The 226,178-nt window shown below is 39.2% G+C and overlaps 10 protein-coding genes and 1 long non-coding RNA gene across 15 annotated transcripts in view; 3 read left to right on the top strand and 8 right to left on the bottom strand.

Moving 5' to 3' along the window:
- ugcg (UDP-glucose ceramide glucosyltransferase) overlaps nucleotides 1–21,916 on the bottom strand; it is a 22,634-nt gene extending 718 nt beyond the window's left edge. Inside the window, exons 1-9 of the mRNA XM_056238952.1 lie at nucleotides 21,737–21,916; nucleotides 15,744–15,885; nucleotides 6,006–6,108; nucleotides 4,653–4,754; nucleotides 4,298–4,410; nucleotides 3,589–3,767; nucleotides 2,725–2,811; nucleotides 934–1,120; nucleotides 1–553 (exon numbers count right to left, since the gene is read on the bottom strand). The exon at nucleotides 1–553 is cut by the window's left edge and continues 718 nt beyond it. Of these exons, the coding sequence (XP_056094927.1) occupies nucleotides 383–553; nucleotides 934–1,120; nucleotides 2,725–2,811; nucleotides 3,589–3,767; nucleotides 4,298–4,410; nucleotides 4,653–4,754; nucleotides 6,006–6,108; nucleotides 15,744–15,885; nucleotides 21,737–21,834 (1,182 nt within the window). The 5' untranslated portion in view covers nucleotides 21,835–21,916 and the 3' untranslated portion in view covers nucleotides 1–382. The remainder of the gene's footprint in view (nucleotides 554–933; nucleotides 1,121–2,724; nucleotides 2,812–3,588; nucleotides 3,768–4,297; nucleotides 4,411–4,652; nucleotides 4,755–6,005; nucleotides 6,109–15,743; nucleotides 15,886–21,736) is intronic.
- Nucleotides 21,917–32,615: 10,699 nt separating this feature from the next.
- On the top strand, nucleotides 32,616–40,937 carry ak3 (adenylate kinase 3). The gene is made up of 5 exons (XM_056238954.1): nucleotides 32,616–32,942; nucleotides 35,150–35,269; nucleotides 35,356–35,528; nucleotides 37,815–37,933; nucleotides 40,572–40,937. The coding sequence occupies exons 1-5, from the start codon at nucleotides 32,795–32,797 to the stop codon at nucleotides 40,687–40,689; spliced, it is 678 nt and encodes a 225-aa protein (XP_056094929.1). The 5' UTR covers nucleotides 32,616–32,794; the 3' UTR covers nucleotides 40,690–40,937.
- A 1,507-nt stretch (nucleotides 40,938–42,444) lies between these two features.
- Nucleotides 42,445–59,288, bottom strand: cdc37l1 (cell division cycle 37-like 1). Of its 2 annotated transcripts, XR_008804361.1 has the most exons (8): nucleotides 59,028–59,288; nucleotides 55,575–55,844; nucleotides 50,247–50,343; nucleotides 50,039–50,154; nucleotides 49,805–49,927; nucleotides 48,519–48,692; nucleotides 44,806–44,877; nucleotides 42,445–43,378 (listed from the first exon to the last, which is right to left on the bottom strand). XR_008804361.1 is itself a non-coding variant. In XM_056238955.1 (7 exons), the coding sequence occupies exons 1-7, from the start codon at nucleotides 59,103–59,105 to the stop codon at nucleotides 43,265–43,267; spliced, it is 972 nt and encodes a 323-aa protein (XP_056094930.1). In that variant the 5' UTR covers nucleotides 59,106–59,288; the 3' UTR covers nucleotides 42,446–43,264. The 2 variants fall into 2 exon arrangements, 1 of the variants encoding a protein (XP_056094930.1); XM_056238955.1 differs by lacking the exon at nucleotides 44,806–44,877 and having other exon boundaries at nucleotides 42,446–43,378.
- A 2,219-nt stretch (nucleotides 59,289–61,507) lies between these two features.
- On the top strand, nucleotides 61,508–111,475 carry exd3 (exonuclease 3'-5' domain containing 3). The gene is made up of 20 exons (XM_056238965.1): nucleotides 61,508–61,584; nucleotides 64,794–64,863; nucleotides 68,125–68,189; nucleotides 69,476–69,823; nucleotides 70,542–70,595; nucleotides 70,673–70,812; nucleotides 71,936–72,042; nucleotides 72,149–72,222; nucleotides 73,522–73,560; nucleotides 73,648–73,814; nucleotides 74,043–74,193; nucleotides 74,365–74,563; nucleotides 74,702–74,811; nucleotides 74,963–75,140; nucleotides 75,213–75,376; nucleotides 76,133–76,333; nucleotides 77,082–77,135; nucleotides 77,309–77,440; nucleotides 110,850–110,916; nucleotides 111,105–111,475. The coding sequence occupies exons 2-20, from the start codon at nucleotides 64,839–64,841 to the stop codon at nucleotides 111,431–111,433; spliced, it is 2,604 nt and encodes an 867-aa protein (XP_056094940.1). The 5' UTR covers nucleotides 61,508–61,584; nucleotides 64,794–64,838; the 3' UTR covers nucleotides 111,434–111,475.
- On the bottom strand, nucleotides 88,213–88,808 carry LOC130073520 (uncharacterized). The gene is made up of 2 exons (XR_008804363.1): nucleotides 88,765–88,808; nucleotides 88,213–88,709 (listed from the first exon to the last, which is right to left on the bottom strand). It is a non-coding gene; the product is annotated as an uncharacterized LOC130073520 (long non-coding RNA).
- Nucleotides 111,476–118,801: 7,326 nt separating the features above from the next.
- On the top strand, nucleotides 118,802–120,729 carry nrarpa (NOTCH regulated ankyrin repeat protein a). The gene has a single exon (XM_056238975.1). It carries the CDS (start codon nucleotides 119,223–119,225, stop codon nucleotides 119,559–119,561), a length of 339 nt encoding a protein of 112 aa, XP_056094950.1. The 5' UTR covers nucleotides 118,802–119,222; the 3' UTR covers nucleotides 119,562–120,729.
- Nucleotides 120,730–132,912: 12,183 nt separating this feature from the next.
- On the bottom strand, nucleotides 132,913–139,001 carry ambp (alpha-1-microglobulin/bikunin precursor). Its single transcript, XM_056238967.1, has 10 exons — nucleotides 138,830–139,001; nucleotides 137,659–137,804; nucleotides 137,447–137,523; nucleotides 137,248–137,364; nucleotides 135,896–135,997; nucleotides 135,753–135,799; nucleotides 134,484–134,559; nucleotides 133,826–133,993; nucleotides 133,199–133,375; nucleotides 132,913–133,062 (listed from the first exon to the last, which is right to left on the bottom strand). Exons 1-10 carry the CDS (start codon nucleotides 138,938–138,940, stop codon nucleotides 133,034–133,036), a joined length of 1,050 nt encoding a protein of 349 aa, XP_056094942.1. The 5' UTR covers nucleotides 138,941–139,001; the 3' UTR covers nucleotides 132,913–133,033.
- Nucleotides 139,002–140,878: 1,877 nt separating this feature from the next.
- ptgdsa (prostaglandin D2 synthase a) lies at nucleotides 140,879–143,825 on the bottom strand. The gene is made up of 6 exons (XM_056238972.1): nucleotides 143,661–143,825; nucleotides 143,012–143,151; nucleotides 141,958–142,034; nucleotides 141,743–141,853; nucleotides 141,529–141,639; nucleotides 140,879–140,898 (listed from the first exon to the last, which is right to left on the bottom strand). The coding sequence occupies exons 1-6, from the start codon at nucleotides 143,751–143,753 to the stop codon at nucleotides 140,885–140,887; spliced, it is 546 nt and encodes a 181-aa protein (XP_056094947.1). The 5' UTR covers nucleotides 143,754–143,825; the 3' UTR covers nucleotides 140,879–140,884.
- Nucleotides 143,826–147,305: 3,480 nt separating this feature from the next.
- slc27a4 (solute carrier family 27 member 4) lies at nucleotides 147,306–166,501 on the bottom strand. Its single transcript, XM_056238966.1, has 13 exons — nucleotides 166,187–166,501; nucleotides 163,356–163,517; nucleotides 161,426–161,820; nucleotides 159,052–159,210; nucleotides 155,828–155,897; nucleotides 155,624–155,715; nucleotides 155,257–155,366; nucleotides 153,541–153,750; nucleotides 152,193–152,319; nucleotides 150,766–150,903; nucleotides 150,511–150,675; nucleotides 148,878–149,024; nucleotides 147,306–148,108 (listed from the first exon to the last, which is right to left on the bottom strand). Exons 2-13 carry the CDS (start codon nucleotides 163,514–163,516, stop codon nucleotides 147,951–147,953), a joined length of 1,932 nt encoding a protein of 643 aa, XP_056094941.1. The 5' UTR covers nucleotide 163,517; nucleotides 166,187–166,501; the 3' UTR covers nucleotides 147,306–147,950.
- Nucleotides 166,502–167,844: 1,343 nt separating this feature from the next.
- swi5 (SWI5 homologous recombination repair protein) lies at nucleotides 167,845–170,429 on the bottom strand. 3 transcript variants are annotated; one of them, XM_056238970.1, is made up of 5 exons: nucleotides 170,184–170,426; nucleotides 170,034–170,088; nucleotides 169,756–169,865; nucleotides 168,707–168,801; nucleotides 167,845–168,313 (listed from the first exon to the last, which is right to left on the bottom strand). In XM_056238970.1, the coding sequence occupies exons 1-5, from the start codon at nucleotides 170,282–170,284 to the stop codon at nucleotides 168,249–168,251; spliced, it is 426 nt and encodes a 141-aa protein (XP_056094945.1). In that variant the 5' UTR covers nucleotides 170,285–170,426; the 3' UTR covers nucleotides 167,845–168,248. The 3 variants fall into 3 exon arrangements, with proteins under 3 accessions (XP_056094945.1, XP_056094944.1, XP_056094943.1); XM_056238969.1 differs by having other exon boundaries at nucleotides 168,197–168,401; nucleotides 170,184–170,429; XM_056238968.1 differs by having other exon boundaries at nucleotides 168,197–168,452; nucleotides 170,184–170,429.
- A 20,336-nt stretch (nucleotides 170,430–190,765) lies between these two features.
- fam163ba (family with sequence similarity 163 member B, genome duplicate a) lies at nucleotides 190,766–220,452 on the bottom strand. 2 transcript variants are annotated; one of them, XM_056238974.1, is made up of 3 exons: nucleotides 219,838–220,452; nucleotides 194,538–194,653; nucleotides 190,766–192,744 (listed from the first exon to the last, which is right to left on the bottom strand). In XM_056238974.1, the coding sequence occupies exons 2-3, from the start codon at nucleotides 194,628–194,630 to the stop codon at nucleotides 192,292–192,294; spliced, it is 546 nt and encodes a 181-aa protein (XP_056094949.1). In that variant the 5' UTR covers nucleotides 194,631–194,653; nucleotides 219,838–220,452; the 3' UTR covers nucleotides 190,766–192,291. The 2 variants fall into 2 exon arrangements, with proteins under 2 accessions (XP_056094949.1, XP_056094948.1); XM_056238973.1 differs by having other exon boundaries at nucleotides 191,508–192,744; nucleotides 219,834–220,452.
- Nucleotides 220,453–226,178: the final 5,726 nt, after the last annotated feature.

Genomic DNA, 226,178 nt, shown 5'->3' on the forward strand with positions numbered 1-226,178 from the left:
CACTAAACAGGTTGCAAGGACCTTAAAAAAAAAAGTTGAATGTAGATGTGATTTCATCAGGGTTCTGATGTCTCCTGAAGTGCCACCAGACATCGTTTCCTCGTAAGTTTTCTCTTCTTCACCCCTTCATAACTTTTGGCTCATCTAGAACGAGGTCTCAAACTGTCAAGGGACCTCACAGGGAAAACAAAAAAGCACCAAGGACATAAATAATCTATTCAAGCTTGCTAAAGTCACAGGATAAAAACTATCAGAAGTTGGAATAAAACCCAGAACAAAAAACAAAACGAGTTTCAGTTCATTTGTCCATCTGCGCCCACGTCCTCTCGCAGTTCTGTTTCCTTGTTTACACCAGTGCATAGTCCTTGGCACACGGTGCCGTTTAAACATCCAAGATTTCCTCTGCTGTACCTCCGCAACGCAATCGGTAGCGTCCCGCCCTCCAGCTGATGGTGGGGTCCCAAAGAGCAGACAAGAAAATCTGAATGGTCATGGACTCCCTGATGAACCAGGCCACCGCATAGTCCAGCTTAGAGAAGGATGGAGGGCCGCCCTTTGAGGAAAGAGAGTAGAAAGATTACAAAAAGGACTGACAAATGCGGCAATTCAATATAAAATGGCTGTGAGGAACAACTTATGATTTTGCTAGTAAGGGTTGTTAAAAATGAAAACCATGTCTGTTTATAAACTCTCCTAGGAAACTCGAGAAAAATCCAATGAAGAAACAACCAATGTTTCCTCAGTAATGTGACATTTCTGAGTGGAATGAGGTTAGCGACCGGATTTAAACCAAGAAAAAAAAATGGCCAGGACTTGATTTTATCCATTTGGAATTGATCGGATCATCAAAAACGGTTGTTTTATACCAGATTAGAGCCAGAACTGAAATGCAGATTTGTTGTGCGTTGTTTTTTGCCGAACTTAGTGTCTTACCTGTACTCCTCTGAGCTGGATGTAATCAGAAATGAACCAGGCCAGACAATGGCACAGGAAAAACACCATGATGTCCCAGCGGAACACGTGGTGCGCGGCCCAGCCGATGATAAGGCTCGCCACGAAGCACTCTGAGATGGGCTCAATGATGGTGGCCGGCAGCATGTTGATCCTGAGCTTGGCCCATCTATTCAGAGGGGATAACAATGAAATGTTTATGAGAAGCTCAGCAGATTGTATACGCCACAAAATGGGAAATGATACCATCTAAAGCCATAACAAAACATCATGAAGGAGTGGATAGCATATAACAAAAAAATCTATCATCAAAATATTCAAGATATGATCCTAACCAGGGCTTGACATCAACACTCGCCATTGGACTTCAGCAGTGGCGTGTAACGCAGTCACTCCTACTTAGCCACTTTGGCAGGTTGAATTTTATATTTAACATGAGGGCTTTTCACACTTGAAATAGTTAACCCTGGGTCATTCTAAACCCCTGGTAAAATGAATCCCGGGTTATCTTGCTTCAAGTATCACACTGCGCATAATTTACCCAGGGTTAACAATTAATAAGCGGACGTTTCACACGGTACATTCCTAAACCCTGGGTTAGCGTTTTTATTAGCGGGGTCAGTGTCATTGATTGGATAAACGCTGCACATGACCCGTTTACATAAAAGCTCTAGCATCGCCCATCCTCGTATTGCCGACTGTACTATCGAGTTTATACTGAATGAATACTTCCGACTATAAAAGCTAAGAATGAAACGGTCTCTTATTCACTCAAATTGTCGCATTGTCTGTCTGCATTTGACGTTCTTCCTCTCAAATGCTGAATTTACAGTTTATATTTATGTGCAGTGTTTCCATGACTGTACAAAAGCACTCAAATTTGGACGTGATTGGTTGTCTGTTGCTAAGTGTCTACTTTCTAAGTGTCTACTTTCTAACACCACATGGTTTCACACTACACAAGTTTGGCACAGCAATGCGGGGTTACCACTGCAAACGCAGGCTTTCATAACCCCGGGTTAAAAGTGTGAAATGTTCCTTTAACTGGGGTTAAAAGCGGCGTTTAGAACAACGATAACCTGGGTGAAAAGCCCTATATACATTTTTTACTTTGGTCTTTTTCGTTACTGAAATATCTGAAATGCTTCCCATACTCATTTCCCGCAGATTAGATACTCGATACCAGCTCCGCGTTCTCGCTTGAATTTCGGCGTGCGGCACATAAAGCCATAAAGACAGCTCAGTACTAAATTTAGTTATTTTTCGCTGCTTATTGCGCTTAAACAGTTAAATACACACTAAATAATGTCAAAATGGCAGTCTTGGCGAGTATTCACATAAACACAGTTAGTTATGTTTTAAGTGAACGTAAAGAAAACTAATGTGTAACAGTATAATGGATCTGTGCGTCAGGTCTTAAAGTGACAGCAGCCTAATAAACCTGCAGCCAAATTATGAGATATTAGAAAAAGATCTATATGGCAGTTTTCCCCCATGGTATCAATGTCAAAATTGTGGCCAGTGAAAATGCTGAGTGGCTGGTAACTTAAGAAAACCACTAGTCACAGTGGCTGGTGAGAAGAAAAGATGTCAAGCCCTGATCCTAACAATGCTGCGATATAAATAGGCAGGGATCCATCTGCAACTCTATCAGAAAAGTGCAAACAACAACAAAAATAACCCAGTGTCATCACTACTCTGGAGGTGGTCCCATCAGGAAAACAGATTGGTTTCACTACCGAACATGAAAAGCTGATTGAACAACTGCCGTACCTGATCATGCGAGACTGGAATTGTGCGATGGAGTATGAGCCAGAATTCTGCATGGCTACCTGCGTTGCCATGGAAAACTTCCATCCTCTGCGAGAGAAACAACATATCAATGAACGAGCAAGTAGAGGGCATTTTACAGGGCAAAAGACGGTATGAGAGATATAGTTCTGAACACGCATTACAGGAATATATCATTCAAAGCTAAACATTCTGTCATCATTTACTCGCCCTCATGTTGTTCCACACCCATATGAGCTTGAGATGTTTTTTCCACGCAATAAAAGCATTGGGAGACCAGACTCTCAAGCTATAAAAAGCCCTATTAAAGCACCATAAAATTGTGCATACAATTAATAATGAAAATCATCAAAACTGAAAACCATTTTTTGAAAACTGAAACCATCGTTGAGTAAAAACCTAAATCTTATAACTGAATATTTATGGAAGCAAATTTTGTGTTTCATGATTGACACTCTTGACTAAACAAGCCTTTAGTCACACAAAGCTAGCGTATGGCTTCCGAAGATTTGGTATATATTTGGTATGGATGTTTTATCATACATTTATGATGTTTGACAGCCTCGACCCCATTCACTTTCATCGTATGGGAAAGAGCAGCGTGAACATTCTGCTAAACATCTTTTGTGTGTCATGGAAGAAATAAAGTCAATGTTTTGGAACTACACGAGGGTGAGTTAATTACACATTTTTTATTTTTTTATTCCTTTGAAGCATGCTTATAAAGAATGACATTTTCTTTACTCACTGATTCAGGAATATATATAAAAAAATATATTATGGCCTGACAGAATGTGATATGGTAAGCCATTAGCACTGTACTGATGTTTAAACAGCCTGGCGAACCTGTCTGCGATGGCCTTGGCCATGAAGTAATCTTCAGCGATGTACTGAGCGAACGCAATCAGCCCGCCGGCCTGGTCCAGGACGTCCTTCCTCATGAGACACGACATCCCCGTGACGCACTTGATCCCCGTCACATTGGCTGAGATGTAGGAACGAGGATGTGACGTTCCAAAATAAACCTGCAGGATTTCACATGGGACAAGTTTAACAGTTTATATTCCACATAATTAATCTCTAAAGATTTGATGCACTAAGAATCGCATTACGTATGTAAACACATTGGGCCATTATCTGTAGGGCTGCCAATTTAACCTGTTCAAATATTGACTTCAAGCCTGTTTTTTAAGCGATAATCGACAGAGATATTTAGTAAGGAGAATTTACTTTGGAGCTTAAAAAAACAAAACTTCATAAATAAAGCAATAATGAATTTAAAATATTGCATTCATTTGGCAAAAGAGCTTTAAAAGTCCAGAAGCACAGAGGAGCTCCACCATACGGTGTCCCATTTCAAGTTTGGTGTCTCTACTAGCAACACAGCCACAACTCAGCAGTTTTATTGCAGTGTGACAGGACAGAACACAGCCCTTCCTCACACACACACACACGTACAATAAGCAACGATGTCGGTTCACAAGCAGTCTAATAAAACCAAGGCAAGACAAGTTCCGGCAAAAAATTTGGAAGGTCAGTTGTGAAGGCTTCTGACCTGCTCCAATGTGGCGGCAAATCCTTGTCTGTCTGCCACGTAAGGAAGGCCGTGAACCAGTCCCACCTTCTCCGTCATCTGATTAGCCATATCAGTGAGAGTGTCGGGCTTCACTGTGGAATATTAGTTCATGATCAGCGCTGACAGCGTCTCAAGGGTGTATCTCTTCAAAACATGTCTTGCTCATTTTTCACCATTATTCTTTTAAAGTACCGGTTATAGTAAAGAATTGTTTTTTTGTACAATATTCACCCTTAAAGACAACTTTACAATAGACAGTTAATGTACTATTCACTGAAACACTTTGTTTTTTAATAATCGGAATAATCTTAGATCATGGGGTGGGCAAACTTACCTCGAATGCCACTGTCACAGATCCAGACGAGTTCGTACCTTGCCCCTTCATAAGCTGGCATGAGGTTATTTATTTTCGGATTGATGCCAACTTTCTTTCCCCCTAAAAGAAGATAAAGAGATAGTGTCAATAATAATGACCTCCATTAGGGCTATAAATGACTAAATTTGGATGTGGACAAATAAATTATTGTGGTTATCATTTAAAGTTTCTTTTTCCTGTCAGTTAGAGATGTTTTCATAGTAGAATGGCATGAATAATAATATTCTAGATACAGAAAATATTTTTTTGGACCACTTAAGATTCACAGTCCACCTGAATATTATATTATAGTAATAAAAAAAAAACATGATTATTCCTTCTGCCGTTTTGTAACAATCCCCATCCCAGGTCTAGATAAACTCTGCCATAGAGATCATAACTCATATCAGTGTTTTTTTAGTATTTATAGCTTTATTTTTATATTTTCCGTTTTCATTTTAATTTCATTATATATATATATATATATATATATATATATTTATACAACATTTCTATTTTTTATAGGTTTTTCAGCTAATATTTACATTTATTTCAACCAGCGAAAATGGTTTTTAATAGTGAATTATGGAGCGAGTTATGTTCATACTGTTCAAATTTAATTACAATGATATATTCAATTAAAATCTATGACTGGAAACCAAATTGCAAATTGATAACAGTTATATTTATTGACAATAATAATAATAAAAGAAGAAATTAGCATAAATAAACATGATCAAGCAATTACGTAATAAACCACAACAGGCCTAATATCCATCAATAACGCAGATATAATAAGTCCGAATGAAGATGTTCTTTTGGGGGTCGGACACCTGAAGGTCGTTTGGCGGCGAAGCCTCTGAGAGCACTAATGCACTTCACAGCGCACGCTTCTCTGCCATCTGATTGGCTGCTTCGGCAAACAACTTGGAGATGTTTAAACCAACACAACCTGGCAGACGTTACATGTTTTCTAACATGGCTTCAGGTTAGTGCAAAGCAGCGGATGCCATCTCCGGGACAGCCCAGCTCCCCTGACTGGCTGGAGGCAGCGGGGCGAAAAACAGCACCCCGGAGAGGCACCAGCTGTTCCTAATGAGCAAGAATCAATATCCACTCCAAGAGCTGCATTTGCATATACACAGCTGAGTTGCGGCGCACACGCGGGTGGCCTTCGCTCCTCTGGAGAGACTCCTCAGAGACCCTGCCTTTTCCCTGCGCTCGACTGAACAAAACTGACAGACGAGATGTGCCTCAGCATCAAACTGCCTGATGCTTCTCCATTACTGGCTTCATTTGACAGAAAGGGGAGATTATTAATCAAAGACTTACCTATAAATAGCCTGGCATCAACATTCGGATATTTGCCCAGAAGCTTTTTACAAACATCGATGGCTGGATCGTCATGGTCTTGGACACAGAGCAGAATCTCATACTGTGGAGAGAAAAAAAAAAAGACAATTTTGAGCAACTCAGTCCATTTGTCAAAGAGAACATTTGATCACATTAATGTTATTATGGCGCATTAAGACACTTAGAGGCTGGGGTAAATTGAAACGCACAGTTCAGACACGCTGGTGGTTTTAAGGCGCTATTAAATTCCCTACACTACAGCACAAGCACTATATTGGTTTATAATGGTGTAAAATATTAATATAGCAGATTGACAGAAGTTTTTTCTTTTTCTTTTAGGAAAATCATGCATGAAGATTTATCCAGAGCCCCACTGGTTTCAGCTTACTGGTCAACTTCTTTGTGAATTAATACACTGACGTGTCATCTTAACAGTATTTAACTGCCACTAAATGTATGATACGTTTCAAGACATTTTGGTGATGATTATTTGGCTAAATACATTTTTTGTTTTGAAAGTCAGAGAATTTTTTTTTACATGACAGGTACATTTAGATTTGTCAAAAACAGAATTGAAGTAAATGCAAATAATATGCAGCAAAATAGAATAATTTTAATACTGTGACGTCTCCCAGATGCTTCCAATTTCAAAAGCAATAACTTGATTGCACCTTGTGTATGAGGAATATGCTTTTAATTTGTAAAATATAAAAATAAAGCTATAAATACTAAATGTCAGGGTGATACAACCAACCTGATATTATAAAAACAAAAAGGACTCGTTAAAACCATTATTTTCTTGAAAGGAAAACCTTAAATGGTTTGGCATTATATATATACACACACACACACACTTTTAAAAACTGTTGTCCACCAAATCAAGTCATGTGGTGGATTAGTTCAGGTTGTCATAAAAACATCATATGGAGCAACTTTTATAAAACCTTTATAAAAATTACCTTGAAACATGAATTTAAAAAAAATATTTTATTACACTCATATCATACGACAAGCGACATAAATGTATTTGTCATTGAATCATTCAGTCAAGAGATTCGTTAAAAAAAATGCTGATTCATCCAGTAATGAAACTCAAATTCATTGAATTATTCATTTGAACCGATTTTTGCAAATAATTCATTCAGGTCCATTAAACAAATAGACTGCAGCAACTAGCATTTTGTCAGAACCTCTAGTGAATTACATGCCATTTCGTTTATTTGTCTGCTCAGAATCATTAGAGAATAGTGAGAAAAAACAAAATCGCGATTCTCAATTTATCCAGAATCGTGCAGCTCTGCGGCACAGCTTACCCCATCTCTCCCCTACGCTCACCATTTACACCGTGATGTAAAAAGAACAGAATAATGATACACCCAAAATAGCAATAAACACGAATGCAAACAGCATCTGCCAATAATATAAAAGTGTGAAAGAGTTGAATCTGTCCCCTACAACGCTCATAGATTTCAAAGGAGCCCCGGGTCTGTCCTGAAACAGCCACTCGATCTTCTACTGATCTTGCTCTCTGCGTCTGAGCGGACAACACTGAACCTCCAGCGCTCTATTGAATGCACCAGTAAAGAGAGCATGGCAGGCCACGTAACAAAGGCTTTCAGGAGAGGCTGTTTGATGCTTGGAGTCGCACCAGGGCCGAAGTGAGAAAGAGCAGGCCTGCGCTCTGACAAGAGACACCAGTCCCCCTCGCAACCCTCCACGGCGACCCTGTTGCCATGGCTACGAAAGACAAAGGGACTTTTCTGTGCGTCCAGAGATGCGGATATACGACAGTAACCTCCCGAGCGCCGAGCTGAAAGAGTGGGAGGCTTTTACTCAATCATTTATAGACCCGTCTGGGAGCAGCCCCTCCAACTTAGATGCAGTGCAAAGGAAATCTGATGAACTGTGGCGGGATCAGCTGACCCAGTCTGTTCCGGCTGAATGAGGGAGCTCGTCAGACTAAACAGCTTGCGAAACTATATAACAGATGACACCAAGAAGAATACTAGCATCAGAGACATGAGACATGGAAAACAAGGGGAAATCCATGTGTCGTCCTCTTAGATCTCATCACATTTGGGTCAGAAGAGAAACTAAAGATGCATTTGCACTTGTTTTAATCCTGCTAATATGGTTCATTAAAACTATTTTATTAAAAACGTTTTTAGAAAAATCATGATTTGAAACCTTTGGAGCCAACCATTAAATTAAGAATAAACAGTTACACTTATACTGTATGCATGCAAGGTTTAAATTAAAATGTCATGTGGTATAATTAACCATGAAGGAACGGGTCATTCATTTCAATAAAGACATTACATTTAAATGTTGTTACAAAATCATTTGTGGACATTTGTTCAAACTTGGCACATGCATTTTAAACTAGTTTTAAAGAGATCTTTCACTTTTTTACCTTAATTATATTAATATTTATATTAAAAAGCTGATATTTGGCAAAGCTTAAAGGGATAGTTCACCCAAAAATGAAAATTCTGTGAGTAATTACTCGCCCTCATGTTGGTCAAACCCCGTAAGACTTTCGTTCATCTTCAGAACACAAATTAAGATATTTTTAAATAAATCTGAGAGCTGGATCACTCCTCCATAGGCTTCTTAAGGGATTGAAACTTGCCGGCCCAAAAGTTATTAAAGACATCGTTAAAATAGTCCAAGTGACTACAGTGGCTCAACCTTAAGTTTATCAAGCGACGAGAATACTTTTTGTGCGCAAAAAACAAACAAAAATAACGACTTTATTCAACTAATCATTTCCTTCTCTGTGGGCCGTGATATTTCACGTAGTGAAACTACGCAAAGCTTCTAGGTTGTAAATCACGCATCACACACATGACCAGCGTCGGCCAATAGTCAGCCTACGTGTGACACGCAACCTAGAAGCTTTGCGCAATATCACTACGTGAAATATCACGACCGAACAGAGAAGGAAATGATTAGTTGAATAAAGTCGTTATTTTTGTTTGTTTTTTGCGCACAAAAAGTATTCTCATCACTTGATGATAAACTTAAGATTGAGCCACTGTAGTCACTTGGACTATTTTAACGATGTCTTTCATAAGTTTCGATCCCTTAAGAAGCCTATGGAGGAGTGATCCAGCTCTCAGATTTAATCAAAAATATCTTAATTTGTGTTCCGAAGATGAATTGAAAGTCTTACGGGGTTGGAACAACATGAGGGTGAGTGATTACTGACAGAATTTTCATTTTTGGGTGAACTATCCCTTTAAACCCTTTTTGTGCTATATGAATTGGCAATAAAAGTCTTACAATCTCAGTCGAACACAACAGTGGTAATAAAGAAAAGGATGCCCAAGGTTTCTAAATGTAATGAAGTAATTGCACTAGAAAAGGCACGGGTCACCTACGGCCATTTTCCTGACCTCCGCTGTCTGTTATAATCACCCTTCCTCCCTTTAAAAGCCCAGAGCTGATGTCCCTCCTGGCATTATTCATTCAGAGGTCTAGGTGTCTATTCCAGGAAACTTAATTGCCAAAAGAACAGTGTTATTTCCTGCTCTCAAATGAAGCTGAATGCAAAACAGGGAGTGGATTGGAAGGGTGGACAGCAGGCAACCATATATACTGTAGGCTAGGTGTGTCCTCCAGCAGAACACAGACCAAACAAACATAGAGCCAGGCAAACCACCATGACACACAGTAACCCTGGCTTCTGTAATGCAAAAGAGCGCTGCTCAAACCGGCAGATGACAAAACCCACAGCAAACATTGTGTTCTTACTTTCGCTGAGTCATATCGTAAGAGAAGCATGTTCCTGAATTCAGAAATGTTTTTAAAGCATGACTGATTTTGAGCAGTTCTCTATGAACATTAGCATGGGGGCTGGATTATGTTTGTTTGCTTAAGAACAAGTACGTATGCAACAGTATATGGTATTCATCAGCACATTAGCCCACATGAACATATATTGCATGACCAAGTTTTCAGAAGAAGTTTGATCAGAGATTAACCGAAAAACTCACGCTCTATGGACAAATTAGCAGATAAACGTGATAAAATGAGTGTTTGAAGGAAGTTGCACATTTACCATTGTTTGTTACTTAGTTGTAGGTGTGAGTCTATTAAGGAAACGCTCAGAGGTTTTAAATTTGATACATTTTAACAGCGCTTAACAGCTGAACATCTGGCCCTCATGAAATCCAGATCTCATTCCAGTGTGTTGTGCGTCATTTGCTGCCTTCCTGGGAGCCTGGGCTGATCGGCACATTTACTAATAATACTCGACTGATTTTTCTCAAACTTTCACAGACTCAATTTGTGGACTCCTGCAGTAACTGGTGAACAATTGGCTAAACTCAGCTGGGTTTAAACATGGTAAAAAAAAAGTCTAAATCAACTGAGAGTAATTGAGTCATATTGGTAGCTGAAAGCATTATAAATCATAATCAAAAACCACCGTTTTTGCGCTCTTTAATGTGGTGACAGATCGCTGTTGCTACCAGATCAAGAGAAGTGCACGTGAAAGGATCATCTCTTCCGCTTTACTACTCAAGGCACGGAATAAACATGAATGAACATCAGAAGGTATGTTAGAAGATACAGTACAACTTACAGAAATCCAAAAATATCCATAGCGACTTGCATGCATACGTTTCAGAAAACCATTACAGAAGTGCATCGAAGTTTATATATATTCTCTAAATGTTGCTTGCCATGTGTTGAAAATGCAAATAGTAGTCAAATCCAATAAATTATCGCCAAAATAAGGCATGGACTACTTTGTAGCTGTATTTCTTCAACTTGTTAAATTTTATTTGATACATTTCACATAAGTTATTACCAACATTATCTATTATTTCTAGACATTGCCTGGTACATGATGGGATTTTTAATGCACAAGTTAAATCAGGTTATCTCAGTGGAAACAAAAGAATAAGGAAAATACCTCTGTATGCTCATGTTTAGGCAAGTCAGGATGATGGCGGTGCTTGACGCACAGTAAAAGATAAGAACGAGTGCATGCTGAAAAAGTCTGAGAAACAACTGCTCAAGAAATGCGGGCGCATATCTGACATGTTCAGCGTTCTGGCAGATACAATCTGAACTACAGCTCACAACATGTGCCTTAAATCGAAATGCTAAAAACGGTGTCCTGAATATTGCATTGTCATGGCTTTGAAGCTCACTGTAGAATCACAAATCTTGCAAGTCTCGCAAACACAAAAGATGATCATCCATGATCCACGGAGGAGTAAAAAAAGAAAATGTTAACTGTCGTTCTGTGAAATGCCTGAATACCCAGGAATTAAGTCAAGAACGAACATATTGGGAAGAAAGAGACTCACTGGCATATCCACTTAAGGCAATTCATTTTTTTTTTTTTTCAATGCACTTCAAATTGAGAGTCTTGGAACAATTTAATTGGACATGAAGCTTTTTTCTTTTTAACAAAGCTAGAACTGGCTGAAAATGTTAATGCGTCCAGTAATTGCATAAGGCAAGAGCTTCATGGCATCTGCTAAAGAGGGAACCTATTCAATGTCTCAGAAAAGAAACTAAAGATGCATTTGCACTTGTTTTAATTCGATTAGGCCTGATTTAAAAGAACTGGAGAAAACTTGCCTCTTTATATGGACTCATCTAGTAATGTTGATGCTGAATTGGCTTGTGTGGTCTTGAAGAGCTACTTCACTTTACAAGTATTGTAATTAGTGCTGACAAACGATTAAAATATTTAATCGCGATTAATCGCACATTTTTATCTATTCTAAATGTCTCTCGATATCTTTTTGTCCCATTATTTTTTCTCATTGTAATGCTCTTATCAACATGGAAAAGTGGATCGGCTTGCTTTGTGCAAATGTTTTTTTTTATTGAAAACAACATTGACATATACTGTGTTCAATTTCACACTCACATTCTCACTTGGAGCAAATAATCTCACACAATGTAACACTGTCCATCAATAAAAGGGTGAAAGAAATATGACGAGGTCCTGATATTGACGAGGGGGCGGAGGATTCGCATCAGCTGTGTGTGTGTGTGTGTGTGCTTGGCCATGGTATTTCAGACTGGACGTGCTGCGATGTTAGCTCAGGTCACAACGACAAAACACACAGTTCACTTTGGTCTTGTCAATGGAACCATTTGGCAACTTTTTAAATTTAAACTTTCCATTCAGAATCTTATTGGCATCCATTTCGGCGTCTCGCGCTCGTCATCCACTTAAAATGTAGCGTTAACCAACTATTTTGCCGGCTCGCAAGCCCAAACAAGTGTGTGTGTCGTGCCTGTTGTTTTGTTTCCGGTCTAGCTAGATCCGCTTGTGCTTTGGTCGACGAAGCAACAAAACGTCCTCACGCGGCGCAAGCCATTGAAATGAAGCATGTTGGAAAAAAAACTACAAAGTTTGCTAGGCCAAAAAGACCGTTAATCGCGTGATAAAAAAATTGACGCCGTTAAAATGGGTTTGCGTTAACGCAGTTAATAACGCGTTTAACTGACAGCCCTAATTGTAATATTATCCAATATTATCCTAAAACCTACTTCAAAAAATACTTCAATTCTTAAGGCCAGCAAAGCTTTAGTATTTTTAATACTTTAATACCAATAATGACATTTTTCATGTTACAACCCATTCTAGAAATATATCATAGTTTGCATAAATAACTTGAAACTAAATAAAACACTAAAAACTAAAATCAACTATTTAAAATGCTACAAATGAATTTAGGAATCACACAGTTATAATGTAGAGTACAGTATGAAAAATAGATGTTCAATCATTTGCTAAAGATTACAGAACAGAGTTCTACTTCTGCCATAATCTAAAATAGGAGAAATCAGCAAGCGCAAATATCCAACATAATGCGACACCAATAAACTCATGCATCAATAAAATGCATACGAATTTAGTATGCTTCCATTACAATAAAGGGAATAAAAGCTCCAGAGAATTATACAGACTTGTCAGGAACACAATGAACACAGATAAGGGAGAAGTGCACAACATTCCTTGTCCAATCAGATCAATGGACTGAAACTAACTGTTGCATCAAAAACATCCAATATCTTCTGATTGGTTGAGATCGTGTGGCATCAGTAGTGCAGCGTGGACAAGGAAATAGCTCGTTTTGGAATCCATTCAAGAGGAAATTAGGGAGATGTTCTTATCATTTACATGACTACTAGATATCCTTTGGTCACAGTAAGTGCTTTATAAGTGTTTTCACCTCATCTTGTTCACTTGAAAAAACACAAGGAATGCTCCTAAACAGGGGAAGCACTTCTCCAACCCAACAAGCAGCAGCAGGAGGAGTCGACATCTGTGCTGCTCAAACAGCTGTGTGATGGGAAGTAGAGCAGAATAGCCCATCTGCAGAGTCTGAACGCACCACTGCAGAAATAACACACCCCGTCATCTCCGGTCATACTCGTCGGCCCAAATCCCTTGAGTGGAGCGCAGGTTTATCCTCCTCCATCAGCGCTAGAGTCGCCATTAAACTTTAATCAGTGGAACGCACTCAATCGCTAGGTTTCCATTCAAAGTTGCCAATTTAACACTTGCGAATTAAGCATAATTTCCATCCCATGTGCTCAAGAGTACAAAGCTTAATGGGAAATTGGAGCAAAATATCGAATAATAATGGAAGCTGCTGCAATCAGGGAAGCCACTGGGGCTCCATTATCCCTCCATCATAAATGAGTCTCAGAGCGCAGATAAAACTTGATAAATGCGGTCATGTTCTTGTTTGGGATGCTGGTGTTTGGGAACACAATCATGCGAGACGCTTCTGGGAGGGAATTAAACCAAATCATTCTCCTGACAGACTTTGGCTCAGGCATTTCAGTTTGAGATGCTGTGATGCGATTGGTTCGCTGGGTTATCACAGTTACCCAATCACATCCACCGTTGAGGCAAAATCACACGAGTGTTTTTTTGTTGTGCTTCAAGGGATTTATTCGATAAATGTGTTTCCATTGTAGTTTATGCGCATGTTTTCTTAGCAGTACAAGATTTTACTACTTGGTTGACGGGACTGGAGTTTCTGGTCAGGGTTGGTCCATTATACACCAGATCTATTTCATTTTTAATTTAGAAGCACTGACAGATGGCTTACAACAGAGCACTGATCGTCCAATGGGAAATCGGTTGTTTCTCAGGGCCGCCCCACCTGGAAAAGCTCCTCATTAGAAAAGCATCAGTGATTTATCCTAAGCTTCGTGCTCAAGTCAGGATGCAAAATAGAAACACTGTCATTAGATGGTGTGCGGTGCTCAGCAACAAAGATATGCATTATCAGGGGACGCACCCTGCACGGTTCCTTCAGGTCTACGGTAACCACTTCATTACTGAAGCACACAGCCAAACCCGAGTCAACTTCCTATGGGGGAACCTCGTGAAATCTAGCAAGAATACATCCGGATCATAAAAAGTAATGGTATATTTTGCTTTAAAAAATGTACACTAATTTAGAATTGCTGTTCTAGAATCACGGTTTACATACAAGTATTAAGCAGCAAAACTGTTGATAATCAGAAATTAGTTATTTCTAGGGATAGTTAAGGATCATGTGACTGAAGACTGGAGTGATGATGCTGAAAATACAGCTTTGATCACTGGAATGAATTCCATTCTAAAATATATTACAATAGAAATAATATTTTAAATTGTAATAATATTTATTTAACAATATTTTTTACGGCAATAATGCTAAAAGTAAGCTTTAGTTTCTTTATGCAAAATACAATGTCTTATTTTTGCATAACTATGGGGGAAAATGTGACCTGGACATGTTTTTGTGAGATTCATTAAGGTTTAGTTTTACCTCTGAAAACGCTCAGAGCCTGAAGTGATTTTTGGGATGGGCTTCGGATAACATAAATTTGCCAGGAAAATTTAAACATCTATTCAAAAGTGCCTTAAGAATGTAAGGCATGAATATTGTGTAAACTGAGAACATAAACTTTATCTACATAAATGCAAAGCAGTGGTACTAGTGGGAATTTAGGTATCTCCTACTTTCTATGTGGGTGGCTTGGTACAATTCAAGCTTTTTGTTCGAAAACATACACTTTCTGACTGTGGCCACAAGAAAAAGAAAGTATTATAGCAGGATAACAACATTGTTGTTTATGTAAACAATGAGAATTTAAATAATTGTTTCCATCTGGTTTTGTTTTGCAATAATGTCCGACTGACTGTACATTTATGCACATTATCTACTGTATTTATCCACATACATTTTTACCAAAACATTTTCATGAACATTTTTGAGAGATGAAGCCAAACAAATCACAGCCCTGAATTAATTCACTGAAACAGAGTCAGAACTCAGAAATGAGCTTGTAACGTGTTTGATTCAACGATGGAAAGACTTAACTGAACTACATGAAATGTTCAAACACAAAACTGAACTACTCAGATTGGGTTTCATTAATTAGAGGCAGGAAGTCTTTGCAATATTCTTAAAAAGGTCTCAACATCACGAAAGGACGTCAGTGGTTTTCACAGGATGTGTGCAAGAATAAATGAGAAAATGATGCATGATATCTTTTAACACAATCAAAAGCAAACTAAAGTATGAGATATTTGCTTAAATGAAATATTTCATCTTTAAAAAGGTAAGAACATCCATTCTTTCATTGTCTTTCGGTTTCCAAACACATAATAGCAAACGCATATAATAATAACGTGACTGTCAGAAACTTGAAGAGGTCAAAGAGCTTAGAGGATGTTACCTTGGGATAGTCCAGCTCAAAAAAGGTCTCAAGATTGTTAATTAGATTGGGGTCCACCCCCTTGAGGGGCTTCAGCAGCGAGACACCAGCCAGTTTGCTGTACGGCACCTTGTCTGGGGTCTTCTTGTTGAGATGAAGACGGCTGAAAAGAGAGAGAGAGAGAGAGAAAGAAATACAGGTCAGCTTTTAATAATGACATTGTGTGCGTTTCATAAATCCATCCGGTGTGAATTTCATGCGGATGATTTCTGGCATCCCAGGGAAGCTGGTATATGTGGCCAACTTTAGCAGTAGCAAATACTTCTTAACATTTACTCTTTATTTATCATTTTTTTCCAAGTGGTTAAGCAACTGGTGACATTAAGGGTAGAGAAACCGATAATCGGTTGAACCGATTTTATTTTTTTATTTTTTACAGATATTCACACTTTTCAGCTAAATCGTTTATTGATTTTTTTATTACTGGGTGCATCAACATATGAGAACATTTGGTGCATCTCTAAAAGAAAAGGACCCAAAGACCGTATCAATTACAGGTAAATCAACTTATGTCGCGTATTGTTTGAATACTTTTTTGGAGAAAATCTTTCTAAAAATTGAGAAATGTGAAGCTTGACCGTAACAAATGACCACCACAAACAAATACATGAATTTGCGACTATCAATAACTACAAGAAACTTTTAAATAAAATGTCATAAATAATAATAATAAAATACATTTCTTTAAATTATTAAATAAAATACTTATAGTATAATGAGAATTTGGTTATTGTGTCAATATTCAAAATATACATATTGAATATTGCACTCTCAATCAATATTTCAAAACATTGCAATATTGTATCACTATTCTCGTACCAAAAATGTAATTTATGTCAAACTTTTCACAAATTCACATACATTTTTGTTAAACAAGAGAAAGTCTGAAGACTAAACATACTGTGGAATTACAGCAACACACGCTCGATTCGTTGCACCCTAAGAAGTGTGCAAAGAACTGAATACATACGCAGATGAATAAAAAAACAAATGCAAAATGATTACATATTGATATTTATTTGATATAGATATAGATATTGTATTGGTTCCTAAGGATTCATTTGCAATTATGATCAAAATCAACCTTTGTAATCATTTACAGAGAGAATCACAGTTGGCTGTGATGCAATAATGAAATATCAAAGGGAAAAACACAGGTCTATGTTGTGCATATTGATTCTGGTTACTCAGCTGCAGCACATGCACATATTAATGCATTAGGAAGGTGTATTATTTCAAACTGATCTATTGTTTGTTTGCAGTTTGACAGGCAGCTGAAAGTTCATCTATGTACCGAAGCTGATCCAACTGGTTTAGTTTCCCAAGTTACGGATATTTGTTTGTTTCACACAATTGTCATACTTTGATGAGAGAAAAAAAGCACCCACACGGCGCTCAAAGTGTATGGGGTCAAGTGGCCATCTCCCATTATAATTATTTTGAACAGAGATATGACTTCACGAACACATCCCTGGCCCAGTTTCAGGATGCAAATCACACAAAGCTTTCCTGGAAGACAGTATTCTTTCTGAGAACTGATCATGTACCGGTCTTGCTTTGATGGAAACAATTCGCAGGTAATGTTGAGTTAACCGAGAGGCGTTTCAATGTTGGGCAATTTGAATAGCCATCCCGGCACCAACTCCATTTGTGCACTTCCTATCTGTTCCCGTCTGAAGGGTCTGGAGTCTTTCCGGACACACTCGCCAGCCGCTCCACAGAACCAGCGGAGAAGCTTCCAAGACCGACACAGCCATTAAAAGCTGGAGGAAAGATTTAGCTGTCCGAGCATGTTTGCTTCTGAGAGATAAGTTTGTCTATCTTGACTGCCAAAACATCAATGTGCACTTTCTTGTGAACGTCTAACAACATGTCAAGCTCCATCTAATAGAAAGACGGAGCGATAGGGAAAAGGAAAAGAAAATGGGAGATAAACCACCATAAATTGTTGTTTCTATTGCGTAATAGACCTATATATATAGCCTATATATAGGCCAGGCTTTATAATCAGCATTTTTGAAAATATCTGATTAAGTGGAAATCCCAGTTGACTTAATACATTTTGACTGGAAGTATAACATTCTATTATACATAGATATGTAAATTATAGAGACCGATAATCAGTTTAACCGATATTTGTTACAGCTATTCAATTTTCTTCTTAATCGGTTATCGGTTTATATGTAGTCTATCGATAAATGCCAGTCGCTTAATGGTAAAGTAGCAAACATTGTGAGAAATGAACAGCATTCCTTGCTTTAAATCGGTTTACCATCAATAAAAAAGGCTAAAACATTACGAGCACTTTCTTGATGACCTACAAAATCATGACATACATTAGTGAAGGAAAGAAAGGCATCTTATTCATGCATGTGTAATGCGTTTACTCAGCTCAGCACACGAGGGATATCTAAAAGCTCTGGGAGCAGCTCTTCCTCAGCGCTCGTGTGAGAGACGCTCCTGCTGGAGGTGTTGGCCTCCCTCACGCTCTATTAAATATGGGGGGGAACACGACCTCACCGCCTCAGACCATTAGTGGAATGGGAACGCAACAGTCCAATGGGCAGACCCAGTGCGCCAAACCTCCAGTAAAAAGACCACGTTCCTAAAATAACAATGACGAAATTAATGAACCATTAGGAATTCATCTCGTTTGATTACTCATACACGCATGCCCCAAAGGCTGAAACTCGCCTTTAAAAATAAAGCATTGTTTCCTTTATCAAGTTTGTGTTAAGGCGAAAGATTTCCCTACGCAGATTTTCACAACTGCTTTGACACATTGAAAGCTGAAGGCAGCTTGTGTCTTCTGTGTGAGCTGTGCTTCATATATCACTACACTATTGACAGTAGACAATGGACCTTATTGCCAGCAAAATTTCATCCTAAATTTCCCCGCATCTTTACTTCAAAAGAGACTCATAGATACGAGGCTGTGGGCTGGTCTGGAGTAGATCAGTGAACATCTGGTAAAACCTTGGGGTGCGACAATATTCAAACCGAACTGAAAAAACACACACTATTATTACTATTGTTTAATAAAATAAAATAAAGGTTTAGTTTTCTCCCCCCTGCTGTACCGAACTGTGACTTCATTAAACCGAGGTATGTATCGAACTGTCAGTTTCGTGTACCGTTATACCCCTACTAGTAGGAAGCTATCAGTAATTCCCCTTTGTGGCAATCCTATGAGCACATGACATGCACAACCTTCCTACTGTATGCAAAGAGGAAAGGATTACATAAAAAAAAAAAAAGATTTTACTAAACAGATCCTATCACACTGGGTGAAACGTCACATACCACATGAGAGGCGCTGGAGCTGAGGAATCAGGAAACGCATCACATAAAGGAGGACGCCACTTGGGCGAGGTTCCCACAGGACGAGTATCACACGATCCCCACACCTGACTACTGAAACTCAGTGTCATCTCAGTTCTCAGAGACATCACTGAACCTGTATTTCTGCACCCTAACGTCTCTCTGGTGCTGCTGCCATTGAACAATTACTCAACCAGATGAACAATATACAAGAATGTTAAGGCGTTAGAACTTTTCTCTCTGATTGAAATGCACCCCGTTTCATTTCAGTGGACGTTCCATGTACAAAAAAAATATATATATATGTTACCTTACCAACCGTTTCTAATTTGCGACATTAAGACATTTGTCAATGACGCATTTTCACTAATTGCAATCCAGAAGAGAGATCTCTCTGGCACAGTCTGTATCTATCACACACACACACACACACACACACACAACACGAGCCCCTGCTTAAGTGACAAAGGCAAAGAGAGCTACATGACAAAAGTGTGGTTACACTTCACTAGAGTCGATTCAGACAAAGCTCTGCCACAAATGCAACAAGAATATTGCTTGCAAGAGAGGAAACATACGCAATCTCACCAAACATGGCAGTTCACCTCTGCTTGCCCAATGTACATGAGGCATGTATACTTGCAGTCTTCGCAGATAACAGTGGCATATAATCATCACATAATCAAGGTTTCTCACGGCATAGAAACAATGTTGATCTCCGACATTGAGCAAAAAGATTGATGTTGCATCATATAAGCCATGTTGAATCAACGCGGTTCTTAACAGTTAGAAATCAAAAAATTTAAGTTGGTTGAAACATCACAATTTCTACTTGTTTGACAGTCCACTATCTCTACCGGTTTAAAATTTTCTACCGTTTAATCGAGTCTACTGGTATATCGCTCACCCTTACTTAATGATACCCATCAGTGCCCGAGCGGCAACAAGTGAACTACTTTCTATTACAAAGAAAGCAGTTGACCCCAGGGTACAACCTGATCATGGAATTCAGTCCTTTCATTCTGGTCTCACAGCAGATCAATGCGAATGACCTCATGAATGACTCGTGGTGCTGGACTCATGACCAGCTGTGTGGCATTATGTGCTCAAAGAAAGACCATGAGCCCCATTAAAAACATCATGAAAAAAAAAGTGGATGGTCAAATCCCTGCGACTTTCAAACTTCAAAAAGAGCTCTTCATTCCACAGCTTTAATGAAAACACACACTTTAAGAGTGAGTGTATGATGTCTTATAAACCTGCATAGGATGGTTGAGATCTAGGTCAATTCTTAGGAACCCAAAACCGCAACTCCAACGCTCACAAGAAGAACGGTCAAACTGCTACAGTCTTCCTGAAACTGCATTTCATAACACATGAACAAAGGGAGCTGACGTCTCGAGACTCGTTTGAATGAGTCGAATAACCCGTGATGACCTTCTCCCGAACCCTGGCCAATTTTGCATTGGCCAGGTGAATATGAACACATCATTTGGGAGTTTGCAAATGTCCAAAAAATATCCTGTAAGACACACACGACCCTAAAAGAGCCTCTCTAACCAGTCTGACACGGATCAGAATAGAAAAAAAGTCACACACGAAGTCTAGTTTCCAAAAACCGTGTATTCTGTAGCAGAATCAGGGCATGATAGAGGCAAAGCCTACTCACATGACACATTGTTGCAGGTGGAGGAAACTCCCGACCCAAAGTTCCTTAGTTACCAAAGTTCAGGTCATTATAGCCTTAGTAGGCCTATCATATGATAAACACTATCAGTCAGAAGATCAGACACACTTGACTTAATTTTTTTCTCATAAATGCTCAAGAACGCCTGAATTTGAAATGTGTCTCAAGCATTCATAAAAAAAATAATACTGCTCTTCTGACTGGTATTTGTGTGTACATATGGGATGGGTAGATATACGACTATTTGATACTATAATCATTAGGAGACAATACGTTATGAATAATTAACAACATTGGTGAACTTTACAGGAAACTGAGGATTTTAACAATGGAATGCAAACGTGTTGGTGAGCACGAGCTTTCAAAACATGACATACCTAAACAAAACCATTGAATGTGTAAGTTAAATATTCGATTTAAACCAGGAAAGCCGGTTGTCTGGTGAGGCTAACTGAAGTAGCTTTAACTCCCACCACTGAGAATTAATAAAAGACCTTTGAGAAATGAACCCCAAAAGTGATTCAAAACCCATTAGACTTCGCAAATTAACGTATAAAATAACACGGACAGTGCGCAGTAGCTATGCTAACGATCATCGCTAGCGACAAGAAACGAGATTACTGAAGGACAAGCCAGAGGCTAACGTGTGTATGATATTAATACGAGTTCTTCTCCCGCCAGCTATACAGTCAATATGAACATTTCGATAGATATACATATGTTTTCACGCGGAAATAACAGCGAGGCGCTGAAGAGGAAACCCGTGTTCCTGTTAGCCAGACAGACACATACTACACCCCATCTGCAACGCGCCGCGTCAGTCTACAACGCTCCCGTTACAATCAACGAATCTGCCTACACGACCAGCGTCGTTGAAAATAACGGAAGCGTTCTGAGCGTCGCGTTTCGTGGTCTATTTCAAATCAATGATGCCGCATTCACTTACACGTAGATGATTGACACGAGGTGCATGAGCCAGAGGACGATAAACAACAGAAATCCGAAGATGGAGAACCCCTGCAAAGCTAGATCGAGCAGGGCCATGGCTGTCCTGTGTCCGGGTGCGCTGACACCTCAGTGTTCGGCCCTTATGCTGGAAGCTCGCTCTCTCTCTCTCTCTCTCTCTCTCTCACTCACTCACACACACACACACACACACACACACTCTTACACACATTCAGATGACTGGGTTGAGTGGGCGGGTCTGCAGGGAATCGGCGCATAGCAGAGGTGGGTGGAGCATGATGACGCAGACAAATGGGCGCAGTGTTGCCAACTATTTTCAAAGGACAGTAGCTAATGCTGCTGTGTGAGACGAGGTTGGATTTGGGAATATCCCAAATTAAATGTCCCTCTTCAGACCCCTCAGTGAGTTCCAGGTTCACACGTTGACCACATGATGTCGCCACGACACAAGAGCATATCGTGTTGTTGTGGAAAGTTACTTTTAAAAGTAATGCATTACAATGTCGCATTACTCCCTAAACACCTAATTACGTTACTTTATGAAAACTAGTTACGTTATTTTTTACTTTTTCTCATCTGGGCTGGGCTTTCTTGTTTGTTTTTTAATAACAAAAAAGTTATTCTATTTTTGGCAAATGTAAAGGCCCTTTCACACCACAAGTGAAATGAATAAGCCTCAGGCTGGAGGAAATTCAAACCTGTAAAGTAGAGGGCACTACTCTGACAAGAAAGTTCACAGTTTTGCATAATATTGAATATCCTGAGTTTGCATTTCACTGTTTTGATTCATTTTGAGGAATTACAACACAGCACCTCTGCACTTACTCTTAATTTCTCTCAACATGGGGACAGGAGAGCTGTTAGTCAATAAAGGAACTAAGATATTTTGTTGTAAATTTCAAAGTAATGCGTTACTTTACTAGTTTCTTGGGGAAAGTAATATGATTACGTAACTCACATTACTTGAAATGCGTTACTACCCCCAACACTGGTCAATTATGCCCCCCAAAAAAACCCACAGGTTTTTATGAGGTTGGGGTTGATCGATTCACCCTGAGTTCACAGGTCGAATGTCTGACTTTGAGTGGCGTTCCAGACATTACATCCGAAACGAGGTGGGAAAAATCCAAATTCTGAATTTGAATAGTCTGGACCGCAGCATAAAGCGTTATTATTTTCTGTCAAACAACGAAACGAGTATGATATTGTGAATCATTTTTTTTTATATGTATAAGTTTAATAAAGTTTATTATTGTGTTTGAATATGTATTATACATGCATGTACAATCAGTCTCTAAATAAATGATCTGGAGTTCGGAAACTGGATGAACTAAAGCTCTGTGATTGAGTGATAATCACATGAGAAGAATGGAAATCTAAGTGGTCAAACTAAATTCTTTAAATATACAACAAAGGAGAAGACGATAAGTGATTGGTTCGAGCTAGGCAACTTAGTGTACACGTGCGCTTGCTCATTGACGTCTACAGCTGTGTCCCAATTCAGAGGCTGCATCCTTCGAAGGCCATAAAGTCGGACTGAGCGTTGTTAAATTAATTCTGTGATAGGCAAGGCAACGAAGGATCCATCTGTTGTTTACAGTGGCTTCATAAATTAATTAAAAACATAAAAATGAAAACACACCTGAATCCCCATTATATGGGATCGCAAACACGAACTCCCAACTCGTGAATACGAACTTCCCAGTAGGACTTGAACGCACCATTTCTTTGCGAGAGAACATAAAGTTTTTAAGGGGAACGCAAAACCTTTGCGAGGGAACGCGAAAACATTGAAATATATTTTTTCTTCCCATCCATATTCCATATTTTTCCCACCATGTCCCTTTAGGGAGTAGGCAACATGCAACATGACTTTTGAACCTAGCTTTATCCAGTAATCAGATTTCTGTTCTGGTAGGCAAGTTAGTGCACATTAAATGTGCCAATGCCTAATTTGCATATTTAAACATAACATTTCAGAAATTATTCACCTAGATACCACCTTGCTTAAATTCAGCACGAAAAAGTTGTTTTTGCATTGATTTAAAAAGGACTCGTTGATTTCTGTGACCAAAAACAAAAAGCTGACAAAATAAATAAACATTTGAATGATCAATTATAAACCGTACTGAGGGAAATTAGTGTGAATTAAAGGTATTTCTTTTAATAATAACGGATGAAATCGCCCTAGACTCTGTCAGTAAAAACGAGTCAGAGGAGCTACTCATGCTTTGTGTCTCAATCATTGATCAGATTGGGTCTTAAAACCCCCTGTGATCTCTTGTGTATGGACTTTAGAGAGCTTATATCAGCATTTACGCATGAGGATGGATTATGGATTGGGCCAATGGGGCCTCTAACGCTCACGGGCCTCCAGCTGAAAGGCCCTCGGTGGAAACCAGCCACTGGCAACGTCTTTTCAACACCTTATTGCAGCTGTATAGTTGTATAGTCATGTATGCTACATAGTTGTCTTTTTAGGAAAGTGTATTCATTTCCGCAACTTTATGACTTTATTTCTCACACTTGTGTTATTTGAATACATTTGAACAATGTTTAACATTAAGTATAAAAAGCTTCCACTGGTATTTTTATAATTTATCTTAGAATTTGAACCTGGTCTACGTCTGAAATCGTATACTGTAGCCTACAGTATTCAATACATTTGGTTTGAAACTTACTTTGCGAACATTAATAAAGTATGTTTTATATTGTGTGAATGTGTGTAGTATGATTGAAATTCGTATGTACTACATCCACAACCCATGTTGTTACTGTCATGAGACCTACTACAGCATCAGTGTTGCTTCCCTGCCACAAATGCTCTCCCGTTGGATTGTGAACTCAACTGTCCATCATATGCACACTTCAGAATTTCTCCAGAAGTAGTAGGTCATCAGGAAATTTTCACCTTACTGTTTTAAAAAAATATATAAATTCAGACATACTATGCAGAAGTATTCAATATTGACGCGGCGCAGAAGACGTTCATTCACATGACAACAGCGCTTTGGGGGCCTGAAAATGCAAACTTTTGAAAACGGGTTTCAAAGTGAAAGTTTTTGAAAACAATACGTTATCGTCTCCGTGTAAACTACAAAAACATTTTGTAAACAAAAAATACATTTGTACAAAAAATACATTTAAAAAATGGAGACGTCATGCGCATGTGTATTACGTATTCAGGCCATGTTTTTTTACACAGGGACATCGCCATCTACTGGCCTGGCAGCATAATGCAGCGTCTTTAGTTGTGTTTGTGGATACGTGCGAACGGTGATCGTTCGGACAATATTGTCGTCTCTATACGCAAAAAACGCAAAGGAAAACCTTTTTAGTTTTTAGTACATTGTTGTAGGGTAAGCGTGCCCTAAATTACTTTGATAATCGTCAATGGACAATTTAGCAGACACTAAAAGACACAGAGATATGTGGCGTGGCTATTCAAATTAATAATAGAAATAGATGAATCAAAGGTTCTTTTTGGTGTTAATGGTTCAATGAAGAACATCCATGGAAACTTTTCAATGCATAAAAGGTTCTTTATAGTGAATTTTATTTTATTTTAGATTAGATAAGACAAGATAAAGTAGGCTGAAATATATTTTCAGTTATAAATAGAGACTAATTTATATTAATTTAGAGACTGAATACCCCTGTTATATAATTGCCTTATGTGAGCTGAATAAAAATAAAGATTCTAGGAAACTATTATGGTAAACATATCAGATAATAGTGTAACCGGATTGTATGGAATGGTTGAATGATCATCTAAGTCCTGCACTGCAGAGGAATTGTGTAAAGTTGACTGATGTAATGTGCCAAGCTCTCAGGGTCCTTTGCGATTGCTCTGTTCAGTAAACAGAGAGCCACGGGTATGAATGATTCTCTGTGCTGTTGGTGGAGGATCTTGGTTCTGACGCATGAGAAGGAGCAGCTGGATGTGCTGGAGGAGGACATGTGAGCTGTCCCACATTATATCACGGGCCTTTCTAGTAGGATGAGATGAGACATTGTAGGGCCACTTCTATTCAATTCCAGAGTAGATGTTGAAAGTTTCGAAGGCGGTTTCTGTTCTTGGTTGTGAGAGACAAGCAGGCAATGGAGCAACAAAGAATCCTTATAATAGAGGAGATGTGGGAAGTACGTAGGATTCTTATTTTGGGATCCAAACAAGTTCAGTTTTCTCAGGAAGCATTGGGATGCTTTTTGAATTACGGATTACAGATAAAGGCTTCATACGATTTTACACACAGGTTTGATGAGAAACCGTATAATCCAGCCCATTTGGATATTTCAACGGGGTTGCCCGTTTCTCCTAGCTTTAGAAGAAAAATAAATAACCAGTGGCAACTAACCCAGACAGCAACAAAGCGACGCCCCAGATCCGGCCCACATCCGGGCCATGCGGAATCCACGTGTATAGATGTGGGCCGGATCTGGGCCGACACTATGTTGCTGTCTGGGAATTAACTAGTTGCAACTACATGCTATCAAATGTGATAGTGTTATGCAACACGATTGTATTGAACGAGTACAGTGTGAAAAGACAAATATAGCCAATATCACAGTTCTTGGATCAGTCTGGCTCTCTCTGGAAATGTTTTTATTACAAAAAAAAAAAAAAAAATTCAAGATACAACTGATGGCTTATTTAATTATTACACTTCATAATACAACGTTTCATTGGTAGACCAGTAGGTAGGGACAATGAGCGAGTCACTGAATTATTCACTTAACTGATCCGTTTACACAAAACACACCTTTTACAAACCAATCGCAAATGTTTTCTTGAAAGTATAATCTTTTAAATGCATTCCACAAATCATCTAGTACCATTAAAGTCACCTTGAAATCAAAATCGACCATTCTTGTTTTCTTATGGAATATTGCAGTGCTACCTGTATCTTTATTTTGTAGCATTAAATTAAATTCACGTGCCTCGTTACACTACAACAGTGTTTTGAGTCCCTGAAAATGCAAACTTTTGAAACCGGGTTTCAAAGTGCAAGTTTTTGAAAACGGTCTCCGTGAAAACAACAAAAACGTGAATCTCTGAAGACGATGACGTCATGCACATGCGGATTACGTGTTCAGTCTATAGTGTTTCATCGCCATCTAACGGCCTGGCAGCAGAATACAGCGTTTTTAGTCGTTTTCGCGGATCCGTGTGAATGAATGGGCATCGTTTTAACAATTGTAGGCCTATGCGGAAAACTCAAAGGAAAAACTCTGTTTTAAGCATATCGTTGTCGTGCAAACGCACCCAGTCAGTCTTTGTCTCTGTGAAGATGTAAGTGTACGTTTTGCCTTGTGTTTCTTGTTCATGTTTGGATTATCTCTTGTTTTATTAAAACACTGCTTGCATTTGGATTCCAGCCTCTCCTCTTGCACCGGCTACGTTACAGAAACCCTATTTACAATGGACAATAGAAATGTTTTTTTTTTATTTTTTTTATAAATTTCACTAATGTGACCAAACCTTGGCAAAGCAATGTTTCGAAAGTGTCCATCACGAATGAACTGTAATTTAAACGCATTAACATGCTTCCAATCCTGATATTTGGAACAACCTGATTACTGCTTGTGTTATATTAATGTACATTTTGCACATGTGAACTCCCATAAACTTAAACAACGTAAATTGTTTTATTGATGGCATAGGCTAAAGAACAATTTGATCAGTTCATGAAGTTCAAAGCAACGCACAAGTCAAACAATAGATAGCGACGACGCCATTGCAACACAAAATTATTTGTGCTGAGTAATGCTTCTTTTCCCCCCCCGAGTAAATGTATCTTTGCTGACTGGTAGGTAAGACAATCTGATGGAATATTATTTCCGCCTAAACTTGAGACTTGAATGTCTCTCTTTGAATTCCATGTGAACAGAACAAGAAGGACAAGAAATGATTTTCCGTGAAACAGTATAGGCTATGAGGAACTTCGACTTCAGAGGAACATTTTTCAATCTCAATTGTCATGTCTACTTCCACATTCATTCCTCTTTTCATTCTTTCTTTCTTCCTGCTCACCTTCTTACAAGATCAGGTGTAGTTAATGAGTATGAATTAGTTTCATCAGGCTGAGTCAGTGGAACATGCTGTCATGGACACTTGTAAAAGGATAAGGGTTGTGAATGTGATGACATCATTACCAGGGCACGAGAGCTTGACAAACTGTTAAAAACACAATGCACGGGATATAGCAACACTGTCAAGGGGAAATTGTGAAATAGCAAAACAATCATACGCATCACAGCCAGGTTTCAGTCTTCAGATGATGTCATCTCTAAATAACTAGGCTAAATAAATAAATAAAAAGTAGGCTACAAATACATAATTATGACCAAACAGAAGATTGCTTAGCAACCTTTTAAAAGTCAGGAATTATTTGAAGTCTTCGGTAACGCTTTAGATTACAGCCCGGAAAGTACTGTGTAATTAAGAGGAATTTACAGAGTAACTTTCGGTAATTATAGTGTACCTATAAAGTACTTGCATGTAAGTATAAGGGAACAATATGTAAAGTTTGGGGAATATAGGGGTAACAACCAGGAGAATTAAAAAAATATTTATACTGTAAGTATTATAGAACTAAGGGGTACTTATTCTACTATTATGATACAACAATCTTACATTTGGGAGGAATTTAGCGAGAACATACACTGTGTACCTTTTTGTAATAATTGTGTACCAAGGCAATACATACTGTACAGGCTTTTTAAAATATGACAGGGTACATAGCTATGCATTTATACTTTTATTTTATTTTTTTTGATAGCAAAAGTGCAGATGTTTAAGTTGGGCTAACATGTTTCAAGGCAAGAAAAGCTAAGACTATTGCAATTTTTTTAAATCCTGGGAAATATATCTTGTTTCATGTGGTTACAGGGTAAGTGGTGCTTGTATAATAAATAAAGGTTTTCGAGTCAGTGATATAAGATTGTGTGTATTTTTATTGTACTTACCCTGTAACTACATGGAACAAGAGGGTAACAAGCACCACTTTAATTTACAGCCCGCAACGTCACACTTACCCTGTAAGAAAAAGGGGGTAACAAGCTACATGAAACAAGAGTATCTTTCCCCAATATTTAAGCAAAAGTTGCAATAGTTTTCGTTTTCAGTGCACTTTTGTTAAAAAGATTACATTTTAAAAATTACAGGGTACATATCTATTATATCTATTTATAAAGCCTATGTACTGGTTCACCATTATTTCAAAAAGGTACGCAGTGTATGTTCTTGCTTAATTGATCACAAATGTAAGATTGTTATATCATAATAGTAGAATAAGTACCCCATAGTTCTATAATACTCACAATATTAATATTTTTTTTAATTCTTGGTTGTTACCCCTTTATTCCCCAAACTTAAAATATTGTTCCCTTATACTTATATTGTAAGTACGTTATAGGTACACTATAATTACCGAAGGTTACGCTGTAAAATTGCTTTAATTACCAAGTACTTTCCGGGCTGTAATCTAAAGCGTTATAAGTCTTCTAAATGAAATAGCCAGTTGAGGTGAGCCTGAGTGTGATTGTGGATCATGTGATTAGTCGTATACGTCTCTTATGAGGGATGAAGAACATCCGCCTTCTGTTCCTCAGTCGAGTTACGTTCACCATATTGGCCATATGAATTATGACGGTAAATAACAATGCTTATCTTTTCCAAGCTGAGTGCTCAGCTCAAATTAGATAAGAGTTCGGTAGCCTACCTTGTGAATAAACTGTGGAGGTGCAGCGTATGTTGATATAGCCTAGGAACATATACATTATTCTCTACATAATATGTATTATTTTAAATTATATAGCTATATGTAGCTATAAGTTATAAATTAGATTCGGAAAAATTACATATTAGGCCTATATTATAAAATATGAATGTAAAATATGATATTTTATATTAGACCCAACCCATACCATTTGGTCGTCAGCTCAGGAATCGTTTTAAGTCTCTTAAGTTCAAATAACCGTTTGAGGTAGGCCTTGATATGTAAGTTTTAACTGAGTGTGTTGATTCTAAATCATGTATTTTTAAGTCAGATGTTCATAAGCCTTATAAAAATACACACCTTTGTTATGAGGGACGATATCACATCCGCCTTCTGTTCCTCCTTCTTAATATGAGTTACGTTAACCATTAGCCTTATGAATTATGACGGATCATCCTGGACTGGTTACAGTAAATAGTCTAATAATGTGGATATTTTCCAAGTTGAGTCCTCAGTTTATATTAGATTAGAGGACGCCACCTTGTGGATAAACTGTGGAGATGCAGTGTATAGTGATAAATGAATTTGCTAATACATTTAAGCACACAAAAACGTATATCTTTTTTGTTATTTATTTTAAATTGTGAATATATAATGCATGATAACATTTGCATCCTATATTATAAAATATTAGTGTAAAATATTATGTTATATTATTTAACATCTGCTCACATCAAAACAATGATTTGAAACTTTAGATTTAAAAGTCAGTAATTCTTCGGAAAAAAAAACATTACTGGTGTGCATCTTGAGACAAAACAATGGCACTGACAAATTTTAAGATTTGTCAGTGCAAGTTGCTTTCAGTTAAAACAGCATTAGTCTTATAAACTCAAATAACCACTTGAGGTTGGCCTCATTTTGAAGAATAGCCTACTGTATAGCTCGAATATATACACTGTTTGGTTAATGAAGGCAGAAAAAAAGCTGTCGTTAAAATAAACAGACGTGGCACACACTTACTTTTAACAAGTCAAGTCAGTGCAAGTCAAACGCACGAAGAAGGAGAATATCTAAACACAAACTGTCCACAGGAGAATAAGGCAAACACAAGCACTTTACATCAATGAGAGTCAAGTCACCTTTATATAGCGCTTTACACAATACAGATTGTTTCAAAGCAGCTTTTCATTGACGAACAGGAAAATTACGATTTAACTGTCGTAGCTCAACCACAAGACCCTACGACCTCAACCAAAAGCAGGACCAAGAAAAGTCTGGAAAGGGAAGAGAAAGCGGAAGACTGCAGTTCTCACACACAGAAAGAGGCACTGGAATTGGAAAAGAGGCTGTTGCTTGTTTGTTGTTTCCTTTTACTAGTCTTTGTCTTTACAGTAATTTTTAACTTAGTGAAGACCCTCTCTGTGCACAAATAAAATAAAGAAACTGCAAAATGATGTTAAAGAATGATGTTTATGACATGTTTGCCCCTGTGGACTGTTGCAAACGTCCCTATTGGCAACATTTGCCTTTGTCTATTCAAGTATAAATTGTACATATATGATCATATGTACACATGTTGGAGCAGTGTGGGTTGGTAGCTGACAGCCGTGGGTTTAATGCGTTAAAATGTTTGGCTTTTCAATACAAACAGTCTCTGAGAAACTGAAGGAAATGCAGAAAGTGTTGCATCTCTCCCGTGACCATATTACTGAAGCCACAAGGGGGCGCCGCTTCCACAGTATCTCAAACTGGGAAGATACAAATTATATTTCACATCATAAAAATCATTAAATTCCAACTGACAACTGTCACCTCATATATTTTTTTTGTTTCATCTATTTACTTCATACACAAAAGCTGCACATCATTGTCCTATCCTCCGTCTTTAACACTATGGTGATCGTTAGCATTTCCAAATCCTGTCTTTGTCTCATTGTGTTGGAGGAACTATTGTTCTAGAGGTCTTTAGGAGAGAACAAATCTCCATTCTTATCTTCTTTATCTTGCCAAAAGAAGCCCTCCTGTCAATCATTTGTCAGCTGATAAATGATGATTCAGTCAGTGTTGGGGATAAATGGGCTCTCTTGTGATTGGGTTAAACCAATGAAAAATGTCAATCAAATCCCTCAGATGAAACTCCACACTGCATTCTGGCGATGATTTAATCAAGCAGAGAAAACACTGCCAACTCCAAAGCCCATCAGAGCAGACCTACTCTGACTAACATCTTACATAATCACATTGCATAATAATTGAGCAGCATGCTGTTTGTTTGTTTGTTTGTTAGTTAGTTAGGTTACGTTTCAATTAATACAATAAAGTAATAATACCATAAAAAGAGTTTCCACTAAATAATTACACATTAAATATTGCTCAGCATTTTCTCATGCACTGTAATATGCAGTGTTATTGTAGTATAATTTATATAGTTTTTATTAGGTTCATATTTCCCATTTTAATTTGATTTTAATTTAGTCATTGTGTTGTGCTTTTGTCATTTTTATTAGTTTATGTTCTATTTAAATATTACTGTGCTGGTTAATTTATTTGCATATCAGTTTTTAGTTCCGTTTTTGTTTTTAACCATTATTTCAGTAGGCCTAGGCTACTTCAACCAAGGCAACATTTTTGTTTTTTTGTGTTTTATTTCAGCTTTTTAATTTCTTCAATCAATTAATAAAAAGGTTTTTAATAGGTTGAGTTATCAATACTAACCCTGGTAATAAGAACTCTGGAGAAAAAAAAAAAACATAAAAAAATATTTATTTTCTAAAAACTTTCAGGGTTTTCAACCAGGGGTCCATGGACCCCTAAGGGCCACAAAGTTATATATTCAAGATAGCTTAAATTTTAACTATTACATATTGACACTGTATTAAGCATTGTGTAATGTAGCGCCGTTAATGTTCAATTAAAGTTATAAAGTGTTACTCAGAAAATCTAGTGTTTTCATATTGAAATATTTGCGTCCTGGTACGGGTCCCCGAGAACGTTAAAGGTGGAAAACCTCTTAAAGAGATGTAGCAATATCCATCATGTTGTAGTGTGCACTGTGCACTACTAAGTGTCTTCACTTGAGATAAAGCCAGCACTTCCTGTAATGTGTGCGCGTCCGCGAGAGATGCGCGTGCATTAGAAAAGGACGGGCTTAATCTGGGAATAAAACCGGAGTTGCGTATTTGTCGTTTCGATCGCTTATAGGACTGCGCATCCCTAGAATCACTTTCATATTGATTTCATAGGACTGCAGTGGTCGGAGAGATGCTGTGAATAGGAGATATTTCTTTAATTGCATATCTTCGAATAGTTGCATTATGGGTCTGCAGACCGTGTTCCGCGCGGTGATCATGGGGGCCCCGGGCTCCGGGAAGGGGACCGTTTCTGCTCGGATAGCGCAGACTTTCGGGCTCAAGCATCTCTCCAGTGGGGACTTGCTGCGGGCCAATATCGAGGCGAAGACAGGTACGACAGCTTCAGCACTGTGCTGTTCATTACATGACTCGTGAGTCGTGACTGATGTAACAGAATATATAACGGTTGAATCTTTTTGTCCCGTTCGCTACGACCGTAGTTTAACTTCCTACGCAGGCTGCAAAACTTCACGAACTCTGTTTTATGTTGAGCTTGAGCAGGATAATTAGAGGTTTCTTATCACCAGAACCGAGTCTAAACTTTGGTTGTGTCTCTAAACGTATTGAGCTTGCCCTATCTAGACAGCAGTTTTACACTTTTCCAGTGAGCTCGCGCGTGTGATGTCCAAAAATAACATGTCACCATAGACACAGCTTTTCTCTTATTTTTGTTTTGAAATGCATGGAAGAGTTAACTCTGAGTTCGCTGATATATTTTCTAGTGTGACATCGAGCACTTTCTTCCAGTGCTGGTGTTGATGTAAACACTGTCTGGGAAAACCATCTAAGTCTGTCTGCTGTTTACCTCAGGCGTTTACGTCTGTGGCATCACAGACTATACGTGTATTTTCAAATATTTGTGCTTTAATAGGGCTTTTGTTTAACTTTTGAGGGGGATGTCTTTCACCAAAGAATGTGCCCTGCATACTAAACATGTCTAAGAAAGAGACTTTGGCTGCAAATCACACCCAAGCCTGAAGGCTGAAGCAGACATTTGCGTCGAAACTCAGAAATGTAAGATTGGACTGTATAGTACACAGTGTTGGGCGAAGTTACTTTTAAAAGTAATGCATTACAATATTGTTACTGACTAAAAAAGTAACTAATTGTGTTACATAATTTTTTTAATTACCTTTTCTCACCTGGGCTGGGTTTGCTTGTTTGGTTTTTTATAAAAAAAAAAGAAACAAATATTATGTTTATATAAAAGTCATTTTTGCTTCTTATTATGGATAAATTGGATCATCAAAGGTCAGCAGCAAAGACATTGGTTAATAAAGTGAGATTAAATACATAAAGCATTTGTGTTATTTAACGTGTTTTATTATTGCAGGTTGTGTAATATTCTGAGTTTTCATTTCACTGTTTTTATTCATTTTTAGGAATACTGAATCTGTTTTTGTTCAAGTGAGATGAGTAAATGCTCACATTTGAGCATGAGACTAAACCATTATTATTATTATAAACCAGATTCAACATGAAACAAATGACCGTCAAATGAACCCTATATGCATAACACAAAAAGCCAGATATAGAGACATATTTCAATGAATATTTGAGTTTCATATATTTACAGATCAAAGTAGGACATTAAAAGGAGAATTCCCCAAAATGATAATTCTCTCATTATACATCATCACCCTCATGTCTTCCCAAAGAATGTTGGTAACCAAACATTTACCATTGGCTTCCATCATATGGACAAAAAACAGACATTTCTCAAAATATCTTCTTATAGAAACAATTCTTTTTCTTAAAGAAACAACAAGAGGGTGAGAAAATGTCAAAATGATGACAGAATGTTGATTATAGATTTAAAAAAATGACAGCATGCGCTTCTAAAAGCATATGCTTTTTTCTTAATAATATGCATATTTTGATACATTAATTGTCTGTGTTTTGAAAAATGATTTTGTACAGTGGAGGACTATTTAATTGAACAGTGAAAAAGCTAAAAATATTGAAAATGATGGTTGTGGTTGCAATCCGACACAAATGACTAAGAAAGAGCATACACACTCAGCACACTTACTAATGACGATCAGCGACAAAGAACTGAACAAAACAGGGTGGTATTCATTTATTACTAATGCTGTTATTAGAGTATTATTACTTTTGAACGATAGTGTAGTTATATACAGTATTATAGGCCTAAAATATGCAGCACTAAACTGAAATATCACAAAGGGTCACTCACAGGACGGTTATTACCGAGTTATTGAAATGTGTAGAGACACTAAAGTTCATGTATGAATGACTAAAGTTCATTGTATTGGTCACACATCATTTCCAATTGAATAGTTAATAGGAGCGTGGTAAAAGTCATTTGAGACTGAGGTAATGATCAACCTTACAGCCTTACATCACACTAGAAACCATGAATATGAGTAATGACAGACGCGTCATATTACTATCAATTATTTCATTGGTAAAATTAAATAAATACAACGTAAAAAATGAGTTCCTGACTATATTTATTTGTGGATTTCTTCTGTATTTATGGAATAACTCAATTCTGTCTCTTATGCACCTGGGCAGATTTGGGTCTTCTGATGAAGTCGTGTATCGATCAGGGTCAGCTGGTTCCTGATGATGTCATCTCGCGTCTCATCCTGTCCAGTCTGAGGGGAATCGAGCGGACCAGCTGGCTGCTGGACGGTACCACTCTCACCGCAGCGAACATGCTCTGCTATAGATCTTATGTGTATGATCTTTATTCATGCTGTGCCTCTGTGTCCTGGCAGGGTTTCCTCGCACCGGGGCTCAGGCCGAGGCCCTGGACGCCGTGTGTGATGTGGACTCTGTTATAAACCTGGATGTGCCTTTCCAGACCATCAGAGAGCGCCTGACGTCCCGCTGGGTGCACCTTCCCAGCGGCAGGGTCTATAATATAGACTTCAACCCGCCCAAGAAGCCGGTGAGTCCTCTGCGGCTGTTGAGATATTTACAATCCTGTTTAACATCACTTCAGGGAACTGTTGATAATTAAACGAAAGAAACAGGAAGTTGGCCACCTCTGCTCATATAAAAACTCCACAGTGACCTGTACACCTGTTAAGTTAACTTATTGTTGAGCATTTGTTTGAAACGGATGTCATAACAAATGTCAGTAGACCGATTTTAAAACGAGCGGTTCATTCATAAATCCGTAAGATCTTTCCTTCACGCTGTGGAAATACAAACCGAATGACAGAACAGAAAAAGAGGCCGGGCTACACTGGTCTATACTGCAAAAAATGCTGTGAAAATACATTCGATCAGTATTGCTGCCGTGATCAATAGAAATGTAAGAAAACATACTGAAAATGCTGTTTAATCCCTGTTTTCTGCAGGTAATAATAGTGCGACGTTAATTACGTCAGGTAAATGGTGCTGAGTTTTGTGAATTTGTTTGCCTAATTTGAATGAAGGAGGTGTGTTTGCACTAAAAGTACTAACATTGACCGTGGCCTGGTTAAACTGGATTGCAGGTAGTTATTGAATATTTGCTTTGTGCTGAAATGCTGTTCGCAAGAGTGAGGTGCATGTGAATTCACACCGAATGCTTAAAACAACCCTTAACGTACTTTTAAAAAGAGTATTGTTGCTTTGAAAGAATATACTTACAGTAAGTGCGAACTGAACGTACACTTAATTGCATGATAATTGCAATTAAATGAAAGTGTTATAGTTTAAATGTATATTAAATGCAATTAGCTGAACTTAGAGTGCTTTTTTAAGTGTACTTAATTATGACTTAAATACATTTTACATGTCATTTCATAATTCTATTGTCTTTGGAATATGGTTAAAGTGTACTGAGGAATGTACTGACAAGCATTTATGCTAAACTAAAATATACTGTTAATGTCATTTCTATTGAAACTTGTATATTCGTAATTACACTTTTGTAATGAACTGGCAAATCAAATTAGTACAATTTAAAATATATTAACTGTAAATGCAGTGTTGAGCAAAGTTACATTACAGTTAAAATGATAATCAAATACTACACGTACTTTAGCATGTTAGTCAACAGTGTACTTTAAAGCACAAAATATGATTTTTTAAAACAATGATTTAAAATAGACTTTAAACTAAAGCGTTTAATCTGACATGATTGCAAAGGGCACTTTTTAAAAGTGTACTTAAGTGTGTCAAGAAACAGTCATGAATGTGCACCCTTTCACTACACTTAAGTGGCCTTTTATTGCAGAAATGTTATATTATCTGCAAGTACAGTTTTTAAAAAATTGATATATACTTAAAAACATAGATCTGAACTACACTAACACTACAAGGGCACATTCAGTAAAATTAAGCACACTTTCTTTTCACAAGGTTTAATACATATGGTTAATACATAATACATATGTGATGTGTATATATAGATACGTTTTCTAGATAATATGCAATATAAATTAATTTTACAATTAAATTTATGTAATTTTTCATGTTTAAAGATTTTAAACATATAAACAAATTCTAACAAACAGTTTTTCTTTAAATAAAAATAAAAAAAACAGTAAAAAGTTTTTTTTTTTAAATGAAGCTGATATAAATGTGTGTGTGTGTGTGTGTTAAACTTGTTCTTGTGGTAAAAGTAGGTCATGGTATTTCACAACCTGAGCTCTCAAGACAGATAAGAACGCTTCTGTTTACTGAGGAACTTTGCTCTGATCCCTGCAATAAATCTGGAGCACAGACTTCCTGTAAATAAGTTAAAATATAGTTGCTGCTATACATTCAAAGAAAAAGAACCACGTCTAAGGGCAGGGAGTTTAAGAAAAGTAAAACTGAACAAAGAATGAGTAATACGCCGTTTACATGCAAGAGCTTCTAAAAGACTTTCCACCACAAAGCCTTTGAAGTCGCAAAGAGTTATGACTCAAAACTGTTTCAAAATGGTTATATTTTAGTCATCTTTGCAATCATTTCAAACAAGACAGCAATTCAGTGTGTTCTGAACTAATACAGAACAAGCCAAGTGTGAAACAGTGTTTGTCAGTGTTGCTCAAATACAGTTATGTCCACACAAACCTGCGTGTCTGAAGGTCAGCCGTGGAGTTGGACAACGCCTGCCAAGGCTTGTTGACTGTTTCAATACATGAACTCTTGAGCAAAGGCACCGTTAATTTGGCGTTTATGGCGCGTTTTAAAGTCGGGTGTTTGTGATGTCGTGTGTGTGCCTATAGAGCGTAATCATTGGTCTCTATTTGCACAGGGTCTTGATGATGTCACAGGAGAACCGCTGGTCCAGAGAGACGACGACAGTCCCGAAACTGTGTCCAGAAGACTGAAGGACTATGAGAGACAGACACAACCGGTTCTAGAGTACTACAGGTACTGTGCAGAAAGCTGTGTTTTCTTTATGATTTATGCTGAATGAAACAATGCAGTAACACACACCACAGAAAATATTGAAAGGAATAGTTCACCCAAATCCTGTCACTCTTTACTCACACGCATGTGCTTCTGAGATCTGTATGAATTTATTTCTTACATGGACCTAAAAGGAAGATGTTTAGCAGAATGTTCATGCTGCTCTTTTCCATGCAATGAAAGTGAGGCTTATGAGCTCCAAAACACACTCACAAAAAGTAACATTAAAGTAGTCTTAATTCTACATATGTAAAATCTATATGTAAAATCTTCAGAGGACGGATCAAGTTGTTATTTGCGGGATTAAGTTATGAAATCTCACTTGCGTTCTCTTGTACATTCAAATCGAAGCATGTTGCACCAGCTTTGATGTCATCAGGGGTTCATAAAACATTTTTGTCAGCCAAACCCCATAGAAGTAAAATATTAACTTTATTAAATATTAATATTTCATTATTAATACACATTAATACACAATAAACACATTTGCTTGTCCACAGTTCTCTGATGTTGGTTAATGGTCACATGACATGCAAGTAAATATATATATATATCAGAATATATTATAGAATATTAAAGGTGCCCTAGAATGTTTTTTTTAATTATTTTATAATGTTTCCTGGGTTACCCTTATAATGTTAGTATGTTTTTTAGATAAAAAATAATCATAATTTAGAAATAAATGGCATTTTTCCTAGCCTGCTTTTAGCCTCTGATTTGAACTTTGAAGGGGCGTGTCTGCTGTGGGATTCAGTGTAACCGCGGCCACTGCTGTGATTGGCTGACATGCTTGCATATGAAATAGCTACGCATTACATGTGAAACTCTCTCCCGAATACTTTTACTACTGCTATTATACGTTTTTACTATAACAGCTATCGAGATTAACGAATCGTGAGATGTTTTTTAAGTATTTAGATCTATTCCCATCACATAAAATGTTGCCGTGATGAGCATTGAGCAGATGACAGTGTGTTGATCGCGAGAATGAAGATCTTATCATTGCAAAGCAGTTTCTGCACTCTCTCTGCTTTCACCAATGCAAACACGATGATGTAAATACAGTAAGAGCTTCGTTGTGCAGTAACGTGCGTCATTTAATTCATAACGAGTTTGGCAAGTGTCCAGATAAACTCGCGCTGTGTGGAAAGATTGTTCTTTGATCGCTTTCTGTATATAATTTGTTCACAATTTAAATACGATTATTTTCATCCTACTAAAAGAAACGATGTGAAGCTGATATTTTAGTCTCTGGCTTGACTTACTTATGCATAAACAGTATTGAACGATTTTGAGAGAAAGATTACCTGTCTGAACTTGAACAATTACACATCAGAAAGTGTTGCTTGGTAGCTCGATCCGAGGCCAGCTCTGTCGGTGAAATGTTTGGAAATTTCCAGAGAAAATAAAATTAACCCATTGTTTCTTCAGAGGCTCAGATGAAGGAACTAAAAAATACTTTTGTGTTCATGTGTACATCCACACTGAGCAACTGCCATGCTTCGGCTGCGCAGTTCCGCCTGGCATTGAGGGCTGGCATTATGCAAATATTTGGAGGCGTACATATTAATGATCCCGACTATTGCGTCACAGTCGGTATTGTGTGGAGAACCGACCGTTTTTCAGGGGTGTTTTTCATAAACGTGAATTAAATGAGAACGCAAAAACAGTCCAGTTTGAGATTCACTCTATGTCATGTCCATGCACTGAACTCTTGTTATTTGACTATACCAAGGTAAATTCAATTTTGAATTATAGGTCACCTTTAATTAGTTTTATTTTGACTTTATAGTCAAAGTTTAAAAGTGGACTCGAACCTCTTTTTAGTTGTAAACGTGTCTCACTCCATATTACATTATTTACAATGGGGTTTTAGGAACCTAATCAAGTTGTAGAATAATAATGAATATTATTAGTTTAAATATATTGTTTCAAAGTAATTGTTCATGCTGCCTTAAACCTTTAAGTTTAGCCAACTTAGATATTTGAGTTATCTCAAAAAAATTGTGATTGCTAATTGCAACAATCATTTTTTTTAACAATGTATTGTTATTATTATGTTGAACTAATAACAGAAATGAAGAATATATATATTTATATATGACATATTCTCCTGTAAAAAAATAAATATTTGTTTATAATAATTTTATTTTACACCACAAGTTACAATACTAATATTTATGCCCGCCTAAATTAAAGCCTCAAGCTTTAAATATTTCAAACATTCGTGCTTTTATTTTGGCACAGTACTGCTGATAACTGTAGTCTTCTGCCCACAGAAATGTTGGAAACCATGAGAATGTGTAAATCAAGTAATCCTAGCGCAGGTTGCGTTCCCGAGATGCTGAATACAGTGAATCGTATCACAGTTATCATGCAGCTCCTATTATTTTATTGTACATTCGATATAATCAATCCCCTGTTTGGGAGTTTGGGAAACCCTGCATTACATCAACGGTCATTGGTTCTCCAGTGTCTGGTCAAAGGAGGAACATCATTTTGGGGATGATAATGAACTATTCCTTCAAGCTGGACTGAGAGTGTAACATCACATGAATAATAATGTGTTTAAGTCATTACGTGTGATATATTTTAACAGGAGTAAAGGAGTGTTGGAGACATTCTCAGGAACTGAAACCAACAAGATATGGCCTCACGTTCATGCCTTCCTGACCAGGAAAATCCCAGGAATCCAGCAGGCTATGGGAAAAGCCTGATTCTACAACAAAACACAAGGACTTTTACAACACCTGAAGTACACTGTCTGAAGAAGCACAACGCACCTCTGTGGCCTGAAGCGGTCTACTGTATTTACACGCTGAAGCCTTTAGTGTCGCAGCTGGTTTATGACAAGTTAGTGGCAAACTAAAGGTTTATCGTCAAACTGGTCTTCTGAACACTAGCGCTGCCATCTTAAGCAAACAAACTAGCTTCGAGTGTTATAGGCATGCTAATAGTCGACTCTTCCCTCGTGCTTAACTGAAGTTGCTGCAAAACGCGGCAGCTACAAAAACATTCCTGTTTAAATCTCATTCAGGAGTTTTTATGAAGTTCTCGGATGAATGCAGTGCAAAAATATTTTTCAAACCTGTACCGCACATTTTGTGTGAACCACTGTGGCCTTTATTAGCAAAAACAATCTAATTACTAGTCTGATGATCGCGTAGCAATGTTTAATTGTAGATTGAATGAATACTATTAACAGAGTCCATATTTTTTCATATACAAAATAATGTTATTTTTTAATTAAGAAAGGTTATTGATACAGTAATCATTAGGGAAAGAAATTCTATGTGATCAAAATGTCAGAAAATGCTGTTTTATAAGTCCTTTTGTATTGATAAAACACTATTGTGTGGTTGAGGAGTCCTAAGTGCAAATCATTAACTATAAAACAGTTTGTGAATCACTGTATACATTGTTGTGACTGAAAACCCTGCTATTGAATAATGGATAAATTATTAAATGTAATGTAACGTTACTGAATGTGATTTTAGAAAGCGGACCTTTGAAACAACTGCAATAAACAGTGAAGCTTGACTCTTTTTAGTTTGTTTTGGTAGTGAAGCTCTAGATTTTTATGTAAATAATCACACGGTTTACATTATATGTTTTGTACCAAAAGATTGGCCGAGTAAGAGAGATAATAACAATAAAAATAAAGTATACATTTTTCTTATCAATGTCACTAGTAATTATCCAGTATTTTCTCAATCACTATCTCCCACGTAGGTTCATACAACACCATATATATATTAACTTAAGATCGTTACATTTTATGACCGATGCGTTATGTTCCTTTTGATGAGTGGACGTGCTAAAAGAAGCACATATTGTATATTTTATCCTACTTGTAAAACCCACTTACCTCACGGCCAAAAAAAAAGCCCCTCCCCCATAAACAACGTTTTAAGCCAGAGTTTATTGTGCGCATGTCATCATAAGGAGAATCCCTCTCACAGAGAGCTAGCAAAACATTTATAGTGCTCGCATGTTATTTTAATAACGGTGAAATAAAACGTTTCAAGCATTCAGCGATACTGTGGGTCTAAAGATTTAGTTCAGTTTGTTTGATCTGCTCGTAAAAGACTTGCACAATATCACCACATTTATTATAACACAAATCCTAGGTTTGCTGTAAATGTGTGCAGTACAAGCAATGCAAACAGCTTCTGCAGGGTTTCAATGAATACGTTTCCTAAAATCTGGTAAGGGAAAGCTCTCAAAATCTTATCCTGAAGGACAATTCACCCAAAAAAAGTACATTCTGTCATCGTTTTGCATAACCCTCATGTTGTTTCAAACATGTATGACTTGCTCTCATCTGTGTAGAACGCAAAATATTATATTATACATATTTAGAAGAATGTTTTTTGGTTTTAACCATATATTGAAAGTCAATGGGGTCCAAAACAACATTGTTTGGACCCCATTGACCTTCATTGTATAAATATATATATATATATATCTTTTATGTTCCACAGAAGAAAATAAATCATACAGGTTAGGAACGACATGAGGGAGAGAAAATAATGACAGAATCTAAAACCTCAAGACGAAATATCGCTTGGACGTTTGCCATTTTTTTTGCTTTTGATATCAAATCAAACTTTACATTTTGACAACAGTAAATGTGAATCTCTTTCATTAAAACTGTAGGTAACAACAACATTGCATTGCTGGTTTTCACGCCGTACAGTTGGAACTGCAAATGAATTTTTGCCAAGGTCTCACTCCCAGCACGACTGTAAAGTGGGCGTTCCTGTCCCGCCTCAGTGTCGTTCCTCTATCTGCAGGAAGCCACTGTTATCTGCCGCGTTCATGCACACACGACACATGAAACACTTCCCAGATAGCAGCTGGAGTTCAACGTGCAGTGGACCTTATAGATTACAATCCAAAGGTGGAGATATGAAACAAAAAGTTCAAACACAAAGAAAACAGCAAAAGGCTTCTCAAATAGCACTGATCTTGTTGACTTAAAACCAATTTATGACAAAAAAGGTTCAAACTATGCGGAAATATTTGAGGTTTCCCTTTGCGCTCCTGCTTGTACCTCTTTCCTAAACTTTTTTTCAAACTGCTAAAACAGATTGACGAAAAGTGAGCAACAGAAATGTAACAAAATACAGTTTCCTGTCTTCTTTTAAAATACTTTCTCTATTAAACAAATATAAAGTGCAGCACACATTCAGGCACGGATACAAAAGAAAAGTCTTTGAGCACTGCAGCCCTTGTTCTTCCCGTCCTCCGACCCAAAGCCGTTTTCCTACTGAAGGTTTGTCTTCACTGCTAGGTCTCCATCATCCTCCACTCGTCTGTTTCTGAACTCTCCTCTTTGGAGGCTCGTGGTATATTCGTCCAAACTCCTGCCTCCAAGCAGCGCTTCACGTGGTATTCTGCCACCTGTGACAATTGAGAAAGAGGATATTAATAAACGGCTGACGACTGTGACTTGCAGCATATAAACTTAAGCTTATAAAACAGTCATAACTTAATATTTTTAAACTTAAAGGATATTGTATCTGATCAGTAACGTCTCTTTAATGAGTGAATGTTACCATGTTTTTACAATGCTATTGCTATATTTAACCCCTTTTTATTCATAAAACAGATAAATTCTTAAATTTACAAGAACTACAGCAAAAACCAGTGTGCTGCAAGAAAATATAGATTTTATTAATATTTATGTATATTTCAATATATATCAATAATTATTTTTATCATTATATGAAGTTTATAAGAATATATAACATGAGAATTACCAGTATGAACTCCATTGAATTTAATAAAATTCCTTCTAACAAAACAACATCAATGTTACTCTGAAATGTTTTCAAACAGAATCTACCACTTTTAAATGGCATAAACTTTTATTTCCAGATGAAAGAAAAAAGGGGACAGTCTTCAGTGTCACATGATCCTTCAGAAATCGTTCTAATATGCGGATTTGCTGCTCAAGAAACATTTCCTATTATTATTATTATCGATGTTATTGTGGAAACCACTAATTTTTTATAAAGGATTATTTGATAAATAGAAAGTTTAAAAGAACTCTTAAATGAAAAGAAGCTACGTGTTTGGTGGGTCAAGCGGTTCTGGAACGAAATGAGGGTGAATAAATGACATTGAATATTTGTGTGATCTCTTCCTTAAACTGCAGTGTTTTAATCTGCACATCCATGTTGATGCAGATCTGCAGCGCAGGAAGAGGGATTATAGGTCAGAGGAAGGAAACACTGCAGATTAAAGCAGTTATGCAACTCTTCCCCTGTCCTTTGACTCATTGACTTAGCAGCATGTGTGTGTGATGTTGAAAGTGGAGCAAGTGTTCAAGAACCTGAAAAAGCTAAAGCTGTACCATAACATTTGTGGGGTTAGGATCCAAGAATCAGTTCTTTTTCACAATCAGCGGCATCACAACAGCACTACTAGAGCCACAAATCTCTTCTCCAACAGTAATAAAATAATAATTCAGGGAACTGTAATCATCAAGACGAATCATAGGATTTTGAAGTGCATGTTTGACAGGTTATGATGTTCTACAGCATCAAGTGCTGTTCACACCAAAAACGATATCTATAACTATATTCGCTTCCTCACCAACACATGATATCGTCCAGTTTCGTCGTCTGCCACTTTAAATGCTGGAGCTCGTTAAAGCAGGATGGATTCTGATTGGCTGTCAATGTTTTTAATGTTCTTCAGCATTTGAAAGTGATTCCAACAGTATCGTTCCTCTGCCGTTTTATCGTTATAGTTGTGGTGTGAACGATCTTTATCGCTATAGTTCTGGTCCTTGGTGTGAACGGGCCTTCGTGCTGCGGCGTTACCTGTGGGTTCATGTTGCTCAGCACATTCTGAAGAACCTGCATATCTTGCATCTGGATGCATGTTTACAGCTCCTGCAAAGTCAACATTTGACTCGTTTTATAGATTGCTACTAGCGACACTACTATTTAAAAGTTGGGAAAGAATTTATTTAATTCTGCAAGGACGCAATTCAATTGATCAAAAGTGACAGTAAAGACTTGCATTGTTCAGAAAAAAAGAAGCTTTTTTTAACCTTCTATAAGCCGGAAAAGTAAATGTATTTCCACAAAGATATGAAGTCAAGCAGCACAACTGTTTTCAACATTGATAATAATCAGAAAGGTTTCTTGAGCATCAAATCATCATATTACAAAGATTTCTGAAGGATCATGTGACACTGAAGACTGGAGTGATCAGGGCTTGACATTAACTTTTTGAGGCACTTGTCCTTCGGACAAGTAAATTTATGTTTCTCTTGTCCATGCACAAAAGTCACTTGTCCGGGTAAAGATTTATAATTTTATCTAGGGCAGCACGATTTGGGGAAAATGTCATATTGCGATTATTGAGTTCAATATTGCGGTTGTGATATGCGATTGCGATATAATAAACAAATGGTTTCATGAGTCAACTTGTTTGGTTCTAAACCAAATGCACACACAGATTAGTGATAATTCTGAAATTAGCAATAACAACTAAATGATTGATAACACCTATAATGATCAATAAGCCATTGATGTCTGGATAAAAATTAACTGTCTAACAGGTAGGACATATACAGAAATTGAATAAAGTTATCAAACAGTCTGGGCTGCATAAATTATAAATTATATATAGACTACTACTTATTGAAGCTACACAAGTTCTTTAGTCAAGAGCAGTGAGTAATTTTCTCTGTTCCCTTTGTTCTTTCAGTAACTTTACTGACAGAACGCTTTATTGGTAGCTGGCCCTTTAAGAGCAGCCGCTGTGGACAGAGACGCGGATATCACACGCGCCTCATTCTCTCACGAGTCACAACTCTTTATGTCCATCATAAGACTGTTCTTATGTTATGAAGATACTCGACAAATGACATTTTGGCTTAATTGTGTGTGTTGTTGATGTTCGTTCAAGCGCGAAAGAGAACTTCTGGCGCGCGGTCTGTGCATGCGCATTATACTGGCGCGCGTCTTTCTGTGAGTCACATTCAGGACATTCACAGGCAGCGCGAAAAAATGTGTTCGTTTCAAATCGGTAAAATTAAATCTGTAAAATAGACGTAACGAGTGGCACATAACGTGAAGTAACATGGCATTTTATTTTGTTTGAAATTTAACTTGTCTGGTCGGACAAGTTTTTTGTCTTCTACTTTTCTCTTCTACTTGTCCTACAAAAATCCACTTGTCCCGGACAAGCGGACAAGCCTTAATGTCGAGCCCTGCTGGAGTGATGATGCTAAAAATTCAGCTTTGATCACAGGAATAAATGACATTTTAACGATTATTTTAAATTGTAATAATATTTCACAATATTAGTGTCTTTACTGTATTATTGATCAACATTGAAATCGTTCACAAGAGTATATATTGTCAAGATGTGTCCGAACCAGCTGCGAATTATGTGTGAATTAAGTGTGACGGTACATTTTGTCATCAGTCTATTTTCAATGCATTCACGCCCACAGTGAAATCTCACTGGTTCAAAATGGTTCTCTACATAACTATATATATCAACCATGAAACATGTTCTGATTCACCGTGCTTCATGCTGTCATTGAGGCCAAAACACATCATTATATTACAGCACATACAACTAACAGATTCAATTATCATTCCCAGTGGCGTAACTTTGTTGTAAAAAGTGTGTGGCAGTTTCTAATACAACGCTATATCTGATATGTAGCCTAATAACAATTGCATAAAAATAACATTACGATGTCCAGAAATCAATTTCAAAAGTACATTGATTTTACTTTATCGAAATAGAAGTCATGTTTAATGTGTAAGTTTCATCCTTACAACTACTAGAATACAGTATTAATATTACTAGTCCTGACTCCTGAGATTCTTCACGTCAGTGAATAAATATACACCGATCCGCAATAAACGTTTGTGTGCTGTAAAGGTCTGGCGGCCCAACTTTTGTCAAGCGTGTCAGAGAGGTTTGTGTTCTAATCCACCCTCGAATAGTTTATTCATTTTTTTCACATTAAAACCAAAGATGTTTGGTTTTCAAAATCAAGATGATTTCAAAATCAACACATTCCAGCGCCAGATCGCCTCTAATTTAACACAAACAAACAAAATGAATACTCTGCAGGTCCGTAGCCAGCCTATTGAAAGGGGGGGTTCTTTTTTTCAAAAAGTGGACATTTTTGCAGTTTTTTTCCTCCTTTTGTATTTAATTATGAGGTTCAAATACTTAATTTTGGTGACCTTTTATGCACTAATTTGTGCTGGATTAGCTTGTCTGCTGGTTAATGAGCACGCTTTTTGATGCACCTAAAATAGTTTATTATTATAACGTTTATATGGCTATTATATTGTAGTCTATTGAGTGGATAAAATATAGAAATCCTTTTAATAAAAAAAAGAAAAATAAATACATATACAGTATATATATATATACAGTATATATATATATATATATATATATATATATATATATATATATATATATATATATATATATAACTCCTCCCCCAGGTGAGAAGGATATTACCCCTCTAGGGGGGTCCGGAGGCATGCTCCCCCGTGAGAAATTTTTTAATATTCCATATTTTAAAGCATCAATCTGATGCATTTTGAGATGCATTTTTTGCCATCTATCTATAAAATAGTTTATTGAGCCTTTTCATTTAACAGTTTTAAATGTCAGTTACTGTGCGCGTGAAGAATGATAGTGCTCTCCTGTGTTCTAACAAAGGAACATGGTTAAGATACAGCAATGCAGTCCAGCAATATAGTCATTTTATGCGAAACCATAGAGCTTTATCTACAGATCAAGTATAGCCTAATAATAGCAACAGTGAATCATCTTGGAGGGAGTTTCATCATGTTGACTGTCGTAACCGAACGCAACGCGCTGTTTGAACGCTGAATGGAGAATGAATGACAGACAGCCGCAGCAGACGGAAACGTTTGCGTGAACTTGAATTTAATAACTTAAAAGTTAATTTGATTGTTTTTGTCGATTGATTTCATAAATCAGATTTATTACTTGTCCTAAACTACAACGAGTAAGATCATTCCCCGGAATCGATTCCAACCATTGCATTTTGAACCTTTGGAATCGACTTTCAATTCCCAACGCCTCGGAATCGATTCTTTTTGGACTCGATCCCCAGCCCTATCATTCAGATGCGATGCTTCTTCACAGTTGGTTTGAAAAGTGTATTGCGAGAACTCTCTCTGAACTGCACGCGCGGCGCACACACACACACGCGTCCAGCTACACAATAATCATATTAATTTGAAACAGCAACCAAGAATATTTGTCACAAGCATTGATTAAAACAATGATGACAATAATCACATAAATATATATATTTTTTTTTAAACGACTTAAATTCTGGACCTTTGGCAGTGAGGGGGGTTCGTTCGAACCACCCGAACCCCCCCTGCCTACGGGCTTGCTCTGCTAGTCAACTGGAGATGTTTGATTTGTATACGGTACATCCGTGCCCCGAGATGTTTCAAAAAGTGGTGGGGACAATGTCCCTCCTGCAAATTACGCGTATGATCATTCCTACCGGTGGCAAAGACTCCAAAACCTCCTTGGGGTCGAGGCGACAGCCTGGCGGTGTGTTTTGGTGCACCGCCTCGTTTGGAGTTCCTCCTCTTGATTTCATGGTACACTCTTTCACTCTCTGCTTGAAGGCTTTGAGTTCTGTGTGAAAGACATCCAAGTATCCCTCCTGCCCAGCCTTTAAAAAAAGAGCAAAGCAAGATTAAAATTGATTCAAAGAGCATTCAAAGTTTTCACTTTCAGTGAAAAAATCATGCGAGTTCAATCACATGACATGGATGAATGTGTGATTATGAACTTCATCTGTCCTCAGGCTGTCAGTTATGTCATGTCTCTCTCTAGTGGTCACTGACATTATTGCATAACACTCAGGCCCTGTTTACACCTGGTATTAAGATGCGTTTTGCTCGATCGGATCACAAGTGGACGAGGCTAAATTCAGGTGTAAATGGGGTTTAAAACGTTTTGAGCTTGTCCATTTTTGACCACTTCCAGAGGTGGTTGAAAACGCATTTGACCGGCTTGCTTTCGTAGTGTGAACACTCATGTGGTCGAATGCGTTCGAACAGCCACAAAAGACCGTCTTCTCTCCGCCCACTGACCTAATGCGTAAACATTACGGGAGGTGCGCTAGCCAGACGGGAGTTAAACTTTGTCGGCTGAAGACTCAAGTTTGGTTTAGAGATGAAAAACAAACCAAGCACAATGTTCTCTCACCATTCCTGATTTCTAACACACACTCACAGTGTTCGGCGTGATCTTGCGGCTGTCAGAGCAGAAACTAAAGCTGCTCTCCGTGTTTTTCTGTCATCTACGGTCGCAATCATTATTCAATTCACTGAAATTATTTTAAAATGTAATTTATTCCTTTGATTAAGGCTGAATATTCAGCATCATTACTCCAAATCATCATATCAGAATGATTTCTGAAGGATCATGTGACACTGAAGACTGGAGTAATGATGCTGAAAATTCAGCTTTGATCACAGGAATAAATTACAGTTTACAATGTATTCAAAGAGAACACACTTCTTTTAAACTGTACAAATATTTCACATTATTGCAGTTTTAAATGTATTTTTGATCAAATAAATGTAGCCTTGAAGAGCATAAGAGACTTCTTTCAAAAACATTAAGAAATCTTAATTATTCCTCAATCCACATCCTTGTGGACTTTATTACTGCACCTCTCTGGTTGAATAACTTGTGTACAGTAAGAGATGTGTAATGTCTTGTGTAAAACCGGTTGAAGGTGATGTCGCAGCGCTGCGGTGCAGACGTGAGTCTCACTTTGGCTTTCTGAAAGAACTGACGGAAGCAGCCTCGCGGGTCTTGCTGTGTGTTGCGCGCCATTTCCAGAATAAACTGAATGACGACAGCCTGATGAGCCACCTGCTCCATTAAGGCCTCTTTCTGCAATCAGTATCAGAGGCAGGTCATGTGATGCGAGTGCACAGATTACATACAACAAACTACAGAAACAGTACAGGTAGAATATTATTTAGAGAATGAAAGAGGACCCACTTGCTCTGCCTGCAGACGAAAGCACCACAGGATCAGGTAATTGGCCGTTTCTTCACAGATGAGATGGTGGTACTCTGCTAGAAAGCGCTGACTATCATCCCACCTCCTCAACATACCTGTCCAATCAGAAGAAGCGACAACCTCCATTAGGATCAACAGTCTGCATTATTAATAAGCATTCGAATCAAACACAAACCCCATAACTTACCAAAATGTTTCAAGAGTTCTTCATTGCGCTGGTTGAAGCCCAAGTTCTTATCATGATCAGATTCATTAGGCCAAGACTGAGACATGTTTATGATACTCTAGGAAAAAACGAGAAAAGGGGCATCAGCAATCTACACACTAACACTTAATGTGTTCAATTCAGATTTTGTGCAAGCACACAAAACAAATGGGCAATAACATCCATTTTTGTATCAAATGGATCATTAATTATATTCCTCCTATTGCATTCGGGTCCGTTTTTGAGGTACATAAAAATATTTGGTAAAGCTTTACAATAAGGTTTTATTTGATAACATATTTAATGCATTAATTAACATGGAAAAACAATGAGCAATATATTTTTACAGCGCTTATTAACCTTCGTTAAGGTTAGTTAATAATACATTTCATGTTCATGTTAGTTCACAGTACATGAGCTAGTGTTAACAGATACATAGATTCATACACCGTCGGTGTATGAATGAGTGAGTGAATGGGTGAATGTGAGGCAATATGTAAAGCGCTTTGGTGGACATTGGGTCTGTGAAAGCGCTATATAAATGCAGTCCATTTACCATTTACCATACAACTTTTGACCTTTAAAATGTTTTGCTGTTGAAATATTGTTCATTGTTAGTTAACTAATGTAGTTAACTTGTGTTAACAAATGACACCTTATTGTAAAGTGTAAAAAAAAAAGAAAAGAAAAGCAAAATTTCTCCAAAAGTCCAGGTTTTAGTATGTTAAGCAAACAAGCTAAGAATACTATCAAAATATACACAAAATTTATTTAAGATTTTTTAAAAAGGTATTTAAGAGATATAACCATTTGAAGAATAAATTGAACATTGTAACACCTATTGTGTTCTGGGTCAATTTTGACCCAAGTATTAACTGACACTTTCCCATATCGCAAACGCAGTTTTAGGACAGAATTTTCCTGGTAAACATGAATATGCACGCACAAAGACACTTCAAACAGACAACAGATGTAAGTGGGAACAGCTGTTGGATTCCTGTAGCTCAAACAATATTCCTGTACCTCACACAGTACAGCGTTGGCGCTTGCAACGCCAAGGTCATGGGTTCGATTCCCAGGGAAAGCAAGAACTGATAAGAATGTAAAAATGTGTACCTTGGAATGCAATGTAAGTCGCTTTGGATAAAAGCATCTGCCAAATGCATAAATGTAATGTAAATAAAACTGGCAAACTATACCAAATAAAATACAGCAAAAGTTAAAAGACCAAATAGTCAGGGCTCATCAAATAGGACTGCCAATTTAAATATTCAGGCGCTTGAAGACGTGAAATTGAAGTGAATTCGGTACTCGCAAAGCACCTCAAGCGCCCAGAAAGCAGCTTCTCAGACTACGCGCAAATACTGATTTAAGTTCTCTTTCATGCCTTCTTGCACTTGAACAAATTCACACAAAATTGTCAAAATGCCTGTCTTGTAGAGTATCCTCATACACACAGTTGGTTAAGTCTGAACGTAACTGTGTAAATGTGTGAACGTAAACAGTTGAGAAATAAAATGCATGTGTAACACTATATTTGTCTTAACCCTCTGATGGTCTTCGGGGTCTATTGGACCCCAAATGACTTTTGCTCAAATTAAAAAAAATGTTCTCTTTGTCCAAATGGTTTGAAACTTTCTACGGCTCTCAACACTTTCTAGATCTACAAAAAAAAAAAAAAAATTGAATGATATCTGTTTTTATGTTGGCGTGACAAAAATAGTCACACTCGTGGTCTTCAGGGTCTATTGGACCCCGCAATCAAAATAGACAAAATAACATCATCAAAATCAGAAACAACGTAGAACACATAGACAGAAATAAAGTGGCACACTTCCAACAATGCAAAAAACATCCACAATCCAAAATTATCATGCTCACCACAGGCGCACACACACACACATATAGAGGAATACATTTATACAGGAATACATACAGACTATAAAAACTGTTCTCTTATCATTTGTAAAATAAAATAATCTAAAATGCAGAACCACCAGAAAAATAAATTGGTAACACTTAGACGCATTGAAAATGTGCGCACACACACATACACACACACAAACACACAGGAATACATTTGTAAGGCTATAAAAAAAGTCTTATAATTTGTCAAATAAAATCATACAAAATGAAGAACCACCACAAAAATAAATTGGTGACACTGACACATCGACAATGTACACACACACACCCAACAACAACAACAGTGAAGTGCCAAAACTGCTCCAACCCTGTCTGCAGAAGTCATGTGGTTTACCATGCATAGTGTTTTTTCAGTACAAAAAATGCTAAATTTTGACAAAGTATTTTTTTTTTTTTATAATTGTGATTTTATAATATTTAGATATGAATCCAACTGAATCCAACTTCAGAAACTATATATTTCCGTAATTCAAATAGCAAATAGCATATAATGGAGCTCTATAGCCATCTAGTGGTTAAAGTGATTTATTAAAAATTTTAACCTGTATTTTCCAAAAAATGGGCAAAAATCTTACATTAAACCTTGTAAAATTATCCATGGTATCCCCAGGAATGAAAGTTAGAAATCTGGGTCTTTTATAAAGTTTATTTACCATAAAATGCTGTTTTTTTTGTAAAAATCCTATTAAATTAAATATTTATTTATTTATAGAAAAAAAAAATCATAAATCCTCCAAAAACTGCACAAATGTTGAGTAAAAACATTAATAAACAGTGTAAAATTATATCTGTAAAAAAATATATATATTGTTCGGTTACAAAATTAAATGTTGTTGTCTGGGGTCCAATAGACCCCGAAGACCACGAGTGTGATTTTTTTTTGAAGACCATCAGAGGGTTAAAGTGACAGCAGCCTAATATAACAGTCAAACAACAAAGGACTCACAGAGTATGCTTCAGTGAAGACTATGATATACTTTAAATATATATAAATAACAACATAATATGCTCTTAATGACAAATGCGGGACAGTTAATTAATGTGTTCATGACCTCAAGGCTAGATTATTGTAAGCTCGTATGGGTGGTTGCCCTGCACGCTTAATAAACAAACTCCAGCTGGTCCAAAACGCAGCAGCTCGAGTTCTAACCAGAACCAGGAAGTATGACCATATTCGCCCGGTTCTGTCAACACTGGACTGGCTCCCTATTAAACATAGTATACATTTAAAAAATCCTGCTAATTACTTACAAAGCACTAAATGTTTTAACTCCTCAGTTCTTGAGCGAGCGCTTAACACATTATATTCCTTCACGTCTATTGCGATCTCAAAATTCTGGCTAGTTGATAATACCTAGAATATTAAAATCAACTGCCTTTTCCTATTTAGCACGCTAATATTAGTCTCTCTGTTTATCCCGAGGTTACCGTAGTCAGCCGTATCCAGATCAGATGGTGGACCTGCACCTAGACACGGCCTCAACGCAGCCCTGTATGTCAGCAGAGATCCTGTCAACTAGTCAATCCCCTGTGAAGGCCTCGTCGACACAACATCTGTCGGCACAGATCCTCAGCAAAGACCACAAGAACCAGACAGGTCCTCTGCACAGATCTATGACCAGCTTCGTCTCCATACGGGCGTGATGAATCTGATCTTCAAGCAAAAGGAACTGGATGAATATTTGAATGCTACCGATCCAAAATCTGATTCTGACTCGTGATGCATCCTGAACCATAATCATACACCGTTCGTTCGTCGACCAGAGGATAACTGGCCCCCGACTGAGCCCGGTTTCTCCCAAGGATTTTTCTCTCCATCCCGTCACCTGATGGAGTTTGGGTTCCTTCCCACTGTCGTCTCTGGCTTGCTTATTCAGCAATATTACTGATCTGACGCGGTTGTATGAGAACTGAACTGAGCCGGATGATGACATCACTGTTTTCTACAGAGCTGCTTTATAGATGAAATGAACTAATTTAATAATTGACGATCTTTACAATGGAACTGAATCAACACTGAAATATCTTCAGCTGAACAGTGACACTATTTTCTTTTAGAGCTGCTGTTGCATTATTGAATCATTTCCTGTTATCACTGTGAAGCTGCTTTGAAACAATCTGTATTGTATAAATGCACAATATAAGTAAAGGTGACTTGACTTATGCTGTGCTATTTTACATTTGATTACTTTATTCAATTTATTCAAATTCTGTCCTGAAAACCAATGTTAGACCAAAAAATCCTGAAAAGCACTGTTTATTTAATTTTTATGTTGATTCTGGTGTATTTATTTGTACAATTGCTCATAATTTCACAACTTGTTCCTATTTTATTACTGACTGTTTACTTTAATAATATTTGAAATTTATATTAGTTAGGCTAGTAGTTTTTGCTGTGGTATAAAAATTGTAATCAAGAATTGAAATTTCATCTGAAATTTGGTGTCATAACCTTAAAGTCAAACACAATAAAAACCATATCTATATTAATTTATTTATATATTCCTTTGTTTATGGTGGGGCCAGTAAAAATGTTCAGTCTAATAAATAAAAGGAAAATTTCACCGCTGCTACGTATTGATGAACCATTGCAGAATGAAAAAGGATTCATTTAACTAGATATTTTTCATCATAAAAGTGGATTTGTGGGGGTATATCCACAAACGGAGTATAAAGAAGTCCATTACTGCAGGTACAACACCACCATAACTAGTCATTTTTAAACTAGGGAAGTATATAAACGTATATTAAAAAAAACTATTGAAATGCAACCTTAGCAGCTCACTGGAGTGGAAGATTATTAGTGAATAACGATGCCTGTTGTCACACAATCATTATAGTATGACGTCAAAAGACTGTATGGGCTACTTTTTTTGCCAATGTGAAGCTCGACCCCATCATTTTAAGGAAAGGCCAAGATATTCAGCATAATGTTTTATTGTTTGGTGTATACAAGTATTATTACACATGGTTAAAAAAAATTTACTTTATAAACAGCATTTATTTGAAATGGAAATCTGTTGTAACATTATAAATGTCTATCACTTTTCATCAATTTAAAGTGTCCTTGATGAATTAAAGCAGTGGTTTTCAAACCTGTCCTGGATGACCCCCAACACTGCACGTTTTCTTTGTCTCCCTAATCAAACACACCTGATTCAACTCATCGGCTCATTATCTCATGGGTTAATGAGCTGATGAGTTGAATCAGGTGTGTTTGATTAGGGAGACAAAGAAAACGACGACGACGACTGCTGTGCGTTTTATTTTTAGACTAAAGAGTTAAGTGCTGAGATAACAGCAGCCCTGAACTGTATCATACAATGCAGAAATAAGCATGACATGAACACTGAACGACTCTTCTAGAGTGTTGATATAAGATACCTTGTCAAACACATCTCGGCTGGCCTCAGGACACAGAGTGGGGCTTCTTCCCAGCATCCTCTCCTTATGTCTCCACTCCTGTTCGGTCTGTGAGAGCTCAGCGGAGGAGGCCAGGGCTCGTGCGCGCTCCTGCTCCACAGACTCCGAGCTGTGGAGCTCCAGACCGCAGAGCTGGTCCTGTGCTTCTGCCAGCTGCCACTGGGACGCGATGGACGCCTCCAAACAGCGCTGCTGACTCTGGCACAGAGACGCCATGCTCTCCGCACTGGGCTGTGGCGGGACACAGAGATAACGCCCACTGATCATTACAGTCTGCATGGAAAATTCAGATATTCATAAAGAACATTGCTCTGTTTTTGCAACAGATCCAGTCCTCAAATGGCAGCGACATTACAAAGCTAGCAGCACTGAACTTTTAACCATCAGGGTTGCTATTCTTTTTGGACACAAAATCCCCTTGAATTTTCCAGAAAAGTTTAACATGTATATCTATACACTACCATTTAGAAGTTTGGGGTCAGTAATATTTTTAAAATAAATGTAATCATCGATCACACACTAAATTGATCAAAAGGAACAGTAAACATTTATATTATTGCAAAAGAGTTCTATTTCAAAAATATTGATCTTTTGATCTTTTCTATTAGTCAAAAAAATCCTTTGTGCATCTTGTTTTCCATAAAAATATGAACGGCCATTTTTAACATTTATAATAATAATAATCATAAATGTTTCTTGAGCATCAAATCATCCTATCAGAATGATTTCTGAAGGATCATGTGACACTGAAGAGTAATGATGCTGAAAATACAACTTTGATCACAGGAATAAATTACATTTTATAATAATAGAAAAAAACGGCTATTATACAATATTATTTCACAATATTATTGTTTTTTACTGTATTTATTTTATCAAATAAATGCAGCCTTTGTAAATGTAAGAGGTTTCTTATATATACAATATATAATTTTCTTTAAAGACTGCAGGGTCAGATTTATATTTATATGGCAAGCAACAATCTTTCGAATTATAAGATTAAAAAAAAAACAGTTAGTATACAAAAATGTCTTCAGCAAGAAGCTCAACAAAAAGAGTGATGTTAGTACATTTGTTTGCAAGGAAGTTTTACTTTACATACGTACTTGTAAAGAGCAATATTTAGCCAAAAACAATATAGGCTTAATTATTTTACACATTTACATGACTTTTTCATTTTAAAGGGGTCATGGACTGCATTTAAAAAAAAATGTGAGGTCCACTTATAATGTTATCAAGATTTTTATATCAAAAAACATCCTGATTTAGAAAAAATAAGCTATTTTCTATCCTGTTTTTGACTCTCTTTCAAACTCTCCATGTTGATGGGCATGTCGCACACAAGACTTGGAAGTGAACGCCGACTGCTATGATTGAGTAACAGTTTTGCATATTAAAATAATTTTTACACGTGTGATAAGATTTTTCAACATTGGATGTTTTTCAACATTGGATAAGACTGTTACATAGTTGAAACATTTATGCATTTTACATATGCTTTATAAGTCCTGGTTGTGGCAAATAAAGTTAAAGTACTTACAACAGTTGCAATTGACAAAAGATAACTTACGGTGTTTTGTGTAAACCAATTATGAATGAATGTACAATTGTTTGTCACAATGCTTTGCTGTTCTTATAGGCTATTCAGTTCTTCCTTTGCAAATTAAGTGAAAAACATACATTGTCCTTTGCAGTGTTGTGCTTTTAAATCAAATGAAATGTGTTGTAATGTCGTGCTGATGACAAAACAGAGGGGTCGCTCGCTGAAGCTTTTATTCACGATTACAGCGATTGGCTTCGATCAAAACAATAACAAAAGCAGCGTTCTTACACATTAACCACATAAACGGCGAAAAAAAAAAAAAAAAACAGCAAATCACAACTATTTAGGATGACTGCGACGCTACAGTATAAATATTCAGTACATATCAAACGATCTGTATCAGACAAAGCAATATTGACACAAGATAAAAACATTGTTACTCACACTTGTGTGTTGCGATATTATTACTGTCGGATCCAGTGTAGTCGTCACGGCATCATCTTTTATTTTCAGTCTCTGCGAAAAGTCTGCTTTTGTCTCGTTTAAAAAACGAATCCGCAGTAAAATGAAGCAAACAGTGCCTTACTGACACGAACAGACTAAAACCTGGTTCAAAATAAAGTTCATCCATGCTTTCTTAATGTTAGGATCACAAGGATGGCAATGCAAAGACTGTGCTTTTCCACATCTTGTAATCCTCAGAAGATCCTCTATCATTTTGTTGCTGGAGTAATCAATCCTGTGTTTGTCTCGTATTTACTTCTACACGACACGTGTGAATCGTGGGCGGCGCTAAAGAGGCAATGGAGTAAAAGTAGGTGTCGATCTTCTGTAGAGGCGGTCTTTCGTCTCACTATGATGTAATAATGTGACAAAATCTGAAACGAGTTGTTTTCTGAGCTTGGTTTCAATAAAAGCGGTTTTTGAACTAATGAGGAGGTTTTGAGTTCGGAAACTTACAGGATATTTGTATAGCACAATGACCTCTTGCTTGTTGAAAGATCAAATAAAATTCTATTTCTCAATTCACGACCCCTTTAAATCAGATATTTCATAAGGTTGGTGCCGTGGTAGTTATATGTTTTTCCCAATGCATTTGTCAAACTGTAAAAAGAACAGCATAACACTGTACTTCCAATTAAAATCATCCAAAGTGGATTGAATAAGCCCTTTTATCTCCCAAAAATGACTTGCATTATTGAGTTTGATTTAAAATAGGGCCAAGTTGTTTTTATGTGAACTCTATGTTATGCACTTGCAATGTAGTTACTACAGTAATAAATAACACAACTGTGAGCCATCAAAGTAGTAGGGGAATTGTAATGGATCTAATAATAAAGCACTCGTTATCCTCAGCTGTCAGAACAAGCTTATCAACACGAGGCCGAAGACACAGGCTCATGATCTCATGTCAAAGATCCTCACAGTTAATAAACCTATCGGAGATGCCTGTCTAGACCGGTGTGATTGCGATGCCCAAAAAAATGCTGTGGTGACCAGATTTCTGAAATAGAAACCAAAATATCGCTGAAATCTCATTTGTTATTACTGCTGTATGTTGGTCGGGCTTTTTTGCAATGTATTTTCCGGGTGTATTAAGACATTTCCGGGGACAGAACAACAAAACCCGGGACTGTCCCCGGAAAACGGGCACGTATTGAGATACAGCCTTTCCCTTCTCATCCTGCGGAAACTTTTACTGCAGCCTCTAACGTTAGTAATCCAGCTAACGCGAACTAACGACGACTTTACAGCCCATTTCCGCACGGTTTCAAGTGTAAACATAGAGAGACAGCAGCCTCGTGTTGATTTAAAGCACAATGAAAAGGCCTCGGGTAATAAGTGAAGCCCTGGTGAACTTTCTCGGGTACCTCGTGTGGGTGTGTGCGGGGCATGTTTTCCTTTCGGTCCTGTTCAGTGTGGAACACGCCGCCTCCAAACCACTCCATACCGCTGCTTAAACTCTGTCCTGGAGCCGCGGGACGTGTTCTGCTGCTTATAGAGCTTATTACCCGAAAAGCACACGCAATTCGGTGGGATGTAAGCGACCAGAGAGAGTTATTTTCAGTCTATAACATTAGCAGTCCTCTCTGTACCTCTTTTTAGCTCGTTATGACAACTTCCGTGCGCTGACGCGATCACTCGTCACGTGACGCTACACTCTAATCACATGATACAGCCCAGAAAATAATAATTTCAAAGAATATTATTAACACTTTATTTATTTTTATTAGCATTATTTTTATTTATTTATAAATGTTATTTGTTTATTTGTTTATTTATTTTATTTATGCATATGAGTCTATTTAAGCACATAATACACAAATGGTGGATATACTACTGGATATTTAATTTGTTGTTTTCATATGCATTCCCTACTTGAGTTCGTAGATAAATAAATACAAATATTTATTGCAATATACAACAACATATTTTCATATTACATTATATTATATTATTATTTATTTTTCTGTTATTATATATATCATTATCAGAGAATAGTATTATTATCCTGAGTGGGATTTTTGAAATTATGATCTTTAACTGTTACTTGACAAATTTATATTTATTGTTTTTATAAATGAAATCAAGCTGTACATCTAAAGACTGGTTTCTTTAAACTTATTTTTGAAATGTGTTGATATGTTATATTGAAGACTGCTTTACCACACCTGTTACTCGTCAACAGATAGCGGCACAAATTATGCTCATAATTTAAATATGATTACATCTACTCTGACGTACACTTCAAGCAGCTCTATTTACGGTCACATACAAATAATAAACATGACAATAATCTAACATGTAGTGTAAAAATATTAAACAAATATAGACTACAACAAATAGGAAAAGAAAATATACAGTGTAATTTATAAAATGATAGTACAAGTAAAAAGAAAGAAAAGAAAGAAAGAAAATAATATAAAATGAAAAAAGAACAGGTATGAGATCATCATATAAAAAGCATACAAGCTTCACATAGACCTAGTGCGTTTTGCTTTACTATTTTTCAACCCAAGTAACTCAATATCATTTTTCATATCTATCTGAAATAACAATAAATCAGGGTTTCCTTTCGCCCTTGTTTGTTCATATGGTATTCCCCACAATAAAAAACAGATTAACAAGAAAGGCCACAATTGGTGGTAATCTTTGTTTATTAAAATTACAAAATAGATCTTTTTCAGAAAAGTAAACTTTCATCCCTAAGCATTTAAGAAAACGCTTCCAAATACACATTTCTTTAGGAAACAACCATGCATATTTCCAGTCAATGCAAGTGTATAATGCCAGTATGTTTTAGAAGATATTGGGTATTTATTCTCTTAGTAACTTCCTAATAAAGTAATTATTCCATCTTCTATCAGTAGGCCTAATAGTAACTCCTTCAATTGCAACATCAGGTCCTAGACTCGCAGTCTCCTTATTCACATTTCCTTTAAACAGACATTTTAAACCGGATGGTATTACACTATATATTCTTTAGGGATTATTGGAATATACATTTGAAGAAATTCTAGGTATACAGGTGCCCGTTTTTATTAAATAACTGTTTAACAAATATAATGCCATTATCAACCCATTTTTGAAGAAAAAAAAAACTAAGTTTTATGTTTAAACGTTATACCTGTTATTCCAAATTATACATTTGTAGCACCTGCCTGTGAACATGACTTAATCTAACTGGAATCTTACTGAATTCAAAGTTGCATTGCAACAGAAAAGCAACCCCACCCATCTTTTCAAAAATTAGATTAGGAATTAAATACCTAATTTTATTTTCGTATTGAAAGAAATGCTTAATCCATCTATTCTTTCAAGCAGCTCCCACAACTCAAGATGGTGACGTCACAGTGTATTATTTTGAGAATTAATCGCATAATAGTGTATAAAATATTAAGTATGTTGAGATTTAATTGCATAATACTAGCTATATGTTCACAGTCAAAGTTTATACTATTTATATATATATTTTTTGGTTTGTGTAATTTTATTTTTCTACTTACATTATTTTATATATGTTCTCCAACAACTTAAATGCGTATAGAAACAAATTCATAAGTAAATAAGTAATTAATCAGCTCCATGGTGATCAAGGGCGCCAGTAGTGGGCACTCGTGCAACGTAAACAATGACGCACATCCGAGTCCACAAAAGAGGGAAGTTTGAAGGGCATACAAATTTGGAGTGGGACGCAGCTTTTATTTGCCCTTCAAAACTATTACCGTTGCAGATATTATTTTAGGTCGCATAATTATGGCACTCTGACACTGGTTTTGCACCAAGTATTTCCAATATTACTATTCACGTGTCACATCATCAAATGTCTATAATAAACCTCCCCCGCATTTAATGGTTCCGCACGGATATATGGAAAGATTTATCCAACATACAGTTTCCTCTGTGGTTGACATCAACATTATTTAAGTAAGTTGAATATTCACAATTAACACTGACTCAGTCAAAACACGTAGATATATTTTTCTCGTTTTTAACGCCAGCAGTTGTCAAGTTGTTTATGCCTCGTGGAAAATATCTATGGGAAAAGTGTACTCATGTTTTTCATGCTAGCACGTTGATATTAGCCACTTCAGTTCTGAAGTTCATATTTTGTGATGCTGCCGAGTTACAACGTCAACAAATGTTTTTTTGAGTCTACTGACTGTTCTCGTTTCAAAATATATACATTAATACATATTTTTAATGACGTATTGGGACACTTTTTAAAGTTTATGTGAAAGAGGCTTCAGATTCAATTCTTTTCAAGTTAAAAAAAATCTTCACTGGTTGGTCTTTGCCCTATATATTTTAGATATATATCTGGGGTAAAACATCATACAACATTTGTATTTATCGAAAATGTGTGCTGACGCTATCCTGTTTAATGGAAGTGATATTGATAAAGGCGTTTGTAATAATTATTCTCAATTCAGTTGGTTTAAAGAACACATCGCAATATGGCATAACAATGTCATGCAAGTTGTAAAAACTACAACACATCTGGTAAAAAAAGAAAAGAAAAAGAAGAAGCATCTTTATGTAAAGAGAAGTCATTGTCAGAGAAGGAGCGTGACATCGCGGCGGTTTGATCGGTGTAGTTGAGCGCGTCCTGATGCGGCTGGTCGCGTGGCTCTATTGTTCGCGTCACTCACGCGTTTATTCGAACAATAACAGAGCAAACTCCCATAAAGCCAATCATATGACACTTCACACCACAGACATATGTCTATGCTTCATATACCACTGATCTATTATACAGATTAATAACGCTTCCACGCGTTCCTTCTGTCACTGTGTCACGTGAAAAACATGTCATCTGAAAAGAACTGCTCGCATGTGAATAATAGTAGTAAACGTATCTTTAAAGGAATAAACAAGAAGATATATTAACTAAATTAATAAAATGTTTAAATACTTAAGTTATATTTTAAAATATATTTTGTTATACTGTTGGCATACAATTAAGCACATTCTTCACAATTTTGTATTACTGTAAGTGACACTCAAGCACATATTATATAGGCTAGGTATATAACATTTGATCTACATGATTTAAATGCATGTATACCATTTACTTTGCTTGCATTTCAAATTATTATTATTTTTTTTAGTTTTTTTACTAAAGAGAGTCTACAATTGTGTGTATATTGGAAAAATATGATTCATTGTCTTGAAAATAATGTGACGGTTAAATAATAAATAGTTAAATAATTATAGTGTTAAATGTGAACCGGACATGTTCTCGATGATTTTTGTGATATTCATCAGACATTGCTGCGTCGATTACTTACAAATTGTAATCGGTTACTGCTTTCAAATTACATGACAAAAATTGTAGTTCGTAAAATAATTACATAAATTTGAAGGTAATATAATCAGACTATTTTTTTTAATTACTTTTAGATTACGTTTGACCTAACAATATTACAATATTACTAATAATATTGTACCATATTCATATAAAAAAAAAACAAAGAGAAAGAAAATATATCCATTCTTTATCAACAACATTAGGTGCATTAAATATCACATTGCATCAGGGTTTCCCAGACGGGGGTTCGAGAGATTAATGAAAAGCTATTAAGCAATTAAATCTTAAAAATGTAAAATTAAAATGAATAGTTTTAAAATAAAAACAATCAAAATAAAATGCTTACTAAAGTTTGTTTTTTTATTGTTTACCTGCATGTCATGTGACCATTAAACGACATCAGAGAACATTGAATTAACTTTATTTATTATTATTAATATTATTATTGACTTGACTTATTAACTTTAACTCTCAGGGGTTTTCAATTAAATATATTAGGACAAAGAGGTTCAGCTGACAAAAAAAGTTGGGGAATTTCTGCATTGCATCTAAAGAGCTTCTGAACGTATATAAGCAGACTTTTATAGAAAGGAAAAAGGTTTTAGACACACACGGAGAATCAACGAATTATGAATAATTTACTCCCACTTTAAGAATAACATGTAATCAATAGAAAAGTAACTAGTCTGATTACGAGTATTTGAAAAAGTAATATAATCTAATTACAAGTACTTAATTTTTAGAGTCTGATTACGTAATCCATATTACATGTAATACTTACTCGGCACTGGATTCCGATTTATGTAAAACCAAATAGGATGTATTTTAAAAGGTGAAAAATGAAGGTGAAGCTGGTTCTTAACCATCCAAATTACATAGACTTGAGGAAAAAGTGACTTTCTAGTGACAGCTTCATATTGCATCTATAGGTGGCCTCCATAGTATTCGTAAATCTGCTTTAGTCAGAGAATATGAGCAACCCCTGCTGCAACAGTGAGATCAACAGGCTAATGCCTTGATATGGCGTGAGCCGCGTGTGTCCACTAGATGTCAGTGAAGACCAGAGGAGGTGTGTGTTGGCGTCGGGACCGTGAGGTTTGGAGTTCAGTGCCAGGAGCTTCCCCTGAGACTGCTGAGAGAAACAGTCCAGACTCCAGACCAAAGAAGCCAAACATCCTCAGCCTGTAAAGCCCGTCGCCTGGCCAGCTGGCACACTGCCTTCTCTAGCGCTGCTGTTCCCACAGGGAGAGAGAGCAAGCAAACGTGTGTGTGTGTGTGCGAGACACTCAAACATGTACATGTGGGTACTGACACCTGAGGCACTTGTTCACATGTTGCTCAACACGAGTCAATAACTGTTACGTTAACCCTGTTGTAAGTTTCCCCTTGTTATCTGAAGGTAAATCTCACCCCTGAAGCATTGCAAATACAATAGGGAAGGAGTGATATATAACACTCTTTTTTTGTGTGTGTGTTGTTGACTTGAGAGAAACTGCATGAGAATGTGTGAGAACAATATTAAGACCAGCTGCCAAACTGCACATTTTTAGGGACTGCTACATGGGGGAAATCATTTGTTTGAGGTCATTAGCAGATCCTGCAATAACTGAGAGACAAAACTTGGCATTCTGAAGTCATGTCTTTTATTTTTTCAGTTATAAACCGGTGATGAATGTTAATAAAGTCCACCAGGCAGACGAATAATGCAATGTTGGACATGTTAGAGTCTCCTAAGCATGTTCAAGCCTGTTAACCAGATCTGTGTTGGGAATCAGTTTTTCTATGCACTTTACAGTCATAACAATCCCTGTTTTCTTTTGCACAGGGTGTGTAAGCGCGGCGCCCAGACAGCGCCACCAGGTGTACGAGAATGAGCCTGGGAGGACAACCAAGAGGTGAGCCTCGGTTGACCCGTGGACTCTTTTAATTAGCATTGTGTGCTAAAGCTAGCATGGATATTACTGATCATTCCTAGGAATACAAACTTCTCACTGTATGTAGTTAAGTCAATATGAAAACAAATAGGCATGCGAAATAAATCTGTCTCGTATATTGGTTTAGAGGCCGCTACTTGAGTTTTATACACTACCTTTCAAAAGTTTGGGGTCTGTCAGATTCTGTTTGTTTTGATTATATATTAGTCCTGCAATTCAGCAAGGATGTAATAAATTGATCAAAAGTGGAGAGATTTAATGATATTTCAAATAAGTGAAACTTTTTATTCATCAAAGAATCACTAGAACTGTTTTCAACATTGATAATAATAATATATGTTTCTTCAGCGTATTAGAGTGATTTCTGAAGGATCATGTGACACTGAAGACTGGAGTAATGATGCTGGAAATTCAGCTTTGATCACTGGAATAAATTACAGTTTAAAATATATGAAAATAGAAAACAGTTATTTTAAATTGTAATGATATTTCGCAATATTACTGTTTTTACTGCATTTAAATAATCGCAGCCTTGAAAGAGACTTCTTTCAAAAACAAAATCTTTTTTAAACAGTAGTGAAATTATACTGTACATTATAATGTTGTGATGCTTAAGCTCACTTGTGTATGTAAAACAATTCATTTTAGTTTTTAGGTGTTTTTTTAATTTATTTAGACAAAATAGGAGAGAATTTTAATATTGGCCATTTAGCAGTTGTTGGCCATAACATGAAAATAATTATCGATTATATAAGTATATAGGTAATATAAGTGTTATATAATATATTTTCTGTGCATCCCCAAAATTGAAATGTTCTTAATATTTGTTCCTTTGTCTTATGTGAACAATTCTTTGGTGCATGTCATTTCAAATGAGAAAATTTTTAATTTAAAATAATAATTTGTTCCATCTCTGAAACAACTTTCCTCTTCGGCTGATATCAAACCCTCGTATTTTTCATCCGCTCATCGAGTCCAGTCAATTACCAACTGCCTAGCAACCATGCTGAACACCCTAGCAACGACCTTAGGAAAGGCTTACGCCTGTGACACACCAAGCCGACGTCAAAGAACTAGCGGCGACGAATGCTGACTGTGTTGTCGCCTCTCGTCGGCTGCGTCTCGGCCAAAAAGCTGTGCTTGAACACCAAATAGACTAAAGTCGACTGTCAACTAGCACGTGTGTTCTGTGCCTGCGTGTAAGTGAATATCTGTCTATATCAGCAGGTATCAGTAGTCTATGTTTGTCATTCAAAAAGAGGAACCTAAACTAGGACTCCAGATAAACAAAGCAGTGCTTGCTTACCATTTTCAATATTAATCATGCTGATCACTTTCTTCATTCCAGCCGGCTCATGTTATAATGAAAATATTTGTGTAATCGAATGCTCGGGTAAGATTACGCTTAATTCTCGTGCACTGACTCCTTTGCTAAACTGAACAGCCAATCAGAGTTCTCGCTCTCACCGGCGGCCCAACGCAGACTCAACATGCTGATTCGAACGGTGCAAACACAGAAAAAACTAAGCCCACCGATGCTCAAAAACGGCCCGACAGCCGACCGTCTGGGCAAGGCCGGTCAACTTCAACATCGTGCCGGCGAGTTTTGCACATACAAAAAAAAAGTGCTAATCTAATGGATAAAGAGCTTGCAGTGTAGTTCACTCCACAAGTGGAAGTCATAGATGATATTGACTTCTGTAAGTAAATACCTGTCTCCTTCAATAACATTCTCACTTTTCAAACTTCCCATTGACTAGCTGCATAGTCTACATTCCTTAATGTCCTTCCGGCCCACTTTCCTCCCATGCGTGTATGTGTGTGTGTGTGTATGTTAATGCCTGTAAAAGAATGAGGTTAGGGTGGAGTAGAGACAAACACCAGAGGATATCATGTGTTTGTGATATATGCGTGCGTCACACCAATCACGGAAGCTTTACTTATGGGAAAAGACTATCCTATGTAATGTTTAAGACAACCCATGAAGTATTGCGGGCAAATAGGATGATCTCCGTGCAGGACTGTGTGTGTGTGTGTGTGTGTGTGTGTGTGTAGTGGTGCTAAGAGTGGACGGAGAAAAGCCCTTTGCACCACTTTCCCAGGCTGTCGGTCAGGAAGGTTGGGTTTTTTACACCGTGACCACCGTGTTGCCCTTTCCGGGGGAAATCCGAGACAACCACGAAGAAGGGGGGCCGGTCGGGGGGGGACAGGAAAACCGGCCCTGGGAAGAAGGAGAGGCGAGGAGAAGAAAGGTGTTGGCCACACAGCATGAGAGAGAGGCAGTTGCTTTCAGGGCTTCTCAAAGGACCATATACCTCCCCTCCGTTACCCCATTGTCACCGGCCGCTCCTGTCCCGCTCCCCCTTCCTCCTCAAAACTGGCTCATCTTCTCACAGTTTTGTGGCCTGGAATCACTGCCCCAAAATACAAAGCCCCAACACCTCTCACACAACAATAGACTCCTCCTTTCTCTCCCTGTTACGCGTATTAAATGTTAATTTTCTGACCCTTTTTTGCTCAATTCAAATGCGGTGTGAAGTATCCACATGTAACAATAGCTGACTGGGAAAAAGGAGTCAAGGAGTGCATTACAAAGGAAGTAAAATAGTAAAGCCTGTATCCTGGATTCAAGGGGGAAAAGTTAGGGAAGTCTTACGGTGGTGGGCATTAAACCGTGCATTAAACCATGTTAAAACATGAAAACAAAATTCTGTTTACTTTCTTTAATAAGCATTCAAATTGGTGTCGCACTCTTTTGTCTTTCGTTTTATGGGACTTTTGCGAACTCTCCCTTCCAACCACCTGTCATATAGACAGCGCTGTTCACGATCCAGTCAAGTTTTACTGGTCGAATATCCTGAAATCTGTCATGTTGCAGAAATGAAGTGGGTTGCGATTATGACCGCGGTTTCATTTGGACTCGTGCGTATTTATGAATTCAAATATGTTTTGATGAAAGATTTAGAATAATGAAATCAGTTTATGTTGGAAAAGGAATGAACACACTGTAGTAAAATCATCAGTTGGCACTGTGGTGGTGCCCATATGGGAAAAACATGTTCGAGTCCAGCCTGCAACATGGCCACTTTTTATTAAACCGTTAAAGTAGAGAGTGACAGGAGAAGTACAATACAATTGCATGAGAGCTTGTGAGGTGGAGTGAAAACAGGCATGCCGTGAAGAGCGCATGAGTGTGACCCGGTGTCGTGTGTTTGGGCCCAGGTGTTGACCCGGCGGCCCTGCAGGAGCACCTCTGGGGCCTGTGGAACAGGAAAGAGCAGGAGGAGGTAAGGCACAGATGTAATTACACTCGAGCAGAGCGGGAGAGGTGAGATAAAGGCGATAAGATCACTTGAGAGAAGGGATGTGCATGAGGGGCCAGCAAAATTCCTCCATTTCTCCCCACAGTATTTAGGAGAATCTCCATTACTTTTCAAAATAACTATAGTATGTGATACAGATATTTTGCTCTATAGCCCTTATGAGCATAATTTAGACTTCCAATGAAACGATCAAAGTTGTAACCGCAGTGAATTAAAAGAAGGATTTGGGTTGTACAAGTTGTTATTAATTAATTCGCATTTATGGTATAACCATCATTACAAAAGAAAATCCTATCAACTCTTCCCTCAGTTTATAGCATTTTTTTTAGAGAGAGAGTTGTAATTTTCTGTGGTAATCCACATTATATCACAAATGCTTTTGATAGTGTTTATCGTGTATTGAAGATTTTCTTGTGTAGTATTCAGATTATATTATATCACCACATATTTATCACCAAAATTCATGATGATCACATTCATTCTGTTTACTTCCTTTCCCCCTTTTTTGTATAAGAAACTGTAGTGCATTGCCAGTGCTTTACTCAATGCTGTGTATAATTTGCTTCAGAATTCAAGTTTAGTTTGGGCTCACTGTTAAATATTTTTATATTATAATAATAACAACACAATTGTAACTCAAGGAACAAATTTTGATTTGATTTGATAGCACTTTATTGTCCGTGTGCACGGAAATTTGTCTTGCAGTACAAGCTCCAACAATTATAACACACACAAGCTAAAAACATAGTCATCAATAAAAAATATAAATAGATACTTAAATAATATTCAAAATCAAATCATTGTGCAACATTGACCAGATTTGTATTTTGGTTAAGAAACAAATTCAGAATACACAATATTAAGTAATGCATATTATTAAAGTCATTTCAATTGATTATTAATATACTTAATCCCTATTTTTATTTTATTATTATGATTATTTTTTTTACATTAATTTGACATAATTGATTATTAATTTACTTAATCCATATCTTTATTTTATTTTGGTTTGATTTGATTTTGATATTCGATTTAATTTTTTTTAATTTGATTTAAATATTTAATTTAAATCAAATATTTAATTTGATTTGATTTAAATATTTAATTTAAATCAAATTATATTTAATTTGATTTGATTAAAAAAAAAATATATATATTATTATTTTTTTCATTTATTTTTTTATTATTTCCTTTTCCACCTCGTCCCCTTTGACCAACCGGTCTGAAAAGCTCCCCTGTTCCTCCCTCAGCTGCGGCAGTTTTTAGCGGGCAGTTTCTCGCAGATGCAGGAGCCCTTGTCTGGTCTGCTGGACCTCCTGGAGGGTTGCGTTCCCGTCCAAAAGGGCAAGACCACCACTCCGAACCAGTTGATCCTCTCAGAGTTTATGCGCTGGAGGACCAGTAATCCCCAGGCCAGTCTGAATGTCCTGAGGGAGGAAGAGCGACTGCGCCTCCAGCAGCAAGCGCTGGGTCTCCTCACAGACTCTCATCCCGGGTTCATGGACCCCCTGCTGGAGCTGTACCAGCTGAGCTCGCTGAGGAAACCACTGCTGCTGGAGCACGTGTTCCTCCTGCAGGACCTCTGCTGCTTCAAAGAGGTGTGAGGGGGACTGCTTCACAACACCAGCATACGGGACGGGGACGCAAGAAAAACAAAGGGTTGCTAGGGGTAGAAACATACACGGTTTTTGGAAAAAAAGTTTTGTGGTATATTTAATAATGGGCTAAATATAAAATATTATAAAAATATAATTATGATTTTGGGAGTGGAATGTGGCCTGGATGATTTCAAAATGTCAAAATGGTTTATGAAATGTTATTTTTTTGGACAAAATTGTGACATTTTGAAGCGATCAGCATTGTATGATCAGAATCTGAGTTTCTGAGGTCACATTCATATTTATATTTCATATTTTCGTGTGAATTTTAAATAATTGTGTAAACTAAAAGTTATCTCCTTTGCTGTCATTAAATGGGGGGATCAAAAAAAGAAAATAATATTGTTCATTTCTTTTTTCTTTCTTTTTTTACAGTCATTTAATATTAATTTATTTTGTGTCAATTAAATAAACAATAAAAAAATGATTTTAAAAAGTCTACAATTTTGACTTTAACTTAGATAATGTCAATAGAAAACTGTTTAATACTTTTTAAAATGAATATATATTTATAATTTTTTAAACAAGCATTATAAATGTTATATAGAATCAACCTATTTGATTAGCAATAATGTAAGATGTTTTTTTATTTGACAATGCCAATATAATGAGCAGCATAAGCCGCCGTAATGACAGGAAATCTTGTATTTTCTAACAGGCGTTGGTGTTCAGTGTCAAAGTGGAGCTCCAGAAGGATCTGGACATGGAGAAGGTCAGTTTAGCCAGATTGATGAGTATAGCTGGATGTTTCCTCTCTCTTGTGTGCACTGTTGCTGTGTGTGCCGGCAGATGTGTGTGCCGGTCATCCTCCTGGACAAGCTGTCTCTGGCGGAGCTGTACGTGCGGGATCACCCCGAGCTGCAGCGGCGGCTGCTCGCACTGCTGGACTCCTGGTGCGACCCCGGCTTCTGCATGCAGGCTCTGCTCAGGTGAGCACTCAGCACGGGGCAGGGCACAGGGGTCCACATGCTGCATTGAAAGGCTGAAAAATGTCCTTACCCTATTGTGCATTATGCCTCAATACAGAATTAGGAATTTATGAGGAAAATGTGCTTAATTGCCATGTAAATAATGTCACAAAGCAAAACAAAAAATCCTTTAGGCTTAATTTTCTTTATGCAAAAAAATATTTGGGGGTCATATATAACCTGGAGATTTCTTCATGACATTCACCTGAAATATCAACATGGAAACATTTATAATAATAATATTTATGACTTTTTATTATTATCAGTATTATTATTAATCTAGTCTAGTCTATTATCTAATTCAATAATATTCAGTAAATGTATCCATCTTTTTTTTACATGGTTTTACTTGTGAAAAATGATTTATTAGTCTGATCTATCATTTTATAATACTCATTTATCCATCATTTAGCATTCATCCATTTTTTTCGTACTGTACGTTTTAGTGTTTTGATGCCTGATTTTTACATCTGCAAAATTGGGTACAAATAAAAATGCCTATTATTATTAACAATAATAAAGATTATGATAATAATTATAATATTTATAATGATTGCCTATTCTCTCTTTTTATAATTCTCATTTATCCATAATTTTCCATAATTTTTCCACAATTAATTCATCTTGTAAAGTTTAGATGCCTAATTTCACTTGTACAAATTATGTAAAATGAATAAATATAATTGTTTTAATTTATTACTATGTATTAGTAATTATTATTATTATTATTATATTAACAATAATATTTTCTCTCATTTTATAATACTAATTTATCCATCACTAATTTCACTTGTACAAAATGGTAAAATTAATAAATATTAATATGATTGTTTTACATTTATTACTAATATATATTAGTCATTATTAATTACTATTATTATTGTATGAATAATAATAGTTTAGTTTGTTCTGTCATATTATAATACTCATTTATCCATCATTTATCATTCATCCTCATTTGATGGCTGATTTTTACTTCTGTGAATGAATTAAAAGGTCATTAATAATAATAATGATGGCGTGGATGATAAAGTATATCTGGGCAGAGTTTGCTGAGTGATTGTGACGTGTTGTGTGGTTTCAGTCAGCACCCATACCTGGTTCTGTCCAAGCATCAGACGGACCAGATTCAGCCCAAGCTGCTCAGTAAGCATGTCTTCAGACTCATGGAGAAGTTCTGCATTGACCCAGGTGTGTGTGTGTGTGTGTGTGTGAGCCTGTTCGACACTCTCATCATCTTTATCAATGCGTGTGTATTGGATGTTTACGCTCGTCCTGTTGGTTTTGGTTTCTACAGGTCTGTGCTCTAACTCTGTCTACAAGAGGAAGCTGGACTCACTGAGGTTTCTCATGTACAAAACCTTTGGTGAGGTGAGAGAGCCATTTTCACTGCATCACATCAGTCAAAAACATATAAGGGTGTGAAGTGTCGAGGTCCTAGAAATCTACTTTTTGTATTTATGTTGGATTCATATGGTTTTGAAAAACCGTTTCCAAGAAAAGTTTCTGTTCAGTGACTATATATGTCAGCTGGTGTAACCATCAAGAAAGAAAATATTTCTTTGAGACTTTTTATAAATGAACACATTGAATAAAAGTACACATCTTTATCATTATTTTCATCAATGTTTTTTAATATAATTTTTAAGGCAAGCAGTATTTGTTATTACAAATGTAAGGAATTATTAATTCAATAAATATCAACAAAAACACAATGATATTTATGAGTCGCACAGCATGACAACCTGAACTAACCTGGTCTGGTTTTAAATCAAATTATCTTATCAAATTATATTTTAAGAGGCTTGCTGATTTTGACACTCAATCAAGAGGGTATATAGAGGCCCTGACTATGATATCATGTCCTGTTTTATGGTTTTTGTGGCGCTGCTACACATGATGTTGATTTAGCATACAGGTTTTTCAAATATCAACAATATTAAAAATAATATTATTAAATTATATACTTAAATTATAATGCCTAAATTAATGTTAAATATAAAAAAAATAGTATTATAATATTAATATAGTATTTTAATATTAATTTAAGTAAAACATTTATTATAAATGTATTATAATTTATTATATAAAATTGTGTGTATATATATATATATATATATATATATATATATATATATATATATATATATATATATATATATATATATATGTGTGTGTATAAAATTTAAAGTTTATTAATATTTAATAAATATTTTACTTATTAATATTTAATAATATTAAAATAATAACATTAATTTATTAATAATTAGTCAAGCAGTTTTGTTAAAATATAAATTCCTTTTTTAAATTCCGAGGCATTTTTCTTCATTATGAGATGACAGTTGTAATTTCCTGATAAAATACATTTTAATACAGAAATTTAAATCTTTCTCATCTTAAAAGAGGTATAATTGTATGTGTAATGAGTTGCATATTTTTTAAATGTATTTTTTAATGAATTAGTATTAGTCACGTAATCAAATGTAATGTTCTCTAACCAATCAAATCCTGATTAATAAAATGAAGTCTCGTCCTTCGTTTACCGCTGAATATTTTGTGCACTCAGAAATGCATCGCGTTACAGAGGCTAAATGTGAATACTGTACGATGTTCTGCAAATACTGTATGTGATGTATTGCAGTGATGTGTCTGCTTCATTGTATTTGACAGAAAGGTATGTCTGAAGAGAACTGGAGAGACCATGTTCAGGTAATACTTATTCTGGTTTGATTCAGACCTTCTACATTTTAACTGAGCTATAAATGATTGAGTGTGTGTGTGTGTGTGTGATCTCAGGCTATGATTGAAGGTAATCTAGAGCTCCAGGTTCAGTTGGTGCAGCTGTTGGTTAAACACTGTAGCCTCCAGACTGCGGCCCAGTGGGCTGCACATTACAGCGTACCCAGAAACAGGCTTCCAATAGGAGTCTGGGACAAAATTCAGAGCCTTTCCCCCAAGGAGCGGTAAGTATTATACACACACACACACACACACACACACAGACCTAAAAAAATGACTATACTCATGATGACCTCACAAAAATGATTTTCGTACCAATAATAGTATTTTTTGTAACCCTCACACAAACCTGGTAACACAAGTTTTTGACGTGTTCCACTATTTGTGAAGATACTTTGGCTTCCACACACACAAACACAACCATCACCCTCACAAGTATATTCCTGTCACAGAGAGATGTGTGCTGTAAGCGGCCCACCGGAGCCCTGGACACCCCTTCAGTCTGATCAGAAAAAATACTACCAGATGCCTCTAGCCAGAGAAAACGTCCACTTTGTAGAGACATTAGATAAAATTGAGCAGTGCAGAAAAGCTGTTTTAAAGGTAACGCTTTGCTACTGTACTTTTATGTAAATTACGTTTATGATTTGACTAACCTATGCGTACTGATGTGGTTCATATTGTAACATCAACTTTAATTATTTCTAAAGAACAAGGAAGATTCTGTTTTCCATTATAAGTCTCGTTTAACTGTTTCTCCTTGCTCTTCTTCAGCCTGGCTGTGTGGTGGGAATTGACATGGAGTGGAGAGCTGGTTTTGGCACGGTGTCGCCTCAGCGCGTGGCTCTGATCCAGCTGGCCCTACAGGAACAGGTGTTTCTGCTGGACCTTTGTGCTCATGCCATCAGCCACCACAGCATCACAGTGGACTTCATCAGGGCTCTGCTGTCAGACAACAGCATCATTAAACTCGGTAGAAGACCTCAAGACAAATTGAGTCACAGACTTTTTGAAATTCTTCCTATTGTTCGTAGTTCATAAACTGTGGGTGGCCTATCAGGAAAGATATGCAAATTCTGCCTTGAATAGCTTGTGTATATGTGTTTACTAGGTTATGGGATGTCTGGAGACTTGCGGAGTCTGGTCAGCACGTGGCCTGAGCTCAGGGAAGAGCCAATGAAGATGGAAGGAGTTCTGGACCTTCTCCACGTCCATCAGGAGGTACTGCTAAAAACGACCCGCAGCTTAACTATTTCTGATTGGATTGATTAGCTGAAAAATGTAACAAATGCATCATATTCAAGTTCACATGTTGCTATTTTGGAGTCTGTTGCTATTTTATTCTTTTTACAAATGACCCCTGTCCCGACAGCTTCAGCGGTGCCGGTTAGGGAACAAAGGGTGTCGGTCAGTGGAAGTTTGTGAGGGACCGGCAGAGAAGGGCCTGAGTCTGCTAGTACAGCAGGTGTTGGGAAAACCACTGAACAAAACTGAGCAACTGTCCAACTGGGAACGCCGGCCACTCCGGACCAGCCAACTCCGCTATGCTGGTAACACAAAATCCATGTGGTAGCATTATGTTTTTGAACCGTCTCCCATTCTCTTTCTGTGTCTATTTTCAGCCGCTGATGCGTACTGCCTGCTGAACGTCTACCTTGTCCTCTCCCGGGACCCGAAGGCATATGGTTTGCCAGAGGACCTCTGCTCCATTCCCTCAGCCCAACTGGCCAAGAGCCGGGAGGAGAAGAAACCCAAAGAGAAGAACAAGCAGTCTAAAAGAAGAGAGGTCAGTTCACTGGTCTGCCATGTCATGAGCAGTCTAAAAGAAGGGGCGGCAGTGGCTCAGTGGTTCATGTTGGTTGTCTACAAACCGGAAGGTTGGTGGTTCAATCCTCGGTTCCACCTGACCAAGTGTCAAGGTGTCCATGAGCAAGACACCTAACCCCAGCTGCTCCCGACGAGCTGGATGGCGCCTTGCATGGCTGCCGTCGCCCGTCGGTGTATGAATGAGTGAGTGAATGGGTGAATGTGAGGCAAATTGTAAAGCGCTTTGGTGGCCATTGGGTCTGTGAAAGCGCTATATAAATGCAGTCCATTTACCATTTACCATGAGCCTGTAGTACAGAAAATTACTCTGTTGTCATAGTTACTGTCATAAAATTCAATATATAAATAGCTGATGAAACAATGGGGGGGTTTTATGATGCAGAAATTAACAGAAACAGAAACGGAAATGATGCAGTTTCAGAACAACTAAAAATGTGGCAAACAATAGTTTTTTAGGGGGTTTGTCTATCATTAGTCACATTGTGAATTATTTTTAAAAATCTGTCATTTTAAGCCACTGCATATTTTATATATAATGTACCATTTTCTTTAAAGACCCAAAAAAGTGACAAGCCATCTTATATGTCCTGCCCACCCTTTTCTTCAATATTTTGTGATGCAATATAGTGGATCACTATCTTTAGAATAGAACACTTTAGAAATGTCAAATAATGTCGTCTTCACCAATGATGTTGGAGTGTGTTCCAATCTTTAGGCTCGGCAAAAGGCGAACGAGCCCCAGTCTGTGGAGAAGGACTGTTTTAAGTATCCGGAGTACCAAGGGCCCACCATCACGCCGCCAGATCTGCGAGTGGTCTGTGATAACATGCTGCAGGGTCTGGGACGTTTTTTGCGATGTCTGGGGGTGGACGTCAAGATGCTGGAAAACACAGATGACCATAAAGTAGCAGCGGAGGTGAGACAATTAGTCACCTTTTGTTGATATTTGACGTATTTGCATTAGTTACATTTAATTTTTAAAACTGGTAGGACATCATATAATGGTCCTCAGCTGTTTCAGGTCATATTTAGAAAGAACAAGTTACTAAAAATCTGAATGGACCTCCATGGCATGTGGCGTCCCTCAGGGCTCGATCCTTGGACCTTTGCTGTTTAACCTATATATGCCCACAGAAGGCCGAATAATGTGAAGTAACAGAAATGTCTACCAAAGTTAAGCACTTAGATTTATCTACGGTTATCATCTACAGCCTCATAGATTCTGCTACAATTAAATAATAGACAAAACAGAGGTTGTCATATTTGGCCATAAAGAACATGTTAAGGCAAATTCCTCCTGAGGTTTAAAGACTTAGTGTCCTCTATTATATTAATCTCAGTTTTAGTAGTCATGTGAAAGCATAACTAAATCACCCTACTATTATCTCGAAAAGAGTAATAATGTACAGGTTAGAATATCGTGCAAAAGTTCATTTATTTCAGTAATTCAACTTAAAACTAATATATTATATAGACTGACTACATGCAATGTGAGATATTTCAAGCCTTGATTTGTTAAAAATTTGATGATTATGGCTTACAGCTATGAAAACCTTTTCACAATATTCTAATTTTTCGAGTTTAACCTGTATTTGTTAATATATATATATATATATTTAAAGTAATGTATTTGCTGTCATGTTATGCTATATTCTCTCCTCTAGCTGGCCCGTGCTGAAGGTCGTGTCATCCTCACCGCAGGTCAGCCCTACCAAACAGTAAGTGTGTGTTTGAGGTATTGAGAAACATGCAAGCTCTGTGGGCTTTCTTCCATCCTACTGCCTACATAGGTAGTGTGCCTATGATGCCTTAAAATACTGCCTCCATAGTAAGCTCGCTAGGTTTTAGCTTAACAAAACTCACACAAGAATGTGTGTATCTGTGTGAATAGCTACGGTCACAGGTCGGAGAGGGCCGCTGCCTGATTTTGGACTGCTCAGAAAAGGCACGTGACCAGGCCGTGCACGTTCTCAGACATTTCCATGTCCGCCTAACCCCTGCAGACATCTTCAGTCGATGCCAGGTCAGTTCTGCATGCCTATAAACAAGCTCGTATGCGTGTGTGTGTCTCTTACATTTGTTATCACTAGGACATGAAACCTCTTCCTCTTTAAAAGGAACGCTTACATTTTTTTATCAACATTTATCAACTATTAAAAGGGAAGATAAAAGGAGATCATTCTCGCAATCATTCTTTATCAATCTCTTGATCGTGGCATATACCACAAAAAAAGTGCGCTGACAGTGCAAACAAACACTAGGAGCCTTTAGAAAAGTTGACAAAATGGAGGAACAAGGTTTGTTTTTAAAGACCTTAGAGGAAATAACCAACCAGCATTTTGGGTTATTAATTCTATTTGACTATATCAGTCGTTTTGGCATTTCATTCAATCTTTAGGTTGAGATGCCTAAATATTCTCAATGAAATTGCTCCCCGTCTTGAGAAATGTTTGTCTTATCTGCAGACACAAGAGTTGTCAGACCAGAAGGAAGCTAAAGAGATAGAGGGCTTCTCTGGTGACTCTTCTCCTGTTAATCATTGGCTTGAGATGTCACTGTGTTTTTCAGTAGAATAAGTGCAGGAGGAACTTTCTTCAGGCATTTCCTCTCACATAAGTGATGATCGGAATTCAGACAATGGGTATGGATAAGGAAATAAGCAATTACCGGAGGGATACAGAGGACAAACTGAAGGAAAGAGTTAAGACAAAAAAGGTACATAGATATCATTAGAGATGCACTAATATGGTCGTATTCTTGGTGGTTGCTGGGTAATTGCTTACTGTACAACTCAAAAGAGTTGAACATGATAGGCTAAATTCATAAGTGAGATCACTTTGAAACATCACTACACACCTCTCTACATGAAACATCACTACACACCTCTCTACAGAAAAAAAACACATGGCGTGTGGTGTCCCTCAGGGCTCGATCATTGGACCTTTGCTGTTTAACAACTATATGCCCAAACAAGGCCAAATAATGCAAAATTACAGAAGAGTGTACCATAGCAGGCAGCCAGATCTACCTAGTGCTATTGTTGCTAGGGTGTTCTTGGTGGTTCCTGCTAATTGCTTACTTGTTCAAGTCAAAGAGTTTCTGTGACCGGCTTAAATTATAAGTGAGATTGCTTTGAAACATCACAATACAACTCCTATTATTAAAGAGGTTTAATAGAAATATGAGCAGTAGTAAAAAGTGATTCTTTCATATTATCAAAACATAATATTGGCTAATACTGATAAGATGATCAATAGATGAATAAATGGAAACCGGGAGATGATGAGAATAGAGTGAGAACACGGCAAGAGAGGACAGGCAGAAAGATGTAGTGAGAGATAACACCGAGAAAAACAAAGGGAGAGACAGACCAGGGTGTGAGACAAATGGAGAGATGGAGGCAGATATGTGCCTGACTCATTCCTGCTGTAATACCTGATCTCCATTAGAGCTGCACCTCCGGCTCCACCGCAGGTCTGCAGTTGTTTATTACTTGTAATTTAACGATTCAAGAGTTCAAACTTGGAGCATCAAAACTCATTGAACTGTTTGATATCAGTGGCATAAATGTGATGCGACAAGTTTTAAATATGCAAAAGTGAGAATGAGAATTGAATGCTTAATTCAATAAATAGCTACTTAGATTTTTATCCGATCCTCACGTAAAGCCATTATATTGTTTTAAAAGACTTTTTATAAAACAATTATGGACTTATTTTATGACCAATTAACTCATTTTATGATACTTTTATCTGCCATTTATTCATTGTTTGAGCTTGACGTTGTTTGTCCCTGTGCACTTTTAGTGTAAAGAAAAGAGCAGCATGAGGAAATAGTCACATGGGTTTGGAAAAACATGAGGATGAATAAATGATGACAGAATTTTAATTCTCAGTGAACTATTCTTTATTCTTTTAATAACACTTAGTACAGCCTATTATTGTTTATGTCACAGCCATTAAGCTGTTGACACGACATACTAAAAACTCAGTGACTGCGCAATTCTGCATGTATCATTTGCCACACACCTTATAACAGTCAAAAGAGTTTCTACCACACCAAGTTCACACCTATAGCCAGTGAGGACAGGAGAACGCGGTTGAATTCCAGACGTGGGTCGTTTGAGCACCACATGGGTGGTGGTTTCCCCAAATGTGTCAATTTTATGGCCACCAACCTTTCCTGATCGGGTGGCCGGCGGCTCCCATCAGGAACAGTCGCATTCCACCATTTGTTGCCCGAGGTTTCCTCCACCTCTGAATGTTGGCTGAACAAATTGTACCAACAAATTGTGCTAGAAAACCAAACTGTGGCATTTTTAAGTTCTGAATGAGATGGAAACATTGGAATAAACACTGTATGATTGTGGATTGGGGGGGGGGGGTATAAAGAATGCAGTTTTGGAGTTGCACCCCAGGGCTGGTATGTGGAAGCCCACCCATGCTAAGTTAACCCTTTTGTTATCTGATGGTAAAGTCCTTTGATTAACAGTGGCTGGGTGACTTGCCCCCGGCTCTGAGAGACATTCCTAAAGCCCCCTGTGTGGCCCATTGATACTCATTGCCAATCATTAACCTCTACCCTGCCATAATCCTTTCTCTTTCTCTCAATCTCTCTCTCTCTCTGTCTTCTCTCTCACTGCTTTATCAGTTTATCAGCCTCTTCCTGTGCATTCCTCTCTGTCCACACCAGGTTTAAGTTAGGATCAGGGCTAAGCTGAGTTCAAAAGTGTGTCACCACACTAAATGGATTAGAGATCCGACTAGATGTTTTTTTTTTGTCAGTAGGATATTCACCAAAATTACTGTAAACACTTTTAAAGCAGACAAATAGTACCAGTCAATAGTTTGGATACCCCTAAGAATTCTTTATTTTGACTATTTTCCAAATTTAGAATAGGGTAATAGTAAAGTCATCAAAGTTATGAAATGTAAGCCCTTTTCACCCAGTAAAAAATGAAACCGTAATTGTGACTAGGTTTTTCGTAATTTTATTTGACATCCATTGAATTGATCAAAAGTGACAGAAATCTTTTGTAACATCCCAAAATGTATTTACTATTTAAAATAAATGCTGTTCTTTTGAACTTTCTATTCATTAAAGAATCCTGAACTAAAAGTTTCTACAAAAATATTAAGCAGCAAAAGCTTATATTATGTTGCTTATAGCAACATCAATAATCAGAAATATTTCTTGAGCATCAAATCATCGTAGTAGAATAAGGATCATGTGACACTGAAGACTGGAGCATCCATCCATCCCTCACTCCATCCATCCATCCATCCGTCCGTCCGTCCGTCCGTCCTCTCAAAGTCGCGTTGGATTTTCTCATTAGCGTAAAGGTTGAGAGGTCCATCTATCGCTGGTCCATGTTTGTAGAGTTGGTTTGTGGAGTAAATAAATAGGCTACAATCTGTGTGAACACTTTTTTTTTTTTTAAATGGCGGGTGCTGGTGTTTAGCATGCGTTCTACCAATCAGCGTACACTTGTGTCACTGGTAGTTCCTATTGTGCTGGGTTAGACCCTACTCTGAAGTAGGAGCTAATTTAGTAGCCCCAAAACCAAAACCCAGTTACTGCGATGCAAAGATGCCAAAAAGTGGGTACTTCCGCCATTAGTTCTAGGAACTATGAAAGGCCCCTAATGTCATGGTATTATGGGTAGTTGCTCACTGGCAATAGTCAATAGAGCCCACCCCCAAGACTTTATGATATTCTGGTCCCTCCTTTTATTATAAATTATGTTATTTTCCCCCTCCCATTTCATCATCTGCCAGGAAAAAATCCAAAGTAAAAGCATGTCTACTCGACTCAGGGTCAAGGATCTGAACAAAGAAGGCTTAGTATGAGCAACCGTAATAGTGATGCTTGCTTCAGCAAGAACCACTTATTTTGGTCACATGGAAATGATTCCTTGAAAACAACACCATATTCTTCATATCTCGCACCACTCCTCTGTCTGGTATCCAGTAATGCAGTACAATTCCTCACACATTACCATGTTACTCGTATCATTCCCTCTCATACCATTCCATAACTGTCACATTGATTTAGACTGGCATGGCCAATACTTGATCTCTGCTATTTCTCTGGGGAACTCTCCGCAGATGTGGCATCCAAACCACGGAGTCGATCTTTCTACGTTTACTCGTTTTCTACGTTTACTCGTTGATCTTCGTACAGCAGCATCAGATGACTCCCGACCCTTTTTTTAGATGTGAGACTAGCAGGTTCTTCATATCGCAGACGCTGCCATGGCATTCACACAGGAGTTCCCACGGCACCGTGGAGGGGAGGTTTGGGGGGGCCCCGGCTGTGGGGTGTGAACAGGAACCGAAACGACGTGAGAAGATAGAAGGAGAGAGAGGAAGAGAAAGAGTGACAGGGTGTTTGAAAGAAGGATTTCTGCCTCTTTGATCTAACAAAGGCTGAGAAAAGGGGAAGCATGTGAAAAGACAGGACAACTTTGAGGTTCTACTGCAGCAGAGCAAGTGTGCAACACACTCTCGGCTGATTGATCATATTTCAGTTCCTCTTTTCTCTTGCCACATTTCATACCATTGTAATTTGCGGTCTAAACCATAAGAAGCACTTTCGGGGGAAACGGGGATCACCAACAAATTTCAAAGCTACTCTTTTCCATATGATGAAAGTGAATAGGACTGTGGCGCAAGATTTTGAGTTAATAAGGATTTTCTATGATTATGAAAAAAGATTGAACAAATCAATGAAAATCCAGCCATACTATCCAGCCATATGCTTCAGAAGCAAGGGTCAAATAGACAACTTTATAATGCTTTTAGTTTGCACATGTTTGTCCTTTTTAGAGCTTGACCTGGTTCCCATCCACTTTCACTTTATGGAAAAAGCAGCAGTTTCACTGGTGAGAGTGGAGACAGCACAAGTCAAAACCGGTATATATTGGGCAGATGTCAATCAAATGTGTCAGGCAGATATTTTAATTCAGGAATATTGGCATTGGTTGGGAGTGCAAGCTAGATCTCGGATGTCATAAACATGTACAGTGGCCTCAAAACGTATTTGGACTCCTAAGACACTTAAATATAATTACAAAAGTTTCTTGAGCACCAAATCAGCATATTGGAATGATTTATGAAGGATCATGTGACATTGAAGCAGGTTTTTTATTTTATTCAAATAAAACTAAAACCATACTTTTCTTTCCCAAAGCTATTTACTAATTTTTGGCACCAATGAGTGTTTTTGGACTTTGGACGTACATTATTCTAAAGCTGAAAACATTTTTGTAAAGAAAATTTGTCTTTGTAATTTAAAATCATAACAACTTTCTCCACCTCTGAGAAATGACTTCCCTCCAACTGACTATCATATAGAGACACTTTTTTTCCCTTGCTGAATATCTTAACTCTGAAATATGGAACATTACAGAAGTAAAATGAGTTGTAAATATTGTTTCATTTTCATATTAATGGAAGGAAAAACCCAATCTAGGTCATCAGCGAGTTCAAAAACAGGCATGTTGTCTTGCTGTTGTCTTCCCGCTCTACCCCAACCCCTGCCTGTAGGGCAAGAAGGAAAGGGAAAAGGAGGGAGAGAGAGGAGACGGGAGCAGGGAGACATTCCTCAAACATGCCAAGACATTCCGAGGAAACCATCCCAAATATTTCCCACTGCGATCCACACTGTGTGTGTGTGTATGAGCGAATGACTCCTGTTTCTGGGGCCAATCTGACACACTGACTGACAAGCTGTCTGCACCGGAGCAGAGTACGGACCACAGGGTGTGTGTGTGTCTGTGTGTGGGAAAGTGTGAGTGAGAAAGTCAATGTGACAATAATTGAATCTGTGCTTGCCGGTGAGACTGAAAGACGGGGAAGGGTCAAAAGGTCACATAAAGCACATCTTTTGAAAGGCACAGGAATCTTGTTTGATTTTCTTTGTTTTTCTTCAACTTCCCTCATAAAGAGCAAGATCCTGGCCACTCACACAGCGCCGCCGCTCCCACCACGCGCATCACGCGCTGTGCGTAGGGCACCAAGTGCTGAGGGGGCACCAAAAATAGCCTAATGAAAAACCAATCATCAAACTTCTTGTTATAATCAGATTCAGCGCGTTCTTCCTCTTCATTCCGCAGCGGCGCCGAGCAGAGACAGAGAGCACGTCAGAAACACAGGACAGGGTGTGTGTGTGTGTGTGTGTGTGTGATGTGTTCATGTGTGTGTTCATCATTGGTCTGTCACTGCTCGTCAATGTCAGAATATTTGAGATGACCAATCAAATCAAAGTAGGCGGGCTTTATGTTCACAGACGCTGAGCGCGAATTTTAACAGTGCAACTCGACGCTTCAGTGTACGGTCAAGTGCGAGATAAGATGTAAGTAGCTAAACTTAACTTTATTTGACAGTTTTTTTTTTAGGTCATAAATGTTAAACGAATGACAAAAAATAATTAGGCAAACTAATATAGTTTTGTCTAATTTCGCCATTTTGAACTGAAAATAGGCCTGTATGTAACATGTAGCCTAGTGTAATAGTTTAGGCTACTGTCATTGTGAGGGGACAAGAAACATGAACAAAGCCGTTTTCATCATGTTAGGCACAGGATTTATAATGAATGTGTACATATTGAGAATAAAATACAAATTGTAACCTTTAGTAAATTAAAAAAGCCAACTTTAGGAGGGGAAGAGACAGGGCAAGATAAAAACAAAGAGAAAAAGAGTGTGATGCTGATGAGGAGAGAAAAATAATCAGCTGCCCACTGACATAGTTTTAAAGCTGTTATCGAATTTTTTTTTTTTTTTTTTTTTGCCTTCACAACATCTTTAAAATGCACATCTGTAGTTCAGAAAAATCCCAAATTTCCCCCGAACACCCCTAACTAACCTGCCTCAAATTCGGGATCCCAGTGATTATAAAACCATGCCATTGCATGGTAATGAAACTAGTTAATAGTAAGCATTAGACCCTAATCTAAAGTGTTACTTTTTAGCTTTTTAATTTTTTTATAAATCATACCCTCATTGGGGGCCCCCCTAAATGAAAATCCTAAATAAAAATGTTTTTTTTTTTTAGGGGGGGCGGGGGGACATCATAAAGGAATTATGCTTAGGGCACCAAAATGGCTAGCAGCGGCACTGCACTCACATGTAGATATATTTTCGACTATTGGCGTAAGGGTCTGTTCAAGTGGGGGATCTTGGACGTAATATGCTGTACAGTTTGTTTTGTTTTACATGCAGTTTAGGGGGGAGGGTTTATCTGAAATCGATTATACCACAATAATCTGTTGTCAATTTCAAATAATGGCATGAAAATCTCAATTCTGCTCATGGATTAATATATGGGGACCCAAAAAGCCAGGGCCGCAAAATTTCAGAGAAAAAAAGCAAACTATAGGGCTTTTAGTTTTGTCAAGATGAATGTGTTTACTTAAGATATTAAATAATAATATAACAATAACTCATTTAATATTAATACATTTTAATATTAGTTTACCTCGTTATCTTTACAATATCACACTTATTTTGTATAAAATTATTATAATCATGATCAAAAAGGTAAAAAATGAGAAAGTAATAACTAGTTCTTTCTCTAAAGTGCAACCCGACCCATGTAGTGTTACTTCTGGAAGTTGCATAAAGCCATCCGGTATGATTGGATCTGGCTATTTCAGCAAACTCTTACCAGTTTTGTTCATTTACGGTCATTAAGCTTACTGTGGGCGGACTGAGGGCGTTCTGTCTGGTGTTGTGTCTAGGTCAGGAGAGGTGCGTGTGATGTTTTTTGTTAGTCAGTGGAAATGAGCTCAATGATGCTTTTCAAGATTATCTTACACCTTTTCCCACCAGTAAACACTTGCAGAACATTGTGGTATGGCGAACCTCTTGTCACTTTCACACCCCTGATGTGTCATTTTGCCGGAAAGAGTTGCAAACTTGCACTTCTGTCTGTGTGTCCGGTGCAAGGGGTCAATCTGTGCGGACAGGGTCAGGGTATGTGTGTGTGTGTGCTTGTATTCGAGATGTATAATAGGAGCGTATTTCCTGTTGGCACCCCCGGTGGCTCTCACTCTCTGGGTCTGCGATTCGCTGCGGTGAGGAATCTGTAGCACCCGGCAGCTGGAATGTCCTGTTTGCCTAGATCTGTTTGTGCTTTCTGCACGCTGTGTTTTGATTGGCCCGACTGGCATTGGTGTGTATGTGTGTGTCGGTAACGCAATGCGGATCCTTGCTGTTTGATGTGAGCCATTGTGTCAGAGCCAAGCTGCTTCCTGCTACTGCAGAGAGAAAGACAGTGAGGGACCCTTACTTGGACTTTTCCTAAATATACCTTTAAATAGTGCGTAATTTCCGTATTTTCCACGGATCTCGCGCTGCGAGCACACACACAGCTGCCTCTGTCCATGTTGCAGGGTATTAAAGAAATAATCGGTGTTATTTTCGGCTTAATGTTTATGGACAACATCTGTAGTATGTTGTCCGTTAGCACAGATGATAATTTTGACTCCTTCCCTAATGTGTATGAATTACCACCACTAGAGCCGTACGCATTTAGACAGTTAGCATTGTGTTCTTTAAATCGACATGCATGTAATTGATCTTGTTGTGAACGATTTCTCCAAGTTAAATTTTTTATGACATTTTTTTATCAAAATGTCATTACTCGATCCTCTGTTGAAGCATCAGACTTATCTCTGGTGACGTATGAAGGACTTCTCCAATCATTTAGGGTGTGTTCACACTTGGCATGTTTGGTGCGATTGCTCTGTTAGTGCGGTTCATTTGAGTAAGCGTGAACGCTGCCATCTGAACCCTGGTGCACCAAACAAGAGGACCGAGGCACTGAAAAGATCTCGCTCCGCTTCCAAACGAACTCTGATTCGAATGAAATATGAATGCAACACGGACCAAAGACATGTAAACGAACCAAAAACAGGACATGAGGTCACAAGATGAGACCCTAAAAAGACAGAAAGCTCAAGAATACCTGTTTTTTCTCGTCATAGTCGTGATGTTGCCCATCAGGCGTCAGAACCGCGTCTCCTCACAACAGATCTTCATTTGTGTGACGGAGGGATTCCTGACGCTGTTTTGACTCCTTTACACATTTTATAAGCTCTTCACGAGTTCTCAGCTGCTCAAAATATATGCTCATATATACAACGAGAGCATTTAGCCCTGAGCACAGCATTGTTTTGGATGTTCGGTAAGTTCCGACACAAAATATACCGAATAAAAGCCAACCAATCGGGTTGTGAACATATCTCTATGCCTTTAGGTTCAGTATCTTCGGTGTTAAAATGCCAATGTGAACGCTAAGCGGACCAGATCTAAATGGGTTTTGTTTGGGGTCTGGACCAAGCGAACCGAACTACAAGGGTGAACACCCTTAGCCCCCATAAACCCGTCCCTTTCATAGAATAACTGCAGACTCACATTCAGATCTGCCTTCATCCAATCAACAACCGATGGATGAACCAAGTTTTACGATAATCTGTTTCACGTCACAATATGTCAGAAGTTATCTGTCGGCATTTCCTTCACATCGTGACTTTAAGGCAGCATGTCAAGTTTAAAAAATGTTTAAAACGCATCTTGAGATCCCTACAATCTGTGTCAATCTGTGTCGTTTTAGCTGTTTGAATACAAGAACACATCTGATAAACGTGGGCAATCCACATAACCGAAACCAGTCTTGTTATTGCTCAACTTTGTTGTATTTGCAACTATCAGTTACGCTGTTGTCAAATTGCATTGAATTGAATTACCTACTTGACAAATGTGTGAATGCCTGTTAAAGCACAAATTGAACAGAGCAAATTCTAACCATCTTTAACACACAACTTTACAACTCAAATAACATGTTTCCACTGAAGAGTTCATGTTAGTACTTTAAAGGTCCCGTTCTTCGTGATCCCATGTTTCAAACTTTAGTTAGTGTGTAATGTTGTTGTTAGAGTATAAATAATATCTGTAAAATTATAAAGCTCAAAGTTCAATGCCAAGCGAGATATTTTATTTAACAGAAGTCGCCTACATCGAACGGCCCGTTTGGACTACATCGCTCTACTCATAGACAGTATAAGAAGTGGACAGAGCGATCTCATTGGAACTCAGTTGAGACAGTTGAAGCCCATTTTTAGCGATTTTTGAGCACTTCCGTTCCTGACGCGCAGACTCAAACCGACTCAAACTAAGCTTGATGACGTGAGCAACCTGTCTGACAGACGTTACTCTTCTAGTAGCTGTGCGTGAAAATTGCCAACGTTAATCTTGCAGAGACGGAGAACTTGAGCAAAGAGTTCTTTGGCGTGAGTGAGCAGGAGTAAGTATTCCGTTGCTTTTATGGACTCATTATCTATGGGCTTCTCCCTTGACGGGACGTCCCCCGATCGCCTGCGAGCTTCTCCTCCTGTCTGTACGGTAATTTCTGTACAGCGCGACAGAGAGTCGAGTGGTTATGACGCAATCGTTAGCCTATTTTTACTAAATCTGTTTCTACGGGGCCATAATGTAACAATTATGGAGTAATGGAGCACTTTATACATTGTCGTGTTTCTTTAGAAATAAATAATGGACAAATGGAGTCTTTAAACGCCTCAGATGTAAAGTTATTCGCTGTCAAAGTGACGCCAAAATGAATGGGAGTCAATGGAAATGCTAACGCAAGTGAAGTTCTGCTACAACATGGCGGCACCCGGCCGGCTTCAACTTCCGGTCGATGGATTACCCCCTTGGCTCTACTTCCTTCGTTAATGACGTCAGTAGAACAGTTTTTTGACTAACGTCCGACCACAGGAATGCTCCCTCAACTTGCGCACTTCTTATAACTTACTGTGTTTACTCAGCTCTTACGGTGATTTTCTGAAGTAAAACTGACGCTTCATCTTTTGTGTGATGTACAATAAACTTTATTAAACTCATCAGTATATGTTTGATCATCATTCGGACCTGGTCCGAAACAGCAGACTTGTAGGCTATTAATAAATAATGGATACATACAAGCAGATTACAAATCCGTTATAATAACCGTAATTAAACTACTAAACTATACCTGTTCCATCTCTATACAGCACTCTGACTCTAGGCATTATTGTCCGACTCGAAATGAACACCGTTACTGAGAGTTTCTGATATTCTCATCATTCCGTGAGATGAAATTGTCCTGCGAGACTGAGCGCGAGCTCATTAAGCTCCGCCCCCTGTGCCGGCAGCAGCAGCTTATTTGCATTTAAAGGGCACACGCTAAAACAGCGCGTTTTTCTGAGCCCCAAAAAATGACAATTTAAACATGCTGTAAAAAAATGATCTGTTGGGTATTTTGAGCTGAAACTTCACATACACATTCTGGGGACATCAGAGACTGATTTTACATCTTGTGAAAAGGGGCATAATACGGGACCTTTAACAAAAATACAAGCTTAAAGGGATAGTTCACCCAAAAATGAAAATTCTCTCATCATTTACTCTCCCTCAAGTTTTTCCAAACCTTCATGAGTTTCTTTTTCTGCTGAACACAAAGGATATTTAGGAGAATGTTGGGAACCAGACAGTTGCCATTAGCTGTTTCCATCCATATTCAAAATTTGCACATAAGTTAAATTCGCAACTTTGGGAGGAAGTCAATGACTACCGTCAACTGTCTGGTTACAAACATTCTTCAAAATATCTTCTTTTGTGTTCAGCAGAATAAAGAAACTCATGCAGGCTTGGAACAACTTGAGGGTGAGTAAATGATGACAGAATTTACATTTTTGTGTGAACTATCCCTTTAACGTATGAGCTTTTTTGACTTATATTGAAAATAACCCAGAAGTTAATTTTAACACACCAGTAAAACCACAAAAACTCATAGCTTTCCAGTTAATGAACTCTGCATTCGTGTGAGTGTGTTCATTCACGGCAAATGGTCCCTCCACAACCAGAAAGCCTGTTTTTATCATCCGTCATGCGAAAAATCTTAAGTCTGATCGATTAGAAAAGTAATAGCACACCTCTCCCCAACAAGCTACATGATCATTCGTGCCTGCGAATGCCATGGGACGAGTTACGCATGACTCTGTAAGTATGAACAATAATAAAAGCGATGCTTGCTTTAGCAAAATGAGAGCTGATGAATGTCTGTGAGAAAAAAAAACACAAAGGAGAAAGATACAGTGAACATAAGCAGAGGGAGAATTCTTCCCAAGTAAGGGAAAGGGAGGGTAAATGATTGACTGATCTTTTCAGAAAGAGATAGGAATGGAATGAGAGAGGGAAAGAGAGAGCGAGAGATGAAATGAGCTCTTCCTCTCGCTGCTTTCTGCTTGAGAGCATTCCTGTGCAGCGATGATGTCATGAGAACTGGCCCGGGGCAGACAGGCCTGCTAATGTTGTTCAGAGAGGAGGGGCCGCACTCTTTCACCTCACCGAGAGACGGAACCATATATCACTTCCATACAGCACGCAAATATGTGTGTCGGAAGAGAAGCTCGGACACAAACACAGTCAGTGTGTGTGTGCGCGCGCTTTTGTATATTGACCCTTCAGGAATTCTCCAAATTTTGCCGCCTTGTCATGTTTTAGGCTTCCGTCATGGTTATTTGATGCTGTAAATATCTGACACTTTTCCTGAAGTTTGACATTCTTTAAGCATCTTCATTTCAAGAAGAAACATCATTTAATATATAGGTCACATCAGCTTAGTCAATAGCAGTGTAAAACAGTGCTGTATGTTGTAATAGATAAAGACTGGGTGATTAAAGTGGGGCCACGCTTTACCTTCCTCCTGTAATTTACTGTCCCTAAAGCAGTTGTATTATTTTGCCTCGAATCAAAATAATCAATATTTACTTTCAAACCTGTATGCTGTTTCCCTGGAACGCAAATGGAGACATTTTGAAGTGTTTTGAGGCAACTCGTTTCCATACAACGGGAGGCGAATAAAAGTAGTCCACACAACTTGTGTGCGATATTCCGTCTTCTGAAGTTGCACAATATATTTTTTGTGGCAAAAGACTGAAATGGTAGCTATTGTTTATGACGATAATAATGTCTTTGTACTCGGTAAATCTATAGTTGTGTGTTTTGCTCAACCCCTTCACACAAGTGTTCGTCAACACGGCCGTCTATTGTTGTTGCATCTCCAGTAGTTTGTTGCTTGTTTTGTGTTGTTTGTTGCATATCTGGAAGTATGCGTACAGTATTCATGTACTATGCTACTGATTTATTTCATGGTTGCTGTTAGGGCTCGGCAAATAAAAAGATTTTTTTGATTTATCGTTTTTTTTAAATGTGGTCGATTCAATATCGATTCTCAAAAGCCGCGAATCGATCTTTTTTTTTTCTGTATTTATTTCCGCTAACATTGAACATAATATCTGATTGTCGTTAATCTTATTACTAGACTACAAGATTTATTTATACTTATTTATCTTAACCTGGCGCGATGTTACAGCCGTGAGCCTGTGCTACTTCATTTAGTGCTGAACTACTTCGCCTTTCAGCGTGAAAGACGCTCCAGACAGCTGAAGGAACTGTCAGTGTCCTAATTGGGCCAGTTCTGCATGATCACGAAAGTTTATAATTTGCGTGCGTTTTCAAGCCTTGCCAATTTAAGCATTCTCTTTCACGTCTCCCTGTGCTTAAACGGACAAATTCACACAAATGTATCTCAAAATGCCCCCCTTTTCGAGTATCCAAGTAAACATAGTTGGGTATGCCTTGAGCAGTTGAGAAAGAACGCATGTGTATCAGTATTTTGGATCTGTGCATTCGTCTTAAAGCGCCAGAAGCCTTATATTGCTGCTGCTGTGATGTCTGTCATAAGGTTAATCAAACTACAAAAAAAAAAAAGAAATCACTCCCTGCACTTCACTGAATGATATTTTGTAACTTTAATTTTAATAAAATAAGAATTTAATTTGTATACAGTTATTTTACATTCAATTTCTGTACCTGAGAACTGTTAGACCTACCTCAAAAACCTTAAAAGCACTGATTATTTAATTTGTATCTTTGTTCTGTTGTATTTGGCCGCTTTTCCACTGTGTGGTACGGCTCAGTACGGTTCGGCGCGGCTCGCTACGCTTTTCCACTGTGTGGTACGGCTCAGTACAGTTCGGCGCGGCTCGCTACGCTTTTCCACTGTGTGGTACGGCTCAGTTCGGCTCGGCTCGCTACGCTTTTCCACTGTGTGGTACGGCTCAGTACAGTTCGGCGCGGCTCGCTACGCTTTTCCACTGTGTGGTACGGCTCAGTACAGTTCGGGGTGGCTCGCTACGCTTTTCCACTGTGTGGTACGGCTCAGTACGGTTCGGCGCGGCACGGCTCGGCTCGCTACGCTTTTCCACTGTGTGGTACGGCTCAGTACAGTTCGGCCCGGCTCGCTACGCTTTTCCACTGTGTGGTACGGCTCAGTACAGTTCGGCGCGGCTCGCTACGCTTTTCCACTGTGTGGTACGGCTCAGTACGGTTCGGCGTGGCTCGCTACGCTTTCCACTGTGTGGTACGGCTCAGTACGGTTCGGCACGGCTCGCTACGCTTTTCCACTGCGTGGTACGGCTCAGTACGGTTCGGCGCGGCTCGCTACGCTTTTCCACTGTGTGGTACGGCTCAGTACAGTTCGGCCCGGCTCGCTACGCTTTTCCACTGTGTGGTACGGCTCAGTACAGTTCGGCCCGGCTCGCTACGCTTTTCCACTGTGTGGTACGGCTCAGTACAGTTCGGCGCGGCTCGCTACGCTTTTCCACTGTGTGGTACGGCTCAGTACAGTTCGGCCCGGCTCGCTACGCTTTTCCACTGTGTGGTACGGCTCAGTACAGTTCGGCGCGGCTCGCTACGCTTTTCCACTGTGTGGTACGGCTCAGTTCGGCTCGGCTCGCTACGCTTTTCCACTGTGTGGTACGGCTCAGTACAGTTCGGCGCGGCTCGCTACGCTTTTCCACTGTGTGGTACGGCTCAGTACAGTTCGGGGTGGCTCGCTACGCTTTTCCACTGTGTGGTACGGCTCAGTACGGTTCGGCGCGGCACGGCTCGGCTCGCTACGCTTTTCCACTGTGTGGTACGGCTCAGTACAGTTCGGCCCGGCTCGCTACGCTTTTCCACTGTGTGGTACGGCTCAGTACAGTTCGGCGCGGCTCGCTACGCTTTTCCACTGTGTGGTACGGCTCAGTACGGTTCGGCGTGGCTCGCTACGCTTTTCCACTGTGTGGTACGGCTCAGTACGGTTCGGCACGGCTCGCTACGCTTTTCCACTGCGTGGTACGGCTCAGTACGGTTCGGCGCGGCTCGCTACGCTTTTCCACTGCGTGGTACGGCTCAGTACGGTTCGGCGCGGCTCGCTACGCTTTTCCACTGTGTGGTACGGCTCAGTACAGTTCGGCCCGGCTCGCTACGCTTTTCCACTGTGTGGTACGGCTCAGTACAGTTCGGCCCGGCTCGCTACGCTTTTCCACTGTGTGGTACGGCTCAGTACAGTTCGGCGCGGCTCGCTACGCTTTTCCACTGTGTGGTACGGCTCAGTACAGTTCGGCGCGGCTCGCTACGCTTTTCCACTGTGTGGTACGGCTCAGTACAGTTCGGCCCGGCTCGCTACGCTTTTCCACTGTGTGGTACGGCTCAGTACAGTTCGGCCCGGCTCGCTACGCTTTTCCACTGTGTGGTACGGCTCAGTACAGTTCGGCCCGGCTCGCTACGCTTTTCCACTGTGTGGTACGGCTCAGTACAGTTCGGCGCGGCTCGCTACGCTTTTCCACTGTGTGGTACGGCTCAGTACAGTTCGGCCCGGCTCGCTACGCTTTTCCACTGTGTGGTACGGCTCAGTACAGTTCGGCGCGGCTCGCTACGCTTTTCCACTGTGTGGTACGGCTCAGTACGGTTCGGCACGGCTCGCTACGCTTTTCCACTGCGTGGTACGGCTCAGTACGGTTCGGCGCGGCTCGCTACGCTTTTCCACTGTGTGGTACGGCTCAGTACAGTTCGGCGCGGCTCGCTACGCTTTTCCACTGTGTGGTACGGCTCAGTACAGTTCGGCGTGGCTCGCTACGCTTTTCCACTGTGTGGTACGGCTCAGTACAGTTCGGCCCGGCTCGCTACGCTTTTCCACTGCGTGGTACGGCTCAGTACAGTTCGGCCCGGCTCGCTACGCTTTTCCACTGTGTGGTACGGCTCAGTACAGTTCGGCCCGGCTCGCTACGCTTTTCCACTGCGTGGTACGGCTCAGTACAGTTCGGCCCGGCTCGCTACGCTTTTCCACTGTGTGGTACGGCTCAGTACAGTTCGGCCCGGCTCGCTGCGCTTTTCCACTGTGTGGTACGGCTCAGTACGGTTCGGCGCGGCACGGCTCGGCTCGCTACGCTTTTCCACTGTGTGGTACGGCTCAGTACAGTTCGGCGCGGCTCGCTACGCTTTTCCACTGTGTGGTACGGCTCAGTACGGTTCGGCACGGCTCGCTACGCTTTTCCACTGCGTGGTACGGCTCATTACGGTTCGGCGCGGCTCGCTACGCTTTTCCACTGTGTGGTACGGCTCAGTACAGTTCGGCGCGGCTCGCTACGCTTTTCCACTGTGTGGTACGGCTCAGTACAGTTCGGCGCGGCTCGCTACGCTTTTCCACTGCGTGGTACGGCTCAGTACAGTTCGGCGCGGCTCGCTATGCTTTTCCACTGTGTGGTATGGCTCAGTACGGTTCGGCGCGGCACGGCTCGGCTCGCTACGCTTTTCCACTGTGTGGTACGGCTCAGTACAGTTCGGCCCGGCTCGCTACGCTTTTCCACTGTGTGGTACGGCTCAGTACAGTTCGGCGCGGCTCGCTACGCTTTTCCACTGTGTGGTACGGCTCAGTACGGTTCGGCGTGGCTCGCTACGCTTTTCCACTGTGTGGTACGGCTCAGTACGGTTCGGCACGGCTCGCTACGCTTTTCCACTGTGTGGTACGGCTCAGTACGGTTCGGCGTGGCTCGCTACGCTTTTCCACTGTGTGGTACGGCTCAGTACGGTTCGGCACGGCTCGCTACGCTTTTCCACTGCGTGGTACGGCTCAGTACGGTTCGGCGCGGCTCGCTACGCTTTTCCACTGTGTGGTACGGCTCAGTACAGTTCGGCGCGGCTCGCTACGCTTTTCCACTGTGTGGTACGGCTCAGTACAGTTCGGCGCGGCGCGGCACGGCACGGCTCGCTACGCTTTTCCACTGCGTGGTACGGCTCAGTACAGTTCGGCGCGGCTCGCTACGCTTTTCCACTGTGTGGTACGGCTCAGTACAGTTCGGCCCGGCTCGCTACGCTTTTCCACTGTGTGGTACGGCTCAGTACAGTTCGGCGTGGCTCGCTACGCTTTTCCACTGTGTGGTACGGCTCAGTACGGTTCGGCACGGCTCGCTACGCTTTTCCACTGCGTGGTACGGCTCAGTACGGTTCGGCGCGGCTCGCTACGCTTTTCCACTGTGTGGTACGGCTCAGTACAGTTCGGCGCGGCTCGCTACGCTTTTCCACTGTGTGGTACGGCTCAGTACGGTTCGGCGCGGCGCGGCACGGCACGGCTCGCTACGCTTTTCCACTGCGTGGTACGGCTCAGTACAGTTCGGCGCGGCTCGCTACGCTTTTCCACTGTGTGGTACGGCTCAGTACAGTTCGGCCCGGCTCGCTACGCTTTTCCACTGTGTGGTACGGCTCAGTACAGTTCGGCCCGGCTCGCTACGCTTTTCCACTGTGTGGTACGGCTCAGTACAGTTCGGCGCGGCTCGCTACGCTTTTCCACTGTGTGGTACGGCTCAGTACGGTTCGGCACGGCTCGCTACGCTTTTCCACTGCGTGGTACGGCTCATTACGGTTCGGCGCGGCTCGCTACGCTTTTCCACTGCGTGGTACGGCTCAGTACAGTTCGGCGCGGCTCGCTACGCTTTTCCACTGCGTGGTACGGCTCAGTACAGTTCGGCGCGGCTCGCTACGCTTTTCCACTGCGTGGTACGGCTCAGTACAGTTCGGCGCGGCTCGCTACGCTTTTCCACTGCGTGGTACGGCTCAGTACAGTTCGGCGCGGCTCGCTACGCTTTTCCACTGTGTGGTACGGCTCAGTACAGTTCGGCGCGGCTCGCTACGCTTTTCCACTGTGTGGTACGGCTCAGTACAGTTCGGCGCGGCACGGCGCGGCTCGCTACGCTTTTCCACTGCGTGGTACGGCTCAGTACAGTTCGGCGCGGCTCGCTACGCTTTTCCACTGTGTGGTACGGCTCAGTACAGTTCGGCCCGGCTCGCTACGCTTTTCCACTGTGTGGTACGGCTCAGTACAGTTCGGCCCGGCTCGCTACGCTTTTCCACTGTGTGGTACGGCTCAGTACAGTTCGGCCCGGCTCGCTACGCTTTTCCACTGTGTGGTACGGCTCAGTACAGTTCGGCCCGGCTCGCTACGCTTTTCCACTGTGTGGTACGGCTCAGTACAGTTCGGCGCGGCTCGCTACGCTTTTCCACTGCGTGGCTCGGCTCGGCTCGCTGCGCTTTTCCACTGCGTGGTACGGCTCAGTACAGTTCGGCTCGGCTCGCTACGCTTTCCCACTGCGTGGTACGGCACGGAACGGCTCGGTTCGCTTTAGCTCGGTTTGCTTTTCCACTGCAGTTAGTACCCCTTCAAAGTGGGTGGGATTATAGTCTGACCGTTCTAGTTTATCCGCTCCTCTGCAACCAACGAGAGGAACATCTGCACTTCGTCCACTGACCACGATTCAGCCATTTCTTTTTTGGATGTTTTTTTTCTTTCTTTTTTCTTCAAGCAAGTCAAGCAAGTAGTTTTAAAACAGGTGCTACAACAGTGGCTGATACTGGCTATTTAAATCTAGCGGGTTTGATGTCTCGCAAATACAATGACGCTGGTAGTGACGATTCTGTCTGACCAATCAGTGATCTGCAGTGTGTTCACGTCACATTTTAGTATCGGTACGGTACGCTTGGAACCTCAACAGAGGTGGTACCATTTAATGCGATCCGAAGCGAGCCGTACCATACCATGCAGTGGAAAAGCGCCATTTATTTGTGTTATTGCTTGTAGTTTCATTATTTGTTCTTTTTTATTAATGACTGTTTAGTTGTTTTTAATAACCTTTAAAATGTATATTGGTAGTTTTAGCTATGGTATCGAAATTGGAGTCGAGAATTGTTAATTTTCACTGGTATCTAACATTTTGTGTGTCATAACTTTATTTATTACAATACAAGGATACATGTGTCAAAAACAACAAAAACAATGACTGTTTTATTCATTTATTACTTCTTTTTTTGTGTGTGATGGGGCCAGTGAAAATTGAATGAATCGAATAGAATCGAATTGAGATCTTGTGAATCAGAATCGAATCAAAGCAGTACATCTGAACCGATACCCAGCCCTAGTTGCTGTATGCATACCCTAGCATATGTGCAAATACCAAAGATTATTTTGGGCTTTAGAGCACTGCACTGTTATCTTAGCAATACCATGCTAATATCAGACTCTTTTGTTTCAATTGCAAATTGAGGTTTTTTTAAGCACTTTTTTGTAGTCACTCCCTAAGTAGAGTGTTCCACATGAATCACACGAGGATACAGGACAGTTAGTATGTATGCTGGATTAAGATCCAGCTGCTTTTCAGGTATTAGGTACAATTATGCAATCAGATGGTAATACTACAGGATTTTAGTATTGAATGATTACTGCATTCATGTAAAAGGTACTCTAAAGGATTTTAAAGAATAACATAGGATTACAAAAAAGTTTTGATTGTCTTTGTCACTCTTTCCTTCTCCACTTTTTTTTTTCCCTGTCTCTTGCAACCCCCTAATAGTCAGATGTGTGAAAGTGTGCTTTGATGGGCATTTTTATGAGCTGTACTCATTGCTCAATGGTTGCTCAATGCGGTCATTCTTATGAATGGAGTGTGTGTGTGTAGGAGGAAGGCATCATGTGTGTGTCCATGATTTACTGTGAAAGGGAGACCGACTGTGTCACCATGTGTGTATATCTGCCAGCTTTTCCATCCCCAGAATTTATCTATAAATTTCCATGTTTTCACTGACTGTTTTATGTTTTAGTTAATCTATCATTCAAGTCCATTTTTATCTCCATTCGTCTTTCATGAACCTACCCGGCATGCCTCTAAAGTGCAGGGCTACGTGCAGGCTTCCCTGTAGCTCTGCAGAATGGCCTGCCGTTGCCAATGTAAATGCTAACTTGCTTTGCTCTGGCTGAGCAGCTAAATGAGACTTAGTTGGTCATCTAAATTATGGTAATTGCCATTTATTCTGAAGAAAAAGATACATTTTCAAGCAAAACCTCAAAAATAACATTTTATTAGTTGTTAAACATTTTTGGTTACCCTTCTTAGGACACCTGTGTGAACTTGATGAGAACTGATGTCATACATCCACTAAAAATCACCTTATTAGCAGTTTGGCCAAGTTCACTTTCCCCAATACATTTGTCGTTTGTCTTAGGAACAATAGTTTACTCAGAATGGGCCCTTTGTTATGCCTCCCACATTGAATCATACATGCACTATGTTTGAAACAAGAATTTGATGGATGTGCTTCTAACTAGTGCTGCTGATGGACTGAAGAGCAGTTTCTAAGGTTAATAGGGTTGTGCTATCTGTTGTAGCTAATAGTGGTTTGCCTAGTGTCAATAGACATGTTGTTGGACTTGATGGATTATTTTTGCATGGCTGGTCTTTGCACTTTGCACAGTGTAGATGCCTCTCTGAAATGGGCCCCCCAGTGAAGCCTGTCACTTCAGCTTGTGAGCTATAACAGCTCAGGAACCCCACTGTTAATGAGTATTTGTTTGTGTGTGTTAATGAGGGATGGACTGGCGACCCGTAGTGTGCCTGTGTGTGGTTAGTGAGTGAAAGTGCTAAACATAGTGTTATACATAAGACATTTAATCAGTTTTTTACTTTACTGTGCTCGTTGCTTGCACCCCGCCCCGAGTCGGGCTTGGGAATGGGGGTCAACAGTGGCTGGCAGTGCTTCCTCTGTGTCTGATCCGGCTGATGTTATCGAGGGTTGGAAGTCTGTTTGCTTTGGGACTGCTGGGCAGTTAGGGGTGGGAAGGGTCGAAGAGCAGCCCCCTGTGGGACAGGCGAGGTATACGGACATGGGGGTCAGCCTCTCTGGCTTGGGAAAGGGCTGGGAGAGCCTAGACCACTGAACGACGTCAAATAAAATTGGAATGGAAAAATAGCCAAATTCAGGCAAGAAAAGATGCACACTCGCCCCTTTTCTCTTTCCCTCCGTCTTCGGTTTTCTCACAGGAACTACGCAAGTGCATCCGTGATGCTTGCGCATGAGGGAAAGGAGGAGGTGCCAAGGTTAACCTCATCCGCTTCACCTTTTAATGGATAAAAGGGATTCCCCAGTGATATCATCTGAACTTGCAATATTAGCCGGTTTGTTGGCAAGCCAAAGCATGCTGGGATATGTTCATTACCTGCCCGGGCTCTTATAGGACTTTCTTCTCAATAGCCTGCCACGTTTGATCTCTAGATTTCTGCTCTCTTTTGAGTAACTTTGAAGATCTCCATTACAAAGAGAGGGGACACCGATGGCCCCAAAGCCACAGTGTAAAAGCAGTGGCCCAAAGAGCCTGAAATCAAAGAGACAAACTCAGCCGCTGAAGGAAAACTTTCCCGCGCCCCCCTTACCTTCCCCTGCCAGATCCTGATTGGTCAGGTTGCGTACCTGTCTCTGTCCGTCTGTTTAAACCCTCCCCCTGGGAGGTATTTCTCATTTTCTTTCTCACCGTTTTTTTCCCCTCAGTCTTTTCTTTGCTGTCTATTTTGGTGAGCCAGGCCGGTCCAGCCGGTTCCCACAGAGTGGTTCCCATGGTTATCGGCGAGGAGATAGCGTCAAGGATGGAGGATGATTGGGATAGGGGGTGGGGTGTTTGACAGAGACCGGGAAAGACAGCTCTGCACTGAGAGATAGCAGCTCTGTTACATGGAGGGGGGCCGGGGAAGCTAGTGGGGTTACGGGGGTCCGGCTCTCAGAGATATCAGGGGGCAAACGGAGCTGGAGCCGGTGGGGGTGATGGTGGACTGAGGTGGGGCGGAGCAACAGGCTTGCAGGGGCACTGTGAGAGGGACAGATTCAGTTCCCACACTCATAATGACTGTGTCACAGGAGACTGAAAAGGGACAGCCTCTGGCCCTGGGGAATTTAGCAGGACCGACCAGAACGCGAGGGAAGGAGGGGTGGCGAGGGCTGCCGATGGGGTCTGTGACACAGGAACTCTCTCAGGCCTTTTTAGGCTTCACCTCATCGCTTTCACACCCGAGATGAACCCCAAACCCAACCCCAAGCCCTCCTCTACCTCAGCGTTTCCACTTCATCTCCCCTCCCCTCGGTGTCTTTCCCCCCAGGCTTTTGTTCACCATGTTGTCCCGTTTCCTGTCTACACCCTTGTTCGTTCTTGTTTCTCTCTCACACTTTTTTTTGTCCACCCCTGCTGCCATCTCAAAGCCTTTCGTTTTTGTCCTTTCCTTGGAGAAGGGGTGCTTTGAAGTTGCCTTTCTCCTCTCAGGCTCTCATGTCTTATCCAGCATCATTAGCACTTGACCTCTCTCCCCTCACGCCCTTTCATTTCACTTTATCTCCCCCATGCTGTGTGTGTGCGTGCACGATTATCTTAGTCAGAAAATCAAGCTCATTGGTCCTCATTTGCACTCTTATTTCACGGCACAATGAGCCTTTCATGTTTGCTAAACTGTTTTCCAGAGTTTGATTCTGTCGGCACCTTTGTGACACAGCTACCTGGTATAAGTGTTGTGTCACTGGGATCAATGTAGACCTTTTTTGCACATGGTAGGTAAATCTATGCTAGGTCAACAAAAGTAGGTAGAGATTTTTCGAAGTATGTGTCCTAAGTGCCATGGGGCAATGGGAAAGATGCTTACTTGCAAGGATGGTTTTCAATGTTGGGTTTTGACCCACCCTGTGGTCTGGAAAGTGTTTTTGTCAGCCTGCTGGGTCTGAAATCTGTGGTGCCCGGTGGAGTGGGCCCCCCCCCCCCCCCCCCCCCCCTTAAGGGCTGCCATAGTCAATATTTACAGTTGTTGATGAATCATGAAGACTTCACAATAGCATTCCGAACATGCTTAAGTGTGTCGGTTAAAGAGAGCAAGCAAGGGAAGAAAGAGAGGTGTGAAACGCAGCACGAGGCTTGCGCAACAGAAAGTGGTGGCGCTCCCATGACAAGACGCTGGGAGACAGGACGGGACAAATACCGCAGCGAGTTACTGTGGGTGTGGTGGGAAGACTTTGCGACACGACTACCTTGGCCTCTGTATACCCTGTACGGTATGTATGTATGTAAGTATGAGAGTATGAGTGCGAGAGAGAGAGGTTTTTTTTTTTAAAAGATACTTTATTTTAACAGTTTTTTACATCTTAGCTGAAAAACATTCAAAAAAAAATATTCAATACAATTTGAGAAGAATAATTCTTCATCTATAACAGTACACAATACATCATCATAATTCCATACATCTTTAAAACCCTTAATGTTCTTCATTAACTTATTGAAAAACTCATGTCTTATTCTTGCTTTCACTAAACTCCTTAAAGTTCCATCCACATCATTTCCTTCTATCTTTTCCCTTCTTGTCAAAATATTTGCTTGGCCAACAATAAAAATCAATAAACGCCCCTTTCTTCTATTTTCTTTAGGCAGCTATATTTACCTATTTTACTTGTATATTTACCGGTTTGGGATGCACAATATATTGGTACCTTATCGATTATCACCTATATTAGAGATCTATCATATTGGTCAATTTTGGATATTTAATTGTGCGTGCTTATATCCCATTATTTATATTTATATTTAGAGTACCTTTCCTGTCATCCAACGTTGATTTGCAGTAAATAAACAAACTAATAAATTAATGTTTAACGTTGTCAGATGTAATCTTTAACAAAGCATAAAATGAATAAATTTTTCATACTGAATATTGTAATGCAATTCCTAAAATCACTTGTAGAATTTAACTTTTTTTATATTAGTTTTTAGTGTTTTATTTTTTCCTTTATTTTTCGCCAAAAAGTATAAATAATAATTGAATTATCTGAGTTGTCCAGAATTGTAATATCTGTGTATCCCTAATATCAAAGCATGGAAGATGCAATGCAGGGTGTTTCATGAACATTTTCAAATCTTTTATTTTAAACTTTTTGCTATTTAATCTGGAATTAAACCAATTTACTGAAATTGATGGTTCAAAAGAACTGATTTCTGACTGGCACTTTATGGAACCTAATGGCCAAAATCAAAATCACTCCAATAATCACTAGCAAAATATATTTCACCCAGCCCTAACTATCATTTATTTACATCTAGTTGAGGACAAAAAAACCCTCCCCAGCGACATCCTCAAGGGTATTTACTGCTGGAAGTATGTCAGAGTCATTGATCTGACCGCCTGAGTCGAAAGAATGAGAAGAGAGAAAAAGAAAGAGCTGTGAGCCATTCTTGGTTTCAGGGCTCGTAGTGGGGCTATTATCCCCCTATTTGGGCAGTGCTAAAGAGCTCAGCTCTGAGAGAGGGGCAAGTATCAATAGGGTGGGTGGAAAGGCTAGCTTCACAGAGGCCAAGCTACCACACAAAACCCCCAGTGCCCCCCTGAGCCCTGCAGCTAAAGCCCACACAAAGAGTCTCCTCACTGGCCATTATTCCCCGACTCCCGTGGTTCTCTGCAGAGCTCCAGTCCCAAACCAACCCCCCTCATCCAGAGATGAGCTGCCAAGAAACTTTTCTGGGTATGGGCTGTTCCAAGACCAACAGGGGAGAGTTTTCTGAACACATGTATGTTATTAGAAAAAGAGAAAAGTGTCTGAAGAGTTTGCTTGTCGACTGCATCCTGTCCAACTGTCTGGTCAGGTTCAGCTCTCTGGGCAATGAACGGACCATTAGCACTGACAACAACACTAATCTAAAACACCTCCAGGCAGGGTCACGGGAGAAAGAGAGGTCAGCCCTGATGAGCTTTCAACTAATGCCTCAAGTAAACGAGCAGTCTACATCCAAGAGACTTTCCTCCAGGATTGAGGAAGCTGCTTCCCAAGCAACAAGCTGCCTATAATTTCATTTATAATTTAAAGTTGTTAAACTTAAAGGATTAGTTCACTCCAGAATTAAAATGTCCTGATAATTTACTCACCCCCACGTCATCCAAGATGTTACTGTCTATCTCTCTTCAGTCGAAAAGAAATGAAGGTTTTTGAGGAAAACTTTCCAGGATTTTTCTCCATATAGTGACTTCAATGGGGTCCAAAGGGTTGAAGGTCCAAATTGCAGTTTCAATGCAGCTTCAAAGTCTCGACTCGATGTTGGACAACGATGTTACGTCACCGTGACCTTTCCAAAGTGACTAGTTATTGCGTGAAGCATACAAGCATACTTTTTAACCACAAATTCTCGTCTTGCACTAGCTCTGTGATGCCCGTCCATGACTTCACGCAATAACTAGTCACTTTGGAAAGGTCACGGTGGCGTAACATCGTTGTCCAACATCGTTGTTTTACCTTTTTTTGGTTTTGTAAATGGCATTTGACTTAGTCTTTGCACGTTCTCTTTGTAAACACTGGGTCGGTACTGACATTTTGATAATGTAGATAGCTATACAAGGTGGTAACAAAAAGCAAACAAACTAAATTAAACCTATTTATGACTGTCAGAGTTAATGTGTTAGCGTTTTGTCATTATATAACAAGCCGACAGATTATATATTTTTAGACGGCATAAAAATGCACAGGAAATACAAACAAGGGAATTAAATAATTCGGTGTCATTATATAGATATGAGTGTAATACACACAAATTGCGGAGCCCAATAATATAGTTTTCCTTTCTAAAAAAGGAACTGAATCTATTCTTTCCAATGAATAGAAAAACCATTGGTATGAACATATAGTTCAATATTTTAATCATTAGACAGAACTAAAAATATTCATTTGTAAATACTTGTTTTTGCAGTAATTATGTATACAAAATATGATTTCAACTAATACATTTATATATATTATATAATATTATATTAATTATATTATATTGTTCCCCTCTGTCCTGTCAGTTATTATCCTTATTTTATTTTTGTTTTACATTGGTATTTTTTCTTTTAGTATTATAGTATTTATTCTCTTTTATTGTATGGTTTTGTATAGTTTATTTTACCATTGTGTAATGTAATGCAATTATACATATAATATGTATTATATATATATATATATATCATTTTTTATTATTATTAATCTATAATAATATTGGTTCAATTGGAGGGATTTATAAATGCATTCTCTGTTAGAATAAAAATTGCCCAATGCCAACCCCGATTTATTTTCCCACAAAATGATATCTACATTTCTCAAGACGGTAGTGATCTTGTTATTTGCCGCCCAAGCTTGCAACACATGTGTCAAACGCTGAGGTTTGCTGTGCCGACAGGGCAGGAATCTGAACCGCACTCCTGTTCCCACGCTTACCTGCCTCTGCTTCAGTTTGAATCATAGCAGTCTCCTCTCATTGGTCAAACACCCGGTCATGTGACCCAGCCACAGCACAAACCCGCCGCCTGTATGCAGTCCAGGATTTTCCCATGGGAGCGGCAGTGTGAGAGAGAGAGAGGGGGAACGGAGTCGAAATGAGTATTTTCCCTCCACTCCCCTCCCCCACCTCTCGTCTATGGGAGCTCTCTATCTCTCGTCTCTGGCTTTCCTCGAGCACGTCTCACTAATTGGAAATGTTTTCAGCTCGTCGGAGGCTCATGCCGGCCTCATATAGAGGTGACGTTAGAAACACATACTCAACACTGTGCTTTTGTGCTGTACAAACAGTAACCTGTCAAATCTTGTGCAGTCTTTACCTTTGGTACAACAACACAACGTGACTAACCTTACTACTAATTACATTTTCTCAAGAAATTGTGAAGGAAAATACCAAAACACACTGTCATATGCTTGGATGTTGTATTTACTCGGCAGGACTTGTGCTGTTTTGAGTTTTTTTTTAGCTCATTGCTTACTGGTTTGTGTTCTGGGGTTTTAGGGGGTTAAGGTGTTTGCTTACTGGTCCAAGTCAAAAGGGCCCATTTGCAAGTGTTTAATGCTTTGGTCCCTAAATATGGCTCATGTTGTCCCTGCTAAAAGTTTTATGGGTTTTTTTGCCCGTTTAATTGTTGACCAGAGAAAATCAAAGCTTGAATGCTTTATAAAGTGATGTCTCTTCTCTTCTAGAGTTGCATTTGGAGGAATTTAAGATTTAAAAAAAAAAAAGTGATTTTAATTTTAATTAATTTTTTGCACAATTTTGCAATAACTGATTCGTTGTCTACAACATGGGATAACATCCATGAATGTCATTCACAAACATTACTAGACAACAGTAGTGGGAACGCCCGCTAGTGATCTCACTAGTGAACGCAGCTTTAATCTCTTCTCAAGTCACATCATTCATTTCCATACCACAAACGGTGCGGGACGGGTTTGACCGTTAAATACTCCTAAGTTTCCAAAGCGTGTCCTAACTAGGTGTGATAGATTCTATCTCTTTATCTGAGTTTTCGTCCTAATCGGAGACAAATGAAGAGAGCCACTGTTGCCCTCAGTGAAATCCCACTCCACTTCTGTATCGCACCTGTATGATATGGCGAAGCATAGAAATCTTCAGAGGAATTCTTCAGAAATGTCCACCTGAAGTGTGATTTAGGGTGTTCACACTTGGCATGTTTGGTGCGATTGCTCTGTTAGTGCGGTTCATTTGAGTAAGCGTGAACGCTGCTATCTGAACCCTGGTGCACCAAACAAGAGGACCGAGGCACTGAAAAGATCTCGCTCCGCTTCCAAACGAACTCTGATTCGAATGAAGTATGAACGCATCACTGACCAAAGACATGTAAACGAACCAAAAACAGGTCATGAGGTCACAAGATGAGACCCTAAAAAGACAGAAAGCTCAAGAATACCTGTTTTTTCTCGTCATAGTCGCGATGTTGCTCTTCACAGTTCAGTTCAGGCGTCAGAACCGCGTCTCTTCACAGCAGATCTTCATTTGTGTGACGGAGGGATTCCTGACGCTGTTTTGACTCCTTTACACATTTTATAAGCTCTTCATAAGCTCTCAAAATACCATCATATGTAGCTACGCACTTACAGCGAGCGCATTTATCCCAGAACACAGCATTGCTTTGGATGTTCGGTATATTTCGTCTCAAAAAAAGTAATAAAAGCAGACCTATCAGGTTGTGAACATCTCTATGCCTTTAGGTTCAGTATCTTTTACTGGACCAAATGAAACGAACTACAAGTGTGAACACACATGAGACACAATGTTGGAATTGAAATGCACAAGTGACTGACAACCACGAATACAATAATAGCTTGACCCGCACCAGCGACTAGCCCTGGCTCCTACACACATGGCGTTGCCATAGGGTTTGGTCTAGTCACGCCTCGCTTTCTCCTCCTCGCTTGTTTATGTTTGAGGCCAAACTTGCGCATGTGGTTTTGGAGGCAAACACAGATGGAGAAAGAGCGCGACGGTGCAGGCATGAGTATGAAGAGTTGGCGGAGCAGGTTTTGACTTGCTTTTGCATGGGAAACTCAGGAGCTGGGTAAATAGTTGGCGGTGTGTTTTTGGCCACTCAGCCACTGCGGTGTGTGGGAAGAAATCACTCAAGGTGGAATGGAGAGAGCGTGAGAGTGAGCAGCCAGGGGTTGCAAAGGGCACCTGTGCAGGTCACACACACACACCTTGCTTTTTCACAGCACCTTGTGTGTGTGTGTGCGTGTGAAAACATATATACTTCGAACTTAGTTCTGAATGAATCCAGTACTTAAACTGAATTCTGCAAACTGAATGTTTTCAGACAGACTTTATGAACTGATAAAATGTACTATATTAGTCAAACATTTGGGAAAATTAAGATTTTTTTTTATGTTTTCGAAATAAGTCTCTTCTGCTCACCAAGGCTACGTTTATTTGATTAAAAAATACAGTAAAAACTGTATTATTGTGAAATATTATTACAATTAAAAGAACTGTTTTCTATTGTAACATATGTTCAAATGTAATTTATTCCTGTGATCAAAGCTGAATTTTCAGCATCATTACTCCAGTCTTCAGTGTCACATGATCCTTCAGAAATCACTCTAATATGATGATTTGAATTATATTTTAGTGCTAAATCGTTAATGATGGTTCTTATTATTATCAATGTTTAAAGCCGTTTTAATTTTGTAATATTTTTGTGGAAACCATGATACATTTTTTCAGGAGTCTTTGAATAGACAATTCAAAAGAACAGCATTTATATGAAATATAAATCTTTTGTAACATTATAAATATCTTTATTTTTGCTTTTTTATCAATTTAATACGCCCTTTCCTTTTTAAAATCTTAATTATCGAAAACTTTTGAATGATAGTCTATCACGACTTCCGCAAAATATAAATAGCGAAAACCGTTTTGAACTTATAGTAAATGTTTCTTGAGCATCAAATCATCATATTAGAGTGATTTCTGAAGGATCATGTGACACTGAAGACTGGAGTAATGATGCTGAAAATTCAGCTTTGATCACAGGAATAAATTACATTTGAACATATATTACAATAGAAAACAGCTATTCAAAATTGTAATAATATTTCACGGTATTCATGTTTTTACTGTATTTTTGATCAAATAATTGCAGACTTATTTGATCAAAATAAAATGCAGATAAATACATGCTTAAAGTCCCACTCCGCTCATATTTTGAGCTATTTGTAAACATTCCCAGTGGTCTTTAAATTATGATTATGCCATTTTTAGCCAAACTCACAAAACCTGTGCCGTTTTCTGGGACTTTGCTTCAGCAGAGCGGCAGTAGCTCATTAGCAATTCGCCTCTGCGTTGTGGGCGGAGCCGTTGGCACGGAGATGACCCTCCCCCTCCCCGTTGCTGAGAGCTCTGTCTCTCCCGCTAGCTTACACCCCCAACCTGTCATTACCGGTGCAACAAAAATTGAGAGCAATATTGGAGCTATCCAGCCGTACAGTGCGTTTTCGTTTTAAAACGCATAACTTTTGCAACGATTATGCGCTCCTGCCGTCCACATTACTGACCCTCGGCCTCGAAAACGGAGACTGACCCCTTCAGTCGAGTCCGATGCAAGACACGCAAGTGACGCAACCCATAGCAACGAGTCATGGCAACGACAGCTCAAACCGACAGAAACATACAAGTAAACGTGAATTTTGTCACATTGTCATGTTAATTATAATCAAATGCATTTTGTTTTATTGAAAACAATATTATCATTGATATTTGTTTGAGAGGGGCACTTTCGATTAATTTTAACAAGCTTGTGGCCCCGCCCAGTGGAGTTACTACGTCACAACTCCAGTCTATTTTAAACGGCATTTTAGCGTCTGCTACTGATTCACAGCCATTTGAATGTAGAAATACTCAGAAATACAACTTTGAGCTTATTTTTCTCAAGATATGTCCTCTAACATAAGAAAAATGCCACAAGAACATGTTAACACCTAGAAAAACATTATTTTCATCGGAGTGGGTCTTTAAGAGACTTCTTTCAAAAACAATTATTCCAAACTTTTATCCGCTAGTGTACATATTTAACTTCTTTTTTTTTTAGCCTTGTGTTGTTTAAAACCCCCAATTTTTTTTTTTTTTTTATATACACTCACCGGCCACTTTATTAGGTACACCTGTCCAACTGCTCGTTAACACTTAATTTCTAAGCAGCCAATCACATGGCGGCAACTCAGTGCATTTAGGCATGTAGACATGGTCAAGACAATCTCCTGCAGTTCAAACCGAGCATCAGTATGGGGAAGAAAGTTGATTTGAGTGACTTTGAACGTGGCATGATTGTTGGTGCCAGAAGGGCTGGTCTGAGTATTTCAGAAACTGCTAATCTACTGGGATTTTCACGCACAACCATCTCAAGGGTTTACAGAGAATGGTCCGAAAAAGAAAAAACATCCAGTGAGCGGCAGTTCTGTGGGCGGAAATGCCTTGTTGATGCCAGAGGTCAGAGGAGAATGGCCAGACTGGTTCGAGCTGATAGAAGGGCAACAGTGACTGAAATAACCACTCGTTACAACCGAGGTATGCAGCAAAGCATTTGTGAAGCCACAACACGCACAACCTTGAGGCGGATGGGCTACAACAGCAGAAGACTCCACCGGGTACCACTCATCTCCACTACAAATAGGAAAAAGAGGCTACAATTTGCAAGAGCTCACCAAAATTGAACAGTTGAAGACTGGAAAAATGTTGCCTGGTCTGATGAGTCTCGATTTCTGTTGAGACATTCAGATGTTAGAGTCAGAATTTGGCGTAAACAGAATGAGAACATGGATCCATCATGCCTTGTTACCACTGTGCAGGCTGGTGGTGGTGGTGTAATGGTGTGGGGGATGTTTTCCTGGCACACTTTAGGCCCCTTAGTGCCAATTGGGCATCGTTTAAATTCCACGGCCTACCTGAGCATTGTTTCTGACCATGTCCATCCCTTTATGGCCACCATGTACCCATCCTCTGATGGCTACTTCCACCATGTCACAAAGCTCTAATCATTTCAAATTGGTTTCTTGAACATGACAATGAGTTCACTGTACTAAAATGGCCTCCACAGTCACCAGATCTCAACCCAATAGAGCATCTTTGGGATGTGGTGGAACGGGAGATTCGCATCATGGATGTGCAGCCGACAAATCTGCGGCAACTGTGTGATGCCATCATGTCAATATGGACCAAACTCCCTGAGGAATGCTTCCAGCACCTTGTTGAATCTATGCCACGAAGAATTGAGGCAGTTCTGAAGGCAAAAGGGGGTCCAACCCGTTACTAGCATGGGGTACCTAATAAAGTGGCCGGTGAGTGTATATATATATATATAAGAAATGTTCACTTTTCTATATTTCAAGTCGTCTTAAGTCATATGGAAGTTGTAAACTTGAATTCTTGGGGGGGTTTTGGGGCCTTGTTGGAACTTGACTGCCATATACTATGAACTGATATTGTATAAAAGAAAAGACTGCCTGAAAAGTTTCTCCTTTTGTGTGACAGAAATAATAACCGCAGTGGATTTGAAACCACACGAGTGTGAGAAAATAATGAGTGTTCAAACTTCTCACTGTTCCTTTAAACTGAGAAGTCTTTCAATTTCAGTTCAATTTCTGAGAACAGAATTGCAGTCCCATGTGTTCACCGACTGAATTGTCAGTGTCCTGTTAAGGTGTCCCGTTTAGCACGTCTCAGTCTGGACGGCGTTGCAGAGGTGGAGATGGCGTTTAGTGACGAGGCTTTTAGCGCCCGGGTGTTGTTTGAAAGGGTGGGAATCGGTTCCTCGCTGAGGATGAGACAGAAGCCACACTGAAGTGTGAAATCAAGAGAGGCGACGCAAACTTTTAACCTCACACCTAGCCTGCGTCACTGGAGACGAGTGTGTGTGTGTGTGTGTGTGTGTGTGCGTGAGAGAGTTTGACATGGGACTTACCAGACTGTTCACAACCTACTATCCACCAATGTGTATATATATACATCGTTAAAAAGTTTGGGGTCAGTAGTTTTTTTTTCTTTCTTTTTTTAAGAATAAATTTATTCAGCAAGGAAGCATTAAATTGATCAAAAGTGACAGCCAAGATATTTACATATAACAGTGTTACAAAGTAATGGTTCTTTTGAACTTTCTATTCATCAAAAAACCCTTAAATTTATCACTGTTTTTAGAAAAATATTAATCAGCACAACTGTTCTCAATATTGATGATGATAATAATAACTGTTTCTTGATTTGGTCATCATATTAGAGTAATTTCTGAAGGATCATGTGACACTGAAGACTGGAGTAATGATGCTGAAAATTCAGCTTTGATCACAGGAATAAATTATAGTTTTCTATTGTAATATATGTTAAACTGTATTTTTTTTCTCATTATTACAGTTTTTACTGTATTTTTGATCAAATAAACGCAGTCTTGTTGAGCAGAAGAGACTTCTTTCAAAAACATTAAAACAATATTACTGACCCCAAATTATTGAACGTTAGTGTGTATGGTATAAATGCTGTGAGTTTTGTAGACAAATTTAAATTGTAAATATATACATTTATTTTTGTATAATGTATATACATTTCTTAAAGTTAATATTTTATTTATGTATTGTTTTATTTATTCACATCACATTCCTTAAATACTAGAATGCACTGCACTTTTGATTCATATAAAAGAGCACAATATGAGTATTTAATATTAATTATTCCATAGTTTTGATATATGTACTGTTATTCTAAAATGTGGAAAATAATAATAAAATAGAATGATTAAGTATAAACCGTATAAGAGATTTTATTGTCTAACACTTGATTTAACATCTTGTTGGTGAATTGATTTGCATGACGTCATAATGTTTTATTACATATCGCTGTGTTTTTTCTGTCTCCTGTTTCAAGGCTTGCAACTGTAACGAGTACTTTAAGCTGTCCCGAGAGAAAATGACCCGCATGATGAAAGAGAGAGGTTGGCGCTTGTTTTCAGAACAGCATATATATATTTGAATGTACATCTTAAAATGTATTTACAGATTTAATCCAGACTCTTTTCCACCATTATTTAATTTCCAGTGAATTAGCATTTGATTTGAACAGTATTTCCCCCCAGTTTTTAGCACGCTTTGAGCTCTATTGTTTTTTTCGTTCTCTTCAAAGGTCTTCTTCAGGACATCGTATCTAAGCGGGATGACTGCGAACCGCAGGATGAAGCACAAGAGGATTACAATAGCTGGAGGCCCCCAGAGGGCCCCGAGTTCACCCCTCATTGCCGCTGGGCCCCCGACACGGCCCTGGACCCCCAGACCTTCAGATTCCCCAGCGGGGCCGAAGTTCAGCTGGAGACGGTTCCCCCAGGCCTCCTTCCCCGGATCCCCGTGTACTTCATCTGCACCGGCTGTGGAAAGGTGTTCTGGGAGGGGACGCACTACGACCGGGTGCTGTCCCAGTTCCAGAAGGTCCTGCACGTCAGCGGAAGCCTCGCATGAGATCGACCGCGAGAGAGTCCAGGTGTAATGAACTCTCGCTGTTGCTTTTTTTTCCATTTTTTTTTTTTTCATATTTTTTTTAATTCTTTTTAAGGAGGTATTTTTTTATTTGCTACACTGTGTCATGATACATGTGCAAAAGCATCGATTAAACATTTCGGGAGGTTTCATTTTGTGTTTTGCACTGTAAAACAAAATTAACTCAAATTTGTTTTGCACCAAATAATACACATAATGCCATAAATGTTTACAACCCTAAAGTTGTTCATAACATACAAGTGTTAAGGGTTTTTAATGACACTTCATAAAAAGATGAATCACAAATTGGTATAAAAACAGGATTGTCGTTGAATTCACTCATAAAATGACGAAAATATTTCATTTAAACTTGTTTTTCTCTATTTTTTAAAAAATAACTTTTTTTTAGATCTAAATTTGTTTTACACAATACAATACACTTAATGCCATTAATTGTTTACAAACCTAAGTTGTTCATAAAATGTGTTAAAGGTTTTAATAATACTAGTTGTGAATAAAAACAGGATTTACTAATAACCCCTTCAAAACGACACAAGACGGTTGTTTTTTTGTTTTTGCACAAATCTTGTTCATCCATTTTTTTCTGATTGTTAGGCTTAATGTAAATTTGTAGCATGTTATCTCTCTTGCAGTTATCTCTGAACCAAAAAAAATGTATGTTTGCTTTTTTTTTTTTTTTTTTTAGATCAGACGTTGTTTATGTTTAGTCTTTAAGTCATATCTCCATTTGTAAATCTGTCAAAACTACAGAATAATATGCCTGGGTTCCCCGAAGACAGCGCTGCTGAAATCATGCCAGACGCTGTTTTCCTTCCAAGTTTTGCCAATTCATAACAGGATGGGCCGCATACAGGCAGTCCTTCAGTTCAAGTTCAATAAAGTCGCACTCAAAACAGAGCTGCCTATATCTGTGTCCTCTTTTACACGTGCGCTCCCTGAATATAAGCATCAAAGTGTTGACTGTAACCGTAGCTCTGCGTGTTTGCGTTAGCTGGAGATAATCTTGTCTGCTTGCAGTAGGAGCTCTACCTAGCCCTGTTCAGGCCGCCCCGGCTCTTCTGCACTTCTGTTATTCGATACTGGCCCTTTCTTTGCTGGGAAGAAAAGCTCGCCTCTTTCCCACGCTCCTTGAGCACGTGGTACTGGGGCTGAATCGGACTCTGAAGACCCTCCCTCTATTGAGACGTCATGCTAGCCCCACAGGTTCCCCGGGCCGGTGACTCAGGGGCCTCTGCCTGCGCTCTTCCCCCTCCTCTCCGCTGTCTGGCTCCGGCGCCAGAGACCTCCGAACGCTCCCCCCGCGCGCCTGCATTGTGCAGTGTGTGCTGGACTGCACTGGCTCGCTTGGTAGTTGCTGAGGAGTAAAACGCAAAGCAAAAGGACTTCTTTATAATATCATGCATATCATTATTCCTCCCACGGGATAAATGAGTCCGTACACATACTACAGTAAAACCAAATTTAGTTTTGTGTTTATTATGATTTTACTACGAAACCATAGTTAAGCTGTAGGTGCTGTATTTCATTTTGCAGGTACTGGTTTTAAAACTAAATTGTTTATTTAACGGCAAGGTTTTTGTAGTAAAATCACTGTATTATTTTAGTTACATTGGTTTTACTGCAAATTATGTTGCAAAATCAGGTTATTTTTGTGGTTTTACTACAAAATTCATGGTTATTGTAGTGAAATCATGGTAATCTTTTAGTTACAATCAATGGTTTTATGGCAAATTCTGTAGTAAAACCAGATTAGATTTTAGTTATTTTGGTTTAACTACAAAATTCATGGTTATTGTAGTAAAATCATGGTTAATCTTGTAGTTACTATTAGTTTACTACATAATTAAACCATGTTGTAGTAAAATCATGGAAATCTTTTATTTACAATGGTTTTACTGCAAATTCTGTAGTAAAATCAGGGTTAGTCTTGAAGTGAGTATGGTTTTGCTACAAAATGTAGCCTATAGTTATTAAACTATGCTGTTTTGGTAGTTATTTGGTTTTACTGCTAAAATCACAGTTAAACCATGCTACTGTAGTAAAGCCATGGTTCATTTTGTAAGTACTATGGTTTTACTACAAAACTACATGTGCTCAAGTAAGTCAATGAAAAGTACAGTCTCAGTAGGATGTTTAAATTGTTAAAAAAAAAAAAAAAACTGGAACAAAGAGCTCGTATCTTGATTAAAAGGAAGGGAAAAGGCCAATGAATCGTATACTGAAAACTGGAACCAGCAGCAAATTAGATGTGACCAATTTCATAAATTTTATTTGCACTCAAGCATTCATACATACTTGCAAACCGCCATGAGCGTTCTTCTAACATGAAGAAACCAAATATTTTCACTTTGTCCTGCGAGGAACTGAATGCGAATCTGAACTTTGTGTTTTGAGATTTGAACAAAACAGGGTTAATCTGAAAGGCATTCGGAGATTTAGATGCCACAGAGATCGACTTTCCAGCTTTTATGACGCGTATTAATCTTTAATAAGGCATCTTTGCACCCGTTGACACTGGGAGGAGTTTTTAGCTGGCTCTCACTGGGTTATATTTCTGATAAATGTGACCCGGTGGCACAGGCCCAGGTGGAATGACACTTCCTGTTAAGTACTGTACATCTGACATTGAGCAAATGGCTCAGGCTATTCTCAGCGGCGGCTTCATTAGCGCCTCATTAGAGCTCGTTGCTTTGATGTCGACTCAAACTGCGTTACTTAAAATTCCCATTCAGGTTTGATGTATGTGTGTAGGAATACAACTTTTCAAAGGTGTTAAAAAAAATGTCATTGACCCTCTAAGTATACAGTGACCCTAAAAAGTATTCACACAGTTAAAGTCTCAAATTTTACTGTGTTTACACTGTACATTTTCAAAGATGGGCCCTATTCGAGTTTTATATTTCAGTCGTTCTACATCAAAATTTCATGTTTGATTCAGTTACTTGCAGTTTCGTTGAAATAATTAGTGAAATTTACTAGCAATTTCTGTGCGAAATTTTTTTTTTTTTAAATAAATCTGGAGTTTTCTGTCTTTTCTGAGACAGTTTTGCATAGATATTTAATGAACTGGTTATTTTTAGTAGATGTGAAGTCAGTTTCTTCTCAAGTTCACATATGCGTCATTCAGAGTATGTGTAGTTCATCACATTATAACATGATCCAACGCTATCTCACGACCAATTCGTACGAGTGATTAAAAGTTGGCTAATTCATACGACCTCACTCGTACGAATTCGTACGATTTGTCTAAACCCACGTGATGGGTAGGTTTAGGGGCGGGGTCAGGGGAAGGTCATTCGTACGAATTCATACGAATTTGGTAACTCGTAAAATATGTACGAATTAGCAAAAATCGTACGAATTTGTACGAGTGAGGTCGTATGAATTAGTACGAATTAGCCACCTCGTAAAATTCGTACGAATTGCCGTTAGATCGGTCCACTAACGTTTGACAACCACAACACTTTTTGTCCTCATTTTCAACACTATCCACTTATTATCATTCAAAAAAATAAGACAAAAGGATTAAATACAATGGGAAAATTAGCATTTTTAGCTTGAAAAGGTGCACAAGTATTTCCCCCATAAATGACACATAGTTTCAGTGAGAGCGAGCATCTAAATCTCTGAATGCCTTTCAGATTAACCCTGCTGTTCAAACTACACAAAATACAAAGTTCAGATTCATTCAGTTCATTGCAAGATAGTAAAAATATTAGGTATTTTGTTGCCACATTTTGTAAATCTGTATTTCAATGTTTGTGTGTAAATGTTATAGTCACAATAAAAACAGGACATAAATGATACTGGTCACATCTAATTTGCTGCTAAAGCCAGTTTTCAGGATATGATGCATTGGCTTTTCCTAAATTCCACTTTAGTTTTGATGTTTTTATTAATCGCTGTGACATTCGTACGTTTTTCGCATGCCTCAAGTGTCGAAGCTTTTCGGGGGCCACTGTAGGAAAATCTAACTACCAGTAGCAGAAGGTGTGCAAAGTCCCGGGTCCAGAGATAACCGGGCACTGGGAGAGGCCCTCCGTTTTCCCAGCAAATATTTTCCAAAAGGCCATCGCACGGACACATCTTTCTGATTAGCCGACAGATGTGCTGAGATATTTCAGCCCTACCCTGGCAGGTCTTAAAGAACACTTCTGTTTCACACATGGTCAAATACCTCACAAGTGCACATCGCTTCATTCTTTCACATCTTGGGAAAGAAAACATCCCAAAGCTTTATCCTTTAGCCAGTTGAAATATAATTTGTGGGCATACTGAAATCTGCTATACTTCACAGAATGCCTGAAATTCGTTATTCACACACGAGAGATTAAAGGATATATGATGGAGGGGGAAAGACATGGTAAGATACTACAAATAATTAATAATGTGGACAAGTTATCACTTCCACATGTTAAACCAGTGAGTCTGTGTATGTGTGAAGTCTGGTTTCACACGGTTTATTTTTGAGTTTTGAGTTTCATGTACAAAAAGAATGTTAACATGAGAACTCTATATCCGACTCATAACCAAAGATTAGTGGAACTTTTACCCGTAGTTTTTAATTTTTGGACAACTGGGTGTTGCCATGAAAAAGACTTAAATGCATAAATCAAATCGTGTAAAACTGAGTGTTGCATTGAACATGCATATTCCAAACTACCTACTTTATGAGGCATTGCAAAGCCATTAAATAATGAACAATGTGCATTACAGTGGCGGCCTTTGCAATTCGGAGGCCAGTTTCAAAGAAAAGGAAGAAAAGACACAAAACCATTGCAATGCGACTGCAATTATCTAATCTTTATCTTTAGCTCTGAATAGTCTATTTATAAACGCGTTCTACTCCTTTAACCAGAACAATTTTTACAATCATGACCGAAAACAAGAACAGCATCCATCTTCGTCCCTCAGCTAAAATGAAATGATACTAAAACCACCAGTAGCTGGCGGCAAATCGTTGTCTTAACGAGTTAGTCATTGAATCATTCATTCAACCGATTCCCTCAAAACGGCGGATTCAATCAGAGACAAAGCAGAATGGCTGTACTGTTTGAAACTACTTTCGTTGGCAAATAGGAAAAACAGACAAATATTGACAATATTGTGTCTAAAATGTAAGTCACCTATAAAATCATTATCATTGTTTTTCGGAAAACCGCACTTTTACTTGCATGGTATTGCTTATGAATATATATTTTAGAAAATATATTACAGTGATTTTTTTCGCACCATATCTTGGTTTTTGGGCGCATTTTTTTATTATTATTAATTTTGGTAGAATTTTTGCCCCAAGCCCCTGTTAAGTTCCACCCCTGGTGTGTGTGGGGTGATGGCGGGGGGCGGGGCTTTTTTCGAGAGCAAGCAAAGGCCCCTTATGTTAAACCCGTTTCAAGTGAAATGGATGAAACATAGCAAAGGGTGCTACTGGTCATATACTTGTACATCACATTTGAATTTTACTTTCTTAATTTTACACACATTATATTGTGGGGAAATCAAACATTTAGTCTGAACTTCGGCTTCTTAAATTTAGCTTTGGTTGAAGTTCATTTAATATTGTATTTTTGTAAAAACACATTTTTACATTGGTTGCAGACCCGTAGGCAACATATTGACAGCCAGTGACAATCTGAAGTCATTCTGAGCACTTTTTTGACAGAGGTGTATAAACTAGTCGGGCAGGGATATGTTTTATTGTGGGTTACTGTATTCTAAGGACACATAGGCTATATGTAGATGCAAATTGTAAGAGTAATACAGTTAGTTACTATTTCACTCAGAAACCTGTTCAGAATGTATGACTGTATGTTAAAACTACAGTAAAAAGGAACTGTGAAAATAAAATGATGACAATAATATAACAAACGAAAAATTGTTTGTTGTTGTTGGATATTTGCGGATCTTTGTCAATTTATAGGTGAATTCAGGTTGATTGCCACACTTTTTGCCATTGAGATGACTGGGAAAAAGTGTCACATTAACCTGAATTCACCCTATGTCAATTTACGTTTAAGCCACCAACAGTCTTGGTCATATGAAAAACTCATTTTACTGTGCTAACAAGTAGCCTACGTGCAGGTTATAACGCACGCACGAGCGGTTGTAAGTGAAACAGAACAGTTTGGCAGATCAAATGTTTGAAGCTACTGTACAAATGGAGCAAACGGCTGCACACTATACTGCGTGTGTGTGTGTGTGTGTGTGGCTTTACACGCCAAACTGCGGCGTGTGAGGATAGGCGAGTGCGCTGCGCAGAAATTGCAGTCGTCCGGTTCCCACGGTACAGCTGCTTTGCGTGTCACTCAAGTTCCTGCCACGCGCATGCGCAGAGTGGGCTGAATCTTCAGGTTTGACTGTAGGGCGCATGCGTGACACCGGGAATTTTGTACACCGCGCGCGACGCGCACCTCTGTGGACGCGCACAGGAAGTCGCACAGACTGTGTTATTGACTTTAAACAGCTGGAATGGCTGCTTCACAAGTCTAATGGTTCAGAGTAAGGTGTTTCGTGTTACTTTTTAGCAACCCCAATAAAGAAACGGTTATTGCCATAGATATGGTTATTGCCATTTGGTGTAGACAGGTAAGAAAGTTATCTATAACAATAATTGGAAAAATCTGATTTGATCTGAACGGCAGGTAAAAAAATAAGGAGAAATGGATCCAGATACTTTTTGAAGCCAAGGTATTTTAAGGTTCAGAGAAAAATTGTCTAAAAAACACAAAGTGGGTCTCTCTGTTTTATACCGTAATAACAGGTGAATATTTTCCTTAAATAATGCTATGATACCAAATTGCATACGGATTGCTTTTGGCAAGATATGTAATGGTCGGTTTCTGAATAAAAGCCCAACCCAAGCCTTGCTGTCGAATTATGTCCATCTTTCAAGTGGGTGTTTATCAGTTTAAAGATTTTTCCTCTCTCGTATGTGTGCATATTAACACATAATAACCCAATAACGCAGTCGTTTTATTACTGTGGGATGTTTGGGCAACGAGACACGCCCATTTCTCAGTTTCAACGCGTGGCCACTCCCCCAAGCCAACCCCTCAGCCAATCAGCATCGCACAACACCTCCCATTCCACAATACTTGATTCAATAGAGACGTATTGTTATGCAAAGTAGTTCGTCTAAAATATCCCCCTGGCAACAGCTCTGGGCAGAGAATTACCGGGACCGCGCGACGGACAAACAGAAGCGGGCAAGCGGGCAGTTATTTGAGTCACTTCTACCCGTCCACACGTAAATAGGCAAGTACATCTTTACTTGTTCAGTTTTAGATGTAACGTGGGACAGTCCTTTAACAGTTTCTGTGTTTATTTCAGTCACCCTTGCCAAATAAACCACAGCGGGACGCGAGAGACGCATTTGCTGAGGTAAATTTACCTCAGACGTCTTTAAACCTAACGGCCCCTCGATGCGCTTAACCGGAGATACCGCCGTTCACACGCCTCCTTTCTCACACTAAATAACTCCATATTCTGCCATAACCTGGTGCTGCTACTGAGAGACACACACACACACGCACACGGAGACCTGCACCTTGTGGATCATTGAACTTTCTCGCTAGGTCTTTGGATATATAGCTGCTACACCATAGTCAGTGACTGCATTTTACACACCAAGTGTGTCGTTTACTGGTCCTTTTTTGGGATATACGCTAGTCAACTGGTTTTAGTCCAGTAAAGCCGCGACTATATCCAAGTTCCCGAGACGGTAACGGCGAAAAGAGGCGGTTAAAGCATCATGAGCCAGGCGGAGATATCGACGTGCTCGGCGCCGCAGAGAGTCTTCCAGGAGGCGGTGAAGAAAGGCAACACGAAGGAGCTCCATTCGCTTCTGCAGAACATGACCAACTGCGAGTTTAACGTCAACTCATTCGGCCCCGAGGGACAGACGGCTCTGCATCAGTCGGTTATCGACGGGAATTTGGAGCTCGTCAAACTGCTGGTGAAATTCGGTGCCGATATTCGGCTGGCGAACCGAGAGGGATGGAGCGCGTTGCACATCGCCGCGTTTGGAGGACACCAAGACATCGTGTTATACCTCATCACCAAGGCCAAGTACTCCTCCGGCGCGCGGTGATCCGGTAGAAACACGCGGAAAGACCGGGCTCGTTTGAAACTAGCATTGATCTGCCAAGCTTTGACACGACAGACAGCGGCGAAGTTCCCTTGTACCTTAAACCAAAATGAGGGCTGTAGCCTTTTTCTTTCCCGTGAGTAACGTATATGGTCAGATCTGGCGACGAGAAACTGTTTGGGGATGTGCGTTGGTACTATAGCTTTTTATTGAATGTGTAAGTCATCAGATCTGGACTGTGTGGCTTTACCCAGGGCTTGACCTCTTGACCTGTCCACCTGGAGAAATCGAGATGGCACTTGATGCTGTGGCTGAATGCTGGAATAGTTGAACTCCAGAATGAAGGCCATCCTCTGGCTAAACACTGTCTTTGATACAAACCGTAAGTCGTTTCATCAATCAGATCGTGTGGCATTGGTGACCAGTGCTGAATTGTGTCCCCGGAAATAACAATTGACTTGTTCTTAAGTACTGTACACATAGCTTTACTGTGTTTCTCTGTACAAGTAGTGTATTGTGCTCTGCCTTCACCTAGCAGACGGCTTCCACACAGCTTTCAGGCGAGTGCGACCCACGTCTATGGTTAACGTGTTACTAAAAACCGCTGCTTTTGCTTTTTTTTTTTTTTTTTTTTTTTTTTTTTAATCAAAACGTCAGGAAAAGTCGCCTTTGGGACACACTTTATAATCTTCTTTTCAGTATTTTTGAATTAACACCCTGGTCATCACTGTGAATACAGGCTGGGTTTGTCTTTTTATTTATGAAGGTACATTGAGATGATGCATTTAAATTATGTTGTGGTTATTTTTAAGACTATAGCCTAAGTGTAAAAGTATGTAGGGTGACCTAAAGCTGCTTCGGACTCGTTACAGGGCTAAACTGTCCCGTGTGGAGATTCCGCTCCACGGCCCCCCTACACGTACAACTTTTTTTCTTTTTTCTTTTTTTCCCCCCCGGGAAATGCGTCCCCTTCTACTTTTATTCTGGTTCTCTGCATCAGCTACCTCGACTTGAAAGTATTCGACAATATCATATTATGCTCTCTTTCTCAAGCCTTCTTCTTAACCCTTCTCAGTTGTTACCCACTAGTGCTCAACAGAATCAGCATGCCCTGTTTGGGTAATTGTACTTGATGGTTTCTTATTGCCATTCTCGTTGGGTTTTTTTTTTTTTTTTTTTTTACAATCTTCACTCGGGACAATTTATCTCCGTGAACCAAAATTAAGATCCATTGGTTATTCGAAACGTTTTTTTCCTTTCGTCAAGCATTTTTATTTCAACCAAGTGCTTAATTTTGCATTGCCATTTTTTGTTTCCATTTTAGTTACAAAAAGTGAAATGCGTTGCATGACTATTAAATGCAGGGAGTTTTGTTGCACATATATGTGGAGCCTTTTACGCCCCCTAGTGCCTGGTCGGGTAACTGCAGGAGCTGAGGCTTACCCAATAGTTACTACTGAGCAGGACTATATGAACATTGAGAAGACTATAACTTCTGTTGCAGGAAACATTGACAGATTCATTCAAAAAGACTGCCTGCCGCCTTTAAGACTCATGGCACCTGATGTTTGTTTCAATGCTGCTTTTATGTAAGTTTTTTTTTTTCTTGATACAATGGCCAACGGTGAGTGAACGAGGACAAAATCAGTTAGATTCAGATTTCTTTGTCGTGTTTTTGCGAGAAGCCCCATGCAGTTGTGCGAGCATGTGTGATTGTACTCATGCCACAGTTCAGTGGTGTTGCTGATGTTTCCAGCCCCTGTCGCTCCACCTGGTGAACCACACCAGGAGCTCCTCGCACACCCGGGGACACCACAGATGTGATTCTCATGATCATCTATTCGATTGGTATAGGCAGAACAAATATGCATCGCTTGTCTTAAACTTGATATTTTTACTCTTGTTGAAAATATTGCACTGATGATGACTGTCGTTAATTCGTTGACTTCAGGTCAACATTTTATTTTTTCTAAATAGAAAAAAGGATCACAACAAAATACTATTGTATAAAAAAAAAAGCTCCAGGTTATGTTGTCTCTTTTTGTGTGTTACATCGTATAACATTACGTTCGCAAAGATGTTTGTATCTCTGTGATCTGGTGTATGTGTATACATTTATGGTATATATGGATATATCGACGCTGATATCTCAGAGCACTTTCTTATTTGAAGTGCTCTCCTCCTGATGTTAATAAAGGGGAATAATACTTGTGATGGTAAGATCATTGTAACAAAAATAAATTGCACGATGTATAGTTATTTTATCCCACTATTTGTCATAACATTTATGGCATGGGGGTTAAATGACTGGATAGGTGTATATGAATGAGTAAAAGTGCTGTTGTATTTTTTCTTTTCTTTTATCTGGACCAAGTTATTTTTCATCTTGTGTCTCCAGCGAACAAAAGTTTTATGAGTGATGCGAATGTTCTTCCGTGTTGACTTTATCTTTTCCTTTTTTGTGTGTGTTTTGTTTGTACGTTTTTTTTTTGTTGTTGAACATTTGTAACACTGTGATTCATGTGTGGTGAGAATATGAGTGCTGTATATTTGTTTTGTATGTATGTGTGTGTGTTTGTGTGTGTGTGTGTGTGTGTTCAAGCCAGTAAAGAAATAATTAAACCTTCCTCAATGTGTGGCTGTGAGAGTTTCTTTCTATCTTTAGGGAAGAATTGGGCTGGTTTAGGCCTCCTCTCTGGGCCAACCTGACCCCAGTTTCCATTCTCTCCTTTTGGTCATTCATTTGGCCTAGTCCTTTCATATGCTGGATAAAAGAGTGCAGGGGGTTGTGGGTAATTTTGTTTTAAAGACAGATCCCCTCCCCGTGTGTTTGCGTGGGTTTTATGTTACTCTTTGCATGCAGCAACTCTGCCCTTCTGTTCTTTGGGAGCCTCGAAGCATTTCTTCATACTTTTACAAACTTATGAAAACGCATATCAAGCACTTTTAATTGTTCATTTGCATGCAGTTCTGCCTCAGTTTCTTCTGGACTTCCAACACTGTTAAAAGTGGTCAGTTGACTTAACGTGAGGAAACCATTGCCTTAAAATAAGAAATAAATTTCATGCGCAATTGAAAAAAAATTAAGTTATGTGAACTTGACAATTCCACATAAGAAAAATGTTTTAATTGCACATGAGGTTTATTTACTTAACTTAAAAAAGTGAGGAAACCGATTGCCTTAAAATTGAGTAAGTGTAATTGAAAAAAGGAAGTTATGTGGAATTGTCAAGTTCACATAACTTAATTTTTTCAATTACGCATGAAGTTTATTTCTTACTTTTAAGGCAACAGGTTTCCTCACTTTTTTTAAGTAAAGTCAACTAATCACTTTTTACAGTGAAAGTGAACTTCGAAACACTTAACAGCGTTAGAAATTAAGTCATGTATTCTGCATTCATGAAAGGAGAGAGTTGGTGTGCTGATTTCTGTTTCTGTTCTGATTTATTAGTGCACTGCAAAGTGTGGAATATCCAGCTCGTGCATTTCTGAAATTCACAAATAAGCCCAAAACTTGATCTGACATCGCCCAGAGCTTGCTTTGTTGCAACGGTAATCCGAACTGCAGCAGAACACAAGGAAACCGCTCCGAGTGCTTGCTGTTTTCTGCAGGTAAACCTAGTTTACTGCATGCTTTTGAAGACAACCCTCACTAGAAGACTGTGACCTCAATGGCATCCTTCTCTGTTTCCACCCCCCTCCATGCCCCCCTCCATTCCCCGGGCAGGATGTTATTGTTGAGCTGGATTTCCATTGTCCGGCGGCTGAGTTGGCCACCTTCCCAGAGTGCAATAGAGAGGCCCCCTAATAGATTCTTCATGTGCCTCAGTCCCGACACACATCATCGCAGGAATTTGGAAATGATTTTAACAGAGTCCCGTCGTTCTGCGCGCTAGCCTCCCCCCACCGCTAGCTGGAGAGGGAGGGATGTGTGAACCCAACAATGTGAAAAAGAATTTTGTGAATGTACTTGAGAGCGAGAAGGAAACATGCTCCTCTTCTAGAGCGGAGAATGTGAAGTGGAGGCTTTGAGTTGGAGGTTTTTCTTTTTTCGGTGCGCAGGAATGTTTTGTTTTCCCCGTACCTTCAGAGTTGTGGAAATCCACCGCAAGTGCTTCAGAGATCAAAACGAGCTCTCCGCCTGGACAGATTCGCATCGGTAGTTTCACATACTTGCCTGTGTAATTCCACAAAGGCCGCACAACATTGTGCTTGCCCTGGTGCAAGTACACACATGCAGAGAAAAACATGTTTGTGGCTGCAAAAAATTTTGCAAATTCTCAGAAGGCAGGGAACATTATAGCCAGAAGGGAATGAAGATGAATGATTGTTGCAATGGCTTAGTCATGACCACAACTATTACCAGGAAAAGTTCCTTTCAATCCAATAAATGCACTCATCTGCTGGTGGGAATGAGCTATAGTGTTAAAGATGCAATGGTTTTATTGTTCGTTTGTGGTATTCAGACCAACATTGTAACATTTTATAATCAGACCAACATTGTATTTAGTTTTGGAGCATCACATTTACTTAACTTATTGTAAAATAATTAGCTCTAGATTAATAATTAAAATTAAAATCAATATTATATAAATTATAATATATTACATGTAATATATTAGTTATACACTTTATAAATATACATTTATATAAATATGTAAATAGTCATTAATATGTTATTAATTATGCAGACCCGCATTTCTCTCTCTTGGTTCATTAAACTTGCAATGAAATGTTACACGCTTTATTCTCTGTAAAACTATTCAATTGCTCTGACTGAGTGCTCAACTTACGATGTCCTTGTCCTATATATGATTGCTTTGGCATTTAAAAACAAAACAAAAAAACGATGTAGTAGGCACTAGGCTGACTAACAGGTGATATAAGCGGATATGTAGATTTCTAAAATCAGTGATCTTGAACACTGTCAAAGCAAAGAAACCTGCTTACTTTTGCTTAATATGAGAAACCCACTAATGCATGCTGTTAAATATGTAAAACAAAGTTCTCTCGTATTGAAAACCGAGAGGAAAAATACAGAGAGAATGAGACAGGTGGCAAGGCCTGTCCTTCCTTACCCTCCTCTCCTGTTTGAACTCTCTTTCATTCTTTCGCTCCGCTCTGTGCTTTTTCAAGCACACAGTGACAAGCACATTCATTCTCTCGTTCTATTCTATGCTCTCCTCTTTTTTTGTCCAGCCTGCTGGATTCTGCTTCATCGCTATTCAGCTCCCAGACGGACCACCATTGATTAGATCCCCCCCACATTTACCCCTCCAAAACATACTCTCTCTCACACACACACACACACACACGCACACACCAGCCGTCTCCACCTCACACACCCTGCACTCAGCAGCTGCTATGCTAATGAACCTCAGGAATAGAGAGATGGGGAAATGACAGGGAATCATACGACTCTGTATCATCATAACAAGCGGAGAAATATCAAAATAAAGATAAAGCCATGTGAGAAGACTGGCAAAATATTTCTGCACCAATACTTTCAGGCAAAGATTTAGATTTTGTGTGTGTGTGTGTGTGTGTTGGCCATCAGTTTTTACATGGCGGCCCACACCTTGACCATCTCTCCTGTAATTGCTAAAGCAGGATTTCCCAATCCAAGGCCTGAATATCATCCAAGACACATTGATTCTGGCTAGAATCTGCCGTTAAATGTCCACTACTGTTCCTTAACAGTAACTATGCACAGGGCTCTGAAGTGCATTCAAAATGAGTGTATGCCTAATTAAAGTCGCTTATATCCATAAAAAATTTCTGAATGTTGCAGACAGACTGAAATCTGTGATTATGAGGTTGGATGCATCTTAGCGAAACTTCCTATAAAAAGAATGAAACTAGTCTGACAAAACAAGCCTAAAATAAGTGACTTGCAACAGTGAGAAACATCATCTCGCCTAATAACAATGAAGCAGCCGAAATGTAATGTGATATGGCCAAGCACTAACAAGCCCAAATATGTGACTGTATTCATTTATAATTCCAAAAAAACCTATAACTCTCCATATTTATAAGTGACTTTATGGATTAAACAACAAGCCCCAAGCTGCTTATATGAAAACTGATCTTGGTTTTAAACTTTAATATTAATGCTTTCAGATGTAAAATACAGAGTGTGTGCAAACACACACAAAATGAAAACTTGTGTGAGTGAATTCTTGAATGACTTCTACTGTCGTCTCATTGAACACATCAAACTATGAATTGTCACATTGTACTACTATACATACTTTTGCATGTAGAAACCGTTAAAGGGGTCTTATAATGGTACATGCACTTTTACAAGTTGATTGTACTGAAATGTGTGTTGGCAGTGCCTGTACACAACCATCATAAAATGATAAAAATCCATCCAGTGTTTTTGTTTTAATCTCCTTATTTGTTTTCCCCTGCCTCAAATCAAGCCGTTCGACCGTGTGACGTCACACGGTCGGACGCCCCTCCCGCGGTTGTTGATTGACAGGAGCGTTTCAACACAGACCCGCCCTCGCTCGTGAGCCAGCTGTTAATCATAGTCTGCGCGGTCATTGTTGATACGCTGGAGCACTGTCTATGAGCAGAATGGCGTCTAAGCGATTGGTGTTCTGTTCTTGGGTGTAATAACGAACACAGCAGTCATTTTAATGTTCCTGAATCCGAACCGCCGAAGACGCAGTGGCTGAGTTTGTTTTCGAAGGGAATATTCCCCACGAGCAACGTCAATGCTCTCATGTTTGCGCGAATCATTTCACACACCAGACTGCTTTATAAACGAGGGTCAGTATAAAGCTGGATTTGCTAAGAAGCTTTGCTAAAAAGGATCGGTACCAGATATTCGTGTTCCTGCTGAACCTCTAGAACAACTGAAGTGAGTGTAACGTTTTATTAAACTTTATATTAATATATTAATCTTTGCAAATCGCTAGCTGCACGCTTCACAATGAATGCGTCTAAGGTTTACACTCAGGGTACATTACGGCATGTTTTCTATGTATGATGTTCTCAATATAATTCATAATCCCACGTTTATACTGAACAAGGCGTTATGGTTATTGTGTTATTGAGTTACAAACGGTGTACACAGAGAACAGAGAGGCGGAGTCAGCCAAGCTCATTATCATTTAAAGTCATATGCACTGAAACGGCGTGCTGAAAACAGAGCTGTTTTTGACCAGGTAAAATAAGTGTTTTCTTACAATACTAATGAGAATTTTTAATTAAAGTATATTACAAACTTTTAATTTAGACCCTAAAGAATCATACTAGCTTGTACAAAAATGGCCTTATTATGACCCCTTTAATAAAATCAATATGGCACTCAAAGTGTATATATGTAACAACATCCTTAAAGCTACACATATATAAAAATATTGCATGTACTGTACATTATAGATATTTTGCATTCATTTATTGTTTACAGTGTCAGCATTTAGTGCTTGTATTGCTTACAGTAATTTATTTGCCGTGTCTGTATAATTTGCAAGGCTGCTCTGGTCAAACAACATTTTTCTTTGTACTACAGATATATAAATGTATCTTGCTTTTACTGTACTTTTATATCACTGGAATGACAATAAACTATTTTAAACTTGCTGTACTTCAGCAGCCTAAATGCACAAACATGTTGTGTGATATTTATACCACGAGAGAGAGAGAGAGAGAGAGAGAGAGAGAGAGAGAGAGAGAGAGAGAGAAGTGTGTGCACGGCAAGCATGATAGACAGAGGACAAACGAGCAGAAATCAGCATGGAGAAGTAAACAAACAGTAAAAAAAGTGCACTAACAAAGCAGGAGGGGAACCCGGGCGCTTCAGTGCATGAATATGGTTATGTGTATATGGAGCAGGCAGCTGGGGAGAGGCCCCGTCCTCGCTCCTGCTCAGCTATTTAGACGTGTCCCCGAGCGGCGTGACCCAATGGCCTGCGGGGCGGGGCCACTCATGTGACATCTGCCTTTCTGCGCGAGGGAGCGCCCATATGGAGCATACGCGCATTAACACTCACGCACACATGCATACGTACACACAGCCCTCGCCCTGTCACATCGCTGTAACCTCCTGCTGCCTGCACCTTTTGTTCTGCTATTGTGCGTCTCATTCACTGCTGTTTGCCTCATTCCTGAACAGACCATAAAGAGGGAGGGTGTGGGTGTGTGAGTGTGTGTTTAGGAGGGCATGTCTGGTCAGCGACGCATTCGTGCAACAGCCTTCAAGGGCAGGGCGCTCCCCTGCACACACACACACACACACACACACACACACATAGAGCTGAGGTTAAGGAGTAGGGTGCGAGCACTGGGGTCAGACTTTCTCTTTCTCTACACATGTTCAGGTCTCTGTAACCAGAGGGCACTGACCTCACCCAGCTGGACGCTCTGATGTGACTATCGTCTGTGTCTGGGTTCATCGATGTGAGGGAAACATCAGATTTCAGAAAGTCAGATTTCACTAAAGGTAATTAGTGAACTTATTTGTCACGTGAAAAGTACGGATGAACTAATTGGTGCAATAACCACACTGTTTGCGCTACAGACATGAATGATTCCTCAAATTGTTAGACTTGTTCAGAAGAGCTGTGCTTTTACTTTAGGCAATCCGAATTACAGTTTTCACCCGGATAAAATGAGGAAAATCCCACCACCTATAATGTGTATTATTAATGGATGGTGATCGGTATACCCCAAGTATATGTCCTAGGACCTTATTTTGTTGTACCTTTAGCTCATCAGAAACAAAAGTTTTAAGATTGTATCCTACAGTCAGAGTGACAGCCTCAATTTCAATAGCTTTATTTTCTTGACAAGCTATAACATGAATGATACCTCAAATTGTGCAGCTTGTTAAAGAGAGCTGTGCTTTTACTTTTCTAAGCAATACAAATAAAAGTTTTCACCCGACGAATGATAAAATGAGGAAAATCTAGATTCTAAAAAAGCACATACTATGAATGACCTGAAGTGCAAAAATACACACTATATGATCCTCTGGGTTTCATAAACATCCCAAAATGTATCCTTAAAGTCGAGATTAGAGTAGCGACTGATTATCGTAAACAAAACAAATAGGGCTGGACTTGGTTCTATCCATCGGTTGTTGATTGGATGAAGGCAGATCTGAACGCTAGCTTGCATTCAATTATAATAAAGGGGCGGGGTTTAAGCAGAATAAATGATTGGAGAAGTCTGGCATATATCACTAGAGAGAAGATTGTCATTTCACTGGAAGATCAAGTTGACATTCGAATTAAAATGTACAAGGTCAAGAAAAAGAAAACAAACATGGTGGATGAACCGTTTGCAGTAAGATCAGTAACATTCATTTAGAAAATAGATTGGTGAGTTTCCATTTCACGCCAGCTTTAAGTAACTTGCGTTGCGACCAACAGTGTAATTCCATCAGCAAGATTTATTCCTGCTTTAAAATCATCTTTTGTTGCTGACTGTGCGAGTTCTTCAGGGTTGAGAGTGTCCTTTGCATTTGAAAACAACTGCTTGCAACAAACCTCTTGACCACCACGTCAACACTGTCATGTCTTCCATTGATTCTGTGATCATTCCATGTGACCATGTACATGTCGACCCAGCACTAGAGAGCACTTTAGATCTCGCTCACCAGTTCCACTTCTGCTCCACATTGAAGCTGAGTATACGCTATGTGTGTCACCCCAGCGCTCCTCCTATTGATTGCGGGTGAGTGCGTGTACGTACGTATGTCTGGCCATGCCGTCACTCCTTTTGGGCTACACAAGTGTGAGTGTGTGCGCTGGCAAGTGATTGTGGGGAATAAAGCCCTGGTTGTTTGCAGTGAAACTATGGGTTGTAAGTGAGTGGGGAGATGCGTTTCTGTTTGACTGGGCAGGCTGAATGGGACTATTCAGTAGACCCCCAAACTGCAACCCTCTTTTCTCTCCATTGTCATCTCCCCTTCTCTCTGCTGCCCCATACAGCCCAAGACAGAGCGAGAGAGATGTCTGGGTGGGAGAGAGGAGTGGGGGTTGGGATCAACGAGGGAAGACCGAATGGGGACAGAGAGGGGTATAAACTGTAGAAACCCCTACTAGGCTTTCTCACTTATTAAGGGTCCCTCTTTCACTTGTAGTTGTCTTTCATAATGAACGTATGTATTATTAATGGACGGTGAAAGGTATACCCCAAGTATATGTCCTAGGACCTTTTTTTTAAAAGATTTCTTTCTATTCTACAGAGTGACAGCCTCAATTTGAATAGCTTTATTTTCTACTGTACAGAAGGAGTGTCTTTATCTCAACAAGCTATATTAATAATAATAAAAGAAAGAAAATGGGATGAACACCTCTAAGATTGTCAATACATTGCTAAGTTATTGTTTAATAAAAGAAGCAGTCGCACATGAAAGAAAGGTCAAATCTTCACAGGAAGAGGGCATTGCTTTGATCATATGCAAGGGAAGTGTTTGACAAAGTTAATTCTAACCTGCTGAGGGCTTTATTATGTACACAACCAAGCTGACAAATGTGCTTGAGTGGCGACTCAATGACCAATCAGTGGCTGCGCTCTTCCTGTGGTCACGGTCGAGCTCAGAGCCTGTAAGGAGACGGAGAAAGGAATCCAAGCACACTTTTTTTTTCACCCGTGTTTTTTGCTTGAACTTGTGTTTAATTGCTATGGAAAAGAGAGGTGCAATTCATCTCTGGTCAATCATGTTTTGTGTGGTTTTATGTTTTTCTGCAATGAGTGCTTGTGGTGATGCGTGTATTTACATAGTGAAACTGGCTTAAAGAATTAGTTCAAACCAATATGAAATTCTTTCATTATTTAATCACCCTTATGTTGTTCCAAACCCGCATGACTTTCTTTCTTCTGTGAAAAACAAGAAATTCCAAAGACTTTTTCCATGCTATTTCAATGGATGGGAACTGGAAAGGGGGACAAAGGGATAGTTCACCCAAAACATTTACTCAATCTCATGTCATTACAACCCTCCAAGACTTTGTTTCTTCTGTAAAAAAGAAAAGAAAAAAAAAAGATATTTTGAATAATTTTTATTGTTTTTTGTCCATACAATGAAAGTCAATGGTGTCCAAAATAACACTGGACTTCATTAACTTTCATTGTATGGAAAAAAGAGACATTCTTTAAAAAAAAATCTTCTTTTGTGTTTCACAGAAAAAAGAGTCACTCTGGTTTGGAATGACTTGAGGTTGATATATGATGAGAGAATTTTTACATTTTTCTGTGAACCATACCTTTAAGGGTGTGTGTGTGTGTGTGTGTGTGTGTGTGCTATGCAATTCTGCATAGCTGCGCACTCAACGTGGCCCTCTGTGGGAAAGTCTGGGTGTGATTGAATATGTGTGTGAAAATGTATATGTGTGTGACCATATGTGTATCTCGAAGGAGAAGTGAACCCTTCTGTCTAAGCTGACAGGCTTTGATCCTGTTCAGCGATCTGAAACCGCTTTTTCTGAGTTGCCAACAGACATGACACATGTACACACGCAGACGCTCACACACTCCTTTCATATTTACACACCAGCAGTCTTCCCACAGCAAAGCAGCACCACAAACTGGTCCCAGTCTCACGCATACACACACACACACACACACATAGACGCACACAAGATGCCTTATGTATCCTTCATTTACCCAGACCACTGCAACCCTGTGGGAAACATGTACATCAAAGGTTTGCAGGAACTCTACAGCTGGTAGACTCATCTGACTTCATGACTCAACATGTATATAGTAAGAAGGCTCAATTATGTGTAACACCTTTCAGCTGTGCCAGAGTGTTTCACCAATGAGACATACGATATAAAGTACATTTATACATTTTCTGAGGGAAATGTGAGTGGTGCTTACCTTTGTAAAACTCTCCACCCATGATGCTAATGTGTGATTTCTAGGGTCTTACTATATAAGACAGTTTTATTGTATAAATGCAGTAGAGTTGCTAATGTGTTCTGGATGATTTCCAGGGTGTTGCTATGCAGTTGCTAAGATGTTCTGGATGGTTTCCAGGGTGTTACTATACACATATGGTGCAGTTTAATTGTATTAATGCTGTGTAGTTGCTAAAGTGTTCTGGATTGTTCCCAGGGTGTTGCCATGCAGTTGCTAATGTGTTCTGGATGGTTTCCAGGGTGTTGCTATGCAGTTGGTAATGTGTTCTGGATGGTTTCCAGGGTGTTATTATACACATCTTGTGCAGTTTGATTGTATTAATGCTGTGGAGTTGCTCTAGTGTGTTCTAGGTGGTTTCCAGGGTGTTGCCATGCAGTTGTGTTCAGGGTGGTAAAAGTAATAGTACATCTCTTCACAACAAGCTGCACGATTTGAGGTGTCATTCATGTCCACTGCACAAAAAATGCAGGATGAGATACACATAATTTTTTTTAACCCCAACCCCAGTGAGTATGATCGCTAGTTGCATGTCTTAAAGTAAATCACTAATAAACATTTATACACAGTAGGTGGATGCGGGTTTGAAATGAACTAGTGAAGACAGGGGCGGTCACTCACACTTTTTGCATTTTCACACAGTGCTTTTTGTGTAAACACCTGTAGCGTGTGACAATGGCAAACGAGTGTGTGATTTCTAAAGAAGTTCAGATTTTGCAATGTATGTGCGGTTGGGTAAAACTGGAAATGTGTTTTGTGAAAATGAGTGTGCTGTAGCTTTGTGGGTTTGTGTTTGCAGCATCAGCATGTGTTGGTAAGTGCGGATGTTTGTGTGTTTATATATGTACACACACTACACGTCTTGTGCAGTTTTATTGTATTAATTAAGTGTCCAAATAGGTTTTGGAGCCACTGTACATGCTTGTCTACGGCTTCAGCGTGTTTGTGTCTGTGTGAGGGTGTGTGTGAGCAGGTGATGTGCCCCTGGCCGGAAGGTCACTGAAAGCCGTCAGTTCCTTTTTCCTCTCCGGATATTCCCAGCATTCTCACAGCAACATCACCAGCCGTGAATTCTGAGAAACAGCGGGCAGGAAGCCTGGCAGGCCTGCTGGGGACTTTGCTCAGACTTACATTAAGTACCAAACTGCCTGTATGCAGGATCAGCTTTATAAGCCTGAACGTAATGCTTCAGTATTGTTGCAAGAACCATAAAACTGGTCACAGATCAGCAGGCGGTTTCACACAACTCCAAAGCCCAGAGCTGTTCAGAGGATGGCCTTCAGTAGACAACACTGACCTCTCCTGGACACTGGCAGCTGGGGAATCCAGGGAAAATATTAATTAAATTTAAATAAAAGAAATTACATTTGAATAAAATAAGATACATTTTATTTAATTTTAATTAAAAAAAAAACAAAAAACAACAACAACAGAAGCACAGTATCTTAAAATGTATAAAAATAAAATGCACAACCAGACAATTTAACAGGTTTCTATTTATTGTGTTAATGTTGAAGTAAATGCCATTTGGAAACAGATTCATGATGCACTTTTCTGTTTTAAAACGAAGTAATGCTCCTTTCTTATTCACACCATTTTCAGTTCACCGTGAGAAACTCGTCATCTCCTGCAAATCCAGAAAAAAATTTTTTTTTTACACAAGTATCACAATATGAGCTTCTCTTTACAGTGTTGGTTTAGATCAATTATATTAATGAAAAAATGTGTTGTTGTTTCCCCCCAGTGTAATGTGTGTGTCCTACCGTTTCTCATCATGACTCCGCAATACTCCTCACACTCCTTCTGGCTGTAGAACTTGTTGCCATTGCCTTTGCAGCCTCCATATTTGAAGGACACACACTTTCCCGCAGAAGAATCGAAGGCCCACAGGTCTACGGATCCTCTACAGGGACCGTCGTCCATAGGCAGTCTACAGGCAGCTAGATGGACAAAATACAGTGGATATATTAGGACCACACCAAGATGAAGTGTGTGCTGGGTCACTATGGGCCTCTCAGCTGGGCCGTAATCCATCTTTGAATCACACACACAAAAACAACAGTCTCATAAACACACACACACACATGTTGCCACCTATCATTATGAGGACTTTCTATAGGCGTAATGGTTTTCATACTGTACAAACTGTATATTATCTCCCCTAAACCTCACCCCAACCCATCTCAGAAAACTTTCTGCATTTTTACATTTTTGATAAAACATTGTTTAGTATGTTTTTTAAGCCATTTTTAATTACAAGGACTCAGGAAATGTCCTCTTTAACCATGTTTACGCTGTAATACCAGTGTAATACCCATGTCATTATACAAATTTGTGTCGTCATCAATCATATAAAGCACACACACACACACACACACACACACACACACCCTCAGTGCGACAGCTCTGCAGACACTCCTTTTCTGTCACAAAGTTGTTCTGGTTCCCCATACAGCCTCCATAGGTGAACATCTGACAGGTCATGATGGATGAGTTGTAATGGAAGCGCTGCATCATCCCAAAGCACGGACCGGAATCTGGCTCGGACTTGCATGCTTCTACACACACACACACACACACACACACACACACACACACACACACACACACACACACACACACACACACACACACACACACACACACACACACACATACACACACACACACACACACACACACACACACACACAAAGCAATATCAAACTCTTGTCTTTAATCATAATGTAATTATACAAGAAACTATATTTTCTATATCAAAGCAATGATCATTGGCTTTCATCATTCCTCACTCTGTGTTCTCTTTCTCGCGTGATAAAATAATGTTAAAACAGTGTAAGATACACTACTGTTCAAAAGTTTGGAGTCAGTAAGATTTTTGGTTTGAAAGAAATTATACTTTTATTCAGCAAAGAAGCATTAAATAGCTAAAAAATGACAGTAAAGACATTTTTTAGCAATGTATAAAAGGTCTCAGATATCCACGTATGAATCCCGATTGTTTCCTTCTAAATATGAAGGAAGCCCATAAGTGTCAGTGTTACTCACCAGGTCCTCTGAACATGGGCGTGTCGTCGCCCGATCCCTCCTCAGGGGGCGCCACCACCACATTCCTCCTCGCCCTCTGTTATGAGCATCACTGGTTACACTTTATTTTACAGTACGTGTACTTGCAGTGTAGTTACTCAAGAAAGTACTGGTATTATAAGGTAACTACATGGGTTGAGGTTAGATTTAGGGTTAGTGCATACTAGTGTCGGCCCAAAACCGGGCCACATCTGGTACATGTGGATTCCACGCGTCCCGGATGTGGGCCGGATCTATGTTGCTGCCTGGGAAGCACATAGTATTTACATCATAGCTGTCAACATTGAACATTGAATATAAGGGAGATTTCCCGGAATCCATCCCCAAAATAAGGGATTTTTTTTACACGATTCTTACCCACCACAAACTTTGAAAATAAAGCACTAATCATTAAAAGTCTAAAGAGTTTTTAACTACAAATGAGTGAGAGAGAAAGAGACAGTGTGTGTGTGTATTAGAGAAAGTGTGTCATTTTTTAAACATTTTTTATCAGAGAATGTTTAAATACTAATATCAGCTTACGAGGGAAACGGTACGTGGTGCTTCGGGGGCTGCTGGAGATGATTAGGGAGAGGTCTGTGCTCCTTTACCGATCAAAGCGCGCGCTGACACGGAGTATAATTGTTTATACTTGACGCGTCCGCACGAGCGCGGCAAAGATTACGCGTTGGGTGCGCAAGACCGGCAAGACCCCATTTCGCTTGGCTGTGTGCACAGCTTTTTTTGTAACAGCGCGCGCGGCGCCGCATCCGAGGATGAACGACTTCAAGCCGAATCTGCCCGAGCATGTACGTCTCACACAATCAGAGCGTAAAAATACGGGATATTTTACGGGAAAATAATAAAACGGGAAGACAGCGGGAAAAGAGCTAAAATACGTGAGAAACCCGGAAAAAACGGGAGGGTTGACAGCTATGATTTACATGCGGAACAGGACTGTAAAATAAAATACTACCGGATTATTAATGAAGCTTCTACGAGTTAAACGAATCATTCAATCAAAACTACATTTCTGTCATTATTTACGCACCCTCATGTTTTGCTTGTTTGTTAGTTAATGAATGGCTTCAGTAGGTCACAAGCACTTTTATAGCGACCAGTAAATTGTTCAAATGTTATCAGGATTTTTTTTTTTTTAATTAAGAGTAACTACTACTTGAAAATAAAATCAACAATTGTTTATGCAGTAAGTCTTGTTTAGATGTCTTGTGATGATGGCGAGCTCTTCACCTGGATCTGTGGCTCTGGTGTGACCGGCTCGCCTGGAACACACTCCCCTGATGACACAGAGAAGGACAGAAAGGCAAACATAATGACATATGGTCGGAATAAAAGGAGTGTTTGGCACCGGTCCGTCTGTGTCATGAGGATACCTTTGTTCTTTTTGATAACTATAGTGTCGTCACTCATTCCCTGTTCAGCCACCAGAGTCTTGAAGTCCTCGATGAGAGTGGGCCGCAGTTGCATACTACGCCCTACAGGGGGAGTATAACTAGATCATTATAGTTCACAAGCACAAACACATGTGTTCATACAGTCTATGGTTCACACTGTATGTTCAGAACTGAACGCTAGCTTATTACTGACTGAATACTGTATTCTGCCTGATATTATACAAAATAATGAACGGTAGTTCTTCTGAATAAGTAATTACTTCACGACTATTAAAAAGTTCTATATAGTATGAATGTAATCCACATGTATTACCATGGGCGTCAGTTTGGTTTGAAATGTGGTGGGGACAGAGACGCATTCGGAAAGGCATTTTCAAAAGTGCTGGGTACAATGACGCATTCAATCTTTTTTCTCTTTCGCGCAGGTCATGTTTTGAAAGACGATGTCCTGTAGCTTACTGATGTAAATAAAAAAAATGTATTCAAAGATGTGATGATGTCCGACCAAAAATGTGATAGTACTTTGGGTTTAATTCGTCGTACAATGAGATCTAATATATGTTGTTAGTATCGTATATTGTTACGTGAATAAATACATAGATCCGCCAGTGTAAGTATGTACTGTAATGGTCCAGTGGCAGAATTTTTGCCAAGCGTGTCGGAGGTTCTGGGTTCTAATCCGCACTCGTATAGTTTTTTCCCCTCATCAAAACCGATAATGTTTATCAGTGGTTGTATATGAAGAACCCCCCTCCCCAGCATTTAGTTCTATGTGATGTAATTTAAACAGTGTAGGCCTATATAAGTTCAAAAACATAGACTAAACACACACACACACACACACACACACACACACACACACATAATGACTATGTAGTATGTTAGTATTCTATTTTGAACATAATTATTGAACTAAAGTCATTAAGAGAGAGTTTGAGTAGAAATAGATGAAAATCATAGAAGGGTGTCTTACTACACACTTCTTTGTCTCATACTGTTTTTGTTTGCATGTTAGCATTAGCATTTAGCTAAATTAATTGTTTGTTTCCATACTTGTTAAACTTGTGGTGGCAACTTTGCCTCACATTCCTCGCTACTTTCTTCAACTGAAAGGCGAGTCATCAAACATCACAAACTCCTTATCATCCTGTGTGTGTAATATTAGCACCAATTTTTTTTTTAAATCCCCAGAAATAATTTATAATGCATGCCCATATTTGGCATGTTATTTTTTTAAAGTACTTGATTTGAGGTCAAAGCTCATCAAGAATTTATGGAAATCATGAAAAAAAAAGTTGAAATGTTTCCCAAGAAGAAAAGGGTTGTTTTACCGTAGAGTTTCACAGATGTTGATTTTTCCCCGCCTGTTTTTTGTTTATACGTCACCACCAGCGCATACTCATCGTAGTTCGTGTGAACCACATACGTGTCCACATCGGCGTTCCACTCTACAGGCCGAAAGACACCCAAACCACAGTCAGATAACAGAGACATGAACTGAGTGATTGACAGCTGTGGTGTTGTACCCACTGGCATTGTGGTAGTGAAATCTTCCAGGTGTTTTGGTCAGCTGATATTCTCCACTGATGGACTTACAGGTGCCATGTCTGCAAAATAAACGAATAATACCGTCATGCTGGGTCTCACACAAACGTATGAAATAAAAGAAAGAGTTTCACACACTGGCTGCATTGTTCCCTTGGTGTAATATTATTGTTGTTTCCTGCATGAGTGTGTGGTACCTGAGGCTGATGCGGGTCATGCTGATGGTCTGAGTCGAGTCACTGGACTGCTGGAGCTCCATCGAGCCGATGGATGCCTCTCCCTTATGACGCTTGAGCCAAGGGCACGTGGACGCCGTAGCAATCCCATACCATTTCCCCATGAACTTACAGAGGTGGAGCGGAGGAGGTCAGATACGGAGAGATTTAGAGGTCAATTAGAGGTCAATTAGATCAGTGGATCGCAAACCTTTTGACTTCAGGTTACCTACTTTCTTGAGTAACACACTGTAAGTACAAATACCGTAAAAAAAAGTGTAACCTTAACAATTTTCATGCTTGTTTTGTCATATGGATTTTTGTTGAGGAATAATAATAAAATGTTCTGCATATTCATAACAGGAATGAAAAGAAAAGTGTCAGCCAAATGTAATGGCAACAAAATGTGGTGCAACAGGGCAAAATATTGCATAATTATTTGCATGTTGTGCAATAGCCAGAAAGTCATTTCATGCAGATTTCACCTTAACACTGGTGGTAGATCGTAAAAAAAAAGGTTATTGAAATGTGTATAAAGTAACCAAATTAAATAAGACCTATAAAGTAATATTACAATAAAAATATTGTTTTTGTTTTGTTTTGTTAGCAATAGATTTCAACGGAACATTTTGCATGTTAAATTTGTATACAATTATTATTATATTAATAAAATTAATTATTATTTTAGCTATTTCATGATTTGCTTAGCTTCTATGTTATAAAATATTGTATGTCATTTTACTGTTTTTTATATTTTTTCTCAAAATATTGCATTACAAAATGAAAGATTGCTAAGATGCAAATAACAAGCCTAATTTTATATTATTACAATATAAAATATTAATAAATTGCAACGAAACATTTTAAATACACACATATATATATATTTCAAAGTATTGTTCTAAAATTAGCGTCAATAAACAAGTTCCCATTGTGACATACAGTGTGGCCATTGGGGCATGTTGTCACAAAAGGTCAAAAGTTATTTTTTCCGACCAATAATGGTTGAAGTGTTCAATACATAATATGTAATCAATGCATTTTAGTTTTTGTGTATAGAAATCAACTATATCAAAACTGTAAAAATTATGAAAACTTGTCCTGGTCTCCTATGCATAAACAGTCTCTTAAACTTCCAAAAGGAAACACTTACCCGTTTTACATCAAAGTTCTCCTGGGTCTCGAGGACGGGCTCATCGGGCAGAGGCCCAGCATGCAACAGTCCCAGGAGGGACAGCAGGAACACCAGAACAACACGCATCATTCTGTCTGTCTGTGATCCGAATGAAGTTCTGATCCCAAAGCCAAATGAGAACCACTACCACTCCATCCACAGGACATCGACCTGCAGGCCATGTGTGCAACACCACCCCCAAAACCAGTCCAACAAAACAAATAGAACAAAGTTCTTCTTATCGGTCTATTGACTCCAACCTGTGCCTTTTTGTTTTGGCTGAAACTCTGACAAATCACATGATTCTGTTAAATAATTGAATAATAGTCTATTCCTACAATTCAGTAGCCTATGTAAGAGTCAAAAAGGTTTAATCTTCAGTTTTTTTTGTTGAGTGACTTTGTAGAATGAAATAAATATATTGTCTGCTCTGCGACAAATAACATACCCTCACAGAATTAGATTTTAATTTACTAGCCTACTTCCAACATCTGTCAAAAAAAATTGCCATGTTTAACAGCTTGAGGCCGTCTATACAATACACCACATATATATATATATATATATATATATATATATATATATATATATATATATATATATATATATATATATGTATATATATATATATATATATATATATATATATATATATATATATATATATATATATATATATATATATATATATATATATATATATATATATATAAAATCCAAATTCGATGGCCAGAGACGTCGGCGCTCCCGCCATCTTGGAAAGGTCCGCGTGTCGTCGTCACTGACAGTGAGAATCCATGATGCCACAACATCACAGCTCCTGATTGGGAAACCGCCAAGATTTAAATTCCCGATGAAAGGATAACCTTTCACAGGTGAGAATGTGTTGCTCTGTGTTTTTATCTGTATACTCAAAATTACAGTTTTTATACTATGGTAACGTTTTAATGTTTTTGTATGGAAACTTTTTAAAGTCATGTCAGCTGACGCCTTCGACTTGCTGTTTTGTGTTAGTTTAACAAAATCATCTGCTGAAGTCTATTGCAGATATAGATATTCATACATGCATTAACTACGGTAGACGCACACATTCCACTTGCTCTCGAATGTTCACGGACCGGCTTTGACCGTTCCAATATGGCGGACGGCGGCCAATAGAAACAGGCGCTAATGAGGCATTTATGTGTAGGCCAGACCTACATGGTGTACTGTGTACACTGACTGGACGCGACAAAGCGAAGTAGCGCGTGCGTTTGAAGTACGTCAGAAATAACGGCGTCACTAATGGGTTCTGTTGGCTTTTTTCGTGCTGCACCGCGCCGCTCACGTCTGGAGTAGACACGGTATAGGCTATTTATTTATTTATTTCAGGTTTATTTAACAGCCAATGCACACTAATAATACATAATTAAATGTACAGGGTGCCAGAATTAGCCAGTAGGCTATTTTACATCTGCTGTCCCTGGACAGATCTTGATATGTCACACCTAAAAAAGAAACAAATTGCAGATATAGATATTGAGACATCTATATATTGAGACAATCTTTAGCACAAAAGATCTAGGCCACTGTAACAGTACACACATTAACATTCCCACATATTTACACAATAACTTTCATTTCTTATGCTAAACTGTAATGGCAGTCAGATGGGAATAACACAACGTGAACAAAAACAAGTGTTTTATTTTTTGCCAGCCAAGATTATCAGAGAAGTGACCTATTTCTGTATTTCCACTCTTCTGTCTAGGTTGAATGTTTTGTCAGCTTTATAGCAAAGCAAACGAATGACTTCAGTTACAGTTTTACAAACTGTCACAAACGGACATCATTTTGGCACATTAAGGTAAGCATGTGTGTGTCGTGTGGCCTCCAGTCCAGCTCTAAATAGGGATTAGGAACTGAAAGAGAGACACATCAAGCTTGATGAGAAACACTATGAAACATTTCCAAAACTAAATGAATACTAGTCAGGTTGTTACTGATGAGAAAATGGGGTTTGATAAACTAGATTCAAAGCTCTCGCTTACCTCCTCAAGAACAGTCTTCTAAAAAGAAAAGAAAGAAAAATGAGAAATTTTGTGAGAATTTTGCTGAAAATACAATTATTTTAGACAATAAATAAACATTTAAATGGTTTGTGAAGAAAAGTTCAGTCACACATCGTCGATGATCGCTTGTTGTTGAGCAAATATTTGTGTGTCACTGTCATACATGTATAGTCTTGAAAGAAAAAGTATTTGGACACTTCGGACGCAGTCATGGATGGCGAAAGAGGCCAATCTTGCAAATGGACCTTGAGGTGAGTAGTTTTAAGTTTAAGTGTCATGTCGTGTTGATCAATACACCATTTGTACCGTCATACAATGTGTACCAGGCATTAGATATCAAATCAAATATCAAACTATGTCAAACCAAGTGTCCTATTAGTGAACATGAGCCACCGTTTGACAACTACAAATTTCCAAATACTTTTTGTCGTCAATTTGAACAGTATTATTTTATTATTTAACCCTTTAAGAACCTCTTTGTGAAATGTTTTGTTAGAAAAGTGTTCTTGTGCCGTCTATCTTTAAAATAAATGTTTTGATATCGTGTTGTTTGATGCATTCAGACCGTTTTAAGCATGACTCGAGTGTCCAGATACAGTAAAGCGTGTAGGTGTGTGTGTGATTTACCTGTTTTACCGGCGGCTGGTGGAGTCAGGATGGACTCTTTGGAGAATCCTCGAGCTGTGGCGTACGCTCTGAACTTCTCCATCACATCCGCCCTCAACCTCTTAGTACGACCTACAGCCGAATCACAGGCCGTGAGAACAAGCCAGAAGAACAAAAACACCCTCCCAAGATGCTTTATTTGAGAAGTTCATGCTGTTGTTAATCTCAGGCTCACCGTAAAGAGACACTTGTGTGAACTCCTTGTTGATCTTCTTGTGTTTGAGGACCAGGGCATATTCAGTATAGTTCGTCTCCACCACAGTAACGTCCTTCACCCTTCGATGACCTTCAGAGGACAGTACAAATCTGAACTGGAGTATCGTTTTCTCTGTGTCTGATCTGATCAGACAAACATTCAGCTGTGATGTCTCATATCTACTGGTGACTCACGAGTGCTGTAGTAGTTAAACACGCCGGGCACAGACGTCTTCTCATAAACGTAGACCTTACGCTGACAACCGGAAGACCTGCATATAATCACATGCAATCATCACACAATGTCTGAGTATAATAATATAATATAATTAATATTATAATATAATTTTAGAAACTATTATTAACAACTTTGAGATATGAGACAAGAATCATCAAACAGTGTGTGAATAAATTAAAATAAAGAAATAAAAAATAAAATAAATATTAGTAACTATTCTAACTATGAGATATGAGACAAGAATAATCAAACTGTGTGAATAAAATAATATAAAATAAAATATTAGGAACTATTCTAACTATGAGATATGAGACAAGAATTATCACAGTGTGTGAATAAAATAAAATAATTTAAATAAAAAAATTAAAATAAAATATTTGGAACTATTCTAATTATGAGATAAATGAGACAAGAATTATCACAGTGTCTGAATAATAAAATAATATAATAAAATAAAAATATTAAGAAATATTCTAACTATGAGACAGAAATGATCAGTATGTGAATAAAATAAAATAAATAAAATATTAGAAATGTTTCTAACAATGAGATATGAGACAAGAATTATCACAGCGCGAATAAAATAAATAAAAAATAAAAGTATTTGGAAAAGATATGAGACTAGGATTATTACACAGTGTGTGAATAATAAAATAATAAAACAAAACAAATTATTAGGAACTCTTCTATGAAATATGAGACAAGAATCATCACAGTGTGTGAATAAAATAAAATATTAAGAACTATTATAACTTCATTGTGAATCAAAACTAAAACAAAATAAATGGCCATGTTGTGTCTGAAATGTCAGTTTCTCAATATTAACTTGTAATAATAATGTATAAACACAATATCACAGTCTAATAGTGCTGTTGTTCTGAATATATTCAATTCTTAATTGGGTGAATGTAAAATACATATTATGTGTAATTATAATTATTCTTTTAACCTGGTAAAATAAAGAATGAATGAGTTATAGTATAGTATTGTCTGAACACGAGTGTCCCTCACGTCAGACTCCACATGGTCATGTTGACGTCCCCATTCTCCTTCGGCTCCACTACGCCCATAGAGACGGTGAGTCTGTTCCTGTACGGCACGAAGCCTGGAGAATCATAGGCCAGACCCACCCGATACCACTTCCCTGCAAACTGACCAAACACAAGAGAATACGCATCATTCACAAGGAACAGAGCAGAAATATGAACCCTGATTACTAATGTCCAATCGCTGAACCGTGCGGAGTCCGTCTGTTCTTTAACTACCAACAATATTGGTCTCCGTGTCTCAAGAACCAACACTCTTCTTCATAAAGTCCCGTGAGGATGCCTGAAGAACTTGGCATTAGTCAGATGTTTCTGGTTGCAACACTGAGCGAGTGACCTTTGCCCTGAGGTCTGTTTGTCTGCACTGTCTCTGCTGTTAATGCAATCGCTGGCCCTGAAGAGCATTACCCTCCTCAACACATCAGCAGCTTGGCCATGTCAGTGTTTCAGCCTCTAAAACAACAACTCACACAAGCCTCATATATCCAGCTGTTTACAACACCAGCCTGCTCTCACTTTTCAAGTGTTGATACTAGTCCAGAAACTGCAGCATCCCTACTACTGTCCTACAGATAAAGGCACGTCTCCAAAAACGTAAGGTTTAAAGTTCTCACCCTCTGAAGGTCAAAGTTTTTCTGCGGCTGGACTCTGGCGTTGATGCCTGTCAGGAGCATCAGCAAAAAAATGGTCACCAAGGAGATCTTCATGGTTACGTTGTAGAGAGGAACACAGCCAGGGATTGTGGACTATTCAGTGTGCCAACCACATTAGCTCCGCCCCCTCAACAATCCAGCCAATCGCATGCAAGAACAGACCTAACAGAAGGACCATTCATTGAAGGTCATGTTTGAAACTTAAAAATATTAAGATTTCCAGCCCACAAAGTCATATAAATGTCCCTTTATGAATCTTACTTAAAATGACTAAAACGTCAACAGAAATTATATATATATATAAAAAAAACCAACAACCTCAAAATAACACTGCTTCATATACAAAGTAAATAAACAGGAGCAACGGCAGAGAATTAATATATTTTTTATTAATATGGATTCTTGGATGCCATTGTTTTGAAAGAGCATGATTTACAGCTAGTCTTTAAGACAAGAGGACTTCAGTGTGACGCGGCACACCTCACACACCTCCTCTACATAAACACACACACACACACACACCACCAGCTCACTCATAGTTCCCACCTCTGCATGTTGTTCCTGAGTACTGAACAGAAATAGACAAAAACAAAAGTGCATTTATGATCAGTCCTTTTGAGATGGGTGACAAATCTGTACAGTTTATAATAAAAACTGGGATGGGATGGGATGGGATGGGGGAGGGGGATCCCTAACTAACAAAATGCAAAAACTTCATTAGCTTTGGTGCTCAATAGAACAAGATACAAACAATATAACTTATGATGCTTAATGGTCCTTTGTAGCTTTAAAGCCATTGACAGAACAAATAGGAACAAAATCCACAGCAAATAATTAGGTTAAACATAAAACATTAGATATCCCTCATTATCAATGAAAACATACTGGTGCATTAACAAGATTTTGGATGGCAAATGGAAGGAATGTGAACGAGCAGCACAACCTAGTGGACAGACATGAGAACAACATCGCATTTCATGCTCAACATCAGCTCGAAAATAAACCGACACAAACAGATCCTGTAAAACATGTTCTGAGTGGAAACAGACTGCGACTGTTTATATGGTGCGGCGGGAAAAAACATGTATTTAAAAAAATAAATAAATACAAAATTATTCACAGCACTGGCTTTTGCATTTCACATTGCTAATGCCTTTAAGATATATGAAAAAAGTCATTAGAACATAAATAAAATGCAGAAATCTTTCTCAAAACAGACATCATTTACGTGGAAATGGCTGACATTGAAGGTTGTTTGTGTGTCTGCAATTGTGTGTCTGTGTATGAAACCTTAAAGGGACGGTACCATCGAAAAATGAAATTTCCGTCATCATTCACTCCCTTTTATGTGGTTCCAAACATGTATGACTTTATTTATTTTCTGGAACACAAAATAATCTTCATTCACATTCTAAAAAAGACAAAGCACGATAGAAGTAGTTGTAATTTACTGATAAATTTTTACTAATTTACTAATGTTAAATGTTAATGCACCAGGATGATGTCAAGGTGATTTGCAGTTTTTAATATGCAAAATGGAAAGGCTTCAGAAGACTTGGAATAAGTCATTTGGATTTTTTTTGTCCTTTTTGGAGGTTTGGAACGACGTGCGAGTGAGTAAATGCTCACAGAATTTCCATTTTGGGGTGAACGGTTCCTTTAACTAACAGAAATAATAAAGAGAGGCCTCAGCAAAAGCTTCCTGGTGAGGATTCTTGCGGTCATAGGACACACACACTAACACATAGTATATCGTGAGAGAAAGAAATGTTCGTAGAGAAGATTTGACATCATATTGTGTCTAAAATATAACTCAGTGCATAAGATACGCATTCCCTCTCTTACACACACACACACACACACACACACACACACACACACACACACACACACACACACACACACACACACACACACACACACAGAGCAAAAGAAAACAAGCTTAACGGAGAAATAAAGCTCAACCCATAACAAATCATTACGCCATTCTTTTACAAAATTATTTAAAAAAAAATCCAAGTAAAAGGAAAGGACGAACAATAACAGAATAAAATCAGGAAAAGAATATGGATGGAGACAACTGCATCTGATTGGCTGACTAACCAATGACATCACTGCTGCACCCTTGGCTAGAAGTATCAGTCGAAGAAGAAATGTCCTGTACAGCTGTGGCGCAGACACTTCATTCCAAAAGAAAAATATATTTTGAATCAAAAAAAATATGAAGTCCTATTTACATTGTTGTACTGAATTTCATTTATGCTAATTCTAATGAAAAAAATGTACTGACAAGAACACTATTTCTTGTCATTACATACACAAAAAATATTCTTATGTAAATTCGATGATTTTTTGTCATTACGGTAATTAGAATGAAATCTTACCCTCATTACGATAAGAAATGTTTTTTTTTTTGGTCATTAATTCACAGTAACGTGAATTAGATTTTTTTTGTCATTAATTGTAATAAGAATGAGACTTTATTGTTATTACGATAAGAATAATTTGATTATTGCCATTACTGTAATCAGAATGAGATGATTTTGTCATTATAGTAATGGACATTAGCATTTTATTGTCATTATGATAATGAGCATTAATTTGTTTGTTATGGTAATGAGTGATTTTTTTATTTACAGTAATGAGAATGACATTTTTAATGTCAATAATTTTTTTAGGCATTATGGTAATGAGAATGAGATTTTTTGCATTACAGTAATGACAAATCCTGATTTTTTAATGAAAAAACATTGCAAAATAGGCTTCATTATTTTTATGCAAAGTATATCTTTTTTTTTTTTTGGGTAAAGTATGTTCCTCTTGATACTCGCCCATACAATGTCAACACAGTTCTATGTTTTCCCACATCTGTGCCTTACGTTCATTTATAGTGGCCAAAAAAAGTGACTGGAGAAAATCAAGTGCCGTCACACAAAATCATCTCATCACACGTGCACACACACTTAAATAGTTGCTACGATATAAATAAATAATCCGCTGTCAGTGGGCGAAGGAGAACAGGAAAGTTTGCAAGAGAAGATGGTGCAAAATACACATGGAAGGGAAAGTATGCCCATAGATGTAGTGCCGGACACTTTGCATGATGGGAAATTTTAATGGGAGGGGAGTACAAGCTAGGTTTAGAAAATAAACTAGCTGTTTAAGAGACGTCCAGGGTCAGTTAGTGTAATGATACAGGGCAAGAGCAATAACACTACGTACGTGGTGACCTGACAGTAAGGCACAGTGCTCTGTTTGCATCAATCATTCATGCTGCTGAAAGAAAAACTAAAACCCAGATGACAGATAGCCTACATCACTTTCCCTTCATTCTACTCCGCTTCCGTTCTCTTCACGTCAAGAGGCAAGGATGTTTTTTTTAGGTCTGGCGCCACTTTGCAGATGGGGAGGATGTTCCCTCTTTAGCACCAGAGTAGTTTACTACTTTCATTCACCTCTATGCAAAGTCCACCATAGTGTCCAGGAGGTCCTCGCCCGAATCTGAACGGTCGTCACGTCTAGCAAATCGAAGCGAACCCATGAAGCCCACTCTGCACAATGTCGCACCGAGCTGCTCGGTCTCTAGACGTTACTAGCGAATCATGATTGACTCCGCACATTAACGTCTGGAGAGGTAAAATAGACACAGTAGCAGTGCGATCATGGATGTCTTCAATGCAGCATAAAGATTCAGAACTTGAAAATAGATGATGAGCTATTCTACAACTTAAATATATTTGGTGCACATTTAAATAAACAGCATTGATCAAGTCATGGCAGCTGAGAAGTGCGCAGCCAGTGCTGGGTTTGTATTGCACGTCGATCCGCATGGTTTGGTGGCGCGTTTACGATGGCAGTCGCTTGTCAGATCCGTCAAAATGAACGTCCCGAATCCTGTAGCCAGGCGAGCATTGTGCAGCTGAGGCAAAGGGAAAGATTTACCATTTGACAGACGTGTAGTTGGTCCTTGTGCCTTTCCTTGCTGTTAGTTTTTTGTATTTTTGTTTGCTAAATTGCTTAATTTTTTGTTTTGTTTTCAAGATGGCTGAACACCATTACCTCAGTCCCATCTCAGTCGTAAGAGGTGGGCTATGAGAATGAAGATGGGCCTTGAATAAGTGTCCAGAATGCGTTCCTGCGGCCCCTCACTGTGTTTGTTGAGGTAACGAGGGGCGGGGTGATGAGGGGGGTGGGGTTTGAGGGCTGTTGAAGGCGGGGTGGTGAGGGAATGCGTGGAGGTTGGCAGTAGTCTCATAATTTCTGCTTTCCTGAGACGATGCTGCGATGGAGCTCTACGTTCAGCTCCACATATTGTCCCTTAGTGCAGTCCAGGAAGTAGAGTTTGTCGGAGACGACACTGGGGTCGAATCCCTCCCGTCGCATGTCTGTCTTCTGGAATTTGAAAGTCCCTGAAAGAAAACCACATGCTTAGCATTTTATACTATGCATTGGCGCACCGCACATCTTTTGGCTTGATTATCTGTATTGCCCCATATATCAAGTTCAAGGGTCCATAAGTCATTGTTGGTACAGTAAAAAATGTTCAAACTTTAGATTTCGTTAGAACATTAGGCTGTGTATTTGCCCCAATTGTCATATTTAATGTAACCCTGAACATGTCAGAGTAAGGCTGCACCGAAATGGGCAGAAGGTGTAATATAACTGGGCTCTCAATCAACACGACAAGTTAAAGGGTCTATAATTAAAAAAAAATACAGTACAGTACAAAATGTTCAACCTTTGGATTTTGATAGACGATTAGACTGTATGAAGGCCCAGTGTTTTGAAACTTGAAAAATGAAACTTAAAACCTGCACAAATAAAATGAATACTGTATGTCCAGGCAGAACAAACCAATACAAATACAATCTCATAATAAATAATGTATCTATAATAATGTAAAATAGTCAGCACTTATGAATTTGCACATGGTTTGTCTTTAAGCATATTAAAAACACCACATAGACATAATAACATTGAAAACTTGATTTTTCACCACAGGGGGACTTTAAATCACAGCCTTTTGAAGTTTAGTTATTTAATATTTTCATTTTGGGTTCTGTTCTAAAATAGGACAGGATTGTTTCTGTGATATGCGACGTTACCACTCTAAGTCAACAATATTCATCAGACAGGGGTCAGTTGTCTGAGGCTGAGATTAGACGTGCCATATCTCACCTGTCTTGTTCACTTCTGGCAGGAAGCGCAGAAACACGGGCCGGGCATAGGGCGGCAGGGCTTTCTCCAGGTCCCTGCTAAACTTCGCCAGGTCTGAGCTGTGGTCCGGGTCTGCTATGGCCGCCATCCCTGCCTTGCCTTCAGCTCCTGAGAAAAAAACGTCCATATGAATCACACAAAGGCAACCTCAAATTATGCAACACAATGATGCGATGCATTCTCAGCACTGCCACAAGAGGCGCTACACCATCCATTTGTAAAAACTGCTCTTTTTCTCTTCTGCAGCTAGTTTTCTCTTTGAGGTCAATTACAGTAATTTAGCAAGTTGGTAAAAGTTAAATTGCCAACATTTAAACTATCTGAATAATAACATCAGGCTTAATGGAAGCACAGATGTTTGAAAACAAAGGTGGGATCACATTAGCCAAATTTCTTAAAAACGACCTTTCCCTGATAAAAACACAGTTTAAGTAAAACCAGATTAACACAGCAAGGTTTTTGCCCATTTTCCAGATTCGGTTTGGTATGTGAACACTTTAATTGTTGTTCTGTCTGCTTATTCAACATTTGCAGTCTTGTGTGTGTCTGTTCATGCTAAAGAAAACACTTATGATTTCAAAATCTCACATAAAAGTTTTTCTTGAGTCATTGGTTTATTGATTTGCATTTAGACTCTTGAAACATTTTGATGGTTATCAGCGTATGATGTACACGTACACCTACATGTTGTAGACCCACAATTCCAGATCTGCTGATGACTTTGTTTTGAAGGTGAGTGTATTTTTCAGCTGGCAGTCTCAAATGTAGTGAGCTATATTCAGCACTCTGCCGCCATTTCTTTATAGATCTAGTGTAAGCAAAACCAGAGCCAGGCCAAGAGAAGAAGTTGTTTGGCTGTGCATTCCCAGAATCCTTCAGGAGCTGCTGCAGTCAGCTTTGTTCAAATTAATTATTCTCCTCTCCACAGACTGGCTGGGCACCCGGTGATTCATGTTACTGAATCAAAACACTTAAAAGGAACAGTTCACCGCAAAACACTGTCTTTACAGATGCTCTCTTTATTGTCACAAGATCATTTTAACTTGAATCTTAAATCGTATCATGTGCATTTATTTCTTTGCCAATTAGTCCTGTAATCAGGGTATCTGCAGGGTTTTTAAAACTAATAACAAAATGTAAACTAAAAATAATAATAAAATGAAAGCCATATGAGTGGGCACCGTCTACGGGTAACAACCAAAACTGGAAAATGACCACGATTGAAACTTCACGTTATGATTGTAAAATGATAAACCTCATATTTCATCATTTAAACCATTTTTTTAAGAAAAGGGATGAGTCAAACCTAAAAATAATATTATAATATTAAAGATTTAAAAATAATCAAATCATTTAAGACTTTTAAATTGTGTAATTATTAAGATCGTTGCAAAATAAAACTCCTGCCGATTATTATTTTTTTCCTTCCGCTTGAAGATATAGTCCCTGATGAGTAAACTCTATGGGTGCTGCAGATTGATTTGCCTATTTTAGCCAAGATTTTCTTAAACGGGATGAAGTCATTGGTGGAAAGACACCACGAGAGAAAGACAGAATAAAAACAAACAGAAAAGGTGGAGAAATGTGCCGTTACCTGGCACCTCCACTCCATACACCACCACATCTTTCATGTCCAGCAGACGGCTCAGAGTTCCCTCCACCTCGGTGGTGGACACGTTCTCTCCTTTCCAGCGGTACGTGTCTCCTGTGCGGTCTTTGAAATACATGTAGCCATAGTCGTCCATCTCCAGCACGTCCCCTGAGAGAGGAGACGCAAACGACTTCTATTATCTAGCTGAGTGTATGCAAGGAAGAGTGCGGTTGTGTAAAGTGTTTCAAAATACAATACCTGACAGATATGCACTGTCTCCCTTTTTGAAGACATCGTGGGCAACCTTCTTATTAGTGGCTGACTGATTGACGTAGCCGTCGAATCGTCTGAGGGGATCGTTCTGAATGATTCGGCCAACCAACTGACCAGGTTCTCCTGAGAAACACAGTAAGGAAATGGACGTTACATTATATTTTTGCATTTTCTGTAGAGATTAGATAGATAGATGGTTTTATTTAATGCCATGTCAGCATCTAAGGCTATTTTCATGGCAAAAATTCAATTACCAAAATACAAATATCATATAAATACAATAAAACCAAGCAAACAAACACAAGAAGTCATATTATATATATATATTTTTAAATTAACATATGCTAAAAAAAAAAAAAACTTTTCAGGCATAATCTTACTAAATAAATCCTTAAGTTCAACTGCTCATAAACGCAAATATCTAATCAGCCAATCACATGGCAGCAACTCAATGCATTTAAGCATTGTAGACATGATCATCAAGACGATCTGCTGAAGTTCAAACTGAGCATCAGAACGGGGAAGAAAGGGTGATTTAAGTGACAGTGACGAGACGGGAAAATCCGAAGCGCCCGCGCCCTCAGATCACTTGGACGTGGCTGTGTTTACAAGAGGTAAAAACCATATAAATACTGTTAGTTTTCTCACACAAACCGCTCGTTTCGTGTCTTAGGCCATCAATGTGTACTTACATTTACGAGTCATTAAATCATGTTTAATTTGGACTTCTCTGTGCATGCTCTTTGAGGCGGTGACCATAGACCTGCATTATATGACTGACAGACAAGAACAGTTTGACCTAAAAACATCAAAAATTTAAACTACTGTGGAAACAAAGACACCTACATCTTGGATGCCCTTGAGGTAAGCTAAAACATACCAAAAATTAATTTCAAAGTGAACTATCCCTTTAAACGCCACAGCCTACCCGAGTATTGTTGCTGACCATGTCCATACTTTTATGACCACAGTATATCAGCTCCTGATGGCTACTTCCAGCATGATAACATGCCATGTCACAAAGTTCAAATCATCTCACACTGGTCTCTTGAACATGACGATGAGTTCACTAAACTCAAATGACCTCCACAGTCACCAGATCTCATTCCAATAGAGCAGCTTTGGGATGTGCTGGAACTGGAGATTCATATCATGGATGTGCAGCCGACAAATCTGCAGCATCTGTGTGATGCTATCATGTCAATATGGACCAAAATATTTGAGGAATGTTTCCAGCACCTGGTTGAATCTAATCCATGAAGAATTAAGGCAGTTCTGAAGGCAAAAAGGGATCCAACCCGGCACTAGCAAGTTGTAAGTATCAGAATTGGCCATCAAAAAAATCCATATAAACCGGTAACTTTCTGTCTGCTCCCCTGTGTACGAAGCATGAATGTGAGCCAGTACTGTACCTGGACCACATGGGATACAGACTCCATCGGGTCCTCTGATAAGCTCCATGGTCTCCTCGTCCACTTTGACTAAGCGGATGGGGTAGACGTAGGGAAGGATCCGGCTATTGAAACCACAGGCCCCCGTCTGCAGTCAAAACATCATATGTTTGTTACAATCACTTCACACTCTTCAAAACTAAATACTGTGTTGAGCAAAATAAACCTGGTCTCAGCTAGGTGCATTTTCTATCAGCACCATAAATGCCCCATAACCACCTGTGCTTGATTACTAAACATATTGTAGATGGCCTTGTAAAATAAATGGTAATAAATTTATACCCTAGCGCAACTTCCTTTCCATCGCAGCAGTGCGCTGTCATTTCTCCTTAAAACTCTAACTTTAAGACAGAATCAGCACGATCGGTGATTGTTGTAAAATGCAGTCTCTACTGTTGCTAAATTGCGGGACGCTTTTAATAATAAAAAGAGCTATTAAAAGCACAAAAATCTGCGCAAGAGATGCTGTTCCCAATGCGGCGCGCGCTCCGAAACAGACCGCAACGAGACAAGCAAATTATACTTTGGGCTTCATGTGCTAAACGATCAAATGTACACAAAAATATGTCAAAATGACCGGCTTGGAGATTCACTTAAACAGTTTATGTCTAAAATGGACGTAGTTATGGAAATAGTTGGGTGAAAATATGGTGCATCAGTAGACTATTAGATCTGCACTCGTTCTTAAAGGGGAAGCAGTCTAATATACATGCTGAGGATTGCACCATTACTGCGAATCAAACAACAAAAGGCAAAGAGAAAATCACTCATAGCTCTTGAATGAATAACTTTAGCTTCAATAAGCATAAATCTATCTATGATAAACTTTGCAGTGCTATTTTACTTCTGATTACTTTATTATAATTCTTTCTAGACCATACCTGAATAGTAATGTTAGTAGACCTTCCTGAAATTAAAGCACTATGTAGGCCTGTATAATGTGTATCTTTGTTTAATTGTCTATCTTTTGTTTAATATATATATATTTTGTGACATACATGCACATATGCACATATCATACTTATTTCTGCATCATATAAAATCAACAATAATAATAATAATAATATTAAAGCAAACACAGCTCTTGTATCGGAATAGTATCGGTATCGGCCGATATCCAAATCCAGGTATCGGGATCGGATTGGAAGTGAAAAAATGTGGATCGGTGCATCCCTAGCTGCAACCCTTAAAACCCTATATATCCTTTTCCGCATGCATTATCCACTATTGTGTAGGTTTGCAAGTGTGTGCTACTTATAAAGGCTGTTTACAGACACTTAGTCTAAGGTGTGCTTTTGTTAGGACAGACCTGGTTGTCGAAGTTGCCCAGGCTACAGTTGCACTCGGTGGCGCCGTAGAACTCAGCGATCTGTGGTATGTTGAAGCGGTTGGTGAACTCCTCCCAGATGGACTGGCGAAGGCCGTTTCCGAGGGCCATGCGGACCATGTGTTGGTGCTCCATGTCCTTCTTTGGCTGGTTCAGCAAATAGCGGCAGATCTCGCCAATGTACTGCACGATCTGAGACCAAAAACGATATTTTTAAACTACATAAAACTACATTTCCATGCAACACAACTACAATTTGCAATCCCACAGCTATAACATTAAAGCGGAGGTCTGGAAGGCCTCGTTTAATTTACTGAATGTAAAATATATTGAATATGATTTTGTTTGACTTTGTCTATTAAACCTTTGACAAGTAGCCTAGGCTATGATCACTGCAAACTTTCAGATCTGCGCTGGCGCTGATCAAGAGAGAGCAGTTGTCATGTGTAGGTATGAAACAGCTTCACAAACAGTCTTTTCAACCACACAGTATAATTTTTCCTTTTTTTTCCCCCTTTCCCAGATTATCACAGAAGTAATGGTATGAAAGTTCGGATATAAACACTGATGTCTACGGTAGTGATCAAAATAGAGCATATCATCTTTGAAAGTAACTTGAAGCTTCAAATAAAGGTGGTATCAATTACACCAGTAGGTGGCGACAAGTGACTGTTAAATATTTATCATTTAATCATTCATTCATTCATGTTTCCAAAACTCTGATTCATACAGTAATTAAAAAATGAAGTCTTTATAAGTGAGTAGTATGTTATTTTGTTTAGAATCGTGGAAGAATCGTGATATCTATTTTTTTTTTCTCAATTCATCCAGAATCAATAGAAGACTTCCATTCATTCCTGTGAATCAGTTCTTTTAAACAGTCTTGAGTCCAATATGCAAATACATATTTGAATCAAAGGAAGACATGCACATTTACATATAGTAGTCAACATTGGAAGTGGATCAAAGCCTTTTATCAAAGTTATACATGAATTTTGAACAAATAGCCGTTCTTGTCTTAGGACAACTTTGATGAACTTTTTTGATCCACTTCAAATGTTGACTATTGTAAATGAATAGAATACTGCTGTTTATTATTGCATATTGCTATATAATCAACATGTAAATGCATATAAATATAAAAAAATATATTTTAGTCTTCATCTTAAAAAATAAAAGTCTATACAAAAATAGAGTAAATGAAAAATTCACAGATATCAGATTTTTTATACACTATCATTTGAGGTCGATATGATTTTTAATGTTTAAAGAAGTCTCTTATGCTCACCTAGGCTGCATTTATTTGATTAAAAAAAACAACAGTTTTATTAATATTGTGAAAAAATTTTCTATTGTAATATGTTAAAATGTAATTTATTCCTGTGATCAAAGCTGAATTTATCACATGATCCTTCAGAAATCATCCTAATATGATGATTTAATGCTCAAGTAACAATTCTGATTATTATCAATGTTGAAAACTGGTCTGGTGCTTCATATTTTTGTGGAAACATTGTTTCATCTCAGGATTCTTTGATAAATATAATATTCATAAACAGCATTTATTCGAAATCTAAATCTATTGTAGCATAAATATATTTACTGTCACTTTTGATCAATTTAATACATCTTTACTTTAAAAACTATAGGCAAATTAATTTCTTGAATATTCCTTAATCCATATATTCCATTACTCACCGTGCAGTTGTATTTGATACAGTCATCCCAGAACTTTGATGCACTGAACTTCTTCCTGATCACCACAGTCATTCCATGGATCAGGCACTGGCCGACTCCCACTATGTTTCCTGCCACAGAGAACAACTCTGACCTCAGAACAAACCTATTGATTACTTCCAGATTAAAGACTCACAAATAAGCCGGTTAAACCAATAAATATAAACAAACTAAGTTATTTTTCTCAATACAGCATTGGACTCAAGGATCTTATGTAGACATCCCTCAAAACAAGCCCAAAACTCGCACAGGAAGTAGCCTGAACCAGACAGTGACAGGAAGTGCACATGTCATGAAGGTGTAGAGCAGCCTGTGTTCAGTGATGTACCTGCTGAGTGGTAAAGTGGTAAGCAGTCATAAAGCACATCCTCAGACTTCATTCTGAAACCATAGTACACCAAGGCAGCCATGCGGTAATACCTGAGGAAAGAGCGCAGGAAAAACAGGGAGTTTGAGAAAAAGAAAGAGAAAAAGAGAAAGCAAGGAACGAGAAACTGAGAAATTGAGAAAATAAACACTGTTATACACTTACCGGCTATGTACAACGATAGCAGCTTTTGGCATCCCAGTGGTTCCCGACGTGTAAATGTAAAAAAGGCGATCTAGAAGCAAAGAAGAAGAAAAAACTATTACACATCTAGTTGGTAATGTGATTTATGGGCCAGATTTATTAAGAGCTTGTGCCAGTCACCAGTCAATTACTATGAAATATTAGTCGAATTGACTAATGCACTAGTCAATTTACTGGTATTTGCACCATTTTTTACCACCCCAAAAAAGCATGCCTTAACCTATTTTGCACTTGACATGACGGCATCGATGTTCTTCCATTTGTGAACTGTCCGTTGATCAGCTCAGAACTTCCCACTCCCACCGGCACTTTAAGGGAATGCGGTCCCACGCTAATTTGCCCTGTTTAGTAAATCTGGACCCTGGTTGGTAATGTGTCTTTTAACATCCTAAAAGGCCTGTTTAAGTCAAATGCAACAAAACAAAAAGAATGGAAATATTCAGACTGAGTTCAATGCCAAATTTTCATAATTGCATCATGTATGATGAATAAATCAGTTGATATTTCACTGGTTTTGGCCATCCTTCTGTTAAACTGTCTCACAAATGAATTAGGTTGAATAGCTGTTAACTGTTAAATCTAACTACACAATTAGATAATACCAATATAGCTCAACCAATTACCAAGCAATGCTTAATTTTGTTCAGTCAGTGGTGTAAAAAAGGTCGCATTAGCAATTAAAGAAAAAACACATGGTCAGGTCAAGGTATCTGAATAATATTTGGTCCCAAATTTTTATACATTTGACTGGTCCACTGTATGAATAATTTTTGGGTATAAAATGTTAGTTTACTTTCTTTTTCTATCCTCACTTACATAAATTAACGCGGGATTGCGGGTATTGCGCATAATTCAAATAATTCCCGCAGGTCTCCCATTTATAATGTGGGAAATTCCCGCAATCGTAATCCACACAGATTATGAAATAAAATCATTCTTTTAACAACTATCTGCCAGTGTTCAGCGGTGCCGCGTCTTCTATCTCTTCTCTCAAAATGTGTTGGCAAGCATCAAGCGCTGCGGCGATAATACACACTCGCGTTTAGGAGTCGGGACATGACGCAATATTCACTTGCACAATCGGGCCAGCAGTGCATCGTGACTGCAGTTGGCCATTTGCACGTCTTTTTAAGTCTTAACAGTTTAAACATTCAAGCGATTTTAAACTAATCAGTGCTCGCACACTCTCTGAGATGATTTTCTATGCGCACATTCATATAAAATCCGCCTCAAAAACAGCTGGCCAGTAACAAAACTTATTTTTCGCGGATTATATCGCTTTAACACGCAAAATTGTCAATTTCGGTTTTCGTGAGTATACTCTAAACATATCGGTTTTGTCTTTAATAAGCATAAAACGCATGCCAGTATAATGAACACAGGATCCGTGCACTAGCTCTTAAAGTGACGGCAGCCATATGTGTCTGTCATTGATTTTGTTGTCAAAACAACAAAAGATAGCTTTAAGTTAAAGGAATCAGGAATAATAGCCTATGTATTTAATTTATTCAGGACTAAAACACTACCCAGTGTTATTTTCCATTTGATTACTTTATATAGATCAGTGATTCATATACAGAAACTGAATAATGTCATTCTATATAGATCAGTGATATGAATACTAGTGTTAGACCTAGTGTTGTCAAAAAACTCGGTACTTCGGTACCAAGTCGGTACTAAAAAAAATTAACGGTTACGGTACCAGCTTTTCTAGGCACCGAGTACCGGGTTAATCCGGTTCTTGATGCGCTGTCCGAAAGGTGCAGAGTTGCGTCCTCTTCATAAAAACACTGAGACATGGCGACCGGCGGCGCTGCTAATGCGTTGGCTCTGAATCCACTTGTTGACAAGAAAGGAGGAAAGAGCCACATATGGAAATATGTTGAATTAGGCTAATGTCACGTTGCCATAAAGGGCCGTTCACACGTTCACATAGCACGTTTTTTGCGCGTGCAAATTTCAAATGTAGGCGCGCGGGAAGCGCGCTCATAATAGAAGCGACGTGCGAGCTTGTTTTTCCAGGCGCGTCACTGTTTATGGTTGCATAGCGGAGACACGCGAGAGCGAGCGCTTGTGGAGAGAAGGAGAAAGCGGTGCAAACTGCGCTCTCCGTGATGACGAGGAAGTAACAGCAAAGAATTAATTGATTTCTAGCCCTTGCATTAGAAATCAGCTACAGCGTTCTCAAGTTTTGAAGACAGGAAAGAGTGAAATTTTTTGCAGTTTTGGATTAAATAAAAGTAGGATACAGTTAAGTCAAATAAAACATGTTTTATCTCCTGTATAGTTTGGTAACACTACAATAAGATACCATTCATTAACATTACTTAATGTGTTAACATCAACACATTGAGTGAACAATATATTTTTACAACATTAATTAATGTTTGTGAATGTTATTTAATACAAACACTTGATTGTTCATGTTTGTTCACTTCATTCATTGTGCATTAAATAATGTTAACAGATAAAACTTTTGATTTTAAAAATGTATTTAGTATATTTTTAAATTAACCCCAAGGAGAATAATTGCTATAACTATGGTTTATTGTTAGGTCATTTTATCTAATGTTATCTAACAAATAGAATCTTATTGTAAAGTGTTTTTAATACTACAGTTTCCATCTTTGTAACTGTGATACACTTTAATATATGTAGATTTTATCTAAATTAAGCTTTGGTACCGAAATTGGTACCGAGAACCGTGGATTTTCACTGGTATTGGTACCGAATACTGAAATTTTGGTACCGTGACAACACTAGTTAGACCTATTCAAAAACTTTTCTCTTTATTTGTATCTTTATTCTATTGTATTTAATTGTGCTACTTTTTTCAATTTAATGAAACAATTTAAATCAAGCTTCCTTGTGATGTGTAAATTCTTAACAACAATATTACCCCATTGTAAAAATGCAATGAGCGCAAACATTTAGGCAAGATAAATGTAATAATTTTGTTTGGAAAAAATGCAAAATTCAGGCCCTGATAATTAACTATAGTGTCCTGTACCCACTAGTAAAAAAAATATACAAAATGATATCTGGTGTCTGAATAATTTTTGGTTTGACATCGTGTGTGGGGATCATTCATCATACGGGGGGAAAAAAAGCTTTAAACTAAAAACAGCGTGGCTCTGGAGCTCATAGGCCTTTAATAGTGGCAAGTGTGTGTTCGATCATCTTGCCTGTGAAGCTGCGATCTGGTTGTCTGGGTTGGTTTGTAGGTGTCGCCTCCAGCAGCGGCTCTAGATGCTCCGTCCCTTCAGGAACGCTCTTAGGGTCCCATTCTCCAGAGCAGAACAGCTTAACAGTCTTTCCCATGGAGCTGTGCACCTCACACAGCGCTGAGACATTTAAAGAGCGAGAGAAATACGTGAATACATCACAGACGCAAATAATGCAACAAAACGAGCCTAGAAAGTTCTTCGGAGAAAGCACAGGACAAGCAAACGCCCGACAATGTGAAATCGATAAGAAACGAAGCTGACTCAACATGGCATGCTTTATGAGTCAGTATCCAATTACTTAAGAGACAACTAGGAAACTGGATGTCATTAGGGTTTTGCTGCCTTTCGTGACCTCAGGTACGAATACTCTTTGGTGCAATGACATTCTTTCACTATGAGTTACACGCAGTGACCTCTGCCCAAGATAAATCTTTACTCTATGCTACTTATTCATTGTTTCTCTAGAGTTCAAACACTAATCTTTGTCCAAGTGCCACTTCCTTATTTGCTTCTTGTGGTGTGTCACTTCCACTTGCAACACTTCTGAACCGCTGCCTCAACCGATACTATATTTATTGAGGCAAATCATATTCATTAATGCAAGCCTCATGCTTAAAGTCAATATGAAATCAACTGACACTATTGACATTCAACTACACATTCTTGGTATATTATTGTGCAAGATGCACCAGTGCACCTCATAAAAAAAATACAAAAAGACATTTTTTTAATTTAGACAAAATGTATTAAATTTGTCCACCTCCAAAATGTCGATTGATGTCACCAACCCAATTTTTTTTTTTAAGTACCTGACTCATTTTGGTATGTAATGAACACAATCCAATTAATTCCAGATGGATAAAATGAATATCCTACGGTGACCGAGAGAGCTTAAAGGGATAGTTCACTTTGAAATTAATTTTTGGTATGTTTTAGCTTTCCTCAAGGGCATCCAAGATGTAGGTGTCTTTGTTTCCGCAGTAGTTTCAATTTTGATATTTTTAGGTCAAACCGTTCTTGTCTGTCAGTCATATAATGCAGGTCTATGGTCACCACCTCAAAGAGCATGCACAGAGAAGTCCAAATTAAACATGATTTAATGACTCGTAAATGTAAGAACACATTGATGGCCTGAGACACGAAACGAGCGGTTTGTGTGAGAAAACTAACAGTATTTATATCGTTTTTACCTCTTGTAAACACAGCCACGTCCAAGTGATCTGAGGGCGCGGGCGCTTCGGTCTTTTCCGGAAAGCGCTGGAAGTGATCTCTCGCGCGTGTATGTCACTCGTTGTTTCCACAGAACAGAGATTGTAGGTAAGACGGCTAATTAAAATGGTACTAATTTGCGCTTATCCGGGATGTTTAAACCGTCGTAAAAGAAAACAATAAAAAAAATAAAACAATTGTATGAGTGACGTACACGCGCGAGAGATCACTTCCGGCGCTTTCCGGAAAAGACCGAAGCGCCCGCGACCTCAGATCACTTGGACGTGGCTGTGTTTACAAGAGGTAAAAACGATATAAATACTGTTAGTTTTCTTACACAAACCGCTCGTTTCGTGTCTCAGGCCATCAATGTGTACTTACATTTACGAGTCATTAAATCGTGTTTAATTTGGACTTCTCTGTGCATGCTCTTTGAGGCGGTGACCATAGACCTGCATTATATGACTGACAGACAAGAACGGTTTGACCAAAAAATATCAAAATTGAAACTACTGTGGAAACAAAGACACCTACATCTTGGATGCCCTTGAGGAAAGCTAAAACATACCAAAAATTATTACAATTTTAATTTTAATTAAAATTATCCCTTTAACGCGCTGCAACTGAAGGAAACTCATGCCAGTAAAAAAAAAACACCAGCAAATTAAGAAAACATTTTAATCAGTTTGACAGCACATGTGCTGCAAATACTCACAACGCAACCAAATACAGAAACGCACTGCAAATACTCACAACAAACATACTATCAAGCTTCAATTTGATTGAGTTGTGAGTATTTGCAGCGTGTTTCTGTATTTGGTTGCGTTGTATTTGTATGTTGAATTTGTGGTTCAGTTGATTCACTGTTTCGAAGCGCTCTAAACTGCACACGCTGGTGAACTTCGGGAGTTTAATACGTGCTCCGAATCACTGGTTCGAAACTTAATTATTTCAAATTTCAAAATAAACTGCCTCCGTAACAGCCAAATGCAGTTAGCTACATTTTGTTAGTAGCAGCATGGGTATGTAACTACTTAATCAAAAGTGTAGCTTGACTGTCGTTTAACTGCTATAAATTAGGAGTAGTTTCCTCATCTCTAATAACGATCAAAACACTTCTCACCATCTGTTAGCTCACTGCCGAACACCACGGCTTTGGCGCTGGAGATGTTGACGCAGTGAACCAGGGCCTCCAGTCTCAGGTTGAAGTTGATGAGCGCTGCCTCCACTCCGATCTTCGCCATGCCCAGCCAGAGCCCCACGTACTGAGAGCGGTTCTCCATGAACAGAGCCACCACATCGCCTTCCTTGAAGCCCCTCTGCAGAAGAAAGTTAGCCACGCGGTTGGAGTAATCGTCAAGCTCCTTGAAGCTCCATTTCTCGCCCGTTCCTTCGAAAATCAGAGCCGTCTTGTCACCGTATTTCTTGAGGGACTTCGCAAAAAGTTTGGGAATGGTGTTGCGCTCACGTAGGTGCTTTTTGACATTCAGCTTTACCCTCAGCAACACACTGGCTGCACTGTAAAAGAATAGATGGTATTATTCTGGACATTTTGTAAAACATCTACTTTGAGTTTTGGGTGAACTCTTCATTTAAAATAGATACACTACTTTAAAAGTTCGGAATGATTAGGATTTGTTTATGTTTTTGAAAGAAGTCTCTTCTGCTCACCAAGGCTGCATTTATTTTAATTTAAAAAAAAACAGTGAAACAGTAATATTGTGAAATATTATTACTATTTAAATTAACTGTTTTCTATGTGAATTATGTTCAAACTGTAATTTATTCCTGTGATCAAAGCTGAATTTTCAGCATCATCACTCCAGTCTTCAGTGCCACATGATCCTTCAGAAATCATTATAATATGATGATTTGATGCTCAAGAAACATTTCTGATTATTATCAATGTTGAAAACAGTTGTGCTGCTTCATATTTTTGTGGCAACTGTGATACATATTTTTTATTTTGATTAATAGAAAGATCAAAAGAACAGCATTTATTTGAAAAAGATATCTTTTGTAACTTTAAAAATGTCTTTACTGTCACTTTAATGCATCTTTGCTGAATAAAAGTATTAATTAATTTAAAATATATATATTTTACTTACCCAAAACATTTGAATGGTAGTGAATCATGGTCATGCACATCACAACGGTTTTAAACATTGATAATAATCAGAAATGTTTCTTGACCATCAAATCAGACAATCAAATAAAAGCAGCCTTGGTGAGCAGAAGAGACTTTTAATTATAAAGTTATAAAGTTATAAAGTTTATTATAATTATTCCAAACTTTTGACCAGTACTTTACACCTTTTTGTACATTTAGTGTGTAGGTTTAATGACTATAATCATCTGTTTAATGATAATTATAGTTATTCTGGTCTCATCAACTTCTTAAGTGACAAATAACAAATCTGTAAGTGGCAGGTGTGTGCTCACACACAAACAGTCACATTGCTAAAAGCAGTGATCCCTGTCCCATAAGAGTTCTTACATCCATTAACAGCTATCCTAAAAGCCTCCATCCTTCAATCCAGGCACTTAAAGAGTAATCTGTGCTGTGTGAAAAGATAAACCCACACCTCCAGGACCTGCAGTGGAACTGAACTCCATAAGCCCCAGCACTTGCTACAACCAGCGGCAAAACTGTGATTGTTAGCAGAGGTTTTGCTTTGTTTGCTATTCAAACACAGAACTACAGAACCATCCTCAAAGCCTTAATATATTAGCAATCAGACTTCAGATTACTCAATTCACATTTCAAAATCTTGAAAAGCAAAATCAGGAAAAACAGGGTGAACCAGCGAGGGATAACACAGAAACCCACTTCAACCACGTGTTCCTCTTAACAAACTCATAGCTCGTAATACAGGAATGTGCGGCTGTATTTGTTGAGGAACTTCTTTAAGGGTGGATTCACACTTGTAGTTCGGTTCGTTTGGTTTGGATGATTTCGAAAAAGTGGGAAAGTACATAAAAAGTATATTCATATTATAAAAAGTATATAAAAAAAGCAAGCTACACCGGATATTTATAACATTTAAACTTACTGCAAATCGCGATATATGGTCTTTGAAAACACATGGATGGACTTCCATCCTCCAGAACCCAGGTAGAAAATGAGAATGGATGGTAGGACCTGGAACCAGGACAGGCCGGCGAACAGCCGGAGAAGGAAGAGAAGAGCCGTGGAGCACGCCAGCCGCAACATCCTGACACACACAGAACACACACAGCGCCTCAGTCATTCAGACATTTCAACATCATTTATCAACAGCTCATTATTGCATTAACATTTTATTGGGCCTTTTAAAAAAAGATCTTAATAAAAGTTATAACAATCATTATAAACCTGATAATTACAATGGTTGATATGCAAAACTCTTGCCTTTAAATCGACAGATTCTGAGATTAACAAGATAAGTTGTCTATATCAAGATAAGATAGAAAACAGATCTTTGACCTTGTAAATGTATGTTAAAGGTATACCAGTCCAGAGTACTCGTATTATCTTCCTCGAGAAAAGTGAGTAACTTAGGATTCCAGATGTGTTTGTTTGGGCAGTAAATCAAACATTTGTATTGAAATATTTATTTAAATGCTGCTGTTCATCCCACATTTGATTTATTATATGCGTATGTAGGATATTATTACATATAATGATGGAGGATAACCTGACTGTTTTTATGTTTCCATATTTCTGATGTGTAACGAAGATGGATACAAACAAATTAATTTATTAAAAAAGGTAATTCATTAAAATGCTCCTTTACATTAAAGTGTATTGACGTGTTTCTAGGCTCTCTTGTCCACTAAAACACCTGTAAAGTAACTAGGGTGGATTGAATGTCAGGCAACAGAGCTATTTGATCTGTACGATCCTTTCCTACAGCTCATCTGAATGCAGCAGAAGCTTGACCTGCTGAATGACCAGTCACATCACATGTCCTCTAAGGCCAGCTATATAGGGGACACCGGGGCTAGTTGTCACATGGGAAAGCTGCCACAAAGGCTTTGGTAAGGTTTTGAGTCCAAAGAACAATTACACAAATGTATGGGGTTTTTTTTTAGCAGTGGTTTTGTTTCTTGCTTTCAAACATTTACTTCAAAACAGGAGATAAATAGGAGTTGTTTTTATCTACTATTTTAATCTACTGACAGCCTAAAATGTCAATTTTAACTTAAAAACTCTTACAAACACATAGATGGACAAAATGACCATATCATTTTGGTAATGCACAATACAACCACTCTCAGGTGGGAATCTAAACTATATAATGAATTTTGATTTGATTATTTATGAATTATTTATTTATTTATAATTATGCAGGTATCTTAATAATTATACTTAGCTTAGCAATTACTGTTGACCAAAAGTTTGTAATCCTGTCCATTTTTACAGCTTCGTGAATTGTTTTTGTGTTTCATATAGGTTTTAATGTTCAAATTTGCAGAAAAATACATTAAATAGAGTTCCCATTGTGACAACGAACTTACCCTAGTGTAACTTAACAACAAGCCACGTTGTAGGTAAACACGTGTTAAATGAACTGTATAACAGTGGAAATAAATAAAATGTCAAATACTTTGGATTCAAGGATTCTATACAGAAACGGATTAAAAAACCTACTCTGGGAAATGTTCACTGGAGTAAAAGTGAGACAACTAGCCCCGGTGTGATTCACCTATAGATAATACGCCATTTCATTCACACATTCTCATTCTAATGACAGACAGAAGTGATGTTAACACATCGTCATATCACCACCTCCATCACCATACGTTTTCGATACAGCAGGGAAATGCTGGGGAGAACCCACCCGCCCCGCATGGTAACGTCTGCTCGGTCCTGTGACCGCGTGTTGTTGTAGCAAGACAAAACGATAGACGTGCTGTGAGTGCGGATGGCTATTTAAGCAATGCAGAAGAGCCATCATCATAATCATGACCGCAGAGCCCTAATTCGTTGCTCCACACGGAAACCTGAGCGAGCACATTGGATTGTAAAGCACTATACTGACTCAATTCCGCGATTCGGCTCTTTCGAACAGTTCATTCAAAGATTCAGCGATTCTCTTACGCCATGACCACACGTTCGCGGTATTACATCATATTGCTGTTTAGAACACAAATATAACTTACATTTACAATAAACAATACTAAAATTGGCATCTCTCAGTAATGTTTAAGCTTGTACATTAAATTTATTATAAACAACTTTCAAATGTGTGTCGATACAATCATACAACTGTCATTCAATCAAACGGCAAACAATTCAAATACGTTCCTGTGGTATTTCGGGCTCATTCTGAATCGGACAAAAGAGTGAGTCTGTGAGTTGTTGATTCCAGAACCGGGAACGAACAACTCAGCCCGTTTTAGTGATTCGGTTGAAAAGAACGAGTCGTTGGAGAACCGAACATCACTACAGCACTGCAGCACACGGAGCTTCACTCTACTGATACTGTTACAATCACAAGATACATTATTAGGATTTCACACAGTCAGACTATACATTATAGCATGTGTCTATACGACCAAGTTTATACAGTAGTAGGCCTAACGGTATACCAGAAACGGTTACACTGCGTTATTTGATGTGCGTGTTTTATATATATATTTTTAAAAGCTCAGTGCGGATATCTGGCATCCTATATCCCTTTATCTGGATCATCAGCAATAAACTGTTACATATGACACCGCATCCATCAGCAAACATGAACAGGACACAATGTACGCTGTTGTTATTGTAAAAATCGGAAAATGCATCTTTAACTGGCAGTTGACATCTGCGATCATGACGATTAATGATACAGGAGATGCCGGAAATGGACAATGGTTAAAATATTTGACATGTAGGTGTCTGTGGTCCAGGAAATACCTTAATATCGGTCTCCGTGGTCACAATAACGTGTGTATAATGGCAGAATGGGAACCTGTTCCGTACGATCCCACCTTGATCGGCTTAAGCGAAACCTCCACCGCGTTTACCTGCGCTGAGACGCACGCGCCGGTGTGTAACGGCCGCACGCCTGCCTTTTACCTACCGCAGCTTCTTTGGTAGACTTTGCCCCCGTTTATTTCATTTTTCATTATTATCTGTTATCGCTTCATTGTAACGATGGCTTGTAGGGCTGATAATTCCAATGACCTTATAATTTTCTTACTTGAGCCCGCCTTCTCTCTATTCGCCGGTGCAGTTGCGTATACATTGATTGACAGCTCTTTGAACCAATGGCGTTCTCTCGGAGCGCTGCCGTTTCGCTCAGCAAAGGCGGGACTTAAAGTCCTGTCAAGGAAATGTGGCCCAGCCAGCGAATCATCACGACAGTTTCCGCCCGGTAGTTGCTGCAAAGCAGCTCTGCAGGTCCATGAGGCATGATGGAGGAGAAGGAGGGCTTTTGTCAGATATCTCTCCGTCTGCTGGTCACTGTGATGGCAGAAATTAAAATGATGTAATGTATATGGTATTTCGAATGTGTTATGAGACATGCTTTTTACTTGTGCATTGGAAATGACTGTAATGGAGACGAGGATGTTGTTTTTAACCAAAATGCATGAAACACTGCTAATTTAACTTATGTAGGCCTACTGTTTCTTTGGAAACTGTCTGTATTCTTTCTTAATGTGTGTTTCTGGTTTTATTGTGCACAACTAGTGCGTATTACTTTACAGAAAAAGTAAAGTAATCCTCATGTACTTTGTCCTCATAATCTTTCAAATAAATGTAAACACCAGCCCTGCAACTAAAGCAATTTATCTTTTTGGCTGACGTCACAAATCCCTATTATTTTCCAATTCTCCTTAAATGGTGGTGGATACCATTTTATGTTGACATGCTTTGCCTAACAAATACACTTTCAACTCAACAATTTATGCTTTATTTAAACTGATCACACTATTTGCCATTTTATACATTATGTTCTATCATGTCTAAGAATGGTCAGTGGAAATCACAAGTGGTAATAGAAGCCAACAGACATTTCTTGATTCAATTTCATTCGGTATATCTAATTCACCGTGGATAGGATATCATGTTAGATAGCAAAAAGCATTTTTCAACTGTCAGCAAAGTGAGGCAATCTGCTATCAGTGTAGCAGATGGCTTTATCTATTGTTATCCAAAATATTGACAGTCCATACACCTCTATCATAACTTCCATAAAGTGTATTTAGTTCAACTTTCACACAGTTGGATTAGTTCTTGTAAGATAAAACCTTTGAGCAACCACACAAATGTGGCATATACACTTTGAAATACACACATTTGCTTGTTTTACAGTTAAACAATGAATAATAAAGCAAAATTGGACCCAACAGCAATACATAGGTAAATCAATTTGCCATAGCACTTGTCGTTAAGCCATAAACAAACATTTACACGTTGTTCCAAACCTTTATGACTGACTTTCTTCTGTGGAACACAAAAAGAGATGTTTTGAAAAATGTTCATGCTCCTGTTTTTCATACAATGAAAGCTTATAGTGAAAAGTGCAAATATGAACTGAACATTCACAAAGTTTCATTTTGGTTGCACTGAGAAAGAAAGGCCTACAGGTTTGAAACTGTAAATGATGACAAATGTAATTTTTGCGTGAACTAGTCCTTTAATTCACCAGAATTGGATGACAATCTCTCTCATGCACAATAACACCTCACATTTGGTGCAAACACAATGTGAGGAAAACCGTGTGCAGAGATAAACATTGAGGCAATTCTTCTCACAATATTGACAGAAGCATTTCCATTTCTTTGAAGCTTTAAATCTATCATGGAATTAGTTTGCCAGAGTTAAGCATGTTCATTTCACTGAAACTTCTTAATTTTACTCATTCAGCACAAGAGCATGAAGAAAACAATACTAACGGGTGTATTTGCAATAAACAAAAACAAACAGTATTATGAAGCCTTCCAGTTATTCCATCTCCTCTCATGAAGCTCAGTCAGTCTTCCAACTCAAGGCCAAAGTGACTGTACAAGTCTCGTGTGGTCACTCCACGCAGGCCAGCTGAGAGACACAGAGAGACAGTTGTCTTTGTCAGCGGTCACATGGGGGAGAATGATGTGGCACAGACCCCCTCTGGCCCTCAGACCATCTGAAGTCACCGAGAGGCCAGAGCAGGCAAGAAACTCATCTTGCTGGGAGTCTGAAAGGGTCCATTATATCACAGAATACAGTGGTAATACTGGAGGAGGCCATTATCATAATCTTGACACTAGAGAGAAATGCCAAGCGTATGGAGGCTGTAACCCACTTATATGAGTGGGATGGGAGAAGTGTGTAGGCCACAAGTGTTTATGAACAGGAGATGAACGATTATCATGTGTGAAATGTTTTTATGTTGTTATCGGACACCGTTGCACTTACTATTAAAAAGACGATTGATCCACCAATTCTTACCTAATGTGCCCAGTAAAGTTTGTCCGATGTCTTTGATGTCATTGTATTCGTGCAGCAGGTCTATGTGCTGATCCAGCTCTTGTACAACAAATCCTCTGCAAATACAAAAACAGAGAAACATGAGCTCAATTTAATCTGAGAATAAATAACAATGATGAAACACTTTAATGAAAAATGTAGTTATCAGCAAACGATCTAAACGGACCATATTATGCATTTTAGATTTAAAACAAGTTTTTATTTAAAATAATTTGTTCAGCCAAAATAAATTGTTACACAGTTATTCTATTACTTAAGAACGCTCAAAATAAAGCACACAAGTCACATTTTAAAGAGTTAGTTTACTTGTCATAATTTCTGCCTTGAGAACTCTGAGTGTTTGGCATGGCAATGGGTATGACAATGTTGATATGTTTGGTCTTGGTGGAATAGATCTGCTGTCAATGGAGGGACAGAAATCTCTTTAAAATATCTTAATTTGTGTTCTGAAGATAAACGAAAGTCTTAAATGTTTGGAACGAATTTTTGAGTGATCTTTCCTTTAAGTTATTTAAATCCTGTAAAGCCTGACCTATGAAATAAAAGTCAGAATCTACATTTTTGAAATGGAACAGTTTTGATCATGTTGATAGATTAAAGGCCTTATACATTTGTGTATAAAATATGATACAGTAGGCGTTATAGTGTTAATGATGCTGCTTTCATTATTTTATTTTGGAGCTTTTGGAGTTCAATTTCATTATATGGAAACGAGTCACCAGGATATTCTTCAAAACATATTTTGTGTTTCACAGAAAAAAAAAAGAAACATGAGGATGAATAAATAATGGCAACATTTTATGTGTGAATTATTCATTTTTAAAAATATGCATTTGATTTTTAAAACAACTTTAATGGAAGCCAATTAATATGTCTCACGTTGTGTTTTTGTGACCTCCCAACCACCTTAAATTGAAAAAATAATTCTAAACCTAATATTCTATAGTATCTTTCAGTATGAACAAACAACAGCATCTCTTGCATCCGTCTTTCCCACATTCACTACCTACTCTTTTTCCAACAAGGCGATCTCTGAATCCAGCCGATCAAGTGTTTTCTTGAGCTCTTTGACTTCTTCTTCAGGGCACAAGGGAGATTTCACCATACTAGGCTTCTGGACCTATGACAGACCAAAGACAACTCACCACATATCCATATAAACCGTAATTAATCTGTTATCAGTTATCAAACTCCCATGAATATTGCTTTCTACCTCTAGGCATCATATCACAGACTACTATACAATAGTCCTCTTAATACATTTGATTCAATGATAGACTTTACGTACAGGAGATTTAAAACCTGAATTGACGCTCCTAACGTTACATCTGGGATCTGCAGGTCTGCATGGAATAAACAAACGTTGCTAATCATGATAAAACAGACTTTCTTAAGATTTTAATTCTTAAATCTTTACAAAGTGGATATATTTGTTTACCTTCTTCTTACAGACACGCCCCCTTGTCTTGGCGTGACTTTGTCGTGCGCATCATCTACAATGGATTTGCTTTTCATTTCTAGTTCCGCGGTCGCATTCATTTCTTCAAAATCCACGTTAAGTGTTCTAGCGGGTGGATTATAATATTTTAATATGCGAACAGCTGATTTATGAGGGTTCTGAGCATTTAATAACGAGACGCTCGTTAGCTGTAAACAGTCGCGTGCTGTTTCTGTTGAATAAATTCGCGCCTTGATCGCGTCAGCATACGCAATCGCTCTGATTGGTCCGCTCTGGTATGAGCGTTTGGATTGGTCCATTAATGCACTTCCGGTGCACAACTTGCTGACAGATGTTGTTTCTGTAAACAGATGTCGAAAACTTTGTACAATTATTTTAAGTTGTATTTATGCTAAATAATTTTAGTCTTAATTTTTTCCATTAATTGCTTATAAAGGGTTTTCACAAAATTATAAAAAAAAACTGATACAATGGTTCTGACTGTTTTTGGCAAATCACATACATAAAGTAAAATATGTCAATTGTACTATATTGTTTTCCACTGACGTATATAAAGATATAAATGTATTTATATAAAGATCAACAGCATTATTTTTATTGCGATATGACGGGATTTTTTTGTAAAATGTAAAAGGCATATTTATTAGATTGTTATGTAACTGTATATGCATTTTGAATGTATGAATTTTATATAAAATTACACTGGGAATGTTTGTAAAATAACTGTATGGGTTTTGTTATGTTGCAAATCATAAACATTACAGTCAGGATACATGAGTATTGGATACATAAACCAGTTCCATATTTTGTCGGAAGATGGCGGCATTTCACAATTTATGCAAACGATTGACGATGGAACATTAGGTCATCATGATGATTAGTACTTAAAATATCTAATTTGGAAAGAAATTATTAGTTTATCAACGTTTTAGAAATTAAAGCACAAAACAGTGTTTAAAAAAAGAACATAGGTCTAGTAAAACACTGCTTACAAGAGACAAAATGTGTTGTGTTGTAGAGTCTCACTAGTGAGTAAAGTAATGGCAATTGATTGTGGGATATAAAGTGAGTGAGTCACCTTAAATTGTTGAAAATCTTCTCATTGTGCACCAAACATTTATTTTAAAATGCTTCACTTACATTTACACTCATTATTTCATTCAAAGACAATTGATAATGAAATGTGTATTAGTATCAGTAATATGTTACAGAATGAAAACACAAACTGAAGAAATATTTCAGTATGCAGAAGTAAAAGTGGGCTCCATTGAACAGTGTCTGATACTGATGAGGACACGACCTCCACGACACCACTGACACCAATGCCTCTTTCTGAATCACTGCACACAATTAAAGTGTCCTTTAATTTGATTAACAAACTGTATAATGTGGAAGGATAGTATCTTAGTACAACTGCAGGGAATACAGGAGCTAAACTTTACACAAAGAACTATGATGGATAAAATCACATAGATACGGTGTTGCTATGTGGTTGCTAAGGTGTTCTGAGTGTTTTTAGTTTTACCCGATGGACTGCTGCAATACACGAGAGATATGAGTTATTACACGGTTCTTCGAGAAGACTTCAGTTTTAGAGGAAAGAACCAGGAGCTGGAAATTTACTTTGTGCTCCAGATTTCCCCTGACATTTAGATGTAGTTATCGGGGAAGCTGTTAAACTTGATCACCTAAGCCGGTGTTTCAGAGTCTCTGCTGCACAGGGACAAACAGCAGGAAAGAAGTGTGTGAAAGACAGTATGTCAAACACTTGATCTTCTGTCGCTTGTGCTTGTCTGAAGGGATGCATTATGACGTCCATGAGGGCCTGTAAGATTTACAGTTATCATTCACGACATACTTGGAGAAGAAATTATTTAAGTCTTTGTTCAACAAGATGATATGGAGACCCATCTGACAGTATGGAGAATTTATATATATATATAGCAAACACATACATATGGACTTGTTTTTGTAAGTTTTGCTCATTGAGCCGCATTAGTGAAGTGTTTTTATGAATTCATTAAACATTACTGGAAAACAACTAAAAAATATGGAGTGTTTTAAAAATAAATTCCCAGCTCTGCACTAGGTTATGATGTAACATGTATGATGTATGGTTTCTGATGTAATCATATGCAACTAAGCAAAGCGCTTACCTTTCCTGTGTGCTGCAGATTTATCTTGCTCGCAGGGCTGTTTGAGACCAACTGAGTCAGCGTTCACCGGACACATAATATCTGCTCAAAATCTGCTATCTGACGCTGAATATCTTGTGATCTTGTGGCCATTTCAGAAGCCGTCTGCCTATGGTTGAATGGGCAGTGTCAAAGGAAGAAGGGTTTAAATAAATGAATGAAAGGAAAATGACAAATTAATCCATTTGGACAGCACTCGTCTTGAGCCATGTTTGTTTATTCTCCGTCTCTCCATACAAAGAGCTGGAGGATGTGAGTGGATAAAATCCTCCTCAATTCCTTCAGATTTAAACTAATAAGCCTGCGGTGGGCAGTGGCGCCTCCAGAAATTTTTCATAGGGGTGGCCAGATGGGACCACTTAAAATCTTGGGGTGGCACACCAAAACTATAAACCATAATTTCAGAATTTTATTCTACTGTTGTAGTAAACCGGCCTGTAGAAAACTATCAGAAAGACTTAAGGAAACTCCTACTGATATACTTTGGTTTATTGTGTTATATTCAATGTTAGCTTACTAATTATATTAGTAGGGCCCTACTAATATATATTATATTATATATAATGATATATATATATATATATAAGGGCCCTTGCCCGGTGGCAAATTTCCAGATACTTACATAATTGTGATGAATTTAATCCTTTTTAAGTTATTATTTTGCAGTGTAAGATTACAGTTAACACCTTTAAATATTACATAAATGTACTATGATTTTTTAAATAAACTTAATGAGTGTATAAATCAGCAGCAAAAAGTAATTCTTGAAAAAATCTGCACAGTAATTTTATAAAATCTAAATATGTTAATAAAAACAAATTACTATTAGTCCTCTTATAAAATTCAATCAGGCAATCATACATTTCACAATTTTATATTTATATATTAATGTCCCACATGGAAAGAACCTATATAAACATATATGTTTTAATATAGGTTTTGATATAGGATTTCAATATATGTGACATATATAAAATTGGCCGTTTTCCTATATTATATGTACATATATGCACATACATGTACATATATGTGTACATATATACGTCCGTATATGTACTTATATAGGTGCATATATGTGTGCATATATGCCAATATATAGGTGCATATATGTACGTATATTGGTGCATATACGTACCTATATAGGATACATATATATACGTGCATATATGAACCTATATACGTGCACATATGTACCTATATAGGTACATATATGCACGTATATATCCAGCTATATGTTTACCTATATATTAGTATAATTATTAAAATCCATAGCTACTAGGCAACATAAATAATAGCCCAAAATGTAGAAATTTAAATTATTTATTTACTCAAGAACAATCAAATAGTACAAGAACAAAAATAAGACAAAACTGTACAGAAAAAAAAAAAACAATTTATCTTGTTGATCTTCTCAGCTCCGTGAGCTTCGAATTGATAGATGTGCCTATCTGCCCTCGGCTGGCTGCCGGCCACTTCTTCAATGTAGCATCTAGAGAAGACAAAAATAATAAGACAGTATAATAATAATAATAACAATATATTGCTTCATCAGGAACCCAAAGTGCTTACAGTACAGCTGCGATTGGACACATTTTGGATAAAGGGCTGATCATAATAAAAAATGCGTCATGTAAACACGTCAATTGGAAGATTCTGATTGGATTCTGCTAAATCTGAAAGAAATTCTGATTGGAAACATCGTCCCCCTTTTTTTTTAGCGGCATCGTTCTTTCATATGCACATGTCCGTCATCGGGACTGCATTGTTAACAGTCACACGGTCAATCATGTGCATCCAAAGCAGTGAAAATTCATGGATAGAAAAATTTCAGAAATGTGGCTTTAGAAGAGGAAAGGTAGGATCAAGAAGTGAGCAAGCAATGAATTAGTATTATAGGTTCCAAGCAGATACAGTAACAATAATGGGTGCCCTACATTATACAGTCTCCATTGATGCCTAATAAACATTAATACAAGTAGGCTATGGTTAAAGTGGTGAACTTGTAAAGTCTTAAAAGTTTTGTTTTCCCTTCTCAACGCATTATGCATTTACTCACCAATAATGGCTGCCTTTTTAATTTGGTCAAGGGTGACCAGCTGCTCCCCATCCCCTCTGGATGGCTTCCCAACTTAAAGTAATATTTCAAAATTATTATGAAAGGGGGGTAAAATTAAGGTGGTGAAAACAACAGATTTTTTATATACACATCACATTTTCTTGAGGTGCAAGGAAATACAAAAATGGCAAGTAAAAAAGCGATGGTATGCCCGCACACAAACATAATTTATTCCACAGAATATGACTGACTTGTTTTTTTCAAGGACAGAAGAGATTAGGAACATGTTGTTTAGTACCATTCAGGTTGCTTTTCAGCAAAGTCTCCAAATCAAAGGTGCCCAGCAGCAGATTCGGCACCATGGCAGTGGCAGAGGTGGCAAGGCGGGCTGCTTTCCACGCTTCTGCCTGGCAAAACACCCCGGAGCCCTTTATAACTTCAATCTGAAAAATAATTTCACATCACAATATTAATTTATTGGCAACTTTTAGAAACTTTTTCATGTTTCATATTGATTCTTATGCTTAGCTTCCCAAAAGTTAATAGGTTATGATGTATAAATGCAGATTAATGATAAAGATATGAACCAAATTAATCATTGCCCTAAACGTTATTAAAGGAGAGAAGGAGGAGGTTGGATGGCGAGTAGGGAAGGAGAAAAGACAGTGGGTGGAGAGGAGTGAAGGGGGGCAGGAGGAAAGGATGATTGTCTCTTATAACACTAATTGGCTCCTACAAAGCACACAGTTTATACCCATCCTTACTACATAATGTTATTCACCTGTGTTTTCGCTGTGGTCTCAGCTGTTGCTGCAGTCTTGTTAGAGAAGAAAAACATTGTTAATCTCAATTGTAAAACTTCAACAATTGTATGCATATGGGGCAAGTAAATTACATATTACCACTAACTATCCCAACATAAAAATCCCTATAGCTCAGTTGGAGCCTTAAGTAAAATAAGTACAGAAAAATCTGAGGTATATCAGGGTTACACACACCTGTGGTGTCTCTCGAAAGCGCTCAGTCACCATGGGACTCTCTTTAAAGGGCTTTGTCTCCTCTCTGGAGTCTTAGAGAAGAAAGAAACTTAGTAAAACTCTACAACAATTTTTATTCATCCAAGCAAGCCACTATAGATTCTTATTTACAGGGGGGGCTTGGAAAACATTAAACATGTAAATAAATTCATAGCCAAAAATAATAAAAAAATCAGCCAAACATCATAAAAATCCATATAGCTATGTTTGAGTAATAAGTAAACTAAATAAATAAATACAAATGCAAGGGGGTTACTCACCGGTTGCACTTCTCCAAAAGTCGAGAAGGAGACATCTAGATCCTCCACAGGACTCCTTCCAGTCTTGTTCATAGAACAAAAATATAGTCATTCTCTTCAATAAATTAAAGTGCAAATACATCAAATAATTAACACTATCAATCATCCCAACATCACAAGTCTCTACAGCTCTGCTTGAGAAACAATTTTAAAAAGCAATGAAAAACAGTGGAGCTTACCTTTTGAGCAATAATGGCGAGGTCACTTTTCATTTGAGGGATTTCTAGAAAGAAGTTATATAGCCTAAAGAAAAAACAATTACAATCACTAAAGCAGAATAGCACCCAGCAACTCAGTGCCCTAACGTTAACGTTACTCTTCGAAAGACATTTCCTGCAGCTGTGAACGCAAGCTACAACCCTCCAAAGCTAAGGCACTGGAGAGGAAACCTGGTTGTGAACGCAATTAAAAAAAATGTCTTTCTCCAATTTCTCCCAAATTCAAATTCCCCAGGGTTTTTTTCTGGAGCCGATTGACTTCTTGAGCCGTTGAAGGCAGAGAAGCATCATTTATTCTCATGAACTGTATGTTCTCTAGGCCATGACTTTTGTTAACCCTCTACGAATTCCTCTAGAAAGAGACACATAAATATAATTCTAATTTGAATCTTATCAACGGCTATATGAGCACCCACACTAACTTTAAGTTAGCTACCTCAGTTAACAACATAGCATTTATTTTGCCAAACACGTGTTAAACTTTCAGCCCATACAATTTCTAAGTTTATACTTCTCTGCCACCGCAATATCCATCTCCAGAAAAAAACCCTGCTTATAAATATTAGAATTAGGAATACTTACGATTGATGATAAGTAGGGCATAACGGATCTCCAACGCTGATATCGCCATTTTCACTCCCAGCCGATATCTTTCGGCGCGAATCGTCAAACGTCAGGCGGATGACGTCATCAACTACGCGGCGCTGTAGCCATGGTAGCAACAGAGTGGAGATTTTTTTTTTTTTTTTTTTTTTTGCATTTTCAAAATTACAGAGTTTGATATCAAGTTCTTGACACATTTCTTTTACAGATTTTCACATTTGATAAGTATAAGTTGAAACAACAATAATTTGGAAAAAAAGAAAAGAAAAGAAAAAGAAAAAGAAAAAAGATAAAGGGCATCTCAAACATATATTAAATTCATTTAGCAGAGATACAGATCTTTGGGCTTTTCGATTTTTAAAAAACTTTACATACTCAAAATGCTTGTCTTCAAATTCATTAACCATAGTGAAATGCTCAGATAGATGGGATGATGATGATGAAGATGATTACTTCAATGTATGTTCTGTTCTTTTTTTTTTTTGCTACATTTAGACTGTAATGACCTTTCAGCCATATTCATATAGAAACTGCATTGAGACAATACAGAAAACATTGCATTTTGCATTGCATTTGGTGGAACGGTGAATGTGTGGATGTGTATGAGCTGTATAATGTAAATCTGGAAGTGACTTGAAATTGGAAAGAGGGCTTGATTGACAAAATAAAAAAACGACAAACCATTTTGTTATTTCCTTCTTTTCCCACTATCTTCATACAAGAAAGAATTGACCTTGTAAATGTAGCTTTCACATAGCTTTCCATCTCCTCTCACTTAATTGCCATAGTTAAATTCCATAACATGCCAATCACATGTGATACCAATTTCACATGTTCGCACATATACAGTTCTTGCATAATTTCTTTTTTTAGTTAGTTGTAGTTATTGCCTTGATAATAGAAAATATGAGCTAGGCATCATGTATGACAGTTGCCAAAGTGAGGTATAATGACCAGATCCTGCCATGAGCTATATAGGAGTCATGTATGCACATATAGGGCTTATATGTGGATAAAAAGAAGCAATACAGGAGACCTATATGGCCTGTATATGCACATATATGCACCTCAGTTTTGCCTATATGTGCAATATATACGCATATATGCAGCATATATTATCATATATGTGCATATATGCTGTATATATGAAGCATATATGTGCATATAAACTGCATATAGGTTTCATATATGCGCATATATCCTCATATAGGTTCTTTCCATGTGGGGTCAAGAATTCAGAAGTGCATATATAGCCTACACTACAAGGAAATAATATACAATTAAATTATGCTTATTTCAAATGTATTGAGCAGGCTAGGTATAACAAAATATATTGGCTTTTAATAATATTTCAGTGCGCAAACCCATGATAACATGAAAAACAGAGCGCACACAGCGTGTATGCGCATCACGGGTGCAGAATGATGTGCTCAAAGCAACATGGTGACTCTGTGTGCAGCGCTGCGCTGCATAAGTGCGTATTTAAAAGTTCACGTCACAAAGCGAAGAAATGTCGAGCGCACAAATCCTAGTGCGATTTGTTCCTTTGTGTCAGTTTTATATTCCAGTTATTATGCGTTTGATGCCGATTCATAGTCCTTGTGATGTGTGTGTGATGATCTAGCAAGCGCACGGTAGTGAGTCGTTTAAAAACAACAAACTCCAACAAAATAAAGTAATTTTAGGCAAATCTACAGCCTTTTATCTACAGATCATGCATTATAATGTGAATATATAATTTGGAGAGAGTTTTACCGTGCATCCAAGAGGCGCGCGCGCTGTTTGAATATGAATGGAGAATGATTGACAGCCGCAGAGGAGGGAAAACGAGTTTCCGTATATACTTTAATGATGTAAATAGACTTCTGTCCCTCACATTAAGCTATGGAATGACTTCAGATGACTTTGTCACCCAAACTGACGTAAAAAAAGCGGGAGGCGCCGAAAAGCGCGCTGTTTGCATCCCTGCTTGTCAAAACGTGGCAAAGACACATCAAAAAGCTGCTGTAACAGTAGTATACTGTAACCATTTGGCACTTAAAAAGCACGTCACGACACATAATGCCCCGTCTTCTTTTACTAAAGAATATTTTTGACTAATTTATGAAATGCATAACTGATGATGCTACTAAAATTTATTCTGGCCGTTGGGGTGGCCAGTGGGGTGGCCAGGAGTCGGCCAGGGGTGGCCATGGCCACCCCTGGCCACCCCCTGGCGGCGCCATTGGCGGTGGGCTCTCTAGATCTCACACCAAACAAACCGTATTTGCATGATTGTGTCTGTTTATGTCTGCAGAATTGTAAAAACCTGCTGATAAGACCAGCTTAGACCAGCAGGAAAGGCGGTTTTATGCTGGTTACTGTTGGTTTGGTGCTTGTCTAAAGGCCTGTTCCCAGCAAACGCAGCACGTTGGCACAACATTTAAAGGGGTTATATAATGCCATTTTCATACAAGTTAATTTGATTCTTTAGAGTCTAAATGAAAAGTTTGTAATATACTTTAATTAAAAATTCTCGTTAGTATTGTAAGAAAACACTAATTTTACCTGGTCAAAAACAGCTGTTTTCAGCACGCCGTTTCAGTGCATATGCCTTTAAATGATAATGAGCTTCGCTCACTCCGCCCCTCTGTTCTGCGGGCGTTTTGACACAGCGCACGTGGAGTGTTGCCTTGACAACAGTTGAGGGTATATTTTGGAGAAAGAATGGCAGCGGGAGTCTCTGAGGACACATCTGTGCAATAGTATAAGTTTGAACCGGAGTCGGACCTTTTTTTACAGTCTATGAGTCGGACCCGGAACAAGATGACGGCCGCAAACAAGTTAGACAATTAAAGCTGCCGTCGGCAACATTTTTTTGATCATATTCAGTGAAATCGACACTATAATCCGACAGAACAACATAAATAGTGGTTTTAGAAAAAAACATAGCTTCTAACTCCACCTGGAGCGTGTTATTTGTTTTGCAAAAATCCACAGCTCCCGGATCATCGGGTCCAATCAGTGCAGGGGGGGGGTGAGATCTGACTGTCAATCACAGATCGGGCACACGCCACCCCTCGCGCACGTTACAATCACATGCACACGCCTGAAGTTCGCGGAAGTTCGCACAGTAACGAAGAGTGATGGCGGGAAATAGGGTTGCCAACTTTCTGAAATGGAAATAAGGAACGGTGGGGGGGGGGGGGTTTGTGGTAGTGACATGCCCCCTGAAATTCATACATTTTATATCATATATAATGCAACTTATTAGAATAGCAAAGTAGGCTTAATCAATATACAAGACTTAACCACACAGATATATAAAGGCTATCATGATCATTTTGCCAAAAATGAACCATGTATTTGTTTAGATTATAATACGTTTTATTTTTAACTTAAAGAAATACAACATATAACATTCGAAACTCATCGGCTTAGACTGCATTTGAAGAAAAATAAACACAACAGTTTTCTGTAGCCTTGTGCGAACTTATTCAATAGAATTAGACTTCTAGAATGTTCTTTCCGGTGCAAATTAAAAAAAAAAAAAAAAATTAGTAGTTTTTCTTATCATAGTCTACAAATCGTGAGCTTAGAATTATAAGGTTCTATCTCCGTTTAGGGTAGTTCTGAGATATTGAGCATCAAAGTTTTTACATCCCTGCTGTTTTGTGAGATGGAACCTTTTTATTTTATTAATAACTTCTAACAAAATATTTTTTTTACAAAAATAACACCACACAGTCATTAATAAACACCTAATGGATAAGATTATGTCAAAAACTCAATTTCGACCAAAAGTGGAGATAGAACCTTATACTTCTAAGCTTCGGAAACACATTTTACTCGATTTACTAAAGCCTGTAAAATGCATTTGCAGCTGCACAGCTTGCGCATTGAGCGTCTGGCTCGCTCAGGCTGCGCTGCGGCAACTGCACATCCGATGGCGCGGGCGCCAGAGCCCGTCAAGGTGGCGCCAAGTCCCCGAATTTGCCATTATAGCAGCGGGTCTTCGTTCATTCATCATAGTCTGTCTGACATATATATTAGAAGCTATGCGTCTGTCATGGATTTGCACTGAATTGATTCTCAAAAATACGGAACAAAGTGCGTTCCGTATCAGTTCAATACGGAACAAGCCTTTTATGTGTCAAATACGGAACGATTCCGTATTATACGGAACGGTTGGCAACCCTAGCGGGAAATCAAGTAGGCTCATTTAGAGTATAAATGACGTTAGCAATTGCAATCTAGATTAGCCAGGGCAGCATACCTCCAAATAATCCATGGTGTTGATGGATGCTGATGAGACGGGCGCGTTCACTGAAAATCTGGTGCACACGCACTGACGAACATGAACTCGGTGGGAGGGTACATTCGTTGATAGCAAGGGGGTAATCCATTAGCCGGAAGTTGAAGCCTCGCGGGAGCCGCCATTGTAGCAGACCATCACCTGCTGTTAGCATCCCATTGACTCCCATTCATTTTGGCGTCACTTTGACAGCGAATAACTTTACATCTGAGGCATCCAAAGACTTCATTTGTCCATTATTTATTTCTAAAGAAACACGACAATGTATAAAATGTTCCATTACTTTGTATCTTACGTTACGGCCCCGTAGAAGCCGTTTTTTTAAAAATAGGCTAAAGATTGCGTCATAACCACGGGACTTTCTGTCGCACAATAGAGACATTACCGTATAGACAGGAGGAGAAGCTCGCTGGCAATCTTTAACTGTCTATGAGGCAATCGGGGGGACATGGAGGCACAAAGTCAAGGTAGAAGCCCATAAATAGAGAGTCTATAAAAGCAATGGGACAAAATATTTCAACAACGTTTTTGAGGAATTAGGTGATTCAGATTTGGCTTGGCACAGCTACTAGAAGATTTTCAACTGCCAGACTGTCGTCACGCTCAGTTTGAGCCTGCGCAGTCGCTCAGACATCAGACAGGAAGTGCAATAATCGGACTTCAGTCTTCTCCGTTGAAATCAATGGGATCGCTCTGTCCATTTCTTTTACTGTCTATGGTTGATAGTGGGGGAGGGCCATGAGAGTTGTAAACATTCAAAATTTTGCCTAAATCCACTCAATCTGCCAGACTTGCCGACTTGCAGCTTTAAGGCTCGAACAGGACGTTTCTTAATGGTTGGTTAAAGTCCCCATGAATTCAAAATTGACCATACTTACTTTGTTTGCCTAAATTGATCGTTTTGTGGTGAACAATTCATCCATGCAAGTCAATCCACACAAAAAAATTTTTTGGCTTCGTAATCTTTAATCAAAATCTGAAATTTCCCCTCCCCTCTGCGTTGGAGGACCTTGCCTGATGACGTAGGTTTCACGGTTTGGGCGTCTTCTTAACATCCGTAACCACGCCCCTCCAACTGACAGTAGACAGACTGAATGAAAACACCTACTTTTCTAGATCCAATCAGGTGCTAGTTGGGGAAAAAGCCACGACCACCATTTTGCCTCATTTAGTATTCCGTTTCTCTCGGAAATACGTCACGACACTGGAGAAAAGTCGTTTGCAACTTCCGGTTCACGGGGACTTTAACATAATGTCACTTTGATCTATCTTTGTGTACTGGCAGGGTAGAGTAACTTAGTGAGATGTACGAACGTGTTTATTGATGTATAATGTACGTACTCAGTTTGTAATAACACAATAACCATAACGCGTTGTTCATTATAAACGTGGGATTATGAATTATATTGAGAACTTCATACATAGAAAACATGCCGTAATGTAGCCTACCCTGAATGTAAACCTTGCAACCACAGAAACCGAAAATTCTCGGGACAGCAGCATGTGTCCAAATTTCAATCTTAACCATTCTATTTCATCAGAAACGATCTTAAAACAGGGCTTTAAGTGTAAAATACCGAACTTGTCCTTTAAGATTGTGCCTTGGGTGACTGGACTACATGTAGGCCTACTCGTCATTGCCCTGAGGCGCGAAAATCAGCCTTTTAAATTTCAACCGGCCGTTGGGCTCATTGAGCCGTCTCCGTCTCTCATTCTTCATCGAGCAAGGATACGAGCGTTTAATTTACCTCACCTAAATAAGAAACGTAATTAAACACAACCTACAACTTCCTTCTACTGTGACATTCATTTGTTCTGTCTAACTGAAGGGACAGAATAACGTTAGCTGATAATTCATATAGTTCACAATCTTTACAGTAGGCCTACTTAAGTTAGTGTATGCCAACGTTAGCTTTTAGTATTCAGATATCCTTTAATCCTTACCGTTAGAAAAACTGTTGAACTTCTGCTCAGGTATGACAAATATTTTAACTTTATGCCAAAAGTTATAAGCCATAATGAGGCCAAAATGACTTTAGTTACAGTTATCGTCATTCATTGGTGTGAAACGAGCCAGTCATCATGGTTAACAAAGGAGGACTGGCTGGTTAAAATTCTGTCATCATTTATCACCCTTGTGTTTTTAAGTAAAGTAAATGATGACAGAATTTTCAGTTTTTTTATTTCTTTTTCTTTTTAAATAAGTCTTTAAAATGAATCGAAAGTCCACCTGTCAGCATAGTTTTGACTCATTTCCATTGCTGTCCCCGAACAAAACACTCGTGTTGCTTCATAAATCCACTGGAGTCACTGGATATCTTTAATGATGTCTTTACCTTTTCTGGGGATTGAAAGTGGTAGTTGCGTGGACTGTCAATGGAGGGACAGAAATCTCTCAGATTTCATTAAAGATCTTCATTTGTGTTTCCAAGATGAATGAATGTCTACAGGGTTGGAACGACATGAGGGTGAGTAGCCTAAATTATGACAGAATTAATTTTTTTTGGTGACCTTAACCCTTCAACATAATGAAGAACGAATCATTTTCATTTATATGCATCAATTAAGTATATAATACTATACACGTCTGCTTGCTTAAAAAAAATGAATTAAAATGAAAATAAATCGCCACACGGACATTTTTAAGTGATGAAACAAAGAATACCCTTACGAAAATGAACAATGGTTTTAGTAAAAGTGTAGTAACCATATTTTTTTGTTTTTTTGATTACCATTTTGTATAACCAGTCTTACCACAAATACCATGGTTCAACTAGTGTAGCAAAACCATGGTTATTTTCATAAGGGTAGTTGAATTTAAATGTACAGATTAAATTGAACACACTGAAATGATATAGATGTGAACACATGCTCCAAAGACTGCAGCTTATTTGCATTTCATCATGTTTGTAATGCATATAGCCTCCCACCGCAGAGAAGCATCTACAGCTCTTCCCTGTGTCACTGTCAAGCACCCGACACACACTCTTTACGGTGGCAGAGGGAATGGAGAGAGGCCAAGAGATCATTGACAGAGAGAATGAGGTTCATCCCAGTGAGGGATAATTCAAGGCATGTCATAAAACATCAATACTGCTCCAGAGGTCTGGCCAGCACAGCTGCATGCTGGGAAACATTACAGCCTTAAATAATTCAGCATAGGAAGAAAATCCTTCATTTTACTAAAACTTCCACATCTGAGTGACTACTACACACATACATACTGTCATAATATAAGTCACCTATATGTTTTTAATTATAACACAGTGTCTTTATGAAGCATACTTTCCCCCAAAATGTTGTGCTTATTAATATATAATTTGATATATTATTCATTTTAGTGTTAGTATTCAAACTCTTCACTATGACACAGCAAAGTTCGTATCCTCCACACCTCTCCATTATCATTGAATTGTGAACGTGATTGGAGTGCCAGATTTACTTGATTAGTCATGATTTATAAATGCTCACATCTGTCTGAACTACGTCCTACAAGACAGATAACGCTGCAGTGACTTTGGCACTGAAAGTCTTTGAGAGCTCCAGCCAACTCTGAAGCACAGTGAACCCAGAAGACCGTGGATTGATGTTATCAGATTCTCCCAATTCAATCTGACAGAGAGCACATCCAAAACAAAGCTTACACAACGACTGGACTGCTGTGCAACAAAATGGAAGCAAACATACATCATCGAAATAATTGTTGCATAGATAATATGTAATAAAATAAAGAGAAGTTAAAATATAAGAAATTAATGTAGTTTGTTTTGTCCATATGATGTGCTAACAAACAGCTAAAAGCCTCATTCAATTTCTGAAACAGGGGCAGTTGACTGTTTTTAACCGTAAACTGGCTAATTTATTTTTAAAATCATTTTAGATTCAGTGCAGCATGCCGAGTTGAACGATACCCAATTTTCCCATATCAGCCATTTTGGGCGTCGGCCTTTTTTCATTTTGCGGATTAGCGCATTGGGGTATCGTTGCGAAACTTGGCAGATGTCATCGGGACCATGCCTTGAAAGCACTTACAAAGTGTCAGGGCAGTGCCACTTTGTGGTCAAAAGTTATAATGAAATTTACAAAAATTCGAATAACTATTGATTGAATTCGCCTATTGTAATGAATCTGGTCTTAAGAGTTGGCTCATGCCGAGAACATACCAATTTTGTCATAGTGGACCGAACTTCCTGTCCACCATTTTGTTGTTCTGTAAAAACCTACTTTTTCAAACTTCTCTTAGACTATTTGTCTGATTTTCACCAAATTGAATAGTATCATCTATATACCATGCCAGAATTTTTCGGGGATTTCGTGTCAATAGACGAAACCATTTTCGTATACCGCTGCAAGTCTGCAACAAAGTTGAGAGTATTACAGAGACATATTCCAACTGGAATCGCAAAATTATCCAACAGGTGGAAATATCATATAATGTAGGTTATAAATGAACGAATCGGTTACCTAACGTAACCTCGGTTCTCTCTAGATGAGGGAACGAGTATTGCGTAAGCTAGCTTACGCTACGGGAAAGATTAATCTTTTCTGAGAAATTGAAGCCAAAAAATTATCCTATAATTTTGTCTCCATTGTCAACGCAGTTCAGCTGCAGCAGACCATGAGCGGGCTAGCTAGCAGCTCAATGGTTCGCTCACAGAGAACTGCTTAAGCCTATGAGGAGACGCGAATGAACTCTCGGCCAATGAGAGTCTGACATGCTTTTATTACGTCAGAGCCCGCCGAAACGGGCGTGGTCAGAGAGTATATTACTGGCGTCCTAGGCTGTAAACTCTGGTTTTCATAGAATGAAGCGAGAACGCTAGTAGCACAAGCACGGCCAGGAACGCAATACTCGTTCCCTCATCTAGAGAGAACCGAGGTTACGTTAGGTAACCGATGCGTTCTCTTACGAGAGGTTCTCTCGTATTGCGTAAGCTAGCTTACGCTACGGGAACACCTGGTCAACGCCGTGCGTGCTAAGCATCCACTATGAGTCCCAGGGGAGACCCCAGGGAACCCTTATGAGTGGGAATAAATATATGTACATGTGACAAAGGCCAGCAGAGCGGGCCGGAGATTGTGTAGTACATAAGCACATGATAGAGAGGGACAGAACGAAACCGGTCTGTGTGAATAACTCCCTATAGTGCAGCTATACCAGAAGAGCTGTAACATACTAGACTGCTAGTAGTTTAGCCTGCAAGGCGGGAACTTCCAGATTGTAAAATCTGACAAAGGTGGAGGGGGAAGCCCATCCCGCTGCCACACAAATGTCATGAATGGAAATTCCGCTGGACCATGCCCACGATGAGCCCATGCCTCTAGTGGAATGAGCCCTGATGCCCATTGGGCCCAAACTCGAGACAGGAAGCGCTAATGGACAGCGCGTGAAGGTCTCCCACACGTTTTACTGACGCGAGCGCAAGCAGAAAACCGGTTTTGAGCGAAAGGTATTTGAGGTCCACGGTGTTTAGCGGTTCGAATGGGGGGGGCTTTCATAGCTTCGAGAACTATGGAAAGGTCCCAAATCAGCACCGAAGGGGGGCGTGGGGGGTTCATCCTTCTAGCTCCCCTGAGGAAGCGGATGACCAAGCCATCTTTGCCCAATGACTGGCCGCGCCGGGGTTCAACGAACGCTGCAACGGCTGCCACATACACCTTGAGAGTGGACGGGGACCTGCCCTTGTCCAACATCTCTTGGAGAAAAACTAGCAAGGAAGGAATCTCGCATGACCGTGGGCCCAAATTTCTGTCGGTGCACCATTTAGAGAACACAGACCATTTAGACGCATAGAGCCTTCTAGTAGAAGCCGCTCTAGCCTGCATGATCGTGTTTAACACTCCCTCTGGCAAAGCAACGGGTAGTTGTTGATCACCCCGCATGTAGCGCCCAGCGCTCTGGGTGGGGATGCCAGATCGTGCCGCGAGCTTGGGAGAGGAGATCTGCTCTGACTGGAATGGGCCACGGGGCTGTCTGTGACAGCTGAGTGAGCTCCGGAAACCAAGTCTGACCCTCCCAATGCGGGGCTATGAGGAGCACGGAGTGGCGTGTTTCCCTGATTCTCTGAAGCACCTGTGGTAGCAGAGAAACCGGAGGGAATGCATAAAGCGGGCGGCTGGGCCAGGTCTGGGCTAGCGCGTCCTCGCTCTTTGAGAAAAATATTGGGCAGTGGGTGTTCTCTTCTGAGGCGAAGAGGTCCACCTCTGCTCTGCCGAATATTCGCCACAGCTTTTGGACTGTAAGAGTGTGCAGGGACCATTCCCCGGGGGGAATGGGGTTCCTGGACAGACTGTCTGGACCGTCGTTCAGATGGCCCGGCACGTGCGTCGCTCTGAGCGAGAGCAGGTGACACTGAGACCAAACTAAGATGCGTTCTGTCAGCCGGAAGAGATTACTGGATCTGACTCCGCCCTGACGGTTTAGATAGGAGACCACGGCTATATTGTCCGAACGGATCAGCACGTGGTGACCGTGAATGCGCGGAAGAAAGCGCGTGAGCACGTTCTCGACCGCCAGCATCTCCAAACAGTTTATGTGGAGGAGGCTCTCCTGAGCTGACCAGGGGCCGAAGGCCGGTGAGCCCTCGTAGACCGCACCCCAACCCGTGTTGGATGCATCTGTCGAGATAACTTTTCGGCGAGAAAGGGTCCCCATGGAAACGCCCCGCTGAAACCATTCTGCCACAGTCCATGGCTGCAGAGCTGTGATACAGGTCTGCGTTACTTTTATCAGCTGGCGGCCCGTGGTCCACGCACGGTGAGACACACGGCTCTTCAACCAGAGCTGAAGCGGGCGCATGCGCAGTAACCCCAGCTGGAGCACTGCGGAGGCTGAGGCCATGTAACCCAACGCCTTCTGAAAAGTTTTCAGAGGTGTGAGTCTGTTCATCTGAAAAGATGCGGCGAGACGCTGAACACGGCACGCACGCTGTGTTGACAGACGAGCCGTCATCGTGACCGAGTCTAGCTCTATACCCAAGAAGGAGATAGTCTGACTGGGTTGTAGTGCGCTCTTTGTCCAGTTGACAGAGAGGCCCAAAGCTTTCAGATGGTCGAGGAGAACTGTACGATGAGACAGTAGCTCTCTCTGTGATTGTGCCAAAATCAGCCAGTCGTCCAAATAGTTCAGTATTCGCAGCCCCTGACTCGCAGCCCCTGACCCTAGCACCCCTATCCATGCGTACGGGGTGCTAGGGATAGGCCGAACGGAAGGACGGTGTATTGATAAACCTGGCCTTCGAAGGCGAAACGTAAGAATGGCCTGTGAAGGGGATTTATCTGAATCTGAAAGTAAGCATCTTTCAGATCTAGTGAAATGAACCAGTCCCCCTGGCGCACATGCGCGAGGAGTTTTCTGATAGTGAGCATTTTGAACAGTCTCTTCATGAGAACTTTGTTCAGAAATCTGAGGTCTAAGATTGGTCTGAGGCCGCCGTCTTTCTTGGGAACCAGAAAATAACGGCCGTAAAACCCCGACTCGCTCATAGACAGAGGAACTCTCTCTATAGCCCTTTTGCACAATAGATTTGCTATCTCTGAACGGAGCAGCGTCACTGCTTCTGGGTTCACAATAGTTTCTAGCCGCGCTCGAAAACGTGGAGGAAGGCGGAGAAACTGTAAGCAGTTTATGGCCCGTGTAACAGAGTAAGCAGAGGTGGGACGCGCACACGGGCTCGTGGGCGCGCTTATGCACTCTGAAACTCGAGCGGGTTGGAACCGCTTTATGAGAGTGGGCTCTGTGTGAAACACGGGAACTGAAGTGCTTTTGTGTATGAGTGAACACAGTGTTGCGGGCACATTTTTTACACATGAGGCTTTTATGCTCTTTATGAGATTTCTCTGGGTTGCCGTGAAAACGGCGTTTGTGCTCATGCAAGCGGGAAGGGGGACCGGCTTGGTAATGGTGGAGTACACTGCTGTAGTAGCCGCGTGAGCGGCTACTAAACTTTGACGGCGGTCCAGCCGCGGCGGGAGAGCGGCGTCTTTTTCTCAGCTGTGCTAGGCAGACTTCGAGTGATCGGGTTTCAGCGCGATCCTAGGCCGAGGCCCCTGAGGAGGCGGCGGTCTGTGGCGGCTGTCAGAGCGAGAATGAGGGCGGCCGCCCTGGCGTCGCTGAAAAGTCTGACTGTGCTGAGCTGGGCGCTGGGGTGGGGCTCGTGCAGGAGGCAGGTCACGTGAGCGGCCTGCAGAGGAGCTAGCGCGACGAGGCAGAAAGAGATTCATGGCCTGGGAGGCTTTCTGCACTTCGGAAAATCGGTCGACGATACCCGTGACAGCAGATCCGAAGAGGCCGGATGGAGAGAGCGGGGTGTTGAGAAAGGCGGCGCGCTCAGAATCTCCCATGTCGGCGAGTGTGAGCCACAAATGTCTCTCAGACACACAAATGGCGGCCATGCATTTCCCCAGGGCTTGAGCAGCAGATTTTGTAGCGCGAAGGGCAATGTCCGTGGCGCTCCTCAAATCCGCGACTGAAGGGGGATTTTTTCCGCTCTCGTCCCATTCACGAAGTATGTCACCCTGTAGTATCTGAAGGACGGACATGGAGTGAAGTGTAGAGGCTGCTTGGCCGGCGGCTGAGTAAGCGCGTGCGTGAAAGCTAGAAGTCAGAGTGTGTTCTAGCAGAGAGCGGGGCGTTCCAGGACTTTGTGAGTTCCGCGTGCAGTTCAGGCAGGAAGGGCGCGGCCCGTTTAGTGGCGGGAGTCGAGCGCTGGTGGAAGTAGCTGCCGTCCATACGGTTGATGGTCTGCTCGGGGGGAGGAGACCAATCGAGCCCGAGGCGTTCGACGGCCTGTGAGAGGAGGCGCACTAATTCCTCCTCGATTCCAGCGTGGGTCCCGGAGGATTCTCGAGCCGAGGAGGCGTGAGAACCGGACCACTCCTCACTGTCCGAGGCGAGAAGCGAACATGTTTCCTTGATGTCCGCGGCGTCGTTGGAGGCAACAGAGCGGCCACTCGGCGGCAACTGTATGTCCGGAAGCGGCGGAGAAGGAGAGCGGGAGGCGACAGGGTCCGGCGGAATGAACGCTTCTGGCTGGGGTTCAGGCGGCCTCTGAGAGCGGCGTTTCTTCTTCCGCTGCGAAGTCAGAGGCGGCGCGGAAGCAACTTTAGTGGCCTGAAGTCGAGCCCGCAGGGTCGACAACGGCATGTCTTCGCAGAGATCGCAGCCGCCATCGGCGAGGGCGAGCTCGGCGTGCTCCAATCCGAGGCAGAGAGCGCAGATGACGTGGCGGTCTCCATTCTCGAGGGGAGCGCGGCAAGAACCGCAGGAAGATATACGAGACATTTATAAAGACGCTCGGCTCTTTTAGAAACAAAATGTACAGGAAGCTTTTTGTAAAAAGGATACAAATCCGTCGGATGGCGCTAGCTCGCAGGACGGCTGAAGGTGGCGAAGACGGCCGGCTTCCTCAGTCTCCCAGACGCTCGCTAGAGTTGCCTTTTCGACGACGGCGGCTTCTCTCAGGATCAGCAGATGCGTGTAGCCTCGCTGAAGAGATGAAAATCAGAGTTTACAGCCTAGGACGCCAGTAATATACTCTCTGACCACGCCCGTGTCGGCGGGCTCTGACGTAATGAGAGCATGTCAGACTCTCATTGGCCGAGAGTTCATTCGCGTCTCCTCATAGGCTTAAGCAGTTCTCTGTGAGCGAACCAATGAGCTGCTAGCTAGCCCGCTCATGGTCTGCTGCAACTGAACTGCGTTGACAATGGATAAAAAATTATAGGATAATTTTTGGGCTTCAATTTCTCAGAAAAGATTAATCTTTCCCGTAGCGTAAGCTAGCTTACGCAATACGTGAGAACTTCTCGTAAGAGAACTATGAAATTCACTTCATATTCAACTTTAAAACATGCCAAAAAGTTTTCAACCAATTTATTGTCCACAGTATTCTTAATTGTATTATCAATTACAGGAACATTTCGGCATCACTTTAGAACAAGAAACAATATTATTGACCTATTCCTGAAACAAAAATACTGTGATAAAGTAGTGATGCAAAAACAATTCATAAATAATAATAATAATAATAATACAGTTGGTATTAACAGGCACTGAAACGTGTATGTGTGCGCGTATGAGAGAGAGACTGTGTGAGATTGAAAAGGGACCCAATGAGTGAAAGAAGAGCTAGGAGAGAGAATTGAAATCACAACACAAGCACATGGTGATCATCACAATGTCACCTGCAGGGCTGTAGTGTGCGGCTACACACCCAGAGAGAGAAGAATATCACTTTCAAAACTAGAAACAGAACAAATATTCTTGATAATCACCGTCATTTTTAAAAAGAAGAAAGTCGGTGCAACGCCCCACTTGTTTTCACATCAACTACGCAGGAAATAGGCTAATTGACGCCTCTGTAAGCATGAACAGTAGAGAGAGAGAGAGAGAGAGAGGGAGGGAAAACCCTTCTGGCTGAAGATGTTCTCTTCATAGTCCAACAAGCAGCGTTTAGAAAGAGCAAATGTAGCCCATGAAATCAAATCAGCCTTTGTATCCGTCTCACATCCAGATTTGTAAAAAAAAAAAAAAAAAATCAGTGGAAATCATAACATGTCAATGCAGGTAAAACAAAAATCTGAACCTTTTTAGATAGGAGAAATGTGAATAAAGAAGAACAAATAATTTAAACATCCAAAACAGAAGAAAGTTTGTAATCGTGAAAACATCTATAAATACCTAGAATCACGCACGGTAACTCAATAACTTTTGTCAGTAAAAAAATAATGCCTCTCATCCCATACGTTACCTCAAAATCAAACGCCTACATCATGTTGTTTGCTGATGTCACATTTTGATCTAGCAGTGTTATTGCAGCCGCTTAGGGCTTTTTGTAAGTTGTCCTGTATGTGTTGGTTTGTTAAAACAAAGTCCGCGGCTATATCAGTTAATATCCAGCTAAAACGTCTCGAGCTACGTGAATGACCAATACAAAAGTTTCAATTCAGACTGTATATTGAAAAATTCAAGATTTTCGAAGCGTTTCTGTGTATTGTTACGTTTTTTTTAATCCCAGACAAATGTAAGGAAAGCATAAAAACAGGTGTCCCATTGTGTCTTTATTTTCTGAATCTTCTTTTCAATTACTGAAAACAGAAAAAAAGGGATTCAGGAGTGAAGCAGAGGGGGTGAGGGAGGGAGAGGGGCTCCGGATCTCTGCTCTCACCCCATTTCTGCCTTTATAGTTCCCAGTTACGCACAAACACACTGGGATGTCTTCCTGAAAGCTCGGCACTCTGGGAGTTTTCCAGAGGATATTGTTTTTATGCAGGCAAGTGCTAGAGCTTGAATGCTGAATTATGTTTTTCAATGAGAATTGACTCTGTTGCCTGTGTTGACGCAGTTAGCCGTTAGCATCTAGCATAAACCGTTCGGATGGCTGGCTACACGTCGGTGCTAATGCTGCAGCTTCGCGTGAACATCTCCCTCATGGTGACCGAGCGGCTGAGGTTTAGTTTGTGGTAATTGGGTAGCGGCATCGGCAGCTGGGTGGGCAGCGGGGCGGGCAGAGGAGTGGGCAGCGGGGCGGGCATCCCCAAATCCTGCTGATGCACGCTGCGGTAGCTAATGCGTTCGCCACCATTTCGCAGGCTGTCAGGCTGCTGCAGGTAAAATGGCAGGTCGTAATGCGTACAGGACGGACAGTACGTCTGCGAGCGTGTCAGTTTTCGTGCCGGCGGGGGCGTGAAGAGGGCAGGCCCATTGGGGGTGGTTGCCGTGGGGACAGTGGCCGCCAGGATGTTGTGATTTGAATGCACCGGCGGCAGACGAGACGTGACGGCGAAGTCAGGCTCCTCCTCCTCTGACTCCGACTCCTCCTTCTTACAGCAATAGTACTAGAGGGGTGCAAGGAGAGAGAGAGAGTCAGCTTCGCATTTTCACCTTTTAATGCATGAATATTTAACTAATCATTATTACATATTTGGGTCTTTACCAACCCGGATCTATATCTAACACGGGTGGATCTCTAAATGCCGCAATAGATTAAACCCCATTGATATTTCAATAACAATGACAAAAGAATAAAATAAAGCATAATTCGTTACCTTTTGAGCTTGGAAGGGTTCAATTTGAGCTGATGTTTTATACCATCATCGCTGTCCTTGCCAGAGCTCATTTCCCAGTACATTCAGCATCTGACTCATATTCATGATCTCAAACATATTCTCAAAACTATCATTTTCAAAATCAATATTTTGATCGCTGACTGCTTCTTCTCTAGATCCACCATAAAATGACAGTGACACTAATATTTGATTGCAACAGTACTTGCTCTGCAGTAAATCGCTGAGCCATTTCAAGTTTCGCTGATGATACTTCCTATTCTTTTGTTTTATGCCTGCAGTAACTATGAGTGAAACATCACTTCATCGTTGTGTATTAGAAATTGCCTCGTGGAATAAAGGTGAATTGCACTTATTCAGTCATCAAAGATTCAATTATTGTTGTGGAGAAAAAAATATACTTACACTATTACATACCTCAGGTCACTAGTGTGACCCTATACAAATTTTACAAAAATTAATACGAAAACAGACATTCTTTTTTTCTTTTTTTTTCTTGTTATATTGTTTGCCATGTATAGATTGAGAAATGCTAAGGTTGATGTCTATTTTTAAAAAATCAATGAGGGGGAGGGTAGTGAATGATGTCCCAGGCCGATAATGACCCGAGGTATGCGTTTAAGGGTTAACTCTACAAAAGAACTGAGCATATATATGTGAAATTGAAAAGAATTAAAGGCAAAGTTCACCCAAAAATCCAATCGAAATTGTTTAGAAACCAATTGACTTGGAAAGAGTAAAAATATATTTTAGTTTACCATAAATACTTTAATTAATACTTTAATTAGTTTAAGTCCTATTTAAGTGGGTCAAAAATGCAATTGTTTTCTGGCCTTTTGGAAATGTAGTACTTCTCAAGTTTTGGAAAGTTACTCTAGTCTTCAGTCACATGATCCTTCAGAAATCATTCTAATTGATTCTGATGATTTTCTGCTCAACAAACATTTATTATTATTATAAATGTTTAAAACGGTTGTGCTGGTCAATATTTTTGTGGAAAAACCCTTTTGTAACCCTAAACCCTTTTGTAACATTAGACATATATTAACTGTCACTTTTGATCAACTTAACGTGTCCTTGCTGAATAAAAGGTTAGATTTATAAAAAAAAATAAAAAATCTTACTGACACCAAAGTTTGAAACAGTATACTTACTTCTTGCAACTGAATTACATTACAAAGAGTGAAAAAAAAATTCACAAAGTTCCATCTGATTTTCATTTATACATAAATTGGTCACTGTTTCCCACTATGAGATTATTTCTGAATATATAACTTGGTCAATTTGACTGCAGACTCTTTCAGTGTCAATTCAAATGACAAAAACAATACATCTGAAAAATATAACGCTCCCTGACTTTTCAATTCTGATGTGACGTTAGTGTGTGTGACAAGAAGACACATTCTTTACAGAAAACAGGATGAGATCTAACAAGAACTACAGAACAAGAAGACCATGTCATACTTCCTAAAGGAAGTGAAGGCACCAAAACACAGCATTATACCTACAAGACAGACTGAGAAAAACAGACACAGAAGCAAAATGACAGCCAGAGAGAGTCTCACCTGCAGCCTACAGTAACACAGTACAGCGATAATGCACAGTAAGATTACTGTAGCTAGAATTCCACCTGTGATTACCACTGTCCCGGCTGTCATTCGAAAGGCTCTCCATCAACACCCTAAAAACACAAAAACAGAGAGAAAGGTAATCAGAATTAGGTTAACGACAAATGCCTGTACAAAACTTGCCTACGATCAAAGGTAACCCTCCATACGGCCAACTGTGTGTGCGACTATCAAATTTGTCTGAGGAATTTTATGGACATTTCAGCGTGAGAAATGTTTCCCTGCACCTATGTTTTGAATGCCCAAATCATCACCGCACAGGGATGAATGTGAATGGGCAGAACAAATGGGAGGAAAAGAGAGACCACAGTCACCCTAGGAGCGATAATGAAGGTCAAAAGAACAGGAAATGATGGAGAGATAGCCTTAGACCAAGGAGACTGATAAAAAGGACAACAGTCAATACAGAATGTCAATAAACAAAGATAAAGTGATGGTATTTTAAAGTGATCTTAAAGTCATAATTTTGCACATTCTACAGTAGAATAGGAAAATCCTTCAGGTTAAAGGGATAGTTCACCCAAAAATGAAAATTATGTCAGTAATTACTCTCCCCCATGTTGTTCAAACCCCGTAAGACTTTCGTTCATCATCTGAACACAAATTAAGATATATTTGATTAAATCTGAGAGCTGGATCACTCCTCCATAGGCTTCTATGGGATTGAAACTTGCCGGCCCAGAAAAGTTAGTAAAGACATCGTTAAAATAGTCGAGTGACTACAGTGGCTCAACCATAAGTTTATCAAGCGACGAGAATACTTTTTGTGCGCAAAAAAACACAAAAATAACGACTTAATTCAACTATTCATTTTCTTCTCTGTGGGCCTCAGAGTGAGTTCACGTAGTGTAAAAGCGCAGCGCTACATCACACTCATAATCAGCGTCGGCCAATAGTGATCCTACGTTCTGACGTACAACAAAGAACCGTGAACTAACTCGAGGCCCACAGAGAAGAAAATGAATAGTTTAATAAAGTCGTTATTTTAGGGGGTTTTTTGCGCACAAAAAGTATACTCGTCGCTTGATAAACTTATGGTTGAGCCACTGTAGTCACTTGGACTATTTTAACAATGTCTTTAATAACTTTTCTGGGCCGGCAAGTTCCAATTACCTAGAAGCCTATGGAGGAGTGAGACAGCTCTCAGATTTAATCAAAAATATCTTATTTTGTTTTCCAAAGATGAACGAAAGTCTTACGGGGTTGGAACAACATGAGGGTGAGTAATTACTGACAGAATTTTTATTTTTGGGTGAACTCATAGCTGCCAACTCTCACGCATTGGCCGTGAGACACCCGCATTTGATTGGTTTCACACGCTCACACGCCACACTCCCGATTTCTCACGCTGAAGTGTCAACCCGGGCGGTCAAATGCCTGGAAGATGAGTTTATCTATATATCTACCTGTTGAGCCACTCGTGATCGACTAGTTATACCGCAAATTCGTTAAAAATCTCCCGTTATCTAGAGCGAGCGTGCATGCGAGACAGAGATTGTGCTCCAAACCGCGTAGAGCGAGCGAGAGACCTTGCGCGAGCGAGACCGCCCCCCCCGTCAACAAATCTCACTCGTCTCTACCCACCCCCCCCCTGTCAACAAATCTCACTCGTCTCTACCCCCCCCCCCGTCAACAAATCTCACTCGTCTCTACCCCCCCCCCCCCCCCCCCGTCAACAAATCTCACTCGTCGCTACCCCCCCCCGCCCCCCCCCCCGTCAACAAATCTCACGCCGAGCAAAACTCAAAAGTTGGCAGGTATGTGAACTATCCCTTTAAATGTATTGTTCAAATGAATAGAACAAGATGCAAGAACAAAATCTGTAATGTTTGTTTTAGCAGCCTAGATCCCTAAATATTACACTACCACCAAGCAGAAGGGACTGATCATAGCACAAAGACGATGACGCACTCACACACCATTTAGAATTAAAATTACAATTCCTTTTAAAACACCCATCACTATACTTTAATAAGCAAATGATATACGTCTTTAATAGCGGTTCACTTCTGAAACTTAGTCTGGATTGCTTTCAAAACCACTGCAGACTGTACAGGCGTTCACATGAACCGTAGCCCAGACAGACATTAGCCCAGAGCCCCACACCAGCAGGGGGCCCCGATGAGCTGCAGATCTACTCTAACCAGCCAGTTAACAAATTATTGACAACACCTTCCCATGGACCCTTTTCACAGACCTTGATGATGCGTTTCCACAGTTAAAAGGCAATTATAAAATACATTTTAAATTAATTTCAGAAACTATAGAATTTTTTCTTTCTTTCACACAGTATAAATGGGTTTTTAAACATTTGTAGAATTCTGATGAAGACTGCTGCAGAATTATTTGAATGAGTTACACTATGTTGCATAAAGGTCTATTGTTATGATATTCATTTCCGATCAGCCCCTAAAAATCACATACACATTTCCCATGTCAGACTGGATGGACCCTTTCTAAGTGGACAGTGTTTTTTTTGGGAGTGCCAGAATAATAAGCATCAATGTTGGCCAGTCCTTGTGTGAAATGATCTCTGACTGGACCCCAGGTCAAGCCAACACTCCTTTAGACATGAAAGAGAAGGAACAGCAGCTGGAGGAGATAGACTGCTCAATGGACAAGGTCAACTGACCCCAAAAGCCTTGGTCAAATGTCACTGTCCTTTGAGGATTGAACAGTTTGTCTTACTGAAGCATGCGGAATAACATGTATGCCTTCACATGTTAAGAGAGGTGTGGAAATGGATTGACAGGATTGGCTTACTGACTCTAACGAAAGGCCAGGCCTTTGTAGAAATCAGCGCGTTTCAGACAGACTGGGAATAGAGGTGTTGCAATAATGTACAGTATGTGAAAAACACTGTACATGTGTTTTTTGAACATTAAAGCATGTTAAAGGGTTAGTTCATCCAAAAATGAAAAAAATGTCATCACTCAACCTAATGTCGAAACACAAAGATATTTTAAATCAAATCTGAGAGGTTTCTGTCCCTCCATTGACAACTACCACTTTGACGCTTCAAAAAGTTTTATAGATATCATAAAATTAATCTATTGAAAATATTTAATTTAGGCTTTTATTCACATATAAACATTCATCAACGCACACATCAGTTGTAAACAGAAGCTCAATCTTGCTTGACTTGCAAGAACCAATGAGGTTCATTCTCGTGTTACGCAGCACGTTTGAGCTTCTGCAAGAACCAATGAGGTTCATTCTAGTGTTACGCAGCACGTTTGAGCTTCTGCAAGAACCAATGAGGTTCATTCTCGTGTTACGCAGCACGTTTGAGCTTCAGAAAGAACCAATGAGGTTCATTCTAGTGTTACGCAGCACGTTTGAGCTTCTGCAAGAACCAATGAGGTTCATTCTAGTGCTACACAGCACGTTTGAGCTTCAGCAAGAACCAATGAGGTTCATTCTAGTGCTACACAGCACGTTTGAGCTTCAGAAAGAACCAATGAGGTTCATTCTAGTGTTACGCAGCACGTTTGAGCTTCTGCAAGAACCAATGAGGTTCATTCTAGTGCTACACAGCACGTTTGAGCTTCTGCAAGAACCAATGAGGTTCATTCTAGTGTTATGCAGCACGTTTGAGCTTCAGAAAGAACCAATGAGGTTCATTCTAGTGTTACGCAGCACGTTTGAGCTTCAGCAAGAACCAATGAGGTTCATTCTAGTGTTACGCAGCACGTTTGAGCTTCTGCAAGAACCAATGAGGTTCATTCTAGTGTTATGCAGCACGTTTGAGCTTCAGAAAGAACCAATGAGGTTCATTCTAGTGTTACGCAGCACGTTTGAGCTTCAGCAAGAACCAATGAGGTTCATTCTAGTGTTACGCAGCACGTTTGAGCTTCTGCAAGAACCAATGAGGTTCATTCTAGTGTTACACAGCACGTTTGAGCTTCTGCAAGAACCAATGAGGTTCATTCTAGTGTTACACAGCACGTTTGAGCTTCTGCAAGAACCAATGAGGTTCATTCTAGTGTTACGCAGCACGTTTGAGCTTCAGCAAGGAACGACATGAGTCTGAGTAAATTATGACAAATTTTAATTTTCCCAGTACAATCCTATTACACCCAACAGACCTAATAAGGACTTTTAAAATATCATCATATGGTCTCTTTAATGTTTAGTTATATTGGACATTTAAAAGAATTTCTGATGTTGAAGTTTTTGTTATGTAGGCTACCTAATTCACTTTGTTAATTTGACTTAACTAAGTTCAGTGGACTTTACTTAATGTCATGTGTGAAATGTACTTGAAAAAATAAAAATTAAAATGCTATATAAGATAACTCTAACATTTGTTACGTTTAAATAAGACTAGCTGTAATAGTGTGTAATTCAGGTGTAAGTGACAAAAGCAAAGTAATCTTGTGTAATGGCAATGGCAACTGTAATGAGCTTCACCTATCCCCCCCACCCCCCGGGCGCTCTTTATGGACTTCCATCAAACTCCTTGTTGAATTTAGCTCCAAGACTATTAAGAAAAGAACAGAACGGAAACATTATGTCCTGAATACTGAGGGGAGTTAGTTAGTGAGTGAGGAGGGTTAGTTCCTGTACTCTTCTCTAATGATAGGGTCCTGTTGGGACGAGGAGACACAAACAGGTCTCATCTCCTCTTCGACTGCCTTGATTAAGAAAATTTGACTTCCTTTCGGCTTCTAGGCTTTTTGTGTTTTAATTTTGAGAGGCATCTGTCTCGACCAATCAGCTGAGCTGTCCTCGAGTAGTTCGTACCTGCTCACAAGAATCAAATTAGGCTTTTGTAATCTGATTCGTCTAGTGGCTGAATGCAATCAATCGATCTGGGTTGGAAATGAAACAGGACTGTTGGTTTTCATTTGGTTGTGAAAAAGGCAGCTAGAAGAGAACATCAATAATACGTCAGAGCAGATTTTTTGATATTAGGCTGCAGGAGAAGCTAGAAATCAGTCTGATAACCCCTGGGTCAAACACAGGAGTCAGGACGATCTTCTTTTTTGTGTCCGGATTCAAAAATCAATTAATTAACAATGCAATGCATACATACCGAACAATGATTTGAATATACCTTTTCTATGACGTTCTTAATTTCTGAATTAAAAATATTTTTTTTTTAGGGGGGGGGGGGCTAAAAAAATCTTTAAAAGGAAAACATTTTAAGTATTTTGGGATACATTTTCATTATTATTTGCTCAATTGCTTAATATTAATATGTGAAAAGCGTGCAGAAACATGCAGAAAAAAACACAAAACAGAAAATGTTATGTTATGATGTTATTAAGAGGACCCTTTTGGACTCTAATGAAGTCCAGTCTGGATTTGATTTGCAAGTAATATTGTAATATTTCCGTGCTTGGTTCTCATATTGGACTGTCTGATCACCTCTTCATCGAACTAAACTGTGAAATGACTCTTCCCCGCCTTAGGGGGAAATCCATCATAACCTTCCGTAACCTCAATTCTGTTAATCCATTACTGTTTTCTGAATCTGTACACACACATCTCTCTGACATCACCGAACACACTAGCTCCCTTGATATCCTTGTCAAATATAATACCTCTATTTCCACTGCTCTTGATTTACACGCCCCTCTTAAAAGAACATTTGTACCTTCCACACACACACACACGTCTCCCTGGTTTACCCCTGCACTTCGCAATCTGAAAACTGCTGGTCATCACCTTGAACGCGGTTTGACTGTGCATCTTACTGCTTGGACCATATACTTTTTGGAAAATAATGATTAAGATGTGTACACTTGTGTGGAAATTTATTGTGTTAATCTTTTTCAAAAGCAACTAGATGCCTAAAAGATTTTTCTTTTTTTGTAGACACTCTTTATTTGTCATTGACCCCCTATTGACTGACTTGTTTATGGCCTTTGACCAATAAAGATCAGTACTACTGGGACTCGGTGATTAAAAAGGGTCAATTGAAAAAAATGTTTCTTCACATGAGCACAAAGTCAAGCAGGTAGCCTATATAAAACACAGCATTTACGCACATTGTTCATGTGCACACGTCACTGTAATTCAATGAAGGCAAGCATCCATTAGTGTGGTGCAGTCTGCCTCACAAACCTCCCATGGGGACAGCTAAATTAGATCACGGTATGAAGAATATGTTGCCACATCACAACACATTCATCACATGTAGCTTTAATTACAGCATGTGTGCAAACACACACTCAGAAGAACACTGATATACACAGCCGACCACACAGAAATCATCCTTGCAACGTACTAGTCAAAGTTAAAGCAATTTGAACGTAGAACACCATTTTATTAAAAGAAAGAGAAAGGGGCCCAAAATAAGAATCCACAATTTTAACATAGACACTCTGATTAAACACAACCACATCAATCTCACTGAAGACTTTGCACAGTCAAAAACTTGAACCTGATTGCAAAAACTATGACATAATTCAGTGTGTAACAAAACATCTGCTTTAAAATATATTGAATATTTGCATGCAGTTTTAAATATATTTTGGCTGATGATTAAAGGTGCAGTAAGTGATTTCGGAGAAACACTGTTGGTATTTGAAATCAACCCAAACAAACACACCCCTCCCTTCATTGCTCCGCCCCCAAAATGCACGAACACGCAATGCAAGAGTGGATGTTTCTTTATCACAGCAGAAGCGAAGCAAAATAATGCTTTGTGAAAAATAAAGCCAAGATGAACAAACAAAAAATGAACATACAGTACACAAGGGTATATCCAAGCAAGAGTTTATTGTTAGTCACCAGCAGCAGCACAGCGGCTCCAGACAAACAATGACACTCATGTTACTATAGCTAACATTACAACCACAGCATATCTTGATTCTGTGAAACACAGCAAAACCAATGTTACTCATGTATAACCCCTCCGGTTCTACTCGTAGTGCTCCGAGCGGGATTCGAACTAGCGTTTCCGGCATGGGAGGCAGGCGTACTAACAAGACCGTCAGTTGCTCTCGCACCTCTTGAGGCCAGGGGAGTGAGGTTTACCTGCACAGCTCTTACTAGCTGCTTTCAGTCTTCGGTCTCCACAGCGTTGGAAAGCATTTCTAATATTAATGCGGGTCCTAAAGCTCTTGCCTGATCATAAACCTTTTTCCATTGCTATTCCTCTGACCTTTTCTCTTTTATAATGTCTCAGCCATCTGTCTTTCTTCAAATCTCACTCTTGCTCACTCTCTCTCCTCCCCCATCATGAGTGGACACGCCCCTACAGCTGATTGGCTCTCTCATCTCCCCATCATGAGTGGACACGCCCCTACTGCTGATTGGCTCTCTCATCTCCCCCATGTAAAATTACGCGTCAGAACGCCCTCTGGGTGTGCCGATAGTCTGAATCCATATAGAATCAAGCCAATTCATTGGCTGATGGCGCGGGCGCCGCCTCGACACACTTACGTCGTCATATTATGTTGGCGCGCACGCGCGCCATCTGCTCCTCAGATTTCTTTGCCGAAAAAGGAAGCTGGTCGGCAGCGCGAGGAGCTTGGCAGCGTCTCGTTCCCTATTGAGAGAACATAGGTTACACCAGTAACCAGAGATGTTCTCTTTCATAGGTTCACTCAACGCTGCGTAGCTAAGAAGCAGTGGGTTTGTATTTGTAGGCTGCTGTTTCACGTGCCTTTTGAACTGACGCGCTACAGCGATCTGTCACATTTCACATGTCACATTTATTGTGTGAATCTCGTAAAAATATTGACAGAATCTGACAGCTGTGGATTTGTTCCATATCAAAAGTAACCTTGTCTGTCGGTGTCAGTGTCCTCTTTGTCCGCGATTTTTCTCTGCGTGAGAAAATGGATGTGTGGCGTGCGTGAGAGCGTGTGAAAAGGGTCAATTGCGTGAGTCTCACGGTCAATGCGTGAGAGTTGACAGCTCTGCCTGCTAGTAATCTCTATTAATCTCCAATATTATTACATTGTTTGATACAATATTGTTTTATTTTATATTATGTAAATGTTAATTTTAATTTTATATTGGTTTTATTATTATTTGTATTTATATTGTTTAAAGATTTAAGCTAATATTGTGTCCAGTTTGGCCCTGTAAATAAAAGGGTATTATTTTTTGATAAAGTGTGTGCGGTTTCGTTTTCTTAAGTCCCGTTTCAAGAACCGTTTAGGCACCGGAACCGTTTAAAAAATACCGAGTAGGTACTGGTATCGGATAAAACCCAACCGATACCCAACCCTAGCCCCTACAGCTGATTGGCTCTCTCATCTCTCCCATCATGAGTGGACACGCCCCCTACTGCTGATTGGCTCTCTCATCTCCCCATCATGAGTGGACACGCCCCCTACTGCTGATTGGCTCTCTCATCTCCCCCATCATGAGTGGACACGCCCCCTACAGCTGATTGGCTCTCTCATCTCCCCCATCATGAGTGGACACGCCCCCTACTGCTGATTGGCTCTCTCATCTCCCCATCATGAGTGGACACGCCCCCTACTGCTGATTGGCTCTCTCATCTCCCCCATCATGAGTGGACACGCCCCCTACAGCTGATTGGTTCTCTCATCTCCCCCATCATGAGTGGACACGCCCCTACAGCTGATTGGCTCTCTCATCTCCCCCATCATGAGTGGACACGCCCCCTATTGCTGATTGGCTCTCTCATCTCTCCATCATGAGTGGACACGCCCCCTACTGCTGATTGGCTACAAGTATGTTGTACTGCTCGTTCCGATCCACTTTCTACAGCGTTTCTCAGAAATCGCTTACAGCACCTTTAAAGAATATGCACACATTCACCAGTCTGTCCCATGTGTAAGGCATGGTGTGCTTTTATATCATCCAAAAAACTATTTTAAAAGTATTTTGAGGTGGCTGTGTTCTGTTTTCTGCACAGCATAATAGTGTCAAAAAAGCAAGATCTATGTTTAGAATAGTTTGTTTAAAGCCAGAATTACATTAATCACCAACATGCATAACTACATCTTTTTAAATAATGGAAATTGATATTAAAACTGGAATATCAATTTACATAAATTCCCATAGTCAATCATTGTTTAAATTAACCATCAATTAATTGATTAATCGTTAAACTTAACCTCTTAGATCCAAAGCGGGGCGTTATAAAGTCCGCATTTGCATTACATGGTTCAAGTGACCCAATTACGATTTTTCCTCCCAAGCCAACGTCATTTCAAAGTTCAACCAATGGCAACCTGATCTCGGGTGTGGTGAGTGGGAATAGTGGGTGGGACCATGTGTAGAGGCCAATCGGACACTGTTTTACAGCCGGAGCGCGCTTGGATTGGATCGATCGCTCAGATTGACAGGTCTTGATTTACTGTGCGCCATATAATAGGATCTAAAGCTGAAACAGCTCTGGAAGATCATCACTCATCCACCAGGATCTTATTACTTGTTCTTTATTCTATGTACTTTTATTGTGGAGTTTACACAATAAGTTCTTATGTTCAGTAAAATTACATGTTTAGAGTGTTTTTTTGGACCCTTGGTTAATTATGCTTCAAAATAAACGGCTATACCTAATCCATTGCATGGCTTGAAGACATTAATACACTTAGAATATGTAACTACGGTGCGCTCGCTTCATTTTCCCCCCTCGTGTGTCTGCTGGACTTGTTTTCCCGCCTCAAAACTACGCCTTCTAATGGCGTCCCATCCCATCCATAAGTTTTATTTAAATTATCGTCATTAATCGTTAGCATCCCTAGTATATGTTGTTGAAAAGTCACACCAATTGAAGGATTTTCATGTGAAAAATATATTTATACCTCAAATAAGACATTACAAGAATTGATTATGGAAGTCTGAAAAAAGAAAAGAAATAAGGTGTGCTTTAACTAAAGGACATTGTTACAAATGTACTTAATTATATATAAATGCATTTGTTTATCCTTAAAGCTTGTAAGTACAAATGGCTGTATATTTCAGTGCATTCAGCTGTAAATTTCAAAGCCAATAGAAATATTTTTGAAAGTACATATAAAGATTTACTTAAGTGGGTTGAAAAGCTCAACTAATTGCATTTAATATAAATTTAAACTATTATACATTTTCATTTCATTGCAAATAACAATTAGTTTTAAGTGTCTGAAAACATTATATTCAATTTGCACGTAAGTATATTCCATAATATGTATGTTTTCAAAAAATAATAAAGCGCATGACGAAGGAGATATAGGAGACTTTAATTCAATACATAAACAAAAAACATACAACCAACTATCACAAGGAACTGTAATAATGCTAGACAAGTACGGTGGCCGAGACAGCTCAACGCGCTGCAACTGAAGCAAACACATGCAAATAGAGAAAAACGTGTGCAAATAGAAAAAAACGCATGCAAATAGAAAAAAACACATGCAAATAGAAAAACACGCGTGCAAATAGAAAAAAACATCTTCATCAGTTTCACAACACACGTGTGCTCCAAATAAGGAAACGCGCTGCAAAAGTTCACAACACAACCAAATACAGAAAACGCGCTGCAAATAACACAGACCACAACGGAAATGTTTCCAGGGGAACCAAATAAGTGACGGACCCGGCTGAGACGTGCTTATTGCTCGTGAGCTTCCCTATGCCATACTCCCTTCGAAGGGCAGATATTAGAGCCCCTTTGGAGTGAGCAAAGGCTCTAGTGTGCTGTTAGGCAGCCGTGTGGAACGCACTTGATGAAGGGAGCAACTAAAGACAACGTGGGATGTTCCCATGACAACGCAGCACGGTGTCCATCAGCTGGTCTTACGACAGAAATATGATGCTGTTAACATAACGGATGCAAATACATTTTTATTTTTAGTTTACAAAAAAAGCTTTTAAAGTATGCTTTTATATATCTGTGTCTCAACTTTAAAATGTTGGACCCTACATTACCTAACATTTCTTACGAAACTTTTCTTTATGAAAATGTAATAACATGAAACAATTTGTACAGTGTAACTGGTGTATAGATAAATATCTTTCCTTCATGTTTTTCTTCTTTATCTTTTTTATTTTTTTATTTTAGTTTCCAGCTCATTGTTCTTTTCTCATTTGTATTCTGATGACATTGAACATATTGTTAATACATTTTGTACATTGTATACAAGTTGTATGTCATAAAAAAATGTAATCTCTGTATGTTTTGCACAAACAAATAAATAAATAAACAAATAAATAAAGTATAATTTTAAGCTGTAAGCACCAGCACGCATAGATTTATGGATTTCTATGCCAGCACGTCCCAGCCGGGTTCGTCACTTATTTGGTTCCCCTGGAAACATTTCCGTTGTGTTCTGTGTTATTTGCAGCGCGTTTATGTATTTGGTGGTGTTGTGAGTATTTGGAGCACACGTGTGTTGTGAAACTGATGAAGATGTTTTCTTAATTTGCAGGTGTTTTTTTATTTGCACGCGTTTTTTTCTATTTGCATGCGTTTTTTTTCTATTTGCATGCGTTTTATTTTATTTGCATGTGTTTTTTTCTATTTGCACACGTTGTTTTCTATTTGCATGTGTTTTCTTCAGTTGAAGCGCGTTGAGCTCTCTCGGCCACCGTAGACAAGGGACTGAGTGAAACACACCTGAACAGAATACTCAAATCAATTAGTAACCATAGTGACAAACAGAGAGATAACAGAGAACTGACCTAATGAGCAAAATGAACAAAGAAACTCAAACATAAACCGAACAGAAAACAGATCAAAACACAAACTGAAACCATGACAGTACTTCTTTTGCACAAGGGATCCTTCTTTTTTATTTCTCCATAATTACCTATTTCATTTTGCATACTCTGAGGTGAAAACAGGCTTCCACAGATACTTATTCCAAACAAAGGCAAAAAGACATTTGAACCACTTTTGGGTTTCAGCCCACTGGGTCTAAAACGTTTTGTTTCTGCCAATAATTTTCATTTTCATGCATTACTGACTAGCTTTGGCACCATGCCATGAGTGTCTGCTGTAAGCACAGTGTATCAGTTCATATTGAATTCAAATGATCTGCACATTGTTACAGGTGTGCAAATGTTAATATATCTGCCCTTTTACAATAGCTTTTCCAGTCATTTTATTTTCTTGTATTATAGTCTTTCATGTTAACTCTAGTGTTACATAACATTTTGTTTTATATCATTCCCTTGATATAAATAATCATGTCTTTTGGTTTGGTTTCAAAGCATCAAGATCCTCCCCAAAAAATCATATCCAATAAAATGAAGTCACTAGATTATTGAAAAATGGATATTAAAAATAGACATGATTATGTTTTATAAAACAAATTTTAAGGGTAGAATTTACAGGCAAAATAATTATATTTATAGATTTATTAAACTTGAACACTAACAAACAAAACACACAAGACAAAAAGTGAACAGAATAACCGGCAACTGAACGGACAAAGAACTGAAAGAAACACAGAGCTTAAATACACACAAACCAAACACCGAAATGAATAACAGGTGCACATGATAATCAAATCAACGAGAAACCATAGAAATGAACGGAAACACAGGGAACTGAACTAAAACACGTGCCAAACAGACCCAAAACAGAAACAAACACAGATTACAGTTTGCTATCCCTAGGCCCTCGCGATCTTCCTCTGAGTTCACACTTTCGTGAAGTATTGGTGCTTTGACTGTCGGGAAGAAGGGGGCACTCGCAAGCATCCTTCTGAAACCGAACATGGGACACCCTACGGTCTCGTGGACTTGACGGACATGCGCACACGGCGGCCATTGTAAGTCCTCAAGACCTCAAGTGCACATGAAGTGTGCTATCTGGAACAGGGCCACTATTTCCACTATTGTTTACCATCATACTTTCATGCTATCAACTTCATAAAATCCCTTTACTGTGACACTATCTGCAATACTCTTCAAGTGGAGGTCAAAGGTGCATTGAAGCCCTGGTGTGAATCATGCGAAAGTGACTTAACAGCTCCTGACACAGAAGTTTGCACATTTCTCTGTGATGTGCCATGGGGAATAATGAGAAGGCATTTTCCACTGACGCATGGCAGGGCACACAGGCAAGTCCATTCACGAGACAGCATGATAACACAATCTGACAGGGGACATGAATGTGGAAACATAAACCTGCAACAAAGGTCGTTCAATTCTGCACATGTGATAAGATTGTGACCCGATCCATTTTGACTTGACGTGGCATCAAGTGCACTTCCAGAACAATACATCTGGACTGCATGCACAAAGAGGCTTGAATATGGATGTGCCACACTGCTGACAAGACCACCTGCATACATTTTCATTCTGGCTCAGGCTGGTTTATGCTAGCCAGTGCCTGTTTGGTGCCGATCTTGCTTGGTCATGCTGGGAAACAGTGAAAATGTAGTTGGTGAAGTTAGTCAACAAACTCCAGCCTGATGAAGCTGGTTGACCAAAGTCATGCTGGTTAGGCTGGTTTAGAGGTCTGATGTGGACACCAGCACCAGCATCCACAATAAAGTATTCTTTTGGCCACATTATTAACGCTTTGCACATCATTCTGCTTCAGATATGTGTATACATTTTGTAAAAGTAAGAAATTGCTGTTTATCCGTGTACCACCACAACTTCACTCAATAGCTATTTTAACATGGTTTCAGAGGATTCCTTAAAAACGTGGTTATCTTGAGATGATTGGCAGTTGTTTTATATGATTTAGTTGTACGTTACAACAATTAGCTGTCTGTTACAGTACACCGTACTTTTGTTGTGTTACATCATGTATGCAAGCTTGCTAAATGTTAACCTGTGTGTTGCATTATGCATGTTAACGGATGTTTTTACAGTATGTGTATTTCAGCATGTTACTCTATGTGTATGTTAGCATTACACAGTATGATACAGTATACATGTTACATTATGTCTGTTAACAGGGCTCATGTTAGCATGTTACAGTATGTGTATGTTAGTAGTATGGATGTTAGCATGTTATGGAATGTGTATGTGTATGTTAGCATGTTGTTACAGTGTGTATGTTAAGTAGTATGGCTAACATGTTGCAGCATGTCTATGTTAGCAGGATACATAGGGCGGCAGTGGCTCAGTGGTTCATGTTGGTTGTCTACAAACCGGAAGGTTGGTGGTTCAATCCTCGGTTCCACCTGACCAAGTGTCGAGGTGTCCATGAGCAAGACACCTAACCCCAGCTGCTCCCGACGCCTTGCATGGCTGCCGTTGCCCGTCGGTGTATGAGTGAGTGAGTGAATGGGTGAATGTGAGGCAAATTGTAAAGCGCTTTGGTGGCCATTGGGTCTGTGAAAGCGTTATATAAATGCAGTCCATGTACCATTTACATGTTTCATATTGTTACAGTATGTGTATGTTAGCAGCATGTTAGCATATTGTTACAGTATGTGTATGTTAGCAGCATGTTAACATGTTGTTACAGTATGTGTGTGTTAGCAGCATGTTAGCATATTGTTACAGTATGTGTGTGTTAGCCATAGACAGTATAAGAAGTGGACAGAGCCATCTCATTGGAACTCAGTTGAGACAGTTGAAGCCCATTTTTAGCGATTTCTGAGCACTTCCGTTCCTGACGCGCAGACTCAAACCGACTCAAACTAAGCTTGATGACGTGAGCAACCTGTCTGACAGACGTTAATCTTCTAGTAGCTGTGCGTGAAAATTGCCAACGTTAATCTTGCAGAGACGGGGAACTTGAGCAAAGAGTGCTTTGGCGTGAGTGAGCAGGACTAAGTATTCCGTTGCTTTTATGGACTCATTATCTATGGGCTTCTCCCTTGACGGGACGTCCCCCCGATTGCCTGCGAGCTTCTCCTGCTGTCTGTACGGTAACTTCTGTACAGCGCGACAGAGAGTCGAGTGGTTATGACGCAATCGTTAGCCTATTTTTACTAAATCTGTTTCTACGGGGCCATAGTGTAACATAGAAGGTAATGGAGCCCTTTATACATTGTCGTGTTTCTTTAGAAATAAATAATGGACAAATGGAGTCTTTAAACGCCTCAGATGTAAAGTTATTCGCTGTCAAAGTGACGCAAAAATGAATGGGAGTCAATGGAAATGCTAACGCAAGTGAAGTTCTGCTACAACATGGCGGCACCCGGCCGGCTTCAACTTCCGGTCGATGGATTACCCCCTTGGTGTTAGCAGCATGTTAGCATATTGTTACAGTATGTGTGTGTTAGCAGCATGTTAACATGTTGTTACAGTATGTGTGTGTTAGCAGCATGTTAGCATATTGTTACAGTATGTGTATGTTAGCAGCATGTTAACATGTTGTTACAGTATGTGTGTTAGCAGGATGCATTTTAGCATGTTGTTGCAGTATGTGTGTGTTAGCAGGATGCATGTTAGCATATTGTTACAGTATGTGTATGCTAGCAGGATGCATGTTAACATGTTGTTGCAGTATGTGTATGTTAGCAGGATGCATGTTAGCATATTGTTACAGTATGTGTGTGTTAGCAGGATGCATGTTAGCATGTTGTTGCAGTATGTTAGCAGGATGTTAGCATATTGTTAAAGTATGTGTATGTTAGCAGGATGCATGTTAGCATGTTGTTGCAGTATGTGTGTGTTAGCAGGATGCATGTTAGCATGTTGTTGCAGTATGTGTATGCTAGCAGGATGCATGTTAGCATGTTGTTGCAGTATGTGTATGTTAGCAGGATGCATGTTAGCATATTGTTACAGTATGTGTGTGTTAGCAGGATGCATGTTAGCATGTTGTTGCAGTATGTGTATGTTAGCAGGATGCATGTTAGCATATTGTTACAGTATGTGTATGCTAGCAGGATGCATGTTAACATGTTGTTACAGTATGTGTGTGTTAGCAGCATGCATAGCATATTGTTACAGTATGTGTATGTTAGCAGGATGCACGTTAGCATGTTGTTGCAGTATGTTAGCAGGATGTTAGCATATTGTTAAAGTATGTGTATGTTAGCAGGATGCACGTTAGCATGTTGTTGCAGTATGTGTATGTTAGCAGGATGCATGTTAGCATATTGTTACAGTATGTGTATGTTAGCAGGATGCATGTTAACATGTTGTTACAGTATGTGTGTGTTAGCAGGATGCATGTTAGCATATTGTTACAGTATGTGTATGTTAGCAGGATGCATGTTAGCATGTTGTTGCAGTATGTATATGTTAGTATATGGATGTTAACATGTTACAGAATGTGAATGTTATCAGGATACATGTTTGCATGTTACAATATGTGTATGTTAACAATATGTATGTTAGCATTGTGTTACAGTATGTGTTTGTTAACATTAATGTTACAATGTGTGTATGTTAACAGTATGTGTGTTAGTATGTTATGGAATGTGTATGTGCATGTTAGCATGTTGTTACAGTGTGTATGTTAAGTAGTATGGATGCTAACATGTTGCAGCATGTCTATGTTAGCAGGATACATGTTTCATATTGTTACAGTATGTGTGTGTTAGCAGGATGCATGTTAGCATGTTGTTATAGTATGGTCCATGTTAGCAGTAAGCATGTTAGCATGTTGTTATAGTGTGTATGTTAAGTAGTATGGATGTTAACATGTTACAGCATGCCTATGTTAGCAGGATACATGTTAACATGTTGTTACAGTATGTGTGTGTTAGCAGTATGCATGTTAGCATATTGTTGCAGTATGTATATGTTAGTATATGGATGTTAACATGTTACAGAATGTGAATGTTATCAGGATACATGTTTGCATGTTACAATATGTGTATGTTAACAGTATGTATGTTAGCATGTTGTTACAGTATGTATATGTTAGCAGTATAGGTGTTATATTTAATGTTTATATTAATATAATGTATGTAAGCATGTTATATTATGAGTAGTATGTTAGCATTATAGTATGTGTATGTTTAGCATTTTATATGTTAGCAATATGTATGATAGCGAGAATGTCAAGTAGGCCTACACCATTTAAGAACCTTACGTAATTCATACAGTACTGTCAGTAAACATGGCACACCCCTTAATATCCTTCATCGTTTGAGAGACATACCAAAGAGAGACATTTTGCATGGAAAGACAACCATAGAGAGTGACGTTTCTATTGAGAGTGTGTTTCATAATTTTCGCAATGCAGGAATTGAATGATTCATTAAACTGTATGAAACCTTAACTAAAATGTTAATTGAACTGTATACAAAAGAAAACCTCAACAACACAAACAAAGGGTTTGCTAACGGATTAAATTATAAGATTAATTCGATTTTTTATAGGTCATGTCAGACTTAACAGGAAGACAAACTATTTTACCCCTGACCAAGCCTGTGTGTAAATAACTAGAAGGCAAAAGCTGCTTTAAAATGTGCCGTAAGTAAGAGTATAGTGTAACCTAGCGAAAGTTTCGCACACCCTGCAGTCAAAACTAGATTTCTTTCATTTCCAAGAGATAAAAGGAAGAAGAAACCTTTATTGTGATTAAATCATGTTCAGACAAGCTCAAACTTGTCCTGAAAAGTTAAAAAAAATACACAGAGCCTGCTGCCTGAAGGACAATTCTATATGGGCCAAAATAATGAAATAGCCTATAATGACTTAGTAATATAACATGTCCTGGCGCGAATAAAGCCGAGAGTCTCGAAACCATCATACATCAACAATTCATATCAACAAACAAGCAAAAAAAAGCAGAATGCTGACGGTAAACAAACACACTATAAAGGTTACCAGGCATATCAATACCACTTCCCTATAAGGGACATTTGGTTTAGGAATAAATGTGGCAGATCATTTGTTCATACCACATTAATTCAAAAATAACTCCATGACTATTTCTTCATACGCCGACTATAAAGATTAAAAAGCCTATTCTCATTTCTAAGTCACACATCAAACTCAGTAAATGCACTTCAAGATGAATATGAAACAGTGCCATATGCACCCTGCATAATCTTTCTATTTGTGGTTCGTGACAAATAAAGCGTTACCCTTGGCAACCCCACGGCTACTGCACAGGCCTATTTGAGTGATCCATAGTGTGTGTGTTGAGGGACACAGCGTGCAGGTATGCCATTAGATCATTCATTCCCACACTAATGAAGGGCCTATGAACACATGCGTCTATAAAGGACTGATGTTAAAACCTCACTGATCCAAATATATGACAGCGGCGAGATGTATTCCCTTACCAAAGTACACAAACACAGCTTTTTCCTAATGTGCAGAATATCTCTGATATCACAAACACATGCATACAGGAAGTAAACTGATTGCTGCGGACAGCTTGGATTTGAATTGCATAGAATATGCAGAAATGCATACCGCTGATAAACAACACGCTCAAATGCCAGGGTGTACTTATTTAATGTTTCATATAGACCTACTGGTTTGCTCAAACAGTCTGATATTTTAGGATAATCTTTCATGATGCGAAGTTTGCAGTTGGGAATTTTCAGAATAGTACATATGCAACTAAAATGTATTTGCTTATCTATAATCATGATAGGGTAGGTTGAAGGAAGCAATGTGTGGAAAGTGTTGACAACAGCATTATATTTATATTTACTCCCATTGTATGATAGGCTACTGTGTTTTGTAGCGTTGCGCACTGTATGTTGAGCGCATAACATTGCTATGGCCAATCCAAGGAGTTTAAGTCTTGTTCATCGTGATCTCATTGACTGATGCTCCTTTCTGGTTTTTCCCACCTCCTACTTGGAAATAATGTCTGGAACGCCGTTGAAGTGGGCCATCCGACCTGTGAACTCGGGGCGAATCGATCGACCCCAGAGACTATTTATATAGAGACATGCCACTTCCCCAATCCTTAATACAACTATATAGGGAAAACCCGTAACGCCAAAGATGGCGGTTGTCTGCACATGCCCCGCCCCTCCCGCTGGAAAGCCAATCGTCTGCTTTTAACAGTCAAGCCGGAAAACATTTAAGCCTATCGTCTGGTTCCACTGACGCAAGCGCACAGTTGAGGTTTGCGACAGCGGAAAATATGTTACTGTTTGAAAAGGCGGCAGATTTGATGTGTTAGTTGTGTAAATATCAGACATCCCAAGTCTCCCGGAAGTTCCGGGAGTCTCCCGCAGATTGATAGCGACTCCCTGATGACCGTAAATTAGTTCAAATCTCCCGGAATCTAGAGCGAGCGAGCAGTAGCGCGCGCACGACAGAGAGCGAGAGAACCCTTGCCCATGCGTAGTAAACGTATAACCTGTGGGGAAAAAGGCGTTTTAAACCTTATTTTGGGGCAAAGTCATCACACTTTTTCAGCGATTTTTATCATATTTTATTAGTGTTTGTATACATGCAGTTTTTATGTCCCGGTGACCAGTGAAAGTGCAGTTCTGGGTCTCTGCCCATTCATTTAGATAGGAGCCTGGTCCTGTTAGTCCGAAATAGCTGCCCGGAGGCGTTGCCAAGATGGCGGCTGAGTGGCATGACTTGCCTAAAAGGACTTTGTCGACCCCCACCTCAGCGAGATGCGTCATTTGACGTCACTTCCAAGATGGCGGCAAGTCCTGCTTCCAACCAGCATAGCATAGAGAAAAAAAACCCACTTTGCCGCAAATAAAAGGTCCACTAACCTGTCCGTCCAGGACGTTATGCCCTATACCACCTAAAGAGATGAAATCCTTCAAGGGCACTCAAAGTGTCATCTTGTCACCATGGAAACGCCAAACAGATCTGCCGCTTGAGTAAGTCTCACCCACACAGTGATATTTAAGCTCACACAAATGAATAGTTAAAATGGCTTCTGCTGTAAATTGCAGGTGTTCTGCATTGGGGTTATCCATTTGTAACCTGTAGTCATCAGGCATAATTACTGTCTATTTCATCAAATCAAGCTTCAAGTTAAATTATTTAGATGTTGAAAAGTATACATTTCCTAAATGGCATAAAAATAAAGGTTTGCATTGGATCGACTCATGGAACAATGAGGTTATCATGCAGGTTAGAGTTACATGTACCTTTTTTATGCACTCTTTCCTTAAATTGACATGCCATTTGTCTTTCAAAATGACAAGACTTAAAAGGATGTAAAAAGGAATAAACTATAGTCTCAAAGAATATAAAGCTGATATTCGACATATTCAAATATTTTAAGCTAATTTCTTGAGTGTTCAACTATTTCAGATGTAACTGCCCTTAAATGGTGCCTAACAACAACATGAATTGTGGTTGGTTGCTTTATAAGTGTGCAGCATCATCCTTTTTAAGTGGGCAGTTCTTGGCCAGAATAAGCCAATGTAATGCAATCAGGGCTTAAAATGTACTTTTTACCACATCTGCCAATGGCCGATGACTTAAGAAAATTGACCAGCCAAGAACCAGATTAATCCTTTATTGAAGTTACAAAAGTTATTCGGTCTAGAGCAGTGAGTGATTTTCTCTTTGTCTTTTGTGTTTGATTAACATTAAAAACACAGGAATATTAGGCTGCTGTCACTTTAAGAGCTAATGTACAGATCCAAAATACTGATACATGTGCGTTTTCTTTTTCAACGGTTTAAAATGGTGGTTCAGAGTTTTGGACATCGGGCGTCATTTCCAAGTTAGCCTTAGGCTCAATCCCAATTCACCCCTTGGCCCTACCCCTTGTTTTCGAGTGTACCCCTTGGCCCTTAAAACACAGTTACAAGGGCCAAGGGGTTGAAATATTCCCCTACGAAATGGAACAACCCTTCATGAACCCGATACGTCATCAGTCGTCGGCGATGGCTCTGACGTTACAGAGTTTTTACAGGATTTCTCCATGACAACGACTGACCATCAGCGCAGCTGCTCTTAACTTTGAGGAAACATGATGCATACAACGTTCCTTCCTCGAAATGTATGTCTTTTCTGTTTCGGAAAGGTAATTTATTATACAATGTCTTAATTTAAATGACTATATCATTATTATAAGAGTAAATAAAGTGCACGGTGGTGTCATCTGGCGCTAAATTGAAATGTTTAACCGTTTGTGAAGCCATCTCGCCGGTGATTCGCGATGTATTCTGCGAACTTTCTCGTAGCCCTCCGTTTGGAGTGTGCCTCTGAAAAATCTCCGTTTCGAGGGCTATGTAGCCCTACCCCTTGGCCCTACCCCTCGATCTAAACAAGAATCGGGACACCCTACCCCTTGACGTGAACGCGCAAAACGGAGGGGTAGGGCCAAGGGGTGAATTGGGATTGAGCCTTAGTGTTATTTATCAGTGGAGACAGTTTTCAAAAATGTTCATCCAGTCGTTCCAGTTGCATAGTTCGCCGGTGCTAGGCTAGCGCGAGTCAGCGGTAACTGCTAGCCTGCCATTAAAAACAGTTTTACCCACTCCACAGTTCACCAAAAGCAAATAATTATAACACCAGACTATCGATGTAAATGTCTGTTAAGAGAATAATGTTAGAAATCAAACTACCCTTTCATCGCATTACAATAGTTATACTTTTTTCCCTGTATTTATTAGCGCGATCTACAGCAGCGGCGGAGTGATATTAAGTTACCTAGGCAACCGAGAGAGGTAGAGGTAGAGAGAGAGAGAGAAGTAGTGCAGGTAGTCCCGACTGTAGTGCGCTTCGGTTCTGTGTTTACTTTTCGGCGCAGTGCTACTAACCGGAGCAAAGTAAAATTCCGCCGCCGCTGAGAAACTAGTTCCTGTAAATGTATTGCGATCATTGAGATGCAAGCGTAGTTTGATTTTTAACATTATTCTCTCAACAGACATTTACTTCGATAGTCTGGCGTTATAATTATTTGCTTTTGGTGAACTGTGGAGTGGGTAAAACTGTTTTTAATGGCAGGCTAGCAGTTACCGCTGACTCGCGCTAGCCTAGCACCGGCGAACTATGCAACTGGAACGACTGGATGAACATTTTTGAAAACTGTCTCCACTGATAAATAACACTAAGGGTAACTTGGAAATCAGGCCCGATGTCCAAAATTCTGAACCACCCCTTTAAGTTCACTAAAGACATTATCAAATGTTTACGAAGATACTTCCCAAGACGGGCATTTTAACATGAATTTCTTTCTTCTGCTGAACACAAAAGAAGATATTTTGAAGAATGTTGGTAACCAGACAGTTTCTGGACCCCATTGACCTCCATAGTATTTTTTCCCCCATATTTTGAAAGTCAATGGGGTCCAGAAACTGTCTGGTTACCAACATTCTTCAAAATATCTTCTTTTGTGTTCAGCAGAAGAAAGAAATTCATACAGGTTTGGAACAAATGATGACAGATTCTTTTTTGGGTGAACTATCCTTTTAAGCCATCATTTTGTCAAAAACCCCCCAGAAAAAACACTCTTCTCTTTCCTATGGAAATTACAAACAAATTAAAGTTGAAGTTTTGCTGTTACTTTTTAACTGAAGCAGGAACCATAAACCATAACCACAATATTATTTTAGACATAGAGCTGTGCTTGCTAAGTGCCAATAAGCAATCACATATCAACTACTTAGAAGAATAACCATCCCGGGCTGCGTTTCTCAAAAGCATTATGACCTAAGTTGATCGTATAGCGAACATTGGTGGTTCTCGCAATGCTTTTGAGAAGCGCAGCCCTAAACACATTAGCAACCATGTAGCAACAGCCTGGCAACCACCCAGAGCACTTTAGCATACTTCTGGCAGGCTTTTTCATGGGTAAGCAGCACTCCCTGAAGAAAATATCAATATCCAGTTCATTTTCAACCATCAAATTCTATTTTGTAAGAGCTAAATGTGGAACGGACAACACACTCACTGACACATCCAATCATCAGGGTTCCCGAGTCTTCTTCTCAATATGGAAGCACTTCCTATATTCTCATCGAAATCTCTATTTATAACTATATTCCGTGATAGTCCAGATGCTCGACTGTAAAAGGTACATAAATCACATTACATGAATCCAAATAAATTCTCACACATGCAAAATTTATGAAATATCCCTCCTATTTTGTATAATTAAATTCACTTCAATCAAATTCGCAGCACTATGCATTCCTAAAAAACTTTTTAACTGGAACAACAGGCGGTTCGAGCCACTCCGACCTCAGGGGTGACTGACTGTGTGTGCATTATAATTACATAGTGTAACAAACACTTTTTATTGGGTCACCTCAGATAGAATTATTTCAAATATTTTGTAGCACACGGACTCGATTTTATTTTGACCATATGGTTTATATGCAGAGACGTTTAATGATTGTATATTCTGAGATTTTCTGCCAGATCCTGCAGGCTGCCTTTCACACCACATCTCCTCGCTCCTCTTTCATTTATGTCCTTTACTGTCCACCCGTCCTGCTCCCCTCCCCCACGCACCCCACACCGCCAGAAAAACGGTTGCTATGTCTCCTGCCACAAGGCCATGTCACTTCCTGCGACCGCAGACACCAGCATGGGCTTACAACGCTCCTGCCGCCCCAAGGGACAACATGCCATCCGATGCCTCGCAGAATATAAACATGTTAGACGTTACAAAGACTGTTTTTAACAGAGGATGGAAGCCGATGCTGTCACATCCCCCAAGCTGAATTGGGAAGCAATGAAGCTCCCAAAGCAATACCAAAATGGATTAATTCTCACAGCTTTTGGTTTGGAAGAGGTTTCTCAGCTGGAAACTCATCTTCTCCATAGAGGGACCATGCACATCTAGGGGTGTTCAATGTGAAACAGCAACTTTCGAACCACATAACGGGGGAATGAATCTGGATTCATACGGAGTGGCCGCTTGCCAAGCAGACAGGCAGAGATATAAAAAGATTAGGACAGGAAGAAAAGTGGAAAAGAGGCTGTAGCTGTACTCAGCCACCCTACAGGAATAACACCAAACACACACACACACACACACACACACACACTGTGTTATCTCACTAAAGAGTGTTTTTATGTAACACCTGTAAACACTTTTATCCTCTTCATGGTGATGGAAGAAGGCTGGAGGTTGTGTACATAGCAGCTACAAAAAAAAACATGGACTCATATGTCATATGCTCTCTCCGTCCCTCCTAATCCTTGTTGCATGCGGAATACAAATCATTTTAGTCCCTGAGAAGCACATTATCGTCATATTATTAAAAAAAAATGGTCAGGTAGCCTAAAACAATCAGCTTTGTGTTAACATCTAAATGGGATATTTCACCCAAAAATAAAAATGTTATCATCATTTACTTAAACTCATGCCATCCCCATTCCCTAACCTGGTATGACTTACTTTCTTCTGTCAAGCATGAAGATATGTTGAGGAATGTTTGAACTGTTTTTTTTTTTGTCCATACAATGAAAGTCAATGGGGTCCAAAACCATTTTTCAAAATATTTTCTTTTGTGTTCTTCAGAAGAAAGAAAACCCACACAGGTTTAGAACAACATGAGAACAATATTCCTTTTTACAGTCAAAAAAATGACTTGATTAACTTGACTACATTTGGTTACACCACTGAAAGGTATTTTTACAGGTTGAAAGAACTATTCATCCACTGTTACAGCACAGAAAAGCTGTTTTTAAGATCATTTAAAAGTGGTGGCTGCATTTAAAATAAAGTCTGCATATGTGACACTGGCTTGTTCCTTGCTTTTTGAAGACGACACTTTGGAATAGATATGCCATTGCAATTAATATGTGTGTAACAGAGAGGCGGAGATGTGACGGGGGAGGGTAAAGGATGGAGGAACGGTCATGGCTGGGGGTGGAAAAAACTCTTTAACATTATTATGCAGGGAATGCCCATCCCCCTGTCCCATCTCGGGGAAAATCTCCATGCACCTTTCAAAAGGGTCATGGGAAATCAAATCTACCAATCAGAAAGAGTGTACATTGCCATATCTGCTCGACTGCAAGTGACATAAGGATGTGTAAAGAAGACAGGCTTACTGGTCACATGATCAAAACAGTGCATTGTAGATTGAACAAGGGCTGTCTCTTTGGATGCAACAGTAGAAAAATGTGCTTTAAAATTTAGTTTTACCTGGAATTGTACCTCTCCTCGGGGTTTTATAGGTATTTAATTGTATAGAAGTAATGCTTTCGTAACGTAAGATATTCTCAGTGTATGTAACATAAATAGATTTGAACTAAATCGAGTTCAGCAGGTCAACTTTCCATAACTTCAGCACCATGGACAGAGAACAACTTCCTACAATGGCAATTGCAGCAAGAAAAACAGGACTAATTTCATTTAATTAAAAGTGCCAATAATGAAAATGTCAACTGGAGAATATGCCTTCGAGCATTATTGACATGAAACGCGAATTAGGAACAATTACCGTTCACACATTACATTTCTTCACAACAAAAGCAAGATTATGGACAAATAAGCCAAACTAAATCACTAGTGTTGTAAAGCCCATAATGTGGAAATCTTACCTACACGATGGTTAGAATTGAACCAGAGCACATCTGCAGAAGTGACGATGCTCCAACGAGACGGGCACGAGCTTCATGAACGAGTTTTAACTGAACTGTTACGGAATCCGCGTAAGTGACTTTCGTCGTTTTCCCCCCTCGACTTTTGGGGTCCTAAAACGGCTTAAAACATGAAGCGAATGGGGCGAATAAAACAAGAAATGTGGCGTATTAACAATCTCACGCGATTTCGTTGCAAAAATCAAAGAGTTCCTTAATTCATATCCGTTTTTGTGGAGTTGTCAACATCCTGAGAGACTTTTCATAGACCGTTCCTTGAATGTAAGGAAAGGTAGAAGCCCCGAGAGCACAGTATAGTAATTTAGAACAGACAAAAACTTGTTGAGGTGACCAAAAGTCCCTTTCAATAGTTTTCAAATCCGCCTTCGTTCGAATAAACAAACTAGTTCTGCATCGAAGAGTGGTCCGTAAAATGAAGTGTCGTACAAAACGCTGTTCCTTTAAAACGTCCTCAATCGCAGCATGAAACCCTTCGCAGGTCTATATCACAATGCACTCAAGCTCCATGTGTTAGTGTCTTCTCTTTCCCTCCTTCTCTTTGTGCGACAAATGACTATGGACTGAAACCTCAGCTGGGTTGTTCTCTGAGCGCGCGACGCGGATGTGCCGTATGTTTGGTGTCGCGCGCGGTAATTGCTGCTGTTTGTCTCGTGCAGCTGAAGTGCACTGTAAATCTGCCCGCGCGCGGAGTGGGCTGAGACGGTTTTACAGTTCCGGACACTGACTGACGATATGCGGCTATCAGGAACTGAGATGTGAATTCAACGAATCCAGAGAAGCATCATAAATTCCTCAGAGCCCCTGGAAGGCGTTCAGATAACACCTTACTGATTAATTAAGTCGTAAAGATGTATGCTAAACTTTCCGGGGCCACACTAAGTAATGATGTAGTTTATTTAATCAACACAACACATGTTGCCTGTAGCCAAAATGTTATGTAGCCTACCGTAGGCTACATTATTATTAAACATTATGTTATAAGATTGTTAAATGGACACAGTTTGTAAAGCGTTATTATGTTTTATAAAACGAATAGTTCCGACTCTAAATTCTAATTGGATGAGCTGCATTCTGAGCCGTTGATAGGACATGTTGATCATACATATTAATCAACGGATGTTTAATGCGCTTTAAACAGTAGCCTATACAGTTAGGATCATGAACTTGACGGAAGAAATGTTTATTTCGATTATTATTTCTACATTTAGCTACTAAACATGACTTTTATCTTATTGCAATTGCTGCTATTTTATCAAATACAGTGGGGAATAGGTCTACGTCAGCAAAGCCAAGGCCTCACGTGATTGCTTTATTTTGCTCCACACTTTTTAGTTATTTTTTAAGTGGGGCCAAATTACAAATGATGTTGTAATATTAAAGGTGAATTTCTGCACCACTAGCCTCACCATGGCTGCGTCCGAAATCGCATATACTCTCTTGGGTAGGTTCTTATTTTGAATAAGTAAATGCTTCACGTGTGTGTGTGTGGTATGAATGTAATCTGTACGTACTACATTCGCCATGTTGTCATTATCATGTGACCTACCAACGTCAGTTACGTCACTTCACTGTCATTCATAAATGCTCTCCCTTTGCCTCGATAGTAAAGTGTCCATCATACGCACACTTCAGAATCTCACCGGAATAAGTATGTCATACAAGTACTTTCGTCTATTCTTTTATGAGTACTGTCAATTCTGTGAATGTTTTGTCACATTCTTTTTTCCCATCTACTATATAGTAGGGAAGTATGCGATTTCGGATGCAGCCCACATGTAGCCTACGTTTTTTGTACACTCCCCCACCCCTAATGTCATTGGTCGATCAAACAGATAGTTCCGCCCCCAAACACACGCCATTGGTTGAGTCGGAATGCTCAAACAAACGGAGCAACGTGTTGATAAGGCCACATTGTTACACTTTTCATGGAAGTATAACCTCATATAATAGTGGTCTCTGCACATCAAACTGTCAAAATCTAACATCCACAAATTACACACTTTACTTTTAAAGCCCCATATAGTCCTAAATATCTTAATTTACATTTTAAACCTAATATTTGATTAACCTACAAGCATTTACTGTTTTGGTCATCAATATTCTGATCACACCAAAGAGATCCGAGACAGCTGTTGGGAAGTGCGATAAAACCATGTGTAAGTCATATTTCCATTTCTCATTGATTGCCGTTTCCCGATTTGCAATTTGATTGAACCGGCGGCTGTTTACAGTCAACAGTGCATATAATTCTTGGTTGCAGCGATGAGCGTTGAGAATTACACCCGCCCTCACAGTCTTCCCTTCTCTCACATGAAATGCTGTCATAAGATCTACTGTAGATGATCACGTCATGTCAGCCACTGATTTCCTGAAATCTGGCTGTGAGGTTGTTCTGAAGGAGAACAAAAGAGCCGGCCAGTGGATCTGGATGAAGGCCAAGATAAGCAGTAGCCCATCTGTAAGGCCTGCTCATTGATTCTGGCCAACATGATAATGACTGGTAGGATGCAGAGAGCCAGGGCTCAGCCGGAGTGTGCCCGGCTTTCCAGCTCAAGGCACAGAATGGGCTCTGTGGATTAATGGCGGCAATGCAGTTTTGTTTATACAGTGAAGAACACGAACCAAAACGAATCATTGCGCTACAGTGAGAGTCAGATCTCTGAATGACTGAAACGGGCTCTTCTTAGTAACATGCCTATTAGTAACAGCTATTTTCAAGGCATGCAAGTATAGATCTTTGGTCCAAATGAAAAAAATAAACATATTTTTCAGATTGGTCCAGCATCCTAGAGCAAAAAAACAAGGCCAAATGTAAATTCCACTATCGTTGAAAAGGTTTTATAAAGTTATTAACATTTTTATTCGGCAAGGACACATTAAATTGATCAAACGTGACAGTAAATGCATTTATAATGTCACAAAAGATTTCTATTCCAAATAAATGCTGTTTTTAAACTTTCAATTCATCAAATAATCCTAATTTTCACAAACAAAATTAGCAGCTCATCTGTTTTCAACATTGATAATAATGCTTAATGTTTGTTGCGCAGCAAATCCACATAATGATTTCTGAAGGATCATCATGTGACACTGACGACTGGAGTGATGATGCTGAAAATTGAGCTTTGATCACAGGAATAAATTACATTTGAACATATATTACAATAGAAAACAGTTATTTTAAATTGTAATACCATTTCACAATATTACTGTTTTTACTGTATTTTTGATCAAATAAATGCAGCCTTGGTGAGCATAATAGACTTTCAAAAGCATAAAAAAATCGTACTGACCCCAGACTTTTGAAGGGTGCAGCAGTTTTCACCTTGACCGAGACATTTTAAGCATTGTTTTCTTCATGTCCGTACTCGCCTCTTCTAAGAAAAGAAAGTTGTGCAAAATAAAATGTATTTTTTATTGCATTAATTATGATACGTCTCTCCTGAGACACGAGCAAACAGCTCTTTCTGTGTGTTGTGTGTTTGAGGTAATACTGACTGACTGACTGTACTGAGCTGGATAATGTCAGTTTGAGCCTTAGGCACTCTGACTCCTCAATGGTGTGTCTGCATGCATTCATACATGTGTGTGACATGCGAAATATACACTAAAACGGATGGGTCACGACCTAAAAATGGGCTGCAGGTCTGTTCTGATCACAACAGCAGCCAACATGGCTAGGTTATAATAATAAGAATAAAAAAAAAAAAGACCTAGACACATTACATACAGGTTCACTTGATACATGGATAAATATGGGATTTATTTTTCAATAAATTGAGTGCTGAGAGCATGAAACCATACAAATTTAAGAGACATTTAGAAACCAAAATTCATATTTCACTCAATTTTATATAACATCTGGTCTGCCCAGGTGAGAATAAATTATAATAACTATGATTAAGGACATTTTGGTGTTTTATCAGGTTTGGATGAAGGGAAGAGGCAAGGACTCAATGATGCAGAGTTGATGGGATTTTATTTAAAGCTGCAGTCCGTAGCTTTTTTTGGGTTAAAAATGATCCAAAATACATATTTGAGAAAATACATAACCAGCCAGTGTTCAGAACTATCTGCTTGCCTTAGCTCGATTCAAAGCGGTAAGCTTGTAATAATGTTTTTAACTCCAGTGGTACTGGTGGATTTCCGCGGGAGATTCAAGCATGCCTTTGTGTCATTACGACACATCTGTACACATAAAGAAGAGTCTTGGCTAGGATGTTGGAGGTGGAGATTTTAGCCTTTTCTCACAGCACTTGATATAATTAAACTTATCAATTGATGGCGGATCCAGAAAGGTTCAAACGACAATCACCAGTGACAACTAGAGACTCACCCGCTGTAAAATGCAAAAGACTTCGTACGGACTTCGGAGTGGCTAACTTACTGAAAAAAAGAGACAGCAACTGGGCATGCGAAAACAAGGATGCATATCGGAAGGACATTACATGTAGTCACGCAATGCTGACGTTGTTAACATTAACAATTTGAGAACAAAGTATAATTTGCACGGTTTTGCGTGATATGATAAGCGATTGTTAGATTTAATCAGCGCGATTTTACTGCAATGTCAGAACCAGAACAAAAGTGGATGTTTCTTACTTGTTCAGATTAGATTTTCCGGTGAAAATTATTATGTTGGTCATACTTCCAAAAAGAATAATCTGTTATTCTGAATGCCAGTATCGACACCGGCGCAGTGATTGACACCTGCACACTCTCCTCAATGTGTTAATCCGCGCTGTGCCGTGTCGAACTACAACTCACGTAAAGTTGATAATTCCGCGAATGACTGCAATTGCAGATTTCGAACAGAGATGGCGACAAAGAGGAAAAAATGCGGACTGCAGCTTTAAAAACAAACAAACAAACAAAAACTAAAATGACACGATCTGGCACAGGACTGAGAACACAAGGCGAAAAAAGAGGAGAGGAAATTAAGAGGAATCCAATAATCATGTAACAAGAAAGCTGAGATTTAAGGGATAGTTCACTTCAGAATGAAGATTCTGTCATCATTTACTCACCCTCAAGTTGGTCCAAACCTGTATGAATTTCTTTTTTCTGATGAACACAAAAGAAGATATTTTGAAGAATGTCAGTAACCAGACAAAATATCTTCAAAATATCTTCTTTTGTGTTCAACAGAAAAAAGAAATTCATACAGCTTTGGACCAACTTGAGGGTGAGTAAATGATGACAGAATCTTCATTTTTAAGTGAACTATCCCTTTAAGACAATAGACATCGAAGCACATGGCATGTAGAAACAAACAAAACAAAACAAAACAAAACCATTTGTTCACACAAAACAACACGAACACGCAGCCAATGACAGCTCTCACTGAAACCACACGAAAGCATGCGGCCGATAAACAACGCGAGCAACGACAACACGAGAACGCCCGGCCAATGAAAACAAACCAGTCGCTCTACAAAAACACACGAGACAAGAGCGCATGCGTGGTGAGTGAATGAACACTCCCCCTTCGCTCACAACAAGAGACAAAACATGGAGCCTGAATGTCCGAACACTGAACCGAAACCGAACTAGACAGAAGTGTCAGGATCTGAACACCACGCTCCACACACAACGCAGACGAAAGAGCGAAATCGGAACCAAACGCTTACAAAGACAAGAATAAACCAAAGCGAAGTGACAGAACCCTGACACAAATGTTAATCCTTCTTCAAGCATCTATTTGTTTTCTATTTTCCTTTCCTTCTGCACTTTCCCAGTCTTTCTCTCTTTCGATTCAAGCTAGTAAGAAACCTCCAAGAATTCACCCATAACACCCTCGCAAACACCCAGAACACACACAGCAACGCAACATAACAAGAAAGCCCCACGCGTCCTCCAGAGCAGGCCAGGTTTAGCGTGTCACGGGCCTGATGATCTGTTGCTCCAGCTCAAGGAACAGTCATGTCTCCAGGGCAGAGAGATGCCCCTCTGGCCCCGCAACTTCATTTCATTAGCGGATCAGACCGGCATCTGTTCCTGTCTCGCTCCTCCCACGTTCACACCGCCTCCCGCCATCGCCACAGGGACCTCAATAACCTTTATTCCTCAAACCAGGTATCCATGTTTCTTGATTGAGACGACAAAATTGGCAGCAGCTGCAGCGTGTCGCACTGGCTCCAGGGCATGTGCATTAAAGAGGTTATTATTGCAAGTGTTTCATCTCAATATCTTTTAATTTCTTGAAAAGCAGTGACTGGATGAAGACACAGGTGGCATCTTCCAGAAGCACTGTCATTAGAATGAGTCTTTCTCCAAGGAAACAGC

Source organism: Rhinichthys klamathensis, unplaced genomic scaffold (genome assembly GCF_029890125.1).
Source record: "Rhinichthys klamathensis goyatoka isolate OS25496 unplaced genomic scaffold, OSU_Roscu_1.1 h1tg000549l_1, whole genome shotgun sequence".
NCBI lineage: Eukaryota > Metazoa > Chordata > Actinopteri > Cypriniformes > Leuciscidae > Rhinichthys > Rhinichthys klamathensis.

What these genes read in the sequence shown, in the direction of transcription:
- ak3 (XM_056238954.1), top strand. Translation starts at nt 32,795, where the DNA reads ATGGGTCTGCAGACCGTGTTCCGCGCGGTGATCATGGGGGCCCCGGGC. An exon ending in TCAACCCGCCCAAGAAGCCG is followed by an intron (nt 35,529 to 37,814) that starts GTGAGTCCTCTG and finishes CTATTTGCACAG; the next exon opens with GGTCTTGATGATGTCACAGG. An exon ending in CCGGTTCTAGAGTACTACAG is followed by an intron (nt 37,934 to 40,571) that starts GTACTGTGCAGA and finishes ATATTTTAACAG; the next exon opens with GAGTAAAGGAGTGTTGGAGA.
- cdc37l1 (XM_056238955.1), bottom strand. Translation starts at nt 59,105, where the DNA reads ATGGAGTGGTTTGGAGGCGGCGTGTTCCACACTGAACAGGACCGAAAG. An exon ending in GCCGAGATGTGTTTGACAAG is followed by an intron (nt 50,344 to 55,574) that starts GTATCTTATATC and finishes GTTTTTTCCTAG; the next exon opens with AGTATCATAAACATGTCTCA. An exon ending in AGTTCTTTCAGAAAGCCAAA is followed by an intron (nt 48,693 to 49,804) that starts GTGAGACTCACG and finishes CTTTTTTTAAAG; the next exon opens with GCTGGGCAGGAGGGATACTT.
- exd3 (XM_056238965.1), top strand. Translation starts at nt 64,839, where the DNA reads ATGAGCCTGGGAGGACAACCAAGAG. An exon ending in TGTACAAAACCTTTGGTGAG is followed by an intron (nt 72,223 to 73,521) that starts GTGAGAGAGCCA and finishes TGTATTTGACAG; the next exon opens with AAAGGTATGTCTGAAGAGAA. An exon ending in GCAGAAAAGCTGTTTTAAAG is followed by an intron (nt 74,194 to 74,364) that starts GTAACGCTTTGC and finishes GCTCTTCTTCAG; the next exon opens with CCTGGCTGTGTGGTGGGAAT.
- nrarpa (XM_056238975.1), top strand. Translation starts at nt 119,223, where the DNA reads ATGAGCCAGGCGGAGATATCGACGTGCTCGGCGCCGCAGAGAGTCTTC.
- ambp (XM_056238967.1), bottom strand. Translation starts at nt 138,940, where the DNA reads ATGATGCGTGTTGTTCTGGTGTTCCTGCTGTCCCTCCTGGGACTGTTG. An exon ending in ATGACCCGCATCAGCCTCAG is followed by an intron (nt 137,524 to 137,658) that starts GTACCACACACT and finishes TTTATTTTGCAG; the next exon opens with ACATGGCACCTGTAAGTCCA. An exon ending in CACCAGAGCCACAGATCCAG is followed by an intron (nt 134,560 to 135,752) that starts GTGAAGAGCTCG and finishes TGCTCATAACAG; the next exon opens with AGGGCGAGGAGGAATGTGGT.
- ptgdsa (XM_056238972.1), bottom strand. Translation starts at nt 143,753, where the DNA reads ATGAAGATCTCCTTGGTGACCATTTTTTTGCTGATGCTCCTGACAGGC. An exon ending in ATGACCATGTGGAGTCTGAC is followed by an intron (nt 142,035 to 143,011) that starts GTGAGGGACACT and finishes GATTATATGCAG; the next exon opens with GTCTTCCGGTTGTCAGCGTA. An exon ending in GTTTAACTACTACAGCACTC is followed by an intron (nt 141,854 to 141,957) that starts GTGAGTCACCAG and finishes TGTCCTCTGAAG; the next exon opens with GTCATCGAAGGGTGAAGGAC.
- slc27a4 (XM_056238966.1), bottom strand. Translation starts at nt 163,516, where the DNA reads ATGTTGCGGCTGGCGTGCTCCACGGCTCTTCTCTTCCTTCTCCGGCTG. An exon ending in ACCAGATCGCAGCTTCACAG is followed by an intron (nt 155,898 to 159,051) that starts GCAAGATGATCG and finishes CTTTGCTTCTAG; the next exon opens with ATCGCCTTTTTTACATTTAC. An exon ending in GCCAGAAGTGAACAAGACAG is followed by an intron (nt 148,109 to 148,877) that starts GTGAGATATGGC and finishes GTTTTCTTTCAG; the next exon opens with GGACTTTCAAATTCCAGAAG.
- swi5 (XM_056238968.1), bottom strand. Translation starts at nt 170,284, where the DNA reads ATGAATGCGACCGCGGAACTAGAAATGAAAAGCAAATCCATTGTAGAT. An exon ending in GGCGTGTCTGTAAGAAGAAG is followed by an intron (nt 170,089 to 170,183) that starts GTAAACAAATAT and finishes TATTCCATGCAG; the next exon opens with ACCTGCAGATCCCAGATGTA. An exon ending in AACTTTACTGGGCACATTAG is followed by an intron (nt 168,453 to 168,706) that starts GTAAGAATTGGT and finishes GGACCCTTTCAG; the next exon opens with ACTCCCAGCAAGATGAGTTT.
- fam163ba (XM_056238974.1), bottom strand. Translation starts at nt 194,630, where the DNA reads ATGACAGCCGGGACAGTGGTAATCACAGGTGGAATTCTAGCTACAGTA. An exon ending in TGTGTTACTGTAGGCTGCAG is followed by an intron (nt 192,745 to 194,537) that starts GTGAGACTCTCT and finishes GCACCCCTCTAG; the next exon opens with TACTATTGCTGTAAGAAGGA.